A 288,358-nucleotide genomic window follows, 5' to 3' on the forward strand; every position below is an offset into this window, starting at 1 on the left:
ATGTGTAACATTATGCTTCATTATATATCCCTAAGGAACATCGAAATTAATTATAGTGGTTGGTCTGTCTTAGATAGTTGTGGAAACTAACTTCAGATAAATGTTGATATTTTCAGTTGTCTTTAAGAGTGAAATAGAAATAAATCTCAGTTAATACTACTCTATCCCAAATATTCTGATTTGTTAAACCAATCTTTTTTTTTTTTACTTTTTAAGATTTTATTTATTTGACACAGAAAGAGGGAGAGAGAGAGAGAAAGAGAGAGCACACAAGCATGGGGAGTGGCAGAGGGAGAGGAAGAAGTAGGCTTCTCACAAAGCAAGGAGTCTGATGCAGGGCTCATCCCAAGACTTTGGAATTGCAGCCTGAGCCAAAGGGAGATATTTAAGGAACTGGGCTACCCAAATGCCCTGATCTGTTAAACCCATTCTGAAGGCTGAATCTTTGTATATTTCTGTAAGTCCTGGACAAATATAGTGGTGTTAAAATGAATGTAGTAACTCACACTAATGGTGCTGAGGTGTAGTAGCTTCATGAGAAGGCAAAATCTTCATCTGAGAAATAATAGTTAAATAATATTACTGGCTAACAAATTAAAAAAAAAAAATAATAGTGGAGCCTGGGTGGTAAAGTCGGTTTAGCAGCTGACTCCTGGTTTCAGCTCAAGTCATGATCTCAGGGTTATTTGATCAAGCCCCACATCAGGCTCTGCCCTCAGCTCAGAAGTCTGTTTGAAATTCTCTCTCCTTCTCCCCCTGGCCCTAATGTTTCTGCATGCTCTCTCTCTCTCTAAAACAAATAAATATATCTTTCAAAAAAAATAGAAAAATAGGGGAGATTAATGTGACTCTTTGATAATTTTTCTAAATATTTCATAGTGCATGTTGTGAGATGCTTAGGGAATAAAATTATGACCATTATACACCTAACTGTTAGTTCTGCTTCTGTACCTTTGCTTGCTAACCCATGAGGAGATGGAAAAATACCAGCAGACTTTCTATAGACACTCTGTAACCACACATCCCCCGCCCAGAATTGAACCTGGCAGAGTGGTTGCTCCCGAACCCCCACCCAGCTCTGGGCTGAGAGATAATAACCATCTGATGCCCCCCGGCTTGACAGGGAGATCCTGGCCAATCCTGAGGTGACACATACCCTAGTGGTGCCAACCAAGCAGTTTGAAGAACGACAGCCCTTTGACCTAACCAATAATCTGTTCCCCAGCTTTTCCCGCTCTGTAGCGGGCCAGTCATATTATAGAGTTCCTTTTTGATTTTCCCGCAGTATGTGGCGATTTGCTACAAGATACTATGATGTGTGCTAAGTCCCTGCCTCCCCAAAAATTATGTATAAAAGGTGTTGTGATCCCGAGCTCAGGACCTCTTCGCATCACCGGCAACGAGTGTGTGGAGGTCCGGGTTTGAACTCGTAATAAATGACCCTTGCTGTTTGGCTTTGACTCTGGACTCTGGTGGTCGTCTTTGGGGGGTCTCAGAATTTGGGCATAACAATTGTATACCATTTTATGTTAATTTGACATTGAAATGTCCCTGATTACAATTATTTATATTATAAATCAGGTATTTGCATTTCTTGTGGATCTGTAGTCATTGTAGAAACAAAATCAGCTTTAATTATTACCTTTTTGTCAATGTTATTTTATAATATTATTGTCATTTTTTCTACATAGCAAAAGCTTATCAAATTCTCCTTTATCCAAAGATGTACAACACCCTTTGAAAGCTGTACCACATCAAGAATGTGTGGATTGAGAAAGAAAAGTTTTAATACTTCTCAATTCTCCCAATGATTTCACCATGTTTTAAATATATGTTCTTAATTACATATACATACACACATTCACATATTTTCTTTAAGATAAGCGTATAATAAATAATAAATGAGACATGTTCTTAATAGTAATAGTTAATTACGTCATATTAAATGCAGTTATTACATTTAAAATAGCAATTACATTTGAAATAAATGCTTTACATTTAAACTTAGGATAACACCGTCTGTAATACAATGGCATTAAAGGACAATTGTTACACAGTCTATGTGCCAGGTGTGCAAAAACAATACACTTTTCTCATTTTAATTAAAAATTGCAATAAATCCTTTTTTAATTCACTGAATACTACACATAAAATATTTCCAACTCAATTATATTTTTACTATTCTTTTTTATTCTATTGGAACACCAGCTTACTATTCTATTTCAACATTAACTTATAGGTAGAATAATTATGAATTTTATATAAAATAAAAAAACTTTTTTTCCAAATCTGAAGTTAATTAAACCTGAAAAATCAATGGAAACATTATGTTACTTAACCATCCAGAATGTTTAATTAACTAATAAATCTTTCAAATTCTCTTGAGGAAAAGTTGCTACAAAAGACAATTTTGTAAGCTGGTAAAGCACTTGGAAAAATCTTAAATTTCACATTTATACTTACTGCAGACAATATACAATATATCATAATTTTAACTGTAGTTGTGTAAAATAATAGCATGTAATTTAAACCAAAATGTAATCATATATCATTCACATTTAAGAACTCATTTTTTTACAAATCCACTAAGTTCTCATTAATTTATCCATTCCTCCCAATTCTCCCCAAATTTTGAATCTGTGAGTTTCTGAATGTAAATTTCTCATGAGAATTCTGAGAAATAACACATACATACAGATGACCATCAGCTATGTAAAATATGGGTTCCTTAGGCAATAATAATAATAGTAATAATAACATTTTAATCAAATCCTTCTACTAACCCACCCTACAAAAGTTAGGTTAGAGTACACTATGCTGTGGTAGCAGATAATCCCAGTACGTCAAGGGTTATGCCACAATAAAATGGTTTATTTCTCTCTCATATTACAATCCAAAGCATGTTAAGTGGATCCCTCATCCATTAGGCTTCGCAGTTCTCCACTATATTTATTGTATTCAGCCAGCCAAAAACCAAGAGCACAGGACCTCACAACAGGTCTTAGGCATGTAGCCTGGGACATTCATCACATGTACCCATATTCCTTTGGTCAAAATTCAGTTTAATGACTTTTTATGTTAGTAAAGCTGAAAAACATAGTTTATCTCCATGCCCATGAAGATAATAAAATGTGTCTGGTGAATTCATAGCATTTTGCCAGATTCATTGGCAAAACTCACAAATAGATTTGCCTAACTCTGCCTATTTGCTTGCTGAATTATTTGATAGAGTAGTTATTATACACTTGGTAATATAGTATAATTGTAAATTCAATACCAGCCTCTATGTAAAATGCCAACATGAGTGCTACTCCTACAACAGCATTTGCTTCTAGTTATAACCAACTTATCTTTATTTTTAGGCAAGTGATAATCTGATCCCAAATCCAAACTGATACAGAAAAGAGGACTATTAAAGCTAAATTTGCTAAATATTTTTAAAGTGAACTTGTTGTTTCCATCTCCCTTTAGAAAAGATATGTATATGTGTGTGCCTAAATATATTCATCTTTCAGCTGATGATAAGTAAAATAGAAATATGTTCATCTCCCCTATGAGACTATTAGGTCTTTAAAGGTAAGAGTTAAGCCTTAAATTCTTTATATCACAAGATTGGCAAATCTTAAACTCATATCATTTCTCAGCATGAAGAACAGGTGGCTCAAGTGTTAAGCTGTTGGTCTTTTAAGTCATATATATAGTCCAGTGTGATCTGTTACCTGCCTACCTCTCCAGTATAAATCATTGATATGTTTCTCCTTTCTCTACCCTGTTACGTTCTTCCCTTATGCTCCTTAAATGTCTCTTCCCACTTAGAATTCTTAAGCCTGCCATTGTCTTTTCCAAAAATACTCACTTGACATGCTCATAATCATAAATCTTTGTTTGTTCAGGTGTTTTAGTATAGTATATAAACATAAATATAACATAATTAACATAAAATAATATAAAAACATAGATACAGCTTTTCTTACACCACTTGACCTGCAAGGTTATATAATTTTTAAAAAATTTTGTTTATTTATTTGACAGAGAGAGCACAAGCAGGCAGAGTAGCAGGGAGAGAGAGAAGCAGGCTTCCCATTGAGCAAGAAGTCTGATGTGGGGCTTGATCTCAAGACTCTGAAGGTAGTTGCTTAACCAATTGAGCCACCGAAGGCATCCAAGGTTATATAATCTTATTGCATGCTGTATTTCACATAACATTTTTCACAATTAAATTATCGGAGTTAAAATGGTCATGCATGCTTATTTATTGTAAATCTCATCCATAAAATTGGCAATGCCTATGTATATCTTCTTCAAATGTATCCTCAGTAAATAATACTGAACATGACATATATTAGGCACAAAAAAATTATTTCTGGAGTCAGTGGGTGAGAGATAAGTATTTTTAGGAGGCTGGATACATGTAAGAAAGACACAATTATGCAAACATAATTTCAAATCTTTGTCACAGTTGACCAACAACTTACTTTACAAATGCATGGACCTGTGCAGACACACACACACACACACACACACACACACACACATTTAATTTTCTCTCTAATTTCTTAAGAAAATATAAAGATTGCCTAGCCAAGAGAAAACATGAAAATTTTAGATGATAAGCTGACAAAGGTGATGCAAGTATTCTCTTCATACTTCTATCTAAACTCACAAAGATATTCAGATAGAAAACAATAGTTAATTAAACCAGTTTCTTTTTTTTTTTAAGATTTTATTTATTTATTTGACAGACAGAGATCACAAGTAGGCAGAGAGGCAGGCAGAGAGAAAGGGAGGAAAGCAGGCTCCCTGCTGAGCAGAGAGCCTGATATGGGGCTTGATCCCAGGACACTGAGATCATGACCTGAGCAGAAAGCAGAGGCTTTAACCCACTGAGCCACCCAGGCACCCCATTGAACCAGTTTCTAAAAATAAAATCATGCATATATCAAATCACATTTATTTTATACTTAATTTTATAAAGCTCAAGATAAATATATCAAGTCTAAAAATCATATTTAGATGCTGATTTTTTTAAATGGTTATCTGGTCTCATCTGGGTTCAGCCAGGCATCCTTGTTCAGCTGTGGGTCACTTAGGTTGCTCTGTTTGTCTTGGTGGGCTTTTCTCACTTGTTTAAGAATGGCTGCTCAGGACTGTTCAGGGAGCCAAGAGTGGGGAAAATGAGCTTTCTTCCAAATGGTGTCTTATCTTTCAACAGGCTAGTTCAGGCTAGTTTCCATGGCAGTGTCATCATCCTAAAATAATATGGATGTCTCTTGGAGCCTAGCCTCAGAACTTGCAAAAGATCACTTCCACCACATTGCACTGGCAAAAGCAATCACAAAGCAAGCTCCAACTTAGAGAGTATGGAATTAGACTTTTCTTTTTAAGAGAGGAAGTTGCAAATACACATTGAATAAGACACTGATACAGGGATAAATAATTGTGGGAAGTTTTACAATTAATTCACCATAATCCCTAATACTAACTGAATAGATGGCATTTGTTATAGGAAATAAGCCTCCTATCCACGCAATATCATAGAAAAGAAAAAGAGAAAAAAAAGTGTTGCTTTTGTCTGAATCTCCTGTATAACTAATGTCAGAGAAAACTTTCATCAGACAAAATTAAATAAGCAAGGGAGACTATTTAAGGCTGTTGGAATAAGAGAGAGAGATTTAATTCAACTCCACCGACACCCAAGGACATGAAGTCAGGAGTGTTCTAAGCATAGAGGCTAAGGTAGTAGGAAAGTACTAGAGGACATACTGCAGAGGTGGAGATTGATCAATGGAATGCACTGAACACTTTCAGTTATTTCTGAGTTTGCAAATGCTGCTTTCTATGATTACGCTATTTCTGTTTGCTATCTGGCACCCAAGGAAGTTAGGCTTGTGCCTCTCACAAAGACTAGGAGATGGGCTCTATCTTTCTTGATAATTATATTTCAAAGGAAGGCCTTGGGTCCTTAAGAAAGACATTCCTTGGGTCCTAAATCTAGCAAGAAGAGATTTATATATATTTTAAAGGGGGTCAGAGAAAAAATTTACAATGACAAGTCATCTAAGGTAAATGTTCCAAGAAAAGATAGGTCAAAAGACTATAGTCAGGAAGAAACTTATCTAATGTTAGCCAAATTGAAAGGCATATTAAGGGCATCTTATTCACTAACTATATCCCATTCACCTGATTCCCTTCTTTCTCAAATTTCTCCTATAATTACATTATATGTTAATTTAATTCTATCACTTTAAAACCTATTCAAGCCATCTTCTTTCTAATCTCACTGACAGTATGTGTGTACACACACACGTATCTTATATATAGACTACAACAAAATCAATGCATATATAGTCTATATACAATGATTTTACAGTATATGTCTTATTTTTATAAATTTATTAAAATATCTTAAAATCTATTTTATTTTTAAGGTTACAAAATGAAAATCACAGGCACGGTAAAATTGGATTATAGTTTTATAGTTAATCAGTTTTAAATAGGTGACTTTTTTTAATTACTCACCTTAAGAAAAAAGAAAATGCTACTTTACTTCAATGGACTTTTTTATTTTGGACTAAATTAGTCAGCACTTTCACTATCATATGCTATTTCTTACAAGTGGAGTAACATTTATCCTTATGAACAAACTTGTAGAAAAAATAAGATTTTGCCATTTAACTTTGCTCATGAATAAAATGCCTTTAGGAGAAAATAGAAATGACTTTTTTCTCCCCATCTCCTTACCCAGAATAACAGCTCAACTGACATAAGTGAATTTTTATAAAAAAAAGAAAGACACATTTTGTTTGGAGACAAGTATGAAATATTCCAACCTTAAAGGTGGACTTTTTAGAAAATGGTGAACAGAGAAAAACAACAATGTTAATGGGAGAGCAGTTACAGGCTCATCTATGTTGTTAACATAAATTGCATTGCCACAAAATTGTACCATCCTTTTCTACACAAAATCAAGAGCATTTTATCATAACAAAAGACTATTCTTTTCAAACTCAGTGGGAAATAGGCAATAGTGGAATTCTATTAGAATGCACAGTGATAAAGAATTCAGCTCAGCTATGTCTTGCAAATGTACAAGTTAAAAGAAACTTTCTTATAAACGGGCTGATCTTCAAAATAGTAGTATCATACCTAAAACAAATATCTGCTCTATGTACCATGGGACTTAGATATATGTACAAGCGAACAGGTATAATTATTGTATTAGTACAATTTGGTAGATATCATCTTTGAAATAAAATAGGTCTCCTACTTTAGAAAAATACATGAACCAATAATTTTCATTGATGTGTCTTCAACTTCCAGATCTTCAGAGTAATGGTGTAGTCCCTACTCTTTATGACTCTGAAAGTTGAACTTGCCACAGACATCCATCCAGTTTCTTGACTAGCCTCAGCGGTAATCTATGAGCCAGACTTTACATCATAAGGCAAGACATGATCTACATCAGTGAGGTAGTGAAATGCAGTCAGCCTATCAGCATTGATGTCATGTTAGTTGTAACCCAGCTCTACAAGGCTGATTATGTTCAAAAGATGAATGTACTTGGATTATATTAGCAACTGCTGCAGGTAAGTTAGAGCAAAGTGGATGCATGTGAAGTGTAGAGAAGTGAAAAAAAAATAATGAATGATACCAAAATACCATTTCGAACAAGGAAATATTATCAGTCAAATTATTGAAAATATTCTGTTACATATACTTATTTTTTTTCCTTTTTACATTTGATATATTTGGTTTTCCTGTTATCTATAAAACCAAGAATAATCAGGCTCTGCTCAGCAGGGAGCCTGCTTCCTCCTCTCTCTCTGCCTGCCTCTCTGCCTCCTTGTGATTTCTGTCTGTCAAATAAATAAATAAATCTTTAAAAAAAAAAACCACAAGAATAAGAAATCGCAATTTGGCAAGCACACCTTTACTTTTTCCTTTCTTTTCTTTCTCTCCTTTTCTTATTTATTTTATTTTATAGCTTTATTAATGTTTAGTTATGGTTATTTGAATATATATATATTTCAGTGCTATTAGTATTCTATGTTTCTGAAATATTGATGTAAGGTAATGTTTATTTCATTTAAGACTGAGTATTGTATGTCAGTTTCTCAAAGAGTTAGCCTCCTGCAAAAATTCTGTTGAATCCAGCTAAGTTTCAGTGCTTCAGAGAAATAATACTGGTCATTTCAAAATCTGTCCTTCAGCCTCTGTTTAACCAACCATGGACAATAAGCTAACAAAGGCAAGTGTTAGAGCATATTTTATTACTACTTTTTGTAAGTCTCTAATTACATAAGACAAAAGGTTAATGATTCCTCAGTTGAGCAACCTGAAATCCCACTGAGCAGAGGTTATGACCCACTCATGTATTCTGACATCCAGTCTGAGAGTTTTCTGGGTTCTGTGCCACATGTGATAGGACAATAGGAAGTTGTTCCTTTAAATTTCTCCCAACAAATGATGTTCAAAAAGGTATAATAAATGAGCCACATGGCCATTTTTCATTATCTGTCCTATAATAGATCTTAGCAAATTTTACTTACAATATATCATATCTTAGATATATTGTGAAGGACCTGAGTAGATGAACACTTTTTATACAATGTATGTATGCCTTTTTAAAGATTACTTTAGAGTTTAATTTATTTTTACTTTCTAATATTTGTCCATATTTATGCATAAACAGGTAATTTAAAAAATATAAGTAGTTCAAGGTGGGTCTGGTATTACATCTTCTGAACCTGCCTCAGGACATGGAGAGGATGCCACAATAATGTGATCATGAATGTCAAGAGTCTTTCTCAGTGCTAATAGTGGATGACACAGAAAGTCAGGGACACTGTGGGGCCTCAGCTCAGTCCAAGGAATTGGTGAAGGGGTAGAGAGACAAAAACTGTTTCTTCAATAGCCCTCCCTATACATATAAATATCTACTTCTGCAATGAAAGAAAAAGAGTTCATATGCTAAAAACACAGTGTATTTTTATTAAAATTTCTCTGATTGTTAAATATTTCAGAAGGAGAATTATATTGAAATATTTCAGTAACATTTAAACTTTCCTGTAGGATATTTTATTCTAATATATTAATAATAGCAAATTTAGAATATGGTTCTTATACACTTTAAGTAGCTTACAAAGGAAGCAGAAAAGAAAACATATATTCCTTAAACTTGTCACTATACCAGAGACTTTTCATATAATTTTGCATTGATGTGTGCATTTAGAGAAAAATTTTGCTTTTTGTGTTTTAAAATGTAAAGTTATATAAGGAATATATAAATTAAAAATAGAGCTTTCAAATATAGCTTGGCAAAGTAATAGGTATTTTTAAAAATTAAAAAGTAATACAAGATGGTAATTATTCAAATTCACACTTTATTAAAATTGTTATCAAAGATTTGAAACTAGGTGGCAGAAAGAGACCTTACAAATTTTTATAAGAGGAAAACTTTAACATAAGTGATATAGGTAACTCAGAGTAGGTAAGCTTAGAACATCCATGTAATTTGATCTCTTTGATTGCATTGAATTCCACACATATAAATTTAAAAAGAAAAACTAGCCCCAAAGAAAACATAGAAACAAATAATATGTTTACCCAATACAAAGCATCATGGAAAAATTAATACAATATAATATCTGTAATAAGATAGGATATTTTAAAATACCACTTTGTAACTATTTAAGAAGAGTGAATTTCTGTATTGAATTTTATGATTTACTTTTTTGACTTGATATAAATGTTAAAAAAAAGAGTCTCATAAAGCTAATGTCAAAGTGTTTTATATAAATGCCTGAAATTCTTAATGTTTTAATTGTTATTTAGTCTCTCTATTTATTCATTTTTGTGAAAATACTTGTTAAAATTGAACTACTATGTAACTCTTGTCCTGTTGTCTGATAGTCATTAAGAATTCAAAGACAAAAGAATGTGAAGGTAAACTATACAATGACTTCCCAAAATTTGCACACATCCTAATCGCTGGAATGTGTGAAAGCTACTATATGTGATAACAAACAATAAAAAGATTTTGCAGCTGTGATTTACTTGTAAGGATCTTGAGACAGGAAGGTTATCTAGGATTTCCTGGGTGGGCCTAAATGTAACCACATGTATCTTGGCAAGGCTCAGTTTAGGACTGCTTGCAGCTATCAAAATCTGGGGAGTAAAAGAATGGATTGTCTGCTAAGGCTACCTGAGAGCCTGAGAGGGAGCAAGTCCTAGTCAACACTTAAGATTTCAGCCCAGTGATACTGATTTCAAACTTCTGCCCTCCAAAATGTAAAATAAAAACAAATTTCTGTTGTTTCTGCTATCAAATTGCTGGTGGTTTGTTACAGCAACCATAGAAAACTAATAAAATTTGACTATTTTTCAAAGCTGTCATTATGTAGTTAAGTATGATTATTTTTTGTTATTTTCTTAGGCCTTATTAGTATGTCCTTCCTAACTGATAATGAAATTAGAGACTTTTCATGATTTGTGTAAATTTGTACCAGATTATGACCAAAAACTTTTTTTTTTAAAGATTTTATTTGTTTATTTGACAGACAGATATTACAACTAGGCAGAGAGGGAGGAAAGGAAGCAGGCTCCCTGTGGAGCAGAGAGCCCAATGTGGGACTTGATCCCAGGACCCTGGGATCATGACCTGAGCCAAAGGCAGAGGTTTTAACCCACTGAGCCACCCAGGTGCCCCAATGACCAAAAACTTTTTAATATAGCTACTAGTACAATGAACATGGATGAAGTTTTGGCTCTTTAGATTCTAACTTTGATTCTCCTAACGCTATACATATATTCAGAAAAGAAAAGGTGATTTATTTTTTCTGAGTGTCTGTTCACTGTTTTTCATCCTTTCATCCACATAGACAAAGCAAATATAAAAATCTAAACTCAAGAGATTGCCATGGAAATCTTGTCTATTACATTTTTTTAAACAATAACATAAGAAATTAATTTGTTAGAGAATATTTTGTATGTTAAAAGTGAAAAATACACTAATATATACATTTTCTATAACTGTTTTCACACATTTTTCTACTTTATCAGGAACATTTTCTTATAAAATCAGTGAAAAATGAACGATATATTTAGTTATTTCAACATTTTTATTCATGATCATTTTAATTTTTTAAATTATTTATTATTAATATTCATGATCATTTTTAAAAATTAGATTCATATATCTTCATTATTTATCAGGAACGTGCAAAGGGTTTTTTGACAGTTTGTTTAAAAAAAAAACACTGTTAAAGTTTTAGAACTATATTTCTAATATATAAAGACCATATGAAATAGTTTCCTTAAGATTGTTGTATTTTGGTGTCTACTGGGTTAACTGGAGTTTTTCAATTAATATACTAATAAATGATTTAATTATCCCAGTCATTGTAATAGATCATTTCTGATTTTTAATTATAATGCAAGGCATTAAATAAAAGTGTAAGGCCATCAGTTAGGGCCTTGGGGTGGGTGGCAAGGGGAGATTGACAATTAACATTGGTCATTTAAAGAAAAAAATGTAATGGAAAATCCAATTAAAATAGTGAGGGGAGGATTTAAAGAAACCCACAATGTATGCATACTCCAGAAATCCTGAGAGAAAGGTGAGAAGGAAGACTAGGAGCCCAAAGTCCACAGGCCCCATCAGTAACCAGAAAGGTGGCCAGACATGAAATTCCCGTGCTTTACTGGTGAGTTCCTACAAAAAACTTGCTTAGCTGCAGCAGAGAAGTCCTGGAGCTTTATCGCTATTCATGAGAATTGCAGGAGTGTGGCAAGTTCTGAGAGCCACCTGCTACCACATCAGAGGAAGATTTTTACTGTTAGCCTGGCCTTTGTTGGCAGCTTCCCTAACCTCCGGCCCACCAGCTTTTCCTAGAGACACGCAAGCCATTCATTATATATTAAATCCTGCATAACAGGCCTATAGGGAGTGGCTTTTGCTCAACCAACTGAAGCATCTTTCTCTTTGTGGATTGAAGTCTAAAGTCCTTTGTGAAGCACACAAGCCTTTCATGAATGTACATTTGGCTTTATCTTCAATTCCCAGTGTCATCTACCTTTTGAACACCATACTCCCTGAACACTGAGAGTGTTCAGGAATACTGGAGGAATACTGGAGGCTGGATAGAAGTTAATAATAATTGTGTGGTCTACAGTCCTGCTTCCAGGGATCAGAACAAAAGCTCCACGGAAAAATTTGAAACATAAAATATGTAGAATAAAACTATAATTTCACTTGAGAAATAAGGTTGTCACTTGATATGACTGCATACATGTGTTCTGGTGTTGTATATGTGCTGCCGAAGCGAGCACTGTTCTGGTGTTGTATAAATGGGTGTGTGTGAGTACATGGGTGTGTGTGCGCACATGGAGGCCAGGGCATTGTTTCTGTGTGTTTATTACTTGCATTAATATCAGTTCATTGTTCTCACGGTAGAAATTTTTGTGAAATGGAGCCAAAGAATCTACATTTCTTTTTTTATTTTTTAAGATTTTATTTATTTGACAGACAGGGAGAAAGAACATATGCAGGGGGAGCAGCAGAGGGAGAGGGAGAAGCAGACTCCCTGCTGAGCTGGGAGCCTGATGTGGGGCTTAATCCCAGTACCCTGAGATCATGACCTGAGTAGAAGGCAGAGGCTTTACTGACAGAACCACCCAGGTGCCCCAAGAATCTACATTGTTAATGAGATTTTCAAATGATTCTGAAAATTATTAAAATTTGAGAGCCTTGGTTTTAATCAATAGTGTTAACAGTGTTTTAACTAATACTCTTGATATATATATATATATATATATATATATATATATATATATATATCATGTGTATGGTATTTCATTCTGCAAATTCTTAGTAGGCTTAAGGAACTTAAACTTAGTCTGAGGTTACTGGTGTAAGGATGACACAACATTGAGAAGAAATTGTGCCTCTTTGAAAGTTTTCTATATTGCTTAAGCCCTTTCCCTGCTACCAATGTTGATTTTCAAAATGAGAATAAGATTTCTGCATTCTTCTAAACACTAATGAGAAGGCAGAGGGAAATCTTGTGTGTTACAAAGATAAAGAGTAAAGTTAATACCCAAAGGAAAAAGAAAAAAGAAAATAATGACATTGGCTATATGAAATGAAAATGAAATAAATTCTAATTAGCTCTTTTTCCAAGAGAAATTATGAAAGAATATAAAAATACCATAGGGATATAAACAATTCCACCCCTGCCCTGGGTGTGTCTGGGGAAAGGGGATAAAAAGCAAAACATAGATATGTATGTATTTTATAATTGTCAATAAAGTTTACAGTAGGCAGATTTATTAAAAAAAAAAAAAAAGGAGGTACCTGGGTGGTTCAGTGGGTTAGAACCTCTGCCTTCAGCTCAGCCCAGCATCAGGTTCTCTGCTCAGCAGGGAGCCTGCATCTTCCTCTCTCTCTCTCTGCCTGCCTCTCTGCCTACTTGTGATCTTTGTCTGTCAAATACATAAATAAAATCTTAAAAAAAAAAAAAAAAGCCTTCCCAAGATCCTATGCCATTGTTTTTAACCTACTGATAAGCTGGCATTTTGTAAATCAGCTATCAAGTAAGGGTTATCTTGGTGGTTCTGACCCAATCAGGTGAACATTTCAAAATCAGAAACTTTCTCTAGAAGGAAAGTCATAAAGATTCAAAACATGAGAAAGATTTGAAATGAGAGAAAGATTCCATTGCTGGCTGTGAAACAGAGGGGCCTCACAAGAGGAAATGTGGGCAGCTACTAAGAGCTAAGACCAATCCCCAGTTGGCAGTGAAGAGGACTCAGAGCTGTACAACCACAAGGAGTTAGATTCTACCAACTTGAATGGGCTAAGAAGCTGATTCTCTTTATGAGCTCCCAAAAATGAACCCAGCTTTGCCAATACCTTATCATCAGCCTGTGAGACCCTAAAGCAAGGGATTCATATATCTGCACCTGCCTACACTACTGACATGTAAAACTGAGGATAATAAATGTATATTGTTTTAAGATGCTAATTTTTTATAACATTACATTACTATAGAAAACAAATACAAACTTATACAATTATATGAAATGTAAAGGAGTTAGTTTTACAAAAAATCTATATCCCAAGTATAAAACTTTTAATAAAACTAGCTAAAATAATCAAGACAGTACGATATTGGAAAAGTAATAGTTAAAAAGATCAGTGTAACATGATTGGGACCAGGGGCCCCAATAATTTGGTGATTTCTTACAGAACTAAACATATTCATACCATATGATCCAGCAAACATGCCCCTTGGTATTTACCCAAAGGCATTAAAAACATATCCAAATAAATATCTGCTCATGATATTCATAGTAGTTTTATTTGTAATTGCTAAAACTTGGAAGCAACCAAGAAGTCCTTCGGGAAGTGAATGAATAAATACATTTATATCAATGTATAGTATATATAAATACATTTATATCAGTGTATAGTATATATCTAGACACTGGAATGTTATTCAGTGCTAAAAGGAAAAGAGCTACCAAGCCATGGAAAGGCACAGAGAAAACATAAATGCGTATCACTAAGTAAAAAATCCAATCATAAAGGCTCTACACAATAGAGCCATTCAACTACATGACATTCCAGAAAAGACAAAACTATGGAAACAGCAAAAGATCAGCTGTTGTCAGGGCTTACTGGGAGGGAGCGATGAATAGGCAGAACACAGAGATTTTTAAGGCAGGAAAATTATTCTGTATGATACTAAAGTGGTTGTAATATGTCATTATACATTTGTCCAAACCATAGAACGTACAATGCCAGGAGTGATACTAATGTGAATGATGAACTTTGGGTGATAATGATGTGTCAATATAGGTGGGTGGGTTGTAACAAATGCACCATTTTGGTGAGAAATGTGGATAGCTGGGGTTGTTAGGCATGAGTGGGGGTGAAAGGTACATGGGATCTGTCTGTATTTTCCACTCAATTTTGCTGAGAACCTAGAACTTCTCTAAAAATAAAGTTTATTATTTAAAAAATCCAGGGCATCTAAATTGAGGGAGAGAATGTCAAAGTTTATTGAATCTACTAATCAATTCACTCCTTCCAATTTTCATGGTGACAATCACTGGAACCAAAAGGAAAAAAAAAAAAAAAAAGGAATCCAAGAAGTATCTATAGGAATGAAGGAGATATGAAAGATAGTATTAAAGGAGCAATCCATATTTTCATATCATGATTCAGAAATAAAATAATGACAGTTCAATAATACTTGTCCTAAGAAAAGAGAAAAATCAAATTTCCCACAAATTAATTTGACTTTCTTAATAAGTAATACATATGAAAAAGAAAATTATTCATTTAAGTCTTAAAATAATAACTATGAAGAAAAACAAATAAGATCAGAGAAAAGGAGAAGATGCATATGCAAAATGATAACAGGTACAGTAATTATTTTTAATAATGAGTAAATTAGCATCCATTATTTATACATCCTTTTGAAAGCATGAGAGCTAGCTAGTAGCTTATACATATTATTTTGTCTCCTGTATCAGACATGGTGCTAAGTAGTTTACATGCATTTCATTTTGCAATTTGTCTAACAAAAATGCAATGTCAGCGTGAAGGAGAAGCATAGTCATCATAAGTCAGGAGTGTGCTGAAATACACAATTTCAGTCCCGACTCCCAACCTACTAAATCAGAATCTGCACTTAAACAAAGTCCTCAAGTGATGTGTGTGCATATTAAAGTGAGAAGATTGGCTTACATCTCAAAGACTCAAGATCAGAAAGATAGATGAAATCTTATGACTGAGGAGAAAATTGCCTCAAAAGATTAATAAAAAATCCACCTGATCTTGATGAGTTGTCTTGCAGTCTCTTGGTAGTCAAAATTATCAATTCAAATAACAAAAAATGATTGAAATAATATCTGAGAGCCCTCTCAGATAAATGCGCAATGTATTCAAATGTTACAATGTAGACACGCTATATGATACTTTCACTTTATTTTTTCTTCAATATGGACTAAAGGAATCTAAAACTTAAGTTCCTGTACTCACAAAAATCAAATACCTTCTTTAGTATTTGGATGGATACCACATGTTTTGGATTTTTTAAATTCTTTTAAGCCCTATACTGATGGATGCCTGCATATTATTACAATTTTTAAAGAGAAAAATGAAAATAATCTAACCTGCATTCTGTTTAAAAATCTGGATGTGATCATTGAACTGTGTATCTGTGGTATGTGTTGGCTGAGATAATTAGAGATAGATAAGAAATGTAATTTTCAAATTAATTGTTTTAAGTATAGGTGTTTTGTCCATCTCTAGCTAAACTATGTTCAGATTTCTGATAGTTACAAAGGGTTTTGTTAAGTGAATATTTTTAAAGTATTATTGAATCTGTATGCAGTTTATATGCTTTAAAAGAGACCATCTGCCTTTAACACTGTTATTTTAACATTTACACATAACTCTTAAAGATTGAAATCTTAAAACAGCCATAAAAATTAATTGATTTTTTTACTACCTTTTTGAGTACATTGCATTATTAATATGGATGTATATTACACTGTATTATCCTTTTCCCATCTCATTACTCTTTTTTTTTTTTTTTTGGCACTGCAAGAATAGGACATTTTAAGAATAAGAGTGTAGGATTTAAAACTCTATGATAGTTCACCTTGTTTATAAACAACGATTAATGAAAAGAATAAGCTAATTTTTCAGGTCTACATTTGCATGATAACTATAAAGCATTGAATGTTATCTAAATCATATAAACAACTGATATTTATTCTTTGATACACTTTTAAACCAATAGATGTTAGCTACATAGTGTAACTGAGAAGTGTAATTGACATTTTGGTCATTTTAAAAACAAATGTCTCTGTATTGCCAAATTGAGCTTATTCAAAGATGTATTTAATTTATTACTATCATATTTTAATATTCTATAATTTCAATTTGTTTACATATATGAAAAGCTAAAAGCTGACAATTGACTATTTTAATGCAGTGAATGGAAGTACTCTTACTTCACATGATTCCTGGCTTATTGCTTTGATTCCTCTCATTTTCCAGGCACATCAATATCAGCCTGTAGAGATCACACTGACCTTTATATTTATAAAGGAATTAAATGTCCATTCCATAGATGTTAGAAACCGTAGCGCTGCCCCAAGTCTTGCCATTCCTGGGTTTTTACAATCTCATGAACACATCTACCTATGAGTTTAAAGACTCCATTGTCCTTCTGCTGTTTGGTTCTATGTCAAATAAGCTGTCACCTATTAATCACATCTATAGTAGATTTTACCTAAGCTTTGTGGAGCCAACAGACGGCTTATTGCATAAAACTTACAAATTTAATATTGGATGTATTGTTTCCAAAAATGTCTAAGTGCCATTTGACACATTCCATCTGCTCTATTTTTTTTTTTTTTGTGGTTTATTTTTATTTTTTTTCAAAGACTTTTTTTTTTTTAATAAACATATATTTTTATCCCCAGGGGTACAGGTCTGTGAATCACCAGGTTTACACACTTCACAGCACTCACCAAAGCACATACCCTCCCCAATGTCCATAATCCTACCCCCTTCTCCCAAACCCCCTCCCCCCAGCAACCCTCAGTTTGTTTTGTGAGATTAAGAGTCACTTATGGTTTGTGTCCCTCCCAATCCCATCTTGTTTCATTGATTCTTCTCCTACCCACTTAAGCCCGCATGTTGCATCACCACTTCCTCATATCAAGGAGATCATATGATAGTTGTCTTTCTCTGCTTGACTTATTTGCACTACTGGGTATTTACCCTAAAGATACAAACGTGGTGATCCAAAGGGGCACGTGCACCCGAATGTTTATAGCAGCAATGCTCTATTTTTTTATCCTCCTTTTTTTTTGTTTCTTTTGTTTTGTTTTTGTTTTTGCTTTTTCCTATACAATAGACTTCCCCAACATTATGCTGTTGAACTTTGAGACAGATAATTTTCCTGTTACAGAACTCTCACTTGTGCATTGCAACACGTTTCATATCTGCCCTCTAAACTCTAGTTGTCAGTTGCAACCCCCCTCAAATTAAGACAACCAAAAATGTCTGCTGCTATTGTCCCACAACCCCCAAGGGAGCCCTACTTCCCTTGTTGCAAAGCATTGGACAAGGAGAATACTATTAAAAAAGAAAATATGTGTAATTTTCAATTATACAGTATTTTCTCCAGTTCCCCATCTCACTCATCTCTTTTTTTCCCCCCATGAAAGAAATGAATTTATTTAAGGGTATTACATAGTCCAAAGAACCTCTAGCTGAGCTATAGTATCCAGCTTGGAGCCTACATAAATAAGAGTACCTGTTTCATGTTGCCACAATGCTCGGGAAAGCCATTTCACTGCTATCTTAAGACACAGGCACTGAAACTCGCAACGGACAGACATGGAAGAAACTGTCCTGAGCTATGGCTCCTGCCTCTACTGCCTCTGAGAGCCGGGAGCTTCTCTTTGCCAATCTCCCAATCCTCAACATAATGGAATCATCACCAATGCTTCCTTCACAGTCCTCAGAGCTGAAATCTCACTAAAATGTTTGGTAAGTGAAGGCATTGTCTCACTCACTGCTAAGAACTCAAAGTAATAAATTATTTTGTCAACATAGGTCAGCCACAGTTTCTGTCAGTGAGAGCAAATTCATATTTTCAGAAATAAATCAACAAAATGATTGATTGGAATACATATGTGTAAATATATATGTGTTAGTGTTCAGGTATGTTTATAAATATTGAATCAAAAGTTTCTGAAGAGTATATAAAATAGATAATTTCCCCAGTGACTTTCAGTTTTTGATAAATACAATATGTCTTGAATATCCAGAGGTATAGAATATGTAGCTAGTATAATTTTGCTTTTAAAATATCTATCATGCAATTTAAAAGTACCCAACCATAATACTATTTATACTACATATTACATATTTACATCAATAGTACATTTATTATATAACACATTTAAGTGATTGATGAATATATAAAACATACATATTGTAGATAAAAATTTTGTTTCAAGTATAAAACCATGGTCTCTAATCATTAAGAACAATTACACTAAAGTACGTAACTACATAGTAAACTCAAAATATATCTATTAATATATGAATATTATATATTTTTTATTTTTTAATCAATGTAGAGACCCTTACTATTATGCATAAATTACTGCAAATTTATATTAAAAACTCCTCATTCAACTTTTATCATCTTTCTCCCTAGACTAGCATTCTCCATATGAAATTTATCATCATATATGCTGAAGTATCATGTTATATACACAAAATGTTGTGTTTAACTGGGGGAAAAAAGCACCATAATTTCTTAATGGTTGAGCTGACAAGGTTTTTAGGAAGAGAGGATTTGTTAAGTCTACCTCCTAATATATGAATACACAGTGCTCTGGTAATAAAGGAAAACTTATATTCATTAGAAAAAATTAAGATAATGCAGCTAAGTTAGATTACTGACTTAGTGTGCTACATTGAAATGATTTTTTTAATGAGACAATTTTTAGATAGGTTCTACATAGAGTTTTTGACAGACTGATAACTGAGAAAAACACTCTTAAGAGAGTGAAGAGAGTGTTTTTTTAACTCACTATTTGTAAGCAAGTAAAAATTAAACTGTTTTTGCTATTAAATTCAAATTATAACAAAAGACTGAAAATATATCATTGATCTACATACAGAATAAGACAATTTATATATTATGTGTAAAGAGGTATATAAACTGGAGTTTATTGTAATGGATGATTGATCTTTGCAGTATGAAATAATTGAGGAAATATAACCATATCTTTGACAATTCTAATTGTTTTCTAGATAGGATTAATAATAAAATAAAGCATACATTTCATTTATAATATATACATTTCATTTATAATATTTCATTATAATATTCACTAACTATATATGTATCTTGAATATCAGTGCAATTTATATTTGTATAATGTAATATGATTTGATTTATGTATGTATGAATATTTCCAAATTTCCCAAAAGCCCTCAAATAATGGTGTGTCCTCCAGAAAAAACATTCAGTGTTCTTTTGCCTTGTTAATTTGTGCATTTGCCAATTGATCTGTTAAAATGTAAACTTTCTATTTCATCTTACCAATGCAGATTTGTCTCCTTGTAATGAAGCTAATATTTGGAGATTCATTAAAAAATGAACTTATGTGTGTTTTACAATTTTTGTTCCCATTGTATCTTTATGAACTATATAATAGATTATTGTTGGGAAAGAAAAATAAACTGTATTTGCATGAAGGTGGTGGAATAAGGGTAGTTTTTTTTTCATTAGTACATTTATTTTTAGATCAGTACTCTACAGAAAATTTAAGAAAGCAGTACAGAGAGTTCCCACATATGCCCCCCCTTACACACACACACAAATTTCCCTATTATCGGCATCTTATATTTGTGTGGTAAATTTGCTATAATTAGTTAACAAATATTGGTATGTCATAATTAACTAATGTTCATAGTTTATCCATATCTCCTTAGATTTTTAGCTTATGTATTTTTTAAATTTTTTATTTTTTATAAACACATAATATATTTTTATCCCCAGGGGTACAGGTCTGTGAATCACCAGGTTTACATACTTCACAGCACTCACCATAACACATACCCTCCCCAATGTCCATAACCCCACACCCCTTTTCCCAATCCCCCTCCCCCCAGCATGTATTTTTTATTGTTCCATTATCCTATCCAGGATGACACATATCATTAGTTCTCATGTCTTCTGAGGCTTTCATGGCTATGAAAACTTCCCAGAAATGCATTGATTGACTTTACCAGTTTTGGGATGTATTAAGTGTATTCTAGCATGGTTTTCTATTGGAATTTTCCTGGTGTTTTTCTCATTAGTAGACTGTGATTATGGGTTGTTGGGAGGAAACAGATATATACAATTTTCAACACATCAAATCCATTGCACACATTATCAACCTGTTCCTTTATTACCTGAATAAAGTAGTGTTTTCCAGATCTCTCCACTGTAGTTTTACACTATATTCTTTGGAGGAAAGTCATTATGTGCAGTCCACACCTAAGGGATAGGGAATATGCTTTCTTTCATTTAGAGTGAAGGTCTACATAACTATTTTTGGAATTCTGCATAGGATATTTTCTCTTCTCCCTTAGTAACTAACTTAATAAATTGTTTATAGAAGTATGAGCATGTGGATATTTTATTTTCTACTTTGGATTAAAATCCAACAATGCTATATTTATTTTGTTTCACAAATTGTTCTCACTTTGGCCATTAGGTGCTATTTCAGTTGTATCCTGTGCCTCTTTGACATACCCCATGTGTGTTTGTGTGTGTGTATGTATGTGTGTGTGTTTGAGTGTGTGTGTGTGTGTGTGTGTTTGGAGCACTTCCTTACTTTCTGGCACTACAACATGCTCAAGGTTTATCTTATATATGTCATATACCAGTCCTAAATTCAGTGTTTCTCTACAGTGCCTTCATTCTTTTTATTACCTAATGATATTAAAAATCAAGATCTGGGTATTAGGCATGTTTATTGCTACCAGGGTGTCATTTTCCTTCAAGACCTCTTGGCTGACAGAATAAAGTATATATAGACGTAGCTTTGTATATATGCACATATCTGTAAATAATTCTTTATATTCCATTGTGATGTAATCTACAATTAGATCAAGTTAAATCCATTACCATATAGATCATCTTCTCCCTGAACCCTGAGTTGCTGGCAACTATTTGTCTTTTATTTCAATAGTCTTGCTATTCCAGAATGGCATATACTTTGCATCATACAGTATGTAGCCTTTTCAGACCGTTTCCTTTCATTTAGTAATGTGCTATGGATTTTCAACCAAATTGGCACATGATTACAAAGTCATCCAATAAGTCTGTTTGGCTTTCTAAGAAACTACTAAACCATCTTCCAAAGTCACTCTACTGTTTACACTCCTTCAGCAATGAATGAGATTTCCTGCTGCTTCACATTCTTGTTTGTTTGTTTTTGGATTTTAGCTGTTCTAAGTGTGTATTGGTATAGTCCTCCTAGTTTGCAATTCCCTAATGATATATGATACATGAGCTTCCTTTCCTATGCTTATTGTTATCTGTACATATTTTTGGCTGAGGCTTTTGTTCAGATCTTTTGCCCAGTTTTAATTGGATTTTTGTTTTTGTTTTTGTTTCCTTATTGTTGAGTTTTAAGTTCATTGTACATTTTGGATAACCGTTCTTTATCAGATATGTGTTTTGCAAATGTTTTTCTTAATTAGTCTGTTATCTCTTAATTAATTCTCTTTACAGAGTCTTTTACAAACTATTTTTTTTTTAATGAAGTCTAACTTGCCGACTGTTCTATTCATGGATAATGCTTTTAATGTTGTATTTTAAAAGTTATTTCCACATCCAAAGTCAGTTAGGTTTTCTTTTATCATCTCCTAGAAGTTTTATAGCTTTTAATTTTACATTTTAGGCCTCTGATTCATTTTAAGGTAATTTTTATGCAATATGTAATGTCTGTATAGATTATTATTATTTTTTGGCATGTGGATATCCAGCTGCTCCAGCACCATATGCTGAAAAGACCTCTCCATTGATTTGTCTTTGCTCTTTTATCAAAGATCAGTTGACTGTATTTGTGTGGGTCTATTTTTGTGCTTTTTATTTTATTTCATTGATCTATTTGTCTATTCTTTCTCAATACCACATTGTGCTGGTTATGGTAGTTTTGAAGCTTGGTAATGTCAATCCTCTGACTATTTTTCTTCTTTTTCAGTATTGTGTTAAATATCATTGGGTCTTTTCATATAAATCTTAGAATCAGTTTGTTGATATCTACAAAATAACTTGCTAGCATTTTGTATAGGATTGTGTAGAATCTACAGATCTAGTTGGGGAAAACTAACATCTTAACAATACTAAGTTTTTGTATCCATGATCACAATACTCCTCTATTTAGTGAGATCTTTGATTTCTGTAATCAGAATTTTGAAGTTTTCCTCAAATAGACACTGTACATATTTTTGAAGTTTTTTACTTAAGTAATTTATATTTTGTGATAATGTAAATAATGTTGTGTTTTGAATTTCAAATTCATTTTTTATTGCTAATTCAAAAGAAACCAATTAACTTCTCAGTTAACCTTGTGTGCTGCAACCATCCGATATTCAGTAGTGTCAGGAGTTTTTGTGTTGATTCTTGCAGATTTCCACACAGACACCACATTACTGTATCACCCTGAATACAGACAGTTTTATTTATTCCTTCCCAGCATGTGTATTTTTTCTTTTCTTAAATTTTCCCATCAGTCTGGTATTAAATTGAAGTGATGACAGAGACAACCTTGATTTGTTTCCCAATGGTAGGGACAAGGCATTTAATTTCTCATCATTACATATGATATTCACTATAGATGGATGTTATTTATCAAAACATTTTTTAAATAATTTTTTAAATGTATTTTCACCACCACTTTATTCCCATGAAGGCCAAAGTACAATTTAGAAGAGGTTTTACTTGAAGTGTCTAACCAAGGAAGTGCAAAAGTGCGGTCTATTCCCTTGTTTTCAGGTTAGTCTGTCATTCTCTTGACTGAAATATAACCATGCCTTTCAAGAATATATATATTTTTTAAATTTATTCGTTTGACAGAGATCACAAGTAGGCAGAGAGGCAGGCAGAGAAAGAGGGGGAAGCAGGCTCCCTGCTGAACAGAGAGTCCAACACAGGGCTGTATTCCAGGACCCTGAGAACTTGACCCCAACCTGAGGCAGAGGCTTAACCCACTGAGCCACCCTGGTGCCCTTCTCTGTCTGTTTTTATTCTGGCATAAGAAATCTTCAGTGAGATCTTTTTATCTCTCAAAACATGTTTTATGTCCTTAATTGTTGCATAACAATGAAATCTATAGAAGCACTGACTGTGAGGAGAATTAGGCTTGTTTTCATTTGAATTCTTTTTGACTGTACACCATTTCTTTATTTCTAAACAAATTACTTAAAGTCTCCAAATCACAGCTTAGTCACCTGAACAACAGAAATGATAGTAATTTCTTCACTGTATGATTGGGTCCATTTTATAAATATTGTGGGCGTTTTTTTTAAGATTTTTTTTTTTTTGACAGAGAGTTTGAGAGAAAGAGAGAGCACAGCAGGGGAACAGTAGAGAGATAAGGAAAAGCAGGCTACAAACAGGGAGCAGGGAGCCCAATGGGGGACACTTTATCATGACCTGAGCCAAAGACAGATTCTTAAATGACTGAGCCATCCAGGCACCCTATGAATATTATTTTAAAATTATTTTTGTTCCCCAAATTCCCAGGAAACCAACCTATTGTAGAATATAATTTCTACTGAAAATATTTTCTGTTTTTCTAGATTATCAAATATATTCATGGCACAGGGTGCACCTTTGGATAGAATATATTTACTTTATGTAATTACAAAGGAGCATTTACATCAATGCAAAAGTATTTAAAGTATTTCCTCAGAATGCTGTGAAAATAATCCTTATCCTTATTTTGCAAATAATTAATTATATTTTATTTTGGGACAGAGTAAATCTATGAACCCTTTAAAACTAGAACAAGAATATTTTCTGACCTTAAGAACTTCTGCTTTAATCACTTAAATAATGAAAAACTACCTAACCCAGACTTGAGAAATGTCAGCATATGTATTGTGATGTTTTATTTTATTTAATTAGTTTTTTTTTTTTTTGTCACAGAGATGGCTGAAATGGTGAAATGAGCATCTGAACATATGAAAATAGAGACTTTTCTCTGCAATGTTTTCATTTGGGAGTCCTTATGCATAATATTATTTATGTAGTAATTTATATTATATACTGTAATATATATTTTATTTTTAGAGTTTTGCTTGTATGTTCTGCTAAATGTTGAACATCGAGTGATTAATAGCCACATTATTTTCTTCTGCATTTAACAGTAGTACTTCTAAAGTTTAACATAATGTTATTTGTTTAACATAATATCTTTGTGATAATTTTCTACTATATTAGTCATCATGTAAAGGCAATTTTTATTTATATTTTTCTAAATGCTTGTACCAGAATTATATTTTGCTAATGCCAGAATTTTTCATTCTTTGTATACTTCCTGAGCATCTCTTTCTTTAAGCAGAATTTCCATAAAAAATGGTTGATCGACATGACTCATAACATTTTACTAGAATGACTGAATATGAATATATCTCAGGCAAATAAGAATAGTCTCTTTCTAACAGAAGGAGATCCAAGAAGAATTTCTTCAAATACAACTTGTACTCTCATTAACAATTCTAAAAATTATATTAGCTTGTATATTTAATCAATTTTACTCTTACTTTGTAGTTTTATGTTTTTACAATGTCAATTTTAAATTTAAAAATCTCACATGAATTACTTTATAAAAAACACATTTAAACTGTAATCAAAACATACAACTTATAGCATTAAAGACAATATTTATAAATCACATATATTTGGTAAGGATTTGATATCCAAAATACATAAAGAACAATTCAATGTCAAAAAGAGAAGCCCGTTAAAAAATGGACAAAAGACTTGAATAGATATTTCTCCAAAGAATGCATACGACTGACTAATAGCACATGAAAAGGTGCTCAACATAATTAGTCATTATGGGAATTGAAATCAATGACATACCTCTTCACATCTACTAGGATGCCTGTAATATTGATGACTAAGAAAGATGGAAAATAAGACGTATTGGCAAGGATGTGGTGCTAATGTGAGATTGTGTAGCTTCTGAGTAAAACAATTTGATAGTTCCTCAAAAGTAAAGCATGGAATTATCACATGATCCAGCAATTTGACTTTCAGGTATATACACAAAAAATTGAAAATAGGGATTTATAAAAAAGATCTATTGCAAAATTATTCACACTAACAAAAAGGTAGAAATGTGTCCATCAACTGATAAACACATAAACAAAACATACACACACAGAAATATCATTCAGCTGTAAAAGAAATGAATGCATCTTTCGGATGCATGTTACAATATGGAAGGATCTGAAAATATTGCATGAAGTCAAATGAACAAGACATAAAAGGACAAATATGGTATGATTCCACTTATATGGGATATTTAAAATAAATCAATTCATAGAAGTAGTATAGATTAAGGATTTAGCAGGGACTTGGAAAGAATGGTGAATTATTGCTTAATAGATACTCAGTTTCTGTTTAGTGTGGTAAAAATTATTATAGACAAATAGCAACGATAGTTGCACAAAGTTGTCAATGTAATAACAAGTTATAAAATTCTGTTTTTGTTTTTTAAGGTAGATCCTGAAATAATAATTGATACTAATTGAATGATTGAAAGTCAGTCTTTGGCACTAGTCTTAACATAGTAGTCATTCTAAGACCTTCAAGTTTTTTCACAACTGTAAATTGAGGGCATTCTAAAAGATATTTGAAGATTCATAAACCCAACTATAATATGATTATATACAATTTTTCTGTTCTTCTTAACAAGTGGATATAAAGATCATTAAAATTGTGGACTATCATAAAAAAAAAGTTACTATAGAAAACACTTCTATGATTGGACTGATTCCACTGGTTTCATTCACCATTATTCTGAGTAAAAGAATTGAAATATTTAACAGATATTATAGGGGGAAACTAGCATCATTGGTTTATGAAGTTGAAAGTAAGCAATTTTAGTCACATCATGTATAAAGAATTCCTTGTCATGTGTTAAGAATATGAAATAAATATGGGAAGCTCTATCTCCTTTCATTGAACAAATAAAGCCAGAACTTTCAGATTTCTTGGATGACTGATCACTTATAAATTAGTTCAGTGGCCTTTGCAGAAAGGTTGACTTCCTTTTTCAGAGTCTCAGACACTAAGAAAAAATTCTATAATTATGAAAGGTTTTATTCTTCTTTATGACATTAATCAAATAAAAATGTGTATTATTTAATATCATTTTAAATAATGAGTTAATTCTATATGTTGAAGAGATTTAATTCACAAAAATGTAAAAGCAGCACTTATGATTTCAGAGAATAATCAAGGAGTTAAATCTACCTTGAAATTTTGGACTGTAGTAGTCTTAGAAAGATTTCCTTCTTACGCTAGTTGAGAAATGAAGAGATATATACAACTATGTAAATGCATACAGAATATGCTCTAAATATTTTCTTAATACTATTTCACTCTAGATCAATCCTTCTGTGACTTTATGTTTACAATATCCAAAATTGCTTTTGTATGAACCTTATTACTGTGCAGGTGAATGATTACTGTCCATATTCAGGAATTAACTAAATTTAAAAGGTGAAGCTAAAACTTGATTTTTTTTTAAAATGAAGTACTTGATATTTAGTTTTTTGGCTTCCTGATCCAGTTTCTGTCTTCATTTCATCTGGTATCTATTTATAATTCTTTTCTGCTCCCACAGATGTTGGTCACAGCTGCTGTGACAATCTTTCTTTACTCAGGTTTGCTTTATGGAGGTAAGTGTTAATACCATGCAAGACGCCCTGCAGTAATCTGGGTCATTTATATTTTACAGATCAGGATTTCTTTACCCAAGAGTCTAAAACTACAATCATGAATACAAACATGCACACACAAACACAAACACACAAACCTTTCACTTTGTACAAGAGTTAATATGAAGATAATGCAATGTCTATGGAAAATGAAAAATGAAGACAAAGAGTAATAGGATAGAGAGAAGACATATAACATTATTTTTCTTTTTTTAAAGATTTTATTTATTTATCAGAGAGAGAGAGGGGGAGAGAGCGAGCACAGGCAGACAGAATGGCAGGCAGAGGCAGAGGGAGAAGCAGGCTCCCTGCTGAGCAAGGAGCCCGATGTGGGACTCGATGCCAGGACGCTGGGACCATGACCCGAGCCGAAGGCAGCTGCCTAACCAACTGAGCCACCCAGGCGTCCCAGACATATAACATTATTATTACAGTTTCTGTGCTGCATTTTCTTGGATTTTCTCCTACTGCCAGTAGTCTTGTTTATGGAAAGGTATATTGTCTAAGAGAAAATGTAATTCTGTGGCAATTCCTCAACTTTGAAAAAATGTTTTATCCATCACTCACAGGTGTATTATCATAGCCATCCTGGCAAAAGTAACTACTTCTAGCCTTTAGATCATTCTAGTAATACTTAGATATATTAGAACTCTGCCCAGACCCACCATGTCAAAACTGAACTTAATGGCACATGAAACTTAATTTTACTTAAGCTATTGTTTCCTATTAACTAAGATTTAAATGAAAGCAATTTATTATTTTAATACCATTCTGTAATTATGAGTGAATGTTTACCCTAAATAAGTAAATTTTGCATATGAATAACAAATTATTAAAGATAATTCAAATATAAATGCATATTTGACCCAGAGAATAAGATGAAAAAAGTCACTTACAACTTTAACAAAACAATTATGTTTCATTTTCATTTCTTATGTTTATGCTTTTTGTTTATGCCATGCACAGGCAAGAAGATATCTTTTCTTTTTTAAGTTAAATATACCTGTAAACATAGACATTGTAAAAAAAGTGTATGTTATTTTGGGCGCCTGGGTGGCTCAGTGGGTTAAGCCGCTGCCTTTGGCTCAGGTCATAATCTCAGGGTCCTGGGATCGAGTCCCTCATCGGGCTCTCTGCTCAGCAGGGAGCCTGCTTCCCTCTCTCTCTCTCTCTCTGCCTGCCTCTCCATCTACTTGTGATTTCTCTCTCTCAAATAAATAAATAAAATCTTTTAAAAAAAATAAATGTGTTTTAAAAAAAAGTGTGTTATTTTGTAAGCTAGGAGTTCACATATTTAAGGTGTAGGAAGCATCTTTATATATTATTAAATAAGTTTATAATTGTATAAATTTTCATTATTGATAGACAAAAATAAAACACATATTGAACAAAAATTTCCAATTGTTACAATTTTATTTTTTTCACTTTTTAAACATTCCATTGAGATTTCATTTGTAAGCATTCAAAAAATATTTAAATATAGGCAATACAGAATGCTAGATTAGGTTCATTTGTACAACGTAGTGATTCAACAATTCTATACATTACACAGTGCTCACCATGATATGTGTATTTACCATTAGTCACCATATATTACTATGGTATGTTAATTATATTTCCTTTACTTTTTTCTCTGTGATTTATTTATTTTATGACTGAAAGTTTGTATGTCTTAATTTCTGCCATCTATTTTGCCCATTTCCCTCATTGCCCTTCCCTCTGGCAACTACTATTTTTTTCTCTGTATTTATGCTTTTGGTTATTGTTGTTTGTTTTGTTTTATTTTAGATTTCATTATTAGTCAAATCATATGGTATCTGTTTTTCTCTGCTGACTTACTCAAGTTGGCATATTACCTTCTAGGTCTATACATGTCATTACAAATGGCAAGATTATATCCTTTTTATGAATCAATAAATACTTTGAATATATGAATCAGTTATATATATGTGTGTGTGTGTGTGTTTATTATATATAATATATGTATAAACATTTTCTTTATTCATTCATCCATCAATGAACATGTAGGTTGCCTCTATATCTTGGCTATTGTAAATGATGCTTCAATGAACCTAAACGTGCATAGGGTGCACTTTTTTTTAAATTTTTATTTTATTTTATTTTTTTTAAGACAGAGAGGGAGAAAGAGTGCAAAAGAAGAGGGGGAGAGACAGAGGAAGAGAGAAAATCTTAAGTAGGCTCCACATCAAGCATGGAGCCTGCCTCAGGGCTCAATCTCATGACCCTGTGACCATGCCCTGAGCCAAAACCAAGAATTAAACACTCAACCAACTGAGCCAACCAGGCACCCCTGGGGTGCATAATGTTTAATGATTAGATTAACAATATGACAGACCATCATAAAGATTAAATTAATTTTTTATAAACCAGTTTTCTCACCTTTGAATATGTCCATATTTTCATTTTAATAACCAGAGTGATGGCAAATAGGCATCAGGTTAAATTAATATATAATCACTTATAATTTTATGGAATAAATTTCTATAAGTAAAAATACAGAACTTTATACTTTCTCATATGTACTCTGAAATGATCTAGAATACTGTTCTGCTTTCTACAAGTGATGCAGTTTCCTGTTTTGCAACATCCTTGCAATCATTTTGTTATCAATTTACTAATATTTCAAAATTTGACATTATTTGAAAAGTTAATTTTTAAAAAATTTCTATTCACATAATATTAATTAGACACTTTGAATCTAAAACTTTGTTCCTCTTTTTGCAACTATCTGTATTATTGGTGTCTTTTAAGAATTAGTATTTGAAAAAAAAGTTTCCAACAATAATGCTAATCATATTATGCTATATTTATACATCAAATGTATCTTTCAGTTTTTAAATTATAGTAAGAGTTTCAGGTCATTTCTTTTAATTATTAAGTCACCAAAGTAGCTAGCCTTTTTGTACAGATTGGAATTTGATAGATTCAGTAATTAATAGCCCTTTTCTAAAGGGAAATAAAAATAACTAAGAGATTTTACTAGATAATTTCTTTGAATTATCATTATAAAATCTAATTAGAATACAGTCTCCACAAATTAAAAGATTTAGCAACAGCACAAGTTTTAGTATAAAATAGTAGATCACTAATTGAATGTGAATTGGACCATATATTCCAATTATTATCCTTCATACTATATAGGAAATACTGGTGTATTATGAAGCACAATATTAAACTTCATTAAATCAAACTTAAAATCTATTAAAAGATAAATATGCATGCATTTGTCTCAATCTTACCAACAATCACAAAATTTTTTATATACCATTAATCTTGTATTTCTAAAGCAGGAATTTTTAATAAACTTAAATATTTCTTATATATGACTCCTTAACTTTATTTTTATCCAAATGAAAATATATTTACAGTTTAATTATAATTACAAGATTAAGAATATATGGTTGTTGTGCAAAATAATTTTCTGCCATTGCAAAATGCATAAAAAGACTAAAATTACTAACATCTAAATAAAATAATTATCATTTTGTGTTGGTGTGCATATTTTTATAATTTATATTTGAACATGTGTATCTATATAGGCAGTGTATAGTGTCTATAATTACTTACACAATGAGACCAGCATATCAATATTTTATGCTGACCACAACACAATATCAAAGGATATGGACATTTTGTAAAACTAGTCCTGCATAGTACTGAATTGAAAAGTTGCACTTCTTTTTTTGTTTGTTTTTAAGATTTTATTTGACAGACAGAGATCACAAGTAGGCAGAGAGGTAGGCAGAGAGAGAGAGAGGAGGAAGCAGGCTCCCTGCTGAACAGAGATCCCGATGCAGGGCTCGATCCTAGGACCCTGAGATCATGACCTGAGCCAAAGGCAAAGGCTTTAACACACTGATCCACCCAGGTGCCCCGAAAGGTTGCACTTCTGAAATGTGATTGCTATCACAAATTCTAAAGAATAGTACATCGAACCTGGTTCTTGTCAATATTAATATGCCTTATCATATAGAAAATAAACTTTCAAACACTATTTAACATTATTTTCTATATTTAACATTATTATCTAACATTATTATATATTACATTTCTATAAATACCAGTAGAATGAAATAAATTTCTCCTATTTTTGCTTATTTTTTTGAAAATTTTTGTGAATTTTCTAAACATACACTGAACTTTCTATCCTTTCAATTATCCATTTTCTGTGTTAGCTAATAAGAGTGTTTCTCAACCTTGGGTGTTTATATCAGGTATGATGCAAATATTATTCATAATTTGAAATTTTAATTTAATTCATTTTTGTGTTTATTTATCTTAACCTCTTTGAGTTGTAATGAATGTATCTATATTTTTCTGTATACAGAATCTATATTTTGTATATATACACTATACAATGTCTACATTTTTCTGCATATAGAAAACTTTAGATTTTCAGTGTTTTCTGTATTTCATATTTAATGCATAAATACCCATCTGCAGCAAAGCTAATTAAATATTTACCTTTAATTTTTGTTTCATTTTAAATACATACTTTTCATATAAAACCAATAATAATTTTCCAGCATCTTACAATAATTCTAATCTTAAATTTATTATGTAATAAATGCAATATTAAATATTATCTACTATAGAATAGAGTACACATTACTATTTATTAAAAAGTTCATTCAGTAGCATTAACTTTATTTTTGGTTGTGTTCTCCTAAACAGCATATATGATACCATAACCAAGTATATTTCAATATTGATGGAAACACCACAAGAGAGAAAGTGATCAGTTAATTAGATTAATATTTTGGATATTAATATTAGTTTAGTATCTATTGAGTCTCTTCTACTTATAAGATCCTGAATAGGAGATTTGGATGTACCATCTCATTTAACTATTATTTATCCCTATGAAGAGAATTTTCTTTTCCCCATTTTACATATGTGTAAATATTTGCTCAGAGCCCTACAATAACTTTAATATTACAGAGTCAGAAGAGCCAGAAAATTTAATTCACCACCTAGAGCCTTAAAGACTACACCATCTTGCTTATGGAGAAGGGGTTAAGAACTTGTTCTTAATGAGAAAGGCTTTGGCTGTGTTTTAGTTATATGCTTTAACACAACAGTATAGATAATGCTGCTGCTTTATTTAAATTGGTGAATAATGAAACCATGAAAATATACAAAATAAAATTCATTCAGTGGCATAAAGTAAACTAGCCATAAATTAAATTTGAAGAGGCTTTGCATAGTAAGATAATATCTCTTTGTTAATAGTGTATTTATATTTTAACCTTATAAGTGACTTTTTAAAGTTTGATATGATTTCTTTGAAGTATATCTCTTTTTACCAAGTCCTGCAGTGTATGTGTACTCAGTTTTCATAATATGTGTCAGTAAAAGTAATAACTGAAAATATTATACTTGGAGATTCTAATAATGACAGCAGCTAGCCTATACATATCTCAGAAAAAATAAAATTTGTCACATATATTCACAGTACATTTTGTCCCTCCAGCTAAATTTTTTAATATTTTGAGATACCTCTTTTATTAAAACAGAAAATAAAAAAGTATTTTAGGAGTTATTGAAATGACAAAATGCTATTTTTAAATTGAATGGCTTTATTATTTGCAAGACATATTATAGTTTCAAATGAAGTTGTGAACACATTAGCGGCATTCTAATCACATTGTTCTGGAACCCATGACTAAGATGTGTATGTTTTCCAAACAATAATATTATATATACACTTACAGACACATATTCATTCACATATGAGCATACCTTCATATTTGCTAGGACATTTCCATCTATTATTACCTTCACTTTATGTACTAATTCATATTTGTACAGATTCAAATATTTTTCAATATGTGATTCCTTATAATAGGAAGTTACAAATAAAAAAGTAGAAATAATCTTAAACATTCTATGGCCTCATTTATGTGTAGTCTCTAACAATAAACATACTTAAGGTAAGTTTAAAAGCAATGAACTCTTAAAAAAGTTGGGGGGGGGCGCCTGGGTGGCTCAGTGGGTTAAGCCGCTGCCTTCGGCTTAGGTCATGATCTCAGGGTCCTGGGATCAAGTCCCGCATCGGGCACTCTGCTCAGCAGGGAATCTGCTTCCTCCTCTCTCTCTCTGCCTGCCTCTATGCCTACTTGTGATCTCTCTCTGTCAAGTAAATAAATAAAATCTTAAAAAAAAAAAAAAAAGTGAGGGGGGGATGTTGGTGCCTGAGTGACTCAGTTGGTTAAGTGTCTGCATTCAGCTCAGTTCATGATCACAGGGTCCTGGAATGGAGTCCCCATTGGGCTTCCTATTCATCCAGGGAGCTTGTTTCTCCCTCTCCCTCTACCTGCCACTCCCCCTGCTTGTGATCTCTCTTTCTGTCAAATAAATAAATAAAATCTTTAAAAAAAGAAAAAAGCAATTAACACTTGCCTTTGTTTTTTTTCTTCTCCCTTTCCTGAAGTTAGGTAAGGAGGAAAGGGGGACCAGGAACCAACATCTCTTTATTTAAAATACTTAGATAATGTTTCTAGAAACATCAATCTGTTTTTAACACTGATTTTGGCAACTGTGTCAACTTTTTGTATGTATGTCTTATAATTTTATTAGCTGTTAATATAATATACTAGAATAACAATAAATTAAAAACTAGTATGTTTGGGAAAAAAGAGTGTATTTGGCACCCAAAGAGATATATCTGCCAACCTATGAAAACAATGCAGTTTTCATTAGGGCAAATGGATTGAAGAATCAAGATTAAATATACATTCTGCTACTGATGAAATTAGTTTCAAAGGCTTTGATTTCTGGCAGTTTAATTGTTTTAATATGTTATTGTTTCTGTCTTAATATGTTATTGTGACTATGACAGCCTCCTTGTTTTCTTAAAGTATCTGTTTACCTAATACTCCATGGTAAGAGAAAACCTTGAATGACATCCAACTGGATACTGGCTTTCCAGAATATGAGTACATTTCCCAACCTTTCCCTTTTGTATATGCGTTTATACCACTAATATCTGGTTAAGGGATACAAAAAAGAGAGCACTGTGTGCAACTTTGGGAGGAGTTTTTTTTTTTTTTCTTTTTTCTTTTCTTTTCAGCGCAACAGTATTCATTGTTTTTGCACCACACCCAATGCTCCATGCAATACCTGCTCTCCTTAATACCCACCACCTGACTCCCCCAACCTCCCACTCCTCCGCCCCCTTCAAAACCCTACGGTTAATTTTCAGAGTCCATAGTCTCTCATGGTTCATCTCCCCTTCCAATTTCTCTCAACTCCCTTCTCCTCTCCATCTCCCCATGTCCTCCATATTATTTGTTATGTTCCACAAATAAGTGAAACCATATGATAATTGACTCTCTTGTTTGACTTATTTCACTCAGCATAATCTCTTCCATCCATGTTGCTACAAAAGTTGGGTATTCGTCCTTTCTGATAGAGGTATGATACTCCATAGTGTATATGGACCACATCGTCCTTATCCATTCATCCATTGAAGGGCATCTTGGTTCTTTCCACAGTTTGGCGACCATGGCCATTGCTGCTATAAACATTGGGGTACAGATGGCCCTTCTTTTCACTACATCTGTGTCTTTGGGGTAAATACCCAGGAGTGTAATTGCAGGGTCATAGGGAAGCTCTATTTTTAATTTCTTGAGGAATCTCCACACTGTTCTCCAAAGAGGCTGCACCAACTTGCATTCCCACCAACAGTGTAAGAGGGTTCCCCTTTCTCCACATCATCTCCAACACAAGTTGTCTCCTGTCTTGCTAATTTTGACCATTCTAACTGGTGTAAGGTGGTATCTCAATGTGTGTTTTTTTTTTTTTTAAGATTTTATTTATTTGACAGATGGAGATCACAAGTAGACAGTGAAGCAGGCAGAGAGAGAGGAGAAAGCATGCTACCTGCTGAGCAGAGAGGCCAATGTGGGGCTCGATCCCAGGACCCTGGGATCATGACCCTAGCCGAAGGTAGAGGCTTTAACTGACTGATCCACCCAGACGCCCCCTCAATGTGGTTTTAATTTGAATCTCCCTGAGGGCTAGTGATGATGAACATTTTTTCAAGTGTCTGATAGCCATTTGTATGTCTTCATTGGAGAAGTGTCTGTTCATATATTCTGCCAGTTTTTTGATATGATTCTCTGTTTTGTGTGTGTTGAGTTTGAGGAGTTCTTTATAGATCCTGGATATCAACCTTTTGTCTGTACTGTCATTTGCAAATATCTTCTCCCATTCCGTGGGTTGCCTCTTTGTTTTGTTGACTATTTCCTTTGCTGTGCAGAAGCTTTTGATCTTGATGAAGTCCAAAAAGTTCATTTTCGCTTTTGTTTCCTTTGCCTTTGGAGATATATGTTGAAAGAAGTTGCTGTGGCTGATATTGAAGAGGTTACTGCCTATGTTCTCCTCTAGGATTCTGATGGATTCCTGTCTCACGTTGAGGTCTTTTATCCATTTCAGGTTTATCTTTGTGTACAGTGTAAGAGAATGGTCAAGTTTCTTTCTTCTGCCTATAGCTCTTCAATTTTCCCAGCACCATTTATTGAAGAGACTGTCTTTTCTCCACTGTATATTTTTTCCTCCTTTGTCAAAGTTTATTGAACCATAGAGTTGAGGGTTCATATCTGGGCTCTCTACTCTGTTCCACTGGTCTATGTGTCTGTTTTTATGCCAGTACCGTGCTGTCTTGGTGATCACAGCTTTGTAATAAAGCTTGAAATCAGGTAACGAGATGCTGCCAGTTTTATTTTTGTTTTTCAACATTTTGTTAGCAATTCGAGCTCTCTTCTGATTCTATACAAATTTTAGTATTATTTGCTCTAGCTCCTTGAAAAATACTGGTGGAATTTTTATCAGAATGGCATTTAGAGTATAGATTGCTCTAGGCAGTATAGACATTTTAACAATGTTTATTCTTCTGATCCAAGAGCATAGAATGGTCTTTCATCTTTTTGTGTCTTCTTCAATTTCTTTCATGAGTGTTCTGTAGTTCCTTGAGTACAGATCCTTTACCTCGTTGGTTAGGTGTATTCCCAGGTATCTTATGATTCTTGGTGCTATAGTAAATGGAATTCATTCTCTAATTTCCCTTTCTGCATTTTCATTGTTGGTGTATAAAAAAGCCACTGATTTCTGTACATTGATTTTGTATCCTGCCATGTTACTGAGGTGCTGTATGGGTTCTAGTAGTTTTGAGTTGGAATCTTTTGGGTTTTCCATATAAAGAATCACTTCATCTGCGAAGAGAGAGAGTTTGACTTCTTCACTTCCAATTTGGATACCTTTTATTTCTCTTTGTTGTCTGATTGCTGTTGCTAGGAGTTATAGTACTATGTTGAACAACAGTGATGAAAATGTCATCCTTGTCGTGTTCTTGATCTCAACAGGAAGGCTGTGAGCTTTTTCCTCATTGAGGTGGATATTTGCTGTGGGTCTTATATAGATAGATTTAATTAAGTTCAGGAATGTTCCCTCTATCCCTATACTTTTACCACACCCTATACTTTGAAGCGTTTTAATCAGGAACGGATGCTGGATTTTGCCAAATGCTTTTCCTGCATCAATTGAGAGGAGCATGTGGTTCTTCTCTCTTCTCTTATTAATTTGTTCTATCACATTGATTGATTTGCTAATGTTGAGCCATCGTTGTAACACAGGGATGAATCCCACCTTGTCATGGTGGATAATCTTTTTAATGTGCTGTTGGATCCTGTTTGCTAGGATCTTGTTGAGAATCTTAGCATCCATATTCATCAGAGATATTGGTCTGAAATTCTCCTTGTTGGTGTGGTCTTTACCTGGTTTGGGGATCAGGGTAATGCTGGCTTCTTAAAAAGGGTCTGGAAGATTTCCTTCTGCTTCAACTTTTTGAAACAGCTTCAGGAGAATAGGTGTTATTTCTTCTTTGAAAGTTTGGTAGAATTCCCCAGGGAGTCCTTCAGGTTCTGGGCTCTTATTTTTTGGGAGGTTTTTGATCACTACTTCAATCTCGTTGCTAGATATCTGTCTATTCAGATTGTCAATTTCTTCCTGGTTCAGTTTTGGAAGTTTATATGTTTATAATAGCTTCTGATGATTGTTTCTACTTCCTTGGTGTTGTGATATCTCCCTTTCATTTATAATTTTATTAATTTGAGCTTTCTTTCTTTTATTATGGATTAATGTTGCCAATGGTTTATCGATCTTATTGATTCTTTCAAAAAAACCAGCTTCTAGTTTCATTGATACGTTCTACTTATCTCTAGTTTCTACCTCATTGATCTCTGCTCTAAGCTTGACTATTTCCCTTCTTATGTGTGGAGTTATTTTGATTTGTTGTTGATTCTCCAGTTATTTTTTAATTAATTAATTTATTTTCAGCATAACAGTATTCATTATTTTTTCACCACAACCAGTGCTCCATGCAATCCGTGCCCTCTATAATACCCACCACCCAGTACCGCAACCTCCCACCCCACCACCACTTCAAACCCCTCAGACTGTTTTTCAGAGTCCATAGTCTCTCATGATTCACCTCCCCTTCCAATTTACCCCAACTCCTTTCTCCTCTATAACTCCCCATGTCCTCCATGCTATTTTTTATGCTCCACAAATAAGGAAGATCATTCCATGCTCTTGGAACAGAAGAATAAACATTGTTAAAATGTCTATACTGCCTAGAACACTCTATACTTTTAATGCCATTCCGATCAAAATTCCACCGGTATTCTTCAAAGAGCTGGAGCAAATAATCCAAAAATTTGTATGGAATCAGAAGAGACCCTGAATCACTAAGGAAATGTTGAAAAACAGAAATAAACCTGGGGGCATCACGGTACCTGATTTCACGCTTTATTACAAAGCTGTGATCGCCAAGACAGCATGGTACTGGCAAAAAAACAGACACATAGACCAGTGGAACAGAGTAGAGAGCCTAGATATGGACCCTCAACTCTATGGTCAATTAATCTTTGACAAAATAGGAAAAGATATACAGTGGAAAAAAATAGTCTCTTCAATAAATGGTGCTGGGAAAACTGGACAGCTATATGTAGAAGAATGAAACTTGACCATTCTCTTACACCGTACACAAAGATATACTCGAAATGGATAAAAAATCTCAACGTGAGACAGTAATCCATCAGAATCCTAGAGGAGAAAATAGGCAGTAACCTCTTCAATATCAGCCACAGCAACTTCTTTCAACATATATCTCCAAAGGCAAAGGAAACAAAAGCGAAAATAAACTTTTGGGACTTCATCAAAATCAAAAGCTTCTGCACAGCAAAGGAAACAGTCAACAAAACAAAGAGGCAACCCATGGAATAGGAGAAGATATTTGCAAATGACAGTACAGACAAAAGGTTGATATCCAGGATCTATAATGAACTCCTCATACTCAACACACACAAAACAGGCAATCATATCAAAAATGTGCAGAATATATGAACAGACACTTCTCCAATGAAGACATACAAATGGCTATCAGACACTTGAAAAAATGTTCATCATCACTAGCCCTCAGGGAGATTCAAATTAAAACCACATTGAGATATCTCCTTACACCAGTTAGAATGGCAAAAATTAACAAGACAGTAAACAACATGTGTTGGAGGGGATGTGGAAAAAGGGGAACCTTCTTCCACTGTTGGTGGGAATGCAAATTGGTGCAGCCTCTTTGGAGAACAGTGTGGAGATTCCTCAAGAAACTAAAAATAGAACTTTCCTATGACCCTGCAATTACACTCCTGGGTATTTACCCCAAAGATACAGATGCTGTGAAAAGAAGGGCCATCTGTACCCCAATGTTTATAGCAGCAATGGCCACAGTCGCCCAACTATGGAAAGTACCAAGATGCTCTTCAATGGACGAATGGATAAGGAAAATGTGGTCCATATGCACTATGGAGTATCAGGAAGGATGGATACCCAACTTTTGTAGCAACATGGACAGGACTGGAAGAGATTATGCTGAGTGAAATAAGTCAAGCAGAGAGAGTCAGTTGTCATATGGATTCTCCAGTTCTTTAAGGTGTAGAGACAGCTGCTGTGTTCTGGATTTTTCAAATTTTTTGAGGGAGGCTTGGATGGCTATGTATTTCTCCCTGTGGACTGCCTTTGCTTTATCCTATAGGTTTTGAACTGAAGTGTCCTCATTCTCATTGGTTTCCATGAATTGTTTAAGTTCCTCTTTGATCTCCTAGTTGATCCAAGCATTCTTAAGCAAGGTGGTCTTTAGCTGCCAGGTGTTTGAGATCTTTCCAAACTTTTCCTTGTGATTGAGCTCCAGTTTCAAAGCACTGTGATCTGAGAATATGCAGGGAATAATCTCAGTCTTTTGGTATCAGTTGAGTCCTGATTTGTGACCCAGTATGTGGTCTATTCTGTGAACTCAAGAAGAATGAGTATTCTGATGTTTTAGTGTGGAATGTTCTGTATATATCTATGAGGTCCATCTGGTCCAATGTGTCATTTAATACTCTTGTTTCTTTATTGATTTTCTGCTTTGATGATCTGTCTATTACTGAGAGAGGCGTGTTAAGATCTCCTACTATTAATGTATTCATATCAATATGATTCTTTATCTTGATTAACAGTTTTCTTATGTAATTGTCTGCTCCCTTACTGGGGGCATAGATATTTACAATTGTTAGATCATCTTGGTGGATAGGCCCTTTAAGAATTTTGGAGTGTCGGGGCGCCTGGGTGGCTCAGTGGGTTAAGCTGCTGCCTTCGGCTCAGGTCATGATCTCAGGGTCCTGGGATCGAGTCCCGCATCGGGCTCTCTGCTCAGCAGGGAGCCTGCTTCCTCCTCTCTCTCTCTCTGCCTGCCTCTCTGCCTACTTGTGATCTCTCTCTGTCAAATAAATAAATAAAATCTTTAAAAAAAAAAAAGAATTTTGGAGTGTCCTTCTGTATCTCTGACTACAGTCTTTAGTTTAAAATCTATTTTATCTGATATAAGAATTGCTACCCAAGCCTTCTTTTGAGGCCCATTGGCATGAAAGATGCTTCTCCATCCCTTCGCCTTCAGACTGGGTGTATCCTTAGGTTTAAAATGGGTCTCTTGTAGACAACATATGGATGGGTCCTGTCATTTCATCCAATCTGCAATCCTGTGTCATTTTATAGGTACATTTAGGCCATTCACATTGAGAGTGATTATTGATAGATATGTTTTTATTGACATTTTGTTATCTTTGAATTCTTTCTTTCTGTAGATTGTCTCTATATTTCTTTTCAATGCTATTCTTAGGACTTTTCCTCTTTTATAGAACCTCCCCCCTTAAAATTTTCCTGCAGTGTCAGCTTGGTAGTCACATACTCTTTTAGGCCTTGCCGGTCTTGGAAACGCTTTATCTCTCCATCCATTTTGAATGTCAGACATGCTGGATAAAGTATTCTTGGCTGCATGTTCTTCTCATTTAGTTTTCTGAATATATCTTGCTAGTCCTTTCTGGCTTGCCAGGTTTCTGTGGACAGGTCTGACGTTATTCTTATGGGCTTTCCTCTGTATGTAAGGAGCTTCTTTGTCCTACCTGCCTTCAAGAGGACCTGCCTACAATTATAATTCTTGATTCTTACTATTAGGTGTCTCGAGGACTTTTGAGAATCTATAATCTTGGTGGGAGGCCTTTCTGCCTCTAGTACATGAATGCTGTTTCCATTCGCGGGATTGGGAACATTTTCATGGAGAACTTGCTCCACTATATCTTCTAGAGTTCTTTTGTTCTCCTCCCCCTTCAGGGATTCCACTAATTCTGACGTTGGAACGTTTCATGGCATCATTTATTTCCCTGACTCTGTTTTCATGGCTCCTAAGCTGTTTGTTCCATTCTTCCTCCTGAATCTTACTCTCTGTTTGTCCTCCAGATCACTAATTCTATCTTCTGTCTCAATTACACTAGCTTTTAGAGAATTTAGATTAAATTGGAACTCATTGAGAACATTGTGAACCTAACATTGTGGCATGAAAGGTCTGCCCTAACATTGTGAACCTCATCCCTGGTGGCTTTCAGCTCTGCCCTAATCAATTCCATTTGGTCATCCATGCCTTTCTCCAACCTAGCTATTGCCTGGATAATTGTTAGCCTGAATTCCCTTTCCGACATATTGTCTATGTTGATAGCCATTAGCTCTGTTGCAGAAGGCCCATCCTCTGAATTTTTCTTCTGTTGGGCATTCCTCCTCCTAGTCATTTTGGTGAGAGATGGCTGAATGGATGTAGATGGATGTGCTGACTGTGGTGCAGTCAAGGTGCACCCTGGAACACTTCTGAGCAATCAGGAGTCCCCACCCAAATGAGAGAAAAAAGAAAAGAAAAAGAAAAAAAAAGAGAGAGAGGGAGACAAGAAAAAAAGGGAAGATAGAAGAGAAGACTCAGCCCAAATGAGCCCCAAGGTAAGATTTATGAAGTATACAAACAAAAACAGACAAAAAGACTGGTATATGAGTATACGTATATACTGTATATACAAGTATATGACAAGAGAAAAAATTATATATATATATATATAAAATTATATATATATAATGAAGTTATTATATATATATATATAACTTCATCAAAAAGAACATCAAGAATAAAATTTATATACTATCAGGACAAACACAAAGACACAGAAACACTGGTGGAAGGAAAAGATGGGAGAGTGGTGATAAATTCTCAGTGTGGGTGAGGAAGGTTATTTAGATTCTTCCTGGATGTATCTTGATATCTTTGTTAAAGGACTCAACTTTCCTAAGATAAAGGGGTTTAAAATTGGTTTACCTATAGGGGTATCATTGATTGGGGGAAGGGGATTATCTTGAAGTTTAACTCTATATGAATATTAAAAAATAAAAATAAAAAAATAATAAACTAAACTAAGGGTTTTTTTTTTTAATTAAAAAATAGAAAAGAAAAAGAAAAACATGGTTATATGTATCAAAAGGTTCAGGTTAAAAGGTTATTATGGAATTTCATGTACTGGACATCTCACTGTGATGATAAATAGGTTAAAATTTTATCTATATATTAAAAAAAAAAAAGAACCAGAATAGTGGGAACAAATTAAAAATAAAATTTGTATCTATGAAGCAGTGGTGGCTGTTCTCTTGTCATTTTTTTTTTTCATTGTTGCTTTTTGGGGGTGGGGGGGTGGGGGGGGATGGACCTGCCACATGGGTTTTCAGGCAATGTTCCCTGAGTTAAGCTCTCCTGCCCCTCTCAAGGCAGGTGGGCTCTGAGGAAACCGGTTTTTCAGGCTTTTGTTTTCTGGAGGTTTTTATGTTTGTTCTTTTTGTTGTTGTTTTGTTTTTTTCCTCTCTCCTAGACAGCTTTTGATGGTTTCTGGAGGTTTAGAGGAAAGCAAACTGCACCTCAACCTCCCTCTCAGAGAGAAGCCTCAGTCTGTTCCCCTCTGGGTGCTTCAGAGCACATTAAGTTCCCCCTCAGCTGCTGGCAGAGCACATTCCGAGTTGTGGTCCCTGGGGACACAGGACACAAGACTACAAGACACATGTAGTCTTGGGTACATACTTGTACGGCTCTCTGGGCAGCTCCAGACAGCCAGAGAGGTTCCAAGCACTGATTGCACACTGAGATTTTCCCACTGGCCTGGGATGGGAGTGCCTGGTCTCTCTGGGTCCAAGAGCACTGGGCTGGCGACTGCGCACACCTCTCTCATGGGAGGGTACGCAGCTCAACTCAGGCTCTGATAGCACGGCATGGCGGTTGCGTGAAGAGTGCAAAAAGGCTGTGCTTCTGCTGGCTGGCAAGGCTTTTAGCCCCTCCTGGGAGCCGGACCCCACACACTCTCAGGCGTGCTGGCGGCTCAGGGACCAAGACCTGGTTTCTCTGCCACACTCTCTCTGGCTCAGGGGTGGCTGTCCTTGGTCTGGGGACTTAAGCCTCTATCCCTAACCTTCCTGATTCCCACAATTTACCCCCACGGTCCTTTGCTCTTTCTGAGTTTTTTCATCCAGTCTCCAAGTTAATGATGGTCCCCAGATGCAGGGCACTCTCGTATTAGGGGTATTACTTTCTAAGAGGTCGCCTCTGGTGGCTCCCTCCCCCTTTAGTTTATCTTCCGATATCAGTCCGACGTTCCTACTCTGCTTTACCTGCCTACTGGCGTCTTCTGCCCCTGTAATGATCCAGACGTGTAAAATTCTGATCTCAGGCTGATTTCATGGGTGATCAGAGTTCTTTGGTAGGTAATCAGCTCACTTTAGGGGACAGGTTGAAAAGGCGCCTCCTCCTACTTCCCTACCATCTTATCTCCCCTCTGGGAGGAGTTCTTAAAGAGCATATTAACTTTTTATTCCTTCTTCCATAATAGTTGATCTCATGCCTAAACACCCATGGATTTCACTTGCATTTGTGTGGGTGAGAGAAAAACAAACAAACAATAAAACAAAAACTTTTACTCTGATTGCCTTATATTCTATTTAACTGAAATCAGTGTAGCCATACCAGATTTCTTTGATTACTTGTCTGATATGTCTTTATCTATTCTTTTAATTTTATTCTTCTTGAATAATTATGTTTCACTATGTTTTTTGTAAGCATTGGGTTGCAGGTGATTTTTAAAATCTAGATTGGTTTTGGTGTCATTTAATTCATGTATCTTTATTGTGATTATGTTGTGTTTAGATTTAGTCCTATTGTATTACTTAAATGTGGTTACACATGTTCTCCTTTATTTTTTTTAAACCTCCCACATTCTCATAAGCAATACTTCTTTATATTTATGTATGTGTTTTTACCAATATTCATGCTCATTATTGCATCTTTTATCCAGTACTTTTTTCTGGGTTCAATTTTCTCCTGACTGAAATATATCTATATATATAGATATAGATATAGATATATACACACACACACACATATATATATACACATACATACATATATATAAATACATCCATATATATGGATTTATATACAGTTGTATATAATTATATTTAAAATACAATTTAAATACTGTAAATTATTATATAACTTCTATATTATCTATGCATATATAAATTATTAAATATATATATAAATATAAATGATCTGAATGTTTGCCCCCCTCTTCAAAATTTATATGTTGAAATTCTAATTCCCAAAGACAATAGTAGAGGGAGGTGAGACCTTTGGTAGATGCTTGAGGCATAGGGGTAGAACCCTCATGAATAGGACAGTGCCTCATAAAAGAATCTCCAGAGGGATCCCTACACTCTTCTATCATGTGAGAAAATGATGAGAAGTCTGTGAATATAAATATATTTATTTATACATTTATACATATATACATATATACATTTATACATATACATTTATATATTATATAACTTTACTGTAACTTTAAATTACAACTGATTTCCCAGTGAAAGTCAATGGTTTTACAAAACTAGTCACAGACTAACTCTTTGCCTGTAATAAACACAAAGGCAGATTTCATCACCTGTGCCAAAATTCCTATAAAAACCTAACATTTGTATGATAACATATGTTCACACCTGGTACTGGTACCCTCTTCTCCAGAGCTTGTGCAATATCAGTTTTCATATTTTTAATTTGATTTGCAGTTCCTTTACTCTTTCTAGAATCTGTGGATTTTTCTATTAAGAGCTTTGATTATTTAAAAAAAAAGCAGCTTTGATTATATATTTTGAAATATTTTATCCAGGATTTATCATTAATTGTAAAAATGAGTGTCAACTCATGCTACTACTTTGTCAAAACTATGAAGCTTCTTCTATGTTTTTCTTCTGTAAAATAATTAAATACATATTATTATTCTAATGACAAAAAACAAAGCCTAGCAAAATTTTTCTGTAAAGGGCTAGATAGTAAATATTGTAGGCTCTGCAAGCTATATGGTCTCTGTTGCACTACTCAACTCTGCCGACATACTATAAGCAGTCATAGATAATATATAAAAAAAAAGTGGTATGACTGTTTTCTAATAAAATTGATTTCTAAAAATAAATGATACAAAAGATTTGACTTGGAGACAGAAGTTTGCTGACTTCTGACATTTCATAATTCTTTACAGGTTCTAAAATGCACTATAAAAATGATTACTTTTACTGATCATTCTCATTAAATATTTTTAAAATATCTTACCTACTTTAATATTTATAACCGTACTATACATATGGTCCATTATGTCATGTTTTAAATTCATATATGGTATTTCTTGATGAAAACCATTACATGAGTTAATTTTATTATGCCTCTTTTATTATGTTTATATGGTATCCTATGAACCAGGATTCACATTATTGAATATTAATTATTAAAAAAGGATGTATGAAGTATAAATACATACATTGTGTTCAAATCCCACAGCAATATCATCAGATCCTCTTCATTTATAGAAACCTCAGGACTATTTATATCTGTACATATTGTCAATAAATAAAAGAAAAGACATCTTAACAACCAACACAGATCGATTAATCCACCCAAGAGATGACTAAATTTAGTCCTTGAAATCTTAACCTAAGGATGCTGTTTAGTATATGTACTGCTGAAGCAAGCACTAAGAATGCTGTTTAAAGTATGCACTTTTTTGCCTTCATAGTACTTGTTCTTATCATTATTGACACAAAGACAGTGTAGCACTTAACACATCTCTGAAGGCAGAATACTTCTCCTGCAGTTGAATATATGGTGTTTGTAAAATGGGACACTTCTGTAGAGTACACATAAAACCATATATTTGTATCTCTCAATTTTTGGTGAGGGTGGAGTGGAAAGAAAGATGTCATCTTTTCCTCAGTAATAAGGTTGTTCCATCAATTTTCTGTCATTAATGATAAAGGATTATATTCTTAAATAAAAATCAGGTCTCTAAAAGAAGTTGGCTGTATGTGTCTCTGGATATTAGCATACAACATTTTTTGAAATGGATAAATAGTGAATATCTGCCATTAAATATGGTTTTTCGCACTGTGTGACTAGTGATTCTCGAAGTAAACAGTGAAAATGTTTCTAATTCTTACTCAAATAATAGTATATTAGCTAGATATTAAATGCTTCTAAGGGAGGATGGGTACCACCCTTAGTAAGTAAACAACAATGCTATGGTGAAGATATTCCAGTAAGAGTTGAGTAAGTGGCTTATCATTTCAACCTGTCACAGAAATACCCTCTGATTAGCATGACTACTTGAGATATTCTATTATCACACTGTGCTGTGTTTGTGCAAATTCTAGTAAGTGATTTTGAAAAGTTTTTTTAAGCTTTAAATAAATAGAGCCCTATTAATGTTGATAATCTTGACTATAATTTAAAGAACAGTAGGATTATCAAAAATAATAGCAACAAAAACAAATATTTATTTTACACTATGGGTTAAAAAGATTTAATAGCTATGAAATATTATAACTTAACAAATAATGCTTTTTGTATTTTTTGTGTTCACTCAAAGTTATAAAATATATAGAAAAACATGTTCATTATATAATGACACCAGACAACTTTTGGGTACAAGATATTGTAGAATTGTAAGATTAGAGATCTACCGCTGGGAAAATAGGAAGAAATAAGACACAACAAGACAAACCTAGGTTGCCTTTCAGTTCATTGTGTCAAGTTTTTTTTTAATAATTTATTAAAACTAATAATATAATTAAAATTTAAAATTATTTATTTATATATATGTTACATAATTCAAATTTTATAGCTATCTAAAAATGTTGTAAATGATGGGGTGCCAGGGTGGCTCAGTCAGTTAAGTTTCAGGGTCCTGGGAGGAGACGAGCATTGGACTTCCCACAATGGGAAGCCCGCTTCTTCCTTGCTCGCTCCCTGAGGCTCCCCCTGCTTGTGTTCTCTTTCTCTGCCAAATGAATAAATAAAATCTTCATAAAAAATTATAACTGTTATCTTGAACAAAGATTAATTCATAGAATTAAATTATGTTTTTTAACATGAAAAGAGATTTCTTCTCTTTCTTCATATGTGTCCATCATCAAAATGATGAATGGAAATAAATTTACTTCAAAATGTCGAATGTAAAATCCTTCCTAAAAGGCTTCAGCTGTCCATGTTTATTTATTTCCCACCTATAAAATGTATGGTAGATTTGAACAACAACTTGTAATAAAAATGCAATCTATAAAACTGAAAATAATATTTTAATGTTTTGTGTGAGCTTACTAATGGTGAGCTTACATGTGAACAGGTAACTTGTACAGTTTCCTTGATGCTAAGCAAATATATGTCAAAATAAAATATTAAATATATTTCCAAGAGTCCAGAATTGGTGGTGTTGTTGGAGTAATAGTAGAGAAGACAACTACAGAAAAGAGCTAATTGTTTTCTGATATTTATCATGTTAAGTAGAATAAGTCAAGTCAATAATGTTAATACTTATTAACCTCAGAAAATTGACAAGGGCAAATAATGTAAATAACAGATAGTAATCAATTAAATGCAAATAAAAAACAAAATAATAATAAAATAATAACAAATGAAAATTTATAAAGAAAAGATAAATTTTAAATGAGGCAATTCTATTTAAGATATAGGTCTTGTACATATCAGCCAGTTTCATAAGTTTACTCTAAGAGAAAATGTAAGTAAAGCTCACCTTTGTATTAAAAAAAAGTTGGTTATTTCATTTAAAAACTCAAAAAGAGAATAGTCCAACATTTGATATCCCAAGCCATGAAAATGAAAGACTATTTGTAGCAAAATATAATTATAGAGAACTATAAATTATTATATATAGCAAAAGGAAGCCAAAGCATGAATGTCAATTCTATGTCATTTAAGGAGTAAGTGAAGTATAACTAAAGGGATTTTCTTTCTGTCTCTCTTCTGTGACAAAATATTTAAAAATCTTGCATATCATAAAAATAGGAATGGATAATGAAATATTGCTAAATGTTGTCATTAGAGCAACAGTCCCTTTAAGATGCAAACAATGACATTCTCATTAGGGGTAGAAAAATGATGTTCACCCAAGCATAAATCCCAGCTGTGAGAGTACCTGAAGTCTTACACTCTGCTGCTTTTTAAACCCGAGTTCAGCTTGGAATAAAGATCTCCAAAAGCCCATTTCCCCTATTATATCCCTAAATTTAGATATTACATTCTCGTATGATGATCTGTGTGAAGTTTAGGATTTCTTTAAAAATGGAAGATTTTTTTCAGTGATGCAACCGAGGCCAATCTCCTCTTGCAGTGAAAGAGAAAAAATAAATAAAGCCAATTGTGCTGTTTTTAATGCACCTGGAAAACCAAACTTCTATTGTTTTGTATTGATTTCTAAGCATCTATTTTTTTTGTTTGTTAGATTTTGTTTTTGTTTTCATAATGTGTGGGTGTTAGAGTTAGATTCCCTGGACTACTTCTCTTCACAGTCCTTCCTCTTTTCCACTTCCTCCTCCTCCTTCTTCCCTTCTCCTATTATTTATAAGGCTTCAATTGCTTTGTAATTTTTTAACTTATCAAAAGACACACAAAGAATAAGACTTAAATGGTTTTTGAATATTTCGTTTAACACAAGGTTATGTTGCAGAGTCAGCAATTAGTGGCATGGAATAAGACTAGGCAAAGTATAGACAGGACGGAACTTTCAGGTAGGTATAGACAGACTACAAAACAAGATAAAAAATTTATCCTCCCACAATTGCACAGAATGACCAATCCTTCAAAAAGTGATTCAGAGAATGACCTAATTCAATTGAATGAGGCTTGCTCCCACAGTAGGAACTCCTTAGATGATATCTAGAAGGTTCCTATTAGTATTTAATTTCTCTTTACTAGCATAATTACATAAACATATTCGTATCTAACATTTAGTGTTCCAGCAAAATAAATGAAATGTATTTATTAATCTCTTAAAATTAGAAATCAGGGGCATCTGGTTGGCTCAGTGGGTGAAAGCCTCTGCCTTCAGCTCAGGTCATGATTTCAGGGTCTTGGAATCAAGCCCCACAACGTGCTCTCTGCTCAGCAGGGAGCCTGCTTCCTCTTCTCTCTCTGCCTGCCTCTCTGCCTACTTGTGATCTCTGTCTGTCAAATAAATAAATAAATAAAATCTTTAAAAAAATAAAAAATAAAATTAGAAATAAGTTTTTCAAATTCTTTATTCATAATAATTTCTCGTTTTAAAATTTAAGTAGCTATCAACCTAATCCTGGATAATATTAGCTTCTAATACTACCCAATGGCCTTGCAAGTGTTCTTATTCTAGTATTTCCATATATATATTTAGAATATTTTCTAAATAATTTTCTATTATATATTTCTATTATATATATATATATTTCTCTAATATATATATATATATATATTCTAAATATATACCCTGCCTGTAGATTAATCAGAATAAAACTGAGTATTGACCTTGTCAATTTTTGCTTGCAAATTTCACTGGCCTTCTACAAAGCTATGAGAAAATTATTTTAAAATACATTTCAGATACTGGCATTATAAAAAGTTAATCTACAACTTCATTCTTCTTCTTCCTCTAGATATCTTCTCAGTTCTTAAATTTATAAGTAGTTGAGATATTTGTTGGTTGACTAAGTTGTTAGTTGCAAAACTAATAAAATTATAATAACTCATCAAAATGTCAATAATTTGACCTTAATTATGAAAAAGTTAACTAATCAAAGAAGTGATAATTAAAAGACAATCATAAAGCTTATATAAGAATAATAAAACACATTAAAACAAGGCTTTATTCAAATAAGCATATTCACTGTAGGGGTGTCTACGTTGCTCCTCAGGTTAAGCAACTGACTCTTGATTTTGGCTCAGGTCATGATTCCAGGGTTGTGAGACCAAGTCCCATGTTGGGCTGAATATAGAGCGTACTTAGGATTATCTCTCTCCCTCTCCTTCTGTCCATCCCTCTCTATTCTCTCTCTCCCTAAAAACAAAAATAAAAAACAAGCAAACAAACAAACAGACAAACGGCCCTGTTAAGTTTGAGACAACTTAAGCAATACTGGCATTGCCAGTTGTATGCTTTGTAAATATTAATTTGATTACCAAGCATGTAATATAATGTACACAATAGTAGATAAATCAAATTTTTAAAAATGTAGATATTTAATCATCATAATCTACTGATGAAGTAAATTCACTAACTACAGCATGTTATGTAGAAAAACTGCATGAGCATAAAAATAGGTATAATAAATTAAATAGCTATAAGGATAAAAGAAATCATAGCATTTGTTAAAATTAATAAGATTAATTTTGGAAAAAATTCTAATAGCCAAATATAAAGATTAGAAAGGAGAGTCAATTGTTTGAAATATTAGAATGGTAAGAATTTTTTTTTCTTTTCAGTGTAACAGAATTCATTGTTTATGCACCACATCCAGTGCCCCATGCAATACCTGCCCTCCTTAATACCCACCACCTGACTCCCCCAACCTCCCACCCCCCTGCCCCTTCAAAACCCTCAGATTGTTTTTCAGAGTCCATATCTCTCATGGTTCATCTCCCCTTCCAATTTCCCTCAACTCTCTTCTCCTCTCCACCTCCCCATGTACTCCATGTTATTTGTTATGCTCCACAAATAAGTGAAACCATATGATAATTGACTCTCTCTGCTTGACTTATTTCACTCAGCATAATCTCTTCCAGTCCCATCCATGTTGCTACAAAAGTTGGGTATTCATCCTTTCTGATAGAGGCATAATACTTCATAGTGTATATGGACCACATCTTCCTTATCCATTCATCCATTGAAGGGCATCTTGGTTCTTTCCACAGTTTGGTGACTGTGGCCATTGTTGCTATAAACATTGGGGTACAGATGGCCCTCTTTTCAATACATCTGTATCTTTGGTTAAATACCCAGTAGTGCAATTGCAGGGTCATAGGGAAGCTCTATTTTTAATTTCTTAAGGAATCTCCACACTGTTTTCAAAGGTGGCTGCACCAACTTGCATTCCCACCAACAGTGCAAATCCAAGTTGTCCAATCCTCTCCAACACATGTTGTCTCCTGTCTTGCTAATTTTGGCCATTCTAACTGGTGTAAGGTGGTATCTCAATGTGGTTTTAATTTGAATCTCCCTGATGGCTAGTGATGATGAACATTTTTTCATGTGTCTGATAGCCATTTGTATGTCTTCATTGGAGAAGTGTCTGTTCATGTCTTCTGCCCACTTTTTGACATGATTATCTGTTTTGTGTGTGTTGAGTTTAAGAAGTTCTTTGTAGATCCTGGATATCAACCTTTTGTCTGTACTGTCATCTGTGAATATCTTCTCCCATTCTGTGGGTTGCCTCCTTGTTTTGTTGACTGTTTCCTTTGCTGTGCAGAGGCTTTTGATCTTGATAAAGTCCCAAAAGTTTATTTTTGCTTTTGTTTCCTTTGCTTTTGGAGACATATCTTGAAAGAAGATGCTGTGGTTGATATTGAAGAGGCTACTGCCTATGTTCTCCTCTAGGATTCTGTTGGATTCCTGTCTCACATTGAGGTCTTTTAACCATTTTGAGTTTATCTTTGTGTATGGTGGAAGAGAATGGTCGAGTTTCATTCTTCTACATATAGCTTTCCAATTTTCCCAGCACAATTTATTGAAGAGACTGTCTTTTTTCCGCTGTATATTTTTTCCTGCTTTGTCTAAGATTATTTGACCATAGAGTTGAAGGTCCATATCAGGGTTTTCTACTCTGTTCCACTGTTCTATGTGTCTGTTTTTATGCCAGTACAATGCTGTCTTGGTGATCACAGCTTTGTAGTAAAGCTTGAAATCAGGTAACATGATGCCACCAGTTTTATTTTTGTTTTTCAACATTTTGTTAGCAATTCGTTCTCTTCTGATTCCATACAAATTTTAGGATTATTTGCTCCAGCTCTTTGAAGAATACCAGTTGAATTTTGATCAGAATGGCATTAAAAGTATAGATTTATCTAGGCAGTATAGACATTTTAATTTTTTATTTTATTTTTTATTTTTATTTATTTTTTATTTTATTTATTTTATTTTTTATTTATTTTTCCGATCCAAGAGCATGGAATGGTCTTCTGCATCTTTTCTAAATTTTTATGTCTCTTAAAATATTTTCTTACCCAGAACCATAAGATACCTGGGTAAGAAAATATTTTAAGAGACATAAAAATTTAGAAAAGATGCAATTCCATGAAATTACAATGCTAGTAGTAGATAATCAAATCTATGATAAATTATTTGTTGTAAATTGTTGACACTAATCAACTCTTTGCTTCTAATTATAAAGTTGCCTAAAGTAATAAATGTTTAAATTAATAACCAAGTCCTTAGTATCCATCTTAATAGCTTCAATTTTCAAGTTTGAGGAATTTCACTTTGAATAAATGAACCCAAGAAATAACAGAAGCAACCTTATTTTTTTTTCACCTTTATACTTGTTTCAACATGCTCTGTGAAGCTAGATGTCTCATTACTCAGGACTTGGATGAGATCCAAGACAGACTCCATGACTTATAACTTTACTCAGAAAACGACAATCCTCTATTCACTTCAAGTCAAAAAAATTATAATTGTCATTAAACATGCAGTCCCATTAAACAGTCAAAATTCTTCACTTTATTTAAAAATAATATGTCTGTTTCTTTTTTTTTTTTCATTTCTTTTTTTACATCTTTTTCTGTAGTCAGAACTAACTCTAGAAACCTTTAATGAAAATAAGGAGTCTAGTTGCCTTTTTCATTTTTCTGCTTTGTATTTCTATCTCTTTCCTATGCTAAACATTTATCATAAACCCTTACATCAAAGCAGGATAAGGAAGAAAGATTAAAGAATCAAGGTATGTCTTACCTTATTGGTTCTATGATCAGTTTGAGCTTGTCAGAGATTGAAAAACTATTGTCTTCTGGGATTCCTTTAAGGCCTTTGAGAATCCCCTTTATCATGCCTCTTTGGGTAGCTGTTTCTTCTCTTGGGGTGTAAATGAATAAGCCCAATTTATTTCTGCTGAATTCTCCTTACCTTTTCAGGTAGCTGTCATCATAAAAAAAAAAAAATGCCAGAGTAATTCTCTCATCCAGTATGATGATATTACAGAACTTTGTCCTGCTATAAATGGGTTTGTAGTTATTTTCAGCCTACAACCCAAAGGTCACTTCACTCGGTCTTTTGACTTTGAGACTGCTTCAGCATTACTTACTTAATAGTCCCAAACCATAGAAAATTCATATTAAATTTCTTAGGGGTTTCCTTGAAGTAAGGGAAAATCCATGCTAAGCTTCTATGCTCTAGGAAAGGTGGACTCACAGCATATACTGATTAACTAGTGCCAATAAAATCCTCTTAATCATGTGATTCCCTCTCAGATATTCTCTCATTCAATAGACTGGAAGTTTTTTGTCACCTAGTTTTCTCTGATTTGACTTTTGGATCGCTCCTTTGCAAATCCCAAAGAAGTGATTTAGAACCTAAGTTTCAAATGTGGGAGTGGTTGACACCTCCTATTTTTAGACTGGAGCACAAACTGATACAAAATTCCAATTTAACATCCTGTTACACGTATTTATGCATTCTTTTATCACAAATTTATTTTATCCTTTTGCACTCTGTGGAAAATTGACCACAGAATATGATGCTGACTTAAAGATAGTCAAATAAGAGGCTGTCATAAATTTTTTGAAATTGGAAAAAAAGAATCATTATGAAAATAATTAAAAGTCTGAGAACGTACACAACAAAAACATGAGAAGATGCTCAACATCACTCATCATTAGGGAAATACAAATCAAAACCACAATTAGATGTCACCTCATACCTGTTGGAATAGCTAAAAAAAACAAAAAAAACAAAAAAAAAACAAGTGTTGGTAAGGACAAAACGGAACACTCAGACACTGTTGCTGGTAAAGCTAACTGATGTAGCCACTACGAAAGACTGTATAAAGGTTCCTCAGAAAATTAATAGAACTACCATAGGATCCAGGAATTTCACTGTTAGGTACTTACTCAAAATGAAAATATTAGTTTGAAGTGATATATGTACCCCTATGCTTATTGCAGCATTATTTACAATAACCAAATTATGGAAGCAACTCAAGTGTTTCTCAATAGAAGAGTGGATAAAGAAGATGTGCCGTATCTATCTATCTATCTATTGATAGATATGGCACATCTTCTTTGTCCATTATAGTCCATTGTATATATCAGACATATCATTTTCAACAACATGAATGGATCTAGAGAGTATAATGCTAAGCGAAATAAGCCAGTCAGAGAAAGACAAATACCATATGATTTCACTCATATGGAAATTAAGAAAAAAAGCAAGGGAAAAACAAAGAACAAAAAGAGACAAATCAAAAAACATACTCTTAACTATACAGAATAAACTAGTGGTTACCAGAGGGGAGGTGGGTTGGGGAGATGGGTGAAGTAGGTGAAGGGGATTAAGAGTACACTTACTTTGATGAGCACTAAGTAATATATGAATTTTAAATCACTATACTGTGCACTTAAAACTAATACAGCACTCTATATCAACTACACCAGAATTAATTTTTTAATTATTATTTTTTTAAATTATGAAGGCATGTAAAAAATGTTGATTAGAACAGTTGATTCCTATGGACTCATTTTGACCCCTAAAAGGATATATATTTAACCCGTAATATTTTTATGGGATGCTGAAGTTGTAGAAACTGAAATGAGTAATAACTAAAACTTTTTCAATTTTAATGGAAAATATGATATAACTGAATTTGTAAAAAATATATTAACTGGAACAATTACCTTTTATATCTAAACCAATACATCTTACTAGATTAATGTACAGCAAAATGGAATTTGCAACTACAATTTTAGAAGTGTCTGTTGATTCAGCCAATGAAAAGCCACCATACTTAAATTCCCAACTTACTCCAGTGGACCTTTAATTTATACCAGCTTTCCCCACTTAGCCCTTTTTTCCTTAAAAAAGGGTACCTTTCTTCCCCCCCACACACACACTTGTGTATGGTTTTGTCACAACTTGTTTTCCCAGATTGTAATTCTCTTTTATTTCTTTTTTTTAAAGATTTCATTTATTTATTTGAGAGAGGGAGAGTGAAAGGGAGAAGCAGACTCCCTATTGACAGAAAGCCCAATATGGGACTCCATCCCAGGACCCTGAGATCATGACCTGAGCCAAAGGCAGATGTTTACTGGACTGAGCCAACCAGGCACCCCATTGTTTATTCCTGAATAAACTCAACTTGTGCCAGTAATAAATAAATAAATAAATATATATATATATATATATATATAGAGAGAGAGAGAGAGAGAGAGACTATCTATCTATATATCTGGTGATTCTACACTTATCTACAAATAAAACAAGTTTTCCTGTGAATAACTACAGATTTAATGAAGTATATCTGGTATGTCATTTTCTCTTTTCCCACTTGATCTTTGAAAATCCTCAGTATTAGAGCACTAGAGCACCCCCTAGATATGTCAAATTTCCTTTATTTTCTTAATCCCAAAACCATGGCAAACATATTTAAAAAAATCATTCATTTAATTCAAAGATTATTTATAATTTTAATACAAATAAAGCATGATCAACTTTAGCCAAGGTTAATATATACACGGAGTGAGTGCGAGTACAGGAAATTACAATATTAGCTTTTTTTTTTCTTTTTAAAGATTTTATTTATTTATTTGACAGACAGAGATTACAAGTAGACAGAGAGGCAGGCAGAGAGACAGAGGGAAGCAGAATCCCTGCTGAGCAGAGAGCCCAATGTGGGGCTCAATGCCAGGACCCTGGGATCATGACCCGAGCTGAAGGCAGATGCTTTAACCCACTGAGCCACCCAAGTGCCCCTGGAATATTAGATTTAATATGACAGTAGAAACAAAAAACCTGAATTCTCTATGATTTAGGGAGTATAATTTCTATACTTAAGTTCGATTAAACACTATAAGTTGGTATGAATGTCAAGAACAGAAGGTAATTACGTATGAAGAAATCAGCATAGTTTTTTAAGGTAATAACTACTGCTTCAAGATAGAAATTGAATTCCACTTCTCTAATAGAAAAGCAAATATGATCTGAATTTATTGAAATTTTAAAGCATCTTTTCTACAGAAGTATTATATCTGGACATAGCTGTGGGGAAATTTTTTGTAGTTAATGAAAATGGTATATTGCACAAGAATTATTATCATACTGTCCTCTCAGACTATGATTAATACCTTTTTATGATCACCATATGAATGTTTCATTGTAGAATTAAGTATGCATTTGCATCAAGTGAAAATAACATTTACACTAGGCTTTACTATTTTTTAAATAAAATTTAAAAATCACCCTCCTTCAGGTTGTGCTTTGAATTTGGCAGTCTAGTGCTTCATTATATTTTGTAGTAATTATATTAAATGTAATTTTTCTTTTATCCTTTGTAATTTTCCTATTATCGTGAATATTTGATGCAGGCATAGTTTTAAAATTTGAAATGAGAAAATGAGTGGGTTTTAGTTCCTTGAAAAAAGAGTTACTTGACTCCACTGAGTCACTAGTGTGTTGGAGAAAAGTTTCTGTAGAGATCCTAGATAATAATTGGATAATAATGCTGACTAGAACTTTGACCAAATTTGCCACGCATTTTTGTGCTGCAACTCCTTCTACTGTTCTGTAGAGTGAATGGCAATTGATGGCTCCTGCGCTAAGGGAAATGTAGAACATTGAGAAGTTAGGGAGATGGGAAGAAAATCCTTAGCTACTTGCATGCACCCTATAGAGTGTATGATAGCTCATAGTTAGCTATAAAAACCAAACATAGCTCATACACAATGTGCATGTTCTGTTAAACTACAGCCTACCCTACTGCATGGAGCACAGAACATTAATAAAGAACATTCCTGCCCTAAATGAGTTCAAAATCCAATTATTTGAGGATAGAGCTAAGAGCTGCTGATGAGATAAAAGGAAATGTTTTCAACAATCCAATGTGATTCAACATTGTATGAGAACATGGCTATTTACAAACCAGAGGATCTATAATTAAGGATGGACCCAGAGAAAGCACTAAGTACACACACACACACACACACACACACACACACACGTATTTTAATTAAATCCCTTATAATTTAGCACATTCTTGAGAAGTAATAGTTTGATAAAACAAGAATATTCTACAATGGGTATACCAAGGTGCCTCAGTCAGTTAAGCACCCAGCTCTTGATCTCAGAGTCCTGGGGTTGAGGCCTCTATTGGGCTCTATGCTCAGCGGCAAATCTGCTTGAGAATCTCTCCCTCCCCATTCTCTCTGTCCCTCCCCTACTTGTGCACACACACTCTCTCATAAATAAATAAATAAATAAATAAATAAACAAACAAACCTTTTTTTAAGAAAGAATATTCTACAAAGATAATAGAGTATGGTGGGGTGATTGAAAGTTAGAGGAACTATATCATTCCTTCCTATTCCAGGGTAGAATGACACATGTAACATATTGACAAATATATTATATACATATATTTGTGCCAAGAAATATTTTCAATGTTCTAGAATTTTTGTAATGTTATTTTTTGAACACTAGAGTGAAAATCTGAAACAGGGAAAAACAAAGTTAAAACCGTATTTCGATCACAATTTATAGCAAAAGATCTGTTTAATTAAAAAAAAAACAGAGAAGGGCATATGAGGTAGGATTTACAATACAAACTCAAATTTTTCTCATGTGAGAAAAGCAAACGTTTTGTTGACTATTTTCCTCAAAGTATAGTATCTCATCTATGTCACTAATAAAAATCTCTCTAAATAGCAAGTCAACATGTCTTAGATATGAGCACTTAGAAACGTAAACGTAAGCTATGATTTACCTTTTTAGCATGTCATCAGTGTAGATATATAAGGTTGGCTATATTTTGATATTGAATGTTATTTCAAAACCTGAAGAAAAGAAATAGAAAAAAATATTAATATTAAATAACTAATGCACAGGTTAGATTTAATATTATGTGCTGTATGGGAATTTCTTGTTCAATAAAACCTTTCTGTGTTTAATTAGTTTGAGGTTTTAAAATGTTTTTCTTTTTTGTTTTTTTGCTTTTTGCAGGCAATAGAATATCCATTTTACTGTGACTTTTAAGAAAATAATTTAGGAAACAGTGACCTGAACTTTTATTGTACATGTTATTATTCATCAGATATAATGGAGTAAGATAATATATATATCATATCCATGTTATTACATCTATATGAAAATATATACTCACATGTATTTATGTAAATGTGCACATGTATGTGTATATGTATGTGTTTGTAATTTTGTATACTTATTTTGAAAATTGAAAGGAATACTCAATAAATGCATTATTTTTTAAAACTCCAGCTCTCAAAAACCCAATAATATTTTAATATTATAATAATAGACATATTTTATATTGATTTGGTAATATAGTTACTTTTCCTTATTACATGTAATGATTATATAATTTTTAAATTATCTGAGAGAAAAACTGGAAGATCAATGGAGGTCAAAATATTGAAGTTTATATTTTTAATAATAAACATAAAAGAAATGTCAAAACAGATGTGATCTAGGAATGAAAATATACAAGAATGAGTAATTGTCATATTAGTAATAGTCCTGGCTATAGTTAATTATGAACTGTGTATAAGGAGAGAATCCCAGAGAGCATATTTATATGGCTGTATATATGTAAATATGAAAATCTCTATGACTCAGTTGTATCTTTTTAAAAAAGAAAGTTGGTGGGCGCCTGGGTGGCTCAGTGGGTTAAGCCGCTGCCTTCGGCTCGGGTCGTGATCTCAGGGTCCTGGGATCGAGTCCCGCATGGGGCTCTCTGCTCGGCAGGGAGCCTGCTTCCTCCTCTCTCCTCTGCCTGCCTCTCTGCCTACTTGTGATCTCTCTCTGTCAAATAAATAAATATAAAAAAAAAAAAAAAAAAAAAAAAAAAAAAAAAAAAAAGAAAGTTGGTGTATAGTGGTAGATATCAATTTATGTATTTTATGACTCAGAAATATTAGTAATCTTTTTTCTTTTTTTTTTCCTGTGGTTATGTTGGTGACTGTTGAGAAAGATCCATGGAAAGCTGAGAACAAGAAAAATGGTGATTTCCTAGTATCAGAAAACTTCACATTTCTCCCAACATATTAAGGGTTACCAAGGTAATTAAAAAAAATCAGTCTAACACATAAGTTTCTTGAAGATTAGAGTTGATCTTTCTTCTTGATTGTTGCTTTATAAGGTAGATAACATCTGAAAACAGAGTTATATATTTCATTTCCCATCCATAAGGTAAAGGTCAAGATTATATAAATACTTTAGGGAAAATATAGAGAAACTTAGTTTGAAATAAAACAAATTAACTATATTCAAGTTATAAAAATAATAGGTAAGGAAGCATTCTAAACATCAGGGACTGTAGGGCTTCACAAAGAAGCATCATTTCAAAAACATGTGAGGTGTGTGAGAGCACTATTTTATAGTAAAAAGACAATATCCACGAGGAGAAGAGTGAAATCAATTAAAAGTACATTGGAAGAGCAGTTTTGAGAACTTCTGTCTTTTTAATTCTGCATCAGTAGAGCCCATCCAATTAAATATAGGTATCATCTTCATCTTTATAGCTACACTCCAAACAGATAAATAGACCAAGAATAGTTTTCTGAGGAGCAAAGAAAAATTCATAATGTATAGAAATAATATATTTAAAAATATAGTAGTGTGTAGAAATTATTCTGTAATCTATGGAATTCTGAAAAGTAAAAAAGAGAGAGAGAGAGAGAGAGACAGTTATCAGAGCAAATGGAATCAGCAAAGACCACAAAAGGGCTGAGCAGTTTGGTCAGGGGAAATAGAAACTCAGTGATTCTTATGCAAAAAGCTTTTTTTAAGGAGTCTGTGAGTTATAAATTCATTTAAGGGAAAGCTAAATGTTCATGTCAGGTGAAGACAAATGTTCCCTGATGTAGATAGACAGCTAGAAGAGTGTATTCAGTGCAGCTTGAACAAATAAGAAGACAAGCCCAACACTGGTGTCATCAAGAATAAAAATCAAATATTTTTAAAGGTTTAGTGAGTTTAATAGATTGTTAAACGCTATGGTCCCCCAGCAATTCTTACCTATTTCTCTGTCATATTGGTCCAAGTATTAACAGGTTCATGATCCATTTATTTCCATTTTTCCTTAACCATCTCATTTCCATCTATCCTTTACCAATGTGGAAACAATCACTCTAGTGCAAAAGGTAAGGGGAAAGAAAAAGAAAGAAAGAAAGAAAGAAAGAAAGAAAGAAAGAAAGAAAGTCAGTCTTCTCCCAAAGCCTTGAAAATGTGTGAGATAGCAAAGGGGGAGGAAGGAGCACAGATGATGGCTGGAGCTTGATTGTAAAAAATTGTATTGCACAGAGCTCTCTGCATGTGAGAAGTTGCAGAAGGGCTTTCTATCCAAAGACTGAGAAACCACATTGGTAGAAATTATCATCAAAGCATTTAGGACATTGTACTATGTATTTATTTAAATATAAGTGTTTCTTTATTTGGGACACTTTCAGGTCACCTATAAAACAACTGGGATAGTTGGATACCTAGTATAGTTTCATGGAAAGGGTAGAACTATGAAAGTCCTAGAAACCTAGAAAACCTAAAATTCTCCACACTAATGACAAATGTAAGTGGTCCATGGATTTTTAAATATAGATAATAAATTCCATTAAATTAGAGTGTTAATATGAAAACATTTTCTTAATATCATCTTTGGGAACATTTTCTTTCATTACATTAGGCATATCAGGGTGCTAAGAAGGGAGAAAATGCAAAAAAAATGTGAGCAGAAATATGTAGTTAAAAATGTGCTGTGAAGTGTGTAAACCTGGTGATTCACAGACCTGTACCCCTGGGGATAAAAATATATGTTTATAAAAAATAAAAAATTTAAAAAAAATGTGTTTGTGCAGGTTTCAAATTTTTTAAAAAAATGGTACAAATTCAACTTGCAGAAAGTTTTGACTATGGGAAAATTCTGACAGAAACGGAGTAGGACAACAGTAAATAAGAAATTAGTATGAAATCTTAATTAACTAATAATATCAAGAATTGTATAAGGTATAGTGTTAATTGGGTATTCGAGCAATGTGTTATAGTGATATAAAGGTATATTTTGGTTGAAAGGTGTTTACAATTCAATCTAATAGTACAAGGCCATAAATAAGAATAAAAATGGATATATAATTGCCATGGGTAATTTTGCCTTTGAGTCATAAAATTCATATTTATAGTAGTGTTGTTATTTCACAATATAAAAAAATGGAATTTTATTTTATGTTAGTTTTGCTCTTCCAGGTGTCGTTAATGAGAATCAAAAGACCACATATTTCTGTGTATAAAGCATCTATCTTAGTCACTTCAGTTTGCTATGACAAAGTACCAAAACCTGGATGGCTTACAAACACCAGAAATTTATTTCTCACAAGTTTTGAAGGCTGGAAGTCTGAGATCAGGGTGCCAGCATGGTCAGAATCTAATGAGAGCTCTCTTCTGAATTTATAGATGACGACCTCCTTGTTCTATTCTCACAAGACAGAGAGCAAGGAGAAGGGAAGCGAGATCTCTTGTGACTCTTATAAGTGCACTAATTTCATCCATTAGGACTCCATCTTTGTGGCCTTAGTACTCCTAATTATCTACCAAAGACCCTGCCTTCTAATACCATCACATTGGGTAGTACAATTTTAATACACGAATTTTGAAAGGACACATTCAGTTTATAACAGCACCCTTCCATGTCCTCACAACAATGACTCTAAAAACTAGATTTTTTTTTTGAGGTCACCCAATTGCAACAGGTATAACAATAATTAGCAGTATCAGTTTAAGGCATTACTTTACATGATATGTACTGAGAATACTGAGAAATACACTTTCCTGGTTACTTAGTAATTAGCACTTTTATACATTTTTTGAGTAAATAAAATGTTTACATACACACTGGGCATACATAATATAATCTATAACACGTAATAAATTGGATAAATCCTAGAATAAATAATATTTATTGTCAAAGTACACAGTATCTGGAGAATTATGTTGTAATTAGAATCAGGACCTCTTAAATACTTAAATACACAAAATTCCTTATGTACAAAAATAATGAGGTATTTCTTATATAAAAACAATAAAAATATTTGTTCATTATTTTACCCCCTCCAGCATATATGTATTTAGGGCATTCTTAGTGTGGATACTGTACAAACTTATGGCTATACAGGAAATACAGAACTTGTTCTCAAATAACTGAAATTTCATGAATGGGGATAAGATAAAGATACTGGGTGTGGTGCAAGATCCATTGAATCTTGGAACACTGAAAAAATAAAATAAAATTTAAAAAAGGAAAGATAAAGATACTGAAATACATTGACAATATAGTGTTAATTGAACTAACAGTTCTAACTCTAATAACTTTCTTTTCCTTTTCCCTGTCTTCAACTTGTGGTATTTTCAGGATCTAAATAATTGAATACATTTAATCCTGATGAAGTCCCTGGATAATAGAGGTTTCTCCTTTCCTCTCCTAACATAAATTATAACCACAGCTCCTTGTTCTTAAAAATTACAGGCATTAGCATTGTTGAAATTATTGTACTTTTTCTCTCATTTGATGTCCACACTGGATCTTATAACAGAGAATGAATAGGGAATATCATACCAATATTTTATTCTATTTTATTTCACTTTTTATTTTATTTTATTTTATTTTATTTTATTTTATTTTATTTTATTTTATTTTTTGCTGTTGGGTCTTCATTGCCTGATCCAGAATAAGTCCTTAATGAATAATTCTGGAATGAATAAATGTCTTTTAATAGTAGGTTGAACATTACTTCTAATACATTCTTTAAGTCCCCTAAAATCCCTTTAATGATGTTTTTTATCCTTGTTTTCTCTTCTAGGGCATACACACACACACACACACACACACACACACAGTACATACATACTGTATCAGCTGTCATAATATACTATTTTAGAAAATGAGGGGCGCCTGGGTGGCTCAGTGGGTTAAGCCGCTGCCTTCAGCTCAGGTCATGATCTCAGGGTCCTGGGATCGAGTCCCACATCGGGCTCTCTGCTCAGCAGGGGGCCTGCTTCCCTTCCTCTCTCTGTGATCTCTTCCCTTCCTCTCTCCTACTGTGATCTCTCTCTGTCAAATTAATAAATAAAATTAAAAAAAAAAAAAAAAAAAGAAAATGAAATGTTATAGGCTTAGTAAATTCAGTTTTCCTATGATGATCATATCATTTTCCAACTGTAAAGAGTAGAATTTCAAAAAATAGAGTCAATTATCTCATATCCAAAATATTATTAAAATTTCTCTCCTTTTTCTGAATTAATTTAAAATATGAGTTTTATATTTGTATATGAAGTCACTCATAATCATGTATAATTTTACTAAACTTTTTATTAGAAGAAACATGCAACCCACCAGAACACTAACAATTCAGACATATTTAAATTAACATTATTAATATTTCAAAAAATCACTTAAAGCTGAACATTTATAATTAATAATCTAACATTTTGGATATCCATACTAACATGTTAGATTTAATAGATATAGTACCTACTATATTTAGCATGGCAATTATATTTGATTTTCCAAGTGGGAGAGATATAGGTGTTTGTACTAGGAATAATAAGTAGGGCTTACTCAACTGAGTTATTCAAATTCCAAAGGCCAGAGGGATCTATTCTTTCTTATATATGTATATACATTCCATTATGTGCTACTAGTAGTCATATGCATTTAAAATGAGTTAATTAAATTCTAAAAGTCCAACTTAATCCTGAATGCAATATGATATATGTTTCCAGGAAAGGAGGAATTCATCAAAATGCCTACATTTAATTTATCAAAAATAATTTAACAGATACTGGAGATATGAAGGAAAAGTTATAATCTTTATATGCCACTATTTAAAGATTCTTAAATATATCCCATTTTTACAAAAATTGAAAATTGTATGAATGAGATGTTTCTTTCTGTTCATCTTACTAAAGGAAGATATAGAACAACAAAATCAACATTTAAATTATTATCATAAAGACAGTGAGCTGTGGTGATTATATGAATAATTACTCCCTTCATAATAATTTTATTTTTTATTTAATGTATGGAAGTTGTGTCCTTACTAAACAAATGAAAAACATTTTGTATCCAGACAAGTAATATATATATACAATAAAAAAATACAATACTTTCAGGGCACCTGGGTGACTTAGTTCATTGAACATCTGCCTTTGGCTCAGGTTATAATCTCAGGGTGGGACAGTCTCAAATCCGGTTCTCTGCTCAGTGAGGAGTCAGTTTCCCCCTTCACTCTCCCTCTGTTCTCTTTCTCTCTCTCATATAAATAAAATACTTTTTAAAAATACAATACTTTCCATTAAGAGTTAGATTTATAGTAATAATAATAAACTTGATTTGATTACTAAAATCTCACTCAAAACTGAGGATAAAATGTCATTAGTCTGTTGTCCTCCTTAAAGTATAATAACCAACACTACAAGATAAAGAGAAACAATTTATAAAGAACTTTAATCTAGCATTTTTATAGAAGTGAAGGATACTCATTTCTCAAAAATAACATGAAAATCTTAATACTTTAACTAATATTCCATTACAGGAATAAATCTTATTAATGTCTGGAATATGTTAGTTGATTTTATTGGATTTGATTATGGTTTGTTTATAAATATTTTCTTGACCACCAAAATAATCAATCATACATAAGAATGTCTGTTTCATATTTGTGCTCTTCTTTAAACAATATGTCAAATGTAGGTTAACAATTTATTGTTGGGGTCGATTCCACATTAAAACATGTTAACCCCCTAGGGCCTGCCTGGGCCTACTTAGCCTTAGTGACTCCATGTTTCCTAGGTAGACATTTTGTTGTTTAATAAATGCCTCAACAGTTATTGATATCAGTTCCAGGTAACTGTTACTAAAACACACACCTAAAACAAGGCCATTTTGTTTATATCAGTTCCAGGTAACTATTACTAAAACACATACCTAAAACAAGATCATTTTGTTGTTTAATAAACGCCTCAACAGTTATTAGTATTGGTTCCAGGTAACCATTACTAAAACACACAGATAGGAGACATCCAATCAGCCAAAGCTACATATGCAGATGTCTGCGATTGTGCCCTATAAAAACTAGCCTGTAAGACCAAGGGGCGTCGCTCTCTTCAGAGGCAGCCTTGGCTGGTCAGTCTGACTTCTAATGCTTGGCATAGAATAAGGCTTTGCGTAACTTTGTCTCAGTCTCATTGCTTTGATAACAGACCCAACATTATCTTTCAAATTAATTATAAAAATCAGACTTGGAATTAATTTTAAAATATATTATATATTTTAAATTAATAATATATTCTAAATGTAGAAAAGATAAGATATATACACAAAATAAATTAAAGTTACCTTAAATACCTGACTATAATAGAAATATTGGCAACAATTTGGAATTGGAAAATAATCCTATGTGTAAATGAATACATATTTTTCTATATAATTTGACATTGATGCTCAGGTATTATGTATCCTGCTTTGCTTAACTGCATCTCCTTTAATTATCTGTTATTGTTTTTTACAGTTTTTGTTTGTTCATTTGAGAGAAAAAGCCCAAGCAGGGGGAGCAGCAGAGGAAGAGATAGAAGCAGGCTCAGGGAGCCTGATGTAGGGCTAGATCTGAGGACCCTGAGATCATGACCCGAATTGAAGGCAGTTGCTTAACCCACCGAGCCACCCAGGTCTCCCTAATTATTTTCTTATATAGGATTCAGTTAGGTTGTGGGGGTTAGGCTCAGTGTTTACTGAATGCTGAATATATGCCACTTCTCTCCTAGGAACTAGGGATATAGCAGTGAAGAGAAGAAACAAAGATTCTGTCCTTGAGAAATTTATGTTGCAATGAGGTAGACTGAGGAGAAATGCACAAAGAAATTGTTACATAATGATACGAAACCAATCCAATAGGATACAGGGTTTTTAAATATTCATACACCCAACATAGGAACACTTAAATGTAATAGATAGCAATACAATAATAGTAGGGGATTTTAATACCCCACTCACATCATTTGGGTTGATTATCCAACTGGTAACCAATAAAGAAATATCAGCTCTCGGGGCTGCCTGGGTGGCTCAGTGGGTTAAGCCTCTGCCTTTGGCTCAGGTCATGATCCCAGGGTCCTGGGATCGAGCCCCACATCAGGCTCTCTGCTCAGCGGGGAGCCTGCTTCCCTCTCTCTCTGCCTGCCTCTCTGCCTACTTGTGATCTCTGTCTGTCAAATAAATAAATAAATAAATAAAAAATCTTTTAGAAAGAAAGAAAGAAAGAAATATCAGCCCTAAATATGAGCCTAATATAACAGATGGCATTGATAGATACACATAGAAAATCCATGTCAAATCAATCCCTGACTAGAAATGTGGCTGAGTTTCTGAGACCGATAATGAAGTCATTAGTATGTATGCATGTGAGAAACCTTAACAGTCTTACAACCTTTGGACCAGCATATGTAACCTGTCTCTATTGGACAGAAAAATCTTCCTTTTTTGTCTGAATATCACACAAAACAAACAAACAAACTCATCTTATGTGGATACTTCATAATTTGATAAGGATTATCCTCTTCAATACCTCCCCTTTCTTCCTTGAATTGCTTCTATACCTATAACAATGTCGAGGGCACAGAATAGTTTGAGTTGGGCCAGACATTCATTGCTCTGGAAGAAACAGAACTTACTCAACACATTAATAGTTACTGCTGATTGATAACACATACAGGAGTGATTCTTGAGGCCATTGAACCAGGGAGTATAATACGAGGCTGGATAGAGAAGAGGTTATTAAAGTGGCAGTATGACATGGAATTTAAATCCTGGCAAGAATATTATATATTGTAATATTCTTGTGGGATGGCTCTTTGAAGCTTTGCATGTCAGTGGCCTAAAGTAATGAAGTGGAGATACCAAAACTATCCTGGAGAGTATGAAGAAGACATTAGAATATACAGGGATATGGTGTGGTTAAAATGAATTTATTACATATAATCGGGGAATGCACAAACTGATAATATTCCTCAGAAGGGCTAAGAAGACATTCACCTTATTATTGCAAAAGGAGAGCACTAGTGCGGGTACACCAACCTCTCTGAGTAGCTAAGTGGTTGATGTTCTCAGAAAGCCAGAAATAACATTGACATCCATATACTTGAGCATTTTTGTTAATGGGAATGAGAAAGTTCTTGATTAGTGAAGACCAGAAATTGAAACATGCAAACATGCAATGCAAGGCAGAAATAGCTACTGTAGGAGACAACAAAGATCAAGTGGCAGCCAAAGTCCCTGTGTCCATAGGGATATGTAGTAATAGCTAGCAGACAACAGTTTTTCAAGGAGTGAAAAAATTAGAAGGTGACATGATCATTGATTTTTAGAACAGGAGAATAAAATCAAAATTGGTAAATAGAAGTCTCATGTCAATTGTCAAAATTAAGAATCATGATTCCTCAACCAGTCACTGGATATGAGTAGCTCCTGAGCCCAATATTTGTAGAGTGGAATGGAGGCATGTTTTCTATAAGAATGACCCTGAAACCCAGCTACAAATAAGTCTAGGATTTCTCTAATCCTTCCAAACAGATTTGTGATTATCTGAGTAATTTATATTATGAGTTTGGAGGAGAAACATGCAGACCTTCTGAAGGTAGTAGAGCAGAAACTCTGAGATGACACTGGCATCTGAGGATAAATAATAGACTTGTTTGAAGATAGTTAGCATACGGAAACTAGATGATAAATGGAGTCCTAGTCTATCTACTGTCTATTTCTATAAATAAAATGCCCACAAGTTCTCACTTTTTTCATCTTTGATGGCCATGTAGCTGATTAGGAGACATACATTAGTAATTGACAGAGCTCTCACTTTGGCCCACTGACCTTTCAATTAAGAATGATTTGAAAGGAAGTTAATTGGAGTCCTCTAAAATATATGCTCCCATCCTCTTCACCTTTAAAAACTTAAAGGTGTGTGAATATTGGTGCTCATTGTGTCCACATTTACTTCAGATTTCCATCACCATCCAAAGTAGCAAAAGAAGCCAGAAGACTTAGTCAATTAGTAACCTCAGTTATCACTCAAACAAACAATAGCCTCCATCACAGCTTTTGTGGTATTTGCACTGAAAGTAAAATACAGACTTTGGACATTTTTATGAGGTTATTAGTGATCTGGATAATGCATGATGAACAAAAAAGATAAAAATAAATCCAGCACTTTACATAATCTGTTTTGCACCAGAGTTTTGTTAACTGATCCACACTGTCATAAAATAATTCAAACAGGCTTTTATCATCTTAACATTTCGTATAACCCACAGTGGTCCACTGTATTGATGCATGACATCTTGCTGATTATATCTAAAAAACAGGATAACAAGTACTCTAGATGCCCTAGTGAGAAATACACATGCAAGGAAGTGAAAGGTAAATCCTACAAATGTTTTGTCCTCTCATTGAAATTTTAAGAGTTTGGAGGTTTGGGACATGCCAAGAAATTCTATTAAAGTAAAGGGCTAGTGACCAAACATTGTATCTTCTATCACTATGAATGAGGCAGAAGTTATGATTACCTCTTTGGATTGTAGAGATAGCATGTGCTCTGGCAGAAGGCTACTGTGATGAACATTTTGATATGCCAACTTGGCTAGGCTATGAGAAACCCTGATATTTGGTAAAACATTTACTTTGGTGTATGTCTGTGAGGTTGTTTCTGAATGAAATTACATTTGAGTTAGTAGACTAGGCAAAGCAGATTGTTGGTGGGTATCCTCTAATCCACAGAGACAGAATAGATAAAAAAAGGCAGAAGAAGGGAAAACACATTTCCCCTGACTGCTTCTCCTGTTCTCGGACTGTGACTTAAACCATCAGTGGTTTTGTTCTCAAGGTTGCAGACTTGAACTTGCCACTACATCCCTGATACCACTGGTTTTCCTGGGTCTGTGGCTTGCAGACAGTAGATGGTGGAACTTTCCCTCCATAATTATATGAGCCAATTCTTTATAAATCTCTTTTACTAGATAGATAGATAATAGGTGATAGAACTATAATATAGATAGATAATAGATTATATGATAGATGATAGATATAACTATAGATGTAGATGATATATAGATTATATATTAATTTAGTATCTATTTATCTATCCCCAAGCTTCAAGACTGTGGCCAGGTGGTAAGGAATGCAGGTCCAGCACCCAAGCCTCGGAGAGACACAGAAATGGCCCATGGCAGGCATTCAGCTGGAGACAAATCTACCCTAGTTCTCCAAATCTCTATTGTTTATATTTTAGAAGAGATTTACTTATACTGTGATATGTTCCCCATGTGTTTATTTATAATATGAATAGCTAGTGTTGAAGCTTAAAATTTTTAATATTCTGCCTCACAAATTCTGTTTGTAATCCATCTAGCAGAACCCATCACTATTTTTGTTGACTGATTATCAGAAAAGAGTCCTCTTTTAACAGTAGATCGGATAGAGTTTCACAAAGAAAACCAGAGAATCTCAAGGGTACATTGCCCTTGATTTTATATAATTTCCTGGTAATTTTATATGAACATTATCTAATTTGGGGTGCTTTTCAGGATGTGATAATTAAGATTATTTATTTTTAGATACATTTATACATTTTGACAGAAAGTTGTCCATGATACTAAGAAGCCAAGTGTACAGAATAATAGATTCACAACAATTTATAGTTATTATGTATTAAGCACTGATCTAGTGCTTAGTACATATGTACATGTATAAATATATATATACGTGCATATGTGTATATTACATATATTAAATGTACACTATACAATTATATAAAATTACATATATTTTTTAAACTATATGCACTTATTATTTATCTTATTTTACATATAAAGAAAAAGGGACAAATATGATTTAAAACTAAGCAGTTTGGCTTCAGAATTGTAATCATAATCATGCTGTGCTACTTCTGTTTGTATGTTTATCATTATCATAGTTTGGAACACAAGAAATATATAATTCACATATATGCATGTGTGCATGGGAACAATTTTATAAGTGTACACACTAAAGTGTTAGCAAAGACTAACTCTGACAAATGGATTATATTGTTTAATAATGTAGTTTTTTTTAAGGATTTTATTTATTTGACTGAAAGAGACACAGTGAAAGAAGAAACATAAGCAGGGGGAGTGGGAGAGAGAAAAGCAGGCTTCCAGCTGAGCAGGGAGCCCAATGTGGGGCTCCATCCCAGGACCTTGTGATCATGACCTGAGCCAAATGCAGACACTTAATGACTGGGTCACCAAAGCACACCAATAATGTAGCATTTTAACAACATCTCTAAACAAAATGTTACATTAAAAGTAAAACACATTTTTTAAATTAGCAAAATATAAAAAAGTGCAATCAATATTTCAAGAAGAAAAATAAGAAAGATTATGAACAAACAACATCAAGTGAATTAGTTATAAATAATATTCAGCTACTTATACACTATGATAAACATAGTGATTAGTGATGTCATAAAAATGAATATATAGCTAGATTGGATCTAGGTGTAGGAGGAGTGGATGTAAGGATATGTGGATTGTGGGCTTATTTCTGTGTGTGCATATCTCTGTGATGGGCACGAGGTCAGGGCAAATACTGGTAAGAGGGTTAAGTGTAATGTTTTACAATTGTTAATAAAGAGAAAATATGAATGAAAATATAAAAGTAACTAAAAATAAGTCTTAGTAAACCTTAAAAACCCCTACAGGTTTATTTTATTTTATTTTATTTATTTTATTTTTTTAAAGATTTTATTTATTTATTTGACAGAGAGAGATCACAAGTAGGCAGAGAGGCAGGCAGAGAGAGAGAGAGGAGGAAGCAGACTCCCTGCTGAGCAGAGAGCCCGATGCGGGACTCGATCCCAGGACCCTGTGATCATGACCTGAGCCAAAGGTAGCAGCTTAACCCACTGAGCCACCTAGGCGCCCGGTTTATTTTATTTTTAAATAAATTTTATTTATTTGTTTGACACAGAGAGAAAGAGCATAAGCAGGTAGAGTAGCAGGTAGAAGGAGAGGGAGAAGCAGGCTCTCCACTGAGCAGAGAGCCCCATGCAGGGCTGGATCCCAGGACTCTGGGATCATGACCTGAGCAGAAGGCAGATGCTTAACCAACTGAGCCACGCAGGTGCCCCACCCCTACAGTTTTAAAGTCCAAAACTTTCTTGGAAGCTACAATCTTTTGTATTATGGATACAGTATAGTAATAGCAACATTGAGCTTTGCCTATCAAATTTATATTATACATAGACTTCTGACCAGGACATACTTGGCTGTAAGCACTACAGAGTAGCTAATTTTTCAATGTCTGGTATCGAACGTGAGTCCCAGATTTGACACTGTTTTCTAGATGGAACAACCAAACACAAACTGTATCACTTCTGTCATAGAAAGGAACAACACTTTTACTCATGTGAATAGGAGCTTATTTTGAATATGAGGTTCCCTTTCCTGTTCAGAGAGCTTTTGACAAAACCACTACCTTTGGACTTACAGAATGTTTTATTCACCATCATGGTATTTTACATAGCATAGCTTCCTGTAAAACAGTTCATTTTATAGAAAATAAAGTGTGGAAATGGCTTCATGCTTAGGAAGTTCTCCGGTCTTAATTCATTCCCTTCACACTGAAGCACCTACTCTGATTTAAAAAAAAAGAAAGAAAGAAAGAAAGAAAGATCTTTTAGAGAGTCATTTAAGACATCAGCTAGCAGCTTCTTGTGGTGCTGAAGTAGTACCCTCCAGAACATGGTATATGTATGTTCTAATCATACACCAATACCCAGTGATATTTCTCCTATATCAAGAATTGATGAGTTTGGGTATCAAAGTAGGGAGCCATAGGTACATTAGGAAAATTTTTTCTGTTGCTATTACTATTTCTAATTTCTTAGTAAACTTTTTCCTTCCAATCATCTTAAAGTCAGGTCCTGTTGTTCTGGAGGTCAATAGAAGTTCCCAATCTGTCATCAAAGACATTTCATTAAGACAGAAAAATGCATGATATCCCCTAGACAGTCCCTCAGTTTGGCCATGTTTTTTGATACAACTCAATGAAATGCTATACTAATTTAATGGGGGGAAGGATACTCTAAAGAAGGGGTTGTGGAAGATGTTATAAATACCAGCTATGACCATGTGACCTATGGCAGAAAGAAAGACCATAATAAAATATTTCCTTTTTATTTTGATATGAATATATAATGTTCATATGTCAACTAATTTTTGTTTTTCCCTCTATCACTCACATACTCTCTAATGTAAGTCAATAGTGCTTAAACATATCCATCAGTATTTAAATTGTAGGATATCTAAAGGTGATTATTATTCAGCTAGAAGAATAATGACCATCACCCTAAGATGGATAGAGTGATTGGTGAGAAGGAGATATATGTATGATATATAGAGATAATTAGTAAGTTTCAAGTTGTATGAGAGTTGCTTGCATCATACAATTGAAAGTAGGGTTGACTTTTAAGACTCTTGACTTTTAAGAGTTAAACTTTCTTAAAAGAATTGTATGGGGATACCAAGTTGAAAAAGGATAAATGTTGGTGGGTTTTGTACTGTGTCAATTTAGCAATGTAGAACAAACCTTATTAAAATTTCCTTTTTACATGATTACAAGCTAGGGATGGGCACAAGTTGTATGTGAGTGTCATTTTGAAAGGTGGAACCTAAGCAGCATCCATTTCACTCTGTTTGTGTAGGGCATCAAGGGCCACTTTAACTTCTATGTAGAGATAGCCATGTGATGGTTTTGCAGACCCAGTGGATTCACCCACCATTGGCCTCATCCACACCATATGCTTATATATCTATATGACTCATATTTCTCCATTTTAACTGGGCTTAGCATAACACTCTGGTGTGCAACAACATATTATTAATGGTAAACTTGAAATCTGAGCAAATAGCCATCGGTCATTTTGAGAAAGGAATGGTGGGATAATTACCATGCACAGGGGTCATGGTGTAATTTTTCCTCCTGAAGACCCAGATATTCCTCAATCACTGTATCCTATGTATGAATATTAGCTCAAACTTGAAAATTAGGCAAGAAGTCATGGCATTTTATTAAGTAATTGCCCTTAGTAATCTGACTGTTTTTCATTATATAAACTGAGTATTATCCCTAGTGACTGCCCACTTTTTTTTTTTTTTTCCCATAAGGAAGCCATGTTTTATTAAACAATTTCATGACACTAATGGAGCAGTCTCCCACATTGCCTCTTATGAAAATTTTCTTTATTTGACTTCTGTTGATTAAACATTGACAGTAGTTGAGAGGCACTAGCTCTTACTAGAAAGGATTAGAACTTTGCTATAAATTCAGAGTTTAGGAAAATCTGGAGATGCAAAATTTGGAAGCAAACCAATGCAAAGTTTCCATTCCCATGTGTCAGGACCTCATTCTTCCTTAACAAGGTCCTGATCTTGTCATTTCCGATATATATAATTTGGAAGAGGAAGTCTCTATGGAGCTCTGCTACTTCAATTATTAAGTTCTCAGGTTTTCCTTCCTCCTGGTTACAGAAATTGAGAGTCTTTTTTATATACTAACAAGAAGTTCTTCTGGCTTTCATGTTAAGGACTTAATCACTCTTATTTATTTCTTCTCTTTTTTTCAAAGCATCAATTCTGCTGAGCAACAGCAACCCAATTTCAAGTGCTCATTGTTACTAATTCTGTATTCTTCTCTAATATTGTCTCAAAATCTTCTCATTTTATATCTGCTAGTAAGTTCCCTAACAGAATATCACACTAGTTTATCTCTTGCAAATAGAGAACTAGGACTGTGACACCATTTCAATGAAGATTTCAGGTGGCATCAAGGGAAGCTCTGCAGATAAGAATTATTCTGAGTTGTAGGCAAAAGGACTTGGCATCCGTACCCTTGTTATCAACCTTTCACTATTCTGAGTTTTTATTTCAAGAGGGCATGATCTTGGGTGAGACAACTCTTTTTAGATGAAGCATTTTTGCAAGAAAGCTGAGAGCCACGGGCTGACTGCAGACAACACTCAGCAGGTAGGGGAAGATATTCTGAAGAAGGATTTAGTTAATGCAGTCTAGAAGTTATTGTATCTGCTAATATAGAATGGGTCTTCCTTGTTTCATCTTTTTTAAAGATGAATTTGATATTTACTCCTTAGGTCAGCCATTGTCAGTATAGACCTTCTTAAGGGTTACATTATATTTCCTGAAAAATGTATGTTGAGGGTCACCTGGATGGCTCAGTGTGTTAAGCCTCTTCCTTTGGCTCAGGTCACAATCTCAGGGTCCTAGGATTGAGCCTCACATCGGGCTCTCTGCTCAGCAGGGAGTCTGCTTCCCCCCTCTCTGCCTGCTTGTGATCTCCCTCTCTTTGTCAAATAAATAAATAAAATCTTTTAATAAAATCTTTTAAAAAATATATGTTGAAATCCTCAATCCTTAGATTCTGACTGTTCTGGAGATAAGGTCCTTATGAGACACTCAAATTAAGATGAAGTCATTAGCATGGGCTTTAATTCAATATGACCCATGTTTTTATAAAGTTAAGAAATGTGAACATAGAGAAATACACAAGAAAAGATGATGTGACACAGGCAGAAAGCCATATGAGGAGAGAGGTTTGGAGTAAGGCATCTTCAATCCAAGGAACCCCAAAGATTCCAGTGAACTACCAAAAGCTAGGAAGAAGAAAGAAAAGATTCATCTACTGGTTTCAGAAGGATCATGACTTTGCCAAAACTGTGATCTGGGGCTTCTAGCCTCTGGAACTGGAAGACAATAACTTTTATTCTAAGCCACCCAGTTTGTGTTATTTTGCTGTGGAGAGAAACTAGTGAGAAACTAATTCAGACTCCAAAATAAATGAAATAACAATACATTCAGACTGCCTCTTAGTTTAGTTAATTACATTCTCTAATAAAAGTTGTTCCTTTAGAGAGATGATATATAATAAAGATATAATTGAGGAAAAATATAAAATATTTATGAGATCAGTGATTTCTGATGTAATCTGTGATCAGTGACTTGTAACATTAGAACAATATTAAGAATTAATGGCAAATCCAAAGAAAAATAATTTCTTGTATTTATCATTAAACAACATAAGAACAGGTTGTGATATTAACTTAAATGCTCTCGGTAGTCCTCACTGAAAAGACATTGTTTAAGGGAAAAAAAAAAAGTACCAGCTGTCTTAATTACTGGGACCAATGGTCCCAATCAGTTGGCACCAAGCCTGATGATCTACAGGAAAATCAATGAGTCCAAAGTTACTAGAGCGGGTGACATTAGGGGTTGAGTAACAGGAAGGGATTCAGAAATCCAAATCACAAAGAAATGTAAAGGTCAGTGCAGAAAATACATGCTGAGTAAAATGGAATTCTGTTGCAGGGCTTTGAATAGAGGAGTGACATAATCTGATTATCATTTTGACAACATCACCTAAGTTGCTTGTTAATAGATATTAAAATGGTAAAGGATAGAAGTACAGGAAATCAGTGTTGTTAGTGCTGTAATAATGTCTGATATCTAATTCAGAAAATTCATGTTTGTTTTCAGGACCAGATAAATAAATAGAGTTATTAAAAACATACTATTCCCCAACCAATGAAATAAATAACAATATTGAATCCTGGGGAAATAAAAGAAATTAGTACAATTCTTAAAGACCTAAAGGATCCTAGAATTCATCATTTCTTTATTTAATTTACCATCTGGCTCCAGAAACAACACAACACAACAAAACAAAACAAAACTACAAAACAAAACAAACAAAAAGCAGATGCAAGATGACAGTGGATAACTGCAAACTCAACCAGGTAATAACTCAATTGCAGCTGCTGTGCCAGATGTGATATATTTGCTAGAGAAAATTAACATGGCCTCTGGTACATGGTATGTAGCCATTGATCTGGCAAATTGGTTCTTTTCCATTTCTATCAGAAAAAAAGGATCTGAGACAGTTTGTATTTACTTGGAACAGACCTCAGTATTCATTTATAATATTGCCTGGAGCTATGTTGATTCTTCTATCTTCTGTCTTAACATCATCCAAAAAGACCAGAATGAGCTGGACATGCTACAAATATTATATTCTTCCACTGATGAATGAGATTCTGGATCAAGTCCCCAGTTAACCACTGATACTGGCAGAATTGTTACTTGAGTCTGACAGGAACCTAGAATAGATAATGGGGAGGGAGATAGTAGGAAAGGATGCATGCCAGTTAATCCCAGAACCCAACTACAGTAACAGGGGACATGATTGTTCCCACTAAACTTTCTGTCTTAGGAAAATAGCACACTACATTTCTGGAACTCCTATACGTTCTACTCCAGTGTCGCAAAAAGGATTGTGTGATGCATTATCAGATTCCTTTATGGGAACTAAATGGCATCTTCCTCACACTTAGTGATCTTTGGAGCACTCCAATTTGTCTCACTTAAGGAAAATAGCTTTGTTTAAGGTTATGTTGTCTTTAGATGAGTACCAATGGCAACTTTAAATGAGTGTACAAAGGGCTAGCCCTCTCACCCCTGTTCAGAATTACTCTGAATGAGCCATTCCAGTTTCAGCAATATCCCTGAAACTGACAGAGGCTTTTGTAAAGACTGTAATGCAACCTAACTTCCCCTATTGCCCAATCTTGCTTCTTTTCATTCACCTCCAGAGATTTTTACCTTAAGAATATTCTTGAATAAACTTCCATGTGTCATTTTCTGCCTCTGAGTCTGCTACCTGGAGAATCCAACCTTCCACAATACATAATGATAAGTCATGAATTCAGACACTTTCTTTTTATATTGTAAGATTTATTTATTCATTTGAGAGAGAGAGAGAGAGAAAAGAGCGAGAGACTGAGAGGGAAAAGCAGACTTCCCTTTGAGCAGAGAGCCCAATGTGGGGCTCCATCACAGAACCTGGAGATCATGACCCCAGCCAAAGGCAGATACTTACTCAACTGAGCCACCCAGGAACCTCAACACTTTTTTTTTTTTTAAAGATTTATTTATTTATTTGGTAGAGAGAGAAAGACAGAAAGAGAGAAAGATAGATCTGTCGCTCTCGCCAGCAAGAACGACCAGGAGACCTCAGCGAAGCAAGCTTTATTTCTGCGTAGCTGTTGGGATCCTCCTCTCCCCCAGCTCGTGCATGTCTATACATACCAAGGTTGCACAACCAATCACTCACAGCCACATAGATACATAATCCTAAGTTCCGCCTACTGGCTCGCATCCAGCCGCCATCTTAATGGCGTGTTTACTTTCGGGCACCGAAAAAGTCGTGTGGCGCCCGGGGCCCCCCCACAGGCCCAGCCGGAGCAGCTCCGCACTGTTGCCACCTGGCGGCGGCGAGGACAGCTTGAGGCAGCAGCGGCCGAGGCAACAAGTGGGCATGGCGGAGCCCAGAAGCATCACCGGGCATGCGCTACAAGCCGATTGGGCACCGACATCTCCCCCTTTTCTTTTATATTAGGCATGCAAGGCAGGAGATCGTACCTGTCTTAGGTTGTGAGCTGCAATGAACATGCTTACCCGTCATTGGATAATTCCCCCTGGTTGGAGAACTCCTGGCTTAGGTTGCTATGTGCATGCAGCCAATCTTAGCCATCATCGACTACCGATCTAGCGCTGCCAGCCAGATTTGGGGAAATGTACCAGCTTCCAGTGCCATGCAAGCTTGTACTAGCGCCAATTGTTGCCTACATTGTTGTTTATGTAATGATGCAAAACGGCGGAACATAAGGATTTACAACAGATACCCAATCCCGTAATGGAGCTATGTCAATCTCATCTGCTTAACTCTTTTGACAGATTAGCAGCAATAGAAAGGTCATTATAGGCCACGGAGGTTATGCAAAGTCCAGAAAGTGATTGGATGCATCCAGTCGTCAATAGTTTCTGGAGAATGTCCACTTGTTACAGATGTGGTGAGAGCTACAGCCGCTGCAGTTGCTGCAGCTGCGGAGGCTGCTACAGCCGCAATAATGGCTGCAGTGATCCCAAAGTCTCTTTTATGTCTTGAGAGCAATACAGGCGAATTGTTAGGATTTACAGAAATGGTCATGGGAATGAAAGTAGGTATACAGGAGGGAGGATGGCGGACTCATTCGTCAGTGGCATGGGGAACGGCCAGGCTTTCACTATTGCCCATTGGTGCATCTGTTGAAGGGATGCTGGTGTCGCCAGGATCACTATCAGGCCGAGCATCAGGACGGGGCCGGCCATGTTGATCGATTCTTCTAATCAGTCGCTCCGGGACCCAGATAGGCACTTGGGCATCCTGTGGAAAAAGACAAACAGAACCTCGGTGCCATCTTAGGACCAGGTCAGGGCCTCTCCATTGGCCCGTGAGTATATCCTTCCACTTTGCCTGGGCTAGAGTGCGTTCCGTAACCACCGCATGCCTGTCTGCTGCAGATGTACCATTATGGTCCAAGGACAAAAAATTTAAAATGACTTGTAGTCATCCCCTATTCCCCCTTTTCTTATTTTTTGTAAGCATCGTTTGAAGGTGCCATTGGTGCGTTCAATTATTCCTTGACCTTGTGGATTGTAAGGTATACCTGTAGTATGGACTATACCAAATTGACTTAGGAATTGATGGATAGATTTTGATGTATATGCAGGTCCATTATCTGTCTTTATTTGTTTTGGGATACCCCAATCTGTGAAGCATCGTAGGCAGGGTATGATGACTTGTTTTGAATTCTCCCCCATGAGGGGAGTAGCCATTATGATACCCAAATAAGTGTCCACTGATATACGTACGTACTTTTTTGCCCGAATTCAGGTACATGTGTGACATCCATTTGCCATAGGTGATTAGCTTGAAGGCCTTTGGGATTCACCCCTAAGGAAGGCTGAGGGAGTAATGTGGCACAATTCCCACAGGTCCTTACTATATCTCTTGCCTGTTCTTTGGTGATATGGGATCTATATCTTAAGGTATTAGAATTCACATGCCATTTGCTATGGAACAGCTTTGCCTGTTCTAAGGTAGGGCAAATAAGTTGGAAACGACTATTGTGGTCTGCTAGAGCATTGCCCTCGGATAATGGTCCTGGTAGGCTCATATGGGCTCTGATGTGATCTATAAAAAATGGTGCAGTGTGCAGTTGCACAACCTCTTGTAGTTGCCTTAAGATCCATGGAATAGGTGAATCACTTAAGGAGAGGATGGCTGTTTCAATATTTTTTGTTGCATTTACCACGTATTGACTATCAGAAATAATATTTAGGGGAGTGTCTGAAAATCTTTGGAGCACTAGGAGCACTACTAGTAGCTCTACTTGTTGAGCCGACCTGGCAGGAACTATGACTGGGTTCACGATTCCATTTATGATATAAGCTCCTGTGCTCTCTTTACTTCCATCTGTAAAGACAGTAGAGGCTTCTTTTAGTGGTGTCGATCTACTAATTTTTGGTAGTATGAATTCAATACCCTTTGTGAATTCTATAAGTGGGTGTGAAGGATAATGATTATCAAATTCTATTGAGTAAGAGGTGGTCAGTATCACCCAATCATCTAGGGTAGCACATAGTAGGTGAATCTGTTCCTTAGTATACAGCATGATGCAATTGTCAGGTATGATTCCAAGAGTAGAAATACAAGCAGTGATCAATTTGTTAGCTAGCATGGCTACTGCAACTGGATATGTTGTGATTATCCGAGGAAGAGTGTTTGGGAGGTACAGCCATTGTAAGGGCACACCTTGCCATAGCACTCCAATAGGTGAAGAAGGGAATGGAATCACTATGGCTTGGACTATCTGGTTAGGATCACATCTATCTGCTGAAGTCAAGGCAAGCCTGTCCTCCACAATTTTCAAAGCCTGTTTTGCCTCCAGAGTAAGGCTTCTAGGAGAGTCTAGACGGGCATCACCCTTCAGAATATCAAACAATGGTTGTAATTCTCCTGTAGTTATTTTCAGGTAGGGTCGGATCCAATTTATGTCCCCCAATAACTTTTGGAAATCATTGAGTGTTTGTAATTTGTCAGTTCTAATGGAGGTTTTACCATGGTATTGTATAGTTTCATGCCTAAATAGTCTTTGATGTTGGAAGCCTGTATCTTTTCCGGGGCTATAATTAACCCCCATGAATTTAGCTCCTTTTGTAACATTACTAAGGCTCCCGAAACTGTAGTAGAGTCAGATCCACACAACAATATGTCATCCATGTAATGGTAACACATTAAATCATGGTAAGTCTCTCTAATAGGCTGTATGGCTTTAGAAACATATAATTGACACATAGTGGGGCTATTAGCCATGCCCTGAGGGAGGACAGTCCACTCATATATTTGGTTAGGCTCTGCATGATTAATAGAAGGTAGGGTAAAGGCAAATTTAATTGTATCCTCAGGATGCAGAGGGATAGAGAAAAAGCAATCTTTTATGTCAACCACTACTGATGGCCAGTTTCTCGGTAAGGCGGTTATCATGGGTAATCCCATGTTCTGCATTTGCCTATTAATTTCTCTAAGATCATGTAAAAGTCTCCATTTACCAGATTTCTTTTTAATAACAAAGATAGGTATATTCCAAGGTGAGGTAGAAGGTTTCATATGACCCGCCTCTAACTGTTCCTGTACCAGGGCTTTAGCAGCTGATAGTTTTTCGTTAGTAAGGGGCCACTGAGGCACCCAGCAGGGTGTATCTGTCTTCCACGTTATTTTCATTGCCTCAGTGGCCCTTCCCGAAAACCCAGGCCTTGCCCCTTATATTCTGAGGTGAAAGGGATGGTGTCTATTTTACCTTGCTCTTGTTTCCCTAACCCTTTTCCTGGTATGTATCCCATTTTTTGCATCATAGCTATTGAAGCAGTTTTCCATATCAAGTATTGTCCACCAGACAGAGTTGCTTTTGCCATGTTAGTCCAATCGTCTGGGGTAAGGTTCATGCTACCAACTGCTTCCAAAAGTGAAAGTGTATAAGCAGCCTGTGGCCCATAAGTAGTGACTGCTTCCTTAAACTGTTTAATAAGTGTGAAGTCTAGTGGTTGATGAGACCTCTGTTGATTTTGATCTTCTAACACTGGGTATGCAAGAGGGGAGGGTTTAGTAAAGTCCGTAATGTCCCTCCATCCTGCATTTCTACATTCTGGACAATCGCATGCCCCTAGGGAGCATGAAGTGTTATATGGTGGCAGCCATTCTGCAGGTGGCGCTATAGACCTACATTCAGGGGTAGGAATTCTTGACCTTCTGACAGAGGGCGATAGGGAGTCATATTTTTTCCCGGCTTCTTTGTATGTCTTTCCCTTTAAAGGTTCGTTAGGGACTTCTTCTTTTAATTTTAAGTGTGTCATGGCTTCTCCAAGCTCATCTTCAGAGGAGCTCTCCTCTGAATTTTCTCCCCCTCTGCTAGATCCTGCCTTAGAGGCTTCTCTGACGTGCTCCTCGATAACATTTTTAACCGTTTTATGGTTAGAGTCTAGCGGAGTGCCGTTAGCCTTAAGCACCTCCGTCAGCAATCCTCCCATCTTAGTAAACTTTGATCCCATTACTTCTTGTCCTATGCCTAGGAACCCTTTTACTTCTCGTCCTATACTTAGGAACTTTCTCACTTCTCGTCCTATACTTAGGAACTTTCTCACTTCTCGTCCTATACTTAGGAACTTTCTCACTTCTCGTCCTATACTTAGGAACTTTCTCACTTCTCGTCCTATACTTAGGAACTTTCTTATCTGAAATTTTGTGCACACTTACCGGATCGCTGCATTCACTGAGAACTCCTCGGTGTAGGTTTCAGGTTTCCCGGGTTTCGGCACCACTTGTTGCTCTCGCCAGCAAGAACAACCAGGAGACCTCAGCGAAGCAAGCTTTATTTCTGCGTAGCTGTTGGGATCCTCCTCTCCCCCAGCCCGTGCATGTCTATACATACCAAGGTTGCACAACCAATCACTCGCAGCCACATAGATACATAATCCTAAGTTCCGCCTACTGGCTCGCATCCAGCCGCCATCTTAATGGCGTGTTTACTTTCAGGCACCGAAAAAGTCATGTGGCGCTCGGGGCCCCCGCGGGCCCAGCCGGAGCAGCTCCGCACTGTCGCCACCTGGCGGCGGCAACGTCGGCTTGAGGCAGCGGCAGACTAGGCAACAAGCGGGCATGGCAGAGCCCAGAAGCATCACCGGGCATGCGCTACAAGCCGCTCGGGCACCGACATAGATCATGTGTGGGAAGGGTAGAGGGAGAGGGAGAGTGAATCTCAAGCAGACCACACTAAGGTAGAGCCCACATAGAGCTCATTACATGATGTTGAGATCAGGACCTGAGTCGAAATCAGGAGTCAGAGGCCTAACTGTCATGCCACCCAGGTGCCACTCAAACACTTTTATTTCTGATGTATTTGTTTAGTATTTTTGAAATCCTTATCAAGGTAAGATTATACAATGTGTATTTCCATAATTAATAGCATTTCCACATATTAAAAATCATAGTGCAAATCTTAATAAATTTCTTTCCATACAGTATTTAGTTTGGCATGAATTTTTTAGCATTCTCTTGCTTGAAACATTCTGATCATTTGTAATATCAGCCAAGTGAGCATGTATTGTAATTCTATGTAACTTGTCATTATAACCAACAATGTGTCAAGCCCAAGATATTTAACAAGAGAGTTCAGTGAAATTATTCATTGTTTTGTTAGCAACACAATTCCTTTGTTTTACTTCATATTTGAGTTTTATGACCTTTAGAAACAAAAATAACAATAAACATTTTATTAAAATCATCTACTTGATAGGACTTGATATAAAATTGATGTTTTTAAGAAATTTAATAGCTATTGCCATAAAATTATTTGTCAGTTGAAGAGAGAAAGCTTGGCAATTCCCCTGAGGCATTTTATCTGTTCTAAAACAATGTAAAGAAAAATATTTCCACTGGATATTTAACAAATGCACAGTGTCAAATGTATTTCAGCAAATTATAAATCATTTCCATAAATTTAACTTTATAACTTCATAGAAATATATTTTATTTTTCTGAAGAATGTTCCTCTCATCGTACAATGAACTAGGTCATAGTGATTTTGAGCAAAAATAGCATTTCTCATCTTGAATAATTTTGCATTATGGAGCAGTTACAAAATATATTTTTATATAAGACAAAATTAGAATGGTCATTTAAAAACTTTTATATATTTGCTTGGGTTTTATTTTGAATTTAAATTTACCTTTGTAAAATGGCACTTTGTTTTCTGAAAAATAAATCTATCAGTGTAAGATCTAAATTATTTTCTGTTTATTTTTTATGGTGAGAGATAATGTATGTTCTGGTTGTATTTGGGAGTAAATTGAATGAAGTATTTGAATTTTTTTTTTAGACAGCAGAATCTAGATTGTAAATATTAGTATTTGATAATTAACTGTATTTGCACATAATATTTTACAGCTCACCTATAAAAGGCTTCTGAAGAAATGGTTTAAAAATCTGAAGGTTTTGCTCTAGGACCTTTCCCAAAACATACAGTGAGATACATAGTTCTTCATTATCTCTACTATTTCAATTACCTCTCTTCATTCCAAAACACCAAGTAATACAAAAGTAAAGGAATCAAATGGCATTAACCCAGAAAAAACAAGAATGGGAGAGGAGCTAAAAATAATTTAGTGAGCTATAAAAAACAGACAAAAACAACCTTAGAATACTGAAAGTGAGGTAGAACAGATATCATTGGTTATCATAGGGGTTACAGCCTTCCAGTCCAATCTAATTTCAGTTTCAGCTGTGGTGGTCAGTCTTTTGAGAGATCAGATTCACTTCGTGGTACTAACATCTCAAGTGTGCACCATGACTTCTGCTTTCTGATTCACAGCAAACTCTAGATCAGCATGAGTCTAATCCATGGTTAAGGGCAGGCAGAAAATATAGGGATTACCCAAGAGAGAAACTTTCAGTAATGGGATGGGTGTCATAGATGCTTCATAGTTTTCTGCTTTAGGTCAACAATTCATGTTGCATTTTATAGACACCTTAGGGGTAATAACAAACCAGCAATGGTGATGGTTAACAATGCCTACAGCAATGCATTTTCCTTCCTCAATTCGCCTGTTCCTTAAATCCTGCTTTTGGGGATCATCTGACAAATTAACTACAGCCAATTATTTTTCTAATCCCTGCTTTAGGAAGAAACATTTTGATGCTTTATATAAAAAATATAGAAAGTAGACTTCCAAGATGATTCTGATGAGATTCTGGAAATAGAACACTCACTAGTCAGATGGAGAAAAGAATTTCATTACTGGTGTAAGTTAAGGAAGTGTTAAGCACTGAGGGACTGTGCATCTAAAGTAGAAAGACTCCAATCTATGGTGCAACTAATTCTAGATGAAAACTGAATTACTGTGTTTTTCAAGAGTTCCAGCACTGGAAATTATAGTTCAAATGTAATTTAAAAATTTTAGACTTATCTAAGTTTTTTAATAACTTCAGAAGCTTTTGAATAAAAATAAAATGGGTTGATCTGAGTTTCTATTCTATTTGAATCTAATAGAATAGCTTCTATTCTATTTTATTACTGCACAGATGCTGTAATAGCCAGGCTTCTGAGGAAACATTTTAAGAACATCTCAGCTCCTGTAGAAGAAGGAAAACTTTTTTGAAAATCAGTTCCAGAAATTAAATATAAGCATAGCAGAAGTGTAAAGGAGACAGAGTGTACATCCATTGTGTGTCTCCCATGATAAATTTATAGAGATATTTTATTGGGCTAGGTGTCTATTTCCCTATTTCTTTGGATTCATCAAATAAGCCATTTTTCTTGCCCCTAAGAGCACTATACTCCTTAAGTAACTTCTTAAGTCCTTGAAGGCCAGAAACAACAAACCACTAATTCAAACTTGTCATTTATTAAAATACATTTTATCCACAGGCAGCAGGGTGGCTCAGTTGGTTAAGAGTCTGAATTTTGATTTCAGCTCAGGTCATGATCTCATAGTTGTAAGATCGAGGCCCCAATGGGCTCCATGCTCAGTGGGAAGTTTGCTTGATATTATTCCCCTCCCTCTGCACCTCTCCCCCTCTAAAATAAATAAATACACCTTAAAAAAAATAAAATAAACGGGGTGCCTGGGTGGCTCAGTGGGTTAAGCTGCTGCCTTCGGCTCAGGTCATGATCTCAGAGTCCTGGGATCGAATCCCGCATCGGGCTCTCTGCTCAGCGGGGAGCCTGCTTCCTCCTCTCTCCCTCTGCCTGCCTCTCTGCCTGCTTGTGATCTCTCTCTGTCAAATAAATAAATAAAATATTAAAATAAAATAAAATACATTTATCCATATTTACCTGACAGTTAAAGGCCAATACCTGGCGTCTATTATTTTGAAATCTTATCATCTGCATTAATAACAGGAAGCACAATTCCTTAACAGGATTTCTCATTATGAGCCCCAGCCTGTAGCCTTTTTTAATGGAACATTCCTTATTCCTATGGTAAAGGAAGCAATCTCCGAGTCCCTCCCATGGACCATAGAAACAAGGTGGGTTTTTTTTGTCTTGCATAATATACCCATTCTCAAATTCCTATTTTTCTAAAATTTATCTATACCAGCATGGTTAGCCATTGCAGTTTTGCTGGTTCTACTTCAATTTGTGTGGACTATCATGTTTTTCAAGTTTCAAAAATACAACTGAGTATTAATATTAATATTGTATTATACAGACCTTGCCTGAGGGACCAATGCTTGGTTTTATGTTCTGCTGTATTGAAATCCTCAATAATTTTTGAAAAAGGAAGTCTGCGATTTCATTTTGCTCTAAGCCTGCAAATCCTACATCTGGTCCTGTGGATAGCAGAGTCCTCCAACTCAGAGTACTTGTCAGAGATGATTTATTCTTAACAATGTTGTGTAGTAAAATGGACAACCACATCCAAATAGCCATATTTTTTAAATTTCTTATCAACAAAAATGTGATCATAATTAAATGTGATATACATTTAATTTATAGTTAAGAAAATATGGTTACATATTCCAATGCCATTAGATATTCTTATACTACATATAGATATTTATTTGTTATTTCATTCCATATATGTAATAAAATATATATTTTATCAATAAAGTATATATTTTATCAATATTCTGTTATGGAATATATATTTTCCAATGTTTTGCAATTGGAAACAACTCAGATGGAGGGGAAACTATTTTTCCTATAGAAAAGAATATTAGAAAAAATATGTAATTTTATGCATTCTGTTTTAGAATATAGAATAAATCTAATTAGTCTAACTAACCTTGAATTCAAGCCATCTTGAATTTACCACTCCTAAGAAAACTTGTTTTCTTTCTTCTTCTCCTTCTCCTCCTTCTTCTTCTCCTCCTCCTTTCTTCTCCTCTTCCTCCTCATTCTTCATATTTTTCTCCTTCCCCTCCCCTTGCCCTTCTTCTTCTTCTCCTCCTGCCCCTCCACCCCCTCCTCTCCATCCTCCCCATCCTCCTCCTCCTCCCCATCCTCCTCCTCCTTCTCCTCTGCTGTCGTCTTCTCCTTCTCCTTCTCCTTCTCCTCCTCCTCCTCCTCCTCCTCCTCCTCCTCCTCCTCCTCCTCCTCCTCCTCCTCCTTCTTCTTCTTCTTCTTCTCTTCTTCTTCTTCTTCTTCTTCTTCTCCTCCTCCTTCCTTTTGCTGTGCTTCATCAATGGGAAAATACTTATATCTCCCATTTGTAAAAAACAGCCAGAAAAAAAAATACACTAGTCTCTTATTCATGAAAATTTAATTTTATTTATAGATTATCTTTTATTGTTTCACATTTATAAAGAATGGTAAGTGAACCCCTCTTTGGATATATATTCTTCCCTATCTTGAACACATCCTAAGTTTATATATATATTTTTAAAGATTTTATTTATTTGACAGAATGAGATCACAAGTAGGCAGAAAGGCAAGCAGAGAGAGAGAGAGGAGGAGGAGGCAGGATCCCTGCCAAGCAGAGAGCCCCATGCGGGACTCAATCCCAGGACCTTGAGATCATGATCTGAGCTGAAGGCAGAGGCTTAACTCACTGAGCCACCCAAGCACCCCCTAGGTTTATATATTAATGAGAATGACAAAAACTCAGTAGATTAAAAGATCTGGATTTGTATAGCTCTTCAAATTTGTTGCTGCAAAAAAATTTCAAATAAATTGAAAAAATATATATATTATGTGCCAATGTTTTTGAAGTGTATCAGTATCAGTGCAAGATTTTAATACTTTTATTTTATTCTTTTCTAAATGAACATATGCAAAGCAACTGTTCAAAGGTATTTTAATCAACATAATTTGTACATTCTCTTTGAATTTTTGTGTTTTTTTCAATTTCTTTTATAAGTGTTCTGTAATTCCTTGAGTACATATCCTTTACTTCTTTGGTTAAATTTATTCCCAGGTATCTTATGGTTCTTGGTGCTAAATGGTATTGATTCTCATTTCCCTTTCTATATTTTCATTGTTAGTGTACAAGAAAGCAACTGATTTATATACCTTGATTTTGCATCCTGCCACATTACTGAATTGCTGTATGAGATCTAGTAGTTTGGGGTCTTTTGGGTTTTCCATATAAAGTATCATGTCATCTGCAAAAAGAGAGAGTTTGACTTCTTTGCCAAGTTGGATACATTTTATTTATTTTTATTGTCTGATTGTTGTTGTTAAGACTTCTAGTACAGTGTTGAACAATAGTGGCGAGAATGGACATCCTTGCCCTGTTCCTGATCTCAAAGGGAAGGCTGTCAGCTTTCCCCCATCGAGGATGATATTCACTGTGGGCTTTTCAGATAGATTTTATGAAGTTGAGGAATGTTCACTCTATCCCTATACATTGAAGCATTTTAACCAGGAATGGATGCTGTATCTTGTCAAATGCTTTTTCTGCATCAATTGAGAGAACCATGTCATTCTTCTCTCTTCTCTTATTGATTTATTCTATCCCTTTGATTTTTGAATGTTGAACCACACTTGTATCCTATCGATAAATCCGACCTGGTGATGGTGGGTGATCTTTTTAATGTACTGTTGGATCCTATTAGCTAGGATCTTGTTGAGAATCTTAGCATCCATATTCATCAGAGATATTGGTCTGAAATTCTCCTTTTTGGATTGGCCTTGCCTACTTTGGTGATCAGGGTAATGCTGGCTTCACAAAAAGAGTCTGGAAGTTGTCCTTCTGTTTCTATTTTTTGAAACAGCTTCCTAAAGACACAACAAAATGATTTTTAGATCTAATCAATGAATTCAGTAAAGCACAGCAGGCAAAATTACCATACAAAATTCAGTAGCATTTCTGCACATTAAGAATTAATTAATCCCCTTTTATGTTGACATCAAAAACAATAAAATACTGTGGCATCTGGGTAGCTCAGTGGGTTAAAGCTTCTACCTTCGGCTCAGGAAATGATCCCAGGTCCTAGGATCAAGCCCCACATCGGCCTCTCTGCTCAGAGGGAGCCTGCTTCCTCCTCTCTCTCTCTGCCTGTCTCTGCCTACTTGTGATCTCTGTCAAAAAAATAAATAAAATCATTTTTTTAAAAAGGAAAAGAAAAAAGAAAAAAAATACTTAGGAATAGGTTTAAATAAGGAAGTAAAGAATCTTAGGGAACCTGGGTAGCTCAGTGGGTTAAGCCTCTGCCTTCAGCTTGGGTCATGATCTCAGGGTCCTGGGATCGAGCCCCGCATTGGGCTTTCTGCTGGGTGGGGAGCATGCTTCCTCCTCTCTCTCTGCCTGCTTCTCTGCCTACTTGTGATCTCTGTCTGTCAAATAAATAACTAAAAATCTTAAAAAAAAAGTCCACTTCCTTTAAAAAAAAGAAACAAAATTATATCTTATATAACTTACAAAAATTAACTTAATGGATTAAAGACATTAATGTAAGACCTGAAACTATCAATATGCTAGAAGAACACTTAAGGATAAGGCTCTTTGACAAGTGTAACCATCCCTCAGAACAATGTATAGCTTAAAATATAACTTATGAGAAATTATACTAGTTACCAAGCATGCTTAGATATAGTTTTGAGAAAAACATATACTGGCAACAGGCCTCTGGGGGAAGGACAATAGATGTCCTTGAAGCCCAATAGCTGGGGATACCCGGCTCACTCAGAGTGGAACGCCACATGCTTCTGCTTCATTTTTCTGTTATCTCCCCTTCCCTGGAGATCATCAGCAGTTAGTCAGACAATCTTTTCATTTGAGCTTGCTCACTGTAAGTCACTTACTATTTGACCAGACATGTTTTGCCTTTCTTCTCACTTATGTGAAAGATTCATGGTCAATGTGTAATCTACTCCAGCTTTATTGATTGCTATTCATTCTCTAATAAATATGAGACTGAGGAGTTGTTCAGGGTGACTTTTTTTTTTTTTTAACTGTTGTCCCTTCCTCCCATTCTCTTGCAGTTGACTGGCTTGTGCCTCATTTTTCTCCTGTGTGCCATCAGGAGGCAGCAGACATGGGCCTTGATAATGATTTTTTGGATATGACACCTAAAGCACAAGCAACAAAATTTAAAAATAAATAAATAAATAAACACATGAGACTTCATCAAATTAAAAAAAAATACTACACAGCAATATCAAGCATCAATAAAGTAAAAAGACAATCAGTGGAATGCACAATAATTGCAAACTACATATCTGATAAAGGATTCGTGTCCAAAATGTATAAAGAATTCATAGAAAATACATAAAGAACTCATATAATTCAATAGCAAATAAAACACCCAATCACAAAATGGAAAAAGGACCTGAATAGAAATTTCACCAAAAGAGGTATATGAAAGACCAAAAAGTACATGAGAAGATGCTCAACATCACTAGTCATTAGTTATTCAAATTAAAACCAAAACAAGATACTACATCAGGTCTGTTAGTAAGAACATCCATCATCGAAAAAACAAGAGATAACAAATTTTGGCATGAATATGAAGAATATGAAACCCTTGTGCACAGTTAGATTGAAAATTGGAATAGGTACTGTGAAAAACAGTATGAAGGATTCTCTAAATATTAAATATAGAAATGATCTAGCAATTGAATTCTGGGAATATATCCAAAGGAAATGAAAGCACTATGGCAAAAAGATTGCTGCATTCCTATGTTCATAACAGCATTATTTACAATAGATAAGCCATGAAAACAATATGAATGTCCACTGATAGATGAATTGATAAAGAAGTTGTGATATATAGCACGTGCACACACACACACACACACACACACACACTAGACAATTTTCCAGCCATAAAAAAATAAGGAATCCTACCATCTGGGGCAACATGGAGGAATCTTGCTAAATAAAACAAGTCAGACAGAGTAAGACATATATTGTATGATTTCACTTATATGTAGAATCTAAAAAAAGAAAAGAAAAGAAAAGATAAATTCAGAGAAAGAGATCAGACATGAAATTATAAGACAGCAGAGAGTGGTATGGGGCAACTGGAGGAAGGTGGTCAAAATGTAAAAGTTTCCAGTTATAAGATAATCAATACTGAAGATGTAATGTACTACATGATGACTATCATTAACATTGCTATATGATGTTTCATATTTTAAATTTGTTATTAATATATAATGTATTATTAGCCCCAGGGGTACAGATCTGTGAATCGCCAGGTTTACACACTTCACAGAACATTGCTATATGATAAGTTAAGAAAACTTAAAAGAATAAACCCTAAGAGTTCTCATAACGTGGATGTTTTGTTTCTTTTTTTTTCTTTTCTTCTTTCCCGCCTTCTTATTTTATCTGTATGAGGTGATGGATGTTGCTAAACCTACTTCAGTAATCATTTCACAATATATGTAAATCAAATCATCATGCTCTATGCCTAAAGCTTATTCAGTGATACATGCCAATTATTTCTCAATAAAACTGGAAAAAAATACCAAAGTTCAAAACGTCAGGTATATGATTTGTTCTGAGGCAAGCTAGGATAAATGGGTATACAGGCAATATTAATCAAATGTTTTCATTAACAGGCTCATTTGGCCCTTGTTGTTGGTTAAGCTGCTCTCCCTTTTCTCATTGTTTTATGTTTTCCCCTAATTATTTATTTATTGAAAAGCAGACTACACCTAGATCAAGAGCACACAGTTAAGGCTGTTACCCTTCTATATTCTCAGGGTCATTTTCTCAAGTAGTTATTTCCATTAAAGAGAGTTTTTCTTCTGGTATTTACAGTCTATAAAAGAAATATTCTATGTACTTGAGGTAATTATAACACTGTCAAAGAGATAGATACAACAACTATGCAACCCTAGGTTGTAAAACTGACTAGTGTCAAGATGAATTGTCTTATCAATAAGCAAAACAAAAACAAAAGCAAAAACCCTACTACCTTCAAATTTAGATTTCCCTTCTTTCACTTTTCTTGTTTTACAATATTTTAGAATTAATATTTGGCTTAAAAATATTTTACAACAAAGTAGTTACAAAATATCAAGGACCACTATATTTACAAAAGATTTCATAATTTCTAAATCTTTTTCATGCATTTAATACAGTAGAGTGACAAGCTTATGATAAAAGTAAATATTTTTTGACAGCGGGATAAATATGTCTCGAGGGTATCCATGGTGGATAAATGTCGTATAGGACTTCCATCATGGCTATTAAATGTGAAATGACATTTTCAGCTACAGAACTCAATCAAGGCTTTGTAAGCCTTATAGTTTAAAAGAAAACCAGATACCAACTAGTTCCAGTATTTTTTTCCAAATTCTTGAAGATGACTACTATTTTTATATTTATATTTTTATTGAAACATAATTTATTAGTTATAGGTATACATCATAGTGATTTGAAAGTTTTGTACATTATTAAATAGTCCCCACAGTGACTCTAGTTCCCATCAATCACCATACAAATTTATTACAATATTATTGACTACATTCCCCCATAATTTATTTATTTTATAACTGAAAGTTAATTGCTCTTACTCCCCCTCACCTATTTGCCCAACCCCCAACATATCCCCCTCTAAAAACCAACAATTTCCTGTATCTGGAAGTTTGTTTCTTTTTGTTTTGTTTGTTCATTTTTTTCATATTTTAGGCTCCACACATAGGTAAAATCATATGGTTTTGTCATTTTCTGACCTATTTCACTTACCATAATACCCTCTAGGTCCATCCATGTTGTCATAAATGGCAAGATCTCACCCATTTTTTATTGTCTGAGTATTATTCCATTGTATGTATGTATGTATGTATGTATGCATGTATATATGCCATCTTCTATGTCCACTCATTTATTAATGCATAATTCATCGCTTGATGGATTGCTTCCATGTCTTGGTTATTATAAATAATTCTTCAATAAACAAAAGGATAAACATACCTTTTCAAATTAGTGCTTTCATTTTCTTTGGAAAAATACCCTGAAGTGGAATTCCTAGAACATATTGTGCTAGTTCTATTTTAAATTTTTTGTGGAAACTCCATACTATTTTTCATAGTAGCTGCATTAATTCACATTTCCACTAACACTGTATGAGAGTTCCTTTTCCTCATTCTCACCATCATTAATTACTTTTTGTCTTTTTTGTAATAGTCATTCTGACAGATATAAACTGTATTTCATTGCAGTTTTCATTTATGTTTCCCTGATGATTATTGATTTTGTGAGCATTTGTCCATGTGGCCATCTGCATGTCTTCTTTGGAAAAAAAAAAAAATCAAGTTTTTTGCCATTTTTTTTTTTAATTGGGTTGTTTGTATTAAGCTGTGTAAATTCTTTATATATGTTGGCTACTAACCCCTTATCAGATGTATGATATGCAAATGTTTTCTCCCATTCAGTAGGTTGCCTTTTAGGTTTGCTCATGTTTTGCTTTGTTCTGTTTTTTTCTCACTGTTTTTAAAAGTTTTTAGTTTGATATGATCCTATTTAACTGTTGTTCCCCTTGTCTGAGGAGACAGATCCAAAGAAATATTGCTAAGACTGATGTAAAAGAGATTACTGCCTATTTTTATTTTAGGGGATTTCTGGTTGTACATCTTACATTCAAGCCTTTAATCTGTTTTGAACTTATTTTTGTATATGGTGTAAGATCATGGTTCAGTTTCATTCTTTGGTTGTGAACAGTTTTTTCAACACAATTTATTGAAAAGACTGTCTTTTCCACATTGTATATTCTTGCTTCCTTTGTCATAGATTAATTCATGGTATATATGCAGGTTTATCTCTGAACTCTCTATTTTATTCCATTTATTCTTGTATCTGTGTCATTATAGTGCCAATACCATACTTTTTTGTTTAATATAGCCTTGCAAGATAGTTTGAAATCAAGCAGAGTGATAGGTAGATAGATAGATAGATAGATAGATGATAGATAGATAGATAGAAAAGCTTCGCTTTTCTTTCTCAAGATGGATTGAGCTACTGGGTTCTTTTGTGATTCCATACAAATTTTAGGATTCTTTTTTCTAGTTCAATTAAAAAGTGCCATTGGCTCCCTCCCAATCCCATCTTGTTTCATATCCATGAGCATGGTATATAGTTCCATTTATTTCCATAATCTTCAATTTCTTTTTTTAATGTCTTAGAATTTTCAAAATACAAATCTTTGGACTTCAATCTATTCCTAGTTGCTTTTTTATTACTAAAATAGAAACTCAATAATTTCTTAAAGTTATAATCCCTAATGGTAGGGAGAATTTTATATTAATTTTTTGGTAATATGATTATGATTCTAGTGACTAAAAACTATATTATGATTTATCATTTTGTTTTTAATTTACAGTTAAACCTCTGAGTAAATTCTTAACCATGCTTTTACTTTTGTATGTCAATTAATTAGAAAAATATGAGCATTTGTTATGCATTATTAATCCATTTTTAATAACACATAACTATATCTTATAATATTTATGTCATAGCCTAAAAACTTGTAATGAAATTTTTTTTCTGTTGTTTGGGAAAAATTCTGCTAAGTCCAATTTATTAGTTTTCTATAATTTCTTTAATAATAAACTTAATAAAAAGATGATGCTGTTCTTGTAAACTGATTTTTATGAAAATATACCATCTTTGATAGTAGCAGTTAAAAACAAACATGAAATATATATGTTCTGAAGCTTCATGAATGTGTAGAATTCTCAGGAAAATATATGGATTTATGAATTCAAAACACCTCTCTGTATTTTTTCCTATATTTTAAATTTTATTTTCTTTAAGGCATTATTCTCCTAATGTCTTATTTGCTAATTTTATTTCCCCCTTGACTATGTTATCCAACTTCAGGGCTTTAAATCTATTAATGTGTGCATGAATCCCATGTTTATAATTACAACTATGACTTACTCTCAAAATGATCATTTTACAGTCTGATAGAAGTCTTTATCTAAAGGTCTCAAATTCACATCCAAAATTGAACCTATCATCTTTTCTGAAATTTTTTCCATGCATATATGTTTTTTTTAAGATTTTATTTATTTATTTGACAGAGATCACAAGTAGTAGGCAGAGAGGCAGACAGATTGAGAGGAGGAAGCAGGCTCCCTGTGGAGCAGAGAGTCCAATGTGGGGCTTGATCCCAGGACCCTGGGATCATTACCTGAGCCGAAGGGAGAGGCTTTTAACCCTGTGAGCCACCAGGCACCCCCATATATTTATTTTTAAATGACACTGATATTGTCCTAATCATCCAAGTTTGAAATTTTTGACATAATTCAAGTTTTTGTTCTCCTATCTGTAATCTGCCTCCCTGATATTATTCAACACTTTCCTTCTTGATTCTTATAATTTCTAGTAAATATAACATTAATGCCCAAGCTACTGTTGTGTCATTTCATTGTTTTCCCAGTCTTCAAACTCTTTCAGTGAACTTAATACCCAGATGAAAAAAATTTCCATTCAACACAGCTTACATAATGGTTTTTCTTCCTAATATATATTTGATGACTTTTACTTTAAATAAACAATGTGAAAATTCCCTGTCTAGAAGTTGCATTCTCTCAACCAAATATCTTTCTAGTTTTGTTTCATCAAAATACACTTAGGCCCTTGTATATGACTCATGTTATGTGTGTACTCTCAAAATAGGATAGGAAGTATTAACAAAAACAACAGCAAAGTCAGTGGTTCAGTCCTCAAAAGAAGCCAAGAAAGGGAAATAATCACCCAATTCTTATTTATACGGAAGAAAAAAACTTATAGTCAAAAAATTTAATTCTTGAAACAAATTTATATTATTGGTAGAGTCTTAAAAATGTGTTATGAGAATTCTCTCTTTCTCTCTCTCTCTCTTTTTTTTTTTCTTTCCTGTAGATGTTTTCTTTCCTGGAGATGTTAGGCATTATTCTCCTAATGTCTTATTTGCTAATTTTATTTCCCCCTTGACTATGTTATCCAACTTCAGGGCTTTTGTATGTCATACTTCCTCCATAGTATCACTGTTTAAATCTGTATATATAAAAAAACACCATATAGGGGGCTCCTGGGTGGCTCAGTGGGTTAACCCTCTGCCTTCAGCTCAGGGCATGATCTCAGGGTTCTGGGATCAAGCCCCATGTTGGGATCTCTGTTGGGTGGGGAGCCTGCTTCTCCCTTTCCCTGTGCCTGCATCTCTGCCTGCTTGTGATCTCTTTCGGTTAAATAAATATATAAAATATTTTAAAAAATAGGAGTCGTGAATGTGAGGAAAGGATGCTGCCTTCAATACACCTTGGAATGTTGCCTAACAGTCAGCGTTCAGAAGATAATTGGATAATTTGGATATCACCTGTGGAAATCCTATAATCTGTACAGTTTTTAAGTAGCAACAACAGCTCTCAATCACACTTTTGACTGCTTTTAAATAGTCAGATTTCATGGAAATTAAACTGAAGAGGATTTTGGTATTTTCAATTAAAACCACAAATTCGAGCATTGTATTTTTTTTTAAAGATTTTATTTATTTATTTGACAGACAGAGATCACAAGTAGGCAGAGAGGAAGGCAGAGAGAGAAGGAGGAAGCAGGCTGTCCGCGGAGCAGACAGCCCGACGCGGGTCTCGATCCCAGGACCCTGGGATCATGACCTGAGCCGAAGGCAGAGGCTTTAACCCACTGAGCCACCCAGGCGCCCCTGAGCATTGTATTTTTTTACATAGTCATCATTTTAATTCACTTTTTAATATCATATAAAGTCTTATGATTAAATCTTGAAAAAACAGTGTATTATAATAAGAAGTACAGCACAGCCATTGAGTTTCAAGTTTCTTGGATTAGATACATTTCCTTTAATAATTTATCATCAATTTAACGTCTCAAATTGTGCCTAATATCTGCATGTTTAGTATATTTTTTATTTTCTACATCTTACTTTCCTAACTCTCCATTTTCATTCTTATTACTGGGATAAAATGCTGCTTCTGTATGTAAAACACCGTAGTTAGTGAGGCAAGGTTTGCCTTATGGTAAAACTCCACTGAAGACAAACCATTTTCTTCTTCCATGAGAGCTATGCTGCCACATATATTTTTTTAATTGTTGCAACTTCTTGCTCTAACTAGATTATGTTTAGATAATTCTCTCCAATTTGATGTGACAGTTTTCTAAATTGTTTTTCCATTCAAACCTTAAGCTCTGCCAACAAATATGAAGTGCCAGGAATAAGTGACAACAACGCATAGAGCCAAATACTACTGGTTTCAATAAAGCAGTACTTGCAAATACATAGTAAGCAATTACCAAATATTTTGGTACTGCCATTCTGTGATCTCAATCCACAATTTTCCTTAAATAGTACATATATCCAATTTACATAAAACAATTTCTTCCAAGGTGTCCTTGAGGAAATGTGTTCCAAACGGCATTTAATCACAGGTGCCAAGATTGAATCCATACTGTGCTCTATGTGCAGACATTAGATCATCTGCTAACGAGCTGTCAAATTTTTTACTACATAGATATTATAGCAAATAGTAACTTATTTGGAAAAAATACAAAAGGAAAACTAGTCTGGGGCATCCGGTGTCTCAGATGATTAAGTATCTGCCTTTGGCCCAGTTCATGATCTCAGGGTTCTGGTAGTAGGACCCATGTTGGGTTCCCCGCTTAGCAGGGAGCCTGATTCTCTTCTCCCTCTGCACCACTCATCACTCTCATTCTCACTCTCTCTTATCTTATACACGCTCTCTCTCTCTCAAATAAATAAATAAAATCTCAAAAAAAAAAAAAAGGAATAACTTGTTTAATACAAGGTTAAGGTAAACTATATGTGTCATAACTAAGGGAGAGTTTTCTTTAGAATTCACTTTATCATATACTTGTGTTGTCTAGCTAAGGAAAAGGAAAACTTATTTTTTCTATGTATTTGGTTTTAAATTTATTATTATAATCATAAAACTTTATTCAAAAATGTTTGGAAGGCAAAAAACTGTGCAAGACAAAAAAAATATATATATACCTATGTATGTGAGTGTGTGTGTGTTTATGCATACATACATGCACATAAATTTATAACCATAAAAGGGATAGATGGTAGATTTATATTTATTTATATGTGATGTTAGACATACTTATATACATACATGTATACATGTTAGTGTGTGTGTTTCTATATGTGTTGTCTTAGTATTTGGATATTTTGAGATTTTCTCTCTTTTTTTTTTTAAGATTTTATTTATTTATTTGGCAGACAGAGATCACAAGTAGGCAGAGAGGCAGGCAGAGAGAGAGTAAGGGATGCAAGCTCCCCGCTGAGCAGAGAACTAGATGCAGGGCTCGATTCCAGGACCCTGAGATCATGACGTGAGCCAAAGGCAGAGGCTTTAACCCACTGAGGCACCCAGGTGCTGTTGATTTTCTCTTTTTTTAAAGATTTTACTTATTTGTTTGACAGAGAAAGAGAGAGAGATCACAAGCAGGCGGAGCGGCATAGGCAAAGGGAGAAGCAGGCTTTCAGCTAAGCAGGAGCCCCATGATATCCCAGGAGCCTGGGATCATGACCTGAGCCAAAGACAGACATTTAAGGGCTGAGTCACCCAGGTGCCCTGATATTCTGAAATTTTCATACAAGTGATTATTAAACATATAGGTCCTTAATCTATATTCCAATATAAGAGAATAAAGCAAACAATCCAGTTTGTTATTTCAAATTTTATTGACAAAGGGGAAGAGAATACCTCTATTACTTCAAACACAAGATAATATCTTTAAAGTTATCAGATTAAGAAACAATGAACTGTGAAATCCTTCGGTGTTTTGCCCAGTATCTAGCTGATTTTCCCTATTTATTAAGACCACTGTGATTAAATTAGAGTAAAACACAGTATATTTGATGTTGAAGATTCAGCATCTTATTCTTTGATATTATTAACCTTTAGTCTTTACACTGTAACTGAACCAAATTTAAGGAAGAGTAAAAAAGAATAGTTTAAAAATTATAGAACAAATATTCAAGGAGCTTTTAGAAATTGGAAGCATGGTTTATAGGTATATGAAATTAATTTTCAATGTTTTTGTCTCCTTGTAAGACAGAGTGAATTTAAATACTGCAAATATAAACCTAAAGAAACACAATTAAGCAATCATAAAAACATATTTGCAAGTGCTATGTAAAATTAAGCAGCTCTTTAGATTGCTAGTTGATGGGATTATTTCCCTTTTCTGAGAAACATGAAAAAATATTAATCCAAGTACCTTGAATTTGGGGGGAGTTCAAATTCAAAACAGAGTTCACTATGTTCTCTGATAGTAGTTCTAGCTTTGTGTCTCTTTATAAAAGATTGTACAATTTGCTTCTGCTTTATTTTAGTATGCAAATTTTGATTATGAAAGACAAAAATGCAAACCACTTTTAAATGTTATTAATTGTCACAGACTCTTTAATTTAGAAAATGTTTAATTTGTAAGGGTTAATAAAACCATGTGAGGAGAATAATTATTATTCAATAATTTGTGACTCACTCATATAGAAAACATAATAGAACTTGAAAATATCAACACCTATGAAAATATTACCTAGCATTGCTAAATATTTAGTTGTTCTATATAGAATCATTTAGCATTTTAATTGAAAATGTATATTCAAGAGACCGTATCTACTCTATTATAGTAAATAATTTAAAAACAAGCAGGATTTTTTTTTTTTAACAGAAATGTGTCACCTTTAGGTGAGTATGCTTTATTTCATTTTTGTTTTATTTCTTGGTTGGTTGTCTCTGAGATGGTAGGATAGTGTTACTGACAGGCTATATATAGAATAGATATGAGCACCACACTTAACATTAATAAAATGCTTTTAATTAATTAGAAAATTGGCTTCTTAATAAATTGCTCAATTAACTAAGAAATATATTAAAATTACTACATATCTTATTTTTTTAATTTTATTTATTCGTTTGAGAGAGAGACACATAGAGAGAGCACAAGCAGGGGGAGAGGCAGAGGGAAAGGGAGAAGCAGACTTCCCACTGAACTGGAAGCCCAACATGGGGCTGGATCCCAAGACCCTGGGGCCTGAGTTGAAAGCAGATGCTTAACCATCTGAGCCACCCAGGCTATTATATGCTTTAGTGTTTGACATACACTGTAGTATTACCAAAATCTTCTAAATATCTGTATCTTCATGAAGAAAATATCTTTCTCCCTCTTAATCTAAGAATAAAATGAAGTTTTGTATATCAACTTTTTAACATGGTTGAAAATATGACTAGGAAAATAATCAGGGAATTTCATAGAGATACATCTTTTAGGATGGAAAAAACAGCAGAACATTACAATAATTTGGTATGAGATGCAGTGTCTCAGATAACAAGATCATAAATGTACAATCATAATCTTTTCCAACAACCTAAGAGAAAGTACTATAGCAAAAATACCACACAGTTTATTCAAGGAAATATATATATTCTTTTAAGCAATTTGAATCTCAGTATCTTTGACAATGTACCTGTGTCCATGCAAGAAAATGTGAAGAATATAATAAATAACAGCAAATTTCTTCTGACTTCCAGAGGTTTAGTCAAATGGAGTAATTTGAAAGGGCTGTCATGAAACAATCGTCATCTGTTATTATTGTTTTTAAGCCAATTTGCTTGTGTACAGTCTGCATTTACTGACAAAAATTAGGTTAAAACAGGCAAAATTGGGGTGACTGGGTGGGTTAAGCCTCTACCTTCAGCTCAGGTCATGATCTGAGGGTCCTGAGATGGAGCCCCACATGGGGCTCTCTGCTCAGCAGGGAGCCTACTTCCCTTTCTCTCTCTGTGCCTGCCTCTCTGCCTACTTGTAATCGCTGTCTGTCAAATAAATAAATAAATAAATCTAAAAAAAAATAAAACAGAGAAAATTAGCTGAATTAGTGAGGATTTAAAACTGCTATAATTGGCAATTCACTTTGAGGATTTGAAGTACTCAATATTTGAATTTTGTGAAATGTAAAAATTATTTTAAAATATCACCTTAAAGCAAAACAAATACATATGATATTAGAAAATTATAAAATGAAGAAGAAAAACTATCCAAAAATCCAACCTCTCATGCATACTGATTATTCATATTTTATATAATTATATACTTAAAATGCTTCTGTATATTTCTCATGTACATATCTAAATCCTCTACTATTTTTTTTTACTAAAATGAATTTATAGTGTATAAGTTATTTAGTAACACTATTCAATGATTATATCACATAAATGCATTACAGAACAATGTATTTAAGAGTTACTTGTCAGTTAAGTGATCACCTTGGCTTCGGCTTCGGTCCTGATCTCAGGGTCCTGAGTTAAGAGCTCCATTGAGGCTCTGTGCAAGGGCATAGAGCCTGTTTAAGATTTCCTCTCTCTCCTTCTGTCCCGCCCCCACCTCCTCTGCACAGATGTGTGTGCTCTCTCTCTCTCCAAAAAATAAAAATAAATAAAATAAAACAACAAAAAAAGAATGACTTGTGCCATTATAAACATACTTGTGCGTATACCATACAAATATGAGTTTAATACAAATGTGAATTTAAAAACTCAGTATTGACAGTGACTAGGTTGGTTTTCAGTTATTTTCAGCTGTCTAATTCTTAGATTTAATTTTAGAAATCACTAGTGATTTTTTTATAAACATTTTTATAAGGCAACTTTACTACCAGTTAGATGGAAATGTTATTCTAAACTATTAAATATTATATAAGAATAATTATAAAATAAACCATCAACCAAGAATAAATAGATCTCAAGAAAATAAAACTATGTAGATATTTATGAATTAAAAACATATTTTTTGCAGGTTCTACAAATAGACATAAATTTATACAAAACATGCCTATCTGGTTACACTTGATACATGATTATTGTTTTACATTTTTTACAGATTATTTCCAAACTTGGATGTGTATTATAGCTACATTTGAAGCTTCAGGAATGCCTGAAGCTACTTTCAGGCAAAGATTCTAGTTTAATTGGTCAGAGGCATAACATGGATACTTGGGTTTTAGAAATGTTTCCTGCTATCATTTTTAATGTAAAGCCAGAGTTAAGAGCCACAGACTTGCATCTTCAGGAGCATGGAGAAATCTAATTTTGCTGTCTCACATTGATGCAAAGAAATGTTCTTTATGTGTCCAGACATTGGAGTAAAGGTACAATTTCCCTCTAAAACATTCCGTCTTTCCACTAGCATTTTTCAATTGGGTAGACATTTAAAATCTTATTTATATACTTCAAGAGGAATATTTATATTTTCCTTTTCAGAACTGTCATGTGTATTGGCATACAAGTGCCTAACTTCCAATTTAGCCTAAAGCAATTCTGGCTTTAAATAGTTCCTTGAATGATTTCTCATCAAAGATGCAAAAGTTCAATGGGAAAAATGAAGGTACTTTTAGGTTAGAAGAAGCACCTGGAAATGGAAATTTCTCCATTAAATAACAAGTAGATCTAATGGAATCTCTTGGACCAAGGATTATTGTAGATTTTGCATTTTAAATTTAGAATATTGTATAGCTAGCTATAATATAGAAAAATCTATAACCTACACATACATGTAAATATACTCACTCAAATAAATGCATATGTTTTATATGTTTCAAAAACACATTAACAGGAAATACATGTTCATTTTTCTAGGCAAATGTAGTTCTGGAAGCTTTTTATTTATATTAGCAAGGTAAACTTTTTCCCATAATTCTTTAACATAAACCTAATACTTCTTTGCACAGATTTTTTTTTCAATTCTAAATAATTTTCTTACAATAATAATATTGAAGAGGACTGCATTTTAAAACTATTGCACCATATGTATAACTAATTCTGAAAACAAGTAATTTTATTTAGATTTTTAATTTTTTTGAAATAAGTAATTTTAAATTGCTAGTGTTCAGAAAATGAAACTGATAATCACTTGCTACAAGATTGCTGTTTTAATAGTATTTTACATTAATAAGAAAACATGTTTTTTGTGACTAAAAGTCCAAAGAATTTTATTCTCTAAACTATACACTGCAAGAATATCTTAGATATCATAAATATTATTAATAATTTGTTCTGTTGTTTGTTGGCATATGTTTGGCAAAGAATAGTAGTCAAAGACTTTGAAGTGGGAATGTATGATTTCAGAGATCTTTCACAGGTGTTGAAGCTGTATGGGCCTCAGATGTTCTTAAAGATCTGAGACAACAGAATATCTCTCCAAACCATTAAAGTTTGAAGAGCAACTGAACAGATGTTCATTCTTTCATTTAATATTTCAGACAGCTGCATAACGGCACTGTGTTGTTTTTTCAGTTCTTTTTTTTTAACATTTAAAAACTAAACTTGGTTTAAGGTCACTTCTGATGACAGTTTGAACTGATCTGACAGCTGTTTAAATGTTTTTGACATCTGTGTGGGAAGATAGAATTCCTATCTTTCTTCTGCCTGAATTGATGCTACATATTTTTTAAAATAATTTTTGTTCTTTAACAAAGTCAGCAGAATAGAATAATTTACTGAAAGGTGGTAGATTTGGGGGTATGCATACCTGTGTATAGTTTTTGCCTTTGTAATTTATCACTCCTAAACAAGGGACATATAACTTTCCCGGAACTTGTATAGTATAAATTTCTCATATGTAATTAAAATTAAAAAGGTTTATTTCATTCATACTTTATGAGCTATAAAACACTATGGCTGATAAAAAAGAATTCCCAACTGTTTAGTGTCAATTCCCCCAAGAGGTATATAGCAGATGGAGAGCACAAGTATATTAAATGTAATCTGTGCAATAACCTTAAATATACATGCAATTTTAGAGATTAGTCTGAATATTTGCATGAAAGACCTATGGAATGCCCAGATCTCATCTGGCTGGAATCTGCTTTTCCTCATGGCTTTGAGTTTTATATGGGAAACTGCAAGGCCTCTGGGGATGTTTTCAAGTCCTTTGCATACCTGAGGTCTGAAATTGTCCATGGGGACATATTTTATAGCAGATGACAGACAAAAAAGGAAAAAATCTGAGCGTTTGAGGCTTAAACCAGATCACAGGGAGTATCAGCACTATATTTCACCTCAGGGTAAGCAGAAATAAACCATGGAAAAGCAACAGGTGACAAAACCGGGTGTACCAAATATATGTTTCTAGATTTTTCTTTGGAGAACTGAAACTATTTTGCTAAAGGTCTGCGCATAGCTGTACCTACAGAGCTAGAAAGGACAACCTAAAACAGGCCAGGATTCCTGGTGGTGAGGGTGAAAGTAAATCACCTGGGCCATAAGGGGCCAAGAACCTATAGATAAATCTTAAGAGACACTGAGCACCCTTAGAAGCTACCATTGGGAGCCATATATCTGGAAGGCATGAACTTACATCTCATTAAAATAGTTGTTGGTGTCTATTATTATGCACATAACAATACATTATGCTACTTAGCAGGCACACATAATGTAAGAAAACCAATGTTTAATTTTAGTGGCAGCCAACACGATTTATGTCAAATTGTCTCAATTTTAGATATAGAATATCTAAATCTTCAAAATCTTAATGAACTTATCCAAGCTCTTGTGGCCAAAAAGAAGCAAATGGGGGTTATTAAATTTCATATTTAATTCCAAAGATTTCTTTCTTTCTACCAAAGCTATCATTTTTACTTTCCTCAATAACAATACCTCATTGTTCAGCAGTCATTCAACAATATTAAGTTATATTTGAAGATCATGATATTTTATTCATTGACTGGAACTTATTTGCCAAGTAAATAAAAGCATCAAACCTTATATGTACTTAGAATACCAAAGAACCACAAAAATGGTTAAGTTGAAATCACCTTTTTTCTGGATAAAAAAAAAAAAAAAAAACCTGAGGCCAAAGTCATCTATATAATTAGTTGTAATTGGAGGAGAAAAATACTAGTTTTTAGAGCTAGAGTCCTTCCTCAAAATGACAAATTGGCAGATGTTAGAGAGTGTAGTAAAAATCCAAGATAAGCCACTCAGACTGAGAATGTAAAATGCTTTGTTGAAGTTCTCAATATTTAACAAGTTGTGTGATTTTTAGCAGCCTCTTCTTCATGGTCTGGCCACAGTGGTGACTCTTAAATCGTTTAGTTCCTGTTTATTTTCTCTTAAGATTTTATTTATTTGTTTAACAGAGAGAGAGAGAGAGAGAGAGAGAACACAAGCAGGGAGAATGGGAGAGAGAGAAGCAGGCTTCCTGCTGAGCAGGGAGCCTGATGAGCGTCCTGGGATTATGACCTGAGCTGAAGGCAGCCACTTAGTGACTGAACTACCCAGGCACACACATTTCTTTTCTATTTAAACAAAATTTCTTTTTTTTTTTTTAAGATTTTATTTATTTATTTGACAGAGAGAAATCACAAGTAGATGGAGAGGCAGGCAGAGAGAGAGAGAGGGAAGCAGGCTCTCTGCTGAGGAGAGAGCCCGATGCGGGACTCAATCCCAGGACTCTGAGATCATGACCTGAGCCGAAGGCAGCGGCTTAACCCACGAGCCACCCAGGCGCCCCTAAACAAAATTTCTTAAAGCAAGTCTTTCCATTGCTGTTTTGTTATTAAGCAAAATACACCATGATAGGAAAACTAAACTTTTGTAAATGTTTATTATATTTACATTCAACAATCATTTATTTAGCACCTGAAATCTGCCAGGCCCCATGCTTAGAGTCAGAAAAGAGAAAAAGAAAAGAAAACAGTAAGGGTGAAAAAATGACAGTTTCTCTGAAATGTGGTGTGAGAGTTTTTGGTTTTGTTTTTAAATTTAAAAATACTAATGAATCACCAGGGATTCTCATTTCTTCTAGGTATTTATTTCAAAGAAATGACCTTATGTTCATGTGCAAACCTAAACACAAATGTTTTAGAGTGACATTATTGATAATCGCCAAAACCTGGAAACAACTTAAATATGCATTAATGGATAAATGATCAGCAAACTGTGTTACATCACTCAGTGGATTATTATATAACCGAGACATAAACAATTTTTTTTTACATTAAACATTTTTAAATTTCTTTTCAGCGTAACAGTATTCATTGTTTTTGCACCACACCCAGTGTGACATAAACAATTCTTGACAGCATTATGCTAAGTCAAAGAATCCACACTCAAAAGGTGACATATTCTATAATTCTATATAATTGACATTCTAGAAAAGAGAAAAGTGTGGGGACAGAATGAGAGAATTCTTTGGGTTGTTGGAATTGTTCTGTTCTTTTTGCCTGTAGTTGTGGTTACTAGACTCTATGCATGTATAAAAATACAAACAACTGCATATTAAAAAGTCATTTTATACTATATAAATTAAAATTATAACATTGATATTTTCTAATACATGGGAATGCAATTAAAGTAATATCAATGGAAAATATTTCAATAATTACACTTATCTTTTTTGTTAAATATCTTTCATAAAACACATTTCAATATAGTTAATACACGAATTATTCTGCTAGAGGAGGCAGTCAACCTGAACAAATGCTTTTCCTTCTAAAAGGTATTTGATAACTAAGCATTCATCTCTTGACTTATTGCATTCTGAAATTCTTTCTGTCAAGTTAAATGATTCTTCAGAGAATGAAATTATTTGCTACCAATATTGTAGAAAATATTTTGAAAACTCATAGTAATGGGCAAGACAGCAGATAATAGAAGTCTTCTTCATTTAATGGCGGCCAAATCAATATAAAGTTGAGGTCACCACAGTCAGTAATAAGAGCTGATTCAGAAAGACAGCTACTTACCACCACAGGTAGAATTCAGACAGCTGTGTTATGATCTACAGATGGCTAAACCATTTATAGCAGTAATATTCACACCTTTAAATGAGAAAAGTGAACTCCACAACCTGAGATTTGGAACATTATATGGGGGAAATTGCTGCAATGCAACTCTTGTTTTAAAAATAAAAGGAAAAGTAGGAAAAACAATAGTATACATTTTAAATACATCTTTTCAATTTACCTAAAACCATTATAGGTAAGAAGAACAAATTAATGCTCAAGCTAGTATCTCTATTCTATATTCATAAAAAGCTGCTTTAAATTAATTTACTGCATTGAACTGAGTGTTCTTAAGACATAAATGAACAGTGTATCTTTTATATTTCATACATTCAAGTAGAGTGAATTTAAATAATGTTAACATTTTTTAATAATGTAAATTATTTGATTAAAAAATAAAACAGCTTGTCTTTCCCCAGCTTACCAGTCTTTAGAGCTTTGGTTACTTTTAGGGAATTAGTATTATCTCACCAGCTTCTCCATTTCAGTAATATCCTTATTTTACCAAATTGTGAAGGAATGCTTTTCAAGCATTATTTCTCTCCATCTGCATCAAATTTCCACTACATACGTAATAACTAAATTTTTATTTTATAAAATCCAAAATGTGTGGGAGAATGCTAAGGGGTTTTATGTACCTAAGTGATTGCATAAATATATTTGGTAAAGTGTTTGCACATGAACAAATTTTGTTAACCTTAAAGAAAGTTCTCAGAATTGGATATTTGTTGGAGATAATGACCTCATAGCATTGTTTGTAGTTTATTTATGAAGTAATTGAGTAAATCACCTGTTAAAGAATTCTCCAAAATACTATTTTATAGAAATACAGGTACCATATTTGGAAATTGACCCAATTAGAGTAATATAACTTACTCTACGATGTTTCCATGTTAAATTTAAATTTCAAATACCATTTTTGAAAAGCACAAATCATTGTTGTCCATAAAAGTCTAATGCTTTCTACTTAAAAGCGTTTTTTACTTCAGTGGGGAGTTTATGTTGTATTATCCTAAGAAAAGAATAGTCACCTCATATAGTTTCAAGAGTAGGCTAGATTAGAGGAGGTTATCCCCCCTCTTTTTTAAAAAGATTTTATTTATTTATTTGGCAGAGAGAGAAACCACAGGTAGGCAGAGAGGCAGGCAGATAGAGAGAGGGGGAAGCAAGCTCCCTGCTGAATAGAGAGCCCAATGTGGAGCTCTATCCCAGGACCCTGAGATCATGACCTGAGCTGAAAGCAGAGGGTTTAACCCACTGAGCTACCTTGGCATTCCTCTTCCCCTTTCTTTTTTTGAGGAAACATGGGCACGACTAGAAATTCAGTGATATTGGGAAGAAAAAAAGTGCTATATGAGATATGGAGGAGATAGAATAAACAGAACTATTGATTAAGGAGCTATTCAGGATGATTAAGAAGGGTAAGTCAGGTGGGGAAAGAATGAAGTAACATTTGGAGGGGAAGAAAAATTTACTTTAATGGAGTATGCATTTGCTCTATTTGCTATATTATTTCCAAAGAAAGATTAATATGCATTGTCTATCATTTTGTGTTGTGAGTCCAAAGCATTCTTATTGAAATCAGAGAGGTTAAAATAGTAGTTCTTAAACTCCTCAACAGCATTTATCAAAATTTTTCTTTCTGCCTATAGAATACTGCTATCACCAAAATATCACTAGAAATGACATCCTACTCTTAACTAGAGCATTAAGACAATTATCTTAAACAAGAAAGTTAACAGAATTTCTTAACCACTATGACACTTACAAGGTAAATAACTGATACTGATTTTTTTTCAATATGCTAACCAAAGTTTCAAAAATAAAACAAAATGCATTCTTAAATTTAAGGATTCCATAAGATTTCACCTTTCTTTACAGGTCTCTGTCTACTCTATATTTTATATCAATTTATAAATATATTCAGAATAAAAACCTGAATGTTATAGTGGGACCATTTTATTAGCACTAAGATGATTTAGACACAAAAACGTGTATATACACCAGTTTCCCAGAATATTTACTTCTACCTTATCTCAAACCCTATCCACCTATAGAATGCCTTTCACTAATCAAAATGAAGTTCAGCCCATTATTCAAAATTAAATGTAAATACTTTTTATTTCTCTTACAGCATTTTGTAACTATCATGTTTGTTGTCTTTAGTGTACTAATCATGACATATTCCACCTTATTTTCAACATGTGCTAGTAATTGCTTATACATTAATATAAAAACAGCCACAGACTGCAAGAAAATTTGTGGAAGAAATATCCGATAAAGACTGTTATTCAAAACATAAGAAGAATTCTTAAACTCAACAATAATAAATCAAACAACCTGATTTAAAAATGGGCCAAAGATATTAAAAGACACCTCACCAGAGAAGACATACAGATGGCAAATAAGCATATGAAAAGAAGCCCCACATCATATGTCATTAGGGAAAAGCAAATTATAACAATAATGAGATATCATTACAGTTGTGCCTCTTGGTACTTTCCCACAAGATTTGAAAACTTATTTCCACACAAAAACCTGTGCAGGGAGAAACATACCACTCTGATGGGAAATATTAATAATGGCAAGGCTGTGCATGTGTAGGTGAAGCAGGCAGATCAGAAATCTCTGTACCTTCCTCTCAATTTTGCTGCAAAATGAAAACTGTTCTAAAAAATAAAGTCTATTAAAAAAAAAGACTTTCTATGTACAGAATAGTAGAATAAATTGAACAGCAGAACATCAAAAAATAGTAGATTGTACACCTAAAGCTAATATAATACTTTATAAGTTAATCATGCTTGAATTAAAAAAAAAAGTATAGATCATAAACTGATAAGGTATTCTCTTTAAGATACCCAAAATATGTTATTTATAAATGAATAGAGGTTGGAATAGAATATTATCCTCATATACATAGATACTCATCTTCATCTTTAAAGAATTATTGTTGAATATAATCCCCTTCTATAATTTATCATGCACTTTTTATAAAATATGTACTTTAATTTTAATATAATTTAACCATACATTAATTTTCCATTTATCCATTAAACTGTTGTGATCAGTGTCCTCTTACACACATATTTTTCAGTCTTCTGGGTTTTTCCCTTAGAAAAGTTTCCTATAAATAGATGAAGCATATTGTCTGGATGTTCAAGACTGTCTGCAATTTAAAAATTTATATTAATTTTGATTATTAATTTCCTTAATACTAATGGTTTTTCCAGAAAGTTTGCCCCAATTCATATTTATATTATAAGTAAGTCATTTTTAATTTCACTCTTACCTTGTCAACAAATGATATAATTTGAGTAAATTTTTGTTTAATTAAAGTTGATTAAATTAGAAATAGAATTAATTTGCTATATTAATATGTATCTTAATTAGCAGTAAGTTTAACGTTATTTGTACATGTTCATTAAAAATTTAAAAACTTTTGAATCTCCTTTATTGTTTGTTGTGATCATTTTTCTTTGGTATATAAGTGATTAGAAATAATAAGAATCTTTAAAATATTTATATAATTAACTTCTTTTATTTACAATGCATTCCAGGTGTTTTCAGATAGATTGCTATTTACTTTTTATGTTACCTTATGATAATTTAATGATACAGTAATTTTAAAATTTTGTAATTCTATTTTAAAAAACTCTCTAACTTTTCCAATCTTTGATGACGTACCTAGAAAGCCACTTCTTATTCTGACTTTATAAAAATATTTCTATACTTTTTTCTCACATTTTATGGTTTTATTTTTAATACTTAATCCATTTTGAAATTATTGTGGTATAAGAATATCATAAACATTTATTTTTTTCAAGTAAGAAAATAAATATTCCAAATCACTAAATGAACATTCTAAATAGGCTCCCTGTTTCCATTCACTTTCTTCCAGATTGCTCTGAAAAGATGTGAGAATGAGTTTCAAAAATCATAAATCAAACTATGTCTGAAACCACTTCAAAATTTTCATCACACTGAGAATCAAATCCAAGCTCCATATCAGGGTCCCGCATGATATGACCATTGTCTAAACTCCCTACTTCATTTATTTTTTGACATTTTTGGGAATGATTAATATCATGTTCATCACTATCTGAATAATAAGAATAGAATAGTGAAGAAAACTGACACATATCCTGTGTCACACTGCTTACATTTCAGTGGTATGGACATATTTAAATGAATGAATGAATGAACGAATGAATGAATGAATAAGGTACTAAGTAAAATTGTATGTGCTATAAGTTCAGGTGGTGAGCTAACCATAAAGCTGTAACCAGAACTGCGGAAATATCTGGAGCAAAGTTGTATATTTAGACAGGACAGAACAGGTGGAGGGAGCACTGAAAGTCACAGCCAATGCAAAGTGCCTGTTGTATTTGAGGACTCCTAAGATGATAGCTGGAGAGTGACAAGGAGAGTAAGAGAGGAGTTAAGAACATTGATCCAGGACAGATCATGAAGGGTCTCCTTACACCAAGGTAAAAGATTTGGATTTTTCTTCCAAGAGCATTGGGAAGCCAATGAAGTGTTCTAAACAAGAGATGGCATGTTATGAGCATCATTTTTTGAGGATTCTTCTGGCTATAATGTGTAAAATTTAGTGTGGAAAGGCAACAATGGTTAAGAAATTATCATATGATGACAGTGGTTTAGAAGAGTGATAGATACTGAGTGAGGTGGTGAGAATACTTTGAGACATGTAGAAGCTAAATAAAATAGGATTTGATACTAGATTTGACTTAAGATGTGAGGGAAAGGAGTCACCACCAACTTCAAGCAATTTTCTTCAGCAACTGAGTATCACAAACAGGTAACAGGATATAAAAGCTGGTGGAGGTTGTGGGTGGAAAACCAAGATTTATTTTGGTCAGACTAGATTAAGAGACATATTAGACCTCAAGTGAATATACCTTGTAGGCAGGTGGGTAGGAATCTAGTCTGGAAGAGAGTCTGGGTCTGGATATGTAAAACTGAGTATTATTAACACATGGTTGTTAAAGACTCAAAATCAAATCATGCCAATCAAAGCCTGTGTATACACGAAACAAGATTTAGAAATTAGATCCTGGAGCACTCCAGAATTCAGGATACATAAGTAGAAAGATTAATCAGCAAAGGATAGTTGTCACTGAAGTGAGAGAAACATCGGGAAGTTTGGTATCTGAACTCAAATATAACAAGTGAAATAAGAAAGATAAAAAGATTATTCACCACGACCAAGTGGGATTTATTCCAGGGCTGCAAGGTTGGTTCAACATCCGCAAATCAGTCAATGTGATACAACACATCAATAAAAGAAAGAACAAGAACCATATGATACTCTCAATAGATGCTGAAAAAGCATTTGACAAAGTACAACATCCCTTCCTGATCAAAACTCTTCAAAGTGTAGGGATAGAGGGCACATACCTCAATATCATCAAAGCCATCTATGAAAAACCCACCACAAATATCATTCTCAATGGAGAAAAACTGAAAGCTTTTCCGCTAAGGTCAGGAACACGGCAGGGATGTCCATTATCACCACTGCTATTCAACATCGTACTAGAGGTCCTAGCCTCAGCAATCAGACAACAAAAGGAAATTAAAGGCATCCAAATCGGCAAAGAAGAAGTCAAATTATCACTCTTCGCAGATGATATGATACTATATGTGGAAAACCCAAAAGACTCCACTCCAAAACTGCTAGAACTTATACAGGAATTCAGTAAAGTGTCAGGATATAAAATCAATGCACAGAAATCAGTTGCATTTCTCTACACCAACAGCAAGACAGAAGAAAGAGATATTAAGGAGTCAATCCCATTTACAATTGCATCCAAAACCATAAGATACCTAGGAATAAATCTAACCAAAGAGACACAGAATCTATACTTAGAAAACTATAAAGTACTCATGAAAGAAATTGAGGAAGACACAAAGAAATGGAAAAATGTTCCATGCTCCTGGATTGGAAGAATAAATATTGTGAAAATGTCTATGCTACCTAAAGCAATCTACACATTTAATGCAATTCCTATCAAAGTACCATCCATCTTTTTCAAAGAAATGGAACAAATAATTCTAAAATTTATATGGAACCAGAAAAGACCTCGAATAGCCAAAGGGATATTGAAAAAGAAAGCCAACGTTGGTGGCATCACAATTCAGGACTTCAAGCTCTATTACAAAGCTGTCATCATCAAGACAGCATGGTACTGGCACAAAAACAGACACATAGATCAATGGAACAGAATAGAGAGCCCAGAAATAGACCCTCAACTCTATGGTCAACTAATCTTCGACAAAGCAGGAAAGAATGTCCAATGGAAAAAAGACAGCCTCTGCAATAAATGGTGCTCGGAAAAATGGACAGCCACATGCAGAAAAATGAAATTGGACCATTTCCTTACACCACACACAAAAATAGACTCAAAATGGATGAAGGACCTCAATGTACGAAAGGAATCCATCAAAATCCTTGAGGAGAACACGGGCAGCAACCTCTTCGACCTCTGCCGCAGCAACATCTTCCTAGGAACAACGCAAAAGGCAAGGGAAGCAAGGGAAAAAATGAACTACTGGGATTTCATCAAGATCAAAAGCTTTTGCACAGCAAAGGAAACAGTTAACAAAATCAAAAGACAACTGACAGAATGGGAGAAGATATTTGCAAACGACATATCAGATAAAGGACTAGTGTCCAGAATCTATAAAGAACTTAGCAAACTCAACACCCAAAGAACAAATAATCCAATCAAGAAATGGGCAGAAGACATGAACAGACATTTCTGCAAAGAAGACATCCAGATGGCGAACAGACACATGAAAAAGTGCTCCATATCACTCGGCATCAGGGAAATACAAATCAAAACTACAATGAGATATCACCTCACACCAGTCAGAATGGCTAAAATCAACAAGTCAGGAAATGACAGATGCTGGCGAGGATGCGGAGAAAGGGGAACCCTCCTACACTGTTGGTGGGAATGCAAGCTGGTGCAGCTACTCTGCAAAACAGCATGGAGGTTCCTCAAAATGTTGAAAATAGAACTGCCCTATGACCCAGCAATTGCACTATTGGTTATTTACCCTAAAGATACAAATGTAGTGATCCAAAGGGGCACATGCACCCGAATGTTTATAGCAGCAATGTCCACAATAGCCAAACTATGGAAAGAACCTAGATGTCCATCAACAGATGAATGGATCAAGAAGATGTGGTATATATACACAATGGAATACTATGCAGCCATCAAAAGAAATGAAATCTTGTCATTTGCAACAACATGGATGGAACTAGAGCGTATCATGCTTAGCGAAATAAGTCAAGCAGAGAAAGACAACTATCATATGATCTCCCTGATATGAGGAAGTGGTGATGCAACATGGAGGCTTAAGTGGGTAGAAGAAGAATAAATGAAACAAGATGGGATTGGGAGGGAGACAAACCATAAGTGACTCTTAATCTCACAAAACAAACTGAGGGTTGCCGGGGGGAGGGGGTGTGGGAGAAGGGGGTGGGATTATGGACATTGGGGAGGGTATGTGGTTTGGTGAGTGCTGTGAAGTGTGTAAACCTGGTGATTCACAGACCTGTACCCTTGGGGATAAAAATATATGTTTATAAAAAATAAAAAATTAAAAAAAAAATAAATAAAAAAAAAAAGAAAGATAAAAAAAAATTACATAAACTAAGGAAGAAAAACAATGAAGATTGACCATGCTACTTAGTCATTTGTGGCTTTGTACAAAGCAGTAGAATGAATAGTACCAAAGTATAGTATAGAAAAGTACCAAAGAACAGTACCAAAGGCTAATTAGAGACATCAAAAGAGAATGGGCAGTGATATACAAATTTTGTAGCATCATTGCTAGAAAGGAGAGAAGAGGGTGAATTACAGTTGTCAAGAGAAGTAGAGTTAAGAATGACCTTTGTTTATTTTAAAATGAAAGATATTACAGAATATTTGTATGCCAAAGTGAATGAACACTTTTTTTTTTAATAAAATAGGAACAGTGATCTTAGAATTTGGTTAGAGGCATTTTTCCTGATATTTATTTATTTACTTGTTTATTTATATTTATTTATTTCAATTCCTGTAATGATAAGGAAGGGATGTGGAATTTCCCAGTGCTTTATTTATTGAGTTAATTGTAAATCTTTCATTTCTGTTTCCCTTTTATGTATTTATACAAAATGCAATCACAATACCATTCCTATTGTAAATTATATCTGAGTTAAAATTGGTCATGACGAATTTTCTTTTAAGATCTTCTGGACTTATAGCAAGAGGATTGCCAGTTTTCTTTTCTTTCTTTTTTTATTTTTGGATTGCCAGTTTTCAGTTGGTAGTTTTGCATCTATGTTTTTCAATGAAATAGTCCTTTAGTTTTCATTGACAGGTGCTATATAGATCAGTTTAATTGATAGAGTCATGCTACCTTTGTTAACATAGATCAAGAAATTTCTAAGAGACTGCTCAGGAAAGTTTTTTGTTTGTTTGTTTTTGGGGGGGCTGTCTTTTTTTTGTTTGTTTGTTTGTTTTAAGACAGAGAGAGAGAAAAAGAAAGCAAGAGGAAAGAGGGAGAGGAAGAGAATTTTAAGCAGAATCCACGCCCTGTGCGGAGCTCAACATGGGGCTCAATCTCATGACCTTGAGATCATGACCTGAGCAGAAATCAAGAGTCAGAAGCCTAACCAACTGAGACATCCAGGCACCCCTGTTCAGGAAAGTTTTACTTATAAGTGAATCAACAGTGTGCTGGGCATCTCAGTCAGTTGAGTGTCCAACTCTTGATTACTGCTCAGGTCATGATCTCAGGCTCCTGAGATTGAGCCCTGTGTGGTTCTTCCCGCTCAGCACAGAATCCACTTCTCTCTCCCTGTCTCCCTCCCCTTCTTCTCATGTGTGTTCTCTATTTTTAGAATAAATAAATAAATCTTTAAAAAAATGTATTACCAAATCATTTTGTGTATCTTAAACACTGGTAGGTGATTATCATTGAACATTTTTAAAAATCATTATTTCTGATATTAAAAAATTTTCTAGGATACTTCTGGGAAATTGAAGGTGAGTCCTACAGTCTATTCTTTTGCCCAAAACTGTTTAGGGACTTAAGAGCTATTTCTTCTGGACTCAGGAGGACCTCAAGGAGACTGGGAAAGTGGCGACAATGTATCCACTTCTCTCTATCCTCTTCCAGCTTCACTCCAAAGCTTGAGCTATGCCTCACTTCTTGTCCACTGTGAAGTGTCCATCCTGAACTCATTGGTAACATAGATTCAAAGGAGGAAAGGTAGAACCTGTGTGCATGGTGCCTTTGGGAGAAACCAATTTCTCTCCTCCTCCTGCAGTCACAGGGACTAAGATCCACTCTTGGAGATTTGACACATTTCTTCTCTCCCTATTTTCATAGTGTAAAAGGAGTGTCAGGCCCCACTCTCAATTGCACTGTTTCTTTTCTTAGTTTCCAAAAGAAGATCCCTGATGGAAGGGCAATGCTTACTCCAGACATATATTATCTTATCCTATGGTCCCAAAACCACGATACTGAGTTCAAGCTGAGAAAGGGATTCCAATGCTAAGCCTGTCCAGGAATGCCTCGGACCCCTGACTATGGAGTAGTGTGGAAGGTGGGAGGGTATACATCCCTCCAGGCAGCAGAGATGACATCCAGCAGAGCGCTATGATGGCTTTCTATGTAAATTCCTTCCATCACAAGGGATATTTGCATTCTCTTCTTCCAGCTCCCAAAGATGGGTCCAAGTGTTAGAGACAGGGCAGGCATCACAGAGCATTGCATTTTCTTTCTTTTGCACTGAAAAGGATTCAAATTAGACAATAAGATGTTCTTACATCTCCTGTTTATAGAGAAACAGGTGCCAAGATACAGACGACACGCTTGCCTTTTTTTTTTTTTTTTTTTTTTTTTTAATTTTTTATTTTTATAAACATATATTTTTATCCCCAGTGCCTTTTGATCATCTGTTCAGACACATGAAAAGGCTTTGGAGCCTGGCAAGATGGACAAAGCAGAGGAGGTGAGAAGAGATGGGCCTCATGGATTTCTGGGTGTTTAGAACTCTAATGGGCATGACATTCACCTACTTTCAAGTTAACAAATTAGCTTGCCACCGTTTTATAAATGCTTAGGAAACACAGGAAACTTCTGGGTCAAAGGCAAAACAATTTATTTCTTGCAGCAGTGCAGGTAGCCTTTGCTTGAGGTCCACATAGGTTTCCATTGCCCTGCATGAAGGTCATGCAGGGCAAATCCAGGAGAATGTGTTTGTGTTACACCCGAGGAACCCCAAGATTAACAAATGCCAGATCTTATAAGAAAGCTGCTAGCAAATAGGCCTGGTACTTGCCTCAGAAAGACCTATTATTATCTTGGTCAGGAAAGATAGCTGCTGCTTCTCCCAAAGGAGACACTCCTTTATCTTCCAAGACTGTCTGTGATATCTTTGAAATGATAGTCTAGAATAAAAAAGGCCACAGGCTGTGTAGAAATACTATGGAAATTTTTTCCCTGTTCCCCAACACAGGATGTTCCATTTGGCAGATAACTATTCTTACATTTTTATTTGTTTTTTCTTTGTTTGTTTGTTTGTTTGTGTGTTTGTTTTTGGCTTTATTAGATGCAGACCTGGCACCTGTCCTAAACATTTGTGTTTTTTGCATCTGCTTAAATTGCACTGAAGTCCAATGTTTTTATCTGAAAATAGAAATATGGAATTGAAATAGCCATGGAGTGACTCATGAACACTGCACTTAGAAATAAAGAGAGGTACAGGGTTTCTGCCTGGCTCAGTTGGTTAAGCATCTGCCTTCAGCTCAGGTCATGATCTCAGGGTCCTGGAATTGAGCCCCACATGGGTTTCCTGCTTGGCGGGGAGCCTGTTTCTCCCTCTCCTGCCTGCTGCGCCCCCTGCTTGTGCTCTCTTTCTGCCAAGTAAATAAAGTCTTTATAAAGTGAGGTGATTAAACTGTTGAAGGTTAGTATAAGCAGGGCATTTGTGTATCATTTAGCAAATAGGAGGAATGTTTAAAGGATCTTTCTACTCTCATATGGGTCTGTTTCAATAAGTAAGCCTTCAGTAAATTTATATTAATCAAATATTTCTGCATTTTGCTCAATGGCAATATCACATGGACTTTGGCATTATGCTTCCTGTTAGTCTTATTTTTCAGTGTTAAGATACATTATATTTTTTAATATTTAATAAGAATTTTAATAAAGGATTAAGAGTTGCAATGACAGCTGCTAGGCAAGTAACATCTTGAATGACATTTTTTTTACATTCTCTTCTCCTCATAAAGAAATAAAAACCACATGTTCCCGATCAGAGAAAACAGATCACTGAGTCTTTAACTGGTATTCGTTTCCTGTAATCTGTTTATATCCTTTCACACCTTCATTTTTATCTCTTTCCACATTTTTTTTTCCCAACCTCAACACATTTGTGGACAACCAACCACCAAACCCACTAATAAAGATCCTTTTTTTATTTTTTTTCTTCTGATTTGGGGTCATTAATTTTCTTGTGTTGAACCTAGGGTGATTTTTATTTGAGGCATGTAGTTTTCATTTTAGACACACATTTAATCCAAACTCTAAGTGTAACTGATATGTGTGAATCCTCTAACGTCACTAGGGATAACATTTCCTCCCTTGATCCTGGCTGTCTTTAGTTTTTAAAAAACGTTGCTGCTACTTTCAGTTGCTCTTTGCTAGGTTATTCATGGTGCTTCTAATACTTACTGGTTTATGATTCCCTTCTGTTTTTTTTTAACCTGTTCCTAATTAATTTTTAAAAGAATTGAGTTTCATATCACTGACATTTTTCTATACTCTATACATTTTTTATAGTCATACATTAAAACAGCTTCCAGAAGACCCAAAATAACTGAATTCATCATATGTTGATCATGTTTTATGGCAGAGACACAACATAAATATTGTGTGAGTCATATAATAAAACTCTCTTAATTTGAATAAAAAATGTTAATAATTATAGTGAGACGATTTTTCCAAGATCCTGTGAGTTATAACTATTTTGCTGAGAATTTAATGCAAATTCTTACATGTCCCTTTTTTTCTCGCCTTTCACCATTTCTTTAGTGAAATATATATAAGGGAATAAAAATAATGACTTCTATTTTTGGAGGATTACCCAAAATTGTAAAAGATGGCACACATTGTTTTTTAACTCAAACTCTTTACTTTAAGATAATTATAGATTCACATGCCATTTTAAAGGATGACACCAAAAAAATTCCATGTACTTTTTACTCAATTTCCCCTAAGGTGACATTTACAAAACTGTAGGACACTATCACAAGTAGGATTTTGATATAGATATAGTCAAGATACAGACCATTTATATCAGCAGCTGGATTCTTCATGTTGCCCTTTTATAGCCATACCTCTTCCTTCTTATCTACCTTCAAATTAACTTCTAGCAACCACTAACCATTTCTATAACTTTGTCATTTTAAGAATATTTTATAAATGGAATCATACTGTATGTAACATTTTGTTATTTTTTTAAAAGATTTTATTTATTTATTTGAGAAAGAAATAGAGCACAAATGAGGAGAGAGGAAGAGGGAGAAACAGACTCACCGCTGAGCAGAGAGCCCCACATAGGGCTCAATCCCAGCTCCCCAACATTATGACCTGAATGGAGGGCAGATGCTTAGCTGACTGAGCCACCCACACACCCCAGGATTTATATTTTACTCAGCATAGTTCTCTTAAATCACTTTTGTATTTCCTGGTGAATGGTGTTCCATGATTTGGATGTACCAGAGAAGTTTATTCATATGTTAAAGAATGTCTGGATTGTGTCTAGGTTTTGTTATTATGAATAAAGTTGCCATAAGCATTCATAAAAAGAAATAGAAAAAGAGAATGCAAAGCCTTGGGTACTCTACATGGGCCATTTCTCAGAAAAAGTGCTTGCAGTATGCAATCTTGATGTAATGCCTCCCTTCCAGATGAAGAGTGGGTTTACAATAAAAGTAGTAGATGACCTCAGCTCATAGTGTTTCATTCCTATAATGCAACCCTCTGGATGCACAGTTGTTTATCTCAGTCCACCTGTGCTGTCCCTTGGGATTGGAAACATTACCCACAAGAATCTATTGCTACAAATTTTGCTGTGAACAGTGGAGGTACTTGTTTCTGATCCAGCTGTGTTGTGCCTTATGAAAGCATCCCTGAAAACTAACCAACTATATTTTTAGCTTATAATTATGGGAAAATCCAAGATCTTTCAGTGTTCTGAATAATGGATATTTATTAAAAATAATTGAGAGTTAGATTAGGGCAGTTTGGATAAATGTTCATAGCTAATTCAGTTTTACTTAAGTACATATGTAATTTCATTAATATTTATTTATTCAAGAAATATATTTATTGAAATCAAGAAATAGTTTGTATTAGTTGTTACCAATTCAGAATTGGAACAGAATAACTTTAACAGAATGTTATAGATACCTTTAGAAATTACTGAAAGTCATAAAAATATAGTTGTACAAAAAGTTCAGTTTTGCATAATGATGTTAATATGTGTCACCAATTGCAAAATAGCCTCAATTTCTTTCTTAAATGTTAAAAAGTACTTAATTAGTAAAGCAAAAGTCTGAATTCAGAAGTCTGTAAAGTGTATGCAAATGATGAAATTCATGAATTGAAATGATAATCAACACTATGAAAATTATTATTTTTATTGTTCTAATCTGTAAAATTATTGTAGTTCTACAAGGTAGTGACTTTTTTCAATATTCATAGTCATTTTCCCTAGACAATAGAAATGTTAAGCAAATAATTTTTCTTATTATGTAAGGTTTTTAAATATTAATATATGAAGAAATAGGAGACTCAAGTTTTTAAAATTCTAGAACTGAATTAAAAATCCCATAAGAAACAAACTATCGTCATTGTTAGTGTATAAGAAAGCCACTGATTTCTGTACATTGATTTGTATTCTGCCACATTGCTTAATTGTTGTATGAGTTCTAGTAGTTTGGAAGTGGAGTGTTTTGGGTTTTCCATATAAAGAATCATGTCATCTGCAAAGAGAGAGAGTTTGACTTCTCATTTACCAATTTGGATACATTTTATTTCTCTTTGTTGTCTGATTGCTGTTGCTAGGACTTCTAATACTATGTTGAACAAGAGTGGTGAGAGGGGCATCCTTGTCGTGTTCCTGATCTCAAAGGGAAGGCTACAAGCTTTTTCCCATTGAGGATGATATTTCCTGTGGGTCTTTCATAGATAGATTTGATGAAGTTCAGGAATGTTCCCTCTATCTCTATACTTTGAAGTGTTTTAATCAGGAACGGATGCTGGATTTTGCCAAATGCTTTTTCTGCATCAATTGAGAGGACCATGTGGTTCTTCTCTCTTCTCTTATTAATTTGTTCTATCACATTGATTGATTTGCAAATGTTGAACCATCCTTGTAGCCCAGGGATGAATCCCACCTGGTCATGGTGGACAATCTTTTTAATGTGCTGTTGGATCCTGTTGGCTAGGATCTTGTTGAGAATCTTAGCATCCATATTCATCAGTGATATTGGTCTGAAATTCTCCTTTTTCATAGGGTCTTTGCCTGGTTTGGGGATCAGAGTAATGCTGGGTTCATAGAAAGAGTCAGAAAGTTTTCCTTCTGCTTCAATTTTTTGAAACAGCTTCAGGAGAATAGGTGTTATACACTAACAATGAAAATACAGAAATGGAAATTAGAGAATCGATTCCATTTACTATAGCACCAAGAACCATAAGATACCTGGGAATAAATCTAACCAAAGAGGTAAAGGATCTGTACTCGAGGAACTACAGAACACTCATGAAAGAAATTGAAGAAGACACAAAAAGATGGAAGACCATTTCATGCTCTTGGATCAGAAAAATAAACATTGTTAAAATGTCTATACTGCCTTGAGCAATCTATACTTTTAATGCTATTCTGATCAAAATTCCACCGATATTCTTCAAAGAGCTGGAGCAAATAATCCAAAAATTTGTATGGAATCAGAAGAGAACCCGAATCGCTAAGGAAATGTTGAAAAACAAAAATAAAATGGGGGGCATCACGTTACCTGATTTCAAGCGTTATTAAAAAGCTGTGATCACCAAGACACCATGGTACTGGCATAAAAACAGACACATAGACCACTGGAACAGAGTAGAGAGCCCAGATATGGATCCTCAACTTTATGGTCAAATAATCTTCGACAAAACAGGAAAAAATATACAGTGAAGAAAAGACAGTCTCTTCAATAAATGGTGCTGGGAAAACTGGGTAGCTATATGTAGAAGAATGAAACTCGACTATTCTCTTACACCATACACAAAGATAAACTCAAAATGGATAAAAGACCTCAATGTGAGACAGGAATCCATCAGAATCCTAGAGGAGAACATAGGCAGTAATCTCTTCGATATCAGTCACAGCAACTTCTTTCAAGATATGTCTCCAAAGGCAAAGGAAACAAAAGCGAAGATTGACTTTTGGGACTTCATCAAGATCAAAAGCTTCTGCACAGCAAAGGAAACTATCAACAAAACAAAGCGGCAACCCACGGAATGGGAGAAGATATTTGCAAATGACAGTACAGACAAAAGGTTAATATCCAGGATCTATAATGAACTCCTCAAACTCAACACACACAAAACAGACAATCATATCAAAAAACGGGCAGAAGATATGGACAGACACTTCTCCAATGAAGACATACAAATGGCTATCAGACACATGAAAAATTATCATCACTAGCTATCAGGGAGATTAAAATTAAAACTACATTTAGATACCACCTTACACCAGTTAGAATGGCCAAAATTAGCAAGACAGGAAACAACATGTGTTGGAAGGGATGTGGAGAAAGGGGAACTCTCTTACACTGTTGGTGGGAATGCAAGTTGGTGCAGCCTCTTTGGAGAACAGTGTGGAGATTCCTCAAGCAATTAAAAATAGAACTTCCTTATGACCCTGCAATTGCACTACTGGGTATTTACCCCAAAGATACAGATGTCGTGAAAAGAAGGGCTATCTGTACCCCAATGGTTATAGCAGCAATGGCCACAGTCACCAAACTGTGGAAAGAACCAAGATGCCCTTCAACAGATGAATGGATAAGGAAGATGTGGTCTATATACACTATGGGGTATTATGCCTCCATCACAAAAGATGAATACCCAACTTTTGTAGCAACATGGATGGGACTGGAAGAGATTATGCTGAGTGAAATAAGTCAAGCAGAGAGAGTCAATTATCATATGGTTTCACTTATTTGTGGAGCATAACAAAAAGCATTGAGGACATGGGGAGTTAGAGAGGAGAAGGGAGTTGGGATTAATTGGAAGGGGAGGTGAATCATGAGAGACTATGGACTCTGAAAACCAATCTGAGGGGTTTGAAGTGGCGGAGAGGTGGAAGTTGGGGTACGAGGTGGTGGATATTATAGATTTTTTTTTAATAAAAAGAACATAAAAATGATAAAAATATTTTTTATTTTTATAAAATAAAAATAAATAAAATAAAAATAAATAAAAAATATTTATTTTAGTTTTAGTTTTCTAGTTTTATAGTGATTTTATTCTTTTATATAATATAAATCTATGCTCTAGATTACCATCTTATTTTGTTAATTTTTAAACATAATATTTATTTAAAATAACAATATGAAAGAAAATATTAAAATGTCTCATTATCCTGATAGTCACTCTGGAAATTAAAAATAAATAGTTTTGAATTGAACACATAGGATGGTAGGTGTGGTCAGCCAATCCACTAAGTATGACATGAAAATGAATGTCACCCAACAGCTTTTTAATGATGCCTGTACTTCTTCTTCATGTTATTGAAAACATTTTTGCCTATTTCTCCATAAAAAAATATTTTTATTTACTCCATTGTGTTTATAAGATGGTTTCCATTCCTACTCTAAATTTGTTCCACCTCATTATTTTTAACATTTCCAGAGTAATTTGTTGAATGAATGTAGCAAAATTTGATAACCAACTCTCTATTAATGAACATTTGTTTGTTTAGTATTACCTCCACTCCAGTACAAATAATAAAATGAATGACCTCTTACATATACATTGGTGTGCTTTTTCAAATATAGTGGTGGATAATTTCTAGCAGTGAAATTGTTGCATACAGGCTAAGTGTATTTTCCCTAAAACTGTGAACAATTTGTATTCAACTTACAGTGGGAACCCCTTTGTTAAGAGAGTATTTTGGAATATTTGTGGTAACGGATTTCTTTACATTTGTCACACCTTACATTCTTAGAGCTTATGAAAGCTATTAATCAACCTATTAGTACACTGAGAAGACTAGAATATAAAGGATTTTTAAAATACATAATGATGTAGGGAAGATGTTGGGTTTCTAATTACCAAGAGAAAATTCTTGAGATATCTTTTGTTCAAAAAGGTGGTTTTACTAAAGAACAGGGACAAGACCTGTGGACAGAAAGAACCATATTTCAGTCATGAGGAGTGGCCCATTATATACTTTCAAGTTGGGAAAGGATTAGGGATAGTGTAAATCTCAAAGGAATTTTGAAAACAAGGTTTCCAGGACCCTGAAGTGGTTAGTTATTATTGGGAAGAGGTCACTTTTACTGTTCAATAAAACATTAGTCATGAGACCCTTCAGATATATATCATTGGTCACATGCTTGTTTGGGGGGTAGAGATAAAGGAAGTTTCCAAAGGAATTTTTATATATTAAAGTAGACTTACAGGATCATGGAGGGTCATGCTAAGATTGTCTTTTGCCCTTAGCAAAGTTAATATCAAGGAGGTTGAGTCCCTAGAGAAATGTCACTCAACCTGTTTCAAGGAATTGTCAATAGGCTGGTAAGTAGTAGGAAGTTTAATAGTTTTTCTTCTACTTTTGTTTCCCACATCACATAGCATAACTAGCTGCTGTGTCAAAAAGGAAATCAAATGGAATATTTTGTGGAATCTAAGTATTCTATTTTTGGTAGTTAGGATATTTCACAGAATAAGAAATAAAAACTGGTGTGATATAAGTCCTGTAAAATATGACATTGTTTATGAAAGTCCATGGTTGAATATATAGAAATTCAATCCAAAATAGGGTAGCCATATTAGCATTATTATATGTATATAATGATCCTACAATGTAGCATTTTGAGTTGCTAACTTGAATCTCCCTTTGATTTCTACTGATAGCTACTTGTTCTATCCTTATGTTTATCCAAATAATTTATATGCCTACAGCCAATCATGTTATATTCCTGAAATGTGGAATCCCATGATATTTTATATACATTAAAGACTAAATTTTAAATTCGTATGTAAATTTATAAGTATGTATATACTACTGTGATAAATCTCTATTTGCTTTGTATCTTCTGTTCCTTTGGTATATTTTTGGCTGCTGTCATATGCTTACTTTGTAAAAAATGTATGTTTTCTTATACAGTTGAAACTGTGTAAATATGATGGCATCTTAAAATCAACCACTCTGGCCCTAGGTACTACATAATAGTTTGTTGAAGCAATCCAACATCAAAAGTTTCACAATTTTTTATTGCTTCAAAGATAAAGCAGTATTTTCTTTTAGAATATCATTTTTTTTAGATTCTTCTAAAATCTAAGTATTTGTAATACCATAAGGGGAATTTTACCAGTAAAATAGCTTCCTAAATATTTAAATATGCATTTGAACTTTATTTGATATTCTCTTTAAATGTAGAGTAACAGAAGGACTGCTGTAACAGAGAGTTAGACACAGAGCTTGCTGATGGATATCAGGCTGTGTCAGTTCCGCTTACGATTGGACCTATTAAACGTGCTGTTCTGCTTCCTCTCCATAACTGAACTTCTAAATGATCACATCACTGTGCATGTGGTGAGCTCTGTGGATGCTTATAAACATTTGAACACTGCTTCTCTGTGCCTAAAGAAGATAATTTTACATGGACTTTTTGTTAAAATTTCCATCCTGAGAAACATTAAATCGGTGTTTGAAACAGGTTGCACCTATCTAAAATGTATGTTTAATAAAATATTTAAGTATGCTTGAAAATTCCCAAGTAATAAGCAAGTGAAAATTATGAAAAAAATTAAGATCAATAACATGGTTACATGAAATGGGATTGCTAAAATTATATGAGGCAGAAATGAATACCTTTGATACATGCTTATCAATAAATATGTTATATATATGCACTATTTTGCATATATATAATGCACTATTTTGCTTGTGGGTCTGCGTGTGTGTGTTCACTCAGTCATGTACGTAGATTATATCTCTATAAACTTATAAGTAGTTTAAAAAGGTATTTAATCTATTAACTTTTAATCCCTGTCTTTACTAACATTGTCCTAGTCATTACTAGTTTTCTGTTGTTGCCCACATCAACAGGCAAAAAGACTTAAACAATTACAAATACTAAAAAAAAAATCTTGTTACATTCATAAATTCTCATAATGAACAATTCAATCCAAAAATTAAAAAAAAACAAATGTGATATTACTGGGACCATAAACTAGGCAGCTTCTAGTTTTTCTTTCACTGTAGACATATTTTTAAAACAAGATCAGCAGGGCCATAAGATTTGAATTATAGTGTTCCAGTACTCTGATCTTCTCTTCATATGTCTGCAAGCATTCACTTGGTTCATCACACAAATATGGTCATTTGAGAAGTTCAGTTATACAGTATGGTGAGCATAAATTTGAACAACGTTCTATGAAGCGAAAAGCTATTTATAAATACATGCTAAATCATCTTTTACATTTTATAAAAAGCCAAAAGCATTTTCTTCTGTGACTAGTCACAATACTTGTATTAAGTAGGCAGGTATTTAAGAGGATAAAAATTAAGATTAAGCATAAGGGAACTACATTTTACTCACAATCTTCTAAATCTTTTTGCTTACACTACTCTAAGCTAAATTAATTGTGTTTGCATTCTCTTCACCTCTTCAGAATTGGTTAAGTGGTTTGTTCATAATCTTGAGTTAAAATTTTTTTTGTAAAATAAAAGATACCACTTTCACAGGAAAGATAAGGTCATATGAAAACTGAACCTAACACCACATTAATACCATCAAGAAATTAGTTTTCTACACAATTTACATACTAGAACTCATACTGGAGATTTGCTATAACAATGAGAGTAACAGTAACAAAGATTTTAAAAAGCTTTTATATATTGAGTTGTTTTTTTTTTTTTTAATATTCTAAGCACGTATCTTCCTGTCTTTTGTTTCAGGAAGTATAAATATTTTAGAATATTGTCCTAAGAGTTGTGAAAAGTGTGATGTTTGTGGGGCATGGGATAGGAAGGTGGAGGCTGACATTTTAATATAGTTATATTATGAAGAAAAAAAAATCTAAAAATTCCCTCAAGTGAGGAAGGAGACAGTTGATTTTGTGTGTGATGTATACCTGTGTTTGCCTCCCCGAATCATTCAGGAGAGGTAAGAAATGATTTTATGGTATGTTTTGGGAGTTTGATCATTATATATTTAAGACTACCATTTCAAAAGGATGCCTGGCAGTCTGTGATTATTCTTAGCATAGAAACAGTAGAACTTCAGTAGCTATTATGAATGGAAGACCACAGGGGCTTTCCCCCTTACTCTATCAAGACCTTTATACTAACCAGTGGTGTAGGCAAATAACAGCTTAATTTCCTATTAGCCAAATGATATGGAAGATTGGGTCAGACTTATTCTGGTATTTTACAAGATCAACTAACACAGCAGTGATACTCTCAATAGATGCTGAAAAAGCATTTGATAAAGTACAGCATCCCTTCCTGATCAAAACTCTTCAAAGTGTAGGGATAGAGGGCTCATTTTTTGAAATATTTGTAATGATACAAATGTTTCAAGCAATTTTAAAATAAGAAAGATACATTGTGTATTTTATCTTCTTTCAATATCCCAAAAATAATTTTTGATGAAGAAAGACTATATCTTCAACTCATCCATTTACAAATAACTGATACTTAGTGACATAAGCCAAGATGGAGTTATCTTCATTCTTCTCTGATTTCATGGTGTGAAAAAGTGGCAGAATCTCGCTGATCCTTTGAACTGGAAAGAAAAAAAGAAAGTTTTGGTTTGTGTTGTGGTTTATTTTTATTTTTATTTGTTAATAATGCCATGTGTGTCTTGCATCTCTTATTGACTGTTATATATCCACACAAGAAGCACTGAACACTTTAATATGAACCAATCCAAGATTAATGACATGAGAATAAATAATGTATTGTATTATCCTCATTCTATATCACTTCATCATTGAAATTTGTATTTTATGGGCACCTGGGTGGCTCAGTGGGTTAAGCCGCTGCCTTCGGCTCAGGTCATGATCTCTGGGTCCTGGGATCGAGTCCCGCGTAGGGCTCTCTGCTCAGCAGGGAGCCTGTTTCCTCCTCTCTCTCTCTCTGCCTGCCTCTCTGCCTACTTGTGATCTCTCTCTGTCAAATAAATAAATAAAATATTTAAAAAAAAAGAAATTTGTATTTTATTATGTTACATTTATTAGATTTGTAATTTTAGGTAAAGTTGTTCCATCAGAAGTGGAAAGTACATATATTAACAGAAACAAAAGGTAAGGAAAACACATAAAGGTAATAAAGATTAAAACCCTACTTTCAAGTCAGAAATAATATGAATATGATTTAAAAGTCTTAATACCAGACATAAAAACTTAGTATATAACAGGAAATTTGCATTGGTTTCAGGCCAAAGAAATGTAATACAAAGGAAGAAAATGGTGAGAATGCCTTTTTAATTGAATGAGGGGATTTTCCTCCAAGAGTTTGAAAAATCTAAATTTATCTTAAATAAAAACTTAGATTATTAAAAGAAAGTAGATAAAAACAAGATTTATATATTTATAATTATATTTCTAATTCATCTTCATTTTATATTTGAGAAAAAACTATTATGTTAGTTTATTCAGGATTGCAAGGGGCCACAACAGCTCATAATAGACATTCTGTGAGGAAAGGAAAGCAAAGATCTACTAAAAAATATGCCTGTCTTTCATATTTTGGATCCAAACATATACATCAAAATTACATTTTTGCACGAGAGCTTATTGTTGAATTTGAACTTTCAGCCTCTCCAGTCTGACTTAATCAAAACATTTGGGATTTTGATTTCTATTTAGGTAGACCATATAATTATGCTAACTTCTCTGACTCATTCTTTTTTCTTAATCCACTTTGAGTTTAACCAGGGTCATTTTTCACACAGGTGCCAAATCTTCTCCCACCCAAATAATTAAAACTGCTTTCTGGTTTGTTGTTGTTGTTTTTATTTAATCTGTTACATCTTTTCATAACAAGAAACACTTTTACCAATTATCATCTGTGTTCTAAGATTATTTATCGGTCCACACCAGCAGGCTTAGCTATTTAAGACAGTCATCTTCAATCTGGCTATGCCTGGGGATCAGGTGCAGACAGAAATCTAACAGGAGGTTCTGAACCAGGAGCCCTGTGGAGGTATTTGTGCATTTGCATTTCTTTTTTTAATCTTCATCATGATTCCACTACACAGTTAGAACACAAAAGCACTAGTGTGTAGTTTTTAATATCCTACAAACAGCAACTTGGCAAGAAGTAGCAATGTTCATTTGCAATTCCATGGAATATAAAGGGTTCATTACTATGGAACATAATAGGAAATTCAGAAATTAACCCACAACTATATGGTCAAATAATTTTTGAAAAAGCAGAAAAGAATACCTAATGGTAAAAAGACAGTATCATTAAAAAATAGTGTTGGGAAAATTGGACAACATACAGAAGAATGAAACTAGACCACTTTCTTAAACCAGACACAAAAATAATAAATTCAAAGTGGATGAAAGACCTAAATGTGAGACTTGAAACCATAAAAATCTTAGAGGAGAACACAGGCAATAACCTTTTTGATATCGCTATAGTAACTTCTTACTGGATAGGTCTCCTGAGGCAAGGGAAACAAAAGCAAAAAAAAAAAAAAAAAAAAAAAAAAAACCTGTTGACTTCATCAACATAAAAAGCTTCTGCATAGTGAAAGAAACAATCAACAAAACAAAAAGGTAGCATATGGAATGGTAAAAAATATTGCAAGTTATATATCTCATAAAGGGTTAGTATCCAAAATATATAAAGAACTCATAAAACTTAACACACACCCACAAAAACAATTTGTTTTTTAAAAAAGCAGAAGACATTAATAGAAATTTTTCCAGAAAAGAAATGCAGATGTCCAATAGACACACAAAAAGATGCTCAACATGAATCATTATGAGGGAAAGAGCAGTCAAAACTACAATGAGATAATACCTCACACTTGTCAAAATGGTTAAAATTAACAACTCAGGAAACAACAGGTATTTGTGAGGATGCAGTAAAAAAAAGGGGGGGGGGGTCCTCTTACACTGTTGGGAATGCAAATGGGTGCAGCCACTCTGGAAAACAGTTTGGAGTTTCTTCCAAAGTTAAAAATAGGACTCTCCTATGATCCAGCAATTACACTACTGGGTATTTACTCAAAGGACACAAAAATACTAATTTGAAGGATTATGTGCACTCCAAAGTTTATAACAGCATTATCAACAATAGCCGTATCATGGAAAGATCCCCAATGTCCATCCACTGATGAATGGATAAAGAAGATGTGTGCATATAATGGAATATTATTCAGCTATAAGAAAGAATGAAATCTTGTCATTTGCAAAGGTGTAGATGGAGCTAGAGAGTATTATGATAAGTTAAATACATCAGTCAGAACAACACCAATACCATATGATTTCACTCATATGTGGAATTTAAGAAACAAAACAGATTTAAAGAAAACAAACAGATTAACATATGGGGAAAAGCGAGAAGCAAGCCAGGAAACAGATTCTTAACTATAGAGAACAAACTGGAAGGGAAGTGTGTAACCATCCCTCATAGGTTAAAATATAACCTATGAAAAATTATAGTAGTTGCCAAGCATGCTTAGATATAGTCTTAAGAAAAATATGTACTTGTCTCTGGGGGAGAGGACGATGTACATCCTTGAAGCTGAGCAGCTGGGAACATTTGGCTCGCTCAGAATGGAGAGCCCCTGCTTCATTTTTGTTATCTCCCATACCCCAGAGAGCATCAGCTGTTAGTCAGACAATCCTTTCATTTGGGCTTGCTCACTATAGGTCATGTACTATGTAACCAGACATATTTTGCCTTTCTTCCTAAGTATTTACAAGACTCATGGTCAATATGTAATCTAATCCAGCTTTGTTGATTGTTACTCACTTTCTAATAAATATGAGACTGAGGAGTTGTTCAGAGTGACAGTCTTTTCTGCTGTCACCTCATGCTCCCATTCTCTTGCAGTTGACTTGTCTGTGCACCCTCAGGAGGCACGAGAGGTGGCTGGGGAATTGGGCTAAATAGGTTATAGAAGGCACTTGTAGTGATGAGCACTGGGTGTTGAATGTAAGTGAGGAATTACTAAATACTAAAACCTGAAACTAGTATTGCTCTGCATGTTAACTAACTAAAATTAAAATAAAAACTTGAAAAACAAAGTGTTTATCACTTTGTCACTTTCACAAGAGACAAGAATGCTATACCAAAGTGGAATTAACTTATTGGAAGTTCGAAATGTTGCACTAATTTTAATCATTGGCCAACCTAGTCCAGACATCTGACAGTGAATTGGACAATATAAATCATCACTGGAGTGTTTTTCTTTAACTTAAGACAGTTAATAATTCTTTTATTTTTCCCTCTGGCCCAGTAGGATAGTTTGTACTTTTCCACAAAGATCATGGGAAAGTGAGAGAGCCTACAGAGATCTATGACCATCCTGATGCTCATTTTGGGTCTTAATGGTGAGTCAGTCCCAATTCTATAGTAGGTCACCTCTCTTGCCTCAGGCACAGATGCAATTCTGATTCAGTTTTTAAAAAAGCTGATTCTTGGGTGCCTGGGTGGCTCAGTGGGTTAAGCCGCTGCCTTCGGCTCAGATCATGATCTTAGGGTCCTGGGATCGAGTCCTGCATCAGGCTCTCTGCTCAGCGGGGAGCCTGCTTCCTCCTCTCTCTCTGCCTGCCTCTCTGCCTACTTGTGATCTCTCTCTGTCAAATAAATAAATAAAATCTTAAAAAAAAAAAAAAGCTAATCCTTTGCATTTCATCTCAGTTTTCTCTATTACCTTCTTGTTCGATAACCTGCAGTGGGTCATGACCATGAAGGAACCAGACTGTTTCTATTCAAATATCAATCCTGACACCTACTGCCTATGTGACTGTGGTGAGTCACAAAATTATCTCCCTTGCACCTCAGTTTTTTCAGCTGTCAAACGGGAATCATTTAATTTTTATTTCATAAACGTATGTGAGTAATACATTATTTAATTTATCTAAAGTGACTTGAATATTTCTTGGTACACAGAACTCAGCAGGAATTTGTTGTTGCTATTATTACTATTATTAGTATTTTTATTTTTATTATTTTATTTTTATTATTATTGAGAAAATTGTGCAATGAGCTGACTTTTCCTAAACCTTACAAAACAGGGGCACCTGGATTGCTCAGTGGGTTAAACCTCTGCCTTCAGCTCAGGTCATGATCCCAGGGTCCTGGGATCAAGCCCCTCACCGGGCTCTCTGCTCAGCAGGGAGCTGGCTTTCCTTCCTCTCTCTCTGCCTGCCTCTCTGCCTACCTCTCTGCCTACTTGTGATCTCTGTCAAATGAATAAATAAATAAACCTCACAAAACAAACAAATGAACAAGCATACTCCAGTTTAGTAGATTTTAAAAGTGAACATGTCTAGTAGAACAGAATGCTTATCAGTATATTAATGCATTCTATGTTTCAAATAGGCAAGCTAATTGGGTCACCACATTATAACATGATGGTTATTCTTGAAAAAGAAAATGCTCATAAACTGATGAGTTAGTTATATAATTAAAAACATAAATACATCTATTTTGAAAATAAGACTACAAAATTTCACAGGGTAAGGTAATATTTCCAAACTATATCTTTATCTAATAAATATTTAATATCCACTGTAGTATACTTACAGGGGTATAATGATAAGTACAATAAGCAAGGTCTAGCCTTCAAGAATTTAGAGAGAAAAATAATTAAAATATAAACAAGCTTTACCAAATGTTCTCATATGGAAAAATTAAGATTTTCATAAAAAAATATTAATGACTTAAATGAAATATGAGTTTGATGAGGACGGAGTGATCTTAATAGGCTGAGAACTACTTGGAGGGAATAAATTAGAAATAATTAATATTATGGGAATCTAATTGTTAAATAATATTTATAATCCTATTAGCAGGTGTCTTGCAATCTCTAACTCCAACACTACTGCAGAATTTTACACATGTAATGCCAACTTCCTGTTTTACATCTCCAAATTAACATATCCAATGGTGAACTAATCATTTTTTACCCCAAATCTGTTTTATCACAATTTCCCTCCACTTGGCTGATAGAAACTTTTTTCCTAATCATTGTTTAGAGAAAAAATTTTGGATACATTCCTGATTCTCCTTTTTCCTTTCACATTTTTAACACCCTTTCTTTCCAAAAATCTATTTGTTTGACCTTCAAAATAATTCCAAAATCTGACCACTTCCCATCTCCTCACAGCTACTGCCATGTTTCAGGCACACATGTCTGTAGATGTGATTGCCTAAAGACTTCTTGCCGGCTTCGTTTACTCTTCCACACAATTACATGCTCAGTTTCATTGGTCACAGATGCAATTAGATCACGTAACTTCTTTGCTCAAAACATTTCAAGAGCTCCTACTTCATTCAAAGTGAAAGGTAAGGACTTTGCCAGGCTCAAAAAGGCCTACATTATCATATTCTACATTTTCCTTGCTTATTTTTTTGTTTTTTCTTCTCTCCTGATTTATTCCATCCTAAGCACTCTGGACTCCTTGTTATGCTTAAGTCCTTAACCAAAATCATGTTTTCAACCTTTGTGCAAGGGATTCTCTCTGCCTAGAATGTTCTTCCCAAAATGATCCACACAACTAAACATCTCATCTCCTTAAAATATTTATCCAAATATTGCATCTTTACAAAGCCTATTGTGACTCCTTATTGCAAATTTCAAGCTGCCTAAAAAACACCCAAACCCTTATCTTCCAATGCAATTACTGCCATCAAATATATTACGTAAATCTTTTCTTTTAAACATAACTTTATTTTTGTTATTAAATTGATTTATTTATTTTCAGAAAAACAGTATTCATTATTTTTTCACCACACCCAGTGCTCCATGCAATCCGTGCCCTCTCTAATACCCACCATCTGGTACCCCGACCTCCCAACCCCCTCCACTTCAAACCCCTCAGATTGTTTTTCAGAGTCCATAGTCTCTCATGATTCACCTCCCCTTCCAATTTACCCCAACTCCCTTCTCCTCTCTAATACCCCTTGTCTTCCATGCTTTTTGTTATGCTCCACAAATAAGTGAAACCATATGATAATTGACTCTCTCTGCTTGACTTATTTCACTCAGCATAATCTCTTCCAGTACCATCCATGTTGCTAAAAAAATTGGGTATTCATCCTTTCTGATGGAGCCATAATACTCCATAGTGTATATGGACCACATCTTCCTTATCCATTCGTCCATTGAAGGGCATCTTGGTTCTTTCCACAGTTTGGTGACTGTGGCCATTGCTGCTATAAACATTGGGGTACAGATGGCCCTTCTTTTCACGACATCTGTATCTTTGGGGTAAATACCCAGGAGTGCAATTGCAGGGTTATAGGGAAGTTCTATTTTTAATTGCTTGAGGAATCTCCACACTGTTCTCCAAAGAGGCTGCACCAACTTGCATTCCCACCAACAGTGGAAGAGGGTTCCCCTTTCTCCACATCCTCTCCAACACATATTAAGTGAATCTTTACTGTATTTACTCTCTTTGGTTTTCCCTCTAGATGGAAACTATATATTTTTGTCTGTGTTTTTAAATGATAAGCATCAAGGTCTTTATATATGCAGTTATTAAAGCAAAGTAAGAATTGAAAAATTGTTTATTTGAATTGATTGTAAGTACATTTTTCAATATGTTTAAAGGAAAAAGAAACATCAGGGTGTATATGAAGAGGACAAAGGGTTGAAAGGTTGAAGTTTCTGCTTCTGCTTCTTCTTATTTAATTGAGGGATAATAAACATGTATAAATCTGGGAAGAAGCCAGGAAAGGACAAGTTAAGTGATAGAATAAAGAAAAAGACAAAACATTTTTGATACTTGCTTCCATATCTATTCTTTAACATTTTTATGTTTATAATCTATATAATCTTTTTACATTGTTACATTTCAAAATGTCTACCAAACTTATAAATTTTGTCTATGTATAGTTTTGTTATATAATTTTATATCTTTTAAGTCATATTTAAAGCTGTATTTTCCCTTATAAGAAAAAAATGTATGTTCAATATGAATTTATTTTATGGAATAATGTCAGCTTGGTTTTTAAAGCCTCATCTTTTATCTGGATTTAATGTGTTCTTATTGTGAAGATAGTCTTGTTTCTTTCAGTCTAACTGAATATAGGTGTCACTGGCCTCCTCTAAACGCACTTGTTTTACTGATGAATGATAAATCTTTCTTCTTTCTTATTGTCCTAATAAGACTTTTTTCTTTTCCCTTTTCTCTCCTCCTTGCTGTAACTAAATGTTGAGTCAAGGACATATTCACCTTGACTGCTAAGATTTTCTGTGTCTTCAGAAGATGTCACACATCCTTGCAGTAAGCTCATCCACCTGCAAATATGCATTATCTTCTTATTGTAATTTTTACTTACTGAAAATGGGTATCATAGAAATAAAATACCAGCTTGGTCAACCTTATTGAAGCTTATGTATCAAAATTGCTGGTTCATCTTAATTGTGTTATATGCAAATAATGAATCATTGAACACTACATCAAAAACTAATGATGCTCTACATGGTGACTAACCAAACATAATAAAAAAAAAATTGGGAAAATACCCTTTTCAAAAAATTAGAGTAGCTTTGCACAAACTGTCTTTTTCTTTTCTTTGTGATTATGGACTATAAAATCCTAGTCAACTGACCTTTTTGTTTGTTCATTTTAGGATTTTATTTATTGTACAGAGAGAGAGCAGGAGAGCACAGACGGGGGAGTGGCAGAGGGAGAGGGAGAAGCAGGCTCCACGCTGAGTAGGGAGCCCAATGTGGGGCTCAATCCCAGGACCCTGGGATCATGACCTGAGCCAAAGGCAGTAGCTTAACAACTGAGCCACTCATGCATCCCCTCCTCCAGTCAATAGAACTTAAAACTGGTATTGCAGATATGTTTTTATCATGATCAAATTTGAAACATTGAAAAATTGTAAGATTTAATTAAACTAACCTGTTTGAGATGGTGTTGAAAACTACTAACATAGTGGTATAGAATATAATACTATTATATTATAGAATATAATACTACACTAAGAAAGAATTAATTTTTAACAGTGTTTTAAACTTTTAATGATTCTAGCCTGCATGAATCTGCATAATAAATCAATTCGATTTTTGTGTTCAATGTTTTCCTTTGGACCAATGAGCTTCTCTTGAGGCTCCTTTATCTATTCTTTGAGATCAAAAGAAATTCACTGGTTCATCAATTCATCAATAATAGATATTTATTGAGTTCTTACAGTAATTTCCATCCTGTTCTAGTCCCTGGGTACTCAAATGAGATGTCTTTGAGTGAAAGCCTACTTGGGGATAAATAAGTAAATGAAATCAGGGTTGTAGGTCTAATAATAAGACCATGAACACATTGCAGAAAGGCAGCTGCTGGGCTGCCACATTTAGGCCAGCATAAGAAGAAACTGCTGGGAAGAATGCAAATCCAAATTAACCTAAGAAGGGGTGTGCAAACTGGAAACTTGGGCAATGTAAATCTGTATATATTTACCAATCAAGGGGTATCCATGTATGTTGAAGAAGGAGTACCTTCTTGCCTCCCTTTCCCCTTTGTCTCTCTCAAGCTTTTAAGTTTCCAGTGTCCCTGAAAAAGGTCTCAAAATGCAAGTAAGAGAAAGGTGTTCCATCTATGTCTTTGCTGTTTATTCTGCAGCTCTAAAGACCAAGTAATGGTATATTCTATCCTCTAATTTGAATCTTTACAAAGCAATCCTCCATCCCAACCCCAGTTCCAGTAATTGGACCCATGTTTGGGAGAAGGAGAACAGACAAATTCCTGATAACAGGGAAAAATTCAATTAGGGAGCATCCTGGCTTTAGTCATTTCTGGTAACTGATGCCTACACTCACCCTCAGAGGTGTCAATATAATGAAATCTCCCTCACCAATCATTTATTTTAGAATATTATAAGCAAAATTAAGATAAGCCTTTTACATGATGGCAACAATTACAGTAGAGATGTAAGGATGATTGACTAATGCATATAAAATATTTCATCTCTAATTTTTTTAAGATTTTATTTATTTATTTGACAGACAGAGATCACAAGTAGGCAGAGAGGCAGGTAGAGAGAGAGGAGGAAGCAGGCTCCCTGCTGAGCTGAGAGCCGGATGCGAGGTTTGATCCCAGGACCCTGGGATCATGACCTGAGCCAAAGGCAGAGGCTTTAACCCACTGAGCCACCCAGATGCCCCATTCATCTCTAATTTTAATTTGTCTTCATATTCTGAAATGTTCATGTGGCATTACTATTTTAATAATACTCATTTTTATCAAGCACATTGAAAAGTATTTTCATAGCATTCTATTGCAAAATGATAAAAATCAGTTTGGAATGTTAGAAAGCAATTAAACATTGAAAATATAAGTTAATAGTTATAATATTAAGGGAACAGAGTTTATATTGTCAATGTAGATGGATTTTACAAAACAAAAAATACAGTTCCTGTTCATTCATAAACTTTAATTTAAATAACAGCTTTTTCTATTATTTTCATTCTCTTAATTTTTACATGTCATTTAACGGGTCCTGTAAAACAGTATTTATTTTACAGTCACTAAAAAAAATAAATAAACAAAATAATTTCATTCTCCTAATACCCTTTTTCAACTAAGCTGCTAATCTGTTAATTCTTAACACCTTCCAGACTCAGAAAATATGTTCAACTGGATTAATGTGAACATGTGTTGAAAGTTCAAGTATAGACTTAGGGAGTGGTAGAGGTTGGCTAATTCTTATTTTAAAGATATTATTTCAAAATACATTTTTCAAAAAAGAATATTGTCTGTGATATTTACTCAAAGATTCAAGGTTTTGTTACAGTCATTCTTTGAATGTACAATGTGAGTTCATTACTTATTTTAAAGTTGGTGATGAAGATTAGTGATTAGTTTTCCACTTCCAAGTATGATCCAGGGAACACTGGGAGGCTCAATTAGTTAAGCATCTGACTCTTGATTTTGGCTCAGGTCATGATCTCCAGGTCCTGAGATTAAGTCTGCATTGGACATGGAGCCTGCTTAAGATTCTCGCTTTCCCTCTGCCCACACCCCGCACACTCCATGCTAGTGCTTTATATCTAATAATAATAATATGATAATAATAATAATAATAAATGCTTAAAGGTACAAAACATATGTTAAGATTCTGATTTTTTTTATATTTTTTTATGAGTCCTTTCCAAGATACACATTCTATAAATAGTTTGTCATAGTCTGTGGATCACTTACTTGTTTTCTTATTAGTGTCATTCTTTACTTAAAATTTTTATTGAGATGGGGCACCTGGGTTGTATAGTCAGTTGGGAGTCACGACTCTTGGTTTCAGCTCAGGTTGTGATCTCATGTTTGTGAGATCAAGCCCCATGTAGGGCTCCATGCTCAGTGCAGAGTTTGCTTGAGTTTCATTCTCCCTCTCCTTCTGCTCCTCCCAACCACATGCTCTCTTTCTTTCTAAAATAAATAAATAAATCTTTAAAAACAATTTATTGAGGTAATTGCAGAATCATGTATAATTGTAAGAAATAATATTGAAAGATAATATTAAAACATTTATTTGGTTTCTCCAATGGTAAAATCATGCAAAACTTAGTGCAATAAAACAACCAGGATATTCACATTGATACAGTCAAAAATATTTTCCTCAAAGGGAAAGGTCTCTGATCATTTTTTGAATAATATGTTTAAATGGTATTGTGTTTCTTTTTTTCGTATGCCTTTCACCCATTTCTCCTATTCTCTACCACTTGCCTCTGGCAACCACCAGTCTATTCTCTGTATCTATATGCTTGTGTGTGATTGTGTGCATGTGTTTGTGCATTTAGATTTCACATTATAAGACAGACCCTATGGTCTTTCTCTGACTTATTTAGCATAATGCCTTTGAGGTCCATCCATATTGTCAAAAATAGCAAGACCCCACCAAAAAGGAGAATTTCAGACCAATATCCCTGATGAATATGGATGCCAAGATTCTCAGTAAGATCCTAGTTAATAGGATCCAACTGTACATTAAAAAATATCATCCATCATGACCATGTGAGATGTATCCAGGGGATGCAAGGGTGTTTCAACATTCACAAATCCATTAGCTCCTGGGCTCCTGTTTTTTAGGAGGTTTTTATCACTGCTTCAATTTCATTACTAGATATTGGTCTGTTCAGGTTGTCAATTTTTTCCTGATTCAGTTTTGGAAGTTTATACATTTCCAGGAATGCATCCATTTCATCTAGGTTGCTTAACTTATTGATATGTAGCTGTTGATAATAATTTCTGATGATATTTTCTATTTCCTTCATGTTAGTGGTGATCTCTCCCTTTTCATACATAATTTTATTTATTTGGGTCCTCTCTCCTTTCTTTTGGGTTAGTTTGGCCAATGGTTTATTGATCTTATTGATTCTTTCAAAAAAACAGCTTCTAGTTTCGCTGATGTGTTCTACTGTATCTCTATTTCTATTTCATTGATCTCTGCTCTAATCTTGATTATTTCCCTTCTTGTGTGGGGGGTTGTCTTAATTTATTGTTGATTCTCCAATTCTCCAATTCTTCAAGGCATAAAGAGAGCTGGTGCGTTCTGTTTTTTTTTTTTTTCAGTTTCTTGTTTGTTTGTTTGTTTGTTTGTTTGTTTTGAGGGAGGCTTGGATGGCTATGTATTTCCCCTTAGAACCACCTTCACTGTATCTAATAGGTTTTGGACCAAAGTGTCTTCATTCTCATTGTTTTCCATTATTGTTTAAGTTCTTTGATTTCCTTGTTGATCCAAACATTCATAAGCGGAGTGGTCTTCAGCTTCTAAGTGTTTAAATTCCTTCCAAACTTTCTTGTGATTGAGTTCCAGTTTCAAAGCACTGTGGTCTGAGAATATGGAGGAATAATTTCAAACTTTCGGTACTGGTTGAGCCCTGATTTGTGACCCAGTACGTGGTCTATTCCTGAGAAAGCTCCATGTGCACTCAAGAAGAATGAGTATTCTTTGTTTTAGGGTGGAATGTTCTGTATATATCTGTGAGGTCCATCTGATACAATGTGTCATTCAACACTCTTGTTTCTTTATTTCTTTATTGATTTTCTGTTTGGATGATCTGTTACTGAGAGTGGCATGTTAAGATCCCTGAATTAATGCATTCATATCAATATGACTTTTTACCTTGATTAAACCCTTTAAGAAAGATGTAGTGTCCTTCTTTATCTCTGACTATGGTCTTTAGTTTAAAATCTAATTTATCTGATATAAGAATCTCTACCCCAGCATTTTTTTTTTTTTTGAGGCGCATTGACATGAAAGATGTTTCTCCATCCCTTCACTTTCAGTCTGGATGTATCCTTAGGTTCAAAATGGGTCTCTCATAGACAACATATGGATGTGTCCTGTCATTTTATCCAATCTGCAACCCTTTGCCATTTTATGAGGGGAGCATTTAGGCCCTTCATGTTGAAAGTGATTATTGAGAGATATTTTTTTATTGACATCATGTTGCCTGTGAAGGCCTTGTTACCATAGACTGTCTCTGTAATTTTCTGTTCTATGACATTCTTGGGTTCTTTCTTCTTTTTTAGAAACCCCCTGAATATTTCTTGTAGTGCCAGTTTGGTGGTCACATACTCTTTTAAACCTTGCCAGTCTTGGGAGCTCTTTATCTCTCCATCATTTTGAACGTCAGCCTTGCTGGATAAAGTATTCTTGGCTGAATGTTCTTCTCATTTAGTGCCCTGAATATGTCTTGCCAGCCCTTTCTGGCTTGTCGGGTTTCTGAGGACAGGTCTGACATTATTCTGAAGGATCTTCCTCTCCCAGGTGCTCTGAAAGACTCTTGTCTAAAATTGTGATTCATCAGTTTCACAATCAAGTGTCTCAAGGTCTTTCTAGATTCATTGATCTTGGGGGCAGTCTTTCTGCCTCTAGGACAGGAAGGCAGGTTCTATTCCCCAGATTGGGAAAATTTTCATGGACAGTTTGTTCAACTATATCTTCTAATCTTTCTTTCTCCTCCCCTTCAGGGATTCCAGTTATTCTGATGTTGGAACATTTCATGCCATTATTTATTCCCCTAATTATGTTTTCATGACTTCTTAGCTATTTGTTCCAACCCTCCTCCTGATCCTTTTTCTCTATCAGTTTGTCCTCTAGATCACTAATTATAGCCTCTGCCTCAGTTATGCTATCTTGTAGAGAATTTATATTAGATTGGGTCTCATTGATAGCATTTTAAACTTCTTCCTGGGTGGCTTTCACTTCTACCCTAATTGATTCCATGTTGTCATTAATGGTTTTCTCCAACCTAGCCATTTCCTGGATGATTGTTACCCTGATAATTCCCTTAACGAAATACTGTTTATGTCCATATCCAATACTTGTGGTGGAGAGGGCACCATCTCTGCATTTTTCCTCTGTTGGGTGTTCCTCCTCCTAGTCATTTTGGTGAGAGGTGGTTGAGGGGATGTGTAGCTGAATATATCAACCATGATCCAGCTAAGGTGCACCAAGGAACAATATTGAGCAATCTGAAGTCATCACCAAAAATAAAAAAGAAAGAAAATAAGAGAGAGAGAAAGAGACAGGAAAAAGAGAGAGAGAGAGACAGAAGACCCAGCCAGAATGGGCCCCAAAGGTAAGATTTACAAGGCTTACAAACAAAAAGACTGACAAAAGTAAGTGACAAGGAAAAAAAATAAATAAACCAACAACAACAAAAAATAACCTGTCAAAATAAACCCCAAGTATAAGATTTATATAATACCAGAACAAAAACAAATACACAGAAACACTGAAAGAAGAAAAATATTGGAGGGTTGTTATAAATCGTTTATGTGGGGGTGGAAGGTTATTTTGATTCTTCCTGGGTGTACCTTGATATCTTTGTTACAGGACTAAACTTTCCAGAGATAAAGGGGTATTAAAACTGGCTTATATATATGGGTAGTATTGATTAGGGAAAGAACATTACCTTGAAGCTTATATCTATATGTACACTAAGAAAAATAGAAAAGCAAAAGAAAAAACACAGGTATATGTATGAAAAAAAGTTCAAGTTAAAAGATTACTATGGGGGCGCCTGGGTGGCTCAGTGGGTTAAGCCGCTGCCTTCGGCTCGGGTCATGATCTCAGGGTCCTGGGATCGAGTCCTGCATCGGGCTCTCTGCTCAGCAGGGAGCCTGCTTCCTCCTCTCTCTCTCTCTGCCTGCCTCTCTGCCTACTTGTGATCTCTCTTTGTCAAATAAATAAATAAAATCTTTAAAAAAAAAAAAGATTACTATGGAAAATGTGTTATATTGAACCTCTCATTGTAATGGTAAATAGGTAAAAAAATTAAAAAGAACAAGGATAGTGAAAATGAATTAAAAATAAAAGTTGTGGGGCACTTGGGTGGCTCAGTGGGTTAAAGCCTCTGCCTTTGGCTCAGATCATGATCCCAGGGTCCTGTGATTGAGCCCCACAATAGGCTCTCTGCTCGGCAGGGAGCCTACTTCCCTTCCTCTTTCTCTGTGGGCCTCTCTGCCTACTTTTGATCTCTGTCTATCAAATAAATAAATAAAATATTTAAAAAATAAAAATAAAAATAAAAGTTGTATCTATGAAATATACAGGTTTCAGGGTGATACTGGGAACTTAATTTATTGTTTTCCCCTGATATTGAGGTTTTACAGTTTTATGGGGACCCTGTGGTGGGGAATGCAGTTCAGACCCCCGTCACACAGTGAGTGTATAGAGTGCAAACGGCTGTGGTACTAGAGACCACTGACTGGCATACACATCAGACTTCCTCACAGGTGCCAGAGGGAGTGTGCCTAGCCCAGCGTTGGTGCAAGCAGCAGAAATCTGGAAAACCAGTGGCTCAGGGACCACAGTCTGGGGGCTTCACCTCACTCTCTCTGGGGTGGATAGTCACCATTGATCGTTTTCCTGGTTCTGTGGGCTAGGCCTGTGATTCCCCAATTCCACCAGTTGTCCCTCAAGATCTTTTGCTCCTTTTGAGTATTTGTAACCAGACTCCAAGTTAATGCTGGTCCTTAACCATAGGGTACTCTCATATTGGGGCATTGCTTTCCATTGGGTCACTTCTGGCGTCTCCCTCCTCCTTCTGTTCATCCTGCAGTATCAGTCCAATTCCCACTCTGTTTAACCTCTCTGCTGGAGTCTTCTGCCACCATAGAGACTCAGAAGTATATAATCCTACATCTTAGGCTGGTTTCATGGGTGTTCAAAGTGTTCTGATAGATAATTAGCTCACTTTACAGGACCAATTCAAACTTGGCCTCCTACTTTTCTGCCATCTTGCCCCTCCTCCCAAGGCCAAGTCACATAATTTCTTTATATATTTTGAATATTACCACTTTATCAGACATGCAATTTACAAATATCTTCTCACATTCAGTGGGTTGTCTTTTGATTTTTTGGATGATTTCCTTGTGCAGAGGCTTTTTAATTTGATGTAGTCCCACTGTTTATTTTTGCTTTTGCTTTAAGAAAATTCAAATTCTAGTTAGTTAAATACAATGTAATATTAGTTTTATGTGTACAATATAGTGATTCAACACGTCCAAGCAACATGCATGCTCATCCCAGTGAGTGAATTCCTTAATCCCCACCACCTATTTAACACATCCCCATCCATCTCCCTTCTGGAAACCATCCCTCTGGAAACTAACTCTATGGTTAAGAGTCTATTTCCTGGTTTGCCTCCCTCTCTTTTTTTCTGTTTTTTTTTTTTTGTTGTTTTTTTTTTAATTCCACATTTAATTGAAGTCATATGGTGTTCATCTTTCTCTGACTGATTTATTTTATTTCACTTAGCACAGTATTTTCTAGCTTCATCCATGTTGTAAGTGGCAAAATTTCATTCTTTTTTGTGCCTGAGTAATATTCATGTGAGTGTGTGTGTGTGTGTGTGTGTGTACATCTTTATCCATTCACCAGTCAGTGAACACTTGGCATGTTTCCATTTCTAGTTTGCCTACTGTTGATAATGCTGCTATAAGCATTAGGGTGCATGTATTCCTTCAAATTAGTATTTTTGTATTCATTAGGTTACTACCTAGTAGTGCAATTGCTGGAGTGTAGGATAGTTTTATTTTTAACTTTCTGGGCAACCTCCATACTGTTTTTCAGAGTGGTTGCAACAGTTTGCATTCTCAACCAACAATGTAGGAGGGTTCTTATTTCTCTAACACCTTGCCAACACCTGTTGGTTCTTGTGTTGCTGATTTTAAACATCCTGATAGGTGTGAAGTTATATCTCTTTGTAGTTTTGATTTGTATTACTTGATTATGAGTGATGTTGGGTGTCTTCTCATGTGGTTGTTTGCCATCTGTATTTTTCTTTGGAAAAATATCTATTCACGTCTACTCATTTTTTAACCAGATTATTTGTTTTTTGGGGTGTTGATATTGTTAACCTCTTTATAGATTTTGGAAACTAACTCTATCAGATATGTCATTTGTAAATATTTTCTCACACTCCATAAATTGACTTTTAATTTTGTTGATTGTTTCCTTCACTCTACAGAGCTTTTTATTTTGATAAAATTCCAATAGCTTATTTTTGCTTTTTTACCCTTGCCTCAGGCGACATATCTAGAAACAAGGTGCTAAAGTTAATGTCAAAGAGGTGTGTGTTCTCTTCTAGGATATTGATGGCTTCCTATCTCACATTTAGGTTTTCCACTCATTTTGAATTTAGTTTTTTGTATGGGATAAGAAAGTAGTCCAATTTCATTATTTTGCATGTTGCTGTCCAGTTTTCCCAACTCCATTTGTTGAAGAGACTGTTTTTTTCCCATTGAATAATCCTTTCTACTTTGTCCAAGACCGACTATATAGTTATGGGCTTATCTCTAGCTTTTCTATTCTGTTCCACTAATCTATGTGTCTGTTTCTGTGTACCATCCTGTTTTCATCACTACAGCTTCATAATATAACTTAAAGTATAGAATTGTAATCTCCCCAGCTTTGTTTTTCTGTTTCAAGGTCATTTTGGCTATTCAGGATCTTTTGAGGTTCCATACAAATTTTAGGATAATGAACATTTATTTCTATTTGTTCTATTTGGACATTTAATTGAAGTGAAGTGGATATATTCCATAATTTGATACCAATGAACCTTTCATAATGTTGACATTTATTAAGTCTTCACATCCCTAGGGGGAAAAAATAATGGTGAGATTAGAAGTATATTTTTGATGTTTAAGATTATAGAGTACTTCATACAAAACCTTATTAAGTAATATTTTAATCAATACTGATGAAGATATATACTTTATTTATTTAAGATTCTTCTAGTGATTTGTTAACATATTTTTAGATTGTAGCCCGTATATATATAACTGTATTTTTGAAGACTTATAAAGTTGTTTATACCTTAGATAATATTTCAAAAATGTTAAAATTAGTAATCTGATATTCTTTATCAATAATACTATATATAAAATCTAATAATATTATATATCTCCAAGTTTATCTATATGTGTTTGTACTATATATGTTTATGATGTGCATACTATATATGAGATAGTCAGGATTTATTTTAATTTGAATCAAAATAAAACTTCTATGAGGGAATTATTATGCATAAGTAACTATACTAGAATGAGATTAAATGATACATGGATATAAACACTACAAAGAATATAGTATATGAAGATTTTTTAAACTCCTGTTTTCTATGATTATATGAAATAACTTTTGAATACTGTTTAAAATTAATTTAGTTCCATACAATAGACTGTGTCTGTCTTGAGCATATTGCTATCATTTTTCATGGGGTATAATTTGCAGATACACATCAATAAAATTGATTTAATAATTGTTAAATTTGCATTGTGCAAAAATCATTTAAAGACAAGCTTTTACTGTACACTTGATTTTCAAACAAAATTTTATTTCACAGTACATTAATTTCTATTATGTATTTTTGCACTTTGTCATTAACACACTTTCATTATTTCAATAAACAAAACTAAGTATGGTATTAGCTGTTTGGCTCCATGCTTCAGTAATTTCACCAAACAGCTGGAAGACAAATAAATGAATGTAGTAAACTATTGTTTTAATTATATTTATTGATTCTAGTGTTTAAATACTGATTTTTGAACAATAGTGTATTTATGTCTATAAATTGATTAATGACTTATAATCTTGTTCTTGAAATAGTAGAATCTACAGCTGGCTAAGTAATATGTTTTCTTACAAATTACTTAAAGTATAGATGCCAAACGCATTGCATTCTCCATTTAATAGGAGAAGTGGCTTGCCAAGAAGTCTTTTTATTACCAGCTATTCTCCATACCAATACAGCTGTTGTAAATGTAGCTATCCATTTCAAACTAGCTGCATCATAAAATGTAATCTCCAAACACAGAATGTCTACAAAAAGATTCTAAAATTTGAAATGTTATGTTTGTTCTGATATTTTTTTCTGTATGAATAGTTGAAGTAAACTTACATTTATTGTTTTTTTTTCAAGATTTTATGTATTTATTTGACAGAGAGAGCTCACAAGTAGACAGAGAAGCAGGCAGAGAGAGAGGGGGATAGGAGGTTCCCTGCTGAGCAGAGAGCCCGATGTGGAGCTTGATCCCAGGACCCTGGGATCATGAGCCAAAAGCAGAGGCTTTAACCCACTGAGCTACCCAGGTGCCCCCAACTTACATTTATTGTTAAGTGTTTGTATAATTTTCACTATGATTTTGAATAAAAGGAATATTCTGTGTTGAATAACAATTAAGAATATTATGTAACCATAGGATTTTAATGTGTGGAGTTATGAAAATATACATCATTTGATAATGGATATGAAAAAACTTTATAACACTAAAGTGTGTCTCTTTTCCTTGTCATTTCATATTATGTAAAATGTTATATTTACTTAAGAAATTGTTATTTTTATGATCTCATTTTTGTCAAAAGGATAATGATAAAAAGATATATTTAAGTTTTTATTTGTTTTGTTTTAATAACCTGGAGACTTATTTCTCTCTCACAGTAATTTGTAAAGGAGTGGATGGAAGATAGGTAACTTTCATATCTATCTATACCCACAAATATATCTAATATCGAGTCTTACTCTGGGGCAGTAGAAAGTATTAAACTTGTTAATTAAGTAACTAGTTGAATTGAAAAAGTCCACTTATAATCTTAGCATAATTTCTAATTGCATTATCATAGTGTATTACTGACAGTGCACATTCTCATGTAGACATGTATACAGTTGGCTGTATATAAAGATGAACTATATAGGGGCAAACTTCTAGTCTTAAGGAAAAATTTGGAAGAAATAAAGTGTCTGACACTACTCAAATATTTAAAACTGATTTTCAAAAGGTGGTAAATGATTCCCTAATGGGGGGAGGGGGTTTGGGAGAAGGGGGTGGGATTATGGACATTGGGGAGGGTATGTGCTTTGGTGAGTGCTGTGAAGTGTGTAAACCTGGTGATTCACACACCTGTACCCCTGGGGATAAAAATATATGTTTATAAAAAATAAAAAATTAATTAAAAAAAAGAAAAGAAAAAGAAAGAAAGAAAGAAAGTATAGAAGCTAAACTTCACTTCTTTTTATGTTTGTTTGTTTTAAAGAAAATATACTTGTTCATGTTACAGTTAGGGGTCACATGATTAGAGGAGAGCATTTAGAACTATGCATTAAATAAGTAATCTGGTATCAAACAATGCTGGATTGCTTCAATTCACAATTCTGAGAAGATTTAAATGATAACTTTACTCACCAGAAAACACATATTTTTCTCACTTTCTTTCTATAGCTCTATAAAGTTCCTTCTCTTACTCAAACTGTGTTATGGATGAAGGTCATTTTGAAAAAAAAATGTACATACTTTTAAAGTTTAACATCTATTGAAGTTCAAAGCTTCATGAATTGTCATGCCTTTTTTATCATGACTTATTTTAATTGAGATATAATTGACAAATGGCATTATATTAATTTAAGGTGTACAACATAATGAGTTGACATGTGTATACACCGTGGAATGACCACTACAATAAGGTTAGTTAACATCCATCACCTCACATATTACAAATCTTTCTTGTGATGAGAACTTTTAAGATTACTCACTTAACAACTTTTAAATATATAACACAGTATAGTTAGAGTCACCAAACTCTACATTATATCTCCAGGACCTATTTATTTTGTAATGCAAGTTTGTACTTTTTGACCAACTATCCCCTTATCCTTTTCCCCTCAACCCCTGGTAACCACCATTCTAGTCTCTGTTCCTATGAGCTTGGCTTTTTAAACTTCCAAATATAAGTGACACCATACAGTGTTTGTGTTTCTGACTGATTTAGCATAATGATTTTAAGTTCCATTCATGTCATTCCATGGGAAGAATGCCCTTATTTCTCATGACAGAATAATACTCTATTGTGTATATGTGTATATACATGCAATTTATTTTTTATCCATTCATCCATTGATGAACAGATAGTTTGTTTCCGTATCTTGGCTATCGTGAATAATGCTGCAATGAGCAAAGGCATGCAGATATATTTTCAAAACTGTTTTCATTTCCCTTGGCTATATACTCAGAAATAGGACTTCTGGATCATATACTATTTCTAACATTAATTTGTTGAGGAACCTCCATACATTTTTCATACTGGCTGCATCAATTTACATCCCCATAAACAGTGTATAAGGCTTTTCTTTCCTTTTCTTTTCTTTTCCTCTTTTCCTTTCTCTTTTTTTCTTTTCTTTTTCTTTTCCTTTCTCTTCATTTCATTTCTTTTTTTTTTTCTATATCCTTGTTAATACTTGTTATCTGTTGTCTTTTTGATAGTAGTCACTCTAACAGGAGTGAGGTAATAGCTTCCTTGTGGTTTTGGTTTGCATTTCCCTGATGATTAATGACACTGAACACTATTTTCATGTATCTCTTAGCTATTTGTATGTCTTTTTTGACAAAAAAGTCTACTCCATTTTGTAAATCAGATTCTTTTAAATTTTAATTTCCATTGAATTGTATGATTTCTCAATATGTTTTGTGATATTAAGCCCTTGTCAGATTTATGATTTTCAAATATTTTCCCATTCTGTTGGTTACCTTTTCATTACATTGATGGTCTCCTCTGTTGTGCAACCTACATGAGTTTCTAATTCTCATTCTCATCTTTGCTCTGTTCTCATGCCATTCCTTACAATTTATTTTCTTTAATAGGATGTCAAATAAGTTTGTTTTAAATGATATTTTCAATTTTTAAATGTTTCCTCAGTCTTCAGAACAGCAGTAAATTTACTACAATAACTGAATACTCAGTAAGAAGAAGTTGGATCATAGAGAAAAAATTTAATTTAGATAAGATATTGATAATTTTCTCAAGCTTTGAGTTACATGACCATCATTTGGGGAGGAAATGAATCCCTCATTAATTTCCAAAGAGATAAACAAACATCACAGATATTTAGGTGCTTCTAAAAAATTATATTGCTATTATTTTTTAGTAGTACCTCTGCTGAAGAATTTGTTGACTTTGTGAGCACAGAAGTACAATGAGACCAGAACAAATGAAAATGTTTTTGCAAATTTGGAAGTTAAATTCGCCAATATCAGGCTAGACAATATAGGCTGCAATAAAGATAAATACATAATTTTAATTGTATGAGAGGTAGTTCTAACTAAGGGTGAATAGGAAAAAATAAAAGTGTTCTTTTACTTAAAATCTTCAGCCAAGAAATCAGATAAAGTAGCACAGTTTTCTTTCTCTTCTTTCTTTCTTTTTTTTCTTTCCTTCCTCTTTCTCTCTCTCTTCCTATTTAATTTCTCTCATATTCTATAGCTCTATAAAATTTCTTCATTTTCTTACTCAAATTGGTTTATGGGTGTAAAGTAACTTTGAAAAAAAGTATGGACTTTTAGAGTTTAGCATCAATTGAATTTCAAAACTTCTCAGAATGTTCTCTTCCTTATAATTCTCTTAAGATATCTTCTGTATATATTTTTCTTACCTGTTACATTCCCTGGATTCTAAACAAACTGAAATATAATTTGAGAGTTATCTTATAAAAATAAAAATACATTAAATTAAAAAAAAATCAATACTGTTTTATACCACATAATAAATGTTTTAAGGAATAAATATGTTAAAGAAAAAAATGCAACACCTATGTTAGTATTCCATATGGGAACACTTAAATATGTATTTGCTCACAATTATATTTTAGTACAGTTATATATGGATATTAGACTGAGGAGTGGTGAGTTTCCAGGCTCTACTAGAATTAATTGATGTAATAAAGCTGATATACTTATAGTTCAAGAACAAATACAAGACTTAAAGTTCCCAATACTGAGTTAGAGGACAACTAGACAAATTGCATAACTGTTTTAAACATGTATATTTCTTAAAATTACCATGTTTAGCAAAATTTGAAATAATATTTTGGGGATACCAAAAATAATAATTATCTTTTCCTTGTCAGAAAAAATTGTAGAAGCTATCAAAAAATGTTTTTAGAAGAGCATTAATTCTGTTTGACACAGGAAGATAATAGCAGAATTCTATAACAACAGAAATACATAACAACAGATACAACTGCTTAAACTAACACTACTATACTTATTATAAAGGAGAAACTTGTGGAAATAATATGTGTATGTAAACATTTACAAATATTCATAGCAGACAATATTTTATTAAATATGTGATTAGAACCATTGTAATGTGCCTCACTGAGACAAACTGGTATATACATCTAATTTAAGTCATTGCTTAGTTTTCCCAGTATAGTTTTTATGAATATTTCTTCCTTTAGGTACTTAAAACTGGAAAACAGAAATCTAAATAAAAGCAAAACTCAATTACAAATAAAATAGTTTATTAATTCAAACAAGAAAAAAAATTGAAAGGTATAAAGAACATGAAATATAGTTGTTCCTGCCCCTTTCACTTTCAATATAGAAAAGGTTTCTCATCCCAAGGACTAAGATCAATCTCTTTAGATACCTACCACCTATCTCTTCTATCCCACTAAAAGAATTGCATTTTCTGCTCATTCACATATTCAGTAATAGGAGGTAGTAAGATTACTCTTATGTTATTTAGATGACCCTGAAGTAAAGGTTTTTGGACTGGAAAGAAGGAAAAGGATATATGAACAAAAATTAGGTTTGTTTGGGAAGACAAGAGTGGAATGCATTCTGGTTAGGGAAATAAAAATGTCTCATATCTCCTAAAAAGAGCTTAGATTATATTGTTTTATTTTCCTAAAAACCTCAAAGTCTCTTTGTTGCCTAAACTTAATAGTTTGGACTGTTAATATGGCTTCCTATTGTTGTTATAACAAATTACTACACATTTAGTATCTTTAAAAAAAATAGTTTATTATCCATGGCTCTGTGTGTCAGTAGTCCAGCTATGAATCTCACTGGACTAAAGCCTTTTAGAAGATTATAGATTTAGAACCTGTGCATGCACTGTACACATTCCCTTTCTGGCCTCAGACTGTTAATACTCCTGCGTCTACCCAGGTTTAGGTGCCCCCACAATGATTTGGGTGAGTTGAGAAAGGTTAGACATTGAGGAAGGTTGGAGTTTGCCTTATAGGTAGCCTGAGCCAGACTCCTTAGGGACGAGGCTGTGATGAGGGGCCTCTGGTACCTGGGCATCCAGGTCATTTTCGTCCCAAGACACCTCTGTTGCACCCTTTGAAATCCAGAGATCTTGTGATATCCGGCTTCCTCTGGGAAGAGTGGTAGTGGCAGCAACATCTTGAGCTTGATTCTGTCATTCTCCAAGCTTCCCCTGAGGCCCAGCCCACTCCATCCTCTCACCGCCCCTCCTTCAGGACCTGCATTTACTCCTCCCACAAACAGGAAGCTTTATACTGCCCCCTGAAGGCTCCAACTGCACCCTATCTACCTTTTAGGGAAATCCCACATTATCCAAACGGTACAAACTTAACTAAAGAGATCAGCTCCCTCATCAAAAGACACTTTTTTTTTAAGTTCTTTTACAGGTTAAACTGAAAAACCAGGCCAAGATTTATCCTTTAATTTGCCTTTTTCTTGTTAAAATTCTTAGGGTTATTCACATGTATATTATTTAAAAGATCAAAAAAGAAAAAAGAGCTTAAATGCACAAATGCTCCTACATTTGAAATTAAAATTAAAGAAATTATCCTCCCTCATTTTTTTTCTACTGATACAATGAAAAGAAGAAAAAGCGTTGATGATATTTAAAATAAATAAAATTAAGTCAAATACATGTAACAGTATAAATCTCTTTTATATTTATAACTCTTTGACATCTGCCCAAGGTAGTCTTCCTGTTTAATAATAGATGGTAAATATTCAGTAACGTATTTAGAAGAGATTGCTCCCATTTGATTAAAATCAAGAGATGTGAGCCTGTTGCTTTCTTCGATGAACTGATTTAACGAGTGGGAAGTAATGTGATGCACTAATGAACTATTTTTTAAACATTTTTATTACATCTCCAGTTTGAAAATAAAATGTTCTTGCCTTTCCCTTGTGATTTAGGACATGCCATCTGCTTTTCCTTCATATGCAATCTAGATTTCTAACTATGAAATTGTATTCTTATTTACGTTCTTTCCTACAGTGTGATTAAAGACTATGTTTACACAGTCAGGGTTAAGCTTAAAAACTCTGCTGATTCCTCAGTCCCAGCAAGGATACCAAACCAAAATAAATTCATTAACTCTAAGCCCACTGCCCCTTGACAATCGACAAACCCTATCTTCAGATCCATCTCCCTTTCATGTTTTTAAACTCTAACTGTAAATAAGGTTTTACTTCTCCTTGACTATTGGGTGAGTTTCAAAATTGTTTGCTTTTCTCCATAATATTTTTTCTGTCTTATGATGTTTTTTTTTTCCTAGTTTTCTACAAGAAAATTACAAAATAATTTTGCTATTCCTGTAATATGGTGCTTAACACTAATTTCACATCATTCAAGGAGGCATGGAATAGTAGAAAAATGACAGGCAGTGTTGGGGTTCCCTCGGAGGGGTGGAGGCGACCGGACCAGCCGGAGGCCCCTTCCCGGGGCTGAGCGGGATGGCGAGTGTCGCGAACCCGGACGCACTAATGGACAACACCAGGCTCGGGGGATCTGTCGAAGCAGGATCTCACTTTATTGAGCGGGGTTGCAACTTATATTGGGTAGGGGATGGGAAATGAGGTCAGCGGGGAGAGAGCCTATGGGGTTTGGTTACGTAGTCAGTAACTGGGTAGGGTGTGTTGGGCAAGAGGAGGAAATATCAGAGATATGCGGAACCGAAACCGCCACGTTGGCGCCAATACTGCCACAGTGGCGCCTTTTCTAGCCGGAAGAGAAGGCAGGCCAGCGCCATCTTTGCTGTGCCCAACAAGGCAGACCTTGAATGCCAGCTGATTTTGTTTGCAAAATAAACCCTTCCAGTCTGTAGCCATATGACGTTGGTCAAATTATGTTACACACTATAGGAACTATGTTTTTTCATCCATTATAAATGAGGATGAAAACACATTATGAAGATTTGTCATAAGCTTTCCCTAAGTGAAGATAAAATAAACACTTGACTCATTATTTGACTTGATAACAAATAAATATTGATATTGATAACAAAAGAAATATATTTTTCTATTCCTGGTAGGAATGTTACTGAGAGTTAAAAGAGATAATACTTTGGATGTCCTGACAAAGAAGATGCTCATAAAGTTAGTTACTTTCCGCCTCAACATTATTACATTGAAATGGACATCATTTCTTTTTCCACATTTCACTGTTCAAAATTCATCTAGAGTGCTGTGTTCCATCCACATTCTTCTTCTCAAACTTAAATGTCTTTAACAAGAGCAGCACTACCATTCTTCCTCTGTTTCAATTAGATATCCCTCTTGATATGATTTAGCAAGTGTATTACATTGTAAATTAATCCATAAATAACATACTCTCTATAAAATTACAAGGGAAAATAAAAGAGGAAAATAAATTTGTAGAGGTGATGAAAAAGAAAGGATGATGATTTTGTTGTTGTTAATGATGATATTATGAAAGAGAAACAAAAAGAGTAAGAGTGTACTGGATACAGGATATGCATGGGCCAGAAAGAGAGCAAAGGACAGAGAGAGTGAGAGAGACAGAGAGAAGCAAAGAATAAAGTATTAAGGTTGGTAGAGATTTTTATCCAAAATTGATCATGTGTTCATAATGAAAATTTACATTTTTCTTTCTCCATTCTCACTCTACCCATTGACATTTCTTCTAAATCTCAGATGTTATGTATTGCCTCCCTGTGAAATTAATCCATTTTTTTCTTGAATAGTCTGAATTTTGGTGGTCTTATCTGGATAAGATTGCAATAATTTTACCATTATTTGGTGCACCAAAGGAGACTAGTTTGATTTCATAAATGCCCCTTATTTCCCCAAATGAGGCAATATTATTTTACTTTAATATTTGTGCTAATGTCATAAGTAAATATGTATGTATAATTTATTATGTGCCAGGCACTTTTCAAAGTGATTTGCAAATTCACCTATCGATGACCTCACTTTATAAAGAAGAAAATTGTGACAGATATCTTAAATACCTTTGCCAACAGTTATTTACCTGGGACTTGAATCCATGCAGTTTGGTTCAGGAGTTCATATTCTTAATCATTTATTTTTGTTTCACTTGGTCATCTGGGAATTGATCACACTAGGTAACACTTTAATTCTTTTTTGCCCACTGGCTCAGTGACATGTCCAAAATGAACAGGTCTAAACGGGCAGCCCACTGTGCCGCCTTTTGAAAACATTCCTCTATGTGAATTATAATACTTTTCAGGAAGCGGATCTCAAAGTCAGAGGGATGGAATCAAGCTATTTTGCAAGAAAACACCTTTTACACATTGTCTTTGGATCCTTATATTCGGACTATGAAAGAAATAGTATCTTCTAAATGCAGCTCAATTAGAATGTACATGATAAAGGACGCCTGGATGGCTCAGTTGGTTAAGCAGCTGCCTTCGGTTCAGGTCATGATCCCAGCTTTGTGGGATCGAGTCCCATATCGGGCTCCTTGCTCGGCAGGGAGCCTGCTTCTCTCTCTGACTCTGCCTGCCACTCTGTCTGCCTGTGCTCGCTCTCTCTCTCTGACAAATAAATAAATAAAATCTTAAAAAAAAAAAAAAAAAGAATGTACATGATAAAGCCCCTAATTCCAATATTCCAATAGTGGTCCCAGTCGACACAGGAAATGTCTTCAATAAGATATCCACATTATTCTACTAGGCTAGCTGTTTTGAAGATAGCTGGAAGATGTATCATTTATTTTGTGGCGGGTACATGTGTCAATGTAGCTGAAGCCCATGAATTATATCCCAGTGCCACATTTTGTTTTGTTTTGTTTTTCTGTTTTTATCTTTTTGTTTTAAAATGTAGAAAGCAAAATTAAGTGGCATAATATTGATGTTGATGTAACATTTGGTAGGAACTTTTTTTTTCTGGTCTCCAAATACATTATCTAGGAAAAGGAAACCAACATTGAGAATCACTGTCAACCCAATTAAAGCAGATTGCTGTCTCTTGCTGGGATGAGCGAGGTTCAGTAAAATCCTCCTTTCTCTTTGATGACTGATTCTTCTATACTAGGGCATCACATTGGAAGTGCTGGTTTCCACTGCTGACAGATTGGGCAATTTTCTGTATCAGTTCACTTATGTCTGTTAATAAAAGGACATGCATATTTTGATTTTTTTTTATAAATTTCATCATTGCTATGATGGCCACACTGTTTCAGAGACTTTCAACAAGCATTTGAATGACTTATTGGTATCAACAAAATAGGTCATATTGTTTATTTGATGGTGAAGATCCTTACCAGTAGTTGTCCTCAGTGAACATGAGATGGGACACAAACTGTCTCAGATTCTGAGCCCACTTATAGAGTCCATCCTTATACTTTTCTCTCATAATCAGTCTTGTTCCCTGATAAATTGGTGACTGAAAGAAAATGGTTCGGCAGCTCTTTAACCTATTCCTTATCTTTATCAGGACAAATGATATCCTGGTAAACATACTTAAGAGTATTTACTAGTAGAAGAATAACAGGGAATCTTTATCTACTCAATGCATTTGTATCACTGTGCCTAGTGTGTGTAGGAAGCTATTCATAAATAAACTTAAATTTTATGGATTTGGGAGAACATTACTGGAAGAAGTATACCAGGTAAGGTTTTTATGTTTGTTTGTTTTTAAAATAATGGCATATAAATTGATTTTTACTCTTTATAACCATAACAATATCACAAACTATCTTTATATTACACCAGAGTTTTAATAAGTCAAAAATGAAGCATATCAATAGCAGACTACTGATCCAAAGGCTGCAGTGTAAGTACTTTAAAAGTCGTGATGAGGGTGTCTATGAGTGTGTGTCTGTTTGTGAAGAAATAACTGATGGAGGAGTTTTTAATATGTCCTTGATAGAATAAGAATGGAAAATATATATTTCACAGATACCAATTACTAGAATATCTGAGTTATTATCTAGTTCCACTCTGTTTCTTTTAGTAGATGTTAAAGCCTAGCCACAGTAACTTGTCTTGCCCCAAGTCACATCGTCAGTCAGTTGTTCATTTCAGACAAAAATGCTGTTATTTCAACTCTCAAGCCACTGCTCATTTTCCTGTATGGCTTTTTAATGTCATCTTTCTGAAAGAGGTCATAATACATAGATATCAAATTGAATGAAACAATGTGGGAGGATGATAAAACAATCAACATATTTTAGAATTCAGATATTCATTAGATTAAAAGGCAGGTAAAGGTATGTAGTTCCAAAGTATATGTTGCTTTGCTTGCTGTATTGTCCTAAGACTTAAGAGCATTTTGTGTTTCGTAATCTGCTCCCACACCACACACACACACACACACACACACACACACACACACACAAACACAGATGGTAGCAGAAAAAATGTACAGAAAAGAAGAACCAATATAGAAAGATAGAATAATACCTGTTACTTATCCTCAAAGTAGAACAAAATGCCTTAGAAGGTGGTGAAATATTGAAATATAATCATTGATGTAATAGAAAATTACCTATCTGTAAATATAAACTTTGATTTTCCCTGGATTTATTGTTGGAACACATCTCAAGAGTTTCTATGGGAGATTAAAAGGGGTATTAGGCTGTATCAGCATGCATGGAACACTAAATTGTAAGGTATTTTTGTTTGTTTTAGTTTAGAACTGATTGGCTTATTAAAGTGTGCAATACATGAATGCATTTTTATGTGCATCTTATATAAGATGTTTTGGAGTTGTCTGGTTCAGTTTATCTTTTATATACTTTTAATTTTTCGAGATAAACTTCACATTTCATGAAGGTTATATCTATTTTTCAATCTGTGTCTGCATTTGGGCTGCATTACTTAACCAAGGTCTGTGATCATTCTGTTACTGAGTCCATTATGGTCTGGAGATGGGGGAGTTTTCTTTTTAAGTAATGTCAAATAATGTAAAAATGAATTTGACATATATTATCAATTATTTAATTAGAATTTCTTATGCCAGTGTTTGTTTTTTTCCATTCATTACAAATAATTAATAGTTGTATGACTTGATTTATCATTGCAAGTTGAAATCATATTTTCAAAACCTACACGGAAAGACTAATGCCTGCTTCAACACAGTTACAGTTGAGAGTAGATATTAAACTGAAATCCACTTCTGGTGTATCGGCACCATAAATATTTCATGAAAACACTTGAAGGAAGATAGGAATGATCCCTCTGTGTCCTGGGCAAGATTGCTCTTCTCAGATAATACCACTACATTCAGTATTTATTGGCTTTTATACAGATCAGCAAGGTTGCCAACAAGATGTTGTTCTGCTGACTGAATAACCTCGACTGCAATTGAATATATAATGACGGCTTGAGCATATGTGGCTATGTTCTTTTGGAAAACACTATGTTGAAAGCATTAGGAGGATTTAGTTTTTAAGGCCAAATGCATACCTCAGTTTGCTTATACTTTTACGTTATAGACAAATACTGAAAGGAAAGTAAATATACAGTTTCTATTAAAAAATGAATCTACTAAAATCTGAAGGAGCCAATTTCCTGATACATATTTCTGATATCTGATATATATATATATATATAGTATTATACTTTTTATGTAAAACTTAAAAAGAACTATTTTCGTATGATTTAACTTCATTTCATACTTACACTATATTAAACTGTATTTATGTTTTTTAAAGAAAGAATTTCTTTTTTGGAGCAGTTTTAGATTCATAGCAAAATACAGCAAAAGTTATGGAGACTTCCCTAGACAGCCCCTGTCCTCACTCATACCAGGCCTCCTCAACTAGTAACACCCCTCACCAGTGTGGTACATCTGCTTCAATTAATGATCCATATGAATACATCATTATCACCTATGGAGATTCACTTTTGGTGTTGTATATTCCATGGATTTGGATAAATATTTATACTAGTTTTAACTGTAAGAACCAAAATTTAAAAAAAACAAGGAATCAACATTAAGACCATATACCTAAGCCGAAGTGACTGCCTTACACATAGTAGTTACACATTACATATTACTACCATGTGTAATGTATTATGATTTTTTTTAAGATTTTATTTATTTACTTGACAAGTAGGCAGAGAGGCAGGCAGAGAGAGAGGAGGAAGCAGGCTCCCTGCTGGTCAGAGAGCTCGATGCGGGGCTCCATCCCATGACCCTGGGATCACGACCTGAGCCAAAGGCAGAGGCTTTAACCCACTGAGCCACCCAGACACCCCTATATGATGTTTTTTGAAACTAATGGAGTAGTATTTTACACGGGTAAAGATTTCCTTGTAACTGCTAAGTTAAACAATGTGGAAATGAAGATAAAACAATGCAATAACAAATGCAATAAAAATACAAATTTTCCTGTTTCTGATACAAAATAAAGAGGAAGTATTAAATAATTTTCACCAAATTAATACCATTTTTGTTATAATTAAATTAGCCTCACTCTAACATGTTTTTCGAAGCACTTTTGTTTTGTTTTGTTTTCTCCATGAAAGTGAGCTAAATTTTGGAAAAAGTGCAAGAAGTCTGGATATGTAAAGTGACAGTTTACTTTATAAGAAAGATTTAATCAAGATTTTGAAGGCAAAATTGATTATATTTTAGACTATATTTCAACTCTAAATTATAAAATTGTATTTATTATCTCAGTGGTGATATTTTCCCCTTAAATTACTCTTATATTCTGAAGAAATCTCAGTTTGAAGAAAATATATTTGATGTATATTGTCATGATATAATAAACATAAATAAGTTATATGGTTATAGTTAACCTAATTTGTCTTTGTAAAACTTCTGATAGAATGTTCAGTTCATGAACATGAATACAATTCTTTCAGCCCTAATATATTGTTCAAAGAAAATTATCCATAAATACTTCATTGCAGTTTTCTCTATCACAGATGAAATTTAGAAACGAACTTTGGAAACTAAAATAATTTAGAAGTACTCTAATTATAAATCCCCAATGTATAAAAAACATCCTTTGTAAAAAACACACACACACACACACACACACACACACACACACAAAAGCAAAAAACTAAGGAGTTTACACAATATTAGCAAAAACTTATTCAGCTTGAAGAAAGAAAATGTAAAGGCTGTGACAATCAAAAGGGCATTGCCTTAGGTAGATTTAATTTAGTGACAATAAAATCATTAGCAGTTACAAAGTTTTTTTAGAATTGTTGAATGTCAAATATCTCTAGGCTCTTCAATTGCTTGGTTCACTCAAGGGTGAATGAGTTAAATACACAAGAATATCTATATGCCCCCTTGTTTTATTAGTTACTTGGATTTTATTTTTAGAAGGAGAAACTAAAAGCTGGCTTAGTTAAATTCATGAGGCAAACATTCATACATGTGTGCTTCATTGTGTATCTGTGGCTGTGAGTCCTCAGCACATATAAAATTGGACAAAGAAAAAATATGTGACTACATGTTTTGTTGAAAATCTTTTTTTTTTAAAGATTTTATTTATTTATTTGACAGAGAGAGATCACAAGTAGGCAGAGGCAGGCAGAGAGAGAGAGGAAGAAGCAGGCTCCCTGCTGAGCAGAGAGCCCGATGCAGGACTCGATCCCAGGATCCTGAGATCATGACCTGAGCCGAAGGCAGCGGCTTAACCCACTGAACCACCCAGGCGCCCCGAAAATCTTTTCTTTTTTTTAAATACCCATTAATAAAATGTGTATAAAATACTCATACTTAAGTAAACTTTCAGATTTGTGTATTTTACTTTTGAATTTTATACACAATTTTACAAATGAGAAAATATAACATTGCTTTATCTAGACATTGAAGTATAATATTTATTGCTTACTGTGCAGTGTGGCTTTCTCCTTTTCTTTTTTCAGTATCACATAATGATTACGAGGTGTTTCTGTCAAAATGCATGAATTGTAGGAATGCATTTCCCAGGCAGTGGACTTGTTTCCTTCTGCACCTGCCACTCTCAGTGGCTACGTTGCACCTGACCTTCTCCCAAATTCCCACTCAGCCACTTACCCCGTCCAAGGAAGTCTGGAATGGTGGTCTACCACGGCAGCTCCAGGAAGGCTCTCTCCAGCATTGCCTTTATCTGGTCTACAGATATTTCTGGTGAGAAATATATTTCTATATTTCTGGTCTACAGAAAACAAACTTCCCTGCTCCTCCCTCCTCAGCCCCAACTTTTGTCTGGATTTGAAGCTTGCCCCCAGCTCAACCCTCTGTCTTGTGCTAGTCTTCCACCTCAGGCTGAGTTGGCTTCAGCTCCCACATTATTGCTTATGCCACTCAGGTAATCCTGGAGACATCCTGCCCTTTGACCTCGGTATGGAAGAAGCCTTTCCCTGGCTTTCTCCAGAATATTGTGAAAGATACCTTAGAACTGTTTCCAAAGGAATTCTCTCTCCTGTTTTTCAACTAAGGTCATTTGAAAAGCTAATGATTAGTGTTTACTAAATCAGACAGAATTTCTTTTATAATTTTGTAGCACATCCTGCATAGATATCCTAACTTGCATAATAGGATATCAAGCGCTTGGCCCTATCTAACTGTTCTGACTTGAATTATTGACAAAATTCCTTACAATAAGTTGTTGATACACATGTAAAATCCTATGGCAAATTTCTAATTACAAGTTTTTCAAAAATTAATTGATGACCTCATCAGCTAAAGGAATCACTAAAATGAATAGTTTGTAATACAAGCATGAAAAACTATAATCAATGCGACTTACAAAACATATTTTCTGGGCCGCCTGGGTGGCTCAGTAGGTTAAGCCTCTGCTTTCGGCTCAAGTCATGATCCCAGGGTTCTGGGATCGAGCCCTGCATAGGGCTCTCTGCTCAGCAGGGAGTCTGCTTTCCTTCCCCTCTCTCTGCCTGCCTCTCTGCCTACTTGTGATCTCTGTCTGTCAAGTAAATTTTTTAAAAAATTAAAAAAAAAAACATGTGTTTTCCATTTACTTTTCCTTACATGAATCATTTTTAAATTTAAAGTTTATTATGTTTATGACTTATAGTCAGGCTGGCATATTTAAACATTTAAAATTTCTTATGTTAGTATTTAATTTAAACACAGTTTTCTGTATGACATCTAATCATATAATCTAAACAGCTTCCTGTTTTTAAATGTATCAAAATGAATTTTTAATTAAGTGAGAGATATAACTTAAGACTCTGGTGGCATTAGATTATAGTCACTGACTTTATTTTTTTTTTATTTCTTTTTAATTTAAATTCAATTAGTCAACACATAGTAAATCATTAGTTTTTGATTTGGAAAACACTTCCTTTAAGAGCCCTATTTGGGAGAAAGTGACTGCTGTAGGGTCTGTATGGACAATACTAATTAACAAGTATAATAATTTATTTTGAGAAAATGAGTATCAAAAATTAGCTATGCAAGTGTTAGTGTTTTATGTAGCTTCATCATTTTTATACTGTTTTAATTTACATTGAATGTGAGAAAATGACAGTGTGGTAACAACAGTATGGAAATACATTCTCAAAATACACTCTCAAAATATTCCAAAACAACAGTTTGGAAATACATTCTCAAAATAATTCTACAAAGAATTTAGGGATATAATTCAAAGTAATCAAAAAATATTCTGTAGTTAAATTTGTCTTAATTTTTTCTGTTGCTCAATTATGAAAACTAGAAACTCAAATTAATATTGCTCTGCAATTTCAGTAATTTTTTTAAAGTGGCTTGAAGTTGTAGAGAATAAAATATTTGAGCTGTCAAGGAATTATGGGCATGAATCTATAACAATTTATTAGGACTTCGATTGAGGCACCTGTGTGGCTCATTTGGTTAAGCAGTCTACCTTGGACTCAAACACAGGAGCCTAAGCCAGTCATGATCCCGGTGTCCCGGGTATGAACCTTGCATCAGGCTCCCTGCCCAGCAGGGAGCTAGCAAACTCCCTGCTCCCTCTCCCTCTCCCTGTGTGCTTTTTATTGCACACTCTCTATCAAATCAATACATAAAAAAGTATATTAAGACCTTTAGTAATACAAAGAAGTAAATGGCTTATGTGAACATATTAAATTTTCTTTTTTATACTATCACAGTTTTAGCATATATGATTATATATACACAATTATTTGTATGTATATATACACATATTATTTTATGATTACTTAATCCTTATTAATATACAAAGAAAGTAAATAAATATATTTCTTTTTTTAAAGATTTTATTTATCAGATAGAGATCACAAGTAGGTAGAGGGGCAAGCAGAGAGAGGAAGCAGGCTCTCTGCCGAACAGAGAGCCTGATGCGGGGCTCCATCCCAGGATGCTGGGACCATGACTTGAGTCGAAGGCAGAGGCTTTAACTCACTGAGCCACCCAGGCTCCCCAATAAATATATTTCATAAATATTTTATAAATTAATGAAATGATAAATTTGAAATCTAGTTTATTCTTTCTCTCCCAACATGCGTATTTACAATCTTTGTAGGAAAGATAAAGATAAGTCTCAGAGCGAAATTAATAGGTTAGCTCATATATTTAACAAATATTTAGCAGTGATATTCTGTGTACCAGCTATTGTGGAGCTATAACCAAAAAAAATGTTTGCCTTTAAAGAATGCAAAAGTTGGAAGATGAATTTTAATATGTACACTTGAGATTGTCATATTGTATGTGTATGGTTTGCCCTTGTGATTAAATTGGTAATGACTAGATGAGTTCATTTGAAATATACTCAATACTTCAATTCAGTAGTTAGTCCCATCTGTTTCTATTGATAATATACTTCAAATTTTAAAATACTCATACTTTGTTCTTCAGAATCAATGGCTTATTTTTCTTTAAATTTCCTTAAGGTTAAACTTTTTCAAATGTGTCTTCTAAGGATAAAAGCTTTAATTTTAAAATTTTCTTTTTCAGTAGCCTTCTCTTCTCATGTGAAAATAATACTATCATGATGTAAGAGAAGTGGTATTTGGGGATTCTAAAAAATGAAATAAGTGAGTTTCCTGAATCATTATGTTAAATCATAGGCAAAGCAATTACTTCTCACCACATGAGTAGCAGCTCATGATAACAGCTAATGGCAGTTTAGGCCTAACAACTACTACACTCTTCATAAGTGGAGAAAAGTCTTTGGCTATCTATTGCAGAATTAAAAAATAAACATATCCTTGCCAATTTATTGCTGACTGGTAGTTTTAATGTATTGGAAATGTTAAAGAGCTTTAAAAAAGGGGGGGAAGGATTATTGAAAAATAATGAGGTTTTGACAAGATACATGCCAAAGTACTTTTATTTTTCTCAAAAATATTCTTCATAGAATCACAAAGCTTAGAGTTGGTGAAAATTAAAGGCTTATGACTTTCTGTTTTCAAAGAAGTAGGTTTTGGAGCCCAGTAATACATCAAGTTGTCTCTATTATTGTTTGTCCACACCTCCTCCCTGGCCTTGCCTCTTCACTCTTAATTCGAGGGAGAAAAAAATAGTCCTTCCTTGGTAAATACATTAAATGTTCTTCTTATTGACAACAGAAGTAAATAGTTTTATGTTTTTTCATTCTTAAGTGGAGAAGAGGAGGAAACTTGTCAGAACTTTTCTCCAGTAATTTGCTGAGTGAAAAATAGGTAAATAACTGATATATTTTAGTTTTTACACTATGCACAAATAAAAAGTGGATAGAAATATATACATATGCATAAACAGCATGCATGAACCAGTTCAAAATAATGTATTTCAAATTTTTAGCTTAAGAGTTTCAATATAGAAATGCATAAGTAAGATAACAAGTCAAGGTCCTGAGCTGAGCTCTGAGCTAACAGAGTCCTTTCCCTTGGTTTGTCACTCAGGAGCTACTCTCCAGAGTTTGTTGAGATCTCAACATAAATAAAAAGAAGCTTCATTTTAGTACCCACATTCAAGGAATACCCCTTGAATGCTTACTGTTAATGATATAATGAATAATCTTTTTAAATTAATGAATAATCTTATAGTAATTGAACTGTTAAGACAAATAAATATAATATTGTCCTGAATTAATTCTTTCTTGTTCTATGTAATGATGTTAGTTCTCTAGTTTTACCATTAGTATTTTCTCACCTGAAGAGTGAGCTATGCCTCTAGGCTTCCATCAAGTATAGCCCAACATAGGATTTGTCTTGCTTTGCATGAGGCATAGTGATAATCCCTAAAATATTAGAAAAGAGTACAGATAATGAAACCTTGAACTAGGTCATCATGTTGAACTTCTGACACATCTTCAGAACATTTTTTCCCTAGTTTAATTTAAATACAGTGTAAGGTAAACACATATATTTTGTGAATAAACATTTTGCGATGGATGATAAAAAATTATTTAATTAATGAGTATATTTAAATATTAAAAAATAAAATGTACATGCACCTCTAAGATTGCAGAGACCCTGCAGAAATTCAGAGGCTTATACACAGTCTATTTTAAAACAGGTTTCTTAAATACATCTATTCCTGGAAAGATTTTGTTTAGTGCTTTACTTTTCAAATCATCCAGTACAAGTGAATTGAGGTTATAATCCTGAAGTGTTTTCTTAGAGAACTTTTAATTTCTCAGACTGAAAGGCAGGTAAAATATTTTAGGGTGAATGAATTCATGAACTTTTAGATTGCTTTCCTTGGGGTCAGAACTTTATTGAACAATTATACGTTTTGCCAATTGGTTTTAGCATAGTGATTGATATTATGATACTTCAGAGATGCATTTATTCAAGAATAAAAAGTAAAGTAGTTTATTGGTATATAATGCTAAAATTATAATAAAGTTGTTCTAAATCTGATGCAAATATATACTATTACATGTTGTTAATTGTTTCAAGAATATAACCTAGCATTATATCACAAAAAATTCATTTAACAAAAAATTTAGTTAACAAATTCATAAACAATTGCTGCTATATTCACTGGCTCTTGGCTCCTGTTTTCCACACCACTTCATTTCTGATAAAGAAGGGATAGTTCAATTAACAGTGTATTTTTCTGTCTTTTTTCTTAGCAATGGTGTACCCATTCAATATTCCATTAGCTATGGTGCCAACCAGTGTCCTTCCCATTGACATTGTAAGATAATAGACACAATTTCTATCTTCCAATCTAGGACATACAGAACATTTTTTTCAACATTAATTATGGTACAGTTATAGCAAATAGTAAATTTTACTAAAGTTGTATGTGTTTTGATAGAAGAAATATAAACTATGTGACACTCCATCAGGGATTCTTTACTCCAAGAAGATTGCATACCCACATTTATGCTGAATTCTTACAAAGTTATAAGATCAGTATCAATATGTAATTAGTATTATAGTGGTCTGTTTTTAGTTGATCATTTATCAAAATACCTCTTGTCAGGTTTTGGCTACATTATAGGATGTAAATTTAAAATATTTTCTTTTTTTCTTGATTTTACAAAACATCAAAATTATAGTTAGAGGTTTTTAAATTTGGGACAAACTGTTACAAAGAATGAGTAAATTAATTAGACTCATTTTTGAAAGCAAAACTATAATCATGAATCCTAATTTGCAGAGAAAGACAGAATTCTAAGACACAGAACTGTCAAGCAGTGGAATAGAATTCATCATCATGAAACAGTTTCCACAGAGGCTCAGTGACCACTGGCTAAATTTCAGTAAGAGAATATCCTCACTAAGCATTGGGCTGGAGGGGGACCACACTGATCACTTTCAATTAGGAGTCGTTTTCAAGCCCACTAGGGTCTCATCATTTCTATAGTCTATATCAAATATGCACAAACTTCTGAGCATGAATATGTGCAATCAATATTCTTAGGTGCCTATGTTTTTAAGGATTTTATTAGACCATTCACTGACTAATCAATACTTTCTTAGGTTATAGTTTGGTGTTCAACTTCCTGAATACTTTTTTTTAAAGGGGGAAATAATCCTTATGACAACAGAGCTCCTCCTACGTTTTTTATAGTACTTCTGATGCTGCAGGACTTACTTTGTCAGTTTAAGGTGTTTGTTACCATTACATATAGAGTGGGGTGTGTGGCAACCTGTTCCACTGTGGTCATCATGCTAGTCACTGGGGCTCTGAATTTTACCTTTTTATGCTACATTCACAAGCACAGTGCCTCCAGATTCAATCACATATTTCTAGGGTCTACTACATGCAGTTTTATGTAGGACATGATGTAAAGTAAGTGTGATAGCCTTTTTTTTTTTTTTTTTACGATTTAATTTATTTATTTATTTATTTATTTGCCACAGAGAGCAAGCACATGAATTCACAAGCAGGGTGAGCAGCAGAGGGAGAGGAAGAAGCAGATTCTCTGTTGAGCAGGGAGCCCCATTTGAGCTCCATCTCAGGGCTTAGGGATTCTGACCTGAACTGAAAGCAGATGTTTAACTTACTGCACCATCCAGACACCCCAGTGTGATATTTTTGTTTGTTTTAAATAAAGCAAGAGAATAATATCAAGAAAATGAGCAATAAAGTAAGAAAACAGAATTGGCAATAAAGAAGCAAAGGAAAAGAGGTATTTGTTAAAAATTTAAAATCTTGTATTCTTGTTAATACATAAGTAATGTTATACTTTCATAGTAGCAACTGTCCAGCAATATACCCATCAACATGCACCTAAACCAATCTTAGTTCCCTTCCCTTAGTTGGTGGAAATACATGGGAAAATAAAAGCGCTTACTTTAAGTGTCTCTTGATCAATTTTCTCTGGCTCTGTTCAAAGTGATTTATTTATTTGATGCCACCGTCTCAAGTGTTGTTTTTCTTTTTTTTTAAATTTATTTTTTATTTATTTTCAGCATAACATTATTCATTATTTTTGCACCACACTCAGTGCTCCATACAATCCGTGCCCTCTCTAATATCCACCACCTGGTTCCCCCAACCTCCCAGCCCCCTGCCACTTCAAACCCCTCAGATTGTTTTTCAGAGTCCATAGTCTCTCATTGTTCACCTCCCCTTCCAATTTACCCCAACTCCCTTCTTCTATCTAACTCCCCATGTCCTCTATGCTATTTGTTATGCTCCACAAATAAGTGAAACCATATGATAATTGACTCTCTCTGCTTGACTTACTTCACTCAGCATAATCTCTTCCAGTTCCATCCATGTTGCTACAAAAGTTGGGTATTCATTCTTTCTGATGGAAGCATAGTACTCCATAGTATATATGGACCACATCTTCCTTATCCATTCATCCGTTGAAAGGCATCTTGGTTCTTTCCACAGTTTGGCTACTGTGGCCATTGCTGCCATAAACATTGGGGTACAGATGGCCCTTCTTTTCACGACATCTGTATCTTTGGGGTAAATACCCAGGAATGCAATTGCAGGGTCATAGGGAAGTTCTATTGTTAATTTCTTGAGGAATCTCCACACAGTTCTCCAAAGAGGCTGCACCAACTTGCATTCCCACCAACAGTGTAAGAGGATTCCTCTTTCTCCACAACCCTTCCAACACATGTTGTTTCCTGTCTTGCTAATTTTGGCCATTCTAACGGGTAAAAGGTGATATCTCAATGTGGTTTTAATTTGAATCTCCCTGAGGGCTAGTGATGATGAACATTTTTTCATGTGTCTGATAGCCATTTGTATGTCTTCATTGGAGAATTGTCTGTCCATATATTCTGCCCATTTTTTGCTATGATTGTCTGTTTTGTGTGTGTTGAGTTTGAAGAGTTCATTATAGATCCTGCATATCAACCTTTTGTCTGTACTGTCATTGGCAAATATCTTCTCCCGTACTGTGGGTTGCCTCTTTGTTTTGTTGACTGTTTCCTTTGCTGTGCAGAAGCTTTTGATTTTTATGAAGTCCCAAAAGTTTATTTTTGCTTTTGTTTCCTTTGCCTTTGGAGACATATCTTGGAAGAAGTTGCTGTGGCTGATATGGAAGAGATTATTGCCTATGTTCTCTTCTAGGATTCTGAAGGATTCGTGTCTCACATTGAGGTCTTTTATCCATTTTGAGTCTCTTTGTGTATGGTGTAAGAGAATGGTCGAGTTTAATTCTTCTAAATATAACTGTCCAATTTTCCCAGCACCATTTATTGAAGAGACTGTCTTTTTTACACTGTATATTTTTTCCTGTTTTGTCAAACATTATTTGGCTATAGAGTTGAGGGTCCATATCTGGGCTCTACTCTGTTCCACTGGTCTATGTGTCTGTTTTATGCCAGTACCATGCTGTCTTGGTGATTACAGCTTTGTAGTAAAGTTTGAAATCAGGTAACGTGATGCTCCCCCCACCATTTTGTTTTTGTTTTTCAACATTTTGTTAGCAATTCAGGGTCTCTTCTGATTCTATACAAATTTTTGGATTATTTGTTCCAGTTCTTTGAAGAATACTGGTGGAATTTTTATTGGTATGGCATTAAAAATATAGATTGCTCTAGGCAGTAAAGACATTTTAACAATGTTTATTCTTCCAATGCAAGAGCATGGAATGGACTTCCATCTTTTTTGTCTTCTTCAATTTCTTTCATGAGTGTTCTGTAGTTCCTTGAGTACAGATCCTTTACCTCTTTGGTTAGGTTTATTCCCAGGTATCTTATGGTTCTTGGTGCTCTAGTATATGGAATCAATTCTCTAAATTCCCTTTCTGTATTTTCATTGATAGTGTATAAGAAAGCCACTGATTTCTGTACATTGACTTTGTATCCTGCCACGTTACTGAATTGCTCTATGAGTTCTAGTAGTTTGGGGGTGGAGTCTTTTGGGTTTTCCATATAAAGAATCATGTCATCTGCGAAGAGAAAGAGTTTGACTTCTTCATTGCCAATTTGGATACCTTTTATTTCTCTTTGTTGTCTGATTGCTGTTGCTAGGACTTCTAATACTATATTGAACAAGAATGGTACGAGTGTGTATCCTTGTCATGTTCCTGATCTCAACAGGAAGGCTGCAGGCTTTTTCCCATTGAGGATGATATTTGCTGTGGGTCTTTCATAGATAGATTTGATGAAGTTCAGGAATGTTCCCTCTATCCCTATATTTTGAAGCGTTTTAATCAGGAACAGATGCTAGATTTTGTCAAATGCTTTTTCTGCATCAATTGAGAGGACCATGTGGTTCTTCTCTCTTCTCTTATTAATTTTTTCTATCACATTTATTAATTTGCGAATGTTGAACCATCCCTGTAGCCCAGGAATGAATCCCACCTGGTCATGGTGGACAATCTTTTTAATGTGCTGTTGGATCCTGTTTGCTAGGATATTGTTGAGAATCTTAGCATCCATATTCATCAGGGATATTGGTCTGAAATTCTCCTTTATGATAGGGTCTTTTCCCAGTTTGGGGATCAGGGTAATACTGGCTTCATAGAAAGAATCTGGAAATTTTCCTTTTGCTTCAATTTTTTGAAACATCTTCAGGAGAATAGGTGTTATTTCTTCTTTGAAAGTTTGGTAGAATTCCCCAGGGAATTCGTCAGGTCCTGGGCTCTCTTTTTTTTTGAGAGGTTTTTGATCACTGCTTCAATTTGTTACTAGATATTGGTCTATTCAAATTGTTAATTTTTTCCTGGTTCAATTTTGGGTGTTTATAGTTTTCCAGGAATGTATCCATTTCATCTAGGTTGCTTAGTCTATTGGCATATAACTGTTGATAATAATTTCTGATGATGTTTCTACTTCCTTAGTGTTAGTTGTGATCTCTCTTTTCATTCATAATTTTATTAATTTTGGCTTTCTCTCTTTTATCTTGGATTAGTGTGGCCAGGGGTTTATTGATCGTATTGATTCTTTCAAAAGACCAGCTTCTAGTTTCGTTGATACCTTCTACTGTATCTCTGGTTTCTACCTCACTGATCTCAGCTCTAATCTTGATTATTTCCCTTCTTATGTGTGGAGTTGGTTTGATTTGTTGTTGACTCTCCAGCTCTTTCAGGTGTAGACACAGATGCTGTGTTCTGGATTTTTCAATATTTTTGAGGGAGGCTTGAGTGGATATGTATTTCCCCCTTAGGACTGCCTTTGCTGTATCCCATGGGTTTTGGACTGAAGTGTCTTCATTCTCATTGGTTTCCATGAATTTTTTCAGTTCTTCCCTGATCTCCTGATTGATCCAAGCATTCTTAAGTAAGGTGGTCTTTAGCTTCCAGGTGTTTGAGTTCATTCTGAACTTTTCCTTGTGATTGAACTCCAGTTTCAAAGCATTGTGATCTGAGAATATGCAGGGAATAATCTCATTCTTTTGGTATCAGTTGAGTCCTGATTTGTGACCCAGTATGTGGTTTATTCTTGAGAAGGTTCCATGTGCACTTGAGAAGAATGAATATTCTGTTGTTTTAGGGTGGAATGTTCTGTATATGTCTATGAGGTCAATCTGGTCCAATTTGTCATTCAATGCTCTTGTTTCTTTATTGATTTTCTGCTTCGATGATCTATTTCTGAGAGAGGCATGTTAAGATCTCCTACTATTAATGTATTCATAGCAATATGACTCTTTATCTTGATTAACAATTTTCTCTCAAGAGTATAGATTCCAGAAAAACATCAAGGCACCTGATAGTCAAATTGAGGAATCATAATTTTAGGTATAATCTCTTGAAAGCTGCTAGGACAAAGAGGTTCCTTACTTACAGAGGAAAACCCATCAGAAAAACGTCAGACTTGTCCACAGAGACCTGGCAAGCCAGAAAGGGCTAGCAAGATATATTCAGGGCACTAAAAGAGAAGAACATGCAGCCAAGAATACTTAATCCAGCAAGACTGACATTCAAAATGGATGGAGAGATAAAGAGTTTCCAAGACTGGCAAGGCTTAAGAGACTATGCAACCACCAAGCCAACACTGCAGGAAATATTAAGGGGGGTTCTATAAAAGAGGAAAAATCCTAAGAATAGCATTGAACAGAAATATAGAGACAATCTACAGAAAGAAAGACTTCAAAGGTAACACGATGTCAATAAAAACGTATCTATCAATAATCACTCTCAATGTGAATGGCTTAAATGCACCCATAAAATGGCACAGAGTTGCAGATTGGGTAAAACGACAGGACCCATCCATATGTTGTCTACAAAAGACCCATTTTGAACCTAAAGATACACGCAGACTGAAAGTGAAGGGATGGAGAAGCATTTTTCATGCCAATGGGCCTCAAAAGAAGGCTGGGATAATCAGATAAATTAGATTTTAAACTAAAGACTGTAGTCAGAGATACAGAAGGACACTCCATAATTCTTAAAGTGACTATCCACCAAGATGATCTAACAATTGTAATTATCTATGTCCCTAATATGAGAGCAGCCAATTACATAAGGAAACTGTTAATCAAGATAAAGAGTCATATTGATACGAATACATTAATAGTAGGAGAACTTAACATGCCTCTCTCAGAAATAGATCACCAAAGCAGAAAATCAGCACAGCTTAAAAACCACAAAAACAGAATCAAGGAAATAAATGATACCATGAAATGTGGTTTTTAAGCTGTTTGTTCCAGGCTTCCTTTTGATCCTTTCTCTCTATCTGTTTGTCCTCCAGATCACTAATTCTATCTTCTGTCTCGGTTACCCTCGCTTTGAGAGAATTTAGATTAGATTGGAACTCATTGAGAGTATTGTGAACCTCAATCCTGGTAACTTTTAGCTCTGCCCTAACATTTTGAACATCCTGTCTGGTTGCTTTCAGCTTGGCCCTAATCAATTCTGTTTGGTCATCTATGGCTTTCTCCAACCTAGCTATTGCCTGGATAATTGTTAACCTGAATTCTCTTTCCGACATATTGTCTATGTTGATAGCCATTAGCTCTGTTGCAGAAGGTCCATCCTCTGTATTTTATTTCTTTGGGCATTCCTCCTCCTAGTCATTTTGGTGAGAGATGACTGCACAGATGTAGCTGGATGTATCGACCGTGGTGCAGTCAGGGTACACCCTGGAACACTTCTGAGCAATCAGGATTCCCCACCCAAATGAGAGAAAAAAGAAAAGAAAAAGAAAAAAAAATAGAGAAAGAGACAGGAAAGAAAGGGAAGATGAAAGAGAAGGTTCAGCCCAGATGGGCCCCAAGGTAAGATTTGTGAGGTATACAAACAAAAACAAACAAAAAGACTGATAAAAGTATATAACAAGAGAAAAAAAAATATATATGCAAATAAAGGAATAACCTCGTCAAAAAGAACCCCAATTTAAGATTTATATTATCAGGACAAACACCAAAACACAGAAACAGTGGTGGAAGAAAAAGATGGGAGAGTGGTTATAAATTCTCAGTGTGGGCGAGGAAGGTTGTTTTGATTCTCTGGATGTATCTTGATATCTTTGTTAAAGGACTCAACTTTCCTAAGATAAAGGGGGATTAAAAATTGGTTTACCTATTGGAGTAGTATTGGAGGTTTTTATGTTTGTTCACTTTTTTTTTTTTCCTCTCGCCTTGACCGCTTTTGATGGTTTTTATAGGTTTAGAGGAAAGCAAACTGCACCCTGACCTCCCTCTCAGAGAGAAGCCTCAGTCTATTCTTCTGTGGGTGTTGCAGAGCCCACATAAATTCCCCCTTGACTGCTAGTAGAGCAGGTTCCTAGTCGCGGTCCCTGGGGACGCAGGATCTTCTGCTTGTACCCAAAACCACAGCATTGGCGGCTGTCTGGGCAGCTCCAGACCACAAGAGAGGTTCCAAGCAGTGACTGAGATTTCCCCGCTGGCCCAGTCTGGGAGGGCGTGGTCTTTCTGGGTCTAAGAGTGCCTGGCTTGCATGCACCTTTCAGGGGAGGCTATGGGTCACACGCATGTCTCAGGCTCTGAGAACGGGGCACAAGTCTGAAAGCACCAGGCTGGGCCTTCCCCCACCTCTCTTAGGGGAGAGTTTCGGGCACCCGTCTTAGGCTCTGAAACAATGGTGCAGGTCAAAGAGCACCGGCTGGGCCTTTGTACCTCTCTCAAGGGAGGATGAAGGGCACGTGTATCTCAGGCTCTCAGGCTCTGTAGCAGGACTCGCGTGTTCTGTCATCTGGCGTGGCTCCCATCCGCTCACAGAAACCAGGCCCCACGCAATCTCGGGCCCGCTGGCAGCTCAGGGACCAAGGCCTGGTTTCGCCGCCACATTCTCTCTGGCCCAATGCCAGGGGAGGCTGTCCTGGTACTGGGGACTTAAGCCTCTTTCCCTAGCCACCCTGATTCCCACAATCCCCCCTCATGATCCTTTGCTCTTTTGGAGTGCTTTCAACCAGTTTCCAAGTTAATGCTGGACCCAGACACAGGGCACTCTCGGATTGGGGTATTACTTTCCACCCAGTCACCTCTGGTGGCTCCCTCCCCCTTTTGTTTATCTTCCGATATCTGTCCACCATTCTCACTCCGCTTTACCTGCCTACTGGCATCTTCTGCCCCTGTAGAGATCCAGACGTGTATAATTCTGATTTCAGGCTGATTTCATGGGTGATTGGAGTTCTTTGGTAGGTAATCAGCTCACTTTAGGGTACAGATTGAAAAGGTGCCTCCTCCTACTTCCCCGCCACCTTGTCCTCCCCATCTCAAGTGTTTTAACTATAAATTCCCCTAATGATTAATCTTTAATACATATACTTGTAAAAATATTTAGCTTATAAAACTACATGATCTAAAAACATTTCTTAAAATACTACTTTTGATGGGACGCCTGGGTGGCTCAGTTGGTTTGACGACTGCTTTCGGCTCTGGTCATGGTCCCAGAGTCCCGGAATTGAGTCCTGCATCAGGCTCCCAGCTCCATGGGGAGTCTGCTTCTCCCTCTGACCTTCTCCTCGCTCATGCTCTCTCTCACTTCTTCTCTTTCAAATAAATAAATTGAATCTTTATAAAAAATGTTACTTTTGTTGACTTTTTTTCAAGAGATATAAAACAGATAGTGCATCACCAATTTTTTGAGGTTTCAACCAGGCATTTTGCCTGAAAATCCTGTAAACATATATTTCCCCCATCTTAATAGCATCCTGATGTAAAGTTATGTAAATAACAATCATTTATTGTATGCTTATTCTGTGTTGAATACAGAATACAGATGAGTTGGCATGAAAGAAAATTATAATAAATATAGGCTCCGAGTTCAAAGAACTTGTGATCTGTTTAGTAAAGCTACACAGAAACACAAAACCACTAAGATTTAAATACCTGATGAGAAAATAAAAATAACATTATCATAGAAAATCATTGTTTTTCAAAGGAAAAGATATTAAATGTCAAGTTCAAGGTTATACTATTTAGTCATAAAAGTAAGGCCCTATTTATCAAGATTAATTCTCATCAAGAGATTTATTTTTTAAATTTGTTAGAGTGTAATTACAGTACAACAAATGAACAAACAACATGTACATAAATCTTTAATAGTTTTCATACTAATTAAGAGACAATAAATTTTATAAATATTTGCACAAATTTTAGGAATAATGCATGTGAATAAAATATAATTTTATTCCTTGTGGAAATTCAGTATGTGTGACACTTAATCTAGGAGGAATATCTGCTGTGTTAACTGACACAGTGTCAATGCACAGACCCTTCAATATAGGAAGCTATAAAAGAAAATATTTAAGTCATGTTTACCATGCCATTTCCAAGTTATGTGATAGGCATAAATTCCCTTTGTACCTTCAGATGTTCATTCTCAGCGTATTGGCTTAAAGGTGCACATGGAATAGACCCTATGCTTCAAGTACTGGGGAAGTTCTATTTATGTAGGAATACAGTCTATAAAATACTTATTTTGAGCAAGTTTTTAAAAAACATTTCCCCCTTAAATAAATTAAATTTTAAGTCATTTACCAAACACTTAAATAGCAACTACAGACCTGGTCCAAGTATTAGAGATATAAATATACAAAATATACATATAGGTATACACGTACTACAAAATTAATTCCCTTCAAGGAGCAGTGTGTTGGAAGACTGTGTGTGAGGAAATGATTAGAAAAATATTTCCAAAACACTTATAAATAATGTATTATGGAAACATCTAAACCAGTCTTTTTAAATATATAAAGAGCACCACTTGAAGGAGATCAAGGTGCTAATTGTAGAAATCATTTCTTCCAATTATTGGATGTAATCTTGAATGTGAATGACATTACCACTCACAGAGACAGTGTAGCATGATATTTAAAAAGCCTTGGCACTGGTGGGAGGCAGACATTGATTTGAATCCTCTTGTAGATTTGTTCTGCCCATAGCCCTAAGACTTTCTCCACCACAAAACCCGTTCATCATACTCAGCGTGGATTATCATAAGTGACTTGACCAGTCAGTCCCCAGGTTGGTAAATGACTTAGTGCTATGTCTCAAGATCCTTGCCCAGTGAGGACATGAAGACTTCAGAGGGAAGAAAGAGATAATTCAAGTTTCTAACAGAGTGTCAAGAGAAGATGCAAGGGAAAGTGAGCAGCTTTTTGTTGTTGTACTTGTTCTGCTTTGATTTGCAGGGCAGGGTGGAAATTCAGAGAGAACTCTTTGTAAAGATGAGTTTCTTTAGTAGTAATCTATGAATTACTAATTGTTGATGTTATTAAAGTTTATCATAACTATTATTCTTAATGTTATTTCATTTAACAGGAAGGCATATAGTTAAAGTAATAAACTAATCCATGGAGATACTTTAGATCATGAATAAGTTTCCAGTTCAAGTCTTTGTAGGAATCAGTGCATCCCAGAGTCTCCATTTCCCAGTAGGTCTTTTTTTTTTTAGTACTTAGTGAAGTTTAGTCTTATGAGATAAATTCTTATTTTTCATTTTTCAATATTTATCAGTAAAATAAATGCCCCTCTCAACCTTTATTTGTAGAGCAACGAAAAATACTTAATGAACATAAGAAAGGCTTTATTGGAAAGAATGAGAACTAGAAATGGTAATTAAAAGAGTACAAAAATCACTAGAAAGTGCTATTTTAGTCTATGGATTTCTAGCGGTCCTAGAAAATTTGTTTTTCATCCTTAACAGAAACTCTTATTTTTATTATTAAATGGTAATTTGTATATATGCTTATAATTTCTAACAAAGCTATAAATTTCATGAGAAGTGGGATCATGACTTGAACACCTTCCTGTGTTAATGACATCCAAGGTAAAATCTTTTATATAATGTTTCAATGATTTATTGCTGTTGTTTAAATTTAAATCTCTGTAAAATTGGTTTTATTTTCTGTTTGTTTTTGTAAGCCAATGAAGTCAGTGATTACTTAGGAAATATAAAAACAAACTGATATGTGCATCTTATTCAGGATAGAACCAGAATCTTTCTTCCAATTTTTAAAATTGAAAGATTATGAGCAAGAAAGTTTTTGTCAACAACAACAGCAAAAAAATGTTTTACATCATACACATATCAGGGCGACTGTATGTAATGTTAATTTAATGTGTCTCGATGAAAAATGTAAAATATCTCAGGCACAATTGTAGGTACATATATATTATCTACTGGTTTGTTAATCTTCAAATAATAAAAATAAAATTCAAGCAATAAGCATAGGAATTCTAATGGCAGGTGCTCATGTACCAATACTCATCTGAATACAAATATTCAGAATTTTTATATGCTCTAGATTCATAGTTTTAAAATGTGTTTTCCATGTTTAAACATGGCCCTTATGTAATCCTTTTCCTTTTTTCTTTCTTGTTTTTTAATGTTTCTTTCCCTGGGGGTTTAGGGGGGAGGATCTGAGCCTCTAAACTTGTTTCATTGATTAGTTTTACGAAAAATGAGTTTTCTGGTTTTAGGGCAAGCAGAAGACTCATTTGTTAAATTAGGCATTTGCCTAATGGATAAAGGAGGTTCAGTAAGATTAAGGTCATGGATCTTTTCTTGTTGTCAGATAATGTGTTAAATAAAATCAAAGGGATGATAAACAAGGGTAATAGCAGAGAAAAGCATTCCTTTAGGGTTTAACCCAGAAATGTTCTAAAAAGTAAACTTTCAGGATGGACCCTCAAAATTGTCTTTAAAGTAGATAATGGGACAAATAAAAGATTCATTTTCAAAGGATTAAAATTTCCTATTCACTATTTTTAAGATGATAAAATTACTTACATTAACATTCTGACCTATGAATATATTTACAAGTGATTTGTGAATACATTTTTAAGTTATTTGTGGCAAATGCCACTATCTTTTTATGAAAAATACAGTAATATATTATTAAGATAAATCAAAAGGTCATATTAGAATGCAGATATATAAGCAAAACTCAGTTAACAGATCATCATTAATTTAGAAAGGTAGAAGAAGAATTTAATCATATAAGCCAAAGGGAAAACAAATATGTATTTTTTTGTTTTTAAAAATACAAGGTATGAACATAAAATAAATCCTTAAAATTCTTCTCTAAGAAACAGAGCAACAAAAGCAAATAAAAATTAAAAAATAAGTAACAGTATAAGAAATGTCAAAATAATGTTGCTGTATTCATAGAAAATTAGATCATTTTGATGTTAGAACTACATCACAACATACAATATCATCTGGGGGAAAAAGTCATTTCATTAGCATATATATAGGTTCAAATCTCAAATTAAAATCATAAATGATAAATCAAGACAGACTAATATTACAAAAGAACCAACAAATATCAGAAATTTATGCCTACATTTATATTTCAATATCAACTTGATGAAATAATTCATTATTGAGAAGAGACAAATTAGTTAATTTTATCAATTGAAGGACATTATATTGAAGTTGAATGGACATTTTATAAAGATTGAGAGAAAAATACACCTCTAAGATTTATCATATTTTTTCTATTTCTAATCCCAAGAAAGAAAAGTAAATAGTTACTGAACTTAAGACTCTACCTAAAAGAGAAAGAAACTTTCAGAAAGCATTTGTTATTTACCATTTTTTCAAAATAATAAAAATCTAACATAACAGGACAGTGGCAGTGATACCAGTATCAGTTATACAAATTTGTATATTCTACAAAATTGTATTAATTCATCAACCAGAATTTTGAAGCTAAAACTGATTTAATAGTTTCAGCCATCATTTGTTTAAGGTTCATGTCATTAATAAATGTAATTTGATGAAACAAACCATAATTTGGGGAGAATTTCTGAACAGATAAATGATGAAGTTGTAATTTTAAAAATCTCATTGTAAAACACATCTATTTGATTGTGACATTTTACTTCTAGATTATAAAGCTGAACAAAGGCAGGGTTAATAAAAATACATATTTAGAGCTGTTAATAGAATTGAAAAAGTTTGATCACTGTGTTTGAAATTCAAGGCTAATGTTATTTTACTTGCCATTCAGTTGTTGTTATTTTTTTGGCAGGGTGGGGGGCAAGAGGGAGAGGAAGAAGCAGACCCCCCACTGACAGGGAGTTGAATGCCTGGCTCTATCCCTGAACACTGAAATCACGATCCAAGACCTCCCAAGGCCAACACAACCAAATGAGCCACCCAGGAACCCCACTTGCCATTCAGTTTATGTTCTGTTTCAATACAGTTGTTTTCTATCTGCTCCATATTTAGTTTTTCCTTTCCTTTTCTATCTGCTCTATATTTAGTTTTTCCTTTCCCAAAAAAAAAAAAAAAAAATATATATATATATATATATATATATATATATATATATATAAAACATTTTATAACATATTGTGCTCTTAGTTTTTTCATAGTATTAAGTAATTCATTAGTAAAATCATTCCACCGGAGTGAGAAAGTCTTACCATCAAAAACTCAAAATGAGTACAAAGAGATATTGGGGATTTTTAAAGTTCCGGCCACAAGTAAATTTCTTTGAAAAGATAGGCAGGCTCAAGACTTTAGAGTAAAAGTTTTAGGAAACACAAGAAGAAAATCCGAAGCTAAATTATACCATAATTTATATTAGATAGTGGAAATGCTTTTAATTACTTTTTTCATTTAGCACTTACATTATTAAAAGCTATGCACTTGGGATATAATTTATATCATCACTGAAATATGTAATTCTTAATTTATAGCATATAATGAACTCAATTTATGATCAAAGAACCTAATTCACCAATCAACTTAAGAGCAAATATAAGAGCAATGTGTAGATAAATAGTTCATAGAAATAGTTTATAAATAAAATTTATTGTAAGAACAAGAATTATGTGCTAACCCCTACCTCCAGTTTTAAGCAGAAGTATCTATTTTGAGAACCCTGAAATTTCATTTGGTTAGATAATTACTGAATATCTAAGTGCAGGACAAGCATGCTTGGGACATATAAACACAGTAAAGTGTGAATAGTATACAAAACATAAAATATAGAGAAAGAAGAATAATTTAATCTTGGGGGGTGATTAATCACTTATTAAACAAATAGTATTTTGAATAATATTTTTAAGAGATTATAGTTTAAGAAATGGAGAAGGGACACATTCTTATAGACCATAATTTAACAGCATTCATGAGATGGTAGCTACCAAATATATAAGAAGAGTTACATATTTCGCTAAAAATTTTCAAGGATCCAGGTATATTTAGATGAAATTTTTAAAAAGAGATTAAAAAGGAAAAAAAGGAAATCCTCACCTGGTATGGTGATGTCACAAATTCTAAACTATTAAACAAGAAATTTTTCAAAGCTGTTAAGACGAATATATAACTCAGTTGTGCCATGCTCGCTTACGGGACTTCTCTACTGAAGAAGTGAACTTCTTTAGAATTTTTTTTTTTTTTTAACAGGCAGAGAGAGAGAAAGAGAGAGAGAGAGAGAGAGGAGGCAGGCTCCCTGCCGAGCAGAGAGCCTGATGCGGGGCTCGATTCCAGGACCCTGGGATCATGACCTGAGCTGAAGGCAGAGGCTCTAACCCACTGAGCCACCCAGGCGCCCCTAGAATTTTTCATATAGAAAACTGAATTCTCGGAGCCCCGCATCCGGCTCTCTGCTCCGCAGCGAAGCCTGCTTCCCTTCCTCTCTCTCTCTGCCTGCCTCTCTGCCTGCTTGTGACCTCTGTCTGTCAAATAAATTAAAAAAAAAAAAAAATCTTTAAAAAGAAAACTAATTTTCTTTCTAACTTTATTGCAAGAATTTAAAATAACCACTAACATCTAAGCTCTAAGTTTTGTTGATTGAATAAAAAAGTATATGTAAAATTTTATTGTCTGTCTCTCTCTCTGTCTATATATATATATATAGACATATAACATAACATAAATTGTAACTATATATATATAATATAAATTGTAACTATATATACACACACATATATATATATATATATAACATATATATAACTATATATACACATATATATATATATGCAACTAAATCCTAAGGACACAGTTTAATTTTCCTGCAGAGTCAAGTTCCTTCCTCAGTTAATTTGCTCTTAATAAAAGCTTACATTTTTAAAATGCATATCTTCAATGTATTTGGAAAACATAATTCTATGTCAAAATAATGACACATTTTTTGTTCAATGCAATTGGTATTTTAAATTCATGTTTTAGTGAATTAAAAATGTTAAATATCTGGGCACACATGAGTATCATTTTTCATATATTTTATGAAAAAGCATTTGATATATTGTAAAGCTCTGCAGCATATCATCTTCCTCCTATTTCATAATAGTTTTAAAATTACTTATTTTTAAGATAAAATGTTGTTTAATATAAAAGTTACTTATAGTATTGCATATTTTGTTCCTTAATGTTTATAAGTCATACAATGAATTAGGGGGAAAAAAAACATAAAGGGAAGAAAACATTTTTGTTTCCCACCCCCATCATTACCATTATAGTGTGTTCTCTTCCTAAGCTATTTTTTTTTTTAATTGCATCCTGAATGGCTTTGGGTCCCTGAAGGTCTTTAGCAATCACAGTCCATCATGGTGACAGCTATTATCTCATATTGATCATCAGATAATTTTGGCCTTGATGGCACATTAGCCTTCAGTAATGTTTACCCAAACATTTTTATAAATATTTTAAAAAACACAAAATGTGTATATTCTGGACCTTGATAGGGGTAGTAGACATCTCTCCAATATTGTTATTCTCTTAAAACCCAAGACCACTATATTAAACCTGTTCATATCCAAATATAATTTTGTTTACTCTCAAGGTTTTTTTTTTTTTTTTCCCTTTAAGTTGATGAATTAAACTACTAAACTATCCTGGGTTTTAGACTTCTATATTACTATAATAAAGTGATCAGAAATCCCATTCACTTGCCAATTTTCATCATAACTAAGAGAGGAGCTTCCAAAATTACAATTACTTATCCTTTTAGTCTCTAGATTAGTGGAGCTTCTTTCCTAGATCTATCAACTAATTTCTTGTCCACTTATTTCCTCTGGCAGCTAAATTGGTCTTACATTAAAAAGTGTTACATTATAGGAGAAGAGCCTAAATAGTAATAGTTTCCTAGAACATTAAAAAAGACAAGAATGTCAAGAATTCTATGTAAATCAAGCTTCCATATATGAGCAAATGAAATAAATGATCCCAGAATCCTTATTTTTTATTACAATTAATTCACATAGGTTTCTGGTTTACTTTCATTCATCATGAAACAAAATAAAATAAATAAAATTCTATCTTTTTTTGGTTTTAAGAGACCACGAAGAGTCCATTTCTTAAAACAAATTTAATAAAAATGACAGCAATAAGAAATTAATATAAACCATGATTTATAGTATTACTTGGGTCTAAAGATCAAGGATAGGAGTGAGGAATCAGATCATAATAAAGTTTAAATGGTGTCTTGTAACTTCTTAAGTTTAGATTATATCTTGAGTTTAAATGTTATCTTTTAACATTAAATAATTTTAACCTGGGAGTTAGTATAATCATGTCAGAATAAACCTTGAGGCAGCGGAAGAGAAGGCATAGTAGGTATGATTGGAAAACATGAAATTGACAAAAGATTTGCAAGGTCTCAATCAGAATATGATAAATATTTAGTCTATATTGAGAACAGTGTACATAGAGGAATCAAAAAATTCAAGTTATTAGGATGTGAATTAGCTAAGATTTTGTGATTCAGTTGCTGTGAGGAAAACAGGAGAACGAAGACTATTTTTCTTCTTCAATTTTTCTCCTTCATAGATTTCTGGCTTATCAAATTGGGTACATAATACTTTCTGAGATATGAAAAAATGAGAGAACAAGATGGAAATGGACTAGAGATGGAGGGAAGATGATGAATTTGTTTTTTTACATAGCTTAAAGTGACTTATCATTTGAAAATGGCTAGTAAGAGGTATATATTCATGACTGAGCCATACAGTTGGTACAGATTATAGAGCTGGACATGAACAAACCAACAAGAAATATACGTTGAGACAAGTATTTCAGTTTCAGTTTTGCTTGGAGATATTAAGATATAAGTAATATCTGAAGCCATGTTAATACATAAAATTGTCCTGATAGAGAAGAAAGTACATGATTATTTTACAGGTGAACAGAAGAAGGTCTTAAAAGAACTAATACAGTGTGGCTTGACTGGATCATGGATAGCAAAGGAAGAAAATTTCAATATAGAAAGAATGGTCAGATATATCAAATTCCTAAGATAGCTCAATGAAGAGACAGTGTGACATCTGTCATATTTTCCCCTCAAGTAGAATTTATAGGGGTATCAGTTTATAGACTGAGGAAGGGTGGGTGAGTTATCTGTTGCCTCTTATCACAGTTCATGGAAAGAATGAGCATAGATTGGAAACGATGACTTGGAAGTAAGCCACTGCTAAGTCCAGGACAAATGTTCCATGTGAGGGTGCCATAACAAGATTTTTATCTTAGTCAGTATATGACTGAAGGATATATACAGAACTTGAGTGAGATCCTTTTTTTTTTTTTAACCTGACTAATCAATAAGCAGCGAGTATAAAAAGAAGCAAAACCTCTCTTTTAAAATAATCTGATGAGGCACAGGAAAGAGCAGTTTTTAAATGGAATTCTAGATTGATCTGTGTCTTAATATTGGGTGAATAGATAAGCAGTATGAACACTTGGGAGTGATGGCAGAGTACAATGTGCAAGACCTTGCTACCTGTAGCGAGGCATTTGTGATCTTGTTAGTTAACAGAAGTAATACAAATAGCATAGCTTTCCAACAAGACAGTCAAAGAACCTGAAGAAAAATGTTAGCTGCGTTTATCAGCAAGTGTTTTCCAGAGTAAAATAACAGATGATACATAGATGATAGATGATCCATGATAGATAGATAGATGATGAGAGAGAGAAAGCAAGAGAGATAATAAAATAGAGAAAGAGAAGGAAAGAGCAGGAGGGAGACCAAGGAAGAGAGAGTGAAGGTGGGAGAGAGAATGAGGAAGATTTATTTTAGCCAAATGGCTTATGCAACTGTAGAAGCTCATAAATACATAGGGCAGCCAGCAAGCCAAAAACTCCGGCCAGGATTTCTGTTACAGTCTCAAGGAAGAATTGCTTCTTCTTTGTGAAATCTGTTTCTGTTCTTAAGGCCTTCAACTGACTAAATGACACCCATCCACTTTATTGAGGGCAATCTCCTTTAATCATGTGAACTGATTGCAAGCATTAATAACATCTACAAAGTACCTTCACAGTGGCATCCTGATTAGTGCTGGACCAAACAACTAGGAACCATAGCCTAGCCATGCTGACACATAAGACTAATCATCAAGCTGGGTACAAATGGTGGTTTTGCTGTTTTATAACTGGTGATCCTGGGCAAGGTATTGATGTGTCTATGCCTCAGTTACATCACCAACGTAAGTTTAGAACAGTAACTGCTTCATGGGGCTACCCTAAATATTATCATTGTATATACAAGGCACTTATATACTTAAGCCAATGTAAGCAATCAATACTGTTATTTAACTTTAGCTGTTATATAATACAACTTTTTTATTAATTTATTTATTTTCAGCATAACAGTATTCATTATTTTTTTACCACACCCACTGCTCCATGCAACTTTAACCATTTAAGTTGTTTTCTAAATTACAATATTGTCCCAAGTGGTATGAATTATATATGTCTCCTTGAAATTGGATGTGGCAAAAGAGGTGTCTAAATACTTTCACTATTAATCAAGAAAAAATATGAATCACCACTTAATTCATGAAATATGAAAAATTATAATAATACAAAGCAAAGGTAAGCAGAAGGAAAAAGCAATAAAGAGAAAAGCAGAAGTAAATGAATTTGAAAATAATAAAGACATAAATCTAGGATCTGCTTTTTCAGAAAAAGGGGTAAATAATATTCCACCTTAATTATAAAAAGTAAATTGAATATAAGAATAATACACAAAAATTAGAAATGATAAAGAAATTGATAACACAGAGGAGAATGATAGTATTAACCAAAGCTTTGCACAACTCCATGGTAATAAAATATTTGCATATAATTCAAATGGTTGATTTTTAAACAATGCCCATTTTATCATAATTGTTTCAGAAAGAGGGAGAAAACTAAGACTGTCCAATAACCATAAAAGAAACTAAAATACTTTCAACATAAATTAATATCTTAAAAATGATGAATTTATGACACTATCTTTTTTAAAGACTACTCGTAGTGACTTTAAAATGTGATCCTTTGTATTCGTTGTGGTGAAAAGAGAAATGTATCTTATGTAATCAGTAAGCTAGCTGGCCCTGACAGCCAATGTGATTACGAATTTAAGTTAATGGAAAATGTTAAATCTTGAGTGGAATTACTGTTTAATTTGTTTCCTTCACTTTGTGGTGGTTGTTGTCCATAAGATGCCATGTATTTCAAGGCCATACTCATTTTCTACCACATATATGATTCCTCCATTTCGACAACTGACAAGCGTTCTCAATAATTTTATACCTCATTTAGTTATCAACTCCAATATAATGCTTTTTAGACCAAATTATTCTAAGTGTTTTTAGTTGCTCAATCATTACTTTTTTATCCCCATTAATGTTTTGAATTTTGTCAATAAAGTTATCATGTACACTTGACAATATATATAATCAATAAATTCAAGTAGGTATTTGGTATGCCTTTTCTTTATAAAATACACATTTTTATAATGTTTCATTTGAAGTATCTCTGTCTCTAGTTAAAAAATACTTAAATATTTGAATTTCAATCAATATTAACAATTATGCTAAAATAAACAAGAATTTCCATAAAATATGCTCTTGAGAACATTTATAGAAAGAATTTATAGTGCAGTTTAAAACAATTTCTTGTGAGACTGTTTTCCTATATACAGAAAATTCTAGAAATGCCATGAAATAAATCTTTCTGAACTTCCTAAAACAAAGGTGCATTGTGTCAAATTTGGTCTAAATTATTATAATGAAAATTGTGTCCCTACTATAGGGTTTTAAGTCAGCAATTCATAGAATCTGCAAACTGATAGTGTTATATCTTGGTAATTTCTTCAATGATAACAAATCAACAATTTTCTCCATTCTAATAGAAGCACAGGTACGTATTTTTATACTTTAAGCTTTTGTTATACAATGCCCAGATTGAAATCACTTTAATGATATTTGAATTAACCCATATTCCTTATGTACATTTAAATATGGCACTATCTTTTTTCCCACAGAGCCCTCAGAACAAAACAACCATGCTGACCCCTTGATTTTGGACTTCTAATCTCTGAAATGAAAGAATACATTTCTTTTGTCTTTTAAGCCATCCACTTAGTGGAACTTTGTTATGACAGTCTTAGGAAACTAATACACTTACTACAGAGGCTAATTTTGAATGTTTCATGTGCATGGATTATGGAGGGTGTGGAATACACCACCTTTGCAAGACTACCTCCATATGTATTCATGTAAAGTTCTTTTCTTTGAGGAAAATTTATCTTTCTCATTTCTGTATTTATATTTCTGAAAACTCAGGAGCCTTCTTGAACTATACATTAACGGCACAAAAAGTGTTTATGAAATGAAACATTGTTTAAGAGTGGATTTAACATATAATGTATATGAAAAGTCAGCTGAGGTCACTCTTGGCTTCATAAGGCTTTCTGGGAACCTGAATCAAATATAAATATGTGACAAATATATGTGTATTCACACATATATATTTAGTTGAAACCTTCTAAATTATTAAGATATGTCAAAAATTATAAAATTTATTTGAAAATTATAAAATTTAATAGTCACAAATTCTCTAATTGAAGAGAGAGGCAATGATATTCTTTGTGTCTATGTAAAAAGGTCTTATTTCAAAGTAAAGCCGACTTAATCTATTTTACATTTTCATAGGGCCCATGATGTATCCTTATATTTGTCATTGAATGGAGAAATTTTTCTTGGTTAGATAATTTTACATTAATTATGCATGTGTCTCATTACTTCCTCCCATTATTAATTATATAATGAGATTAATTATTATTAATCTATAAAAACAAACTTATTTTCAGCTGAAATGTTGAAGGATCTAAATATTAAAATTTATATGATTCAGCATATTAATTGATATGGGAGGTGATTTAATGAAACTTTCTTTCCTTCTGGGGCGCCTGGGTGGCTCAGTCAGTGAAGCATCCAACTCTTGATTTTGTCTTGGGTCATGATTGAGTCGTGGGATTGAGCTGTATGTCGGGCTCTGCAGTTAGTGGGGAGTCTGCTTCTCTCTCTCTTTTCCCCTTTGTCTTCCTCTGCCCCTGCTCATTCTCTCTCTCTCAAATCAGCAAATAAATCTTTAAAAAAATATTAAAGATATTTTCAGCTAGACTACTTTTCTGTATTCGTTGAATCTATTGTGTTAAGGACTCTATTTCTAAATCAATGCTCTTTTGGGGCATGTCCATAATGTATGTCTAGACTCAAGCTGTGGTGTTTCTTTAACTTTACAGAGGTATGCAACAATATGTCAAGATCCTGCCAGGTCATTGGAAACTGCTTCCAAGTCAGCAAAGTGCTTTATCAACTCAAGGGAAGTCCAGAAATTTAGGGACAATTTAGGTCAATGTGACTTTCTGCCATTGACAGGGTTTTTCATCCCACTGTATCTCTACGTGGGCTTCAGCACCAAATTACAGGGTCCATTTTGAAATCTATGATTCTATCACATTAAAAGGACTTCTAAGTGAAGTTGTTCTGCCTCTCCAATGTTCTAGATTCATTAACTCTTGCCGCTCTGAATTAGAGAGTTTCAGGTTTTTCATTGTATACCTGTTTTTCTTAATATATCATAACATTCTTCTCCATATCTTCAGTATGTCTAACAAGAATTTTTTAGATTGTGGAAGATTATATTCAGGTTTCTCCTGTCGGATATCCCCAGTCCTGTTTTTAATTTCTCTTTGCTCACTTTTATTTGTGTGTATTTTCAAGACGAGTGATATCATATATCATATCATATAAGAGTGGTATACAAACCACGCTTTTCAAATCATACAACTTGAATTTTGATTTCCCCACCTGAAGATACTATAGAACTATCAAAAATACAACTCTTGTCCAAGAATGGATAAATGCTTATTTTATATATATATATATATATATATATATATAAAATTTGGTATATTATATATAATATATATATAATTTGGTATATTATATATTATATAATTAATATAATATATAATATATATTTTTATATATTATATATAATATAAATATATATTTATATATAAAATATAAATATATATTTATATATAATAAATTATTATAATATTATATATAAATATATATTTATATTTTATATATATTACAATAATTTATAATAATTATTATATATAATAATTATATATAATTATATATATAATAATTTGGTATATTATATATATATAGAGAGAGAGAGCGTTTCAGATTTTGATTAATATAATAAGCATTTATCCATTCTTGGACAAGAGTTGTATATACATATTTTTGATATATTATATATGTATATATACATATATATAATATACCATTTTTATAATATTTAAATTTTAAAATGCTATACAGATTATATATATTATATATAATATATATATAAAACTATGTATAAAATTTAGTATATGGTGTGTATATATACTATATTTACAACCTAGAATCCGAAGAGGAAAAAATAGAAGTACATGTTACCAGTGCTACCAGAATAAATAATAAGTTATGTTTTAATTTCTGTCAAACTTTCTGGGTATTATTTGCTGATTTTTCTATAAAAGCTAAGGAGTGTAAACAAGTAAAGTATGCAGGCACTTGGATGGCTCAGTCTGTTATTTGTCTGCCTTTGACTCAGGTCTTGATCCCTGGGTCCTGGGATCAAGTCCTGTATCTGGCTCTCTGCTCAGGGAGAAGTTTATTTCTCCCCCTACCTCTCTCCCCTGCTTGCGCCCTTTCTTTCTCTCATGCGTTCTCTCTCTCAAATAAATAAATAAAATCTTAAAAAAAAAAAAGTATGGAATACCATGTAACAATATTGAGTACTTACTAGTAATATATTAGATATATTACCTAAATTTTGACAGTTAAACATGAAAACAATCCATCAAGGTAGCTGTGACCTGCTTTTGTTGGATAAGATCACTGTGATTTAAGGATAGTAGATGATAGCTGAACTTCTTGCAACTTGCAATGGATAGGACCGGTCTTCAAATTCAGACCTCAGGAGTTCATGTTTCCTTACCATTCCTTACAACAGTTCAAGATATATCTGCAGACAAAATGAAAAGAACTGGTTTTAAAGACGCTTAATACATGCACAATTTTAGCTTGGTTTTTAATGATAATGCTTCTTGGTGATACGTGGAATTAGAAATCTATGTTTGTTTTTAGTGCCAAAAAGAACATACTCAAAAGAAGCAAAAGATCATGGAGATCATTTTCTAATATTGATATTTACATGAATATGTTGTTTTATTCTTGTCATTTTATTAAGCTGATATTAATGAAATTGACATAATGAAAATACTTCCATGTTACTAGTTCCTTGTATTTAAAGCACATCAATAAAAACGTTCTTTCCCTAAAAATCAGAAACCAGAGATCACTTTCAAATTAAGTAAAAGTTACTGGAAATATGTCAAATAAGTTAATTAAATATGATAATTATTTAAAAATAAATGAATTATATATTTCCAAACAGAGTTAAGAAAAACTATTTGAACACATATTGTAGAAGATGTTTATCATCTATTGAGTATTAAAGTAAATCTAAGTAACTCTATAACACGACCATGTGTATTTGCTTTTGAATTACTATCTGATTAACTTGGTATTTTTTGATGCTAATGAGTTTGCAACAACATTTACCCTATCCGGCCTTAAACAAAACAGAAGACTCATGAGGATGAAACACAAATTTTGCAAATGTTAAAGGAATAAGGCATCTGCAAGATATTTTACATAAGCATCATAAAATATATCCCAAAAGGCATTGTTTGAAACTATGAAAAGGTTTGTCATTCACATCAAAATGAATAGCATACAGTACATTTGGGAGAGCAAAACATATTGCATTCTAATTGTTCCCATAAACCTTGGATTTTCATATGAAAAGGAAATATAGCTTTTGTAGGTCAGTTGCTATTTTGGATCACCACAATATTTCTGTTTATAGCATGATATATTTTCTTCAAAGATTAAAGATTAATTACCTTATGAAAGTTAACATAAGGTTATAAACAAGATAGAAAGTCAGGTAGGTCTATAAATACCAGGGCAAAATCCCTTTCATCAAATTGTATCTTTTTTCTAAATAGAGACTGTTATATATAGATACATAAAAGATAATCACTTCCTAAAATTGTCTTAAGCTTGCAATTGGTTAACTATAAATACATTGTTTTCACACACAAAAAATGCACAAACACAATGTAAAATGTACTTATGCTTTATTAAAATGTGGCTCAAGCTTTATTACTTTCAAAGTAAAAACAAATTAAAAAGTAGATTTCATTAGTCAAAAATAAAACATTTTTTGTTTGTACAGAAGTGATGTCAGTATAGTATTACTTATTATTAATATCTGTATTAATTTAAAACATTGTCATAATATTAATATAGAATTTTAATGTTTATATTCGTCCAGCTACAAAATCTAGCTCTTAAGAGGTACCATTTTGTGGATATATTCTATAATCACATAAATGGCTATATTACCAATTTTATTAAGAATGAGCTTTAAGGGGTGGCTGGATGGTTCAGTTGGTCAATCGACTGCCTTCGGCTCAGGTCATGATTCCAGAGTCCTGGGATGGAGCCCCACTCAGCAGAGAACCTGCTTCTCTCTCTCTCCTCTGCTTGCCACTCTGCTTACTTGTACTATCTCTCTGTCAAATAAATAAATAAAATCTTTAATTTTTTTAATGAGCTTTAAGTTATTTGTAACACAAAAATCTAAGTGAGTTTGGAGTTGACTCAGTATGTTGGAATCTAAATCCTGTACTCTTAGCTACTATCTCATAGTAAAGCACTAAATGATAACTTTACATGAGGGGTAAAATCAGATTTAATAGACTTTGAGATCTTGACATAAAAAATACATTTACAGAAGTATACTGCTGTAAGATATATAACTTTACTATAAAACATGGTATCATAAATAATGCAATACAAATAAATACATATATGTAACAACATAAAGTCCATTCAAAATAGTTAATATTTGAAATAGCCCAATCAGCAACCCATACTCTGCATACCTACTTACTATATTAAATAATCTAGATAGCAATCCATACTTCAGAGATAGTTACATAAATGATTTAAATCATATTACAAAGACTCTACAAAAGAGTCATTAATTAGAATAAAAGTTTGTAGACCTATTTACAGCTGATGAAATGAGTGGCAATTAATGCATGTAAGTATGACTGTATTATAAAGATTTTGGCCTGCCCGGCATCCTACTATCTTTAATTTAGTGCTATTCTCTTGAATCTGGAGTTATGCTTTCATATATCCTCCACTCAACAATAGTTGAGTGTCATTTTTTGACACAACCAGAGGGTTGACCTAGCCCAGGTTTATCTAAGAATTTACATAGTACGTTTGTATGCCTGAGAGTGGGTACCTTTCTTAATTAGGAGAAAAGATATGTACTTGCATTTTTCCTCCTCCTGACCTTTATTTCTTCTAAGAAGTGTTTGCATTTTATACATTTGGCAAATTTTAATCTAAAGTTTACTCCTGTTATACCATCCTCACTACTTGTAAGCAAAGTTGTAAAGGAAAGCCTTTTCCACTTCCACCTAATTCTGATTATTGGAATCTACTGTTATTTACCCAAAGAACTGGCTATTGTTAAAACTTCAAATCAAGGGGTACCTGTGTGGTTCAGTCAGTTAAACATCTGCCTTCAGCTCAGGTTATGATCTCGGGTCCAGGGATCAATCCCAGATCTGGCACCCTGCTCAGCAGGAAGTATGTTTCTCCCTCTCCCACTGTGATCCCTCTCACTCTAACCCTCTCTCAAATAGATAAATAAAACTATTTTATTTTTTTAAATCCCAAATCCATTTAGGTCAATTTGCAGCAGAAGTCAAAAAAAGGAGAGAAAAAAAATTCCAGGGGAGCCTGAAGGCACGACTCTGGAAGCTACAGAAGATATAAGAGTCAACAAAATACAGAGAGAAAACACCACAAGACAAATCTGGATGCTTCATTCTGGAAGTCAAAGGGGAAGGAGTTAGATGTTAGAATTTGACTCCATGGGTCAAATACATACCTTCAGTATCTCTATTAGTGAACTTCCTTAAATTAATTAATATTATTTATTTTGCCTCAACTAAGTCCCAAATGTATGAAGAAGAGAATTACAGCTTTTTTGATACTTTATCTCTACCAACTAGAAACTTCCTAGTACATAATTGACAATCTCTAACTATTTACTGCCTTAGTAGATGAGTGAATACAATAGGGGATCTTTGGTAACTTTTGATATATTGGTGGGAGATATTAATCTATATTAGAAAACAAGGCATGCCTGGCTGGCTCAGTCAGTAGAGCTTGTGACTATTCATCTTCAGATTATGTGTTTGAGCCCTATGTTGGGTGTACAGATTACTTAAAAATAAAGTCTTAAGAAAAAAAAAGAAAGGAAAACAAGCTACTATGGAAAATGTGATAATAAATAAATGCATGCTATTTATTTTGTTTTTTTTTTAGATCTGGTAGTGAAAAAATATGAGGAAGTTAGCTTACAGATGGTGAAAAAAAACAGCGAGGGAGGAAAAAGAAAGATAAATCTGAAGAGAAAAGGAAAGAGATGACAGAATATGAACTTCATCAAAGCCTAAAAGAATTGGCCTTGGAAATGAAGAAAGCTCTTCATATTTCTCAAAATGAGGGGGAAGAAATGAAAATGGTTAATCACAAAAAATTGGATGATGTTGGAACACAAAGGAAAGATAAATATAAATTTTCTATTACATGATTCTATTTCTCAATAAAGGAGAAGATTTAAAGGGTAGAGTACAAAGTATTATCTGAATAATTGTGGTGGTGAATGTGGGCAGAAATGGGAGGATGAATAACCAGACTGGCAGTGTGAAAGTGTTCTTTTCTTGGAAAATATGGGTTCTGAATAATATAAAATGAAGGAAGAATGAAAGGCAAATGTTAACATGGCAAGATCATTTTTCAGTAATAACATTGGCTGCTTTGTTTTAGCAAAGCAGTCTAACAAAAACTACATGCTTGCAGAGGAACAAGGTCAAAGCTATTTTCACAATAATGTTAAGAAGTTATTCACCTTTTGGACTCTTGTTCTCCCATGAGTGTACAGTTCAGCTGTATGGAGGCTCCACAGAGTGTGATAGTGCAATGGACAAAACACAGAAGTAGATAAGATAATCAGCCGTCTGCTATAAAACCAGTATCCGAGAAATCTGCAAAAATACTGAACAATACCACTCCCATTGTTTTTTGTTGTTTTAGAAAATAGACTTAGCGTTTAATTTTAAAAATATATTGAAATGTAATGGATTTATTATTGCAAGTAGAATTAAAGTATTCTGTTTTAGTATTAATATAGTAAGCATCAGTAGATATAAACCACATAAAGTTCTCTAACAATTTTAAACATTTAAGTGAATACTGAGATCATCAAGTTTGAGAACTCTTGGTATAGACAACAGGACAGCAAACTAACCCAAAGGCCATTTCTGACACATTACCTGTTTTTTTTATGACCCATGCACTTAGTGGTTTTATGTTTTTATTCTTATTTTTATTATTTATTTATTTGTTTGTTTGTTTGTTTATTTATTTATATTTTATGTTTTTAAATAGGGAAAAAAAGATCAAGGGCGCCTGGGTGGCTCAGTTGGCTAAGCACCTGTCTTTGTCTCAGTTGTGATCCCAGAGTTCCAAGATTGAGTCTAGCATTGGGCTTCTAGCTCCACCGGGACTCTGCTTCTCCCTCTGACCTTCTCCCTTCTCATGCTCTCTCTCATCCTCTTTCAAATAAATAAAAACAAAATCTTAAAAACAAAACAAAACAAAAAAATCAAAAGGAGAATATATCATAATATGTTAAAATTATATGAAATTTTATTTTCAGCGTCCATAAGTAAATTGTATCAGAACATAGACATATTCATTCATTTACTATTGTTTATGACTTCTCTTCACCACCCACTCTGTGAATCTCAGATTGTCTAGCCATCATCCCAATCAGGAAAGCCAATTCCTTACAACAAATCTCTTAACTATCCTTCAACCCGGTTCTGCGTTTCTGGTTGAAACCTGACTTACACAATTAAAATTTCTGTGTTGTTAAAATCAAAGAAATCAACTTTACTTACAATCTTTGGAAAAAAATTTTGAAAAAGTCATCCCGTTTTTCTATTAAAAAGGCAGTGAGGGGAACCTGGGTGGCTCAGTTGGTTAAGCATCTGCCTTCAGCTCAGGTTATGATCCCAGGGTCCTGGGATCAAGTCCCACATCTGGCACACTGCTCAATGAGGAGTCTGCTTCTCTCTCTCTGCCTGATCATTCTCTGTCTGTCTCTCTCTCTCTCTCAAATATAAATAAAATCTTTAAAAGGGGGAGACAGTGAAAAAGAACACAGCTTCCAGCTGCTTGCCTCCCAGAGAGAGATACACCAGGGATAGAATTTTGCTAAGGATATTAGAATTAATGCTACAGTAAGCAGATCACTGCTCAATGTCCAACTCCCTTTCTAATCCAAACCCCAGCAATCTAATACTCTCCTACAGTACAAGCATTGGAATTGCCAAGTATGTGTGAGGTAAGCCATTTAGAACTGGCTGCTAGACCATACCAATACAATGCCCTGCGCTGCAATAAGAAATATACTTTAAAATGTTTGATTATGTTTCACAGAAAGAGAAAACTTGCATAAATACAAAAGATACTACCATTAAAATTATTTCATGTTGTTAATCTTTATTAAAGTATTTGAACATGAAAACAACTGAACACTTAAGAAATAAATACTCTGGGCGACTGGGTGGCTCAGTGGGTTAAAGCCTCTGCCTTCGGCTCAGGTCAAGGTCCCGGAGTTCTGGGATCGAGCCCCCCAACGGGCTCTCTGCTTAGCAGGGAGCCTGCTTCCTCCTCTCTCTCTCTGCCTGACTCTCTGCCTACTTGTGATCTCTGTCTGTCAAATAAATAAATAAATAAATAAAATCTTAAAAAAAAAAAAAGAAATACTCAAAGAGCAGTCAAGTTCTTGAGACAAAAACATTCTGAGAAATACAACAGCCTTTTTTTTTTCAAGATTTTATTTATATTTTGATAGACAGAGATCACAAGTAAGCAGAGAGGCAGGCAGAGAGTGAGATTGGAGGAAGCAGACTCTCCACTAAGCAGAGAGCCCAATGCGGGGCTCAATCCCAGGATCCTGGGATTCTGACCTGAGCCGCAGGCAGAGGCTTTAACCCACTGAACCACCCAGGCACCCCATATATAGTCCTTTAATCTTATGAAATTGTCTCATATCTAAGACACTTTCTAAAAACTCTTTCACTGTATCTCCTTCAAGTTATATGTTCAATAATATATTTAAATAAGTAAATATATGAATAAAAGTTAAACTAAATAAAAATAACTTACCTGATGTATTTTAATCTTTCAAATTACTATCAACTTCTCCCTGCCTCTCAATTATTCACAGATTTCATTAATTTAAATCTTACCATTTTGATCACTGTCTTAGGAAGCTCATCAGTTAATACCTAATTTTTACTGCCATGAACTAACCAACAATATAAATATACCAAAATTTATTTAATTCATTTTCTTGTGGAAAGATATGTTGTTTCCAGGTTTTCAGAATTAAAAATAATGCAACTCTGACCATTCTTCTTTTACATATCTCCTTGTTTCATTTAGGAAAGTTTCTACAGATATCCCCTCTGGAGTAAAATTTTTAGGATCTGCATTGCTACTGTAGATCATTTTAGGTGTTTCTGAAAGCAGCTGTTAAAATGAACATGCCTGTCAATTTTGTATAAGCATTTTCGTTGTTGCATATGCTCTTTTGATATTGTCAAAATTTTTAATTTCTAGTAACTTGATGAATAGCAAATGGTGATTTAATTTACATTTCCCTCATATTCATGTAATCTAGCAAGTTTTTTAATATTTATATACATGAATTGTCTCTTCAGGTATTTTGCCCATTTACTGATTATCTTTTTCCTTTTTTGGTTTAAGCTTTCTTTGTAGATTCTAGGAACCAATAACTTATTACTGTTATGTGTTTAAGTTATCTTCTCTAACTCTATAGGTGAGTTTTGTCATATATCTGGGATCTTTTGATGACTGGAAAGTTGCAATTTCAATGTAGATATATACATTAATATTTTCCCTTATATTTTCTGCCCTTCTATCTTGTTAAAGAAGTACTTTCTATGCTAAGTTAGTATGTGATATTATATTAATAAGTCCTATAATTACCACAAACTACTACAAAGTTACATTATAATGATAGTATCTTATTTCCTTTATGTTTATACTTTCTATTCACAGTAAAGTCTAATTCAGTGTAGTCGATTTCGTGTATCCTGGGGCAGCAACTTAGCATACACATTTTATTTATTTTTTTTAAGATTTTATTTATTCATTTATTTGAGAGAGAGAGATCACAAGCAGGCAGAGAGAGAGAGGGGGGAAAGCAGAGAGCCCAATGCAGGGCTCAATCCTAGGACCCTGAGACCATGACCAGAGCTGAAGGCAGAGGCATAACCTGCTGACCACCCAGGCGCCCCAGCACACACATTTTAAAATGGAAAGCCTGGGGGCCTGGATGGCTCAGTTTTTAAGCATCTGCCTTCAGCTCAGGTCAAGATCCCAGGGCTCTGGGATCAAGATCTGCACTGGGGCTCCCTGCTCAGTGGGAAGCCTGCTTCTCCCTCTCCCATGCCCCCTCCTTGTGTTCCCTCTGTCACTATGTCTCTCTCTGTCAAATAAATTAAAAAATAATAATAATAATTAATTAATTAATTAAATGGAGACCTGAGAAGTTTACATGCTAATGGTTTTAAGATTCTTGCATTGCCAGATTTTGTTTATAAATATTTGCACGTATTTATAATTTTGAAATATATATATATATATATATATATATATATATTTTAAAGATTTTACTTATTTATTTGACAGATAGAGATCAGAGGCAGGCAGAGAGGCAGGCAGAGAGAGAAGCAGGCTCCCTGCTGAGCAGAGAGCCCGATGCAGGACTCGATCTCAGCACCCCCAAATCATGACCTGAGCCAAAGGCAGAGGCTTTAACCCACTGAGCCACCCAGGTGCCCTTGAATATATATTTTTTTTAATTTTTTTTTAAATTTTATTTATTTACTTGAGAGAGAATGAGTGAGAGAGAGCATGAGAGAGGAGAAGGTCAGAGGGAGAAGCAGACTTCCCAAGGAGCTGGGAGCCTGATGCAGGACTCGATCCTGGAAGTCCGGGATCATGACCTGAGCCAAAGACAGTCGCTCAACCAACTGAACCACCCAGGTGCCCTGAATATATATTTTTAAGTGAGAATGCCCATAAGTTTCACTTCCTACATTTATCTTGCCTTGTTTGCTTTCAAAGTTTTGCTAGCATATTAAAAAAAAAAAAAGTAGAGAGTGTTCTATCTCATTTTTTTCTGTAGAAGATTTTGTATAAAAGTGATGCTTTATGTTCATTGAATGTTTTATAGAAGTATCCCGGAAAACTGACTAAGTCAGTTGTTTTCTCTGTGGGAAATAACATTGATGGTTGTAGGTCATAAGCGTTTTGCATTTATTTGTGTATCTTATTTGAAAGGTTATATTTTGCTAAGAAATTATTGCATATATTTTCAATATTTTAGAATAATATATACATATCATGATTCTATATTTTGATATATTCACTTATAAACTAACATCATCTCTTTGCCCAATATTTCAAACCAAGTCCCAGACATTATGCATCTCTGAACAACCTGGACATTTGTTACTCCTAAGCACAATGCCATTGACATACCTAAATTAATAATTATTAATAATTATTAATAAACAATAATTAATAATAATAAAATTAATAATTCTTAATATCTTTTATCTAATTCATATGCATGGTTTTTTTTTTACTTTTTATGTTTTTTTAAGTCTCTCCTAAACCCATCAACCTCTATTTGTATTTTTTTATTATGCCACCAGCTTACTGAAGAAACTGGATCATTTTTCCTGTTGAATGTCTCACATTCTGGATCCATCTTTTTCGTCACTCGTTCTGTCACTTAGCTGGTTCTCCTGCTTTTGTATTTGCAGTAAAGAAGATATTAACTCCAGAAGCTTAATGAGATTTAATTGTGTTTCATTATTTTCCTAGAATATTCATACATGGTTTTGTGATTTTCATATCATGTCACATCCAGGAACACATAGAATATTTATTGTGACTAAATGAGTGGTTCAGGGAATGTCAGCCTCATGTCTGCATTGTTTCAACAATTACATTTAGTTTCAACTAAATTACATTTAGTGGTTTAATCTTGTCTTGAATCAATAAATTATTTAGAGGATTAAAAATGATGATTTTTCTAATACAATATTTACTTGCAAAATTATTAATTAAAATTATTCTGTAATGAAGATTTTTTTCTCTCTCATGAACTCCATGACTTTATATTTACTTTGAAATATACTATATACAAAAAAATAGGGTAAATTTCTTTTTTTTTTAATTTTTTCATTTCTTTTCAGCATAACAGTATTCATTATTTTTGCACCACACCCAGTGCTCCATGCAATCCATGCCTTCCCTAATACCCACCACCTGGTTCCCCCAATCTCCCACCCCGCGCCCCTTCAAAACCCTCAGATTGTTTTTAAGAGTCCATAGTCTCTCATGGTTCACCTCCCCTTCCAATTTTATCAAAGAAGACTAATTACATCAAAAGTTGTCCTTTTTTATTATCTCTGTTTCTCTGTCTACTATAGCATTAAGAACTCATTTTTATAAATATATTAAATGAAGTTTAGTCAGTTCAGTCAAAGAGACATTTTTTTCTTTTTGAGATTCAATGGTATTCTCCTTATATTATTTCCAGTGTCTTCCTGATAAAGCCAAATTATTTTTAATGTTTTTTTTTTTCCTGGCACAAGAAAATATCTTAGGGTCCTATTATATGCTTCCTGACATATATCTGACATAGTATAACCTGACATGGAATTAACAATTCCTGTTTTTATTTATTTATTCATTCATTTATTTATTTTTTGCTTTTTAATGGACAATGATATTTAGTAATTACAAAGCATTAGGGTAATCATTGTTATTTGGGTTTTGTATTTCTTGGTTTTTAATGGACGAACAGCAGTTAAGATATATGTGAGTATTCATGAATTTTTATTATTAATATTATAAAATAATGATTTATTCCAATCAATTCTAACATCACAGTGTTTATAATGTAAATTTTGATTTTTTTATTTAAATTCAAGTTAGTTAATATATAGGTAGTATTGGTTTGAGGAGTAAAATTTAGTGATTCATCACTTACATATATAACCCACTGCTCATCTGAACAGGTGCCCTTCTTAATGTCAATCACCCATTTAGCCCCTCCCTTCAGCAACTATTAGTGTTTGTTCTCTATATTTAAGGGTCTTATGGTTTGCTTCCCTCTCTGTTTTTTTTTTTTTTTTTTTTTTAGAATTTTTATTTATTTATTTGACAGAGAGAGATCACAAGTAGGCAGAAAGGAAGGCAGAGAGAGAGGAGGAAGCAGACCCCTGTTGAGCAGAGAGCCTGATGTGGGACTGGATCCCAGGACCCCGAGATCATGACCTGAGCTGAAGGCAGTGGCTTAACCCACTGCGCCACCCAGGTGCCCCTCCCTCTCTGTTTTTAATCTTATTTTATTTTTCTTTCCCTTCCCCTATGTTCATCTGTTTTGTTTCTTAAATTCCATTATGAATGAATAATATGATATTTGTCTTTCTCTGACTGATTTACTTCATAATACACTCCTAATACACTCCAGTTCTATCTATGTTATTGCAAATGGCAAAATTTCGTTTTTGATGGCTGAATAATATATCATTCTATATATACCATATCTTCTTCATCCATTCAATAGTTAATGGACATTTGGGCTCTTTCCATAATTTGGCTATTGTTGATAGTGCTGCTATAAACATTGTTGGAAGCTTTTTGATTACTGCTCCAACTTCTTTGCTGGCTGTCAGTCTGTCCAAGTTTTCTATTTCTTCCTGTTTCAGTTGTGGTAAGTTATATGTTTCTAGGAATTTATCCATTTCTTCCAGATTGCCTGATTTATTGCCATATAATTTCTCATAATATCCTCTTATAATTGTTTTTCTTTGGTGTTTTGTTGTGATCGCTCTTTTTTCATTCATTTTATTTATTTGGGTACTTTCTCTGCTCTTATTGATAAGTCTGGTCAGGGGTTTATCAATTTTATTAATTATTTCTGTGAAGCAGGTCCTAGCTTTATTTATCTATTCTATGGTTTGTTTGATTTCTATATAATTTATTTCTTCTCTAATCTTAATTATTTCCCTTCTTCTTCTGGTTTTAGGCTTTATTTGCTTTTTTTTTAGTCCATCAATCCCAGTGTGTCATTCAAAGCCCTTATTTCCTTGTGGATCTTCTGCTTAGATGAGCATTCCAGTGCTGGAGTGGGGTATTAAAGTTCCCTATTATTATTATATTATTATCAATGATTTTCTTTACATTTGATATTAATTTATTTATATATTTAGGTGTTCCCAAATTGAGGGCATAAACATTCACAATTGTTAGATCTTCTTGTTGGATAGATCCCCCTTAAGTGTGATATAGTGTTTTTCTTCATTTCTTAATACAGTCTTTAGCTTAAAATCTAGTTTGTCTGATATAAATATGGCCACTGCAGGTTTCTTTTGATGTCCATTAGCATGATAGATCAGTATCAATTTCCTCACTTTGAATCTGAAGGTGCCCTTATGTCTAAAATGAGTCATTTGTAAGCAGCATATTGTCGAGTCCTATTTTTTTTCAATCCATTCTGATATTCTGTGTGTTCCCGTCCCATTGGAACATTTAATCCATTTACATCCAGAGTGAATATTGATAGATATGAATTTAGTGCCATTGTGTTATTTGTAAAGTCACTGTTCCTGTAGAATGTCTCTGCTCTTTTCTAATCTTTGACACTTTTGGTCTCTCTTTCCCACTCAATGGGTCCCCACTAATATTTCTTGAAAAAGTGGATTAGTGTTTGTGAACTCTTAGTTTTTGGTTGCCTTGAAAACATTTTATCTCTCTATTCTAAATGACAACCTTGCTGGATACAGTGTTCGTGGGTACATATTTTTCCCATTTAATCTTTTGTGTCAAATTAATTTTATGTGTCTGTTAATCTGTTAATCTGTTAATCGTATGTGTCTACCCTTGTAGGTTAAGGACTTTGTTCCTCGATGCTTGCAGAATTCACTCTTTACCCTTATATTTTGCAACTTTCACTATTATATGTCTTGGTGTTGACCTGCTTTTGTTGAGTTTAAGGGGAGTTCTTTGTGTCCCTTGGACTTGAATGCCTATCTCCTTCCTCAGATTAGGGAAGTTCTCAGCTATCATTTGTTCAAATAAACCTTCTTCCCCCTTTCCTACCCTTCTTCGGCACTTCCTATGATACAGATGTTATTGTGCTTCATGAAGTCCATGAGTTCCCTAAGTGATCTCATAGTGTCCTTCCCTCTCCTTTTCAACTTCATTATTTTCCATAATTTTATCTTCTATGTCACTGTTTGATCCTATGCTCCTTCCATCCTCATTGTGATTAAATCCACTCCATTTTTTTAAATTTCTGCAGCAAGGATTTCTCTGGTGTCTTCTATGCTTCTTTGAAACCCAGCTAATATTGTTATGACTGCTCTAAATTCTTATTCAGATATATTGCTTATATCTGTTTTAAGCAAGTCCTTGGCTGTGACTTTTTCTTGACATTTCTTTTGGGGAGAATTCCTCTGTCTTGTCATTATGTCTAGTTTCCTGTCTTTTGCATGTTATGAAACACATGTGTTTCTTGACCCTAAGAATAATGTTATATTTAGAAGGGTTTATACATTATCTAGGGCCTGGGGCTTCAGGAAATATCTCTGGTGTATGCTATGTGCACTCTGCTGTTTTGGTTTAGCTGTTCTTTCCCACAGGTCAGTCATCTGCAGAGTTCCTCCTTACTTGCAGTGGGGAATGTTTGGATCTTTAACTAGGTGTGCTTTGTTTGTAAAGATAAGCATGATTAAAAAAAAAAAAAAATCTGATCCAAGAAAAGAGAAAAGGAAAGGGAACAAAAAAAGAAATAAACTGGGTGCCTGCATGGCTCAGTTGGTTAAGTGACTGCCCTCAGCTCAAATTCCTCGAGTCCTGGGATTGAGTCCTGCATTGGGATCCCTGCTCAACAGGGAATCTGCTTCTCTCTCTGATCCTCTCCTCTCTCACACACTCTCTCTCAAATGAATAAATAAAATATTTTTTAAAGGAAATAAATAGACAAACCAAAAAAAAAAAAAAATGATAAACCTGATTCCAAAGGAAAAGGAATAAAAACAAGCAAACCAACAAATTAAAAAAAAAAACTATAATCCTGATTTCAAAGAAAAACTAAAAACTTAAAAATTAAAAATAAATAAATAAATACAAAAGAAAAAAAGAAAGAATGAAAGAAAAAATAAAAGAAAGGAAAAAAAAGAAAGAAAGAAAGAAAGGAAGGAAGGAAGGAAGGAAGGAAGGAAGGAAGGAAGAAAGAAAGAAAGAAAGAAAGAAAGAAAGAAAGAAAGAAAGAAAGGCAAAAGAAAACCTGGTCCTTGGTCCTGTTTCAAACAGAACCTGAGGTACTCCATAATGGTAGGAGGCTATGAGGACAGAGCATGAGACTCACTGGCTTCTTGGCCTCACTCAGACTTCTTGATATTTATAGTTATCTCTTCTGCAAAATCATTGTAGTCAACAACATACATATAATTGCTTCTTTGTTTATAAGTATGTATAAAATATATGCAAGTAAAAAATATACATGAAATAGTTCGAATATAATGGTAACAACACCATGATAGGTGTAATAGGAAAAAATAATAGGAAAAAGAATGAAAATTAAGGTCTATTTATCAGTATTTGTTTTTGGAATATATTACACTAAGTAGAAATACACAAACAAATGCTGTGTTCTCCAGTTTCCTGAATTACGTTTTTTTTTTTTTTTTTTTTGTATTTTGTATTAGGCAAATAACTTTCCAGAGATGTCTATGTTCAAATCCCAAGATCTGTGAATATGTATATATACATATATGAATATGTATGTATACCTTATATATCTTACCTACATATTCATCAAAGGGAATAAATGTTGCATATGGAGTTAGGGTTGATAATCAGCTGAGTTTAAAACCTTAACATAAGGAAGTGATGTTGTATTTTTTAAATGGACCCAGTCTAATCACATGAATTCTTAGAATGAGAAATGAAAGATTGAAGACTGAGTGAAAAGATGTAACATGGGAAGGACCTGAGTGACTTTCTGGTTTTGCAGATTGATGAATGGGGCCACTACTAAAGATTCTTAGTACTTACTAATTCTTAATAGTTACATAGTCAAAGAGCTACTGAGAGACATTAATTTAAATTAACATAGTAAGGGATCCTGGGTGGTTCAGTGAGTTAAAGCTTCTGCCTTCAGCTCAGGTCATGATCTCAGGGTCCTGGTATCAAGGTATCGAGCCCATCAGGCTTTCTGCTTATCAGGGAGCCTGCTTTCCCCCCTCTCTCTCTGCCTGGCTCTCTGACTACTTGTGATCTCTGTCAAATAAATAAATAAAATCATAAAAAAAAAAATTTAACACAGTAGAGCCCAGCCAGGTTGTTTTAACTGTTAAAATATCAAAAAGTTTTCCCAGAAGTTTTTAAAAAATATCTGACTGATTTTTTTTTTTTAAAGATTTTATTTATTTGATAGAGAGAAATCACAAGTAGACAGAGAGGCAGACAGAGAGAGAGAGAGGAAGCAGACTCCCTGCTGAGCAGAGAGCCCGATGCGGGACTCGACCCCAGGACCCTGAGATCATGACCTGAGCCGAAGGCAGCGGCTTAACCCACTGAGCCACCCAGGTGCCCCTATCTGACTGATTTTTAACTAAGTAGTCTCTAAATTCATAGATTATAAGGAGAAATCTGTAAGAACATAATAGCTTCAAAACATGTAGTTACTAAAAAAAATATATGGTTACTACTTAACCTTAATTTGGTGGTTCCTAGATTTAAGTACCAATTTACTTTTAATAATATAATAAAAAATGGATGTGTATGGTATTTTTCAATAGATCAGTAAGAATCATGCATTTACACTTGACAAGACTATAAGCTAAATACTTTTTCAAAATATATATAATTCGTGCTTGCTTCGACAGCACATATACTAAAATCAAAATATATATAATTCAATGGAAATGCTCTCTTTATCTCATCTAACTTATGTCTGGCAAGATAAACTAAATCTCAATTTACCCAGTTTAATCAACATACAACTATTAATTTACATGACAAAAGGGATTATGGTAGAACAGTTTTTGAGTTGGTGAATATATACAATGAGTCAATGATATTACAAAGGACCCAGTATCCTTCCATCTTTTGTTCTACTTTATTGATCAGTATGGGCTTTGAATTTTCACTAGTTCTGCTAATGTTTGCAAGGTGCCTGCTGAAGTTTTAAACATCCTGCTTAGTAAAAAAATGTACCTAGCAAAATGTCCGACATATACCTAGATTAGATGTATCTCATTTTTAAAAAGATATTTTCTCAGAAAGATGAGCCAAATTCCTTAACAACTCATTACCCAGAATATTGTCAAATGCCCAAGAAAAAAAGCAAACGTTGATGAGAGTAGTAAGATTGCTATGTTTGGCTTACAATAATTAGATTTACCCCTGACCAGAGTTTAAGGACATCCTCTGAGGAATGTTTATTCAATTAAATTAGCTTTTATTATTTTAATAAGGCACATAGGGGTAGGGGAGGGATGGAATAGCAGTTAGGATTGGCTAAATTATGTCATAAAAGAATAAACAACCTAAAAATCTCAAAGATTTCAGCCAATAAAGTATATTTCTCACTTATGTTACATGTCAAGATATGGGCCTCTCTTCTTCTGGAACATTTATGGATGGGGGCTAAGAAGGCTATATTCCATTAAGTGTTTCCACAATTACAGAGGCAGAAGAGAGAGAGAGAGAATATAGAAAGCTATGTGTTAGAGCTTAAAGCTTCTGATTGGAAGTGACGTGTGTCACTTCTATGAGTAATCTGTTTAATATGGTATAGATATCTGATCTTCCAATAGGAAGGAAGATCAGATATTTTTGAAGAATATGAAGTTTATAAAAGTGCATATTTTTGGTCACCATATATTTTGTTCCTTCCTTTTCCCACAGGCAGAATATCACCTCCACTTACCCACCCCTGCAATCAGGGGTTATACTGAGTCACTAAAATCTTTGGCCAAAAAGCAAAAATATTGGATAGATCACAATAATTTCTTCAGGTTTGAGAGTAGAGAGTCCTCATTTGATCCATAATTCTATGAATTAAGAAGTCATTTATCCCATCTTATATGTTCAATAAACAGAAGTAAGGCAGGGATAAGATAATCACAATAAACAATTCATTCAGACTTTAGAAGAATGAAAGACCTACAGTAATCTTCTACTTGGAGAAATTCTGAAATTCCGTTTGTCAGATATAAAAAAGTAACTTAACCCTGGGAGTAGGAAATGTTCCTTGATTTGACCCTGATTTCACCAGTTAGAAGTGTTCCTCCACTTATTTCCTTTTTTTGATTTTTATTTTCATCCTCTGTAAACTGTTTTCTTTTCTCATTTTCTATTTTGGCTACATTTAAAGAAAGCACTGGACACTTTGCTCTCCTTGGTGGTGAAAGAGCTATTTTCCCTTGCTTTGGTCATAGGCAAGTTTTCTTAAAGCATTTAACTCTCAGTACTAAGAGGTATCATCCTAATTTTTTATGACATTATAACGGTCATATCCTTGATTGCTTTCCTATTTGTTTCTTATTCTTCACTTTAAATTAAGCACCATTAGATATACTGTTTACCTTCCAAGTTATATAGGACATCAGTTTTTTTTCGTGTTTTTTGTTTGTTTGTTTTTTCACACACATAGCCATGGTATATCATAAATTATTCTCCTTCTACCTTCCATAATTCTTTCCTGATTATCTCCTATCCTGTTTCAAAACCAATTCCACATGCCTTAGTTTTATGTTAAGGCAAAACAGTCTTTTGGTGTTATACAGTCTCAAAAGTTCTCAGAGGGTAATAAAACATAAATTTATTTCCTTCTCATATTAGTGATTCATTACAATTTGGTCCTGGTTCTGACCTATAATGTATTTGGTTTTGCTTCCAAACTGGCAAAATAATGTCTTTCTGAAATATTGCCTGCTTTCATTCAGAGATGAAGGAGAACATGCTAAAGTATGATCTTGCTTTCATAGCTTCTTCCAGAAATTGTGTATTTCACTTGTACTCATATTTAAGTTGTGAAAGCAAATCATATGGACATTCCTGAATTCAACAAGGTAAAGAAGATATCTTATGTTCATGGAGTGGCAGCAAATAATGGATAGTGAAATGCTACTCAATTTATCACCTTAGCAATGTGAATTTTTTAAATGGAATTTTTTAATGGTGTTTGGTTTAGAGCAAAACTGTGTTGAAGGTACAGAGATTTACCATATATCACCTAACCCCATTCACAAAGTCTTTCCACTATCAACATTCTCCATCAGTGCTGTACATTTGTTATAATTGATGAGCCTAAAATGATATCTCATTATCACTCAAAGTCCATAGTTTACATTAAGATTCACTCATGTGATATGAATTTTGCTTGATATATATATTTTTTCAGTTCCTTAGGTGCACCTGGGTGGCTCAGTGGGTTAAAGCCACTGCCTTCAGCTCGGGTCATGATCCCAGACTCCTGGGATCGAGCCCCGCATTGGGCTCTCAGCTTGGTGGGGAGTCCACTTCTTTCTCTTTTTGTCCCTCTGCCTGCCTCTCAGCCTATTTGTGATCTCTGTCAAATAAATAAATAAAATACTTATATATGTGTGTGTATATACACACACACATATATGTATATATATATACACATACACACACACACATATATAAATATATACATACGCATATATATTTTTTTCCAGTTTCCTTAGAAAACAAAACCTGAACCAGAAATCATATATGCTAGCACTTTATTGAGTGGTATAAGTACAGGAAAACAGGAAGGGAGGATGAAAAAAAGTATGGTTGGGAAAGGGTAAACATAATGCATAGCTTTTTAACAAGAGTGTTTGGTTTCACTGGAGGTGTGCAGAGAGGGAGCATTATCGTTATTTCTTGAAATAATATTAGACTGTGGAGACAAGGAGAATATATCCATGCCTCCAATTCACCATTGCTCAAAGATCACCCACTGAGTCCTCAATCCTTCTGCACTTTTAAGGGTTACTGTCTCCACTGCCTCCAAACAACAGCTGAATACAACCATGGAGGTCCACTCAGCCGAGGCCAGCAGTATGTTCAGGCAAATCAAATGAATGAATGTATGCTGACAGTCAACCACTACATTTCTCTCTTCGGCACCAACAAGGCAACCCCAGGGTAGAAAGCAAGAAGCTAGGCATACGGGGCGCCTGGGTGGCTCAGTGGGTTAAGCCTCTGCCTTCGGCTCAGGTCAGGATCCCAAGGTGCTGGGATCGAGCCCCACATTGGCGCTCTGCTCAGCGGGGAGCCTGCTTCCTCCTCTCTCTCTGCCTGCCTCTCTGCCTCCTTGTGATCTCTCTCTCTGTCCAATAATAAATAAAATCTTTAAAAAAAAAGAAGCTAGGCATACAAGGCTTGTCACATTGTACTGTCAAAGCAAGAAGCTAGGCATACAAGGCTTTTCACATTGTACTTTCAAAGCTTGTTCTCAAGAGGCATGAAGGATAAGGAAAAACTAGGTCAAAAGTTCATGAGAGCTGAGCAGGTAAACCTTTTAAACTGATGCCGTCCTTACCATAAGATGGCAACAAACCTAAAAGAAAATCTCTCCAATAAAGACTAGAATCTCTCCCTCTGAGCTAACTAGGATGTGGTGAGTTTCAACTTCTTTATGAAGGATCCTCAATATCATCAAACAGAAGACCAATGCTAGTGCAACTTGTGAAACAATAAATTGTTTTTAGCACAAATGTGTAACCAACAGTGTTTGCTATACAATTAGTCCGTTCTTTCATTCACTAGTTACATAATGTTTATTAGCATCTACTAATTATTTGGCACTATGTTATGCAGTGGGGATAAAGAAATGTTTAAGGTAAGTTATAACCTAACATCAATCACAAGTTTTCATTGACAGATTTTTTTTTAATTTTTATTTATTTATTTGACAGACAGAGATTACAAGTAGGCAGAGAGAGAGAGTCAGAGAGAGGAGGAAGCAGGCTCCCTACTGAGCAGAGAGCCCGATGCAGGGCTTGATCCCAGGACCCTGGGATCATGACCTGAGCCGAAGGCAGAGGCTTTAACCCACTGAGCCACCCAGGCACCCCTTCATTGACAGATTCTTAATCAAGAGACAAAAATTCACTCAAATGTGCCCTATTAAAGAGGAATGTGTATTATAACACACAAAGTAATCTCATAAATTTGGATTCAGGAAGTTTAGCAAGACCAAAGAGAAAATGGAAATCAGATAATTAAATATTCTTTCTTAGTGGCTCTATATTTTATTATTTCTGCATACAACTGATTCTAACTGTTATGAAGATCAATACTCTCACTATTTCCACAAAACTAAACCATTAAAAAAAAACCAAAAAACTAAACCATTAAAACAGCTTTGGTTTTCAAACTTCTTAAGTCATTTTGACCTTAAAAGTTACCATTGCAAGTCAGTCCAAATATCATTGATTCATTAATTCAGTGACCCAATTACAAATTCCAGAAATGAAACTCTAGCTATGTTTCTACTCTACTCTTGGCTCTAAATGTGTGCAAAGAGTTAAAAAAAAAATGTCAGCTTTATATAATATGCCAGCTTAGGTTTATCCTAAAATCTATGGGGGGGGTCGGATGAACCAGATTTTCTTAGAAGAACCATAGGTGGGGCAAATTATCTTAGAAGAGAGAAAATTCTTACATCAAAAGTATATTTATGTACACTAAAATTCCACAAAAAATATTTTAATAAGCAAAAACATTTTGGTAAGGAAGATATTTCAAGATATAAGAAAATTTGGAGTGAGTGATAATAGCTATGAGTAAAAATTGGAGTTTTGGAAACAATTATGTGGATTATATAAGCAAAAAATCTCATCAACAATAAATATATAACTCTGTAAGAAGGACTAAGCCTCAACATTCCATATCAAACTAGCTCATTCCCTGTTTACATAAAGATAATTGGACATAATTTCAACTTTATACTTCATTGTATTTTGTTCATAAAGCTAGAGGTCACAAATATTTGAATTATTTTATGTTTAAAATAAAATTTTATTTTTATATTTTATGAGCAAAATCAAATAAACATTTTATTTGTAGGTATATTTTTTACAGTGGATGATGAAACTTTGAAACTTGCCAGACTTATCTCCATTTTTTTAATCTGAATTTTCCATGCATTAATTCCTTTCTTTCCCTTGTCAGTTAATTTCACTTTTAAAATCCATACTGCAATAATAAAAATTACACATTATTCATATTGAAATTTTTTTAAAGATTTTTTGTTTATTTATTTGACAGAGATCACGAGTAGGCAGAGAAGCAGGCAGAGAGAAAGGGAAGCAGGCCCCCTGCTGAGCAGAGAGCCTGATGTGGGACTCGATCCCAGGACCCTGAGATCATGACCAGAGCTGAAGGCAGTGGCTTAACCCACTGAGCCACCCAGGTGCCCCCATAATGAAATTTTTTAAACCTGTTTTCTCTAGAGTTCGCCTTTAGGCAAAAGAGCTTTTTTTTCTTTCTTTTTTTTTTAAGATTATAGAAATGAAAACATATATATTTTGCAACAAAAAATATATAGCCATGAAAATAATAAAGTAAATTGTTCATGATGGATCTCACATGTTTATAATTATGAAATCTATGACAATTAAAAACAAGATTCTTGACCTATAAAAAAAGTTATCATCTTTAAAAATGTATAAGTTCACTTAGAGGTCTTACATTTGTTTCTCTATTCTAATTAAAAATGTGCTAACATAAAGGTTATTTTCCTATTTTTTTTGTTGTTGTTAACCAGTCATTTCTTACTTTCTACATAAATTGATTAATTTTTATTCAAGAGAGAAAAAATATGAGAAATTATTTTCAAATAAATGCATTCTGAGTATTTAAAGTATTCTTCCATTCAATATATTTTAGTGCTCACTCTGTATATGTCAAGTATAAAAGTGAACAAATCATATTTCTGATCTCAGAGGTTATATTTTAGTACAAGATAAAAATAATCAAGCAAATGTATAATATGTAATACAGATAGTGATTAGTGCTATGGATAAAAACAGAGCAGTGAAAAAGAAAACAAAAGTGTAGGAGTAAGCTATAATTTAAACAAGATATCACGGAGATAATCTTTGAGGTGATATTCGAGCAAAGAATAAGGTACAAGATCTGAGTGATGAAGCTAACTGAAAGAATATTTTTCTAACAAGAGGGAAGAACCAAGTCTCTCAGACAGTAGAATGTCTGGCATGGTCAAAAAACAATAAGGCATGGCTTAGAACAGTATACCTTGAGAAAAATAGGGTTCACAGAAAAAAATGAAATGGTGTCAGATAATTGTGTGATTGTGAAGAGATTTGTAAGCCATTTTTAGCATTATGGTTTTTAATAAATAAAATGGAAATCCAGTGGAGGATTCTGAACAAAAAAAGTGGAAAATATGTATTATGCTTATAAAAAATGATCAGTTGTGTTTTAAGAATTAGCTCTAGGGGTGCCTGGGTGGCTCAGTGGGTTAGGCCTCTGCCTTAGGCTCAGGTCATGATCTCAGGGTCCTGGGATCGAGCCCCGCATTGGGCTCTCTGCTCATCAGGCTCTCTGCTTAGTGGGGAATCTGCTTCCCTCTCTTTCTCTCTGCCTGCCTCTCTGCCTACTTGTGATCTCTGTCTATCAAATAAATAAATAAAATCTTTAAAAAAATAAAAATTAAAAAATAATTAACTCTAGATGAATAAAGACGAAGAGTGAGAGAGACATCAGTAAGCAATAATTTCAGTTATCCAGTAAGATCCAGACTGGTGTAGTCCCAACATTAAGGGCAAGAATAGTAGGAGCAAAAAAAAAAAAGTAGTTTAATTCTGGAAATTTTTTGAAAACACTAAACAAAATTTTCTTTTTCTTTTTTTTCCTTTTTTAAGATTTATTTATTTATTTTGGAGGGTAAAAAGGGAGAGGGAGAGAAAATCTTAAGCAAGCTCCAAGCTCAGCACAATTCAACCTCAATTCAGGGCTCAGTCCCACCATCTTAAGATCATATCCTGAGCCAAAACCAAGAGTCAGTTGCTTTACAAACTGGGCCACCCAGGTGCCCCAAGAAAATTTGCTTTTAAATTGTATGTGTAATGTGAAAGAAGGAGAACTGTCAAAGATAACTTTTCATGACTCGGGGCTTGAAAAACTAGAAAAGTGAAGTTGCTACTTACATGGATTAGAAAATGCAAGAGACAGGCGCCTGGGTGGCTCAGTGGGTTAAGCCTCTGCCTTCGGCTCAGGCCCTGATCTCAGGGTCCTGGGATTGAGCCCCGCATTGGGCTCTTTGCTAAGCAGCAAGCCTGTCCCCGCCCCCCCAGCCTCTCTGCCTACTTGTGATCTTTGTCATGTAAATAAATAAAATCTTAAAAAAAAGAAAAGAAAAAATGCAAGAGAACAGCGTCCATTACACATTCAAGGGTAGAGATCAATTGCAGATGTTGTATATATGAGTTTTTGATTTATGAGAATGATCCAGAGTTGAAATATAAATTTGCAAATCATCAGTGTGGAAATTGCATGTTCAAAGCCATGAGATTAGGTAAAATAACCAGTAAATGAATGTAATGAGAACAGAGAAGAGGATCAAAAACTGAATATCAGGTTTTCCAATATTTAGAGGTTAATGATATTAAGAAAAAGTCTAAATGTAGGCTAGAAAGGAATGGCTAGTTAAGAAAGAAGAGTGCTGAGAATAACTATCTTAGAAGCTAAGAAAAGACAGTGTTTCAAGGGTGAAGTGAAGAAAATGTCAAATGTTGATAAAAGTTTGAGAAAGATTAGAAATGAGAAATGCCCATGGATTTTCAAATATGGAGATTATTCATAATCTTAACAAAATCTTGTGTGGTTGAGTGAGCTTAGGGGTGAAACTGTCCTACATTGGCATGGATTAAAAGGTGTCATAAAAGAAAAGTTAGTATGTGCAGTGAGCTTAAAAAAAAAAAATTTTTTTTAATAGTTTCACTCAAATGAGGAGAAATCTTCCAGGAGCTGAAATAGATTGTGGGGTAACTAAAGAAGGTGAAAAGGTCATAGAATCAATGGATTTAAGGTGCCTTTGAATTTTAAGGATTATCATAGTATAGGACTGTTTGAGTGCCCAAAAAAATGAAAGATAAGACTTAAAGATCAAAAGATTTTCCTAATCACAGGAAAAAATTTGTAACAATGTATGGCAACAAATATTAACTAGACTTACTGTGATGACCATTTTGCAATACATACAAATATTGAATTATGCTATACATTTAAAACTAATATAACATGGTAATTATAAACCAACAAATTTTTTAAAAAGATCAAAAAAATTAAAGCAAGATTTAGCACACATGGATTCTTCAAATTGAAGTTTCATAAAAAATATGAATATTGATAATTCATTGGGATTTTACCACAGATTGGCAAATTTTGCAATGTAATATCTTGGAATAGGCTATTTCTGATAATATCTAATAGTGACTATGATAGACTGCTAGCACTTACAAATATCTGTCTTCCTCCCTCTGTCATATTTATTACTAGGTATTATATCCCACTTCCCATACATGAAAATAAAGCTATGTGACCATATTCTGTTTAGTAAAACATTGATGGAAGTGATGAACTTATTTTAAAGCTTTTTATCTAGATCTCCCCCTCCCATTCTTTTACTTTCTTTAATCTGCCATTTAGACAAAACAATCAAGCAAAAGGCTGTTAGGGTCAGAATATGGTAGAACAACTATATGGAAAGAATCTGAGTATCTGAATAATTGCATAAAGAAGAGCCACTTCTTAGGTGTTAAGCAAATCTCAAGCAACTGTGTGCTGGCAGAAGCTAAGTTGGCTTGCCATCCTTCTAAAAATTTGGCCATTAAGGAGATATGAACCAAGATCAATTTAGGCAATATATTACTTATGGTTAAAAAAAAAAAAAAGCACGAACTTCATGTTCTCATCAGATCCCTTGTCCCTCAAGTCTCAGAGGGGCAATATAGAGGTGTACCTAGGACAATGCTGTATACAGTGTGTCTGTATCACAGATGAGAAACACTGCAGATAAAACAAAACAAAATGAAACTAAACAGTCTTAGAAAGCTGCTGCTGGCAAACCAGCCCAACCTTCCCTCTAAAAAGAGACATTATCTTGACTACCATGGTTAAGTTCCCTATTTTCCCTCTGACCCTGAAGGAGACAATTACTAGCTTCCAAAGTTTTTGCCATATAAATGTCTCTGATCCAGAATACATCAGAGGAATGTAATATGCAGCATGACAAGTATAGTTAGTACTGAATTGCATATTTTAAAGTTTCTGAAGGAATAGATATTAAAAGCTCTCATCACCAAAAAAAGAAAAAAAGTGTAATTTTGTACGTTACAGAAAACAACACATGTGATGGATATTAATTAGACCAGACTTGTCATGATAATCATTTTGCAATATATACATATACTGAATCAGTATGCTGTATGCCTGAAATTAATATAATGTTTTTTGTCAATTGCATTTCAACATATATATATATATATATATATATATGATGTTAATGCAGGAAAAAAGCCTGTCACAAGACACATAGAAGCACTAGGTTGAATTGTCTCACAGCACTAGGCATCAAACTACTGATTAATTCACTGTGTTGTGAGAGATAAACTTTATATTGTTATGCAGGTAATTTTTTTTCTAATTCTACTGAGATATAATTGACATATAAAAAACTGGAATTTTGTGACTTTTAACCTTCTTTACTCATTTTCCCTATCCCCATTGCCCCTTCTCTGGCAACCACCAATCTTCTCTGTTTCCATGAGTTTAGGTTTTGTTTTTTGTTTTTTGTTTTGTTTTGTTTTTTTAACATTTCACATATAAGTGAGATCATATGGTATTTGTCTTTTTCTGTGTGACTTTCCTACTTGGTATGATGCCTTCATGTTCCACCCATGTCATTGTAAATGGCAGGATTTCCTTCTTTTTTTATGGCTAAACAAATTCCCAATATATATCACAACTTCTTTATCCATTCATCCACTGATGGACACTTTGGTTTTATTCTGTGTCTTAGCTATTGTAAATAATGCTGCTATGAACATGGAGGTAAAGGTATCTTTTTGAAATAGTGATTTTGTTTCCTTTGGATATATATCTGGAAGTAGAATTGCTGGATCATAAGGTGGCTCTATTTTTAATTTTTTGAGCAACCTCCATTATGTTTTTCACAGTGGCTGCACCAACTTACAGTCTCAGCAACATTGTACAAGGGTTCCCTCTTCTCCATGTTCTCACCAAGACTTATCATCTCTTGATTCTTGGTAGCCATTCTAAGATGATATTCCACAAAAGATGGGGAAAAAAAAAGAAAGAAAAAAGAGAGAGACCCAAATAGATAAATAAATAAATAAATAGATAAATAGGACCAAAATAGTATAAGTAAATAGTAATCCAATTAGACTGTGTATTATTAAAATTGTTAGACATGATGACTAATATTGTAACTATAAGAATTATCTAAGTTAAATTGAAAAAACAGTGGTTTTAAATGTGACAGAAAAAAAAAAGGAGTTAAGAAGGAAAAAAAAAACTGAAATGGATCTTATTTTGTCAGGGACAGAATTTCACACTGAGAAATATCATATTGGTGAAAGCTTGGAGCAAAGGGTAATGCAAAATTCTTTAACATTTTCCTGTCCTATAAATTGAGAAGATTAGACAAAAAGCTAGAAATGATGCCTCTAAATCCCTGGTAGTGCAGTAATTTCTGTAGAAAGAAATTGAAATACCCCCTTTCTGTCCCTTTTAAAAATGTGTTGTAGGTTCATTTCCATTCCAATATTGCTAAAGGGGATAAACACCTCTCTATGTATTTGTCAAAGTAGAGAATGTTTAGTAAGTGATATTAGAGTATAGGAGGTTGAGTGGTGGTCCTCAGAAAGATATACCCACACCCTAATCCCTGCAATATGTGAATGCTACTTTATTTGGAAAAGGGGTATTTGTAAATATAGGTAAGGGTCTTGAAATAAAGAGATCATCTAGACTATTCAGACTAGATGTAAATTCAATGTCAAGTTTCCTTATAAAGGACACAGAGAAAGAAAAGCAATGAGCATTGTGCTCAGGGAGGCAGACTGGAGTGCAGTAACTGCTGGTGAAGGAAAGCTGACAACCACCAGAAGATATAAGAAACAAAAACCAGGGGTGACTGGGTTAAAAAACAGGGGCTCAGTTGGTTAAGTGGCTGCTTTCAGCTCAGGTCAGGATTCCAGAATCCTGGAATGAAGTCCCACATCGGGCTCCCTAGTCAGCAGAGAGCCTGCTTCTCTCTCCCCCTCTGCCTGACGCTCTGCTTCCTTGTGTTCTCTCAATCTCTCTCTCTCTCTCTCTGTCAAATAAATAAATAAAATCAAAAGGAAGGAAGGAAGGAAGGAAGGAAGGAAGAAGGAAAGAAAGAAAACAGATACCTCCTAGACAATATGGAGAAAATACACCCCTGACAATACCGTGAGTTTAAACTTCTGGTTTCCAGATCTAAGAAAGAATATAATTCCGTGTTTTAATGCACCAAATTTGTGTTAATTTGTGAGGCCAATCCTAGGAAACTAATGCACAAGAGCAAAGGTAGAACTTCCTCACACTGCCTGAATGAACTTAGTCTGTACTGTGGGTAGTATAATGCTGACTACAGAAGACAGAGCATAGAAAACAGGTGCCTGTGACCTGAAAAACAAGCTTAGTATCATCAGTATATTTTATGTGGAGAAAACCTGGATCATTTAAAATATGACATTTTCCATGATTAATAAACTATCTCCTGCTTACTCTTTGCTAAATTGTTTTCCTTTTATTAAATTGTTTTCATTCCAAATGTGTGTCTTCAATTTCTGCTAAGGACCTAATGGTACTAGTAGTATTAATGAATGAAGAACAAAACAGTAAACCAAGGAACCACCCTGAATATATATGAAAAGGATGGATTTAAGTAAAACATCATTACTACTAAACTGAGTGGTATATTATTCAAATATTATATCATCAAGAAAATCTATATTTGCACTTTGAGAGAGCAAATAACATCTAACTATCTTGAAGGATGCACAGGAGATTAGTAGATATTACTGAGGAAAAGACTGTTGGGTGTACAAGAGAAACATTGTTCAATGTAGTATTGACAAGATCTGTATTTAACACTTCCTAGGTCAGCAATATGCCAAGCAAAATTTGGTATAATAGTGCATCTCTAATGTAATAAGAAGAATCATAAACCATTTAACATCAACTGTGAAGTAGGTATTTTTTTATTACCTATGTTTGTCAGTCACTGCATATCATAATGGATTTAGCAGAGGAAATTATAAAATAAGTACAGGAGTAAGATATTATGAATGTCTCAAGGATCTTGTAATTCAGTTATAGAAGTAAAACTACAGTTAGAATTTGAGATGTACACCCACATCTCTCCACATAGAGACACATCCAATTTCATCCCGTTGATGTTTAGAGGTTAAAAGAAGCAAAGGTAGGCTGTACTTGTCTGGAATGACTTCAAGTAATAAATAGGATCTGAATTAAATGTTAGAAATTTCAAAGGCATTGAAAGAAAATATGGAGAAAAAAAATATCAAGAATAAAATTGTAAAAAAAAAAAATCCCAGGCATGAATGGCACAATACTTAAAATAGAAAAGTGTTTAAGAAAATCAAAGAAAAGATATTCATCTTTAAAGAAAACTTTTAGATTTATCAAAATATACATTGATACACTAATAAAAAGATACAAAACTAAATATTCCAGCTTCGAAAACAAAACAAATTAAAACACATAATAAGTATAATGGAACAAGAACCAAACTGTTAAGAAATTTATTCAAGTAGCTATTATTAAAAGATAGTGGAGAAATTTCTTCAAAGTTTAAGAGAAAATAATTTGAATGCATAACTTTATTCCCACTTAACTTTTTTGATGATAACTTCAGGATTTTTTTTTTGTTCCCAGTGCAACTAGGGAATAAGAACAAAGATCAAAGGACAGAGTAGGCTCACCTCAAGACAGTGATAAAGGAAGTTCTATCAAATAATTTATGTTGTAAATCTATTTACCAGCAAAGAAATCTCTAAGAAAAAGAAATCCCAAATTATTGCTAGAAACATTCTTTGAGTGGTACTGGGGTTGTGACATTAGACTGATGCACTAGAGAAATCCAATGCTAGTGTAGTATTTTCCTTAAAAGTGAATGTACTTTCATAATCATAGAATTCTAAATTTAAATAATTAGTCTCAACTCCTTCAATCAATTAAAGTCACAAAATTGGAAGCCAAATTGAAATAAAAGATTAAATTAAAGTTACAAAGAGAATGAAACCATTATCATCATGGAAGATATAAAAGACACAATTTGTAGGATTGAGAATTGGTATTTGGGAGGGAAGGTGAATAGCAGGCAGGGAGGACTAATCTCTTTAGCTTAGAAAAGTGAAGCAGAAATACTGTTGTGGGCAGCGGAATACAAAATAGAAAAAAAAACCGTGCTCTTTGAAATATAGAGTTAGCTACTGAAGTGGTGGGAGGAGTGAAAAAGGTATGTCAATTATATCATTATCTATCAATGGAGGAAGGAAAGAGAATAAGTCTCCAGATGATAATTTTTTAAAAATCTTTTTAATACTTAGAGAAGCATTTATGTATTAGTAAGAATATATGTCAAATTATGATAAAAATGTATATTTGCTCAGAGGAAATAGAGATTTATTCTGTCTCACTTTTCACTTGAAAAAATAGGAAGATATTTGAAATTAGGTGAGAATTTTTACTCAGCAAAATCTTCCAAGAACCCAAGTTCCTAATATCTCTATTTCCAGTCACCATGGGATGCTATCCTGCTAATCTGTTTAATTAGGGCTGACCTAGTAGTGTACTAACATATGGGTGGGGAAAGAAAAGATGCAGAAGGCAACTAACTTCCTTTTTAGACAACATGCCGTGAAAATTTAACTCAGGCTCCAGTGGACAAAATTCAATTTCATGGACATATATGGGTATAAGAGGCTGGGCAATATAGTTTCTACCTGGGATGGCTTATATCTTCTAAAACACAAGTGACTCTATTACTTTAAAAGGGGGGAGGGGAAAGGACATTAGGAATAGTCAGTGGTGTCCTCTACAATCCACTCTCCTACTGCTCAGTGTCTAAACACCTTCTCCTTCCTATGAACACACCACTCCCACCCTTTCAGCAAGAGAAATTTAGAAGGCTGCTTTTATTTCAAAGATCAAGTTCTCTGGTTTAAGTCATCACAGGTAACATTTTCTTTTCTTTTCTTTTTTTTTTTTTTTTTCTTTTTGAGAGAGAGGGAGAAGAGAAGAAGAGAGAGAGAAAGCACAAGCAGGGAGAGGGACAAAGGAAGAGGGACAAGCAGACTCCTTGCTGAACAGGAAGCCTGATGCAGGGCTGGATTCCAGGATCCTAGTATCATGACTGAGCTACCCAGGTACCCCCTAGGCACATTTCCATCAAATATGTTGGTGCAGTCCACTCTCTAGTTATTTAATCAATTCAGGTCCTTCCTTCCTTCCTTCCTTCCTTTCCATTCCTTTCTTTCTTTCTCTCTCTTTTTTTAATTCAAAGTATTTGTTATGGCAATATCCCACTTGTTATGCCACTTAGTAAAACAATGTGTTAGTTTTGTTTTATAATATTATCATTTATATTATCTCAGATCTCTTCTTTGTGCTATGGAATAAAATCCCTTAAAATTAAAAAGAAATGAAATACCAGTTTCTGCATTAATTAGGAAATGTGTTAAATGTGTTAAATCATATACTTAAATGACATTTATATATGCTAGAAATGCATTTCTCTTTCTTATAACAGTCTAGTGCAGGCAGACAGCCAGGTCACATAAGTGGTTATTTTCACTGAGGATATCCAGGTTATTTTATTGCTTTGATCATCTACAGGGTAACTCCCTTACCTGCTGGCTCACCAGCACCATATTTGTTTTTCTTGGGAATAAAGAAAGAAAAGAAATAGAGGACAATCATAGTAATTTTTAAAATGTATTATCAGAAGCTACATCTATTTCTTTGGTTTGAATTTAGTCACATGGCCATATACAGCAGTCAGAGAGACTAGAAAAGGAAGTTTCTGACTTTGCACAGAGTCCTCTGACTAAATGGAATAGGGAAAAATAGGGAATGGAAGACAATTAAAGTCTTCCCAGGAGAAAGCCAGCAAAGACTTAAATGCAGAAATAATTAAAGAAGTTTCTAGAGAGGTGAGGTTAGGAGAGGATGAATGGTGGAGGGAACTCTTGACTTCCATAATAAAACTGTTCTACAATATTTGATATTAAGAATCATGTTGCATGGAGTACTATGGTTATATTTTTTAAATTAAACCAGGAAACATTAAGAAACAGCATTAAGAAACATGAGGGAAAATTTGAAGAAGAATGAGCAAAGACATAAAGTCATGGTAAAAACATGTACATTTGGAAATATATTGCATTGTAAGAGTTTATGACACAAAAACTGGCATTTAGAGCTTTAGATATTGTTTATACTATTTAAATATATGGAGAAACATAGATTCTTAATTTGCCTGAAGTTAATAAAACAAAAGTGCTCCCTTTTCCCCAGCACCTACAGCATGGTCACTTTCAACATTTTTAAGTCTTAAAGAATCATTAAAGAAAAAAAAAATGAAGCAAAATAAATAAAAAGAAGATACCTTTTAGCTTTTACACTTTGGAGTTCTTGCTCTAGTCACAAAGTAAAATTTACAGTGGGAGACAGGATTAAGTGTCCACATCATGTGAGAACACGTTTACATGCATGTGGCATGTTTGCACATGTGCATATAGTTAGAGGAAAAGAAAAACCTCTTTTAAATAATATAATTTCATACTTGTATTTTTAAAAGTAAGTTAGTATTGTTAACTAGTTTCCTCATATCTGTTTTAAACACAGTATTTTTTTTTTTGAGTGTTTAAATAGTAATGTGAAGTTTCAAAATAAAATGGCAAACTTGGGGTGCCTGGGTGGCTCAGTGGGTTAAGCCTATGCCTTTGGCTCTGGTCATGATCTCAGGGTCCTGGGATCGAGCCCCGCATTGGGCTGTCTGCTCAGCAGGGAGCCTGCTTCCTTCTCTCTCTCTGCCTGCCTCTCTGCCTACTTGTGATCTCTGTCAAATAAATAAATAAAATCTTTTAAAAAAATGACAAACTTGACAATATAAGTATACTTTTAGTCTCATCATATTTCTCATTTCTAATACAACATGAAATTCACAGATGTAAATAATTAAGAATTATAGGCATGCAGAACTAGGTGAGTATGTAGTGTCTATGTATTTCATATATTCCAACATGTTTGATATAGAGATAAGAAAACTGAGACTCAGATTACATATCTTACTCATGATCATAACTCATAGGGCTAATTTTTTCTGGGTCTGTAAGTAATACCCATAAGCCTAACCACAAGTGAGAACAATGAGAATCAGGTGATGGAATTTCAATCATATATGGATAGATGAAGTAATTGTCAAATATATACTGACTCAGCTAAAATAACTTTACAAACTTACTCATAGAAACAGGTGGGAGAAGGGGGTGGTATTATGGACATTGGGGAGGGTATGTGCTTTGGTGAGTGCTGTGAAGTGTGTAAACCTGGTGATTCACAGACCTGTACCACTGGGGATAAAAATACATGTTTATAAAAATTTAAAAAATTATATTAAAAAAAAGAAAAAAAAAAGATTACAATGTCATTTTTAAATAGAAAGGTATTTCAAGAAATAGCATATTCTTCCTCAACATATGTTTGCAGATTATATGATCACTTTCAATGTATAATCCAAATTTACTATTTTTATTGCTGAAATAAATCTTTCCAAAATTTATTATGATGACACTTTCCTTGAAATAAAGTATTATCCTAAGACCATAATTGAAAATTATAGATATGTTAATATATAAGTATATTACTGTATTAAATTGTATTTTAAAGATAACATACCAATGTTTTGTAAGAACTTGGGATTTTTATTTAGCCAAAAAAACACATGATGGACAGTGAATATAATATTTAGAAATTCATTTAAGATTATTTACATATATTTGATTAAATTTCTTTGTAATATTAACATGATTTATCTCCTTCATTTTGAAGATGTCTCTGGAAAAGTATGCCTCTTGTTTGTTCTGAAACAACAAAATATTTCTTTTTTTTTCTTTATTATATTATGTTAGTCACCATACAGTACATCACTGTTTTTTGATGTAGTGTCCGAAGATTCATTGTTTGCATATTTTGCACAAAATATTTCTTAATTTAGTTATTAGATCTGAAACCAGAATTTCAAATATATTTCTAGAAGTATGCATGATCATTTATATTTCAACATTAAATATTAAAATAACCACAAGTACTTCACTCTTCTAAAATAATCATTAAAATCTTCATTAAGCAGTTTACTGTTGTCTCCTGATGAGAAAACTAGCCATGCACCAAAGAGAACCCTGCACTAGAATTAGTGATAAACGCCAAGTGCACCCAGCAATGCTTCCACTTATGCAACTATCACTGCTCCGCCACCCAGCAAAAACCTTATGAAATTCTATGTTAGCTGCTTCACTGCCTTTTGATATCTGAAAAGCCATTCTTCCTTTAAGTCTATTATATATAAGTGGGTTAAAGAAAAAATATATATGAAATGCTAGTGGAGTGTAAGGAAAAGTTTATTCCCCACTGTGGTCTATAATCACTGCACATGGCCTTCTGAGTGTGAAGGGAATTGCTATTAAATGTAAGGAAATGTAGAACCTCCACAAATTAGAATGACTTCTCTTTAGCGAAGCTTAGCATTTCAACCATGTTTTCGTTTATTTTTCAGGACTAAAATGTATGTCAGGAATAGTTTTTATTAATACAAAAGAAATTACATAATACGGCCAAAAACATGAAGTGAAATTTGGTTTCATGGCTTTAAGATACCAAATTTCAAAATATCAGTTTGTTCTTATTATCTGTTTCAAGAAGGAAACCTAATTCTTCACCTCTGACAGCATGATAAATCATAGCTTTTGAAAACACGAGGCTAAAATATTTTGACATTTCAGGACAGGGTAAATATTTTATGAACCAAGAGGGGCCAGTTCAATTTATTGCATTGACTAATTCTAAGCACATCATTTTTTTCAGGGAAAATAAAATAGACTGAAAAGAAAACTAAAAGAATATTTAAAGACATGATTAAAGTATATATACAGTGACCATGACATTTAGAATATTTACTTGTCCTTAGTAGATTTAGTATTGGTAAGAAGTTGCTGTGAAATTCTTATTTTCGGCACAGCTGAATGTAATTGATAGGAGAGGAAGCATTTTACTATTCCCTGGTGAGGAAATTACTTGATAGTGATAATAAATCAATAATGAACTGTATCATGCATTTCACACCCAACAAATGTCAAATTTCATACTAAGAATCTAGACAAGACATGCCTGCATTCCATGAAAAAATAAAATTATAAAAACACTAATTCTAAAATATCACTTTCTATTCTTCTTGAAGAATTCCTCTATGAATCAGTGAGAATGGCTTGATCCTGAATCATAATTACATAATCAAAACTATATCTACTTTAGTGTATAATACTGCATCTGTACTCATACAATAAGAGATTAAATTATAATTACTTCATGTCCACTGCTAATGAATAAAATAAGTAGATAAATTTAAGAAATTAGTATCCATAATATTTTGAGCTATTAGCACAGTTTTATCAACTTTGTTATTATGAAAAAAATATGTTGTTATACCAACTGATGAAATGATGGGAAGGGAATTTAATTAAGCGCCTACAAGTTTTGAGAAAATGAGAGCCTTGAGGAGTATGCAATCTTAGACTGCTTTGACTCAATTCTTCTCCCATATCAGGTTTCCAAACCTACAAATTAGAGAAGTAAATGAACTCTTCCATATGAACTTGTTTACACAATTTTTCTTTCCTAAAACCATGCCTTAGACAATAGGTGTTTTATCAGAGATGTTTATCAGGAAATGAGGCATGCGAATCTAGAGATGGCCATTTGATGTCTCTGTAAAATTCAAGAGGAGATTGGGGCACCTGGGTGGCTCAGTGGATTAGGCCTCTGCCTTCGGCTCAGGTCATGGTCTCAGGGTCCTGGGATCGAGCCCCGCGTTGGGCTCTCTGCTCAGCAGGGAGCCTGCTTCCTCCTCTCTCTCTCTGCCTGCTTCTCTGCCTGCTTGTGATCTCTGTCTGTCAAATAAATAAATAAAAAATCTTTAAAAAAAAAAAAATTCAAGAGGAGATAATGAGAACATAGGCCATTTTTCTCCCTTTTGTCTATTTTCTACATGAAAAGTGATTGTGTGTTCAACTTCCACAGTGAATTGATTTGAGAACGTTTTTATTCCCTCACTACTATTATAAATTTAGGGAAAAAGAAATTTACTTTTTAAATTTGAATATAGTTGACATACAAAGTTACATTAGTTTCATTTGTACAATATAGTGATTAGAAAAGTCTATACATTATGTTATGCTCAACCCAAGTGTAGCTAACATTTGTCACCATGCAACACCATTGCAATACCATTGAGTATGTTCCCAGTGCTGCACCTTTTATTTGCATTATTTATTCATTCCATAATTAGAAGCCTGTGTCTCCCACTCCACTTTCCCCATTTTGCCCATCCCTCCAGTCCCTCCCCTCTGACAACAGTTTATTCTCTGTATTTATCTATCTATCTATCTATCTATCTATCTATTTATTTTTATTTATTTGACAGAGATCACAAGTAGGTAGAGAGGCAGGCAGAAAGAGAGAGCGAGAGAGGGAAGCAGGCCCCCTGCTGAGCCGAGAGCCAAATGTGGGACTCGATCCCAGGACCCTGATCCGAAGGCAGAGGCTTAACCCACTGAGCCACCCATTTGCCCCTATTCTTTGTATTTATGTGTTATTTTACTTTCGTTTATTCATTTGTTTTGTTTTCTAGATCCCACATATAAATGAAATCATATGATATTTGTCTTTCTAATTTAATGTGTCATATTGGTAGAACTTGTTGAAAGAATTGACAGGTATGCTTAGAATAAGTAAGGGGAAATGTATGGAAATAAAAACATTAATTTTAAAATGTTTGCTATGACTACATTTATTGTGGTGAGCATTGAGTAATGTATAGAACTGTCAAATCACTATGTTGTACATTTAAAACTGATATAATATCTATGTCAACTATTCCTCAATTAAAAAAAAAAGGAGCTGTCTACTGTAAGTTAAAAAGGATCACGTCTAATCTGTCTGTGGAAAGGTTTGGTATTTAATGGTGCTGCAGGAAAATGACATAACATCTATACTTCCATTAACTAAATCTCTTCTACAAACATAAACATAAATTAACCTAATTGAAGATATAAGAAAGGACACTGACTGAGAGAAGATCTTAGTAAAAAGATGGGATGAGCAGCAGGAGTACCTTGTGAAAAGAGAGAAAGAAATATTTGTAATTTAATAAACAAGAAGGCAGTATTTTATAGTGTACATTGGGAAGTAAAGACTCTTTTGATATTAATACAAGAGTCAAAGATGGCATTGGATCTAAAGGTAGCTTTTAATAAGTGTATAAGCTAAATTAAGTTTTACCTTAACCTATGACAAAGGTACTGATCTAAGTTGTTGAAAGGTCAGTATGCATTGGCATAGGGTGACCACGGCTTGATTAACACAGAATGCTGCGGATGTGACCATGTTAAGCAAAAATAGTTCTTGTTGAACCAGACAAACTTTCTTTGAGATGATATATTTAACCATAACACAGTAAGTCTTGCATCTTACTTTAAGTGAAGAGGAACTGGAAGTTTATTTCAGGATCCTGAAGATTCTATCTATCTATTTATCATCTATCATCTAACATCTATATTTATGTTCTGTATTATGGTAGCAATGATTTTTAAAAACTATTGAAACTTTATAAACAAAAATATCACATTGATAGGGTTCTGGGACACATAATACAGTATTCTGGGGGAAATCAGTTGATATTTTTCAGATTATCTACAATGAATATATCTTTTTTTTTTTTTAAGATCTTATTTATTTATTTGACAGACATAGATCACAAGTAAGCAGAGAGGCAGGCAGAGAGAGAGGAGAAAGCAGGCTCCCTGCTCAGCAGGGCTCGAAATCAGGACCCTGGGATCATGACCTGAGCGGAAGGCAGAGGCTTTAACCCACTGAGCCACCTAGGTGCCCCTACAATGAATATATCTTAATTTTTGGTTAAATCAAAAAATTAAGATTACAGTGCCTAGAAAAATCTTGTCAAACCAAATATCTAAACGAATGTTGTTTAGGCAGGCTTTGTTCATTCTATACACCAATTGAGATAACAGGTTAGTTTATTAAGATGTTTGACTCCTAAGTTATTTCTTTTTTTTCTCTTTTACATCAAAATTTTTACACTTTAGTTGAATGACGCTTGTTAGAATTTTTCAGTGGATTAAGAAATGGTACAATTTCTGTTTTAAGAGTTTTGTTTATTGCAACTGACCTCTCTCCATCTCTCTATTTCTTTCTCTCTCTATCTCTCTCTTTATGTATATATAGATAGATGACAGATAGATAGATAGATTCATGCATACATACATATATCCTTGATAAGATATTTGAGCCAGTCAGTTCTATTGGCTAGCTACAATGATCAAATTTTTTTCTACTTTACTTCATATTTTTTAATAGATTGAAATGTCATAAAATCAATAAGTATATGCTGAATCTTTTGTAATAATTATATTTATAATTAAAATATCAAAGTATTCTTTCATAAAAAGTCATGTTTTCCAATAACTATAATAAAGTTCTTATATTAATATTAGTGAATATTTCTTTACTGAGTCAAATAATTGGATACTTAGAGATAAAAATGAGTGATTCTGAAAGTGGATAATTCATAAAATGACAGTCTATTTTGAATATAAAGATGGATTAAAAAACAAGGTGATTGAATTATAACTTTTTAGTGCTAAATCGGGAAACAACAGTAGGTTCTTTATTTCACTCTACTTAGAGAAATTGGGTCTCTCCTCAGAAGTAACATGTATAAAAAATTGACAAAAAAATATGACTACTAGCCCTACATTTATTGTTAAGCCTCAGGGTAGCATGATACATGATGTTATTGTCCATCAGCAATTATCATATATATATAATTTAATCTCTATTTTAAGCAAATAATGTATTTTGGTATGAAATATTGGTGGAAGTTAACTTTCATCCTCTTTTATCTTTATATTTACACTTACTTTTAATTATAATGCATTTGGAAATTTTGCATTTAATTCATTAAATTGAATGTTTAGAGGAAAACAAGAGATGATAATTCATTACATTAAGTTAACAGTAATTTATTCTAATTTATAACAAAGAAAATAACCAAACTCAATACAATAGAGTATACTTACGTGACATTTCTAGGTACAAACATTATAAGAATCACTTTGAAAATGATAAATGGATATTAAGCTTAAAGGCAACATCTGTCTTTTGACCACTGAAAATTTACACATTAAAATAAGACATATTTTCTTTTCTTTTCTTTTCATATGTATCACATGAAATGCATGTAGATTTCCTACATTCCGTCTTAGAAAACTTAAGTTACTTCAGTGTGCCAGGCATTAGGGATCAAACAAATATTATACCTCTCTACATCTATCCATCCTTTTTCATGGGTTTCATATTTTTGTAAAGGGGATTGGTATGGAAGTAACTGAACTGAAAATAATCAAACTACTATCTAAAGTCATCATGCATTAACAATGTTAGACTCCTACAGAAAAAAAATATACATATTAGGCTGTTATCCTGCTACAGAAGCTGAGAGATTGTAGGGATACTATCTTCTTTGGCCTTCAATTTCTTACTGATTTTCTGGTTTCTCATTTTATCAGTTAAGAGTAGCATTGACATTTTCAGCTATAATTGTGTTCCATTTCTTCTCAGTTTTATTAGTTTTTGTTTTTTGTGTGTGTGTTTCTAGAACATGCATACTTTGGATTATTATGACATTAGGGAAATTGACCTTTTTTCATTATGTAACATCTCTTTTCATCTCTAATAATAACCATTGTTCTGAGGTGTTTTGACTCTCCTGCTTACTTTTGGGTCATGTGTTCCTTCATTTCTATCCTTTCATTGTTCACCTGTCCATGTCTTTCTATTTAAAGTGTTTTTCTTATAGAAAGCTTATTGATAATTCTTGCTTTTTACCCAATGTAACAATCTCTGCCTTTCTTTTGTTGCTGCATTTAAGTCATTCACATTTACTTTGGTTATTTATATATCTGAATTAAACTGTCATTTTGTAGGCTATTTTCTGTTTGTTCCACCTATTCTTTCTGTTTTTTTCTCTTCATTTTCTGGATTCTCTGGAGCAAATTGGTCATTTTAATCATACCATTTCATCTTCAATATTAAATTACATTTTTAGTGATTGCCCCAAGGTTTCAATATTCATCTTTAACTAACCATAGTCAAATAATATTATAGAGCTTCTTGTATACTATAAGGAATATACAACAATATATTCTCAATTCTTCTTTTTATAATACTGTTATAATATATTTTATGTCCTATGAACAAATAATCCATTGTAATGATTTTGCTTTAGATAATTAAATAACTAAAAAAGAGAAAACTGATTTTATTTTCTTACCCGCGTTTATTACTTATTCCATTCCCAGTGCTCTTAATTCCTTTATATAAATTCATAATTTTGTCTGTTATATTCTTTTAGTCTGAAGATTTTTCTTTAACATTTCTTTGGACTCCAACAGAATTATATAATTGGCATTCTTGATTCTCCAACTTTCAGATGTAGATCATGAGAATTTTCAGCCTTGATAACTGTGTGAGCCAATTCCTATCATAAATATCCTCATATCTCTCTCTATATATATTATTTTTTTCTGTTTCTCTGGAGAATCCTGACAAATGTAGTGTGTCTCTACCAAATCTCATAGCAGTATTCCACTGTCACTTTTATTCCATATTCAGTAGGCTAGGATTGGGGGACAGGACAGGGGTATTCTCTGATGCTCTGATTAACACTCAGCCTACCACTGTTTCCCTAAGTATCTGGGAGTGTCCATCAAAATCCTACCCTTCCTCCACCAGCTGTAGTTCTGGTCCCAGGAGGTATATCTTCTCCTCCCTCAGAGGTAGAAATCACCCTTCCCATTTATAATGGTTCTTCCCAGTACCTTAAAGGTAACAGTTTTTGTTATTCTTCCTATGGATTAAAGCATTTTTCCTCCATAGTTGATCCTGAAGAAGGATTCTTATGCAGCTTTTTCCCCCCTCCCACAACAGCTATTATTCCCCTACTTCAAGCCATTTTTAGGAGGCAAATTTTCTCAGCATGCACTTCCCTTTTCTGTGAGATTTTGTGGGGGTTCATGGTAAAAAGGCCCACAAGAAGGTGCTATCCCTCCTAAATCTGTGGCCACTAGGGGCTTCATAAACTTCTGAGAGTCCTTTATTGGTCACTGTCAATTCACCAACTCTTCTAGCTATTCTTCTTACCCAGCATCCTACATCCTTTGGTTTTCTAATGTAGTGTTTTGCCCTATACCTCCCTACAGGAGTCTATGTCTTCTTAAATTTAAGATTATTTGGTTGCTCTGAAATATCAGCTGATGATTTTAAGTAGTCCCCAATCTGCATTTTGTCTGGATTTTTTTTCTTTGCATAAGGGTGGAGTGATGCTCTTTCCAATTCTATATATTCCTGAGATAAAACCAAAATGAATGTAAATCTTTTAAATCCAGAGCCCTTGTGTGGCTCAGTCAGTTAACGGCTTGTCTTTGGCTCAGGTTATGATCTCAGGTTCTAGGATGAAGCCCTGCATTAGGCTCCCTCTCCCTCTCTGTTCAGCGTGGAGTCTGCTTCTCCCTTCCCTTCTACCTCCTCACCCACTCATGTTCTCTCTGGCTCTGCTCTATTTCTCCCTCTCCCTATCACATAAATTAACAATCTTTAAAAATCATTTAAGGCCATGGATTCTGCCTTTTAAATCAGCATTTAAAACATTTACAATTGTATAGCAGTACTCATAAATGCTATTTACATAGTGGAAATAAAGATAAGTGATACAGAGAAAACTTGCTAAAAAGATGTTAGAGGAGTTATCATATTACACATCAGAAGTATACATCTGAAGTAGCTAACAGATTTTAGAAAGGAAGGAGTATTCACTATTTTAGAAGAAACATTTGAAGCAACAATGATGTTAAGAATATAATGTGAAATATATAAATAACAAACAAAACACCAGATTATCTCCCCAGTCAGATATGAAATAATTACATTTCATCATACTTGCTTTAAGTAAAGGTTTTTCCAACTCTAAGAACTTCCATTATTTAGTACAGTTTCAAGAGTACAAATTTGCATAATACATATAGCTTGACACACAGTGAAGATATAGGCCTGATGACATAGGACTTATGTACACATACTAACGTAACCCAGGAAAGATTGATGTTGATACTTCATACTTCTTAATATTACTCAGAATGTGGATTATCCAACAAAATGTTAATAATGGGGTACAAAGAAAAATAAGCTGTAAGTAACATCGAAAGAAATAAGGGAACAATCATAAGTATTACATATGGAAACACTTGTATTCAAATAGAGCATTACAAATATTCAAATAATATTGATTTCCCTTTCCACTTACTCATTTTTCTTTGGGTCTTGTGCATAAAGGCAATTATCATTTAATTTTTTTTTAGTCTTTTGAGACGGAGAAATATCTTCATGTTAGAAATGTACATTTTACTTGTTTATAAGTTGGTTTGTTTTATAGCCTTATCTTCATTGTGACTCATTATATAGATAACTTTACATTTATGCTGCAATATTTTCCCAAAATCCTTTAATTCAAACTCAAAGAAGTAGTATATATTTCAAAGACAGTCTTATTCTTAAGAAAAGTAATTATTAGAAAAATTTCCTCATTTGTTGATTATAATACCATATTTTCTTTAAATATTAGCTCTTTAGATTTAACAAAGGCAAACACATGTTTATTTTGTATCCTATAAGCCTGCCATTTTTAAATTTTATAATATATTTTTTGTAATATATTGAGAAATATATCAAAATGTGTATAATATAGTAAACAAATACAAAATTAGAGATGATAAAAAATCAATGTTTACACTTAGGTTTTAAAGTTTTAGCTAACATAGTAAGCATTCACTTAAAATTAAATATGCTAAATAATTTTAAAAATAATTTTATAAGGCTAGTCAGTTAATGCCATTCTTATTGTACAGATGATGAAATCAAGGTTTGGATTTCAAGACTACCTTATTAACAAATGTTACAGTCATGGCTCAATTCCAGTCCATTTATCTCCATTGTCTATGTCTTTAATGACAAAGTTATGATGCTTTTATGAATTTTTGTCAAAAAATCAATATAATGGATATTAATGCATATAGAATTTGTGTGTGTGTGTGTGTGCGTGAGTGTACACACGTATGCACAGAAGCACACATAAAGAGGTTCAGAAGTCATTTAGAATCATAAAAATAATTTATTAGTAAAACTAGAAAAAACTTCAGATTTAATATCTTTCTTTATTTAAATATTCTCAACAATATTCCTTTAGGGGACTCCATTTTACCACATACTTTCAGCTCACTTCATAATTTTAAATCAGTTTTGCGTGGACTATGGAGTGTGGTACAGGTGCATTTTATTAACCAATATCTCCTAAAGGTTAGTCTTCAGTAAAAATTACATATCTTGTAGGACTTTTGGATCTTGGAGAGACTCAGTTATTTAATCACTGACACCTTTTTCAAGTTACCTTTATTAAATAAATGGACATATAAATTCCGACACAAAATAATCAATTTTTAACTTGCTAGACTTTTTTTATACGTAAAAATCTGAATTTCTTGTTATCACTTGAAACATATCCAGCTAACACAATAATCATCTAAGTGAAGATTTCTAAGCTGAATAAGGAACATCAGTAATGAACAAGGCATTCACAGTACATGCCTTCAAGAATATTAAATATAGAGAAAGAAATGGATAATTACATTAGCAAATGAAATAGACTATAAAACAAGGATAGAAAAATACTATAGGAGTATACATCTGAAGTAGCTAATAGATTTTAGAAAGGAAGGAGTATTCACTATTCTAGAAGAAACATTTGAAGCAACATTGATGTTAAGAACATAATGTGAAATATATAAAAAACAAACAAAAAAATCACAACCAAAAATATATATTTTTTTAAATTCAAGTTAGGAAGTAACTAAATCTATAAGGATTTAGTGGTAATTTGGGTCAACTGAAAATATTTATTCACCTCAGAACTTCCCTTTACCCTTTATTATATTCCCCTTCACTCCAGATCCTGATAACCTACAATCTGCTATTTGTCCCTATAGTTTTGCCTTTTCCAAAACAAACAAACAAACAAACAAAAACCAAATATATGTATAGAGAATATAGCCTTTACTTAGCATAGCATTTTAAAATCATTTCTATCACTGCAGGTATGAGTAAACATGTTCTTTATATTACTGAATGCTATATTGTACAGATGTGTCACATTTCTTTATCCATACTCCAGATGTGGACTTTTGGATCATTCCTAATTTTGCAATTATAAATAAAGCTCTTTATACACATGTACTGATTGTTATGCAAATATATGTAATAATCATCTCTCTTGGGTAAAACACCTAGGGGTGGAAGAGTTGGGTTCAATTTTACCAAAAAACTGCCTAGCATTTAAAAAATCTTCAATGTGTATGAGAGTTCTAGAGGATATAAATTCTTTCCAGGCCAGAACTTGCTACTTTCAGTGTTTTTGTCTGTTTGTTTGAAGTTTTGCCATTCTATTATGTTTGTAGTGGTATCCCTTTGTGATTTAAATTTTAATTTCCCAAGTGAGTAATTATGTCAAGAATCTTTTCTTATGTTTATGCCATCTTGATATCTTTTAGGGTAAATTGCCTGTTCAAATTTTCTGTTGTATGTGCCCTTATGTGTCCATTTTGAGAGTTCTTTATGGTGTCTAGATAGTGGACATTTATCATTTATGTATTTTGCAAAAATTTTCTCCCATCCTATTGTTTGTCTTTTCTTGTTTTAATAGACTAGCTTTCAAATAGCACACATTTTTAATTTCAATGAAGTTCAGTGTATGAACTGTTTTACCTAATGGATTGTACATTTGATATCCTATCTAAGAAACCTTTGCATAAAACTATATCACAAAATTTGTCTTCTATACTTTCTCACAGAAATTGTACAGTTTCAGGTTTTACATTTTGGTCTATAATTTACTTGGAGTTAATTTTTGGATATGGTGAGAAATCTGGGTTGAAGGTTTTTGCTTTGCATATGGCTATCCAATTTTTTCCACCCACACCATTTATTGCAGAGTATCCTTTCAACACTGGATGGTCTAAGCATCTTCCTTTAAAAAAAAAAAAAGATCATATATGTGCACATCTATATTTGAACTCTCTATTCTTTGTTTTTTCCTGTTTTTCCAACTTTATTTGGAAAAACAAATTGAGGTCCCAGTGTCCCCACACCCTCCTCCACCCTATGAGCTTTCTATTATGCCTCATAAATCTATATGTGTCCTTAGGCTAATACACACTAGTTCTTACTGCAGTCTTTAGCTGGAATGTAGCTTTGTTTCCCAATCTTGGACCAGGTAGTGCAAATTCACCAAATACATCCTCGTTTTTCAAAATGCCTTGGCTACTCAAGGTCTTATGCTCTTTCACAAACTTTAAGAATCATTTTGTTGATTTCTTCAAACAAAAAATAAAAAGGAGCATAATGTGATTTTATTCTTATAATAGTCTATATCTAGGTGAATTTTGGGAAAATAACAAATTAAGATATCGTTTCTTTAGAAAGTTCATGAATATTTTATATGACTCAAATTTAGAATTTATGCTGGTTAGCATTCTCTGAGCTAATATATGATTTGATTTTTTTAAATAATTTTTAAATAATTGGAATATTTTATTTTGTCTTCAAGTATTTTGTCTGTATTATTCTTTCTTCTTTTAGATTTGAAATCCATCATTGTTTTACCACGACTTTTAGATGTGGTTTATTTTAATTTTTTTTTTTTTCATTTTAAAAACTGGAACACTTTATACTGGCCATCTTCATACATGGGATCCCTTCATATATCTTCCATCTCTCTGTTAAAATTATATACCCCTTTCTGCATACCACCCCCTACCTTCACTACCTCCCATATTAATTGGAACTATTTTAAAGACCTTTTCTGATAATTCCAACATATACATCATTGTCATGTCTTATTTTCATAATTGCTTTATCTTTGGCAAAGTTTGTTTTTCTTTCTTTTCTTTTTTGGTGTATTTGATACTTTTCATTAAATGATAAACACCATTAAGTAAGGCAATAGTAATTGAGACAACTGATATTTAATCCTGGAAATGCTTCCTCCATTTGGCCATTAATGTGAAAAAATTAATCAATCTACCCATGAGTTCACTTGGATTTGGGTTTTGTTGTTGATATTCTTATCATAAGTGTACCTCAGACTTCACATTTCTGTAGAGGTGGGGTAGTGAGGATCTGAGCGAAGTTCCAAAAGTTGCTTTCCTCAGTGATTTTTCCACACTCTCAGTTTCCAAACAAGTTTAAATAGCTGCACTTGAGATGGGTCAGTCTTCATGCTGTTTATCTTCCCTCCGGGTGGCCAACTTCTCTTTTTTATGACTTCATTCATTACTTTATGTTAAGCATGTGTGGTGTAATCTCAGTTGGGCAGTTCCTGCTTAAATGTTAGGTAGTGCTCTGCCCTTGAGCTTAGGAGGGTGGGATTTCTCAGCTCTCTAAATATTGCCTTATATCTGAGATGTACTTGGGGGGGGGGGAATTTCTGCCCATCTCTCATCAGTAGCTCATCTGAGCTTGGTATCAATATAGGATCCAAGGCCAGTGTAATGGTTTCCTGGTTATCTCCCAGTGAAAAGGAGTTTCTCCTTCTACCCTTCCTCCACATTAAGTTTTTACCTAATGTTTAGAATGTTTTCTGTCTTCTCCCAGGAGCTTAAGGATTTGATTTGCAGGAGAGTAGGAAAGTTGGTGATATTTATTTTCTACTTATCCCAAATACCAACAATCAGCTGCATTTTGTGGCACTGAGCAAGGCTTTCTCAGGCTTGCTCCTTCCCAGTCTTTCTTGTGAGCAATGGTGGGGACCACCGAAAAAAGCCTTGAGTCTAGGGCAACTCACAATTACAGATTGATACAATATCCACACTTAGTCTTTAGTTTAAATAAGACTTACCAGTGTGACAGGTGATTGGTTCCTCTTACTCCTAAACTCTTTAATAAGGGCGACAGTTTGCATGTTCTGTTTCTTCTTGATGGGGTTATTCTCTCGTCAGAATTCAGTTATTTGGTTTTCTTGTCTTTTTTTTGGTTTCAGAAATTCGGGTTACTTGTTTGTTCTCTGGCCTTTGATGGACACAAGTCAAGTTACAAATTTATAAATTATTTAGTTTATTTCTGTTAAAATTGGAGTGATCTCTGTAGCTTTCTGCATCCATAATGGAGCAGAATGTTGGAGATAATTCTGGAAAGTTCTTTTTCATCTCTTACCACTTCCACTCGGTGACGAGAGAAGAATTAGGCACAAACAAGTCAGCTGCAAGAGACTGGGAGCAGGGGACAACAGTCGAAAAGGACTGCTGCCATGAGCAACTCCACAGTCTCACTTTTATTGGATAGAAAACAATAGCCACAGCAATCTGGATGACGTTCCAGGGAATTATGCTCAAAGGTTACATTTTATAATTGTATTCAATAATCCTGTGTTTCCTTCTCTAGAAAATTTTCAAAATGACAAAATTACAGAATTTGCAGTTCAAAATGACACAATTACAGAAATTACAGTTTAGTGGTTGCAAATGATTGAGGAAGGGTAGAGGCAAGAGGGACTGGGTATGACTATAAAGGGGAAACCTGGGGGATCCTTTATGGTAATGGAAATGTCTGTATTTTGACTACCAACATCAATATCCTGGTTGTGATCTCGTACCATGGTTTTGTAAGATGTCACCACTGGAAGAAGCTGAGTAAAGGATATGCAGGGTCAAAAAAAAAAAAAAAAGAAAAAGAAAACAATAGCCAATAGAAGGATCCATGAAGGTCAAACGTTAATCCCGTCTTGCAGACAAGCAAGAAGGAGGATAAAATTCATAGTTAACCAAGCACATTCAAAGGACTCATCTAACTAACAATGGCTGCTTCTGGGAAGAGAACGGAGCGATAAAGGATAAGGGAAGCAGGCGGTTTTAGGTTTTCCTTCCATCCGGAGCTGACCAGGTGTTCCCGGGTGCTCGGCTTCCCTGAAGCAGGCGGCGTTCCGCCCTGAGCGAGCCGCGCATCCCCAGCTGCCCAGCTTCATGGTCATACATCATCCTTCTCCCCAAAGACCTGTTGCCAGTATATGTATGTCTTAAGGCCATATCTAAATGTGCTTGGTAACTAGTAAAATCCTCCAGGGGTTACAGTTTAAGTAACAAATTGTTCTGAGGGGCAGCAGCAATCTCTAGTTTGAAGTCTTTCACCAAGCTCTTTGGATTTCATCTCCTAATGATCTAAGAACAAATCAAGACAGGTTTTTTTTGAATCATAATTCTTATACTTCTTCATGATTTTCTTCACTACCATTCAAAATCCTTAATTATTTTTAAGGAAGAAAGTCAATTAAGGGTACATGATTGATGAAAATTTCACAGCAAAGATGAAAAATGTGGTTTTACTTAAGCTATAGGAAATTTTACTTAGGCTGACATACTATAAATAAAATATGAGAAAATCATTTAAAAAGCATGTAAGTTGGGGCGCCGGGGTGGCTCAGTGGGTTAAGCTGCTGCCTTCGGCTCAGGTCATGATCCCAGGGTTCTGTGATCGAGTCCCACATCAAGCTCTCTGCTCAGCAGGGAGCCTGCTTTCCTCTCTCTCTCTCTGCCTGCCTCTCTGTCTACTTGTGATCTCTGTCTGTCAAATAAACAAATAAAATCTTTAAAAAAAAAAAAAAAGAAAAAGAAAGCTTGTAGGTTAAATTGCTAATTATATTTTCCTTGACTTACATTTTCTAAATTAAAATTTCCCATGAAGAATCATGTTTCTAAACTTCCTCCCTGTTGCTGAAATATTGGTAATCGAATATTAACTCTTTGTGGCACAGAGCTCCACAGTAGTTAATGAGATGTTATCCGAGAGTAGTATTATACAGAAGTTCTGGTGTTTTGTTGTCTGAGTTTGAATTAAAAATTTAGCACATGTGTAGCCCACAAATTTCTTAACTTCACTCCAACTTGCTCAACTGTTAAGTGAGGGGATAATAATATCTTTTCTCAGGAAAACCACACAGGATTCCTCATATATTTGTGAGAGCTAATTGAGGTAATAGAGGCAAAGTACTTAGAAAAGTACCTGGAACTTAATTTTTAAATGTTTCTAATATTAAAGAATACATGGTAAAAATAATTTGAAAGTATTCATTTTGAATATTTTGACAGATTGAAACTAATTGTGTTGATGAGGAAAATTGCAAAGGAACATTCCAGATTCAGAGATTGAGTTGAGGTTTTTGAAAAATCTTTCCTTGTGATAAATTGTGGGAAGTAGTGGGTGATAAGTATTAAGATCCTTTAGGTCCATTTTTTTTTCACTAATACCCAATGAATTTGAACAGATTATATATTTGTAAGTGAATAAGAATAAATGCAAAAAATAAAGGTAATGAAGAATGGTATTTCCACTCAATATTTGCTTATTTTGGTGTTTCCTATAGGTCAATCCTCAAGTAGCTCATTTGTTAAAAGAGATAATAACAGAAATAAAAAGTTATTATTACCAAGAGTAAATACAGCAGAATGTGGTCCATATTTGGTCACTACTGTGTCTGTTGGAAGAGAAGGTCAATTAAGGCATCAGAGATGAAATCATTAATCCCTAGAAACACTCATGGTGGATATGCAGATGAAAAAATCCCACATAAGCATGTTTATTCAAAACTCATTTTCAAAACCCCACCCAAAATGTTCTTCAGTTTGTGAAAGCAAGATAGGACCTGACATTATTCCAGCTTATTTTTCTTACCTTTGGACATGATGCCTTTGGTGTTGGGAGACATCACATTTCTATCCTTAGCTACTCTTCTTGAGTAATCATATTTTATCCCTATTCTTTATAACAGCCAAAGTAAATCATGATACTCTTTTTATATCCTATGCCCATAGGTTGTTGTTCATTCTTACTCCTCCATCCCCACTATTCTCAATAAGAGCACATTAGCCAAGTTATTTGCACAGAGTAGATAGCTCTTGGGTAGATCAGACAAAACAGATAATTCAAGAAAGATATAAAATATTAAAATAGGAATGATGCCTTATTAGAAAAGAGTTTTTCAGGGTGGAGAGACTCTGTACATATGAACAAGGGTAGCAGGTGAAGCTATAAACAAATGCAGAATTGGGTAAATGACATTGTTGACAGTTTAACCTCAGCTTTCCAGACAAAAGATGGTGAACCAAGATATTGTATATGACTCCTTACTAGGGAGTGCAATCCCAGAAGTAAGAATAAAAGGCACAAAAATTAGGGGAAGCTGGTGAGCAAATAGGAGTGAATCATTTGGCTGATTACAGATTAACAAGCAGAAATGTTAGGGTGGTCTCCTAATAGTGGCACTCAGTGATGGAAAGGGCATCCCTCTGCCCCATGTCCAAGCAGTAAGAATGGGCTGCTTTTTAGTACCATCATCCTCCATCAGTTCTAAATAATCGCAATGATAAAATACTACTTTCCACATCAGAAAGAGGTCTCTCCACATACTTCACACAGGCAATATACAAGAACTCTTCATTCAACACAACATCATTCAAAGTATGTCCTGAGGGACCGTGACTTCCCCAGATTTGTCACCCAGAAACATGTAACCAGAACTCCCCCAGCTCCAACCTCATTATGGACCTCACTGGTACACAGCTTGGTAGTCTCTTTTGGAAAATAGGAAGACCACTCAGGATTCCTCATATAAATGTAATCAGAACAGTAAAGTGGCCTATCATCAAGGCCCTGAGGACAAGGGCACCTGGATGGCTTAGTCAGTTAAGTGTCTTCTTTGGCTCAGGTCATTATCTTGGTGCCCTGGGATTGAGACCAGTGTCAGGCTCCCTGCTCAGCAGAGAATTTGCTTCTCCCTCTTCCTCTGCCCCTTCTCAACAACTCATGCTCTCACTCATGATCTCTGTCTCTCTTTCTCTCTCATAAATAAAAATCAAATCTTTAAAAAAAAGAAAAAAGGCCCTGAGGACAGCAGAAGCCTTTGCTATTATTTCTCTACCTGGAAATAAGGCAAATACGTGGATATGTGGTATTATGAATTGTATTTGGTAAATGCACAATTCAGAGGATTTCTAATTTTAGTTCTTTTGTCAAAATGAACAATTATGTATTTTAAGCAAGTAATTGATTTAGTTAGAATCTGGGATGACTACATCTTAAATGGGATTCATTGATAATCAATAGTTTTAGCAAAGTGAGACATGGAAAATATAGAGCAGAGGTCCAGTGTGCAGAATGTGAATAAGTCTATATTCACAAGACAGCAAGAATATATACAGCTTTCCTACCAAAATATGTGTTCAGTCTTCCACTTCCATTCAAAGATAAGGGAGTTGGCATTTTTATGGATAGATAACTGAATACGGTGAAATCATTATGATTATTTGTGTGGAGAACAGGAAAAATCAAGTAAATATCATCTTTTAAACAAACTCCTTAGCTCATTCCAGTTCTTATCTATGTTATTCAAGATATTGTGAATAATATAATATGATATTATCATATTATTTTATAAATAATTTGCAATCCCTGACCTGAAAAGCTTAGGGTATAGAAGAGAACACCCAAAATATAATTTATTATGATTAATGATGAATGTGGAAAAAATGAGTAATTTAAAAGGCATGATTATAAACATTTCAAAATAGGAAATATTGTGGACAGAGAGAAATTTTAATACTAGCAAGAATAGGGTAAACATTAAGAAAGATCTCATATGGGACGCCTGGGTGGCTCAGTTGGTTAAGCAGCTGCCTTCGGCTCAGGTCATGATCCCAGCGTCCTGGGATCAAGTCCCACATCTGGCTCCTTGCTCAGCAGGGAGCCTGCTTCTCCCTCTGCCTCTGCCTACCATTCTGTCTGCCTGTGCTCTCTCTCTCTCTCTCTCTGACAAATAAATAAAATCTTAAAAAAAAAAAAGAAAGATCTCATACAAGTTGAGGAATTTGACATATTTCTTAAATACCAGTGGTATTTTTATAAATAAAAAATGTATGAAATGTTTTGAAGTAATAGTAATCAACTTAGTTTGCATGGAGTATAAAGTTTAGGTTAAGGGATATGCTGAGATAATTAGAATGGATTCAAGTTGGGGGAGCATGTCATATGATACATCATGAATTAACTTGAGTTTTTTCAAGAAGCTACATAATACAAAAATATGAAAGTTTCTGTGCCATTGATCAGAAATATAGAGTTAAAAATACAGCCTTAGCAATTGTGGAAAGTCGTGATACAGTTAACATCGGTATCAGTGAAAGTAGATGCTACAAATGAAGGAAGACATAATTTGTATGTGAGTTCATAGTTTTTCATATAATTGAACAAGTTACAGATTTGAGATATTAACTTAGACTTCATACATGTGGCAATATGCATGTGTGACTCAGATGTAAACCTCATTTATTTCTATATTTTAATGTTGATTTTTAATATTATAATGGTTTTATAGTAATTTAGATAGAATTTCTAAATATTTGTCATATGAACCATATAACAATTTAAGCTATTTAACTGTAGGTTGATAAATACGATTTAAATTTATCTTTATCACAAGGACTCTACTATTGTTATGCATTTATTTGATTTAAGATTAAACCGTTATTTCATACCCCATATATTTAATCTGAGTATCATCCTTCATTCCTTTTAAATGAGCCACGTGGGAGAAGTGCAGAAAAGAAAATAACTTGTTAAAACACTGCCACTAAATGTAGTAGCACCTTTTTTTTTGTTTTCAACTCTTTTTAAATTAATTGGAACAAGGATATGGAGGCAACTATAATTCTACCAGATAGTGGTAGCATCTCAACATATTTTAGTATGTCACTTGTCATGGATTTTTTATTTACTTTTATAAACAGCACAATTAGCATCACACTTGGGTTACATCAATCAGTCCAACACCATTACAGGTTTATATGTTAACATTTAAATAGAGAATGTTAACATTTTAAAATTTTCTTTAAATGATGAATTAAATCTATAAATTCTGCAAAAATTTGTAATTATTGAATTCTATAACATTTCAAAGACAAATATTGCCAAAAATAATTTTGCATAATAAGAAAAAGACAAAGTGAATTGAAAATAACTTCCTTCTCGATGATCAGTTATGTAAGCATAGACTACAATTTTCACTTCAGTTTATACCTTGTGTTATTTTTGTAACATTAATATATAATTTATTTTTAGTAATAATATATGACTTGTTTTGGGTTATTCCTTTAATATTAAGTAGAGAACTGGGGTATCCAAAAAATAAATTGTGTGTGGATTAATGATATAGTACTATCTATATGAATTTATTATATTATTGCTATATATTACTAAGGATATATAACCAATATATTAGTGATCTATATATTGTTAAAATACATTAAGATATTCTGCTTTCCTACTACAGGAAATTATAGTTGGAATAACTGATAAATATTAGTCTGATATTTTCTAGCTATATATTTACTGAACTATTACTATTTTTTTCTAAATAATGTTTTGAAATAATTGTTACCAATTTGGAAATCTGGAAAAACAAATGAAACACAATGTCACAAAATAATATAGAATCATAAGCTCATATGTACTTGGGGATGAGATAGGTAATGCCATTGGGAAAGTTGTAGATCTCAAAATTTCAAGACAAATTTATCTTAAGACAAATTTTTATGATGTGGACAATTATTCAGAACTCTCTCCCCTACTGCTGTAAGCAATGTTCTATAATTTAGATTTATATTAACAAATTTTTTAAAGTTTTTTTTTTGTTTTTGTTTTTTAAATTTTTAAAACATTTACTTATTTGTCAGAAAGAGAGATAGAGAGAGAGTGAGCACAAGTGCACAAACAGGCAGAGGCAGAGAGAGAAGCAGGCTCCCCCCCAGGCAAGGAGTCCAATGCGGGACTTGATCCCAGGAGATCATGACCTGAGCCAAAGGCAGTGGCTTAACCCACTGAGCAACCCAGGCGTCCTTTATATCAACAATTGATCAAAATCTATTAACATGCTCTCATTTTCAATGGATTTTTTTTTTAAACCATGAAAAATAATCAGCTGGGGACCTTCTCCAATATGGCCACATTATAGATGCTTTAATATTGGCAAACATGAGTTTGGTGTAATTGTATAATTTTGATTTAATAGCTTTAAATTTGTATTATAATCAAGCTTTACTTGAGAAAATCTATAAAACAGCATAAACACAAAAGAATTCTAGAAAAATTAGAAATATTTTGAACATAGTTTCACTTCCACATGCTTCTGAATCTTTAATTGTACACATAATTTTAAGATATTTCTTTAAGTTAGTAAAGTAGGATAACCTAAATTGCTGTGGACTAGCATATTATCCCAAACATTTTTTTTGTAATGTATGCATTAACACTGCCAGTTCTATAATAAATTATCACTTTAGTTTAATTGAGCCCAAGTTGTATTGTTTGTGTTATATCTTTCAAATATCTCTCAGAAGAAAATACTTCCCACTCCCTTAATAGTAATTTTGGTCACACTGCCTGCTCAGAACATAGTAACAAATAGTCCATTAGCCCAGAACCTACAATCCCTGAAAATTTTACCAATAGTTTTGGGAGAGATTGCCTATTGTGACATGGGAGTTTAGCAAAATTCTTAAAATTGGGATCATTCTGTAATTTGAGATGAGAAAGAAAAAGAAACATTCAAGATTTTTAATCTTTTCTCTTTTATGAGATGTGTACATTCTTTTCTCTCCTGAGACAATTCATAATACAATTAAACAAGATTACTTTGTTTCTAACTAAATATTTTTATATTACAGAGGGCAGTCCTTGATATGGATTTAATCATTTCTCTAAGCTACATGGGAAACATGCATATTTTGTTTTATATAGTGCTTATAAAGTACATTTATAGGTTGTTTTTCTTACTACTTTACAGAGATAGGAAATTTCTTAAACAGTTTATTTTGCATGTCAGCCAGGAACAAGGACCTTATATTAAAATTATTGTGTGACAGACTTATGAGATGTCTGAAGAAATTTAATCGTGAAAAGGTAAAGTATGAATCAAAGTTTACTTTGGCTAAAGCAAATACATTCAATACAATTATTTGCTTTCATTTTTGTTCTTTTTGTTCTTTTGTTCTTTGTGCATCATTTTACACATTTACAAACCTAACTCTTCTCTTTTATTTTTATACCAAATCAAAATCTCAAGACATCTACTTTTGTGTTCATAGGGCCATATTGTAAAACCACTTTTAAATTTTATAAATCTAAAACATTGACTATTTTGGTTGTTTTTGTTGTGTTATATGAGAACATTGCTATATCTTTGGAGTTAAAAAAAGAAATTTTGAAATTCATACTTCATGAAAATAATGAGTGCTTTGTCATGATAAAACATAATTTTAAAAATTCTAAAATTTCTTTAGTTGAGATGTTATAAAAATAGACTCTAAAGGAAACCCCAAGACAAAAATAATGAAAAGCGTGAAATATATGTGGTCTATATCAACATTAACCTTTTATTCAAAACCTTCTTCTTATCATCCTAAGACTAATATTCAAATTCTTCACTATGTTCTGCTTCTCTGACTACTCTCCGTCCCATTGTCCTTCTTCTTTTGCTTTATCCACTCTTGTCCTTTGGCTCTTCCTTGAATAAATCAAAATTCTTCATGCCATCACCCTGATTTATTCTGCTACCTCCTTCTGGAGCTCTCTTTCACCAGATTTTGATTGATTCATTTCCTAAATTATACCCTTGGCCCCACCTCAATATCAGCCTTCTTACTTGTGTTTTAAATGCATTCATTAAAGTTACATAATCTTATAGTAAAAATTTGTTGATTGTTTTCTTCACTAGATTGTAAACTCCATGAGTGCAAGGAAATAATTTGTCATCCTTACCTCTGATGCTTGGAATAGGGCCCAATGCTTATTGAATAAATCAATAATCAATAGAAAAGATCAAGAGAAATGAAGATATTTACGGTAATGAACAAACCACAAAGCTTTTGAGTGCTATCATCTCCTTTTAACTATGTTGAGATGAATAGATAATGTCCACCCTTCCCACCTTCCCATGGCCCTGCCACAGATGTCCATGTTTTAATCTCCAGAACCTGACAATATATTATATTACACTGCCAAAGGGACTCTCTCCGGATAGAGTCAAGGTTATACAAACTTAATGCAGGGGAATTATCCTAAATTATCTGCATGGGCCCCATATAATTACATGGGCCGTTAAAAGTGGAAAAAAGAGGCAGAAGTATCAGTCAGAGATGCGGAGGAAGAAACACAGGAGATATTTTTTAAAAAGAAACTTACTTCACCCTTAGTTATTTTGAAAATGAAGACAGCCATGAGCCGGGTAATGCACGCAGTCTTTAAAAGTAAGGAATGACCATCAGCCAAAAGCCAGTGAACAAAAGAGGACCTCCATTTTACCAACTAAATTCTGCCAACTATCTGATTGAGTCTGGAAGTGGATTGATGCTCAGAAGCCAGCCCTTCTGGTAACTTCATTTCAAACTTGTGAAATTTGAAGCAGAAATATAAGCCAAACCCATCAAACTTCAGAACTACAGAACTCTAAGAGAGTGAATTCATTTTATACTAAGCCCCTAAGTTTGTGGTAAATTGTTATGGCAGCAATTAACAATTAATACTTATGCAAAAATCTTATTCCTTTGCCTTGGCTATTGTTATTATTCTAAAATTGATATTGTTTATCTTATTTCTTTTTAATATTCTTAAGTACACTTTGAGGCAGTAAATTTCTTACATTGTTATAGTTTATTCATTAATTTTTTAAACTGAACTTTCAACACATACATAACACCTTCCTTATCTGTTTTAAATTATTTGTCTTTGGTAAACAATATAAATAACCTTTTGCTTTAGATTTTAAAATATTGATCTACCTTCCTCGATACTAAAAAAAACATATTTTGAAACAAATGAGATGTAAAGATGAATATTAACTGAATGTAGGGGTGGAAGATTGGCAGCTGGTAAGTGGAAGTTACAGAATATTAAATTTTAAATACAGATGAATAGGAAGAATACATAATAAGTAATAAAAACAAACAGTCTATGTTAAAAATTTTTACTGCCTTCAGTAATTGAAGCCATGAAAAAGAGAACATTTATTGAAAGTCATATCTTTGGACTAGGAGTTAAGAGACTTGGATTGTAATACCACCTCATCCAGGTGTAAGTCCTTAAACAGGTCACTTTGTTTCATAGGGAAAAGACATGTTAATAATCATCTACTGTAACAAAACTCGGTTATTATTTTTTGTCTAAATGTCTTCACACTTTTAAGTAAGTTGTGTGCCAAATTAAAACTTACTTTTGACAATGAATTTTTTATATAGTAGCTGAAAATAAAAGAAGTGTTGTTCTAGTCATACATATGTCTCATTGGGAAAACAATGTTCCAGCAAGGGAAGACGTGTTTTTTCTCATTCTGTTTTGTTGTGTTTGTTTTTGCTTTTGTATGAAATAACCAGAATGTCTACTACTTATTCCAACCAGGATAATATGCTCTTGTTTTATTATATGATGATATATTGACACTACTTTTACAATGCAGGGTTTTGAATATACCAAAGAATCATTATTCCTCTTCCAGAGGAATTTTCTGGGTTATTGAGTATGCTTTTCAATGCCAACATTGGCATGATAATAACTGTAATAATTAAAATAAACATAGTAAAGGTAAAAAATGAATATATATGCCATGCATTATTCTAAATATTGTAAGATATACTGATCTGTTAATCCTCTCCCCAACTAATAGATATCATTATAAATTTTTATTTTATTGATAAAGAAAATGAGACTAAAGGAAGGTAAGTAGCTTATTTAAACTCATGGTTAGCCTGGAGTGCAGTCTTTGTTACAACCTAAGCACTTTAAATGTGGGTGAAGTTCATCCAGGAGAAAAGTAGTCACGAGTCCTACACGTAAAAACTGTTTCTGACATTTTCCTTCCAGTTATCTGGCCATTTATGCACTCCAGTGAGTTAGAATAAAAGAGATTAACCAGAGGTAAAATCTGATATTCTTAAGCAAAACTAGGAAATATCTTTTTCTCTTCCAAATGGTGGTTCTTCACCTTAAGTGATCATCAAATTTAAAAAGGATCAAGAAGCTTGGTTAAAAATAAGAGGTTAAGTATAGTCAGTAATTGAAGGAAGAAAAGATAAGACTTTCCTGCCCCACTCTGAAGTTCCAGAATCAAATTTCAGCCCTGCAAAACAAGGTATCCATATTTTTGACAAATACTTTAGAAGTTAATAGCAGAGATAAAATTTGCTGATAGCTCTTGTTATAATTTCCATTAAGACTATATCCTAAATGAACATTTGTTGGACAATCTCATGAAATTAGCATAAACATTAGAATTTTTCTCAATGAAATTATATTTCCATATTGATTTAAATGTTGCACCACTGGAAGTTTTATCAATATATTTTGGAATTAATATGTTGGGAATTATCTTGTAGATCTAAATTATCATGTTTCACAATTCTAACAAACATAATTACAGTATTTGGCCTTGAAACTGAAGTCTACTAAATGCTGGTAGAAATATATCATGAAGTAAAAAGAAAAAAGTATATATTTCTTTCCTTGCAGCAATAAAAAAGCAGATACAATTCTACATTATTGTAAATACCATTTTTTAAAAGATTTATTTATTTATTTTAGAGAGCAAGAGACAGAGAGAGAGAAAGATTATGCCTGTACATGCTACACCAGGGTGACGGGCAAAGTGAGAGGAAGAATCCCAACTAGATTCCCCACTGAGTTTGGAGCCTGACCTGGGGCTCAATCCCACAACCCTGAGATCATGATCAGAGCCAAAATCAAGCATTGGACACTGAACTGAGTGAGCCCCCCAGATATCCCTTTTAAATGTTATTTCTACTAAGAGTTTTGTAGGATACCAGGACTTTAGATAAGGAAAAATAATCTTTAATCTTTAAAATCCCTTTAATTTCTTTCTGTGGTTTATTTAAACTGTGTATGACCTGTGATAATATATAAAATGGGATCTCTGTTTTCTCTAGGATTTGCATATTTTCCTGCTTTCTTTTTTTTTTTTTTTTTACCTGCCAGAGAGGATTAGTAACATTTTTTTTTTTTTTTTTTTTTTTGACAGAGAGAGAGATCACAAGTAGGCAGAGAGGCAGGTAGAGAGAGAGGGGGAAGCAGACTCCCTGCCGAGCAGAGAGCCGGAGCGGGGCTCGATCCCAGGACCCTGAGATCATGACCTGGGCTGAAGGCAGAGACTTAACCCACTGAGCCACCCAGGTGCCCCTCCTGCTTTCTAATTGAATCATAGGGAGCATTATCATCATTTCCTCTTTAACAATATGCTAGAAGTCCATAAACCTATACTAGATTGCTTATTGAAACAAAGAACTTTGGTAATGTCCAGCTCAGTGATGTTCATTAATGATACTGTGTTGCATATTTGAAAGTTACTAAGAGAGTGGATCTTGAAAGTTCTCATCAGGAGAAAGAGAATTCTGTAACTTTCTATACTGATCAATGGTTAAACAGATTTCTTGCAGTGATCATTTCACAATGTATACTGATATTGAATCACCATTATGCTATATATCTGAAGCTAATATAATGTCATATGTCAATTATACTTCAATAAAAAAAGAAAAACCAAATAAAACAAAAAATGTTGAGTGTGATAGCTCTTATAAATAAACATTTCAAATAACTTTATGTTAGGAATTCTATTTATAAAATATCCTTTGATGTAATACAAGAATTTAATATTTTATAGATATATAAAACATATTTAATAATATATTTATAATATATTTGTTTCTAATAAACAGATAAATATTCTGACTACATTTTTAAGAATCTGGAGATTAAGTTGCAGGACATACTCTTGAATAAAACATGAAGGAAGGAAACACAGAAAACAAAAAGTGGGGGAGAGATCACAGTAGACAGAAAGGCAGGCAGAGAGAGAAAGAGAGGGAAGCAGGCTCCCTGCCGAGCAGAGAGCCCGATGCGGGACTTGATTCCAGGACCCTGAGATCATGAGATCATGTTTTATTAAACATTTCATGTCTTCACAGTCTTTGACATACAAAAGGCAAGAAAAACTGGGGGTTGCACCTTTATAAATGTGAAACTGAAAAATGATTATTTCTGACAGGCTCTGCAGTGAGGGAAAGATAGCTTGACAGATACATAGAGATTTAACTATACCACTGAGCAAGTCCCAATGAATAAGTGATACCATTTTCGGTTCTGTATTAAAAGAGGAGTACTATGGAAACTGAATTATCTATAATGAGCTAAACTCTCTTAAGTAAAACATAGTAAAAACTGTTAAAATTTGTATATGCTTAAAATGTTTTTTGATATAGATTTTACAATGCCATGAAATTGCCCTATATTTTATTATCTTTTAAATTTAAATAAAAATAGGGATGCCTGGGTGGTTCAGTGGTTAAGTGTCTGCTCAGGTCATGATCCCAGGGTCCTGGAATTGAGGCCCACATTGGGCTCCCTGCTAAATGAGGAGCCTGATTATCCCCCTCCTACTCTCCCTGCCTGTGTTCCATCTCTTGCTGTGTCTCTGTGAAATTAAAAAAAAAAATTAATAAAAATATAAAATCTCTACAAGTCCCAACCTTTACTTAATCTTATGTTAATAATGATAATGATAAATGAAACAGTCTAACTCACCCCAGCCTGAAGAAATTAAAAACAGACAGTATAAAGTAGATCAATATAAAACTACAAATATGTATTTTATTGCTGTTTCTGTTAATGTGCTCTTTATTTTTTTCCTGAATTTGCTTAATAGTTTTGAAAATATAAGTGACCTAGAAAAAATATCTCTCATAATGAGTATTTTATTTAAAAATATGTTTTCATTTGGGGGGGGGTTGTTTTATTTATTTGTTTGTTAATTTATTTATTTATTTTCAGTGTTCCAAGATTCATTGTTTATGCACCACACCCAGTGCTCCATACAATACATGCCATCCATAATACCCACCACTGGGCTCACCCAAACCCCCCCGCCCACCTCCAAAACCCTCAGTTTGTTTCTTAGAGTCCACAGTCTCTCATGGTTTGTCTCCCCCTCCATTTTCCCCCAACCCACTTCTCCTCTCCAACTTCCAATGTCCTCTGTGTTATTCCTTATACTCCACAAGTAAGTGAAACCATATGATAATTGACTCTCTCTGCTTGACTCACTTCATTTAGCATAATCTCCTCCAGTCCTGTCCATGTTGATAGAAAAGTTGGGTATTCATCCTTTCTGATGGAGGCATAATATTCTATTGTATATATGGGACATATCTTCTTTATCCATTCATCCATTGAAGGGCATCTTGGTTCTTTCCAGTTTGGCGACCATGGCCATTGCTGCTATGGGCACTGGGGTACAGATGGCCCTTCTTTTCACTACATCTGTATCTTTGGTTAAATACCCAGTAGTGCAATTGCAGAGTCATAGGGTAGTTCTATTTTTAATTTTTTGAAGAATCTCCACATTGTTTTCCAAAGTGGCTGCACCAACTTGCATTCCCACCAACAGTGTATGAGGGTTCCCTTTTCTCCACATTCTCTCCAACACTTGTTGTTTACTGGCTTATTAATTTTGGCCATTCTAACTGGTATAAGGTGGTATCTCAATGTGGTTTTGATTTGAATCTCCCTGATGGCTAATGATGATGAACATTTTTTTATGTGTCTGTTAGCCATTTGTATGCCTTTTTTGGAGAAGAGCCTTTTCATGTCTTCTGCCCTTTTTTTGACGTGAATATCTTCTTTGTGTGTGTTGAGTTTGAGGAGTTCTTTATAGATCTTGGTTATCAGCCCTTTGTCTATCTCTTTGTAGTGTCATTTGTGAACATCTTCTCCCATTCTGTGAGTTGCCTCTTTGTTTTGTTGACTGTTTCCTTTGCTGTGCAGAAGATTTTGATCTTGATCCAGTCCCAAAAGCCCATTTTTGCTTTTGCTTCCTTTGCCTTTGGAAACATCTTGAAAGAATTTGCTGTGGTTGATGTTGAAGAGGTTACTGCTTATGTTCTCCTCTAGGATTTTGATGGATTCCTGCCTCACACTGAGGTCTTCTACCCATCTTGAGATTATCCTTGTGTATGGTATAAGAGAATGATTGAGGTTCATTCTTCTATACATAGCTTTCCAATTTTCCCAGCCCCATTTATTGAAGAGACTGTCTTTTTTCCACTGTATATTTTTTTCCTGCTTTGTCGGAGGTTATTTGACCATAGAGTTGAGGATCGATCCATATCTGGGCTCTCTACTCTGTTCCACTGGTCTATGTGTCTGTTTCTGTGCCAGTACCATGCTGTCTTGGTGATCACAGCTTTGTAGTAAAGCTTGAAATCAGGCAATGTGATACCCCTAGTTTTGTTTGCTTTTTCAACATTTTGTTAGCAATTCAGGGTCGTTTCTGTTTCCATGCAAAGTTTAGGATTGTTTGTCTCCACTCTTTGGAAAAATCCAGTGGGATTTTGATCAGGATAGCATTGAAAGTATAGATTGCTCTAGGCAGTATGGACATTTCAACAATGTTTATTCCTCCGATCCATGAGCATGGAATGCTCTTCAATCTTTTTGGGTCTTCTTCAGTTTCTTTCAGGATTATTCTGTAGTTCCTTGAGTACAGATCCTTTACCTCTTTGGTTTGGTTTATTCCCAGGTATCTTATCGTTCTTGGTGCTATAGCAAATGGAATCATTCTCTCATTTACCTTTCTATATTTTCATTGTTAGTGTTAAGAAAGCAACTGATTTCTGTACATTAATTTTGTATCCTGCCACATTACTGAATTGCTGTATGAGTTCTAGTAGTTTGGGGTGGAGTCTTTTGGGTTTTCCATATAAAGTATCATGTCAGCTGCGAAAAGAGAGAGTTCAACTTCTTTGCCAATTTGAATAGCTTTTATTTTGTTTTGTTGTCTGATTGCTAGGACTTCTAATACATTGTTGAACAACAGCAATGAGAATGGGCATCCTTCCCATGTTTCTGATCTCAAAGGGAAGGCTTTCAGCTTTTCTCCAATGAGGATGATATTCACTGTGGGTTTTTCATAGATAGACTTTATGAAGTGGAGGAATGTTCCCAGCTAGAGTCTAATATAAGAATTAGAATCTCCTCCCAACAATCTAACCTGGTCCGTGTATATAGGAATGGGCTCAGCATTCCAAGACTCAGGTTATAATTTAGGTGGAGTAGGGACATAGGCCCAATAATGATTATCCTGAGCAGCTGCACTATGGGTTCGGTAGTCTATAATAGCCAGAAATACCAGGAACATAGGAAATGGGGTGTGTGACATCCCTCTTTCTCTTATTATCTGGTAAGCCCCAGGGGTCAGAGCCAAAACCTGATCACATGAGTGGGAAGAGTCCATATTAAGTGGATTGTCCATCCGGCGGTGACAACAGTGTTGCTCATTCTCCAAGGATAGGTTGTCTAGAAGAGATTCCATAGGTGGTGTCCTGTAATGTCATTGGTGTTGCTGTTGTGGTGGTGTTAGAGGATTCTGGGGTGGAGTCTCATAGTAGATCTACAGATCTTGGAGGGTGTCCATCATCCAGGGGCAATTCATCCAGAGATTTGGGGGCAGCAGATGGCGTTGGTGGGGCATAGGGCTATACCAGGCGATCAGAAATCCATAAAGGGGAATCAGCATCCTATGGAAAGACACAAGCATACCCTCAACCCCATGTTAAAACCACATCTGGGCCCTTCCATTGTCCAGTGAGAAGGTCTTTTCATTTTACCATAGCCTTTGGCTTTGTGAAGTCAGGATTACAATGTCAGAGTATATTAAGGGTTTCTTTAGAGTCCACATTAAGATGCTTAAGAACAAGCAATGTATGGGATAATATGTGGTGAGGAGAGCTATATTTAAATTCTCCTTCCTGGATTTTTTTTTTTTTAATCTGGGTTTTTAAGGTCTGGTGAGCTCTCTCCACTATGGCCTGCCCCTGTATGGAATTCCCATGGTGTGTGAGCAATCTGGAATGTCTCATTAAATTTTTTGAAAGCCCCAGAGGTATATGCAGGGATGTTGTCTGTTTTAATTGCTCTGGGAATACCCAGATGGGAGAAGCAGAGAAACATATGCTGGATGACATCTTTGATTGCTTCTCCTGTGCATGCTGAAGCAATAATCACGTGTGAAAAGGTGTCAACACAGACATGAACATAACAAAGTTTACCAATGGAAGGGATGTGAGTAACATCCATTTGCCATAAATCATTAGGTCGGAGTCCCCATGGATTTACTCCATTTGGGAGATTAGGGAGATGGGTAGGGCAGTGACCACAGTCCTGAACCATGGCTCTAGTTGCCTCTCTAGAGATCTTTAACTGTAATCGTAAGGCAGAGGCATTTTGTTGATATAAAGAATGAGAGACACGAGCCTCTTCCATAGCAGAGAAAACCTTTGGCTTAGTTAATAAATCTGCTTGATGGTTTCCTTCCTGTAAAGGGCCTGGGAGTATGCTATAGGCTCTAATATCACCCACAAAGAAGGGGATGTCCCTTTGATGGATAAATGTCCAGAGTTGACTTAAAAGGAAAAAGATAGTGGTTTTATGTTGTGGCAAAGAGGCAGTGTCAATATGGGGAAACAGTTTGGCTCTATATTGTGAACCTGTGTGTAAATTAAAAGGACTCTGTTCTGATAACTGCACATGTGCCACCCAATGCAGCTGTTAGGATAGTTAAGGCTGTTTTATTTTGTAAAACTGCTTAACACATTTGTGTTTCTGTTATTTAATAGAGAAATGCTATTTTGAGTATCACTAAGGTCTTTAACCATGTACTTTTTAAGACTTTTTATGTGGCAAACAACACCCTCCAGTCCCAAAGGGGGAACAAAAATGAATGTTAGCTGGTCACCAATGAGGTACAGAATGCATTCACTATGATACTATAGACAAGGAAACTCAGTTACCCTGCAACACACACTTCAACAGCCAGATCCAGAATGTAACATACCAAACAAGCAAGCCTAATTAGTCAAGACTTTGTTCAAGATTTAAATCTTGGGGAAGTTTGTTAAAACCTTTTAAGGCACATGCTGAAATAGGATTAGAGACCTTAAAGATCTGATAAAACAAAACACAGAAACTGGTTTTTGTTGTTGTTGTTTTGTTTCCTGGATGGCAAAAAGAAAACTATTTACATTTTCTTCTTAACAGATCAATTAATCTAAGAAAACTTTGTCTTTTTGAACAGAGGGAAAATCAGCTTTCTATACCAGTGTCTTTCTAAAATTCATTTCAATCTTATCCATCCTGCCATACCTAAGATTCAATTCCAAAGATTTCCCTTCCCAAACCTTCTACAACTTTCCTTTGCATTCAGGTTTTGTCCCAAGCCATTTCCTTCCAAACATCCATCTCATTTAGGACAAAATTACTTCATTTTACCTTCAACAAAATACATTCCCATTCCTTATATATTTCTTACATATCTTCTACTTTTCCACATACAGAGTTGTTTCCCTTATTTCCATCAGTCTCAGTCACAGCAGAGTTTAGTACTCTTAGAAATACCTTAGTCTCTAGTGATGGCTAGATATTAACCATTTGTGAACTGTTACAACAGAATTCTTTAGATGGCAAATTTATGAATCAGATAAGCACAAAAGTGTTTACCAGCAGATTTAAATGTTCTTAGTTTCTTTGCAGTAAGAAGTCAAAAGCACAAACCTACATCTAGTACTCAATGCTTTAGCACTTTGTCCTATTTAGAAAAGATCTAGATGTTCAACAAATTTAATTCCATTTGTCATCCAAGCAAAACTTTAAACTTTCAGGTTACCAAAGACTGAAAACTATCTCAGCAATTACCCGTGAAAACGTTGAAACAGACAACCATCAGTTTAGTCATCTCTTTGTTAACAAATTTCAACAGATAACACAAGCTTATTTGACAGTCAGTAAACTTTGAAGTTTCACCTTTACTGCTGATAACTTAAAAGACATATCTATCTTAATTAAACCAACAAACTTAACTTAGTTCAAATACTGATTTATGTTCCACCTGGGCCCAGTCCACTTTCAATGTTTATCTGAGACACAGGTGGAGAAATCTGGAGCAGGAGGTGTTAGGTCCAGGAAGTGCTCTTTTTGTTACTTGACAGTAAAGAGGGGAGGATCCATGGTGCAGGAGGCACTGAGGATGGTCTAGAGGCCAGCTGTGCAGGCTGCACCTAAGTTGGTACAGAAAAAAGAGAAGGGGAAGACAGAAGAAACAAAGTGCTGCCAGAAGACAGAGAAAGGGTTCCCTGTTTTTAGAACTCATCAGCTCCAACAGAGGAGCAGACATCATGTTTTCCCACCAACAATGGGGCAGGGGTTAGGTAGTTCAGGTCGGGCCAGAGAAGACAGGGAACTTCCCCCAAAACAATGGGAGTTTTGGCAGCTGCTTGGGAATATTCCTTAAAGTCTTCCTTGAGTTAGACTAACCATAGCTGGCTCCAGTTATAGCCTTTAACGTGGGAAATGAGTGAGGGACAAGCCCCCACATGTGTTAGGAGAAACAGAGAGAAAAAGTCAGAGTTCCCTTTGCTAGGGATGGCCTGTGTATCCTCCAGCATCCTGTGTTTTCCAGGAGGCAGCTTATTTACATAATTGTCATCCAATATGACAGGAGAGAGTTTACTACCTGACCCATTTGGGCAAACACATTCTGCAAAAGGCCTTAGGTCGGGGTCCTGGTGTAGAGCAATGAAGGCCTAGGTATGAGCAATGAAGGTATCCTAGGTCCATATGCCCTGTTTCCTGTGTAGGGGATCTAATTGATAGATCCCATTGAAGCCATGAAGAGTTGCAGGAGCTCAGTCCTTTTCTAAGTTTTGTAATTCAAATTATTTCCAGTGGTTAAAATGGCACCCCAAGGTAGAGTCCTTGTGGACTGAAGAACCCTACTGAGGCCATGGTCCCAGAAAAGTAAAGAAAGTCCAATACCAAAGCCCCCTTGACTCTTGGATACAGGATATGTCAGAGGTTCCTGTGTGCCAAAAGTGACCAGAGGCATCCCTCACACAAGACATCCCTATTGATCACGATCTTGCCTTTCCCAGGAAGGCATTCTTGCTGTGAAAGGCCCTGGAGGGGTGCTGGCACCCCTCTCCTACCCCATCGCATCCTAGGCTACAGATAGGTGCCTGGTAAATGGACTAAAATACTGTACTGTGCCATGCCATCATCTGTCCTGAAGGTTGTGTACTGTTTTGCCATTTTAACCCATGGAAAATACTAGACAAGTTTTACAAGGAGAAATTACCCAATTTTTTAGCTCTAAGTAGTTAGTAGAGGACACTGACAAGTAACAGTAAAGACTGAAATCCATCATGGTCTAAGCGATACTCCAACACATGTGGTCCTTATAGCCACCTTCCCTAGGAAATGATCCCCAGCTGGGTTTTAATTCAGTTGTGTACTGGCTTCAGCCAGCTTCCAGTAGAGGTCCCATGGCCAAAAGTGGCTAAACCAGGGATGTGGAGGGGATCACATTAGATCAAAAAGGAGGGAACCTCATACAGGAGTCTTAAAATTGGCAACCCTCCTGATGACTTAGGTGCCCAAGACAGACGACTTTATATAAGAACAAGAATAGAGAGAGGGCATCAAGTTTCTGGGTCTTATTACCATTCTGGCCAGGGTACTAACTTCCAGCCAAAAGGCAGACATTCTCCTCCCCATAAAGTAGCCGCAGGCTAGAGAATTACAGCCTGAGCAATCGACATGAAGGTGTTCCAATAAGACCATACTCCTTGAAAAGCCCCTAAAATGAGAGTAAAAGAAAAAGAAAGTACTCACCAATTTTGCACCGAAGCTGAGTCCAGATGTAAAGACTCAAAGTTCCACTTGATGAAGTCTTAGAATATATGTGAGGTTCAGTGGGGTGAGGTCTAGAGCCAATGACTAAGAAAGAATTCTTGAGACATCTTTGGTGCAAAATGGCGGTTTATTAAAGCACAGGAACAGGACCTGTGGACACTGGTGCAGGCTGCTTTTAACTCTTTCAACAGTTTGTAAGGTAAGGGTTCCCAATGAACATCATCATCAAATTCTCCCCCAAATGATACCAGATAACACTGTATAAATTCTAAGTCTCCTTCCTTCTCAGTGTCCCTAAGGGTCACTTGAAACTGGTTTGGCGGGTTAGGTGGAGGCGGTGGGGGAGGCCACAGAGTATTTCCTTGTTTTACATCATTATCTCTGCAGACCTGAAAAGCTAGGGCATCAGCTTTTGAAGTTTCAGGCTCAGTTTCAAAGGGGGTTTCCAATGAATCTTTGAGAGGGGGAACTACCTCTGAGAAGAAAAAAGTAAGTCAGAAGGCTCCGTGGTGTCCTTACTTTGTGGCTCAGCTGTACGTTCGGGCATATCATAAATCCTTTCGGTTTGTTGGTGGGGACTGAGGGCTTCCTTAATTAAAGTCCATAACAAGATGCCATCAACAGGGACCTTCTGAGGCCTAGCCTGCACAGAATACCACTTAATATCTCTCCCAAACTTGTTCCATATTTCTAAGTTGACAGTGCCCTCGTGGGGGAACAAAGGGCATTGCTCCTGCACAAAGTACAGGAATCAAGCAATTTGTTGGAGGGAAATCTTTATGCCCTTTTTTTAACAACTTGTGGTGTATGATATAAAAAAAGAGTCGTCTTTCCTTCGACTCTTTATGGCCCATTGCTTCTCAAAATAATCAAGTTCTTTAACTTTCCACCACTATTACCTTATCTCTACAGGGGCATCTGCAGCACCCTACAATGGAGTCCTAACCGTACTGTAGAGTATAGAAGGAAACTTACCTTCAGGTCCCTATTCAGGCGCCACTTGCCAGGCTCCAGCCTCGGCAGGTCCAGGTGTCCCTAAAAGATGGATGTTGTCAGTGAGGGGAATGAAAGAGTCACACAGTGAGTTCTGGTCAATAGTCAGGCATCTCTTCTGTATTTTGATCATCGAGCTTCTTATTTAGGCAGTTTAATGGGGGCAAGAGGTTTACATTCGTACAGATGACATTTAAGGACTTAAATATTCATCAGATAATTCCTCTTTTTTTCATCACAAGTTGTTCTAGTATAAGCTATAATAGGTACAAACTGGTGCCAGTGAGGAAACAGGGTCTTGCTTTTTGACTAATCATGTTTCTGGGAAAGGTCCATAAAAACCTTTAGGAGGTAGTGAAAATATGTCCACTATGTAACATATCTGTAAGGAACTGCTGGAAAACAGGTTATAGGTTAATGGAAAACAAGAAGCTTTAGGGATGAACTAGGTAGTCTAAGGGTTGAAGAAGAAGAATTAGAAAATAAATAAGCTATACCTAGATATTTAGTGAATGATCAGGCTTAATCATTATATAGCAATATGTTTACACAAGATTTCTGTAACGTTATTTGTTCTAAACATCCATTGTAGTTAAAGGGCATTGCTCATTCCAACAGGAATAATTAACCCATGGAATCTCTGAGAAACAGATCTACAACCTAAGGGAACAGCCTTTAAAATCAGTGATATCATCAGCTTTCTTTGAAGCTTTATGTGCTTGGGGACACTTTTGATCCTTTATCCTCAAATCTGTCCTCCCTTGAACACTCCATTACTTTGGATTGTTGTACTTAGATCCAGGAAAGTAGGTTTAGAAGACAAAAGTTATCAGTGAGAGAGATATTAGGTCCTAGAGTTCGCAGAAGACTCTGTGGACCATACTTAACCTGAGGGGTTTGTTCTGCCCTCTGCCCTCGGCAGTGTCTCACTTGAAGTTAGCAGGCATGGTGCACCTCAAGGCTTAACCCAGTGGGGCTCCGCCCACAGCCAGGCTTCATGGCTCCCAACAATTCCTTTTATCCCTACACTTTGAATCATTTTCCTCAGGAATGGATGCTGTATCTTGTAAAATGCTTTTCCTGCATCAATTAAGAGGACAATGTGGTTCTTCTCTCTTCTCTTATTGATTTGTCCTGTCACACTGATTTATTTGAGAATGCTGACCACCATTGTATCCCATGGATAAATCCCATCTGGTCATGGAGGATAATCTTTTTAATGTTCTGTTGGATTCTATTAGCTAGGATCTTGTTGAAAATCTTTACATTCATATTCATCAGGGATATTGGTCAGAAATTCTCCTTTTTGTTGGGATCTTTGCCTGGTTTGGGGATCAGGGTCATGCTGGCTTCATAAAACGAGTCTGGAAATTTTCCTTCTGCTTCTATTTTTTGAAACAGTTTCAGGAGAATAGGTGTTATTCCTTCTTTGAATGGTAGAATTCTCCAGGGAATCAATCTGTCAGGTTCTGGGCTTTTGTTTTGTGGGAAATTTTTGATCACTGCTTCAATCTCATTACTAGCTATTGGTCTATTCAGGTTGGCAATTTCTTCCTGATTCAGTTTTGGAACACTATAGGTTTCCAGGCATGCATCCATTTCGTCTAGGTTGCTTAACTTATTGGCATATAACTGTTGATAATAATTTCCTATGATTGTTTCTATTTCCTTGGTGTTAGTCATTATCGCTCCCCTTTCATTCATAATTTTATTAATTTGGATCCTCTCTCTTTTCTTTTGGATTAGCTTGGCCAATGGTTTATGGATCTCATTGATTCTTTCAAAAAACAGCTTCTAGTTTTGTTGCTATCTCTTTAGTTTCTATCTCATTGATCTCTGCTCTAATCTTGATGATTTCCCTTCTTGTGCATGAAGTTGGCTTAATTTGTTGTTGATTCTCTAGTTCTTTAAGGTGTAAAGAGAGCTGGTGTATTCTGGGTTTTTAGGGGTTTTTTGTTTTTGTTTTTTGTTTTTTTGAGGGAGACTTGGATGGCTATGTATTTCCGTCTTAGTACCACCTTGCCATACCCCGTAGGTTTTGGACTGAAGTGTCTTCATTCTCATTGGTTTCCATAAATTTTTAAGTTCTTCTTTGATTTCCTGGTTAATCCAAGCATTCTTAAGCAGGGTGGTCTTTAGCTTCCAAGTGTTTGAATTCCTTCCAAACTTTTTCTTGTGGTTGAGTTCCAGTTTCAAAGCACTGTGGTCTGAGAATATGCAGGAAATAATCTCAGTCTTTTGGTATCCTGATTAAGCCCTGATTTGTGACCCAGTATGTGGTCTATTCTGGAGAAAGTTCCATGTACACTTGAGAAGAATGAGTATTCTGTTGTTTTAGGGTTGAATGTCCTGTGTATATCTATGAGGTCCATCTGGTACAGTGTATCATTCAATGCTATTGTTTCTTTTTTGATTTTCTGCTTGGATGATCTGTCTATTACTGAGAGTAGCATGTTAAGATCCTCTACTATAAATGTATTCGTATCAATATAATTCTTTATCTTGAATTATCTTTAAAATTATCTTTAAAATATCTTTAAAAATTATCTTTAAAATGATCTTTATCCTGTACTGGGGGCATAAATATTTACAATTGTTAGATCTTCTTGGTGGATGGATCCTTTAAGAATAATATAGTGTCCTTCTTTATCTCTGACTACAGTCTATAGTTTAAAATATAATTTATCTGATATGAGAATTGTTATCCCAGCTTTCTTTTGAGGCCAATTGGCATGAAAGATGGCTCTCCATCCCTTCACTTTCAGTCTGGATATATTCCTAGGTTCAAAATGGGTCTATTGTAGACAACATATGAATGGGTCCTGTCTTTTTATCCAGTCACAACCCTGTGCCATTTTATGGGAGCATTTAGGCCCTTCATGTTGAAAGTGATTATTGAGAGATGTGTTTTTATTGACATCATGTTGCCTGTGAAGTCCTTGTTTCTACAGATAGTCTCTGTAAATTTCTGTGCTATGACACTCTTGGGTTCTTTCTTCTTTTATAGAACACCCCCTTAATATTTCTTGTAGTACCAGTTTGGTGGTCACATACTCTTAAACCTTGCAGGTCTTGGAATCTCTTTATATCTCCATCCATTTTGTATGTTAACCTTGCTGGATAAAGTATTCTTGGCTGCATGTTCTTCTCATTTAGCGCCCTGAAAATGTCTTGCCAGCCCTTTCTGGCTTGTCAGGTTTCTGTGGACAGGTCTGATGTTATTCTGATGGACTTTCCTCTGTACATAAGGAATCTCTTCCCCCGGCTGCATTCAAAAGCTCTTGTCTAAGATTATGATTCATCAGTTGCACAATTAAGTGCCTTGAGGTCTTTCTAGAATAGTTGATCTTGGGGGCAGGGGAGTTCTTTCTGCCTCTAGGACACAAACATTAGCTCCATTCCCCAGACTGGGAAAATTTTCATCCAGAATTTGTTCAACTCTATCTTCTAGTCTTCCATCTTTTTCCACCCCCTCAGTGATCCCAATAATTCTGACACTGGAACTTTTCATGGCATTATTTGTTTCCCTAATTCTGTTGTTATGGCTTCTAACCTATTTGTTCCAAGCCTCCTCCAAGCCTTTTTTCTCTGACATTTTGTCCTCTAGATCACTAATTCTATCTTTTGCTTCTGTTATCTTAGCTGTTAGAGTATTGAGATTAGATTAGATCTCACTGATAGCATTTTTAACTTCTCCCGAGTGACTCTCACTTCTGTCTTTAGAGATTCTATGTTGTTACTAATGGTTTTCTCCAACCTAGCCATTGCCTGGAAATTTGTTACCGTGAGTTCCCTTAACAACATACTGTTTATGTCCATATCCAATAGCTGTGGTGGAGAGGGCACGGTCTCCGAATTTTTCTTCTATTGGGTATTCCTCCTCCTAGTCATTTTGGTGAGAAGTGGTTAAGGGGATTTATAGCTGAATATATCAACTACAATTCAGGCAAGGTACACCCAGCAATGCTGTGCCACAATGCTCTGAGAAGCGCTGATGCCAGAAGAACTCTGCAGAGCAGGGCTCAAAACATATGTTTTAAAAATAAATTTGTTATTGTTGCTGGATATCCACAAAGTAGTAATCACTGCCCTCGTGTGTGTGTGTGTGTGTGTGTGTGTGTGTGTAGGAATAATTATTAAATTACTCTTCATAAGGTAGGTCTTATCTAAATAAGTTAAGAAAGCTCTTCAAACCACATTACATTTCTTAGTAATCATATATATATTCCCATAAACCAGAAGAAATTCAATCTGCAGATGCCACATATTTTATAGAGAAAGGAAAAGATTGAATGTCATATCAGTTTATTAGTTTTAACATTAGAAAGTTTAATATAGCAAACACATAATTACTATTTTAAGGCTTTATTAATTATAAAATGTCCACTATAATCATATTATTACCAGCAACTCACTAACCAGAAACTTAAACATTATAGCTAGTTCCTTCTATATTCTCAATTCTGTCAATAAACCAATATGTTCTATCAAGTATACATGTTAAGCCCCATGAAATCATTAGTATTTCGCCTACTTTACCTAACAGAGAGCAACTTCATTGGGTTCAAATCTCTCTAGTTCTATTCCTCCCATCACTGCTGTTCTGGTGACTGGTAACCAAAACCATTTCTCCCCTTTATTACTGAAATAGCCCGCATTCTAATGGTCTCAATACAACAACTCTGGTATTACAATATAGATTGGTGTAATATAATACAGTGTCTCCAAATGCTCTGTATTGAAGTTGGGTTTTTCATGGGTGAAAATCAAGTTCATTATATGATGGTCATAGTATTATTAAGTAATATAGCCCCTGATTTTTTCAGCCTCAAGTCTTTTACTCTTTTCCTCTATATTAACTTTAGCAACAGAAAACTTTCCTTTAGCCAACTTCAAGTCTTTAGTTTAAAAGTGATTTCTTCCAGGGAATCCCTGGTTTTCAACTCTGGTTTCGGTAAACTATCCTCCTTGTTATCTACAGTTCTTATTGTAGCAAATATCACACTGTCTTTAATGATTATTAGATTCATCAGTATTTCCCCAATAATGATTTTATAATGGCTATGGCTTAAAAAAAAAAATGTATTCACCATTATGTTGTTGTTGACACAAATTTGGCAGTTGGGTAACATTAATCTATTGTAATTAATGCTTTCATTTCCAATACAACCTTTTAAGGGAAGTATAAGAATGTCCACATAAAACAAATCCAAACATTTTGTACATACATACATACATACACACAAACACCCATATCTTTTGGGATTTTTTGTATGTACATACACACACACACACACACACACACACAGCTTTTGGGATATATATCTCAAAGGATATGTATATTTTGGGGTATATATAAAGATATATAGATATAGATAACATACATATTGCTATGTATGCTGCAATACTGTCATTAAATAAATATTGTTTGTTTATTGATCATTTTCCATGTGAAAGACTATTTTCCCTGGGATACAGAATTGAATTTTTAATCATTCTTTCAAGGAATTTGTATTTTAGTGAGGTTCAGTGGGGAGGGGAATTTGAAGTATGTTTGATCTGAGCTCTATAGAATTTTGTTAGTGTATCTGTTTAAATAATATTAAATTTTACAATACTGATTATATATTCACACTGCTACCTAGTTATAGAAATTTTTGTTGAGAGATAGAATGGAAGGGTGCAGGAAAGGACTGGGAAGGTCTAAAATGAGAGAGGAGATGGAGAACACTAACATTGCTCCCTGGTCTATGTCTCTGGCATGCACTTGTAGTGAACTTTTAGTACTTTCAACATTTAATCTTAGTCATTCCTGATCTGATATTACAGATCTGATATTACTGTCGACGATATTCCAACCTCATTGTTGGAATTAAAAAATATTCTAATTTTCAGTTAGAAAAATTGCATCCTAACAGTTTTGAGCTCCTCGATCAGACTTTGTTCATCACACAATCACTCAGAGCTCAAAGCCTCTGTTTATTAGAACTTCAGTTTTCTCCTCTAATCATAGAATATTGCTTATAAATAATTTGGGGAATTATTTATGTACACATATATTTATGTACACATTTATTAGAATGTCACTTCTCAAGGGAAAAGTAAAAGACAGAGTTGTTGTATTCCTATTTTTACCCTACAAAGAATGAGAAATAAAAAAAAAATACATTTCATTATACAATTAGCATCTTACCCACCACATGGGAATGGCAAAATGTAAGCTTTTGCAAATTGTCAGCCTGCTAGATAGAGGCAGCCCACAAATTGGTATATTTGGCTTCCATATTGATTCCCATCAGTGTGTAAGAAGAAGTGATTGTCTAGATTTAAGTCAAGAGACTTCAAATTTAAAAATGTCTATTTTCATCATTCCTTGAAAAATCAGATCTGGCATCACTAAGATCAATTTCTTATATGGCTACCACCAGCTGGCAACACATTATTCTCTTTTGATGGGGCATTTTCTCTTCAGTTTGCCCCATCTCCACAAATTCCCAATTGTATTAAACCCAGTCTATTTACCTTACTTATGCCATCACTCTATGTTTAGAGAGTAATTTTAATTGTGCCATGTTCTATACTCTAATGGCATTTTATGCAATTATTCTTCTTGAGAATACTGTAAAATAATCATGCTAATAATAATTTCTTAAGACAGTTAATCTAAAATGTATGTATTCATCAAAATCCCTGGGGGTACATGCAGATTTTCTGGCATATTCTCTGAGAGAGAAAATAGTGGATATGTTTAAATCACAGGAAACCTGTAAATTTTTTAACCCCCCTCATAAAAGTCCCCAAATATAATACATTTAGTCAGATTTCTAGATTTTTTTCAAATAATGGAAATAACAAGGAACTTTTCAAAATCATCCAAAAATATTGGAACAAAATAAATACTTAAAAAGAGACTTATTTGATTATTTCTCTCTAGTTATGCCCCTATAATAAACTGAAATTATGCCATATTAGTGTTGAAGCATTCACTGTTCATTAACATTAGAGAAAATTTTGCAAGGGAATACCTTATTTATATAAAGTTTATTTATTCATGGACTGAGCTTGATTTAAAACTACAGACAAGGAAAACTAAGATGGCAATGTAACTGACTTTAAATCACTGAGGCAAGACATCAATTTCATTAGTAGGATGTGATGCTTTAAATACTTTGGGGAATTAGTCTTTATAGTAAAATATAATCTCTTTCTTTAGTAAACATGACTTTCCTTAATCAGATTTAAATTAGTGGAATACTGGGGTATCGGGTGGCTGAATGGGTTAAGCCTCTGCCTTCAGCTCAGGTCATAATCTCAGGTCCTGGGACGGAGTCCCCAATCAGGCTCTCTGCTTGGCAGGGAGCCTGCTTCCTCCTCTCTCTCTGCCTGCCTCTCTGCCTACTTGTGATCTCTGCCTGTCAAATGAATAAATAAATTCTTTAAATAAATAAATAAACAAATAAGTGGAAAACTGGAAAAGATACTTCAGCAAGGAGAACTTTAATATACCTATTTCATAAGTTCCACTTTTTAAATCTCTAATTGTTCTCTTGTATTGATATACACCTTATTTCATTTCATCCTTATATTGGTGAGTTCTTCATAGCTTTGTTTTTTCCATTGAATCTTCTTTTTAAAGGATCCCCCCCTTTATTTTTTCTTCTTGTTCTTAGCTTACTATCTTCTTTTGGTGGCTAAATCCTTCATTAGTTTATTGAAAAATATACATAGGGTAATTTTTGTCATTGTTACCCACTTGTATAATTTATGTATAAATTTTCCCCTCACATTTGAGTGACAAGTGTGTTAAGTATAGAATTCTAGGGTGCAAAACATTTGTCTTCAGAACTGTAAAGGCGTATTTTCAGCTTCTAATACTGTGTTTAATGCTGATTTTATTATTGATCCTCTGTGTTCTGCTTTATTTTCTCTGAGACCTCACAGTGATTTTTTTCCCATAGTTATGAAATTAAACAGCACTCAATGAGGGCATGCTTTTTTTCATAGGTTATATTGGAAATTAAGTGAACTTTCAGTTTGTAAAGTCAATGTCTTAATTTTTCAAAATGTTCTTGAATTTTTTCAATAATGATATCTTTTTATTAATTTCCTCTCCTCTTTTTCAGAACTCCTCGAAACTCCATATTGAATCATCTGGAAATATTTATGATTTTGTATTTTTCTCCTATTTTCCAAATCTTGTCTTTTAATTCAATTTTTAGTTAGACATTTAATAATCTGAGACTTCATTTGTATGGTCAATTTTAGCATCACAATCAAAGTCTAGGGTATAATCAGTCTCATTGAATTCATCATCTCATCCATCTAATAATTGTGAAATATAATCCTCTATCAGCTTTCTCCCCCTTTCTATCATTTGCCAAACATGAAAAATCTTATTTCTTGGTTGAAGAAATCTAAAAGCACATTGCAGAGGCCCTACTTTTTTGTTAATACTTAGTGAGAGATAATGCAATACCTTTCTTACACATATAAAAAATAAAGGGTAATTATTTATTTCATTGTTTCATCATTATTTTATGTGTCTCCAGAATTCTTCTATCTTATTATTTGATCCTTTATTTGGTAATAATTGGTGGCTAAAAACATAATTCCTAAATTAATGAAGTAACAAGATATTTTTGTAGGAAAAAGATTATTAAGATTCTATAATGTTTCTTGGGCACCTGGGTAGCTCAGTGGGTTAAAGCCTCTGCCTTCAGCTCAGGTCATGATCCCAGGGTCCTGGGATCAAGCCCTGCATTGGGTCCTCTGCTCAGAAGGGAACCTGATTCCTTCTCTCTCTCTGTCTGCCTCTCTGCCTACTTGTGATCTCTGTCTGTCAAATAAGTAAATAAAATCTTAAAAAAAAAAGATTCTATAATGTTTCTTAGATTTATGAAAGTATCCAATGGTCCATATGGTAATTGAAAGATAGAATAAGTATTATTTTATTTTTTTAATAAGTATATATGTTTCTCTTTCCTGGAATACCTCTAAAAGAGAATAAAAATCTGAATATATTAATTTTTCCACACAATTAGAAATACTCAAAATAATAGTTTTAAACTAGAATTAACTGCCAATTAAAAAAAAGATATAATTGATCCAAATGGTATAAAAGGGATAAGGATACATATTGATATTCCCCTTGCCATGAGTATTCACTGTATTCTCCAAGCTGAGTTTTCCTGCTGCTAGTTTTTTTCTCTATTTTTCAGGTTACAGGGTTTCCATAGGTATCTTTGAGGTTGCTTAATCATAATTAAGAGTTAGGGGATAAAAAGCTGCTGGGAAGATCCATTAGGAGATATGGTTTACCAAATGTAGAATATATTCTAGCATATCCAGATAGGTGTTCTTTGGAGAATATATGTTGATATTATCTCTTTTTCAATCTTATCAGGATGGCTGGATTTTCTAATTAAGAGTTCCCCTATCTCACTTGGATGTTGATGTCTTACAATTCCGAATACTGGGATCTTAATAGGAAGAGAGGTCTGTATGCTTACCATCTAGGCCATCTAGGTCATTAACTCTCTGTTTTAGGCTCAGGAAAAACAAAAACAAAAACAAAACAAACAAAAAAACTTTGGGCAGTTTTGTTCTGCCATGGAAGGAAAGATGATTTTTTGCCTACATAATGTTAAAAAGAGCATCTACAGAATCCATTAGCTTTACAAATTTTATCTGGCTTATTTTAGTGACACTTCATTAAGTCCTTACCTCCAGGTGCAACTTAACTCAAAAGTCCTCAAGGAGCTGAGGATTCTAAAGTGAGAATCCCTGGAGTTTTTAATTCTTTACTGTCTGCTTAGAATTCACCATTCTTTGGTCTGCAACTCAGTTACCATTCACCAGTATACGCTATGTTCTCCAAAATTTTGGTTTCTTTTTTTCTTCTTTGTTTATCTCGTTTTCATGGGCTTGTGATTTTAAAATCTACTCACTGTACAGATTACAAAAAAAAAAAAAAATAGATGCATTTAGTATGTCATTTATACTAAAAATCTTGTGGTTATTTTTTCATAAAGTTCTTTAAACCAAATTAAAAAAAGAAAAAAAAAAAACTTTGGGTTGCATATATTACAGAGCTTGTGGTTGCCTATAAACTGCCTTTATTTTTTTTTTTTTTAAGATTTTATTTATTTATTTGTCAGAGGGAGAGACAGAGAGAGAGAGAGAGAGCACAGAAAGACTGAGTGGCAGTAGAGGCAGAGGGAAAAGCAGGCTCCCTGAAGAGCAAGAAGCCCAATGTGGGACTCGATCCCAGGATGCTGGAATCACGACCTGAGCCAAAGGCAGCCGCTTAACCAACTGAGCCACCCAGGCATCCCAAACTGCCATTAATTTAAAGGTAAATATGGGGGACGCCTGGGTGGCTCAGTTGGTTAAGCAGCTGCCTTCGGCTCAGGTCATGATCCCAGCGTCCTGGGATCGAGTCCCACATCGGGCTCCTTGCTCCGCAGGGAGCCTGCTTCTCCCTCTGACTCTGCCTTCCACTCTGTCTGCCTGTGCTCGCTCTCACTCTCTCTCTCTTACAAATAAATAAATAAAATCTTAAAAAAAAAAAAAATAAAAAAAAAATAAATAAAGGTAAATATGGATCCCTCTAATATTTCTCTAATTTTTGTGAACTTATGATTATAGCAAGAATATAATACCACAAATGTATTAAAGCTAGTTACAGTTATATTGAAGTAATACTATAAGACAGAATAGGAATTCAGATTCATTTTCACTGCATTTATACTTCCTAATGCCTAAAGAATGTGTTTGATAATTAAAAATATATATTTTGAGAATTAACTTGGTTTTATACGTTTATTTTAAATTTTAATTTCCATTTTATGTAAAGTCAATGTATATATTTGTTTCAAGTCAACATAAAATTGTAAGATTGATGAGTTTATTTATAGCTTCATAAAGGAAAACTTCTCTGAACTTTGCCTTAATTTGCTTTTGTTTAAATATAAAGCTATTTCACAGACTAATTTAACTTTTTCTAGAAAGATACTAAAAAAGGAGAAGGCTCAACCCAATTAGCATACTTTTGTTTTCTTTTCTAGAAACTAATGTCTCCTCTGGTTTGCATAAGTGTTCTACTTCAATTGTTATTCAAACACTAGAATAGTTGGATTTGAGTTTAAAGACAACAGGATTAATCTCCAAGTATTTAAAGTTTAAGGTGTTCTGTTTTTGTTCTGTTTTTTGTTTGTTTTGTTTTGTTTTTATTTTTTTTTTCTTTGTAAAGCTGAGTGGGTTTTAATATCGTAAGGGAATTAAGTGGCTTTTGAAATTGATTTTTATATCAACATGCTTCAAAGCTTCTGTAGGTTTCAGGCAACCATTTTAAAGATATTTTGTTCAAATAATGGATTTGTTTTATTCTCAGATAAATCACCCAGTAATCCCTTGCTTTGCAGCTTCTAGTTGCCGTAGCCAAGGTTAATTAATTAGAAATATTAAAGCTTGGATTAACAGTTGCACCTGATTCACAAATCCTTTGGTTGAAAATATCTAAGTTGCTCAGTAAATTTATTTTTTAGAACTTAATGCCACACTAGAGAAAAAGTAGGTTTTAAAAAACCCAAACTTTCGTCTTGTACTAGGTGAATTATAAGACATAAAAAAGAGTTTTTTATCCAGTTTTCCTCCAGCCAAATTATCTTAAGTTAAACTTACTTGCAGCTATTTCTGGAAGTTCCTATAAACGCATTTTCCCCATGGCTTATTGTTTTCAAAAAATTTTTAAAAATTTGGTTTCTAAATAACTGAGAAGCAAGTATACATGTTCAAATAGGTGTGAAATTTTATATTGAAAAGTAACAAATATAATTCCTAATGTATTTTAAAAGATCTGTTACGTATCCTTACAAAATAATATTAATATATTTTACAAACCCAAAAGAATCAATGAGCTGGAGTTGGCATATTAACACAGTATTTGAAGATGATGTTTTCTACAGATTAGAAACTCTAGATTTATTAAAGGTGAACCTTAAAGCATATAATTTACACAATGGTAATATGTAAAGACCCATTGTCAAAGTCTAACCAAAGAAGATGAAAATTAAGATATGTTTTCTGAGTTTTTGTTGGTAAGAGAAAATGAAAATATAGAATACTTCCTCATAAAGGTTTGTAAAATAAAGATTATGCTTTTGTATATTAAATAGGAAAATCAAGTTCTAAAATACAATCTAGGTTGTTTGGGGTCAAAAACAAAATCAATAGGTCAGTAAAGAGTTAGCAGATATTTTCTGTAGTGGGCCAGATTGTAAATATTTTAGGCTTTCAATGTACAAGGATTTCTGTGACTCAAATCTGTCACTGTACTATAAAGGCCGCCATAGAAAAATGTGGGAACAAATGAGTATGGATACATTCCAATAAAATTTTATTTATGGTCACTAAAATTTGAATTTAATGTAATTTTTCACAAGTCACAATTCTTTTTTTTTTTTATGTTTTCAAATATTTAAAAATGTTGAAACCATTTTGGCTCATGTCCAATACTAAAACAGATGACAGGCTAACTACAGCCTGAGGTGTGTGATCTGCCCACACCCACTCTAGTACTGTGAACAGTGTGGTGTTTAATTCTGAGCTAAGAGGGTACAGGGAGAGTGAACATTGCACCAAGGCCAGCTCAGTGCAATTACCTAATAAATATTTGCTAAATCAATTCATGATTTAAAGTCAATCAGAGAAAGACACTTATCATATGATCTCTCTGATAGGTATTTGAGAGACAGGATGGGGGGGTGTCATGGAGGGAATGGAGAAGGTGGAAAATGAAAAAATATGGGACCTGGGAGGGAGACAAAGCATGAGAAATTCTTTACCTCAGGAAACCAACTGAAGGTTGCTAGGGTGGAAGAGGGTAGGAGGGAGAGGGTGTCTGGGTTGTGGACATTGGGGAGGGTATGTGCTATGGTGAGTGCTGTGAATTGTGTAAGACTTATGATTCACAGATCTGTATCCCTAAAGCAAAAATACATTATATGTTAATAAAAAATAAATAAATAAATAAATAAATAAATGGTTTTTTTCTTAAAAAAAACTCATTATTTAAATTGCTTACTTCTAAAGTTGTATTTCTATAATATGCATATTTACAGAAGAAAAAATTTATTGAGATTCATAGATGCTTAATATCTATTCTTCTATGTCATTTATCCTGAAAAGTTTAAACTTTACATTATTTACAACTGTATAGTTGAAGTATTTATGCTTAGAAGAATACATTTTCATTTCCTTTTCCAGTGATGGAAGGCTCTTTTATTGCTAATTTACCTGCAAAGAAGAATTTAACATGTTTCTTTTTTTCTCTCCCTCTCTGATGATATTGATATCTGGAGATTAATTTGATGAAATTGAAAATTGGTACCTATCAAGGTATCAATATCTTGAGAAAACAAAATCTAACAAAGAAGAGAAGGTAGAAGGTGAGTCTGACATTCGGTATTTGTTTCTCTTTAAATCATGTGCCAATTCAAGAAAAGAAAGTACCGGACATCTTATACCTGAGTAAAAACTGCTTATAGAATTTATGTCAGTATATTAAGCTTGAGTGTAAATACTGGAGTTTAGAGTTCCCCAAAGAATGGGAATACTGCTTCACACTAGACTTCTACTTGAAACATTAGAAAAGTTGCTAGTATGAAAATAAGAGTGAACCAGAAAAACACAGCTATCATTAAAATCAAAGCCTAGTTTTAAATATATTAACAATCTAATGTGCTCTCTCCTCCCTCTAGTTCTCTTCCCAGAAGCAAATCTAAATTATATCCAAGGAAAAAATAACATTATTAATAGCCTCAAATTTTATCTATTTTTCTGCACAGAGTAGCTTATATTTTATTGTAAAATAAAATAAAATGATCACACATACCAATAAACAATTGACATACCTGGAAACACAAAAAGAAGAAGTAATATAAATAGATTAAAATTGATTATTAGAAATTTTAGAGTAGAGATTTTTAAATAATTGTGATCAGTAAGACAAAAAATGAGAAAAGGTAGAGATTTTCAGGAGATAATTAAATTTAAAAATAAGTAAAATTTCCCATTTGACAGAAACAACTAAAATTAGAAAACCAATATATTTTTTTAGTAATAGGTCACAACTAAGCAGAGGTATAAACTATTCCACAAGAAAGCATAGAGATGAAAACAGATAGAAACTACATAAAAGAACATTATACACATGACAGATAACATAGAACCTGAAGTTCTGACATATGGATGAATGTAATCTTCTAAAAATACAAAATAGAATGAGGTAAAGTAAAATATGTAGTATTAAGGACTGAGAATTTCAGTTAAAAATGACATCAGTATATATTATTAAGAAGTACTACAGCTATGTCATTGTAATAAAACACATTTAAGTACAATAGAACCTGTGGCTTCAAACCACAGCACACTAAAGAGAAGGAGAAAAATCTTTTAAGTAGTCAGAGGAAGAAAACACATTGTTTTCAAAGAAGAAACTAGAAGAGATTTACAGATGACTTCTTAACTGAAATAATGGGAACCAGAAAATAAATGGAACAATGTATTGAAAATACACAAAAAATATAACTGACAGGATTGCCTGGGTGCCTCAGTTGGTTAAGTGTCTGCCTTCAGCTCAGGTCATGATCCCAGGGTGCTGGGATAGATATCCATGTTGGGCTTCTTGCTCAACAGGGAAACTTCTCCTCCCTCTTCTTCTTGCTTCTCTCTCTGCTTGCCACTTCTGCTTGTGTGTGTGCTCTCTCTCCCTCTTTCTTTCTCTATGAATAAATAATAAAATCTTAAAAAAAAGAATATAATTGACAAATCAGATTTTGATACCCAATAAAAACATTGTTCAAGAACCAAGAAGAAATTAAGACATTTTCTGAAAATAGTACTTGAACGAATTTATTCACAGAAGTCTTGTGCTAAGGCAATATTCTTAACAAAGGAAAACCACATGTAGATGAAATCATAGCATTGCAGGAAGTGATAAAGAATAAAAAGAATGCTAAAATGAGACAACAACAAATCAACAGCCACTTTGATTGAGTCTAAATATATAAAAATGAATTATATATGCATATGATTAATATATATGACAACAATACCACCAACTATTATATTGTCTAAAAGTGGATAACATAAAATATTTACTGACAATAAATCATAGATGTATTATGTAGTCTTTAAGATAAGACACAATAGTAAAAGTGAATGAAAGTGTATATGAGTTATTTATGGTTGTTCTAACACATTACCACCAACTCAGTGGTGAAATCTACAAAAATTTATTTTCTTATAATCCTAGAGAACAGAAATCCAAAATCAGTTTCACTGGGCTGAAATAAAGGTGTTAGCAAGACTACACTCCATCCAGAGCTCTAGGGGAAAATCTATGTCTTGGTTCTTACAGTTTCTGGTGGCTGCCGGCATTTTTTGGCTTATAGCTGCATCATTGTGCTTCTGTGGTCACATCAAATATGAATGTGAGAAAAAAAAAAATGAATGTGAAATCTTATAAAATATTATTTTAGTGTATGTTAAAATAGAACACTTCTAAGGGATTAACTAGACCTGTGATATTTGCTGATAAATTGTAAACCATTCTGTTATCCAGAGATCTCTGCCAGGTCAGCAATTCAGATTGAATTTATATGAATAATACAAAAAGTGATAAACTGTAAAATGATATGCATAAAATCTATGCATTCAAAGTAATATCAGGCCAACCTTAAAATATTTTGACTTAGAAGTTTGGATGAAATTTACATAATATACGGAAAAAACAAGTAGAAAACTGGAGATGCTTGACACAGCTTGAGGACTAATTGGTATTAAGAAATTGGGCGCCTGGGTGGCTCAGTGGGTTAAGCGGCTGCCTTCAGCTCGGGTCATGATCTCAAGGTCCTGGGATCGAGTCCCACGTCGGGCTCTCTGCTCAGCGGGGAGCCTGCTTCCTTCTCTCTCTCTCTCTCTGCCTGCCTCTCTGCCTATTTGTGATCTCTCTGTCAAATAAATAAATAAAATCTTTAAAAAAAAAAGAAATTGATAACGGCATCAGGGTGGATGACACTAAAGTAGAAATGAAGAAATACAAAAAGTGATATCTATTTGTGTATAGATAGCACAGAGAAAAATACCACATGTTTTAACATTTTCTGACATTATCACAGTATTATAATTATGCTTATTTCTTGGTAGTCCAGAGTATAAACCCAAATCCACTTCAAGATACATGTTCTTTTTACCACCAAAGAGATACTATTAACTCTGTTTTCTTACCTGTAAAATGAAGATGATATTGCTACCTACCTCAATGTGTAATCCAAATTGCATAAAATATTAAATGTAAATGCACTTAAAATGATCTTCATGTATGTGATCAATGTGACAATGTTTATTTCTGTAATAATATATTAAAACAGTAATGCTGTGGTATCAAATAAGAATCAGCATAATATACTTCCCTTTTAAGAAAGTGAATAAGTTAACAGGAAACACATCTATAATGTATAATAGAATTTAGAAATTTTTTATCTTTTTAATTTTCAAAAGATATATATATATATATATATATTTTTTTTTTATGAAAGAGTGTGGGCAAGCAGGAGTAGGGGCGGAGGGAGAGAGAAAGAGAGAATCCTCAAGCAGACTCCCCACTGAGTGCAGAACCTGACACTGGGCTCCATCCCAGGACCCTGAGTTTATGACCTGAGCTGAAATCAAGAGCCAATCACCTAACCTACTAGGCCCCGTGGGCACCCTCAGATGTTTAATCTTTTAAGAGCTAAATTTCAATTATTTGGCAATACCACATATCAAAAAATTCCTCAATATACTTCAATAAAATATGAATGTCTAAAAATATTTTTTGCATAATAGTAACCTACAAGAGTTAAATCATAACATCTCTTTCTGTTTTTAAGCAACAGAGAAAATATCATTCAACAATGTGAAACTAGTTATATAAATAATATACAAAATCAAAGTGGACTTTAAGTTTGAAAGAAAACAGTATACCTTGATCCTCAACAAGGAAGTTTGATTTTTCAATATTTAATACCTATTTCTATGTTATTTAGGTACAGGTTGGGTTTGGACTCAATCAATTTGGGACTCATGTGCTATTCTCTTAATTTTTAAATTAAAATAATGCTGGGGCGCCTGGGTGGCTCAGTGGGTTAAGCTGCTGCCTTTGGCTCTGGTCATGGTCTCAGAGTCCTGGGATCGAGTCCCGCATCGGGCTCTCTGCTCAGCAGAGAGCCTGCTTTCCTCTCTCTCTCTGCCTGCCTCTCCATCTACTTGTGATTTCTCTCTGTCAAATAAATAAATAAAATCTTTAAAAAAAAATAAAATAATGCTGACTATCGGCCTGAAAGTTATAAATTTACAATGCAATATAAATTTTAACATATAAAATATTTTTAAAAATCATAAAATGTAAAACATTTTTTATTTTGTTTTAACTTTTCCATTTTATTATGATATAGATATATAAGCAGTATCTTTAAAATTACAAATTTTTCAGGCATTATATCAATCTACTATTTAAATGTGTGTATATCCATCCTTGAGAAAAAAATGCATGAATAATCATGAGAGAATGCCTTAAGATATCATTCACTTTGGGACTATGTTCTAGACAAACAGCATAGAGGAAAAAGTGATAAATTGTTTGCATTACAATACCTATACACTTATCAATTTTGCCTTCTTTTCATGTGTCAGGTTTATATTCTTGCCACATAAATTATTTCTTCATATTAATGAAAAGAAGATCATTTGGAAGATTTTCCTCCCTTGAGCTTCCACTCAATTTATATGTAATTCCAGTCAGGACACTGTTGGACCTCCATTCTCTTTTGGGTGGAAGATCAAACTGAATGATTCAAAAATTAGAGGAAGTAAGACAAGGACTTCCTGCTTCTAAATGAATATTTCTTCAATATGGGAGTGATAGAATACAGAGAGTTTATTAGAGTTGCAACATTGGCACTCATTGAGCATGGGGAAAAGGTAAACCTGTGATTCATTATCTATATTGAGAAGGGGCAGTTCTTCATAGTAAACTTGGTACACACATTATCAGTTGCAGGTACCCTAGAATTACAATGCCTCAGAAAGCAACAAAAAGGGTACAGGAGTATTTTGAATCACAGATTGTGCAAATAAAAGCAAAATCAATGGCAAGATTCCATTGAATATATCACTTTGATTCTTTGATCAGTGTAAGAATTGTTCCTCAATAACTACATAGATGTTTAGAGAATAATTTAATTGTAGATGTGGTTTCAATTGTATTTTTCACTATGAATAGGAAAATAGAAAATTTTATATATATAAAAATACATATTTATTTATTTATTTATTTATTTATCTTTTATTTGTTTCCTGTGGTTAAAACCAGAAAACCAGGCAACATGGCTTTCTTCCTTTTGTATGGAACAAGGAACTACTTTCTCTGCATCCCAAAGATATGTATTAAAAGATTTGAGGTAAACTAGGTGTAGAAAATGGAATGGTGGGCACCTGGGTGGCTCAGTTGGGTTAAAGCCTCTGCTTCGGCTCAGGTCATGATCTCGGGGTCCTGGGATTGAGCCCCCCATCGGGCTCTCTGCTCAGCGGGGAGCCTGCTTCCTCCTCTCTCTCTGCTGACTGTGATCTCTGTCTGTCAAATAAATAAATAAAATCTTAAAAAAAAAAATGGAATGGTGACTTACTTAGTTAACCCCTTCCATAACTTCCAGTGGTATTCTTATGATTAGGGTTTGTATTAGGTCCCTTAATTGGGCCTTAATAAAAATGCTCACACAGTCAGGAAGATAAGGAAAAGAAAAACCATTATCAAGCCTAAAAGTATGAACTAGGATTCTTCCTAATAAAAAGCATTATCTTTATCTAGCAGACAGAAATTTTGCCATTGGTATCCAGCAATTATTTTGAGTATTCTCTAAATATAGTCTTCAATAATTTCCACAAAATTTCTCTGAAATGCATGTGTACTTTACATATTATCATAAACTTGGCATTGCAGGTTGCAGATTTGCCTATCAGAAATAATATATTTTCTTCTTTGTATGTTATAGTAAAAATATACAATTTTATTTAAAATATTTGGATATTATAGAGTCTATATTTCCTATTTCTATCATTAGTAATTCTCATTAATAGATTTATCTTTATAACCTTTTGCAACTTCCCATAGAAAACGTTTTTTCTCATTTTAAATTGGCAGAAACATAGAATAAAAGTATTCTTATATAACCCTTATTCTACACTAGTTGAGAATCAAAAGTGGACGTGAAAAGAATAAAATTCATAACTCTCCCTTGTGAGTTTTTCCTACTTGAGACTCTTCAGGGATAGAATCATTAATTCAGGATTGTCTCTTTCAATTTCTGTTTCCATCAGGAGGACATAAGGTTATATTCGCTCATAAAGCAATTTACATAATAATTCAAAATAAAGTTTTCAGGCTAAATTTTGAAAATCAGAAAAAAGTTCTAAAGGGATTAAGTAGGTACATGAATACCTAAGTTGCTGATGACATCAGGAAATTAAAAATTATAATAAGGGAACTGACTTCTTACCCTGTCTAGGCCTCCCACTTCCATTCAAGTTTTAAAATCTACCCTTACTCCAAGAAGGAAATTGACTTTTTAATACTGCATTATGTTAAAAATGATGTGAAGTTTAAAAAGCCATTTATCTAAATTAGTAAGTATAAGAATGAATTATTCATTTAGAACAAATTCTAGCCACATAGTAGGTCTGTTTTATACACACACACATACACACACACACATATATATATATACACACATACATATATTCAATGAACAAATTAGCTTTCATTTCACATTAGGTAACAGACAATATAATACAAAATTTGTTTTGATTGTATTATTAAAATATTACATTTTTTTTTTTTTAAAGATTTTATTTATTTATTTGACAGAGAGAGATGACAAGTAGATGGAGAGAGAGGCAGGCAGAGAGAGAGAGACGGAAGCAGGCTCCTTGCTGAGCAGAGAGCCCGATATGGGACTTGATCCCAGGACCCTGAGATCGTGACCTGAGCCGAAGGCAGCGGCTTAAACCACTGAGCCACCCAGGCGCCCTTAAAATATTACATTAAACTGCAAAATATTAACTGTATCCACCAACGTTAGTTTTGTATGTATTCAACATTTGCCTGAAGTACCAATGTATTTCACCTGATTGCTTGCTAATATTATAGTTTTAAACTTTCAGTAACTATCAAGTGTTCAGAATTTAAGTACGTATTCTTTTTTTTTTTTTTAAGATTTTATTTATTTATTTGACAGAGAGAAATCACAAGTAGACGAAGAGGCAGGCAGAGAGAGAGAGAGGGAAGCAGGCTCCCCGCTGAGCAGAGAGCCCGATGCGAGACTCGATCCCAGGACCCCGAGATCATGACCTGAGCCGAAGGCAGCGGCTTAACCCACTGAGCCACCCAGGCGCCCCAAGTACATATTCTTTGACTCCTAGTTCTTGGCTATATGTATTTAATCTTTGTATATATTGTCCTACATTTGTTCGGGACATTGTTTTAAAGTACATGTCTAAAAATTCCATTAACTGGATTGCTGTGTTTCTTCCCATTGCCCAATACTTCTTTCGTTTTTTTAGTGGTATTTTCTTTCTTTTTTTTTTTTTTTTTAAGATTTTATTTCTTTATTTGACAGACAGAGATCACAAGTAGGCAGAGAGGCAGGCAGAGAGAGAGAAGTAAGCAGGCTCCCTGTCAAGTAGAGAGCGTGATACCATACTCGATCCCAGGACCCTGGGATCTATGACCTGAGCCAAAGGAAGAGGCTTTAACCCACTGAGACACCCAGGCACACTTTAGTGATATTTTCTTGACTTACAATATCAAAAATTATATATTTTGTTTTTGTTTTGTTTTGTTGTTGTGGTTTTTTTTTAATTGTGTACTTGGCATTGTGTGTGAAAAAAAATGTAGTAAAATTTGGGGAATAATCCCAGATAAACATAACACATTTTTCTGAGAATGAGATCATTTGAACTGGGCTTCCATTTCTTCCAATTTCATTTGAATTGGACTATTTTCTGTTCAACTTTATTCTTGGATGGTAAACTTAAAATATGCCTACCCACCAAGGGTTCATCTTATCCGACAATATTTACACTATCATCAAACTTTTTTTTTTTTTTAATTGTTTGTAGGTTTGCCACCCTGGGTTTTCTTTATCTTCTATACATTTGCTCTCTAATATTATAAAACAGAAGTTACAAAAGTTCACTCCCTACCCACCCAATTTAATTGTTTTTTCAAGGAGAGTTTTAGTTTATATTATGGTCTCCATTAGAAGGTCCTTCAGCGTTCCAGCTCTTTTGATAAAAACATTTAAAACTTTTTTTTATTAAGTGATGAAAAAATCAAATTCTTTGATAAGTGCTTTAAAGTTTTAGATTAATTTGGAGAGGATGGATATTTTGACATTGCTTCATTTCCCATTTGGAATGTAATAGTGTAACAGGTAAGTTGTACCCCTGTATTTGCCATATTGGAAGGCATATTTTTTAAAAAGTGGGACAAAAATAAAAAATAAAAAAGTTATATATGTGTGTGTGTGTGTATACACACATATATATGTGTGTGTGTGTGTGTGTGTGTGTGTATACATACATACACACATTAGGTAGTCGGGCATAAGGATTGCCAGAAACTCAAACCAATGGAAACAGCTAAAATATTTTGAATATTATCCAAATATTTAAGATACTTATCTGATAAGGAAAGAAAAGTGAACTTCTGAGACATTTTTGAATATGCCAGCAATTACTTTGTTGCATGATAGTACATTTAAAATCATTCTTTGAAATGCTATTATTTTAAATGTAAAATGTTTGGGGTGCTCTAATCATGAGCCACAGATATGATTAGTTATGTAGTGGCAACACATTAAGTTATTAACATAGTTTTTATTCTCATGCCATAATAGTTTATGTTGTCAATGAAATAAATAAAATACAAATCTGGATTGCAGTTTGTGTTATGATTTCCTAAGACAACCTGGAAAACAGTGAAATTCAACTGATGTCATTAATGGAATAAAATTTCTGCTTGAAATCTGCTATTCCTGCAATATGATGAGTTCACTATTATTTATGTTTTAGGACTCATACATAAAGATAATTATTCTGCTTCAAATCCAAAAACTGAAATAGACTAAATATGATGAATATCTACTTATATATCATTGGGGATATACTTATGATCATTTGTGCCTTTAATAATCCTCACAGGTAGGATTTATGAAAAATACTAGGAGATGTTTAAAGTCTCCATTGGTGTCCATGCACTTAAAGTGATAATTGCTTGGTTGTGCTGTTTATAATTTAAATAATACAGATTTTGGCATTTTCTTCTTCCAAAGTCCAAAACTAAAACAAATTTTTTATTTCAACCAAACTGAATAAACATATAAGTCTTAGAGCTAGAGGTTTTATTATAAACATCCATATGTCTGCTTTTTTTTTTTTAAAGATTTTATTTATTTATTTGACAGATAGATCACAAATAGGCAGAGAGGCAAGCAGAGAGAGGAAGGGAAACAGGCTCCCTGATGAGCAGAGAACCCTATGGGGGGTTTGATCCCAGGACCCTGGGACCATGACCTGAGCCGAAAGCAGAGGCTTTAACCCACTGAACCACCCAGGTGCAGCGCCGTATGTCTGCTTTAATAGAAAACTTACCCTGACACTAAAAGAGTGAAGAATATAATCTCCTGACAACTTAATGTCAGGGAAATTTACGCAATTAAAAAAAAAAAAGAAGAAAGAAAGAAAGGGAAAAAAAAGAACTGAGCCCCTGAAGCCGCTAATAAGTGGCCATTGGCCACAGGGCACTACAGATGGTGCTAGCAAACTGCTTCCACTGCAGAAAGATGACTTTACAATGGGCTTCTCAGGGGCCACGGCATCCGGGCACTCTTCTGCATCTTTTCCTGTCTCTGGATCAGAAGGCAAGGTCAGAAGCTGATGGGAGGCTTTGGGAAACTCTGATGCAGAGTAATGACACCTTTGGCATATTCTGGCCATCGGGCTGGGCATCTGATTCTAATCAGGACAATGGTTGCCCATTACAGCCACTCCTTCCCATCATTCCCAGCCCATGTATTACAATAAAACAAAAGTATTTGAATTTAAAAAAGAAAGAAAGAAAGAAAGAGAAAGAAAGAGAAATATAGACAGTTGGTTATGATATTTTAAAATATTATAAAACTACCTTAAAAAGGTACACAAAGAAAAGTAATCTGTGCCCAAGTTAAGCAGAAGTAAGTAAATAATAAAAATGAAAGCAGAAATCATGAAATTGAAAAAAGGAAAACAAGTTTAGAAATTGGTAAGCAAAAAGTTGGTTCCTTGAAAAAAATGAATATAATTGATAAAAAAATTCTAGCCAAACTAATGGGGAAAAATAGAGAAGATAAAATTTATCAATATCAGAAATGAAAGAAGGGTCATAATTTTTGGTCCCACAAGCATTAAAAGGATAACAACAAATAGCACAAACAACCCTATGCACCCAAATCTGATAACTTAAGATGAACTTATTTCTTAAAATATACAGCCTATTAAAATTCAAGAAAGGAGAAGTGAATTATCTCAATAAGCCTAAAAGTATTAAAGAAATTACATTGATAATTTATAATCTTTAATAAAAGATAGCCTAGTTTCATTAGTGCGTTCTATAAACCTTTGAAGAAAAAAATCATACCAATTGTCTCTAATTCCTTCCAGAAAATAAAACCAGAGTGAATACTTCCTCTTATGAAGCCAGCCTAGGCATTTACACAATCAATTTGAAAATGTATGCCCTTTATTTTTTTTTATTTATTTTTTAAAAGATTTTATTTATTTATTTGACAGAGTGAGATCATAAGTAGTCAGAGAGGCAGGCAGAGTGAGAGGGAGAAGCAGGCTCCCTGCTGAGCAGAGACCCCCCTCAACGCAGGCCTTGATCCCAGGACCCTGAGACTATGACCTGAGCCAAAGGCAGAGGCTTAACCCACTGAGCCACCCAGGTGCCTGCCCTTTAAAAATCTTCACATACATGTTTATATTGTTTTTCTTCATAATTAACAACAATGAGAAGCAACCAAGAAGTCCTTCAGTAGGTGAATGGATAAACAAACTGTGGTATATGCATACAATGAAATATTATTCAACGATGTTTTTAAAAAGACCTATTGAACAACAGAAAGATATGAATGTGTATGTATAGTATGATACATTTTTTTCTGTCCTCTAAGATGTTTTTGAGACAATGATGCCGCAATAGCAATAACCACATCCATTGCTTTGCATCTAATGCCATTCCCAACTTAAAAAAAAAAAAAAAATGGATTCCCTTGGAGAAATTATTGATTCTAGAACTCAAGCTAGGAACAAGAAATATACAAGATGAGATTAGAGCAGAAGTGCCAGAAAATAAGGTGTTTAAAACCAATTTATCAATGAACAAATTTACATGAGAGTATGTAAGAGCCAAATGAAAGTGTCCGCAAATTCTAAAGTTGAAATTTAAGCAAGAAAATAAAAAATGAGCCACTTGATTATAACCCAAAGCATGAAATAGATGTCCTTTATTGCATACTGTTATAAATAAATGATTGAATGAATCAATAAATGAGGGAGAAGAAACAAATATCCTATACAAAACTTTAAATTAATTATGTGAAGACCATTCTTTGCAGAAGAGCATAAGAGTCCATTCTTTCTTTTTTTCTTTTTCATTTTCTTTTTTTTAAGATCTAATTTATTTATTTGAGAGACAGAAAGCACAAGCAGAGGAGCAGAGGGAGAAAAAGCAGCAGACTCCTCACCAAGTATGGAACCCAATGCAGGGTTGATCCCAGAACCCCAAGATCATGATCCAAGCCAAAGGCAAATGCCTAACCCACTGAGCCACCCAGGCACTTCAAGAACCCCTTGACTTCCTTCCAAAAAGTATAATACAAAAAAGGAAAAAATAGTAAATAGTAACCAGGGAGCCAATGTTATTCCGTTTGAAAATGTTATTATATAAAGCAAGAAATATACTACTTTACTGAGGGTAGAGGATAGGATGTACAATCAAGAATTTTAAAACTTGAGTGACAGAATGTCTTAGTTTTTTTGATGGTCTTTGTAAATACACAGTGACACAGCATAGTATGTATTTAACTGACTTAAGTTAGTTTTCATTACATAAACAATAATTATTTGAAATAAGTCATAAAAACTCATATTTCAGAACTAAAATAATTTGAAATTCACAAAGCCTCTCATTAAAGAAAAGAACTGATGACTTGGAGAAGAAATTAGGAAATGGAAAATAAATCTTTCAAGAATCAGGTTTTCTGCATATTAAATTAAATTTGAAAGTTTTAGCAATTGCAATTCAAATTAGAAACCCTATGGTGCTGATAAGACAACTTCCTTGAGCAAACTTTAGTCAGGTTTCTCTAAGTGGTCTCTTCTCAACTAGGCTTCTACATTTGAACTTCTGTGTTCATCTTTGTATAACCCAATTTTTTTTTAAGATTTTATTTATTTATTTATCTGACAGACAGATATCATACGTAGGCAGAGAGGCAGGCAGAAAGAGAGGAGGAAGCAGGCTCCCTGCTGAGCTGAGAGCCGGATTCGAGGTTTGATCCCAGGACCCTGGGATCATGACCTGAACCAAAGGCAAGAGGCTTTAACCCCCTGAGCCACCCAAGTGCCCCTGTATAACCCAATTTTAACAAAAGTTCTGCTAAACAACTTAGCAAGAAACCCTACCTTTGACATCTGATCAAAATATCAGATATTTTGATGTTCTCCACTGTTAATATCTTATTCACTTGGCCAGCTTGCAGCATTAAGTCCTTTCAAGTCAGTGTTGTCAGAGTCACTCCTTACTTACCCCTGATGTTTCCCCTTAGTAATTTTCTGAACACTCTTGCAAAGGGGAGGCCCCACATAGCCCCACTTGGCTTTGCCGTATTTGAAATTGAGTGTGGTCCTCTACCAATGTCTCTTTTATCCTTATAGCAATAGTTCTAAATAAATAGTCCTGGTTTTACTGCTTTAATTACTGTCTAGATATGGTTTTCCCTTGATACTGCCAATAAAGAGAAAATTGATATGTTTCTGACTAAGAATATATAATATAAAATTTCTAATTGCACCTAGAATACATAACCTAAAACTATAGAAAATCTGAGAAAGCAAAAAAGTACCATGTAGTTTGTTTTTGTGTCATTGTTGTTGTATTTTTAAAATATATATCCTGGGTGGATCAGTGGGTTAAGCCTCTGCCTTCAGCTCAGATCATTATCTCTGGGTCCTGGGATCGAGACCCACATCTGGCCCTCTGCTCAGTGGGAAGCCTGATCTCTCCCCTCCACCTCTGTCTGCCTCTCTGCCTACTTGTGACTTCTCTCTCTGTCAAATAATAATAATATATATCACCACAGAAACTTGTTTCACTAAAGCAAAATAAGAGAGTCTGGTAAATGAAATAATGAAATCTAGGTGTTAGAAACAATTTCATACCAAACTTGAAGACACCTTATAAGAAGTCATTGAAACACCCACCCCTGCCAAAAAAAAAAAAAAAAAAAGAAAAAAGAAAAAATGAAGCCAGTAATTCTTCTAGAACAGTGTTTCCCAAGGAATGGACATCCACATCTCTGTGTTTGACTCATTCAGAGTAGCCATTTGAAAGAATAATTTCTGATCTCCATGCTAAATAAATGATTCAGAACAGCTGAGAGCTTTCTTTTTTTACCCGTTCAAGGGCCACCAAATTGTGAACTTAAATAAATACTCTATGAATTACACAACTATTATTATAACACAGAGGTGGCCTTAAAATAGGGATTTTAGTGATGAATAACATGTTTGACTAACTATACTGATTAAATTCATACACTATTATTTAACTTATTAAAATTTTTTTGTATAAGTACACAGTTGAAGTGGAAATGTCCTAAATCTGATAGGATGATCTATCCTTCATTTTGATACTTCTTTGCGTTTTTTATCCTTTGTTTTTTTTTTCTATATTAACTGTCTAGTCATATTTTCAGGCCATAATAATAGCAATTGAAGACATTTAGGTTTTGAAGCAGTAGCTGTAATTATATTACTTTTCCTATAAATAACATAAGGATTGATGCTTTTATGATGAAAATGAACCCAGGTGATTGAATATTTATGAATTAGAATCCTTTTGGAAGAGAATATGACAGCATTGAAAACATGCAATTACCAGAAATACCTACAGTGATTAAAATGTTAATTAATGACAGTTTCTTTTATTAGCATAAACAAAATCATACTACATATAGGAAAAATGAAATTCTCTTATAATTTTTGAAACTCAAATTTATTCAGTCATTGAAGAAAATGTACTTTCAAATCAGCTATATCAAGTGAAATTATCTGTTTTTTAATTTCCTTCTAGACATCAAGTAACATAAAACTTACCATCTAATGCTCATATAACAGGCTTACCTAAACACCCACAAATTATTATAAAACATGTTAAAGCTACTGAAGAGTTGACTCTTGTTTTTTCTTTCCATTAAAACCAAAATACTTTGAAACAATTTAACAGCATCATGCAATAACAATACTAAATTTATTCTAGGAATTTGCATGAAAATCAATCCTATAAACTGGAAAATATTTTTATTCCAATTATTTCAGTACACCAACTCACTATAATTCTATATTTATTTTCATTGTTTCTTGAGTATGTTTTTCTTTCTTTATGCTTATTGAATCACAACTGAAGGTTTTAATGTTTCAACCACTCAAGTATTTCTTTAATTGATCTCAAAATTGGGGGGAGGGAGGTTATAGTTGAGAGGATAGGATAGAATAATGATTCTAATATTCTATTATATGTCTGTTTCTCTCTAGGATAGAGTAATTTTGATATAATGGTCTCTTTGAATCTTATAAACCCAGACTGCTATGGACATATCTGGTATAAAACATTCATAGTTCAATAATGATGATAAATTTGACAAGGGGCTTGTTTGTTTAGTAGAAGAGATTTTTTAATACTTTTTTTCCTGGAATCTCATTTTATTATAGGAACTATACATGGAATGAGAATCATCATATCTATATATCACTGCCCTTCATATTAAAATGGAAAACCTGATCTATAATTAGTCTTATTTTAAAATCTAACATTCTTCACTTCTATTCTTTTTCAGTTTAAATTCCAGGAGCCATTAGAAATAATTCCTGACACACGTCCTCAAACACTTTACTTTTACCAAAATCTAACAGATTTTATACCTATTGTCATCACCTCCTTCCTGCTCTTTCTTTTTTACTTCATTTCAGTGATAATGGTTTCATTGCTTTCACTCAAATCAACCAAAGACTCTTACAATGTACTTGTCCTTGATCTTCCTTCTCTGTGGAAACCTGTTTTCTGGTTTGCTCACCCATCTCCTTCAGATCTCTGATCACATGTCACCTTTAAAAGTGAGGCTTTCTGTGACATTTTTTGTTTAAATATAACCCCACTCAACATTCTGTCTCTGCTAGCTAACTTATTTTTTTCTGAAGCCCTTATCATCATCTAGCCTACTATTTATCCTTATTCCTACTATTTCTTCTCAATAATGTTTATAATATTTATCATCTTCTGTTTGAATATAAGCAGTCAGGAGCAAAGTAGACTGTGCCCCCCCCCCCCACTAATTAAACTATAACAATTGGTTTGCACTCAAAAAATATTTGTTGAATGGATTAACAAATATTTCCATTCCATTCATTAACAGTTTTCCCTCATAGAGTAAAATGACTACATGATTACTATCAAATTATTTTAGACCAAAAAAAAATCTTTTATGGTCTCCCTCTATTTTTCAAGGGGGAACTAGTCTTGTGTCTCAACAATAAACTATATGAAAAGTTAGTCGAAAGCACCGACATTGAGTCTTTGAGTCTGATCCTTCTCATTGATGCAATAAAAGAACTAGATATTCCTTCAATTTATAGTCATACGAAATAGTATTAAATAATATTATATTTTTAAAAGGTGGTACATTTTTGTAGGACAAATTTGATGAGTAAAATGCATGAAAATCTTGATAGTTTAGATTCCACTTCTTCCAAGGACTTTTCCTCAGCCTCAAAGCTTTGTTTTCTATGACAATCACATGTATCCTCCAAGCAATTTTCAGTTTACTTTTATATCTCTTTAGCTATCAGTATTTTTTCTGAGCAAGAGGCATCAGTTATGTTAGCTGTTTAATCACTAACACCTTTCACAAAGCACTCAGTAAGTATGCCTTAGTAATAGCTAATATCTATTAAGCCTTTTCTGTTGGGCAGGCACTATTCTAATTGTGTTACGTATACAAATTCATTTAACACTCATAAACCCTTATAGGTTTTTTCTTGGATTGGGAAGAGATTTGATAAACTTTTGAATTTATGAAATAGGTTGAGAAAAAGTTATTTAGTGGGAGAAAATGAAAAGTTTAAGGTTGAGAGTAGACCAGAAAGCAAGAGAGGCTTTGAAACTCACTGTTAAAATAGGAAATATAACTTAAAGAAAAAATAGAATAATAAGAAAGAATTTTGTTTGTTGTGGTTTTATGGAGATAAAGAATTAACTAAAGAAAAAGTTGTTTCCCCATGAAGGCGTTCTAAAAGAAGTTCATTGCAATCACAATGGTTTCCAATAATTAAATATATATGAAAAAAATTATCATTATCACTGTAGAGTTAAATAAATAAAACTTGAACTATTTCACAAGTATTATATATTAACACCACAGTGAAATTGCTGATAGTTTAATAATCACTTGAAGTTCACCACACCTAGTAAAAATGTGTAACTAAAATCTATTGCACAATTGGTGGGTATTTTGATTCTTAACATCTTTACAACTACTGTCTAGAAAGATCAAATTTCTTAATTGATGTCATATGATTTTACACAGTTGGGACTTGAAATCGTATCAATTTCCAATTCTGTGGTCTCTTAACATTATTCTAGGTCTTATCCTTTCCTTTATTGGGGGGGTGGGTGGGGGGAGATATTGTGGGTATGAGGCAGAGACAATCTCAAGCAAGCTTCATGCTGAGATGGATGGGGACTCCATCTTGCAACCCTGAGATCATGACCTGAGATGAAATTCAGATGCCCCAGGTCTTGTCCATTTTAAACAACAGATTCTGTATTGATTGATTGATTGATTAATTGATTGATTTTTGTGTTTTGTGCTTTTTTTGGGGGGGGGGAGAGCTTGTTTTTTGTGTGTGTTTTGAGGGCTTTGTTTTTGTTTTTGTTTTTGTTTTGTCTGAGAAAAATCTTCAAAGGAAATCAAGTAAGTGAGAGAGTTCATTTACTACTTTTGGAGTAGTAAATAGGATTTACTACTCAATAGAATTTATTACTCAATAGAATCCCTAATCAGGGATGCCTGGGTGGCATAGTTGGTTAAGCAACCAACCCTTGGTTTCAGTTCAAGATGTGATCTCAGGGCCATGATCTCCAGGTCATGATTACAAGGTCCTGAGATTGAACCCTGCATTGGTCTCTGAGCTCAGTGCAAAGTCTGCTTGAGATTATCTCTCCCTCTCCTGCCCACCCCCTGCTGTGTGCTCTCTTTCTAAAATAAATAAAGGAGGAGGAGAGGAAGAAGAAGAAACCCATGGGACACCTGACTGGTTCAGCTGGTTAAGCATCTGCTTTCTCAACTGGGGTTAGGATCCCAGTGTCCTGGGATCAAGTCTCACATTGCGCTACTTGCTCAGCAGAAACCTGCCTCTCCATCTGCCTACTGCTCACCCTGCTTGTGCTCTCTCTCTCACTCTCACTAGCAAATAAATAAATGAATTAAAAAAAAAAGAATTTCTAAACAACACTCTATTAGCTATTATACTTCCTCACAAGAGCTCATCTTTTTTTTTTTTTTTTTCATTTTATTTTACTTTTCTCAGTGTTCCAAAATTCATTGTTTATGTAGCACACCCAGTGCTCCATGCTATATGTGCCCTCCATAATACCCACTACCAGGCTCACCCAACCTCCCACCCTCCTCCCCTCCAAAACAGAGGAGAAGTGAGTTGAGGGAAATTGGAGGGGGAGACAAACCATGAGAGACTGTGGACTCTAAGAAACAAGAACTCATCTTACTAAAAGACTCAATCCAAAAATAATTCTTAAAAACTGAAAAGTGTAATGTGAATCTAAATAAAATGCTGTGATTACTTTTGGATAAAAGCAGAGATTATATTAATTAAGCAAAAACTTGATATTCAATAACCTAAATATCTTTTATGTACAGCATGTACTGAATCAACTAA

The sequence above is a fragment of the Mustela putorius genome, unplaced genomic scaffold, assembly GCF_011764305.1.
Source record: "Mustela putorius furo isolate JIRA1106 unplaced genomic scaffold, ASM1176430v1.1 tig00000083_pilon_pilon_pilon, whole genome shotgun sequence".
Taxonomy (NCBI): Eukaryota; Metazoa; Chordata; class Mammalia; order Carnivora; family Mustelidae; genus Mustela; species Mustela putorius.